Source organism: Vulpes lagopus, chromosome 1, assembly GCF_018345385.1.
Source record: "Vulpes lagopus strain Blue_001 chromosome 1, ASM1834538v1, whole genome shotgun sequence".
NCBI lineage: Eukaryota > Metazoa > Chordata > Mammalia > Carnivora > Canidae > Vulpes > Vulpes lagopus.
Window position 1 is genome coordinate 51,697,518 of NC_054824.1, and position 288,358 is coordinate 51,985,875.

General features: G+C 40.2%; 2 protein-coding genes across 2 annotated transcripts; one reads left to right on the top strand and one right to left on the bottom strand.

Moving 5' to 3' along the window:
* Nucleotides 1-1,484: 1,484 nt before the first annotated feature.
* Nucleotides 1,485-131,587, bottom strand: LRRC1 (leucine rich repeat containing 1). Its single transcript, XM_041773353.1, has 14 exons — nucleotides 131,202-131,587; nucleotides 81,320-81,437; nucleotides 50,290-50,368; nucleotides 46,276-46,365; nucleotides 31,237-31,293; nucleotides 30,890-30,953; nucleotides 30,465-30,539; nucleotides 27,755-27,899; nucleotides 25,470-25,588; nucleotides 23,845-23,928; nucleotides 14,048-14,163; nucleotides 6,578-6,750; nucleotides 5,167-5,303; nucleotides 1,485-3,162 (listed from the first exon to the last, which is right to left on the bottom strand). Exons 1-14 carry the CDS (start codon nucleotides 131,358-131,360, stop codon nucleotides 3,004-3,006), a joined length of 1,575 nt encoding a protein of 524 aa, XP_041629287.1. The 5' UTR covers nucleotides 131,361-131,587; the 3' UTR covers nucleotides 1,485-3,003.
* A 121,284-nt stretch (nucleotides 131,588-252,871) lies between these two features.
* On the top strand, nucleotides 252,872-275,888 carry KLHL31 (kelch like family member 31). The gene is made up of 3 exons (XM_041754459.1): nucleotides 252,872-253,162; nucleotides 267,767-268,971; nucleotides 271,096-275,888. The coding sequence occupies exons 2-3, from the start codon at nucleotides 267,800-267,802 to the stop codon at nucleotides 271,826-271,828; spliced, it is 1,905 nt and encodes a 634-aa protein (XP_041610393.1). The 5' UTR covers nucleotides 252,872-253,162; nucleotides 267,767-267,799; the 3' UTR covers nucleotides 271,829-275,888.
* The last annotated feature ends 12,470 nt before the right edge of the window (nucleotides 275,889-288,358 follow it).

Below are 288,358 nucleotides of genomic sequence, written 5' to 3' on the forward strand. Positions count from 1 at the left end.
CCAGGGGTGTCAGTCACTTTTACAAGTGAGACCTGGCTGTTCAGAGGAACTTTCGGAGCAGGGCAGACTTTTTCCCAGCCTCCACCCCACCCACCAAGCGTGTCTTCTTGGGTGTGGTAAATTTCACAAGAGGATGCAGAGCTGCTGTGCAAGGCTGGGCCCGGCACCTCCACCTGTGCTTCCTTACCTGTGACAGCTAAGAAGTTTTTAGATAGAAAGATTGGGTTGGCCAGGACCACGCCTTCAAACTTTCCAGAAAAAAACCATGACATCCAGGCAAATAGTTCTAGTTTTCTTACCTGTACCACCTTTCCAACACCGACTATCATTATTTCAACTTTTTTTTTTTTTTTTACTATTTTAGCCACTTAGGCATAATTTCCTTGCTAAAAACAGGAAATAAGGGGCTACAAAAAAAGTGGGTGAACAGGTCATAATAATCTTTCCTGCTTTCACCTGTCACTCCCACAAGACAAACAGGCTGGCCGTACAGTGAACTCCTCCCTTTCCTGAAGGAAGGGCCAGCAGTGCTCCGCTAGGAAGAGGTCAGGAAATTCTGGCACTAGCCAGGGACAGGTATCCTCTCACATAATTATGTTTTCTTTCTAATAGCAAGCGAGGACTCATTGGAAAAGTCTGGCATGTTCTTGAGTTGGAACTCTGGTTGATGTTGTTTCCATGGTGAGGTCAGTCTGGTCTCCACACCCTGAAGGTAAAGGGCACAGTAGTGTCATAAACAAGTAAAACGACAGTAACTTTTCCCTTGTCCAGGAAGGGGGAGACAAAATACTAAAAACTGGAAACAAAACAACAAAGAAACAAGACAGGTGAATGCATAGTAAAGAAGGTAAGCCAAAGGAAACAGATAATTACCTACATAAAATTCTCTAGAAAGTTTAAACACACCCTGTGTTCTGTCCACCACATTTCCCCAAGGCCAGGGGAGTAACATAACTGAGTGGTGAAGGGTGGGCTTCAGATGAAAATGAACAAACACCATTCGAGTTCTATTTGTTCTTTAGCACCAAGATTCCTCTCCTTAAATAAAACCAACTTGCTTATCTATCAGTCCATGAGTTAGTGGCATCATCTTCACAGGCCTAAAGCAGAATATGCCAAAATCTTAAAATGGAAGAAAATCAAATGGGTACTCACCGACTGAGGAGCAAGGTGTCAAACTGACTAGCCAAAACCCACTTACTTGTCATGGTAGTGCCAACTCAAAAAATTGATTAAACACACACACACACACACACACACACACACACACACACACACACACACACAACTTAAAAAGCAAAGTGAACCCAGTAAGTAAATGCATAGCAGGAATAAAAGTTGTCATATTTGGTTGGTTGAAAGCAGGTTTCTATGGAGTCCAATTGGCCAGGCGGCCACAACCCAAAGTTATTAGCCAGAAAAGAAGGCACTTCTGGGGTCTGTGCTGTGTGGCAAAAGGGCAAGCAATTAACTCAAAACTGACCAGTAGTTTAGATATTTAATGGATGGGAGCGCATTGTCAAAGAATCAGCTAACTTGCCACCATCTGAACATACAAGGTGATAATTAATTTTAAAAAGTTGTATGGTTAATTCCAGGGTGATTTTATTTCACAGAGAGAAAACAAAAAACCAACAATATCATGATTTTCCTAGATACCACATAGTGACTGGCACTTTTCATTTCTCTTTTATGACATTATACAAAAAAAAAAAAAAGGAAAGAAATCAATAGAAACACCAAAACATACCCCCATGCCCCTTAAATTAGCAGATTTAAAATTAAAACTTGAAGCAAGGATTTGTTATACTTTGATTCAAACTCTATTTACAAATTAAATTGCACTTAACAAAGATAGCAAACATTTCTAATATGGTTATTTTGCTTTATTGTGGTTTTATATCAATATAAAACTTTTAAAGCTTTCTTCAATAAAAATCATACTTTCTTTTGCAGTACATAATTCATTTATCAATTGAATTTCTATACCAGTTTCCTCCTGTTGTGCTTTTCTGCTCTATTTTATTTTACAAATGGCATATACCTTCCAAGCAGGTACAATCAGACACTGCACTCATTCTAAGAGACTCACTCATTAAAGAGTTAAAGTGTAAGAAACGAAGTATTAGCAGTCTAATCCTTTGGTTCATCCTTTTTTTTTTTCTTTTTTCTTTCTTTTTTTGTTTTTTACAAAAAAAAAATCAACTCATAAAATGTACAAATTGGTGATAACTCTTCTTTTTGGTTAAAAACAAATCCACCAGGTACATTACTGGTTAAAATCCAACTGGCTTTAAAAGTTCCACACTCCTAGTCTCTCATCTCACTGCTCAAGGATGCCACTGTGTACAACTGGTTTGACATGATTCAGGAATACAGTAAGGCACAAGTGGATGGTACAAGTGATAACAAATACTTTAGGACTGTTGCTTATTTTTTTTTTTGTCTGCACAAATACTAAAATATGTACCGTTTCCAAGATAAAATAACAAAAAAAGAAATACACTTTTTTTTTGCTATGAAATACCTATACAAAATTTTTAAATGTACACTATCTGAGCTGCCAAAAAGATTTTTTTTAAAGAATCAATTATTCCCCGTACATAAAACACTGTCTCATCAGTAGGTCCAAGAGGAGAACTTGAGCTCAAAATGTCCCAGCACTTTATGGGGGTGGGGGAGGAGGATAAACACATTTCCCCTTCCTGCGCTCCCTCACCCCAACATACGACAGAAGCAAAGGTCAGCTGTTGACAGTAGTGTATTCTACTCCGACGAAGGACTGGAGGTCGGGGGACGAGGCGGCTCCCGGCGGGCGGAGGGGCCCCTTAAGGCACTTCCGTGGGTGAGCAGCGGCCCAGCGCGCGGCCCGGCCCGGGGCAGCGACGCGCAGGTGCCCGCGTGCCGGGGAGACCGAGGCGCGCCAGGCTCCCGGCCAGGCCAGCAGACGGGGCGTCCGGACAGCAGGGGGAGACGCGGGAGGTAAAATTCGGAGGTGAAGTTCTATACAGAAGTGGTCACTCGGTCAATGGCGTGGTTGACCTCGTTTTTGTTTGAATCCAGTCCTTTAGCAGCATTCATGTCGTTCCGCAAATTCTCCACCGTCTTTTTCATGTTCTTCAGCTCTCCTGGGTGCGGGGTGGCCCTCCGCAGGAGCGTCCTCTGCAAACAAGCAGGGCAGTGAGTGTTTGGGGGTCCGCAGGAACTCTTTCTAGCGAGCTCCAGGGCGGGGGCGCTCGGGGTTGCAGGAGCGCAGGAGCTGGGAGTGGCGGAGAGGTGGAGCTCTGCGCGCGTACCTGCGGCTCCCTGGCAGGTAGCGGAACACGCAGCGGTCCTGCGTAACCTACCTACTCCGCACAGAGGGGTCACTTTCAGAATAAAGGAATGCTTCGTAAAATGTAAGATTAGTGGAAGATAAAAATGAAGTTCCGTGAAGGACAAGGAAAAGAAGATTTTTTTTAAAAAAAAGATTTTATTTATTCATGAGAGACAGAGAGAGAGAGAGACAGAGAGACAGAGACACAGGCAGAGGGAGAAGCAGGCTCCATGCAGGGAGCCTGACATGGGACTCGATCCTGGGGCTCCAAGATCACATCCTGGCGGGAAGACAGATGCTACACCGCTGAGCCACCCAGGGATCCCCAAGGAAAAGAAGATTTTTAAGATTGGTGAAGTGGGGTGTGGAGAAAGAAAATGATTGGGGGCGGGGGGGGGGTATTCTAATCTAAAATCACTGCAATGGAGCAGCCCGCGTGGCTCAGTGGTTTAGCGCCACCTTCAGCCCAGGGCGTGATCCTGGACACCCAGGATCGAGTCCCGCATCGGGCTCCCTGCATGGAGCCTGCTTCTCCCTCTGCCTGTGTCTCTGCCTCTATCCCTGTGTCTCTCACGAATAAATAAATAAAATCTTAAAAAATAAAAATAAAATCACTACGATGGCCTACTACTACCCCAAGTGGTTCTGGCTTCCTTCAACCCTGGAGGCACGGCTCTGGAAGGAAAAGGGAAGCCAGAGAGAAGGGCTTCTTTTCTTACTTTGCTGCTGGGTGTGTTATTCATATTACCTACAGAGTTCACATTCTCTGCAGAGGCCACCGTGCTGGAAGTGAAGTGACAGGGTAGAGACAATCTTCAACAGCTGTATTATTTGACATGTCACAAGCTCTCTGGCTCATAAGATGGCATTTATGTCTTGTAAATGGCCTGTCCAGGAGATTCAGGAGGAGCTTCAGGTAGGTTAACATGACACTGCAAGGGCGCTTTTGAAGCACTGAAGGAACTGGTGAAATCCTCACCATCAGGCAAGCCACCTGGTAAGCACTGAGCACTCATTTCTCCTGAAGTCACTTTGTCGTGCCTAACTCCTATTCTGCACTCCCCTACCGTAAACTGGGAAAATCCCACTGGGTGACAGCTGGAATCACAAAGACCATGGGCAATCATTTAAAAGCCTCTCTTTCCTTTGGGGGCTGCGGGTACTCCCTCTAAGCTCTGCTTATGAAAATTTCAATTAGTGCAAGGAGTTTAAGAAGCCAAAGTCAACTTGTAGTAAGATTTCAAGAGTTGTCACTGACTCCTGGAGACATCAGCAGTCCAAGAGGCATGTTTTAAAGTGTGGATGGAGTAAGGCTAAGTAGTACTTTCAAATCTATTCCTGATGTTTGGATGAAAACTTATAACTGAACCTAGCTAACATCACAAGCACTCTGCCTGAGGGTGAAGAGAAGAATGATTCCATGAAGGAAAGAGAGAAGTACAGCTCTGCAAAAGGCAAGCCAAGTCACACTGTGAAGTGTGAATGGAGTTAATGCCGTACACCTCTAAATGGAGGTGAGGAAGAGACTTCACTCACCTACAACAACAGAAACAGAACAAATTCCTAATCAGTTTACTGGAGGTGAGAAGGGCCACTATCACAAGTAAAGAACAAGAGTATAAACTATTCAAGCCAAAGAACCCAAAAGTTCCATTTGCTTTATATACATTTGGTGAATTAGTACCTAGACATACCTCGTTTTGTCTTCTAAAAAAAATTCACATGCTGAAGGCAAAGCAGAAAACAGACAATTCAATATTAAAAGAAATCCATATTAGGTGCCACTCTCGATCTTGGAAGGCTTTTAAATTTTGAATTTCTAGGGAGGCCAACAATCTCCAATTCCATACCGTTTCATTGTCTTCATCATCTCTCTCATCTTCCAAAAAACGGATTGCACTGACTCTGTTCACCGCACGCTCATTCCAGGCCTCATCAGGGACATCGCTCACCAAGCTCTCCAGTGCCCCACAGCGAGGCAGGTTCTCTGTCACGAAAAAGACCACAGCAGCTTGGAACTCGGGTTTGTGTGACTGGTACATACCCCTGCACCTTCACAGGTACTTTACCTAAGGTATTCACCTAAATGCTATCTAGTATTTCAAAAAATTCAAAACAAAAAGAAAGTCTGAGATAGGGTTAACCTTTCTTTTCAATGATTCTACTTGAGATCATATAAAATAGGTGTTAATGTTTAGTATTTCATTACAAAATGTCATAATTTATAGAATCCTTTTTCACAATTCTTTTCTATACACTAACTTTAAAAACTTTCTCATGAGGGGCACCTGGGTGGCTCAGTCGGCTGTGTCTGACTCGATCTCAGCTCAGGTCTTGATCTCAGGGTCGTGAGTTCAAGCCCCACCTTGGGTGTGGAACCTACTTAAAAGACAAAACAAAAAACCTTTCTCATGACACTGATGTGGCTGCACATATTGGACACTAGTACTTTCCTTGGTAACACATTCTGTTTTTCCCTTGGGGTCTTAAAAGCTCCTCTAACAAAGCTGGGATTGGCAAAGGTTGCTGAGGGGGGCCCTTCCATGTAGGAGGCTCCTGTTCTCCCAGAACACCCTAGTTCTCTTTTAGCAAAACTGGCTCTCAGCAAATATTTCTAATAGCAATTTAATGTTAGTGAATATTTTAAAAAACCACACATAATTTACAAAACAAAGGTACAATGACTTAAAATAACAGATTGGCTTAAAAACTGTTTGTCAGTGGGGGTGCCTGGGTGGCTCAGTTGGTTAAGCATTGATTTTGGCTCAGGTCATGGTCTTAGGGTCATGAGATGGAGCCTCAGTCAGGCTCTGTGCTTAGTAGGGAGTCTGCTTGAGATTCTCTCTCCCTCTGCCTCTGCCCCTCCCATTCGTGCTCTCTCTAAAATAAATCTTAAAAAAAAAATTGTCAGTTGTGTTCAATATTAATCAGTCATTCATCAAAATCTAAACCATCAGTTTGGATTTTATGGGACTCTGTCAACTTTTTAAAGAGTACTTGTAATTCCAGCCTTAGCGATAACTCAAACCCAAAAGGCTGTTTAAGGAATTTCAGATATGATATGCAGGTATGAGGGGTACTTTTTCTATGAAGGTGCAGAGGTACGTACCTTCCCAGAGGAGACCCACAATGACCTCACCCAGGCTGGCTGTAGGGGCACATTAGACAAACCACAGACACATGTGTGACCAAGCAGTCTTATGGATAGGTATTAGCTCCTACTAATTCTCATACCCATGTGAGTATTGTTCTTAATTTCACCTTGGCAAGTGGGTTCAGAAGGCAGCTGAGGAAGCAAGACACAGGTCAAAATCTTCTCTCCAGTGGTATGGTCTGTGTCCGTCTGGAATGTGAGCAGAGGCTGGGACTGGTTGTCAGACAACCATAAAGCCTTCAGCTTCAAGGCAGTCAGGGATAAAGGGAGATGTAACAGCCTAATTTAAAACAAAAGGAGACATCAAGGTCTCAGATTTTACAATTATATCAATTCCTATCAATACAGACAGAAAAAAAAAAAAAAAGAATGACAAAGAACTTCCTGGGATTGGATTCAACATGGAACAAGATGCTGTGTTTATAGTAAGATCCAAGGTGTACTCTTTGTGAGCAGACTCCTCAGTGGGTCACCATGCTTCCCTCTTCTGCTGTCAACTTTCTCATTAGCACCTCTGGCCACAGGGCAAAACATGAGGGCATTACAGAGCACATGATTCAGCCTTGCACTAGGAGGTTTCCATTTAAAGAGGGAAAAAAAAGCCAGTGTGACTGGGGAAGGACCTAGAAGTAGGTGTCCTTACTGAGTCAGTGGCAACAGCCTCACCGACGACGATGAGGACCTGTTTCCAGCTGCACTTGGCAAATCAGGAAGAGCCGAAGGAGATGCCTGGGGTGCTAAAACATTTCAGTGGCAGTGATAATAAAGATCAAAAAAATTTTCTTCATGCACTGCATTCTCTTTCTCTAAGGAGATTATTTTAGGTATCCATTTTAAACTTGTATCTTCTAGTTTCTAGAAGCTCCCACTTCCCCAGACTATGTGATAATTAATGTCCACTTCACATTGTTTCAATTTCAAATGAGATCATATATATATTAAAACACTTTAAAACTTGTAATGTGACACCTAAAGATTAATTTTATGTTTGCACACATTACGGATGGAGTGGCTGTACCCAGTTAACTCTAGTTAACAAAGACCAGTACTTGCCAAAGGTTATGTTAATGCTTCTGCCCTGAGCACATCTGACAACGTTGGTAGACATTTTTGGGAGGTGCTATTGGCATCTAGTGGGCAGAGACCAGGGAGGTTGCATACAATAGCCCCCACCAAAGGATTACCTGGCCCAAAATGCTAACAGGTCTGGGGGGTGAAAAGACTTCTTTAGCAAAACCCAACACTTTATACATGTCTACTCATGCACTACTCTGCGGATACCAGGAATTTAAGGTTTAATGAACCTAAGATTGTATTTTATCAAGTATGTTTACTCTAAGGATGGATGCATGCATTAAATTACAATCTCAGCAGTGACTTCACAAGCTAGACATCATGAGCCGACCACATTCCATGCAGCCACAAGATGAGGCACATTTTCTTAAAAGAAATCCCTGGCCTGTGACTTCCGTAAAAAAAAATCATATGGCAGCATGTGTTGCTGGGGCTCTTTCTTTTACGGACTTGCACACCTATCTCCAGTTTAATACATGCGGGAGACCTACCTATTCATCTTACCAAGAGATCAATACTGCATTATCAGACATAGATGCCATCCTGAATTGACAGGCTTATGAAAATCGATTCTAACTCTATGTAGGGAATACGAAGAGAAGTTGTACTCCAATGTTATTAAACTAATCTAAGTAAAATGTAAGCACAGAATGTTAAGTTACTTTAACAGATCAAGTAAGAATTATCAAAGAGTGCATGGAGAGTGTTAACAACAAATGCATTAACAAACTTTTCACAAGACAAAGTGTTTTACAAAATACTTCCAATATGCTAGTTATGGAGATGACAAAATATTTTCTTTTCCTAAAAATTAGCCCAGCAAAGACTGGCCCCTCCCACACATATGTCTGTGTGCAGTATTGAGTCAGTAGAATTGTACCTTATAGGGGAGTTAGGTTCCAAAGTCAACGCATCCATGAGATCTGCATATGTTAAAGTACCCTTGAAAAGCCTCTGTGTATTGTATAGTACTTTGCAATTAGGGCCAAACCGAGTGAGAAATAAGTATTTTTAAATCCCAGAATCTACTGAGGACAGTGATGGGCTCACACCATGAAGGACGCCCAAGGGATGTGAGGAAGTAGAGGCTTTACAGCTCCCTTTCCTATTCTGAGGTGTTGGGTCTTTGAGAGAGGTAGAAAGTGAAATCTCTTATGCTTATACAACAAATTATTCCTGCCTGCCTCTGCCCAAAAGCTGTCACACATTCACTCAAATGCAAGGAAGTTAAAGACACAGATGTGTATTTGCCAGGCCTGGTGAGAGGGATTTTTTTGAAAGGATATCCTAACACACTGTGAAAGCTTCAAGTACTTTAAATTCTTTTTCATTTTATTGAACAAAATGATAATTCCCTTGAAATCTATTCCTATTTCTTTTTAAAATGTTTAAAGTTTCAGGGTCTTAGGCAAGAAATCTACAGTCAGTATCTCTAGATTTCTTAACCATAGCGTATAAAGAAATCTACAGTCAGTATCTCTAGATTTCTTAACCATAGCGTATAAAGAAAAAAATATTAAGATTTGAAAACTGGCACAGAACACAAATACTCAAACACAATCATTGTACCTTCTCAGAAGAGTAACTGGCTTTGCAGCTAAGTGCTAAAGCAAAGGCATAAGTAAAAGGCTACACAGAGCATCAAAAATAAATAACAGCTTCTAAGGATAACAAATCATATGGTAAAAGTTAAATTACTAGACTCTATGACAACAGATTTTATAAGCACATTCTACCAAGTCATATAAGATTAGTGACTTGTCTAGAACAACAGTTTCCCTATAAAGTGCCAGCTTGAACATGGCTGTTGCCAGCTGAGCACACACCACACAAGTTTGTTGACTAAGTGTCCCATGAAGGGGTGTTCCAGTAGTGTCAAAGACAAAAAAGAAAAAAGCTCTGTTCCCTGCCTTGTCTGTACACAGAGATTCTGCAGGTTGAGCTAACCCTCTCACTGATTCACTGCTGCCTGGGGGGCAGAAAAGACACACATACTCCTCTGTTTCTCTTGAGTGAACCATCCCAGGTAAAAGTGTGTGTGTGTGTGTGTGTATTTTATATATATATAATATATATATAATTATATAATTATATATATATATTTATATATATTTATATATATTTATATATATTTATATATATATTCCTGCTTTTCAGAAGAGTTAAGAATACATTTTCAGTTTATTTTGGTCCCTTCTGTACACTGCAGAATCAACACAAAAACCACAGCCCTATTTGTACATATCTTGCATCTCTATGTTTTATTTAGGACCACATCCCCTCAAAATAAAAAGCCTGTGGTTACTATTTACATCAGTGGTACAGGGACTAAAGCAAATGAATAACCACACCATGAGCTGAGTGTCTCATTTCCAGTTAAATCCATGACCAACTACCCTGAAGTGACCTTCTCTACCTCCTGGACTACTTAGTGACTACACTGTCAAGTTTATTTAACAACTACATGTGGGGTTGTTACTGATTAATGTAATACTGACTTAACCTATAGTTGCATGTTTCTTTTTTTTTTAATTTTTATTTATTTATTTATGATAGTCACAGAGAGAGAGAGAGAGGCAGAGACATAGGCAGAGGGAGAAGCAGGCTCCATGCACCGGGAGCCCGATGTGGGATTCGATTCCGGGTCTCCAGGATCGCGCCCTGGGCCAAAGGCAGGCGCCAAACCGCTGCGCCACGCAGGGATCCCTAGTTGCATGTTTCTTACAACTGAATATTTCATCTTTTATCTTCTACTGGAATTTTTTAGTTTTAAAGTTTTCAAAACTGTTTAAAGATATATAGAGAGAATATAATCAGTGGGGAAATATAAGCAATAAATTGGTATTTTTAAAGGGAAAACCCCCTGTAACCTGAAGCTTCCACTCTTCCCTTAGGGGAATGATTATTAATGTTTTGTTGTACCGCGTAGATATATTGTCTTAAAAGCAAAAATGAGGGGCAGCCTGGGTGGCTCAGTGGTTTAGTGTCGCCTGCAAGCCCAGGTTGTGATCCTGGAGACCCGGGATCGAGTCCCACGTCAGGCTCCTTACATGGAGCCTGCTTCTCCCTCTGCCTGTGTCTCTGCCTCTCTCGCGCTCGCTCGCTCTGTCTCTCATGAATAAATAAGTAAAATCTTAAAAAAAAATAAAAACAAAAATGAAAATTATAGTGTTATGTACTGCCCAACAGTTGCTCTTTTTACTCAGTACTATGGGCCTCCTGTGTCACTACACAGAGTAAGGATCTTACTCTTTAACTGCTTACTATCCCACAGTATTAGCTACACTGCTATGTTGAGCTTTGTCTTTTAATAGTTTTTCTCAGTTTGAGCTATAACTTCCATGTAACACTGTGTAACTCTAAGGTGTATCTGCGATGATTTGATATATTCATATATTCCCAAGTGACTACCACAGTAGAGTTAATACATCCATACAATCACATAATCACCATTTTGGGGGCATGTATATATATATATGTTTGTGTGTGTGTGTGTGTGTTGAGAACATTTAAGATCTATTCTTTCAACAACTTTCAAGAATATAAGGCAGTATTTCTACCTATAGTCACCACGCTATATATACATTAGGTGCCCAGAGCTTATTCATCTTATAACCAGAAATTTATACCCAGTAAGCAATACCTCTTTCTCCTACTCCTAGCCCCTGGTGACTACCATTTTACTCTCTATTTCTAGGAATTTGACTTTCCTGAATTTCACATATGAGATCATATAGGATGTGTCTTTTCCTGTCTGGCTTATTTCACTTTGTGTAATGCTCTCAAGGTCCATACATTTTGTTATAAATAACATGATTTTCTTCTTTCTCGTGGCTGAATATTCCACTATATACATCACACCACATCTTCTTTATCCATTCATCTACTGATGATGTTTAGGCTCTTTCCAGATCTTGGCTACTGTGAAAAATGCTGCAGTGAACAAGGGAGTGCAGATCTCTCTTCAATATCCTGTTCTCACTTACTTTGGCGATACACCAGAAGCGCGATCGCTACAGCATATGGTAGATTATATTTTTAATTTTTTGAGGAACCTCCACACTGTTTTCCCTAGTGGCTGCACCAATTTACATTTCTACCAGCAGGGCACAAGATTCCCCTGTCTCCACATACTTGCCAACACTTATTATCTCTCATCTTTTTGATAACAGCTACTCTAACAGCTATGAGGTAATATGTTTTAATATTTAAATTTAAATCTTTGGATTGTAAAATTCAAAAGTGCAAACTATTTCCACATTGACAGCCACTATTTCTAGGATTTGGTACTACTCTTCCTCAAAGATCCTCAAATACTAGATATTGTGTAACTGGTGGATATTCCTGTGGGAAAGAGTTAAGAATTAAGGAAATGGATTCTGTGTCTAAGGGTAGCTGATAATAAAAGACATCTTCTCTGTTACTGTACTACAAGATTTGATACTTAGTTTCCAAGTGGAATTTTCTAGCTACCCTATCAAACTTGTCAAAAAAAATTTGTGGAAACTAACATGTAGTCTTTCTGTGCCATTTGCTATTTTTATATGCTTGAGAGAAGAGGCAAAAACTTCTGTTGTATGTGGTATAATTTCCCATGGTGTACCACTTCTGCAAGCTAAAAAGCTGACATTATAGCCTTTTATTAGTTTCTACACTAATACTTTAAATAAGTAGTAATTAAATATTACTACTAAGTTTAAAATTTGGTTATGAATCTGTATATACATGGACTAAATGACACATATAACTGACTCAGATGACAGCTATGTGACTACTTTTTAATGGGTTTTTTTCCACCCCAGCCCAAGCATAATAAAAATTTAACTTTCCCTCCTGAGAACTAGAGAATGAGGCTTCACTCATGTGAAAAATAGTTTTCAGGCATCAGAGTCATCTTTCTGCTCAAGAATTAGTGATGTAAATTCATGCTCACCAGTGTGGCAAGAATCTGGGAAGGTTTGGAGTCACAAAGTTTTTACTGCTGGAGTTCAGGGAAGAACCATTCTTCCCAAGCCCTATGCTGCACATGAGACTCAGTCCAGCAGAAAGTCAACATTCAATACAAATTAATCCTGAGTTTCCAGTAGGTCTTAAAATATATCAAGGTCTTAAAAATCTATCAAGATATCCTGAAAGCCTTCACTTGAAAATGGTGAGCTTTTCCTGAGGCCTGCTGAGTCCTGCTATTTCTTAGCACCACTACCTACTATCCATTAGCCAGAATGAAAAATGATGGCTTGTGCCTGACCTAAGTGACCAGCTAATCAGCACTTAGCCCACAATCCCCCAAACACTCTCCCAACTGCTGCTAGCTCTCATTTAAAATCATTGATCATATTTAACTGTATAACACTCAAAAGCATTTTTTAAATTCCTTTTGCGATGTAGCCTGTGATACTAGGCATTTCGAAGTGGCCTACTGTTCACTCTGCAAAACTAACATTTTTAACATTGTCATTCAGGCCACAAATATTTACCAGGCTTTCATCATGTGCCAGGCACTCTGTGGGGATAAATGGTCCAGTGGCACTGATGCCACATCTGACTTCAGGCAACTTTAGATTTAGACAGTTACACACACATAAGCTGGCAATTATCATATGGTGCTGTGAGTGCTATGGTAGGGGTAATTCAAAAAAGCAGGCTCCACACAAAGAAGGCTCCCCACAGAAAATGAAAGCATGAGTGATGAGAGTTAAAAGTGGGAGCCAGAGAAGAGGGTCCCAGGTAGAAAAAATAGCTGGTCTGGGCTCAGGAGAAAGTACATATGCCATCTGAGGTGACAAAAAGTTCACAGAGTGAACTGAGTGAACCTGCCTGAAACAGGTCTATATTCTGCACAGGTGAAGAGAAAGCATATTCCAGAAAGCTAGGGGCAGGCCACCATTGCCTCTGACTTCAGAACTTGAGAAATGGCACCGCTATGACCTTGGCGGATACCATCGGGGTCTCTTCACTTTATTACAGATTATGATCACTTAGTGATTCTGACATTAGCTGGGGATCCCTGTGACAGAAAAGTGTCCCTGAATACAATTTTGTTTACAATTTCAAGTGGTTCCAAATCACCAGCAGAGCACATCAAGACCTCTGCTTAAAATCTAGTTCAAACTCGTTCAAGCTCATCCTTCAGATGAGGAAACTCAGAGGTTCAAGATGACTTATGAAAGCTAGCTATAAAAGCTAAGGTAAAACCCAGCTCTCAGGCACCACTGTTTCTCTTACATCACTATACTGCTGTTCTGGGAAGCATTTCTGCAGAAGCATCTACTTCAAATGGCAAAGTGTCCCGCACTTAGGTCATTCCTGACCTCTTCCACTCCATCCAGATCCATCACTCCTGCTCTCAGATTAACAACTTCCTGGGCCCTTGCTCATTTGACTAATTGGTACATATTCTTTAAGATGGAACAAAGGCAAGATAGCAAAGAAGCATGGCAAAGGTTGGGGTGAATGAACATCTGTGTTTTTCCCTCAAAGAAAGCAAATCCAAACATGCTTACCTGTTCCCTGCCACATCCAGGACATGAAGCTCTGTGGCCTGTGACACCTCCGCAGGTAGCCGAGTTAGTCTATTATCACGTACACAGAACACAGTGAGGCTGCAGCACCCACCAATCTACAATGAGAAAGAAAATATGTCCTTTTTCCAGGTTTTTGTGGAAGATGGTGGTGGGACTGGAGTATCTTGTCAAATGGCATGAGAAGGATGCATAAAATGATATCATATGATTTTAAGTTGCACTAAGACCAACTATGGTTAATTTAAATCAAACAAAACACTAAGTAGTCCAATAAGTTAACAAAAATCTCTGCAAAACATTAAACGTACATATTCTAAATTAAATCAAGAAAATAAATGGTACAGTCTAAAAATCTCATTCTGAAAAGCAAGTCATTTTTCACTGCTATCTAATGCAACTGTATCTTTTAAATATGTAAACTAAGCTAGCCAGGTCCAGACAAATGTTATTTGGTAATATAGTAGATTAAGAATTCTAAATTTCACAAATATGGCCAAGGATGATACACACACACCGCTGGGAAGACCTGCCCATTTATATTAAATCATGTTCCCAGTGTTCTAGTTCATTTCAAAAAACAAAAAACGAAAAAAAAACCAAAAACAAACAGAAAGAAAAAAGAAGAAGAAAAAGAGTTACCAGATAGACAATATAGTACATTAATTTCCACCATACATCTTTTCATTGCTTTTGGTCATTCACAATCTAACTTGGTAAATTCATTATTCATTTTCCTTTGACAAATGCAAAATCAACAATATTTTAGTAAAAACTGAATTCAGTAAATACACACATCAATCTGGTAAAACTTATGCTGGTAGAAGCAAATCAATACCTGCATCCACACCAAATTTGATTACTATTTATTTATTTTTAAAGTAAATGATTCAAAGGTAATTAAGTTTTGTATGAGCCTGGTCTTCAAAAAAGAACATAAGCACAAAAGACCTGAATCATTCTCTTGAACAAACTGGCTACGGTTTGGAAAGCTGAACCAAGGGGGTGGAAAAAATCACTCGATCTCAGACACAACATTCTGCAGGACTCCATACAGTACTACATTCTTCCAGTACTCACTATCCTGACCCAGAGTGACTGCAAGAAAAGGCTTATGAAGGAACCTATTGATGTCTCTCTGACACATGGAAAAATACTCCATAGCTTACCACTTGAAGAGGGGCAGGAGACTTGTATCTTCCAATGATATCTGAATACATTTTATGCCCTTTTCTTTGTATACATGTGTTTAATATATGTATCTATATTAAAAAGCATATTTATGAAATTGCTACATAATTACCTTCATGTACAATCTGATTATATCTTCCCTTAGGAGCTAATATAAAGACTTGAGATAATATATTTAACCCCAGTATTTAACCATAATTGATGTAAAAGAAAAATAAACATAGAAGAAAACACAAACTAACATTTGTCTAAAATGGAAAATCCAGATAGGTAGAAAGGCTTTTAGATTGTCCCCATTATTTCTTAGTATTCACATTTCCCATCCCAGCAGGTGCATTCATTGTCCTCTAAAATATAACATTTTGGTCCCACTGTGTCTTATTTCTTTTTTCTGTCCTCCTAAATCTTGTCAATTGTCCAAAATTACCTAAACATTCTCTATACCATCAAGTCTTCCTTATACCCACTGATTCACTCTCTGTTTCTTTCATAATTATGATTCATACAAACCCTGTGACAGATTGTTTTACTGAATTTGTACATCTAACCAGGATGCACAGCAATAACAGTAACCATCCTATCACCTACCAACTTTTCTCATTAGATATGTTTATACACTTATGTTTATTTACTTACTAGTGAAAGGCTGCTCCTTGAAGTTAATATCTGCTTCTATGCGTAGCAATGAAAACCACAATATTCTTTTTTTTTTTCTGTTAAGAATCACTACAGTGACCTCTCTTAGGTTTTATAAATATAGGGCCCCAGTAGCATGTCCTAAAAGAGATTTGCAACAGGATCTTTGAGGGCTTGGCTTTCTTCCCTCCGTTGAGGAAAGGAATCATAGTTTTACTCAGATGCCCAGAAATATCATGGAAGGAATCAAAACTTTGAATCTTTTGAGGATTGACATGATTATATCTTCTCTGATAAATTGAGATGATCCCAACAAAGATCTACTCATGGGAAGAAATCTCCAAGCATCTTATGGAGCGGAACTCCCTATGACCTATTCTATGTGAAGGGGTATCAGCACTGGGCTCTGGGTTCTGGGGAGGGGGGCGCTGTGTGCCATGTGAAAGGTCCTCCAGGTCAGCATGTGGCTAAGGCTGGACAGCTCCTTAACCTTACCAACCTGGCCTGGCTTTGAAGACATAAGGTTTATCTGTACTCCAGGAAGGTCAAAATAGTGATTCACATACACAACCCTCACAATGGTAAAATAAGCTACTGGAGGGTGTTTATGAGCAGAGACTGCATCATAATTGTGGACACTTTGTCGTGAAGCTACCCCCTGCTCCAGCCACCTGTACCATATCTGTTTTGGGGCCTCAAGACTATACCATGTGAACATTTTCAATTTGATCATGTACATATATTATCTATTAAAAAAACTAACCAACTAATTAAAATGGGTGACACCATTTGCTCTATGTTGCTCTAATAGCTGTTGGAGCAACATAAGTTCTGGACAAGTAAACACCCCTTAAGTTTTGGGGGAGGGGGAAATAATGTGAACTCTCAAAGGGCTGTGTGAGCTATCCACTGTGCTTCAGTCTAATTTACTTATTTTTTCTTTTTCCTTTACCATTCTAATCTTGAATCCATTTGAGATCTCAAGAGGTAGAAAGAAAGCAATTGCATTCAAGAGTCTCCTAGGCACTCTGGGTTGTCACAGCAGGCCAAGGGACCTGCTGATCTCTATTGTCAAGGGTTTAGGAAAACAATGAAACAATGCCAACAAAGAGCGAGTGTTATTGCCCAGTGTGCTGGGGATGCCTTCATCACCCTCAGAGGCATGCGCTGTCCCAAGCAAAAAAAGTCACAGAAACGTCTTTCCAAATCAGCCAGGAAGGCATGGCATGCGCCTTTGGCTTTAAGGAAAGATTATTAAGCATAAAAACCATAACTCAAAAGGCACAGTTCTTCATAGACACCAGAGAGGAATGTGGTGTCCTGGAGTGGATGCTCTGAGATCACAGAGACCTGGGCTGGAACTGAGGCTCAGTCATGTGTTTTGTGGGTTTGAATAAGCTACTTTAACCTAAAGTAACAATCAGGATTAAATTAAACGAAACCACAAATACAATTTGTCACCTATCATAGAACCTGATAAATGTGGCTGGAAAACCAATATGAGTTATTGTCTTCTTTTCAAGAAGTGAAAGTCCCGGGTCCAAATGACAAGTGCAGTCAACCCTTGTGTGCCTGCTGTGTTGTTGGAACTGTGCTGACATTGGTGAGCTCTTCCCACAACACACCTGAACTTAAAAATCTCTCCCTGCCAATGCATCACAGTGACAAAATGACAAAATATCACTGTGCTAAATACTAGGGATAAATACACTGTGACTTTACTGCTAGTGAAGCACTGGTATCAGTTCAGTTGTATATTTTACATATAGTTCGTGTAAATTTCTGCTTTCTCAGGTTCAGGAGGCAGAGTTTACAGGGTTCTTTAGTGATCATCAGGATAAAATGCCTGTATCACTTAGAAATTCTGGGAAGCAGAGTCACTGTTTAAATAACTTATTACCAGTTACGTAGGAAGCTGATATTTTTAAACTTCCTTAAACCACATAATAGCACCTTCCCAGAATACAAGGGGCTGGACTTGGAGAGCTACAGAATGTTAGCTGAGAATCTTTGTTTCACTGGGTTGTGTCTCTTCATTCCAGATGATACCTTCCTTCCCTACTGTTTGGACCTGATTTAACCCATCTCAAGGTCACTGAGAAAATGTTAGGTCAGGTCAGCTGCACTAGGTATGAATTGCCTGCAGGTAACATTACTCTAGATGACATAAGCACATTCAGTGATCCAAAGAGAAAGCCTGTATTAGTCATCTTTGTCTACCTAGATTCCACTTTTTGAACGCCTGCTCCAAGTGTGAAGAAATTTCATTCTCCTTCAGGATCTCCCTTTTAATATTCTATGTAACATAATGAAACCCACATTTCGCTGTGGCAGAAAGGAAAATGTACAAGATGCGAAATCTGGTCAAAATAACAATTTGAGCTGTAATAATACGGTGCGTAATTTTAGAAACCAAAGACTTTTTGCATTTCCCATCATCATCATCTATGGTATATTATTCAAATGTTCCTATTTCATAAATATTTTGGAAATTATGTGGCTTTGGGACTTCCTGAATTGTTGGGCCACTGACATTGAAATATCCATTAATTAGCTATGGCATTCTTCATCTCTAATTATAAAACAGTAAGTTACATTGACTGGAAAATAAAAACTATATATACACATGCATAAAAGCACAATGAAAAAAGTAACTCAGACCAAATCCTACTGCAAAGGCATAATGGGTATTAACATTCTGAAGTACAATCTTTCAGTATTACTGCCATGCATTTGTGATTATACATATACACTTCAATGAAATTAGGACCAACACTATGATCTTTAGCACCTCTGCTTACATATAACATCAGGAACATCCTCCCATGTCATTGTTTCTAAAAGGACTTTTGTTGACCACATAACTATCACTTCACAAATCTCCCACATTACATGCTGCTGCTAATTGGTTCTGCCATTTCTTTCCTGTGTGATCTTGAGCAAGTTACTTCAACTGAATCTGGGTTTCACGGTATCTTGGAAGTTGATAACGACTTATCTACACCTCGCAGAACTGTTGCTAAGATGAGACACGAATATGCAGGAAAGCACACAGTACAGTGCCTGGCACGTGTTAGCTGCCCCAATCCATGTACTTGTTAGCTGCTCCTACATACACATGAAAAATATTCTTGTGCTTGGTTTTCATGTATACCACAACCATGTTCCTAGGATGAAGGCCTGGCAGTGGCACTGCAGAATCCAAAGGGTATGAACACTTTCAAAGGTTTCAATATTTCCATGTTCTCTTTCAGAGAAGACGTAATAATTTATACTCCCATGATAATATGCATTTTCCCGTGCCCTCACCAACATCTGTTACCATTTTTTTTTTATCTTGACAATTTGATAGGACAAAAAGCTTCCTTAACATTTCTGTGAATACTGATGGAGCTAAATTTTCTTTACATCAATAGCCATTTCTATTTTTTTCTTCTCTGAATCACTTATTTATTGTGGTAGGTTCTTTGCTTTAATTTTTGTCTACTTTTCTCTAGTGGAAACATCTTTTTCTCAATGCCCTGGAAGGATTTCAGGTAGAGAAAGAAGAGACCTCTCACATCTATAATGTTGTGTCACCTGGTCCCCAGGCTTCTTGAAGATCAGAAATCTAATTTTTACACAGGCAAATCTATTAACTGTTTTTTCTCTTTTTTTTTCAACTTATTTCCTCTCTCAAGTTTAGGAATGCCTTCTCCATTTTGAAATCCAACGGCCAACTATATTTTATTTTACTATTTTTAGGCTTTATTTGATCTCTTTTATTAATAATCCATTTTAGAATATGATGGAAGTTTACACTAAATTTAATTATAATAAGACTGAAAGCTATTGACAAAACAAATTCTCTATCACCACAGACACTTTTGAAAATCACAATTATTATTTATGGGTAACTAACATTTACAGAGTGCCTGATTTAAATAACAAAAAGAAAAAGAAGCTTTGATGAATGATCTATAAATTTTATCTTATTCGACTGGATAGGTGGGATGAAGTAAAGATCACAGATGGTCATTTTGACTTAATGGAGACAAAAGACTGGCCTCTAAAGTTGAACACATGCTCAATTTCCTCCAGCCAGAATCTCTTTAGATGGTGCAGGTTGTTCAAAGGTAATATTTGGCTGGGGAATATTACAAAGTTGATGCCTCTTTTTCATCACACCTACCACCACACATAAACCAACTCCCTGTCTGTCCACGCATCACACAATGCAGTCTCTTCTTAATTCTTCCCTCCACCAAAAACATGAGTTTTTTAGGGAGTCTTCTTTTCCCAGGAGCATACATACTTACACAACAGGATGAGAAATAAAAGACACAAATAAGTTGCTTGAAAAATCAGAAGCATGCCACATGTAGCAAATAAAGCAAATCTAGCCTTTCCATTAGAGAATTGTGCTGACAAACCGGAATTTAGTGAAGACAGATGAGCTGCCATGTTATCCTTTTGGAATTTCTGAATAACTTAAAATGTAATTCACAGAAAAGCATTCTTTTGAGAGAGAATAATCTGAACAAATCTGACAAACACATAACAAAATAAGGTTCCAGGCCATGCAGTCATTTAGAAAAAAAAAACTGAGTTTAGAAGAGAAATGTCCAATATTTTACAATGAAGAACACATAAAGCAGTCAGGTGATTTGAAATCTTCATGCATTTAAGAAGCAAAATGGAAGTTAGAAATGCACTGTGATCTGAACAATACTTACAAGATAACAAGTTTACCTGACTTTTCTAAATTTCCAAGCAGCTAACAATTAAGAAAACAAGAGACATTCATTGATTTGCAAATGTTTACTATGAAGTAACACCACAAAACACAAACAGAATCTATTATTGTGACCCACACAGTACAAACTTTCCCCCTCATTTGGAAGGGGGGGAACAAAACAACAAATAAATACTGCCATCGACTAAGGAGATGTGCTCTAAAACTGATGATATACAATAGTATCAAATTAAAGAAAGACAAAAAAATAGGAAGAACTACGTGGCACACCAAACCAATAGCAATTAATACAATTATGGATTTTTGGCATATATATTGAACTGGCCAGCATTTCAGCTTAGATGTGTCTGCATGCAACTTAATTACTCAAGAGAGAGAGTAGTAGAGTTTTCCAAGTACAGAATCCAATCAAGGAAAAGTGCAGGATATGATCAAATGGTTTCAAGCTTGGAGGCAGAGCAAGTGCAGACACACATAGGCACTAGGCCCAGCCCCACTCCCCCAATTACACACACACACACGTACACGCACACATGGTCACAAGGCCTATCATACCCACTGCACAGAGACTCATGGCAGAGCAGTGGTGCACAGACCAACAGGACACACTTGGAGGTCAGGAGGCCTGAGATGGTCCGCTGCTCAGCCCCAATGGTCACCAGCAAGCACTCCACCATTTCTACTGGGTCACCAAACTGTAACCTGCAGCAGAATTAGGGACATGTGCTCGGAGCATTTTCCCACTCTGGGAGGTAACGTGTGTGAGTGAAGGCGTGCTAGAAAATAGCCAGTTCCTAAAACCTCAACATTCTCTGCTTCACCTCACAACTGAGAGAAAGGGCACAGACTTTATTCATTTACAAAACTCTATCTGCCACAAAACCAGTCACAATTTCACAGAGAACAGATGGCTAACTATGATGCTTTGATGCTAGAACTATTTACACACCATGTTCACTTTCCATGTTATGAAATACTGTTCTATTAAATATACACGAACACACAGCACGTGGTAAGCATAACCCTCTGAACCCTAAAGACAAGTTTCCTTCTCTTAAGATGTCAAGATGACAGACACTGAAATGATGGCAGTAATATTACACAAATAAAATGTTAAAGTTGTGCCTAGAATGTATTCCTTTGCCAGAGACTCAGAAAGAGGGACGGGAAGATGGGCTGAGTGGGGAAATGTACTGGGGACAGACACCCAACTTCCAAGCCCTCTCTTCAGCGCTAGCCTTGAAAATGTTTCTAAAATGTATTAATTTCCTAACATGTTCAAACCAGAGAGTTTGACCTCCTTTCTTTACCAACTCAAGGTCCTGACTTAACTCAGGGCCACACCTGAAAAAGCTGGACTGAGTCTCTGTGACCTGACTGGCTGTGCTTTTCTTGGCCTACGGGAGAGCAGTGAGCAGGCTGTCTGGACACATCTCTGGGGTCCATCCTACTGACCGCTAGCTTTGTGAAGCCTGCTAAGGAAGGCTTTCCACTGGCCTCAGCTGCCTCATCTGGAAAATGAGGAAATCTCTCTTACGACCTCAAAAAGTTGTCATGAGGGCTCAGTGAGTGCACAAACATGACAGTGCCGAGTACAGTATGTGGCATTGAGAGAGAAACTAATAAATCTTTCCTACTTCTCTGTGCATGTGTCTATGTGTCCAGTCTGCTACCCATTCAACATGAGTAACATCAATATTCAGGATATCAGCTGTTTTGGTTTATCACTGTGAGACCAGAACCGAAATGTTCTGATTAGCAGAATCTCTTACTTGTGTTCCCGTTTAGCAGAGGTGTACTGAAGTCTTTCTGCAGGGAACAGTTTTATTTAAGTGCCAGTGCTCAGAGTAACAGTAGGTCAGAACATGGCCATATTTATGACAAATACCCCCTCACCATGCTTCCCCTTGGGAATATTAGCAGTCTTGCCCAGGCAGAAAACTGGAACATGGAGGGTACAGCACCAAGATGAGGAAAAAGAGAGAGAAACCAGGCAAAGCTCAGACACTCTCAGAAGGGCCCTAGGAAAATAAGACCCCTCCCCACCATGTTCTGGATGGTGGGATGGTAGTTTGAAATTTATCCTAAGAGAGATGTAGGAAAGGGTCAAAACAGAGATAGGAGGACATTGCACCTAGCCAGAGACCATATCACATGATATCACACCTTCATGAGAAGCCTGGCAAAGGAGACAAGGGCTCAACCAGATTTGATGGAAGGAAGAAAGGCAGCTTATCTGAGTTTCAGGCTAATAGCTAACAAAAAAAATCAACTACCCATCGCCCAGCCCAGGTCCAAATAGAAGGTAAGCCTTCTTTGTTAAACATCATGCTACAATATCACACATGCTTCCTTGTTTAATCTGCTCTGAGTTTCCTTTTTTGTTTTCAGCAACTCCCTCACCAGAACTGGAGTGTCTCTACATCTGCACAACTACTTCCCACAAGCATGGTGATGGCCTCTTCTCCTGGTTAGACCACTGACAAAAAAAAAAAAAAAAAATCATCTGAATCTGGCTATCAGGGACACCTGACTGGTTCAGCGGTTAAGTGTCTGCCATAGGCTCAGGGTGTGATCCTGGAGTCCTGGGATTGAGTCCCACACCCTAGATGGAGCCTGCTTCTCCCTCTGTCTATGCCTCAATCTCTCTCTGTGTCTCTCATGAATAAATAAAATCTTTAAAAAAAAAAAAGAATCTGGCTATTGCTTCCCATTCACTTTCCTTTATATGAATACCTTTGCGAAGAGTTCATTCACTACCCCCAGACACAAACACTGCCCACTATCGATCTCTGCCCACTAAAAGGGTGGCGTCAAGATCCATTTTTATAATCCCAATGGCTTCAGAAATCGTTTAATTTCACATTAAACTCAGTTAGACCCAATGTTTTCCACTTCCTCTACCAAATTCCCAAATTTCCTATTCCTGTCAATAGTTCTCTGTATGTCAAGCCAGAAATATCAAACTCTTTGTTTCTCCCACTTAAAATCCTATCAATTCACCTTACAATGTTCAGTCATCTGGACCCACCTACTGTCTTTAATGTTATTGATGGTCGTTCTTTGATATAATTCCTCCAACCATCTCTATGCTCACAAATGAAAGTACATAACATTTAAAAAGTACTGCATTAAATCTTTTAAAACATATGACATTTTTAATCCCTTGTGTGCTATTATTTCTTTATGATTATTATTGTTTTTTTAAAACACATACCTCTTTTGGTAAAGACACTAATTTATTTCTGTCTGCATTCAAGTTGCTCAACTTCTTAAGTTTTCCAATGCTCTTAGGTAAGGTCTGTTAAAATAACATTTTAATTATTATTTTAATACATTTTTTAAAATATGACTCACAGTAAAACAGATCTTTTCAAGGATTTAAAGAATATCATCTCATCCAGGAAGAGATATAATAGTTCTTTCTGAATATCAGATAGGTCAAAGCTCACTTGGAAGATGCAGAATTAAATATTTTGCATTCTTGTTAAAACAAGAATGTTTCAATGAAATGAAATCAAAGGCACAGACCTGGAAACAGAAAAACACCCAGGAAAAAGGTAAAGGTAATGTAATAATATATATATATCTTCAATATAAGTAAGAATTTGCACCTCAAGATTCACCCCTTCATTGCCTACACCTTTGAGAACCACCCTGGAAGAATGGCTTGGATGACTTGAAGCCAGAAGGCTGGGGAGTTGGAGAGGATCAGAATCCTGAGCAGGAGTGCTGTGAGGCCTGGGGACAGGAGCAAGGTCAGCAGGGCTAGGAGATGGGGTGCTCAGAGCACGCTAGGAACCAGGCAGGGCCCCGGTAGAGCGGATAGCTTCAACACCTGGCTGGAAGCCAGAGTTGAATGTTATGCTTACAATTGCTATGATTACTATCTGTAAGCCTAAAACTATAAACTAGGATCAGAAGATTTGAGCACTTCTACTACCAAAGGAGGCCGCCCGAGCTGCCTGAGGAGAGAGGTGTTGAGCTCCCACACCAGCCCTGTTCCAACCCATTCGTGCTGTCTTTTTCTGCTCTTTCCACCTCAAGAGCATTGCTTGTTCTTTTTATAAAGGAAGGAGAAAAGAGAAGAGGAAAAAGGAGTAGGGAAAGTAGGGTACGAAATACAGTGACAAAATGAAAGAAAAAGTTAAGAAAGTAAGCTGAAGCAAACATAGCTGCTACAAGACACAAAGAGAGGAGGAGGAGAAGACGACATGATCAGTGAAGGCCTGATGCAAGCAGAGAAAGCAGGAAGGAAGGAGCAACAGAGATCTGCTGTCACCCTGCTCACCTGCACCACCCCCCAGCAGGTGGTGGACGCCAAAGCTTTGCCCTCAGGAGGATGGGGAAGCCCCGCCCAAGCATGGCTGCAGCCACCTCGATGTCCAGTCTCTAGGGTGGGGTAGATCTCAGTTCCACGCCCAACCTCGCCAAGAGCACTCATCCCCACCCCTGAGTCTCACCAAGGCTTTTCCCAGCCAAACACCATTTTCTCCCCTTCTCTATTTGCTCGAAGAACCTTGAGAGAACATTTCCTCCAATGGTTCTTGGACACCATGATTGAGGCATGGGCACAGCCACTGACAATGGCTTGCTCCTCCCTACCCCTCACTGGAGACCCCTGTGAGGGGAGCCTGACCACCATTCTCTTCACTCATGCAAGTAAAAAGCCAATCGTCCTTTTGTCATGCATTTGCTCTGAAGTCCCTTTTTTAGACCTAACATAAGAACATGTCCATGTAGTCTACCCCAATTATGAGTAAGTAGAATCTACTCTAAAATGTCTTTATGATACAGAACCCCCACCCTACATATCCATTTGAATGTGCAGCCCACACTCACCAGGAGCTGGTTTTCTGTAAGAACTAACTCAGTGAGGCTTTCACAGTCCCCAACTGCTTCAGGCAACTGTGTGAGTCTGTTCTGATCCACCTTCAAGATCGACAGTTTCTTTAGTTTTCCTGTAAAAAGCATTATTTCAACTCATTAGTTACAACTGTCTTCCTAATCATCACTCTTTATCTCTCATCTGGCTGTTCTTTTTTGTGTTAAATAGCTATTCTTTTTTTTGCCCTTCATCCAGCTTTTCACATGATGAAACCGCATATTTCTCATTTAGATCACTAGAGGTGGAGAGTTAATTTTATCAGAACATCAAAAACAGTCAGCAATTAGAAACAAATCATTTTAAAAGTCACTACATAAAAAAAATCGTTATCAAAGCCAGAAACTTTATAGGAAAACAAACAGCTAGCTCTTGACAGATCTCTAAGAACAGGAAATGTTTCATGTACAAAGGAGAGAGACTTTCATCTTACTCCAAGAATCATCCCCAGTAAAAACAAAAAATAAAGTGTGGTTTATTCTATCACCTAGGAATGAAAGTGGCTTAGTGAAGGCTCCTGTAACAAAGTGGTTCTAGATACGCAGAATAAAATGGAACCTCTGAAATGCCACATTAGGAACTGAGTGTATTTCATTCAAGACAGGAAGAACGGACTTTCTGGTGATGCCCGCAGGCCACGAAAAAGAGGAATGGAGTGACCGCAGCTTCCTCAAGGTCCCCACTGAGTGAAGGAAATCCTAAATCTTTTGGATTTTCACTTTCAACTATAATTCAAGGGAATGAACCTACAAAGCAGATATCCTTTATTATCTACTGAGAGAGGCTGGCATGGTGACACCTTGTCCCCAGTTAAATCAGAAAAAAGTCTCCATCTTAGAGGAAATGTAAAGCTGAAGAAAAGGAAATACTGAAAAAATTAACTTGCCTTGTGTGTTGCCACGGAGTGGGGCAGGAAAATGAACAGATTTGTAAGCTCTTTATTTAGTATAATCAATAACCTGCTAAAATGGTCGCCAGAGGGTTTCCACCTGTCCTCACTGGCAGGAGAGGCATTAGCCTTTTCCACAGGGCACACTGGATCTCCCTCCAACTGAGGGGTCTCCTTAACAGTATTACTGGCAAGTGGTCTTGCCACCTCTCCTTGGATACTTCCAGTGACAGGGAGCTTATCCCTTCACTAAGCAGCCCAGACTAATTTGTAACCAATACTTCATTTATCATCTTCCACTGCAGCTGTCTGAACTGGAAGATGCAGTAACAAATTGGCTACTCTTCTACAGATTGGCCTCTCAAACCCTTGAAGTCAGCCATCCCATGCCTCCTATTTCTGATGCCAAGCAACAAAACATCCCCAGCTCCTACAGCTGTTTTCAGATGGCATGTATCATTCTCACTGAACATCTCTACCTGGAGTAAAAATCCCCACCAATTTTTCAACCAGTCTGAATCAAAAGGCAACCTCTGTGTTCTTCCCCAGTGGCCAGGATCAGTTACTGCTTTCATCTTGACCAAATACCAGAAAGGAAGTAATCCTGTCACACAGCTTCTCCAACTATTGAAAATCTTTCAGAAACCTCCTTTGATATTTTGAATAAATGTTAAAGGTCAAAGACAGCAATCCTATGTTAACACCATGGGTAAACATAGTTTTGTTTTGTTTTTGTTTTTTTAAACAATCTCTAAGCGGCTTTGCTATGGTGGAGCTCCCAGTCCATGTCTGTTTATATGCCTTCCCTGCATTTATTTTTCTCACACAGGACGGAATGCCTTTATGGTAAAGGAAATGTCTGGAGTAATTTATTTTAAAGGAAATGGCACAGAATGGTTAAAGAAAAAGATTATTCTTAGCTTACAAGAAACCGTTGAATTCAAACACACCATTCCCCTCTACATGATGTGGTAAGATTAGTCACTTTCTTATAAACTATTTAGGAGACTCACTTAGAAATTTCTTAGAGACTGCTCCCATGCCTAAACACATCTATTGTTTGGACCACTCCTTACTGAAATCACTGAGACAAGATGCAGATGAGAAAGAGGAGTCAGCACTTAGAAGTAATCATACCTACAACTGCTACCAAACCAGGGTGATAGAAACACCTGCCTATTTAAATGCATTGAATGTTCTTTGCATTCTTTCTTTAAGAATAAATACATGACATGGAGACTAAAGGAGCTACATCCCCAGCATCTGAGAGTAGTGACCAAAAGATCACAGTGAGCTCCAAATGCTCAAGACAATAGCAAGCATCTTCAGTAAGTAGTTACTTTCCATACTTACCGATGCCATCCGGAATCATTTCTAGTAAGTTCTGGGAAATGACTAAATCTGTTAATGAAGTCAGGCCACTGATTTCTTCAGGAAGTCTTTCCAACCTGTTTTCAGAGACATCTAAGCACAGCAGGTTCTTCAGATTTCCTATTTCCTACATCAGTGATACAGAAAGAGACTCATGCTTAAACCTGCCACAGTATAGAGAAATTTCTTACAATGATTTTTCACACTCAAATCCCAAAGTTGCTCTGAGGATGTTTCTTTAGCGTTTATCTACATGCGAAGGCTGGAGTAAATTTCCAGACCCCTTTCCAATGCAAACGGGAAGCTGTAAAAATCACAGACACGGAGCCGGGAGGGATGCCAAGCCCTCCAACTTCAGGCAGGCAAGGAATCATTCTAACAGAACAGATGAAGAGACTGGCACCAGGAGAGAACAAATGACTTTACAGTGACATAATTAAAAAAAGAAAGGGGGGAGGGGAGTCTAGAATCCAGTTCTTCAAGTTTGTAATCAATCACTTCCATAAGCAGCTTACACTCCAGGGTGACCCTGAGATTTTCTGTTAAGAAACCATCTACTTTACATCTCCCATGACTGGGAGTACTTGTTATAACCAACACCAATGCAACTGTACCCCAGCAACTTTGAAGCATCAGAACCCACTGACACCTTTGGCCTCAACAGAAGAGAGAAGCATACTGCTTTCAAAGGAAACAGACTATCCCAGGAGCAGGGTAAGTACCTCAGCGAGTCTAACATTCTATTCAAGAGATATCTCACCTTCCACTCACAAAATGCATAGTTTCTCTCCTATACCTGCCTCCCCGTATCCATTCCCACTGCTACTGTGTTTAATTCCTCCTGTCATTACACTCCTCTACCTGGACTGTGAACTCTAATCCTCACACTCACTGCCCAAGTCTGCTACAAACTCTTGTTTCCACATTTCCATCCTGGAAACAAGCTAGCTATAGGTATGTGACTAAAAACATTAAAATATCTAGTGGTTCCATGATATCTACATAAGGATGAATTCTTCAATCTATACCTACTTTGGTCCCATCTATTCTTTCCAGCTTCTCTCTTACCTAATACACATCCTATGAACCTGCCTGTGATTCCTGTCTGTAGGAAACCAGACTGCTTTTCTACTGATTTTAGGCCTGACCCTTGAGGTTGTTCTACTTTTTCATTAGTTCCTTTTAACAATGCCCTTGTATATCCTTTTCTTTCTGTCATCTGCTACGACGGGCCAGATCACTGGAATTATAATTTTTTTGTGTATTCAGGATGTGACATTTTGTACACAATCATTTTGGCACATCTGTGTGCACATGTGTGCGCAAACACACACACGACACTTTCCCCATCATGTCCCAGACCTGGTGTATTACTCTCCTGATAATCTCCTGGTATTTTTATTCCTAAAAGTAACTAGAATTCTCTCAATCAGGATTTCTCATAATTTCCTAGAGAAATCTAGGTATTAATCAAACTTTCACCCACATCAGTTGCTAATCTGTCTCTTTTCCCCAAATGCAGTCAAGATCTCAGAAACAGACTCCAATTAGTTCCTTACTTCCCTTAGTTATAAGTGAGGTCATCATACTTCCAGCACCATAACTAGAGTCATAATATATTACTGAGTACTTTCTCCTAGAGTCAGACTTCCTGGGTTCACATTCCTCACCTAAAGTGCATAGCACCATCACACCTGGCTCACTCGCTGAACAGAAACCTGAACATCTGATCTGCTTTGAAATATCAGCACCTAGAGACCATCATGAAATATACCTGGACTTTAAAGACTGGCTGTAAGATATATCAAAGAATAAAATTCAGTAACAGACAAAAACTAAGCGAGGTGGAAATGCTTGCTTTTTTATTGTTGTGTTTGTTGGCTTATGTTTCTTTCTCATCTAACCATAAGGCTTACTAGGCTCCACAAGATGAATACATATGTAGAAGTCTCCGTAGACTCTATTTCATTGGGAACATGATTGTTACATTTAGTAATGTAGGAAAAACCTGAATACCATGACAAAACAGTTAAACCGTAAGCAGTATTTTCAAAAAAATTTGAAATAAAAGCTTTTAACCTTTCTTTTACATTAACTATTACAGAAGAGAATGTGGTCACAAGCATCCCAAAGCACTTGGCACATCATGAAGAGTGGCAAAAATGCGTACCATCTAAGAATCAGGAGTCCTGGTAATTTACAAATTTGCTGGGCTTGAAGCAAGCCACATGGGGAGCAAGCATGAAATAAAATACAGATTTCACAAACTAAAGGGTATATTTGCTATCTTTAGAAATAGTGGGTTAGGCTTTCAATTCTTCTATGGCAATGTAGCATGATGAATGCTCAATATATTTTATCAAATATGCTTTCTTTTTTTTTAAGATTTTATTTATTTACTTATTTGAGAGAGAGAAAGTGAGAAAGATCACAGGGGAAGAAGCAGACTTTCCATTGAGCAGAGAACCCAATGTGGGGCTTGATCGCAGGACCCTGGGACCAAGACCTGAGCCAAAGGCAGATGTTTAACCAACTGGGCCATCCAGATGCTCCCCAAATGTGTTTCTTCAACCAATGTTTTTGGTTTTCAAGATCCCTCTTGTAGAAAATTTCACATAGAAGTAGGGAATACATGAATGATGGCTGAGGTTGTTTAATAATTTTGGGGAAACAATGTGAAACCACTGCTTACCTGAGGTAATTCTGACAGTTGATTTCCATCCAACCAGAGATCCTTTAGATGTAAGAGAGCTCCAATTGATTCTGGCTAAAACAAAAAAATAATGTTATGGTAACAAAGATCCAATGTTTAGTTTTCCACTAAGAAAGAATACCATTTCCACAGTGAATAAGTGGGTAACATAGAGGATGTTTGTTGGGACTTCTCCCATGCAAGTCTCCCAATGTTCTCCAAGAATGCCCGGGGGTTTCCACGTATGCCTGTCATCTCTAGTCCTGACCCTCCCTGCCCCCATATTACAATTCTCAACCTGTGTGGACTGAAGCACATTATGTTTCTAATGTTGCCGAGCTGCAGCCCTACAGATCTCCCTTAAAATGTTTTGATTATACCTAAGGACAAAGTTAAACCTAAATCTCTCTTCAATGCAGACTTACCAAGTTATATATTTCATTGTTTCCTAAATCAAGTTCTTCTAGTCTCCGCAGCTGGGTAAGAGAGCTATTAAAAAAAAAAGAAGGAGGAACTCTTAGAGAGTACTTAGAAATGCTGAGCAACATGGTATTCCTCACTTGGACTCATTTCCAAAAATAAGATTCATTTGGACTACACAGCAGTAAATATTACCAAGGAAAAACTATTAAGGGAAGGCTGGCATCTCCCAAACTTTCCAAAAGACACTGAATCTCTTTTTGACAAAGTACTGTAGTACTTTTTTTTTTTTTAATACTTGAAGAAATTCATTTAGTACAAATTCCCCTCTCATTTTTCCCCAAAGACTCACTCAGGAAGATATGTAAGAAGATTCTCTCTCAGTTCCAGGGAAGCCAGGTTATAAAGACTAGAAATGAACAGAAGAAAAAAAATATATGGAAAATTCCTGAGATGATTCTTTCCATTCCCCCTCTTCACACTTACACTCCACAAATAGCAATTCTTAATAAAATCTTGTAGTCACCTCCTCCGAGGAGAACAGTATCTATAACCACTACCCCTATCACCATTAAAAACAATATATTCTCTACCTCCCAAATTTTAATATTAAAGTAAAAAGAGGAGAAACATCAATGTGAGGCACCCTTATTTAAATACTTGTACAATTAATATGTGAAAATAACTCACGAGTCACTAAAGATGACCAATCCTGGGACCAAGATAGAAGCCAAATATGTGCTTCCAGATTTTAGAATGGCAAAAATGTGCTGTTACCATAAAAACCAGTAATGCCTTTAATCTCACAAAAGTCAGAGCTCTTTTTACAAACATCAGTGAGAGACCATCCCTGTTGGAAAGTAGTGGTGGGGCACCGCAGTCCAGAAGGCCCACATACTCTACTTAAGATCACAAATTCACAGAGTACCTGGAAGTAACAGTATGGAAATGACAGCCACTTAAATGCATCAAGGGTAGAGTAGTAACACACCTCACATGCTGTCCAGAACACAAGACTGATTCAGTAAATGGGAGCTATAATAATGTTGCTTTTATTCCTATGAAACCCCACAATGGCACTCTTTCCTGTAGATCTCCTGCCTCTCGGGTATAATCCATGCCTATCAAGAGCATGGTGAAAGGACACAGATGTGTTCCCTGGACACTGATTATCTGGGTCGAATCTTGGCAGGCAGATTCTGGTTTCTGCCTCACCAGAAACCTCACACACTCAGGGGACGTCAGCACTGGCACACGTTACTGATTCAAAAGATAACAGATTTGACTATTATTCCACCATACGCTGTACTAAGCTCTACACCAATGGAAAACTCAAGCTTTTGCTCATATCACTATAGTAACATCCAGATTTGGAGGACTTTTGTGTGTGAGCACACAGAACACAAGGAGTCAAACATTATCCCAACACTCTAATCAGCCTTAATCCTCCATTCTCCTTCCAACATAAAGGCCAGAATCATGGGTACTAACAAAGCTGTTTTTATAACAACAGAAAATGTAAATTTGATTTGCACAAACAGCATACACATACATATGTAAGGTTTATTTGCTTGAAAATGTACCTTAACTATATGATGAAATGCACAAATTCCATATATCCTCCAATTTTAGAAAACTGAACACTTTACACAAAGTGGAAGAGAACTCTTCAGAATATATGTATTTTTTTTAAAAAAATCACAATCCCTGCTAGTAATTATCAATTTAATGCTGACATTCTTTGAAAAAAAAAAAAAAACCGCAGGCCAATGGGAAGTTGTAGCAATGTAGTTCTACTTTCAGCGGGCCATGTGTTCCCACAGAAGAAACAAGAATGGGAAGGAGAGGGAGGTGAGCCACTCAATATCTATTTCCAAAAGCAGCCCATAGATGAGGGTGATAAGTAATATTCGTAAAGTCTCTGTAAAAGCAAACACTGAAAAACAAAGGGCTTTGTTTTCGGTTTTCATGTAATCCCTGGCCAGTATTATCTGGGAGGCGGCAATCATTTGGCTATTTCCACATTTATATTTTAATAATCACTGATGGAATTGTCATTTTATCTATTCAGCATTCATTACTTTCACACCAATTTTGATGTATGAAAGACATATACTCATAAAAAAAGGAAGAAGTCCTGCTTTGCTTTACAAACTTTACTGGTAGGAATCACTGCACACTCACTGCCTCACCCCTGGTCCCTTGGCGTCATCTCAGACCTCCTGCCTGACTGGGACCATCCATCTGCCTGCTGTCTCTGGCAGGAGGCACAGCACACAGCTCCTCACACACGTCATCTCTTGATTAATAACAATCCAGCTCGGTGATGACATGCTGATGATACAATTAGGAATGTGGCCCTTTGTGTGAATTCCATTAGAAAGTGGTAGAGGCACCATTCAAGTCTGGTGGGAAGCCAAAACTCCCACCCTCACCCTACACCGCCTTGAGGTGTCTCAGGGGCCCTCTGTTCTCTGGACTCTCTTTATAATTTAAGTTCTCATCTCCTATCATTATGGGGCATACAGGTCAGTCTTACCTTTTTAACCCCACTAAGGGCATTAGGATTTTTGTTGGTTTATGTCATTTTAAAAATAGAACACACATTTTTATATTATCTTTAAATTTTGTCTTGAGGATAAAAGGCACAGGCCACAGTTACTAAAATAATGCTTGAGCAAAAATACTGCAGAAATGCCAGCCAACTTCCAGATGAACAGAACTTGATAATGCCGCGTTACAGTAAATGCACAGTTCCCACCACTACCATGCTAACACCCAAGTATAACATCTGGTTGAGAAAAAGGCTCTGATTCCAAAATTTCTTAGTTTCCCTGTTTTTGGACAGTAGGGGAAATGGGAATGTATGGGTGCCACAACAAAAAATACCGTACTTCTGTAACTTTTCAAAATTTCAAATATTAATTTAAAATGATGTATATAAAATAAGAGCCTTTCTGAGGTAATACTTCCTCATAAGTTTAAACTATTTAAGATAAAGGAACTCGGACATTACCATCAGGTTCTATGGACCCAGTGATAAAAAGCCACTCTGCAAAGAGCATGTGAGGTCGGGGAGGTGGAAGTGCCAGGCCCCGGCTCCAATCCTGGCCTGTCCCTCACTAAGTAGCAGCTAGACTGCTCAGCTCAGGTGCTTCACCACTCTATCCTGACTTTCCCTAAAATAAATATAAACGTACCTACTACGGCGATGACAGCATACTACATTTTCCTGTCAAATCAAAAGAGCTAGTTTTGCCCCTTATTTCCTTCAGACAACCCCTATGCCTGTGCAGCCAGTTACCTTGCAAGGGGGCATGCCCTGAGTCTGGGTGTTCTGAAAGATTGCTACAGGATGCTATTAATCACAGGAGTCATCCCCCACTACAGAGGACTCCTTGAAGTGCAGGACCCACAGTTGGTGAGTGGCTGGCATGGCCAACTTTTAGAAAGATAAAAGTTGCACAGTCCCAGAGCAAGTACAGAATCACCAGCCCAAAAGGTGGTTCTCCAGACTGCTCTAGTAACAGCTGACATAAAATGATATCTGCCTGAAGGAAGATTTAGACCAGAGAAGTTAATACAAAACTGAATGGATACATGAACAAATGAATGATCTCCATTCTTAGTCTTTCAGAATACAGCATGCATCTTCAGTCCAGACTTCGGGATGGCACCTTTGCCATCAAGGGAACCTATTCAGTGCAGCACAAACATCCCTGCTTCTCTTAAGAGCATAGGTGTTATATAAAAACATGCTGGCAAATGCTGATGTGGTGGGGAGTCAGACTCAGTTCTGTCCATGTCCGAGACCAGGCTCTTAATCACTAGGCCAAGAGAAACAAGGAGACTCCAACTCCACATACCTTTATCAGCCACTTCAGTTAAAACATGATAGTACACAGACAAAAGAAAAGCATCAGGTATTTCTAGTAGTTCTACAAATGTGAGAAAAGGAGACACTTGAGATGCAATATGAGAATTACTGGTCTTTAACATTTCTATTACTAATAATGGTAACAGCAGCTTACTACATGACGGATAGTGTTATAAGTGCTTTATAAGAATCAACTTTGTGGATGAGAAAACAAAGGCCCAGAGAAGGAAACTGAACAAGGTCTCACACAAACAATAAGGGACAAAGCCAGGGTTTACTAGGAAATCTGCATTTTTATCCCTAGATTCTGCATTTAAAAAAATATTTATTTATTTGAGAGGGGGCAGAGGGAGAGGGAAAAAGAATCTTAAGCAGGTGCCATGCTGAGTGCAGAGCCTGAGATCAAGACCCTGAGATCACAACCTGAGCCGAAACCAAGAGTCAGATTTACTGGGCTGTGCCACCCAGGTGCCCCTGTCCTTCCTTCACTTTGTGAACATCTAATACATTGAAATACATCATGTAAATCAAAGTATTCAAAAGTAAGTTGTCCTTCCACCTTCCTCCCTCCCTCATCTATCCAGTTTCCCAGCACTGAGACCCTTCTCACTGAAAACCACCTTTTTTGTTATTTACTTATGTATTCATCCAGAGTTTTCTTTTATGCAAAGGCAGGCAAGTGCCCACCCCCTTTTTCACATGCAAGTTATCCCACATACATCTAGCACTTGGCTCTGCTCATGCAGATTTTGGTCCTATTTCTTATTTATACGTATCGGTACTTTTTTTTTTTAATAATTGCATAGTCTCTCACTTCTATATACACCTTAATTTTTTAAACCATTCCCCTCACTAACAGATTTTTTTACCCTTCAATTTTAGTCTCTGGCAAATTAAATTTCTGTGTAATACTGTTAGAGTGACTTTATCCCCCTCCTCCAAAAAGCATTATTTTCTATTCTTCCTGTAACTCCCTCCCACCATTTCTACCACCAAATGGGGGAAAATAAAACAGTAACAACAAACAACTTAATGACTTCTTACAGAAAAAGAGTATGTTGAAGCATTTCGTCTCAACGCACTCATGCTTAACGTTTTACACAGTTCACGATAGCAGGAACAAAAATTATAATGTAAGTGAGAATGTAGGCCAACTGTATTTTTAGGATTCTATTTCAGGGATTGGATGAGTGGTTACTTTAAAAAAATTTACATCTGTTCTCTACTATACTTTAAAAATCCCCTTTTAATCCACTTGGATTTTTTTTTTTTCCATTTGGTGCCCAAAATCATTAAGAAAGTAAAGAATAAATTACATTGAGGTAGAACAGGCTAACAAATGGCAGTAAACTATAAGACCATTAAAATATACAATCTATAAACATTTATAGCAATATTATTTGACTGGAGAAAACATTATTAGGAACAAGGAGCGTTGCTTATATATTCAAAAAATTTTCTGCTTTTTAAAACCCAATTAGCATTTAAGAAATCTCTGGTAACAAATTTCCTTATATAGTGGCTTTGCAGTAGAAACTCCTAAAAAAATCTTTATTTTTGTTTTTGAAACTAACATTTTATAGAGATTCCTAAGCCTCAAAAAAGAGCAGTAAGTGTGATAATGGTTTTCAAAAAGAAGATTTATTCCTCACAGGCAGCATACACTAATGCAATGTAGGTATGCAGCCTAGTGCTAGGCCTTATTAGCAAGGGCCACGTGGTCCACTCACTTCAAGCCCACTCAAATTAAAGTTACCATTCCCACAGGTAGCACAGACAAAATCAGACCCGCATGCTCTACTTCAATCTGCCAGGGAACCCAGGGCCTATCTACTTGCTCTACTGCTATTAGCAAATTGCATAATTAAGTATTTACTGATAATGACTACTTTGTGACTGACAGCTATGTTTTGGGTACTATGCCCGTCCAATATATATATCTATATATAGTTGTTATATGTATATGGGTGTGTGTGTGTGTGTGTGTGTATATATATATATATATATTCATATGTATATATATAACCTTCTCCTGTAAGAATGCTATTGAGGAGAAATTTAAACAGAGTAGAGATATTTCGATATACTTAGACTTACTTTTTTTTTTTTGACAGTATGTTTTTTCAGAGGCCAAGGATAAGAAATTTCATGCAAACAGACAAAGTAAAGAAATGCCCCCAGATAGAAACAGAGGCTTCCCAGATTCTCAAAATTTATTATGAGTTCCCACTGGGGTCTTGTGGGACCTCTCAACCTCGCTCCCACTCCTCATTACCTGAAGGTCTTGGAGGCTCTGGCTATGTATACCTGCCTGGACACCATATCTGAGTAACTGAGTCAAAATGACCTCAGCACGTTACTCATAAGGCTACATCAGAGTCTATTTCCTGAAAGAATAAAATAGGTCAGTCTCCCAGGTACAGTCTCATCCTTCACCAATACCAGGTTCAAGTTGGCCTAAGGATCCATCATTACTACCTAATTCTAGAAAATTGTCATCAACCAAAACAGAAACTTCATACCCATCAGAAGTTATTCCTTATCCTGGCCCTGCTATCCCCTCCCCTGCCCAACCCTCATCCCAGGCACTGGCAACCACTAATCTAATTTCTGTCTCTAGCATTTGCCCATACTGGATATTTCAATTGAATGGAATCATACAATATGTGGCCTTTTCTATCTGGCTTCTTTTACTTAACATGGTTTTAAGGTTCATTCTGTCAGAGCATGTATCAGTACTCCAATACTTTTTTGGCTAAATATTTCATTAGATGAATATACCACATTTTGTTTATTATTAGTTCATTACTGATGGAAATTTGAGTTGTTTCCCCCTTTTGGCTATTATGAATAAGAGCAGCTAGGTACATTCACACACAAGTATTTGTGTCAGCACGTTTTTAATTCTCTTGGGTATATCTAACAAGGAGTGGAATTGCTGGGTTATGTGGTAATTATGTTCAATTTTTTGAGGAAGGACCCTCTCCCTCCAGTGAGGGACATGCATCATTTGACATTCCCACCAGCAATGTATGAGAGTTTCAGTTTCTACACATTTCATCAACATCTGTTATTGTGGGTTTTTATTATTATTATTATTATTATTATTACTAGAGCTAGTGGGTCTAAAGTGGTATTTCACCGTGGTTTAATTTGCATTTATCCAATAACTAAAATGATGTTGAGCGTCTTTTCATGAGATTACTGGTCATTTGTATACCTTTTTTTGGACAAATCTCTATTCAAATCCTTTGCCCATTTTTATTTTTCTTTTTTTTTAATTTTTATTTATTTATGATAGTCAAAGAGAGAGAGAGAGAGGCAGAGACATAGGCAGAGGGAGAAGCAGGCTCCATGCACCGGGAGCCCGATGTGGGATTCGATCCTGGGTCTCCAGGATCGCGCCCTGAGCCAAAGGCGGGCGCCAAACCGCTGCGCCACCCAGGGATCCCCCATTTTTATTTTTTATTGGGTTGTCTTCCATTGTTGAGTTTAGAGTTCGTTATATATTCTGGATACAAGACTCTTATCAGGTAAATAATTTGCCAATATTTTCTTTCACCTGTATGTTTTCTTTTCAATTTGATAGTGTATTTTGACGCACAAAAGCCTTTCATTTTGATGAAGTCCAAATTTATCCATTTTTTATTTTATTGTGTGGGCTTTTGTTGTCACGTCTAAGAAACCACTGCCTAATCCAATGTCATGAAGATTTACCCCTATTTTCTTATAAAAGTTTTAGCTCTCACATTTAGGTCTCTGCTCCATTTACAGTTACTTTTTGCATGTGGTGTGAAGTAGGGGTGGGACTTCATTCTTTCGCATATGGGATGGTCAGCTGTTCCAACAGCCTCTTGAAAAGACTATTCTTCCTCACCGAACTGTATTGGCACTTCTGTCAAAACCAGTAAATTATAAATGCAAGGGTTTATTTCTGAATTTCCAATTCTATTCCAATGAACTGTGTGTCTAGCATTATGCCAGTATCACACATCTTGATCGGTGAACCTTGCTAGCTAAGTTTTAAAACCAGGAAATGTGAATCCTTCAACTTTGTATGTCTTCTTTAAAGACTATTTTGGCTATTCTGGATCTCTTATATCTCCATTTGAATTTTTGGATCAACATGTCAATTTCTTGGGATCCCTGGGTGGCTCAGCGGTTTAGTGCCTGCCTTTGGCCCAGGGCGCGGTCCTGGAGTCCCGAGATTGAGTCCCGTGTCGGGCTCCCAGCATGGAGCCTGCTTCTCCCTCTGCCTGTGTTTCTGCCTCTCTATCATGAATAAATAAATCTTAAAAAAAAAAAAAAAAAGTCAATTTCTGGGAAAAAAAAAAAAAAGCCAGCTAGAATTTTGATGGAAATTGAGTTGAATCAAAAGATTAATTTGGGGAGTATTGCTATCATAACCATACTAAGTCTTCTAATCCATAAATACAGGATGTCTTTCCCTGTATTTAGGTCATGTTTACCTTCTTTCAACAATGTTTTGTAGTTTGTGTGTCTTACATTTCTTCTGTTAAATGTATTCCTAAGTATTTCATTCTTCTTGGTGCTTAATAAAGGGAATTGTTTTCTTAATTTCATTTCTGGTTTGTTTAGTGCTAGTATATAGAACTAAAATTGATTTTTACATACTAATCTTATATCCTGTAAGCTTGCTGAATTCATTTATCAGCTTTAATAGCTTTTTGTGGATTCCTTAGGATTCTCCATATACAGGATCATGTTTGTCTGCAGGCTAACCCATTTTTGAAAAGTAAAAATTTCAGTGTGGGATTACTTGAGTAAAAATTGATACAACTGATCTCAAGAAAAATATTTTTTCAGGGATTCCTGGGTGGCTCAGAGGTTTAGCGCCTGCCTTTGGCCCAGGGTGCAATCCTGGAGTCCAGGAATCGAGTCCCACGTTGCTCCCGGCATGGAGTCTGCTTCTCCCTCCTCTTGTCTCTCTCTCTCTCTCTCTCTCAAGAATAAATAAATAAATCTTTAAAAAAATTTTTTTCATAGCATGCTTTTTGAAAGATAAATTCATTCACACTTTGTACCAACATTTAAAAATGCCTTAAAACAAAAGTATCTCTCCTGGTTTTACCAGTGGGATCGTCCAAGAGGTATTAGTGAGAGTAAAGCAAAAAGTCATCATGCACTAAGCACTGTTTTCTTTTTTTTTTTTTTTAAGACTTTATTTATTCATGAGAGGCAGAGAGAGGCGGGGGGGGGGGGGGCAGGCAGAGACACAGGCAGAGGGAGAAGCAGGCTCCATGCAGGGAGCCTGATGTGGGACTCGATTCTGGGTCTCCAGGATCACGCCCTGGGCCAAAGGCGGGCACTAAACCGCTGGGCCACCGGGGCTGCCCTAAGCACTGTTTTCAAGGGTGTATCTGAAAAGTCAATCTTATTCAACAGTGTTCTTAAAGCATACCCAAGACTGGGAACTTTACAAAGACCCTACTGAATACTTTCCTCCTCAGTTGCTGCCCTTCTATACTAACTGGCAACTTCAGTGATATGTAAAGTCATTTACTTAATTTTGCCCCAACATTTTCTAAAAGAGATATAAGATATCTTTATCAAGTACAAACATGTAAAAAATTTTCATGAAATAGAAAATGCAGCTTCTTCGTGGAAGAAATGAAGTTCCAATCCCAGATCTTCCACCCACCAGCAACACAAACCTGGGCAGACTACTTATCCCCATTTCACAGACAAAGGTAATGAATGAAACTCAGGATGGTTAACAATGACCATGAGTAGGCATGCTATATAGACCACAGTGTATGTGCCTAACAAAGCACCCATCCACTTGTAAGTGTCAGCAACATGGCTCCTCCAATTCCTTAGTTTTCTTTAGCATATGGATATTAATACAACTGCTCTATCTCAATGATCATCAGAATTAGCTATGAGCTTTCTTACAACAAGAGCAGAAAAGGAAATGTGATAAATGTCAGAACTGATATTCAAAGGAAGAAGCTTGAGGCACCTGGGTGGCTCAGTTGGATAAGTGTCTGACTATTGATTGTGGCTCAGGACACGATCTCAGGGCCCTGAGATCAAGCCCTGCATCCAGGGGTTCTACGCTCAGTGTAGAGTCTGCTCAATATATCCTCCCTCTCTCTCTCTCTCTGTCTCCCCACCCCCATCCTTCCACGCCCCCCCCCCCAATGCTTCTGCTCTAAACATATACATACATACACACAAAAAATCTTAAAAGGAAGAAGCTTACCAGTTCTTCTGGTGAGGTTTTTTTTCCCCTAAAAATACATATTTAAATCTTTCCCTAATGGGTCCTTTACCAGGGAAATTAAGCAATATTAACGGACAATAATTATTCTTCATTAGAAGGTTTCAGAGTAATGGAAATAGGTTTTGTTTTTTGTTTCCACTGTTGTTTCTTTAATTAATCATATAGCATTAAGCCAGAAAAGTGACTGTATAGGAATAGGCCAATGTGGCCCTCACAAAGCTTTACTGGGTTTGTCTACAAAGTCAGATTGGAAGCCAGCAGAATGAAGGAGATAACACTGTATGCCTGGTCACACATACTCATTCCATAGGCCAGAGCAACACCAAGGTTGGTGTTGAACAACCAACCTAGTTGTGTAGAACAACTAGTTGTGTAGAACAACTAAACTTCTGTGTACAGATAAAGGACTAACGCACTTATTGTGTGGGCAGTAAAATGTCGGTCAGGGAACCTGTGCATTGAGGATCTACTTTACTTCTTCTCATCATTGGAGAAGGCTTGACAAAAGAGGTAGAATTTCAATCATTTCATGAGGACAAACCCTGGTCAGTTGGTAAAGACAGGAGACAAAAAAAATTTTAAAGTTCACGGTCACAAAAGGCTTTGAAGCTTTGCATTCAGTTTGAGTAGAGCTTGGTGGGTCTACGTCATGGTAAAACCTCCACAGTGTGTACAATATAGTACTACTGAGCATCTGAAATAGTGGTCTCCAAACTTAACTTGAAAATTATTTGTTGCAGACTTTTTCTTTTTTTTTGCTGCAGACTTTTTTAAAAGCAAATATTATATGCAACATCAATACAAAAAAATTAAAAATCTAATAATAGATCTGTGCTGGCACAAACAAGGATCAGCAGAGACCACCCAATGGAGCACTGTTTCTCACTCTCCAGTCTTCACTGGAACCCCTAGGGACCTGAAAAAGCAGAATTTAAGAACCACTGGTCAGCTTAACTGACTACCAAACATTCTCTTCTAGAATGGTAGCCCTAACACACTTAAGAGTATACCTTTGTAATTGTCACATTTGTTTTTAAAATACACAGATGTATTTTACTTTTTAGAGATTTGTTTTTAAAATACACAGATATATTGTACTTTTTATTTTATTTTTATTATTTTTTAAGATTTTATTTATTTATCCATGAGAGACAAAGACAAAGACAGAGAGAGAAGCAAGCTCCTCACAGGGAGCCTGATGTGAGACTTGATGCCCGGATCTGGGATCACACCCTAAGCCAAAGGCAGACGCTCAACTGCTGAGCCACCCAGGCATCTCTGTAGACGTACTTTTTAATATTTTTAAGAAAATATAAAGCACTTAAAAATATTTTGTTATAAATACAAAAATTTTCTGGGCTCTCAATAGAAAGAACACTGTATTATGTAGCAAATCCTTTGTTTTACATTTCGGGACAAAACAACTGATTCTAAATTGTTTTAATACTGGTATAATGGCTATAATAGGTGAAAAAAGTTCTTCACAAGTTGCACTGATTCAAGAACTATATTCTCAGTTGCATTTATTAAATTGTCATACTAGTTTTTAAGAAGTTATACTATATGTTGGCAAATTGCACTCCACTAAAAAAATATGCAAAAAAAGGAGAAGGAGGAGAGCAAAGGAGAATTACAGAGAAAAGCCACCATGAGAGATGGAAGACACTTACTGACAGCTTTCCACCTTCTGATTCCAGTTCCTTCCTGAGACCCAGATGCATTTCTGCCTTTGGGCTCTGTGAAACACCCTATATCTATACAATAAATTCCTCTTTGCTGCTATAAATAAATAAATGAAGGAAGGAAGGAAGGAAGGAAGGAAGGAAGGAAGGAAGGAAGGAAGGAAGGAAGGAATTTCCCCTGCTTATGGTAAGGTCTTTGTTGAAATTCTGTTGATAAATCACCACCTTCCCTGACATCAATCACTTCTTTATGAAGACTCATCAGAAGTTGCTATGTTTTTGTATTTTTAACAAAAGAGTTCTAAAAACAAAATCTACTGAAGGTGAGTTAGTTTCTCACTCATTGTTAAATATCACCTTTACTTTGAAGGCCAAGGTATGTGCTGATGTGCCATCACAGAAAAGGGTGAGCAAATCTGGGACATTCTAACTTTTCTGTAAGAGGAAAATGTGTGATTTTGCATGAGGTAACCAGTATACTCCTCCATGGTTCAAAAGATTTTCATGATTATTCCTCATCGCGTTGCAAAGTATTATGAGGATTCTATTTGAGAGACTCACTTATTAAAGTAACCATACTGATGGTACCTGGCGCACAGCCATGTAGTGTAGGGTGTGAACTGAAGTGCTTTGCAGCCCCTCAAAAGCATGACCATCTGTGTGACGCTGGCTTCCTCCCACACACCAGTGGCTGAAGCCCTGAACTCCCCAATACTCATAATAGTGCCCTCAGGGATTCAGGGGGGCAACTGTTTATGGCTATTGTGCACTGAGCCACCCAGGGAAGCAGCAGTCAACTCACAGGAGCACCACAGAATACTCTACACTTGACAGAGACACAGCAGTCCTCAACATCTGTTAGACACCATGTGAACTGCAAGCTCGGATCATTCGGTTTCCACACCAGACAGCATGACATTCCTTCAAGGACATCAAATCTTTGCAAAGCTGGGTTTTCAATGACAAAAGGCAAGTAGCAAGTGAAAACTCAGTGGCAGTGTGTGGAGTAATGGAAACATGGGACTGAAACCAGAAGAGTCATGCTCCGGTTCCAACTTCACCACCAGCCATCAAACTCTTCCAATTACCTGACCATCGACAAACCAAACACACTATGGGACAGATGTCCACTGGTGGTCCCAGCTTTGAGGCACTGCAGTTGGCTTGCCTTAGATAAGGCTTCACTCTCTCCTCCAGGCTGGACACTCCTGCCCATCATGAGGGGGCTCATGTCTTTGATGAATCCATAGCTTTCCTAGTTGATGCCAAGTACCGTGCTAGGTGCCGAAAAGAGAAATTGAGGTTCCATTTTCAAAAGGCAGACCCTGAGATGGCTGAGTCATTTGGCCAAATAAGCAGAGTTAATTTCTACAACTCCCACTTGAGAATCAACAAAGATAATAGTAAGTAGGATCATTCAGATTGCCATTTTGTGTTCTTTTCAAATGTTTTTGGAATATCAAATGTTTGTGCTCTATTTACAAAACCATACTATCTCTGAGTAGTTGTTTGGTTACTAAATATTTGGTTTGGTGCTCTAAAGAAACCATTTGGGAATCCTCTGGGAAAGTGAAAAATTGTTTTCATTAGGAAAGTTCATAAGTTTCAAATAATGATTTGCTTAAAATGTAGTATACTTATGCATATATGCTATTTCCTCAACAATTCACCACCATTTTAACTATTTCAATGGTCTTTCCAGCATGGTCTAGGAAACTAGAGGTGCCCCATACTCTCAAAGAGTCTGTTTTTTGTTTCTTTCTACTAAGTGAAAACTCATTACTTTAGTGTGCATAAATCTTGAATTCAACAGGTGGAAATCAGAGTATTTTGTTTTGGTTAAAAAAATAATAATCAGAACAGAAAACTCCCTATTTCCCATTTATTTTCATAAATGGACCTAATAGAAATCAGTTGATTCACTTATCTGCCCCATATTCTTATTTCCTGGGTGATGATACACCACAGGGTTCAAGTTCAGAGTGACAGTTTATTTTGGAAGCAATCATTATACGTAAGGCTATAATAGTAACACAAGATGATTCAGCCTAAAATCAAAACAGAACACTACCCTTATTACTGACAGAATATGCAGATACACAAGAAATCCTAAACATTGACAAAAACAGTTACAGGTACTAACAGAAGAAAATGGAATAAAAGATATGTAATTTATTCTAAAATGATTATTAAGTAACATTTTCCGTTAAAACAATGCAGTGGGGAGTGAGAGGGGCACTTTTGTTTAATAAGAATATACTTTCTCTCAAAGTATTCAGCTTTAAAAAAAAAAAAACACATGAATCGGGATAGAAAGGGTGAACACATGGGCAGTGGTAGGCTGAGAAAGAACGGGAAGGAGGGTATCAAGGAAGTTAGATTCCGGAGACTCCTGAGAAGGAAGAGGAGAAAGGGGGGTCAGTTTAGGTATTCAAATGGCTATTATATTCATTAGAAATATATGAATCCTGACACGGCAAAGGTGGTACGTCATGAAATCCACAGTAAGACATTATTGTTCCTTCTGCAGTAGATACCAGAAACTCAGGGTGTACTGGGGGCTTCCTGTCTCCTTCCCCTCCTGAGATGCTAAGGACACAAATATGCATCAGCAAGTCTACTGGCAAAATGTTTAAACAGCTTGCATCTCAGAAAAGCATGAACTTGCCGGCTGAAATGGGTCAGCCGGTTGTCTTCCACCTGCAGAGGAGGGGGAAAAGTTGTCTGTGAAAAATAGTCTACTTCCACAGACCTCTGGAAAGAGACCCTCTGTGGAACAGACATGTGTCAGATACACTGCAGTTCTCAAAAAATGAAGTTTCTGTTTAGTCTTAGAACTCAGGCAGGACAGGTAAAAGCAAGGGAAATCTTTTATGATACTAGGGCACACCGGTCCCCTAGCATTGGCTGACCATGTTGGGCTTTTGCTTTTACAAGCCATCAGCCTGACTTAACCCACTGTATGTTCTGGAGGTATGGAAAAGATCTGCTAAGATAATTCAATTAATTCATATGAGGGAATGAGTAAGAGAGTATTTTTATTTCTTGCCATGGCCATCCTCCCCGACCTCTAAGCCAGGAACGTGGAAATGTGCCCATCTCACCCCATCTGTCTCCCAATTCCACACCTGCTCTCCAGACACACCATTTCATTCCCACCCACTCTTCTCAGGTCTGTGATACACACATACTGGCAGACACCGTGGTTGTCCAGGGGTACTTACTCCAAGTTTTCAATAAAATCACTGAGAATGCTGGTTCCTAACAGTATGTATGACCATGGCTACTTTGTTTGCTTAAGTTAACTACTTTGAAATCCATAGGTCTAAAGAACACATCCAAACAAATTAGGTATTTTACTTATAACAAGTAGCATTATCTTTTTTCACCATTAAAATGTAGGGGCAACTGAAAGCAAAAAAATACTGGAGTCCAGCTAAGATCTTTCTTGAGGGTAGGTTCAAGATTGGATAAAATGCTTTCTGAGTAGAAAAATAAGAGCTGTAAAAGAGAGGGAGGCTAGAGTTGACACTCTAAATACTCTTTCACTCTGATATATACAAACCTTATCACATAAAAACTTACTTGCCAATATTTTCAGGCAGGGACTGCAGTGAGATGTCATTTACAGAAAGACATGTCAAATTCTGTAATTCAGGAAAGCTTTCTGGAAGTCTGAAACAGCAATGACAACAAAATGTCATTAACCGAAAAAGAAAAGCACATATACAGTATATACTAAACATAAATATAACGATTTATCCCATATGCTAATTAAAATAACCTCCTAAAAATTACATTATAAAAGGCATGTTTGTCTTGTCTGCCTAGATAGAAGACATTGATAAGGAAAAAAACCAAGACTCGGTTTCCCAGAAGTAGAGAGACATGATAAATGCTTGTCAGGGTGATCCAGAAATAATTACAGAGGAAAGATACAGAAGCTCTCAGAATAAAGGAGAAAAGATGCTGTGGCACTGCCCAGTGCCTCATGGAAGAAAAAAAGACAAATAGTTGCTGTAGTTGCAAGTGTCTTTGAGTTAAAACACCTTATTGATCAGCAGAAAACAAAGAGAAAGTTTTGCCCACAAGATTATAATAAAACACAGGAGAGAAACTTAATAATTTTTTTCTGTAGATTATAAGACCCAGGATAAAGCTATGGATTATTTAGAATTGATCAATTGACAGCAATTGCTACTTTCTCAATATTTTTCTTTTAACTTGATTTAAGATGCCAGTCACTTGAGATAATTATATGTTTCACTATATTCTACATAAAAGGAAATTTTTTATACTTCCCTTAAACTCTACTGAAGAATAAGGTTTCAAAATAAAAGTATTCAAAAACTTACAAAGAAAGTTCATTTTCAATATTATTATGGTTACCTTCAGTAACCGAAGGAAAAAGAAAACTAAAGTTAAAAAGATTTAATTGCATCTAAAATGCCAAAGATCTTTATACCTAAATCTGCTGATACAGATAACAGAACACATGACTCTTTTTTTTTTTTTTTTTTTTTGGTGGGGGGAGTAGAGAGTTCTTGCTTTAGTGATAGTCTCCACATTTGAATCTTTCATTTTTCCTCTTTCCAAATTCCTTTTAAAAAAATATTTATTTATTCGTGAGACACAGACAGAGATAGAAGCAGGCTCCCTACGGGGAGCCCCTTGTGGGACTCTATCCCAGGACCCCGGGATCGTGCCCTGAGCCAAAGGCAGACACTCAGCCACTGAGCTACCCAGGCATCCCTCTAAGTTCCTTTTTTTTTTTAAATTAATTTATTAATTAATTAATTTTAAGTTCCTTTTTTAAAAACCAAAATCTAGGTTACTGTTTGACATAAAATATAGGTAACTTCAAACTTCAAAAGCAAACCCAGGGCCTGTAAGATGAGAGTTTTAGGTAGGATTTTATTATCACTGAAATACGTTCTCAGGAGTGGTTTCGACCAAGTTGAAACCTCTTCCATAGTGTAACAGAGGTAAGATTTTTTTTTATTTTATTTATACTCAAAAAGATGCAACTTTGTGTGTTGCCTGAGTTCACACCTTAAAGTACATAACACTTTATAATTTTAAAACTAGCTAAACTGGGATGCCTGGGCGGCTGAGCAGTTGAGCACCTGCCTTCAGCCTATGGTATGATCCTGGAGTCCCAGGATCGAGTCCCACATTGGGCTCCCTAAATGGAGTCTGCTTCTTTCTCTGCCTATGAGTCTGCCTCTCTCTCTCTGTCTCTCATGAATAAATAAAATCTTAAAAAAAAAAAAAAACTAGCCTTAAACTAGCCAAAAACTAGCCAAAAAAACTGATCTTAAATATAAGGAAAATGTATTTTTAAATGACTGACTTCCTTTTTTTTTTTTTTTTATTAGCTATTATAGCATTAAGAGCCAAACTGGTGTGCATGAGGAGAAAGTGCAGACTTCAGGCTGGGAGAAGGGAATTTTATTCTGAGCTACTGCTCAGAGGTTGCATCATCTCAGGAGGTCATTTAACCTCTCAGTCTTGTTTCTTCAGCCGTAAAATAATTAGGTCAAACTCAATAATTTTTCAGGTCCTTTCAACTCACAGATAAGTCATCTTAATTCTTAAAAGGAATGCACCTGCCAAATCAAAATGGCTTTACTTGTAAGAAACCTCCCAAATATGAAGCCAGGGTAAAAACTGAGGAAAGCCTCCTACATTGTGGGTATGTTCTGGTCCAGAGGGTTTTGAGATAATGCTAAAGTCATGTGTCAGCAGGCATTAGAAAAGGAAAACTAAAGAGGTAGAAAAAGAGATTAACCAATTGAATGTCTAAAAAACAAAAAACAAAACACACACACGTAAAACCTCCAGGGCAGCATAATGAGTATTTCCCAGCTGCCTAACCCTACAAGCTGCCTTAAGGATAAATAGCTTAGTTCAGTTCAACAAATACTTATGGAGTGCTTACTCCATTTCCAGAAATTAAGGTATAGCTGGAGATAAATACAGAGGAAGGTAAGTTAACTTTCTCAGTCTAATTGGGAAGTCTTGGTCAGAGTGATAACTTAAATGTAAATTTTAAGGCTTATGAGAAAAGTATGCATAGAACATCGGAAGCCTAGCAGGGGGGAATATGGGGAGTAAGTAAAGGCTTTCCAAAGAAAGCCTTTGGTATGTACTTTAAGAAAGCCCAGCTGAATGTACACCTGTACACAGGAGTGCAGAAAGAGCAGAGAGTAAAATAAATGATCTATGAGCACTTTATAACAGCAGGGCATGACATCTGACAAAGGCAACCAAGGGCAATGAACATGGAAAGACAGGCCAAGTTCAGATACAGGGCATGGGAGGCTGCATAACACCTGGAGGAGCTACGGCTTTATCTTAAGGAACAGGGAACTATGGAAAGGTTTGAAGAAAAGGGATAACTGTATGGACAATGGTTAAGAAAGAAAACAAGACTTGAGGGCAGTGATGAGTTAGAACTTACTAGAGTTACTATTTTTCATAAAAACGATGTTATTAGTAACATAGTCGCTGAAATTCAAAAGATGAAAATAAAAAAATATTTTATAAAACATATTTACAAAAAAAATAAAACATATTTACTTCTTAAAAATAGCAGATATGGGAAAACAATACTACATAAACATTCCCTAGCACTCCATACCCAGAAAGACCCAAGCAATGGGTGATATGTATCCTAAATTTTAACCTCATCTCAGTTTTACTATATGCTTTAAAAAAAAAAAAAAAAGAACAGAAGGGAAGAGTACATTTCTTCTGAGGTTGCTTACAGAGCCTAGAAATCATAGATATGGACCCACCTGGCCTAGATATACCTCTGGAACTCTTCCTGAAGACTGTCTCTGCATTGCCAGGTGGGCAACAATTCAGCTAACCTGGCAACATAGGTACCTGGAAGCCAGTGATGAGTGGCCTCATGACTCAGTGAGGAGCCACCAGAAGAGGCTCACAACAGTGCCACTCAGCTATGCCCCCAGGCAGTGTGCTATGTCATACTAGAAGGAGCAAGATTGGAACTAGTAGTAAAACAGTGATAGATGGCTTCTTTATGTGGAGGAATAATCCCAAAGAAATCCTCATAGCTATTGCTGTAAGGAAATAGTGATGCCTGCAGAGTGTTTGTTTGTTTGTTTTAAAGGGAGAGTTGGAGGAGATCTGAGATAGTAAGTATGCTTCATTACTGGAGTGGAAAAAATATCCCTTATTAGGACTTTTCCTTGGATAGCTAGAGGGTAAGCTTTCTGGGAGTTTAGAACTCAGTCTTATCCCATAAGACAAGATAACTGATAGCGGATTTATGAACCACTTCAGTGCTTCCTACTGCTTCAGAAATGTACTCCTCATTCCTGTTTTATATACTCCACCGTGCCTCCCCTCATTTGCTACCGATATCCTTTCAATGTTCCATCAACAGCACAGTATGTCTTTCATTGCACAGTGCAATTTATAAATAAATATCTGTGAAGGCCAATCATGATAAAGATAAAGATAGCCATTCCTCTAGGTACCTCCACGATGGGTGACAGGTTGTGTTCATGGCTTGGTTCTTAAAAAGGATATCCTTAGTACTATAGACAGAAAAGCAAGCAGAAAGGTTACCTAGTCAGTGGGTTTCCGCTGAAGTCAGCTATCTGTAGTGCTTTACAGAATGAGATGCTTTCTGGAATTTCAGGAATATCTGTAGGAACAAAGAAAACATCTATCATTTACCACCATTGATTATAGTTTTTACCATCCTCAAGATGAACCAGTCACAAGAGATTATCTAGTAAGTACTACCTCTGTCCAAATGTGGCATAGATTTCTAAAGTATCTTTCTACATTTATTTTATATTTGCTTTCCTAATAGAAGATATCTTAGAAGCACATTAAAAAAATATATTAAAAACCCAACACACATGGACGGACCTTGAAGGCACTACACCAAGTGAAATAAGTCAGAAAGAGACAAACAACATATGCTGTGGAATCTTAAAAACAAACCCCTAAACAACACATGGGAAGAGGTCAGACTTGTGGGTACAAAACGGAAAAATTGGATGAAGGTAGTCAGAGGTATAAACTTCCAGTTTTAAGACAGGTAAGTATTAGGGATATAACATACAACATGATGCCTATAGCTAACATCACTCTATAGTATATTTGAAAATTGGCAGAGGGATAAATCCTATGAGTTCTTATCACCAGGAGAAAATTTTTTTCATTTATTTTATTGTATCTATATGAAATGAGAGATGTTAGCAGAGTCTCTTGTGGTGATCATTTCATGATATATGCAAATCAAACATCATACTGCATACCTCCAACTTATATAACGATGAATGTCAATTATTTCTCAATAAAAGTGGGGAAGAAAAACTACCACTAGGTCTCATCATCCTATCAAAAAGTCATTGATGGCATTCTCATAATTCTCATAATTCTCACTATTTTCACATAGTTGTATCAGGACACAGTATTCTAGAGTGTGCATTTTTAAATTGTGGACTTTCTTCTTCTGATTATAAATGTAACACTTTGGAAAGTACAAAAAACTGCCAAGAAGAAAATAAAAACCACCAACATTTCCATCACCTAGACATAATGTTTTACTCTGATATATTTGTTTCATTGTCATCATACACATGCACATACACAGTATAGATAAATAGATTATATTTGAAAATACTAGATTCATGCTGATTTGGGTTTTTTTCACTGTATATTATTTTACAAACTTTTCCCACCTTTATTTGTCCAAATAGTTCACCATTTTTATTTATTTTTTTTAATGTTTATTTATTTATGATAGTCATACAGAGAGAGAGAGAGAGAGAGAGAGGCAGAGACACAGGCAGAGGGAGAAGCAGGCTCCATGCACCGGGAGCCTGACGTGGGATTCGATCCCGGGTCTCCAGGATCGCGCCCTGGGCCAAAGGCAGGCGCCAAACTGCTGCGCCACCCAGGGATCCCATAGTTCACCATTTTTAATGGCAGAAAACCCACTGCATACATTTTTATACTTCATTTAATCGATCCCTCATTGTTAGACTTTTAGGTTGTTTCCAAGTTCTTGATGTTATATTTATATCCATTTCTGATTATTTCCTTAGGCTAAGCTCCCAGAATTGTAATTACTGTGTTGAAGGCATTAACCACTCTACAGTCCTCGATAAATACTATTAAATTACCTTAGAGGAAGGCAAGTTATACCTATTTATATTCCCATCAGCCATCACAAGGTACCTCATTCAACATCTCTCCTCCTTTCTTTTTCTTACTTTTAAAAACTTCCAATATTGGGGCACCTAGGTGGCTCAAGGTTAAGTGTCCGATTCTTGGTTTTGGCTCAAGTCATGATCTCGGAGTCATGAGATCAAGCCCAGCATCTGGCTCTAACCTGGGAATGGAGCCTGCTTAACATTCTCCCTCTCTCTATGCCCCTCCCCCCAACCTGCACTCTCTCTTAAGAGAAAAATAGCCTGCTAATATTATTGGTAAAAAGAGTCTGGCAACATTTTTATATTCTTTTATTACTAATGAGACTGAATATTTTTCCCTAGGCTTACTGATCACTAAATATTGTGATTTTGAAATGACCAAAATTGTTATATTCCTCTTCCTCTTTCCCTTGGTAGGAAATGTGGGGTTACAGCTTTTAGGGGTTTAAAGGTTTATTTCATAGTATTTAATTTCAAGGATATATTTATTTTGGACATATTAAGGCCTAAAAAAAAAAGTTCTCCTGGTCTCATTCTGTTTCTTCTACTAGTTCTACAAATGCAAGCTGGGCCAAAACATACCCGATATTTCTCAACTGGGGGTGGCAGGAAGAAGGGAGAAATAAGGGGGAAAATGGATGCCCTGGTCTAGCAAACACAAACCAATCAGAAGCTACTTTTAAAATGCTTTAAGTTCAAACTTAAAAGCCAAAATAATTTAAATTTGATTTAATTAACATTCTTGTTACACCATTTTCTGCCTTGCATGGTCATGTAAGACAAGAACACACACAATGATCCTAGTTGCATAAATACAATAGCAATACACACACACACACACACACACACACACTTGAGTCTGGAATGGATTCTTAAAACACATAAGCATTTATGGATCCTGAGGTACAAATACACCAGTAGGCCCTTTTAGATATATTATCTTATTTCACTTCAACATAAATTATTTTAACTTCTATTATAAAAAAAAAAAGGACGCTAACTCTCAGAGAAAGGAAATAACTTCCTCATCATTACAGGCCTATTCCACTGAGTGCCTGACCTTCCCATACTGAGATCACAGCACTGTCGTGCTTAAGAATGAATGAACATAAATCCATTATAGAACAAGCATGGCTATCTATCCAGGCAAGTGAGGCAATAATAACATGCCATGGCTTGCTTTGGTCTGAAAGGTGCTGGTTGTCCTGTGCATGTCATGACAGTCCCTCTTTTGCCACTTCTTCAGGTCTGGTAAGCAGTTCTGTTTTGTTTTAATATTTTATTTATTTATTCATGAAAGAAACACAGAGAAAGACAGAGACATATGCAGAGAGAGAAGCAGGCTCCTTGTGGGGATCATGACCTGAACTGAAGGAACTCAACCACTGAGCCACCCAAGCATCCCTTGGTGAGCAGTTTTTATAAGATTGAGGAAAGAAGCGCACATATCATGCCAGTTGCCTCACAAGTGTCAAAGAAGATCAAGTCAGACACAGAAATATAAATTTTACAGCAACGTGCTACTCTACCCAAAAAACAAACAAACAAAAAAAGCAAGGGAAAGAAAAAGAAGAAAGGTATATCCATTTGGTACCCATCTTTAATATTCCTCAGAGCACTAGAAACATCACCAAAGCCTGGGAAGATGGGCCTGTCAAGGGAACATATGAAAAGTGGCTATGAGAAACTCTGGTCAGGGCTGGTCTGCAATCTGGAGATTTGAGAGGAACAAAAGCAACAGCCAGAGAATAACATGGCTGGACTCAGTCCACACAGAGCTGACTGTAAGGTCTGGTCCTATGTAAGGAAGGCATTCCCTCCTTAGGATAACCTGCTTGTATACACAGAGAAGCAGCAGATGAGCAAACAGAACACAGGTCTCCTGACTCCCAGGACCATTTCTTTCCACCATATGCATACTCTGAACTTGGAAGAAAAAGAATGTATTTGCTTGTACAAATAGAAGCTATAGACAAGAGGAACACCTGGGTGGCTCAGTGGTTAAAGCACCTGCCTTCAGCTTGGGGCGTGGTCCTGGAGTCCTGGGATGGAGTCCCACATAGGCGTCCCTGCTTGGAGCCTGCTTCTTTCTCCCTCTGCCTGTGTCTCTGTCTCTCTCTGTGTCTCTCATGAATAAATAAATAAAATCTTAAAAAAAAAAAAAACTATAGACAAGGATGGCAATGGTGCAGTTTGAAGAGTCCTGAGTACTAATTTGCTTTAGGTTATTAAAAATGTTAGAATAAAAAATTAAGGACAGAAAACATCTACTCAGTCTTAAATACCCAGCTGAAATGTCATACCTGAAAGCACTCAGGAGGAGCAATTGGACCTTCTATGGATCCCAAGATGAAGCTGGATTCCTCCATTCTCAGGCTTCACCTTTGTGAGATCTGTGACAGTTTTAATAATTGTTGACAGTCAATCTCCCTTATAAAACTCTGTGCTCATTGGAAAGAAAGACCTTGTGGGTCTCATCTGTCAGTTTCCCTACAGCTGACACAGTAGTGAACTTAAGCAGTACACAGGTGACAAATGAATGGATGAGAAGCTACCATTACTAAGCCCCTGCAAGCACAAGTGCTCTCTCATGTGAGTCATGAAATATCCCCATCAAGTTAGTGTTATCTTCATTTTACCAGTAAGAAAACTGCTTAGTGCCAGATCTCTGACAACAGGAATATAAAGCTTACAGGTTATTCCCAACTGAAATCCCCTTTGATCCTTAAATTTTTTGCTCAGGACAAATATGAGGTTTGAGAGTAAACATATGAAAAAATATATATAAATAACACCTTCTCAATGAAACCTAGGTTGACTATCAACCTCTTTAAAAAACTAATTTGAATCTTCACCACCACTCTTCATTACCAATTCTTACATTCAATTTTGAAATCCTTCTCATATTCTCTAATTATTGTTCCTGGCCATCTTTTTCTGTCTACATCTATTGTTTTCAACTTAGTTCAGGCTTCAATCATCTAGATGACTAGAATATCCTCTTAAATGGTCTCTACCTGTATTCAATTTGTCCTCTATCAAATCCAAACAGCTGTAAGAGCAATCTGCATCATTTTGGGGGGGGGGGTTGGCAGGTTTGAGCCCTCAGGCAAACTACTTAACCTGCCTGTGCCTTAATTTCCTTATCTGTAAAATGGGTCACTAACAGACATATTTTTTAAAAAAATTAATGCCAGCACATCATACCTTCGGTGTTGCACAAGTTCAGAGAAAATCAGACAAAGGACATTTACACTTTGAACCAACTAAATAAGAGGAGAAATCCAGGCACAAATGGCATGCTGAATGCAGTGAGAAGGTAAGCCCTGAGGAGAGACAGTACAGTATGAACTTCAGGATATCAACATGGGAGTAAACGGAGAGAAGGCTGAAGCGATCTCTTGATAACAGATTACCAAATGTCAGGTTGAGCTATTTACAATTTGCTAGACAAGGAGTTTCCTCTTCTATAAAGAGGGGATAATCACCTCCGGCTTAGGGCTGTCCTAAGGATAAAGCAGAGTAGCATGAATGGCTCTCTGACCTCTTTCATTAATATTTGAGCACGATCAGTAGAGAGGACCACTGGTTTTCATTCAACCCCAAATAATCCGAAGAAGAGTAGCATTATTAATAGAGAAGAGAGGATTTAGAGGGCTTTTGCCATTGTTTTAACTATCTGAGAAGTAGTAATGATTAGCTTCTGAAGAAACATGTATTTACATAAAAATATTAGAAATAATAAATTTTTATCTACTCATTAAGGAATATACCCCAAAACTTCTACTTGCCAGCATTCAGTTGAGTTAGAGCTTCTATAGAAGGCGAAACAAACAAAAAATTTTAATCATATTTTTCACTAATTCAAACTGGCTTTGTCTCTTCTATGTCTAAGAATAAGAGCATAAAATTTGATAATTTACAAAATGTCTGAGAATGATTATAAAATTAAGTAACCTTTTCCCTACAACTTTCTTAAGACAGCCTTTAATTTGGACCCACTCTAAGTAAGCCATCATTATTTCTGGATTAGAATTGCTTCAAATTAGTGAGATACAATTGTGCTTAAAAAGTAAAACTAGCTAATCTGTAGTTTACCAATATGACCATTACTACTGCTTGTATACAGGAAATAGATAATTACTCCTAAACTCTGTCAGTGTAAAATATCTTCAATACCACCAGGCATGCTGGCACCATTAGCCCCAGGGCTTCTAAGACAGAATATAGCTTTTACCACAGATATTATCACTTAAAGAGTGATTTAAAGAGACATCCCCTGCCCTTCCTGGCACTCATAGTCTTATGGACATCCATTTGTAACACTCCAAGCTGGGATTCTAACTTCCCCATTTCCCTGCCCCCACAAATACAGAGGCTTAGTCCACATTCTTCTGTGGGGAATAAGGGCTCTCTTCCCACATGCCCAGAATCCTCATGGTGGACCACACCCTTTCCTGAAAAGCTATTGCCATTTTGGGACCCTCTTGTGATGGAGATAGATTGGACTGGTGGACATCTCCGGTTCCTTCTAAGCATGTGTGAGTTTGCAAACTTCCAGGGCATTTCCTTTCATGGAGGACTGCTCACAGACAACCTGTTTTGACAGTAGCCCTATACATTGCACAAGTTCTTTCAGGATAAATCAATTACTCACTGGCATTTCTTGTTCTATATAAATAGCATCTCTTTTCTTTCTGGGTTCAAGACCTATCTGATGTTAATAAGTTAGAATACTAGGTTCTCTCCACTGATGGCACCATAAAACGCTAAACAAAACAGGAGTCTTAGGTATTTTTGTGGCTGTTCTCTAGGATTATCTAATTCATCTTGACAGCATTTAGATATATGAAGTTGAGGAAGAGTAGGAATGCTTAAAGAAATCAAATTATTACCCCCATCTATTAATTTGTCTTTCTGTAAAATTGCAAAGAATAACATTTTACACTTCTGGGGATATCATGAGGCAATTTATTAAGCTGAAATTTTATTTTTGAAAATGGAGCAAGAGCTCTGCAAGCAATCATCTACACTTATTGCATCAGCACGACTAGCTCTACAGCAAGGTGGCTGTGTTGGCTTCGTTAGTACAAGGTGCTAGCAAGGTCAGAGGACTGGAATCGCGCCAAGCGTGGAGCAGTTTCTTTCCCTGGTTCCAGGCATGCTGCACTCTAAGGACCCTTTATGAAACTTGTGATTGAAAAACAGCCATAGCCGCTGAGCCTTTACTAAGCACTTAGAAGTGTCACACACACTCCTAAGCACTTTGCACAAACAAACTCCTGTAAGTCTTCCCGATAACCAGGAAGGTTCTCTGAAGGAGGAAGGGAGGCACCGCAGAGGTAAGGGCCTGGCCAAGTTTACACTTGGCCGGTAAGCAGAAGGGTCAGGTTCTGAACGTAGGCCTTGTCCCCCCAGAGCCTGTGCTCCTCGCCATAAGCTTGTCTTGTCTCTAAAAAAAACGTGTGAGGTCAAGAGAAACCGCAAAACTCCAACCCGACTGCCCTAGGGCCAAAAGCCGCCGATGAGCACGGCTAGCAGAAAGCCAAAGATAGCACTGCCTCTGAATCTTCAGAAACTCAACGGAAGGGAGCCAGGGGGGAAGTGTACCAGCCCATCTGACAGCATAGGACAGTTTCAAACATTCCGCTTACCAAATTCTTTGATTAAACAAAACCAAATAATCCATTTTCAAGATAACATAATAAAAAATATTGAAGTAACAAAGACGCAGCTTTAAATCTAATCCTGAAAAAAAAAATAAAAAAAAAAATAAATCTAATCCTGTGGGGATCCCTGGGTGGCTCAGCAGTTTAGTGCCTGCCTTCAGCCCAGAGCATGATCCTGGAGTCCCGGGATCAAGTCCCGCATCGGGATCCCTGTGTGGAGCCTGCTTCTCCCTCTGCCTGTGTCTTTGCCTCTCTCTCTCTCTCTCTCTCTCTCTCTCTCTCTCTCATGAATAAATAAAATCTTTTAAAAATAAATTAATTAACTAATTAATTTAATCCTGTGGTATGTCTAATCTTGAACAACTTTTGGCTATGATTGCAGTACCAAAACTAAGTACAGTATTTGATTACGTACACAATATTAAAATTTTCTTCATTATGCCTTGCTTAATGTAGCTCCTACTAGGTAAGAGAAAGAATTAACCAGCACCACGGACAAAAAGGCAATATAGTGTCACAAAATTTCTATTAAACCTTCCTTGAATCTCCTCAAGTAGACTTGAGCCTCTTGGGCCTCCCACAGTGCTCCATACTTCTCCCTGTAAGAACTTTGCTCAACCGCAATTAGCTATAAACACTTACTCAATACCTCGGTTCCCTAATAGATGTGTCCTCTGCTAACTAGCTCAGGGATCAGATCTACAATGTCCCCCACTGGCTCCCCAGCATTTACCACAATGTGGGTCTTTAACAGGAGGGCGTTCAACAATACTTCCTTATTCACTACACTGGGCCTGGATCAGAAGAGAGATCCCAGGGCCAGCATACTCACTTAACAAAGGTAAACGTCCACTGCTCTGAGCCTCGGGTCCCTCAGAAAGGGGATGTTCAAATTACCTGCCTCATCCACCAACCAGGGCTACTGAGAGGTAAAATGAGATAATGTACAGGATAACTTGGTAAAGTACCGAAGTGGAGAGGACTAAAAGCAGGGAGGAAAAAGCAATTCTCCTCAAGTGGCACTGACTGATTTTGAGCAGGGGTCACTTTTTTATATCAGCTTAAAGAGTCTGAGGCATGTGTTTTCTTGCCCTCCTTCACCCCCAACATAAATTTCAGACTGGGCGGGGGGGGATGTTATCAAGAACTTTTGTCAAAAGAGAAAGAACTGAGTCTTTAAATAAGTCTTGGTTATTCATATCCAATCTTAGACAAAGAATCGTGTAATTGCATCGATCATCAAGAATCTGAAGACAGTACCTCAATACCACATCAACCAATGTTAAACCAAATCAGAGACAAAGAAAAAATAATGCAGCATAAACAAAAGGAACCATCACAGAGAAAGCCACCCTGTGAACTGCCCTGCAGAGAAATCCAGGACAGAGACAACCCTAACAGGAACCCAGCAATTCACAAGCATCCACATGGACATCAGAGACTGCTAACCTTACCTAAACTCTGCACTGACATTTAATAATCCACTTCAAGACTTGTTCCAGATGAACAACTGCCCATCAGAGTTTAATTACATTTGTATTTCTAGTCTACAAAGGGAAAACTTATAATGTATAAGACATGACCTACAGGTGAGTCCACCTGGGTTTTCCCTCTCATGGAAACTATCAACATTTATACTGAGTACCTGCTATATTTAACAATCTTAAATACTGAGGATGACACAAGAGAAAAATACAAAATTATAAGGAACTTGATCTTCCCATTCAACATGGTCTCCTCCTGTGAGAAAAGAATTAATTTAGTGGATTAATGGTCTTGCTCAGATACTGAATTTCCCAGACACTAAAGAATCCTGGTAAGAAAATGAGTGCCATGGTTTTTTTTTTTTGATGGTTGAGTAATATTCCATTGTATGTATATGTGTGCATATATTTATTGCATCTTCTTTATCCTTTCATCTGTAATTTAAGAAACAAAACAGAGGATCATGAGGGAAGGGAGGGAAAAATAAGATGAAATCAGAGGAGACAAATCACTAGATTCTTAACTGAGGGTCACTGGAGGGGAGGTGAAAGGGGGGATGGGGTAACTGGGGGATGAGCATTAAGGAGGGCACTTGATGTAATGAACACTGGGTGTTATAGGCAACTGATGAATCACTAAACTCTAACTCTGAAATGAATAATACACTCTATGTTAATTAATTGAATTTAAATAAAATAAAGAAAATGAGGGCCACGGCTCACCCTGGCCAGTGCCTAGCTGACATGCTCCAGCTGACCACCATAGCAGTGCATGTGTGTACATAGTACACATACACAGAGCCCTCCTTTCAACCATACAAACACTTTATATTTTATAGCACAATACCACTGCTTTAGATGAGGATTTGAAATTGTTACCTGACAGCCTGACTCAAGAAGCCTCTTTTGAACTTAGTTACCTTAACGGTTGTTGTCACTGCCACCTTAGCTAGCCACAAGTGAAAAGTCAAGCTTTCAGAGAAAAAGCAGAGGACAGGCTCAAGATCAGGAGAAGGGACAGGTATGTCTCTGAAAAAGAAGAACTACTCCCTCCAATCCTCTATACCACATGACTGTCTACAAATAAGAAGAGCCACCATCTTTAGGGCCTCACATGTACCACATACGCAAACGGCACTTTGCATGCACCATCGCTAATCCTTACAACAAATACTGAGTTGGTAGTCCCATTAACAGATGCAGAAGCAGGCTTTGGAACATTAACTAAATTGTCCAAGATGACTCTGCTGATATGTAGAAGAGCAGAGCTTTGAAATTCTAGTCCATCTGCCTCAGGGCTGAGGAAGACCTTGAAGTAGTTACTGAGGATCTAGACAGTCAGATCTGATCAGCTCCAAACACGCTAGAATAAGAGATGCCTGGGGAAATGAATATGGAGAGAAAGAGGAGGCAGAAACACAAGCCTGTGGTTCTGAGATATCACTTGGCAAGCATGTCACACAGGGGTGGGGGTGGATGCACAATCTGAGGAGAAAGCAAGCCAGAACCTTCTGTTATGGGGCAGAGGGGCACTCAACAGGCAGAGGGAAGAGAACTGTGGGAGCAGAGCCAAGAAGTCAGAGAGCAGAGTGTTACCAAAAGGGATGGTCCAAGTGACAACCAACAGATAAGGAAGAGGTGGATTTGGCGATTAGGAATTTGCTGTCACCTTCAAGAGGATACATACATTGTGGTTTTAGGGGAAGTCAAACCACTGGCTTCTGTGGAAAAAGAAAAGGGGAGTATAAAGCAGTAGGGACCAAATTCTAGTCAGAGACATCGTATTCCTAATTGGCAGACAAGGCAATTGGGGAGAAGGTGACAAGGATTTCTAATCATGAAGCCAAATTTATTTATTTAAAAGGACTGTTGTCCTCTGTTAATCAGAGATTATATCCTGCCTGGAAGGTTGAAACCTCTTTGTCTTTTACTAAAAAACATTGATAGTTTTCCTTATCAAAATAAAAAAGCTAGCAATCCTGTGTCACTATCTCATTAAAAAAAAAAATTATAAGGCTCCATTAAAAATCTACAAGCCTGAGAACCTGGGGAAGTCTGCCTTCAAAAAGCCTGGCGGATATAAAAAGGGGTTTGTAGCCTGAGGGAAATACCAAGGTCAAGGGAAAAGTTCATCTTAATGTGTTTGGGTTAGATCTGGGTTGTTTGGAAAATTTGTGGAGTGAGCAGAGAGGCAGACAGGAGTGGAATGGGAGAAGGTTCTGGAAGCACATTCCTATCTTTGCCCAGAAGGCAACAAGGAGGGCAGCGCAGGGGGTGATGAGGGGAGGCCTAGAGAGTGTGGACTTCAGAGCCCTGGCCAAAAGGAAGTGACAGAAGAGGAGATGGGGAGAAAGGAGGCCCATAAATCGAGAGCAGACTCAATGGACGAGGGCCACTTATTCATAGCAGAGGAAATGACAAAACTCTGTGGTCCCAGGTCTTAAAAATGAAACAAGCTGTTACAATATGAAGCATTCTCAGAAAAAAACAAAAACAAAAAAACGCCACCAACAAAAAACCACACATGTAGCAGACAATGATGCTGCATTAAGGGCAAGAAGTACAATGGGAGGGCCATCCTGGCATGGAATGTAGGGTCCTTATCATGTATAAAAACTGTTGATTGAGACCTGGCCAAACACAGAATTCAAACACTACAAGTTATAAACAACTCGTGGTGAACAGAACAAGCACGTAAAAAGAGATGCTGACAAGCTGTAGTAAAATACTGAATGTTGTGACTCTGGGCACACTTGGTACATCATATTGCTTCATTGAGAATTATTTACTACTTGGGTAAAACAAGGTCCTTGTGTGCCAAACAGTCTGGCTGATTAAGACAGTTTGAATGCTGTAGTGCTGGTTGCCTGACTAGATCCTACTTAAAAATATCTGGGATTGTCAAACAAGACTAAATATGAACGCATGATTCAAGTCTGCATTTGCTGCCACAGCTGTTCCTCTGGGTGTACAGGAAGAAAAAAAATGCTAAATGGAAATTTTTTTCAAAGGCATCATCCCGTTTATCCTATTATTCCAACCACCACACAGACTCACCCGGGAGACGGCCAGCCTTGTAGACAAAGGCATCATTCCTGCCTGAGCAGCCTTGCCCGTGTTTGTGAAGTGACGATGGACACAGACCTAACTCAGAACAGAAAGGTGGACAGCACACAGTGCAGAGAGGCCCATGGAAGGCGCCACAGAGGGACCTTTGTCAAAGTTTTATTTTAGAGTCTTGGTAACTTGTGCTGCCAAAAAACTTTCTCAGCCCAGGAGGTTTTCACCTAATTCCAGCCACAATTACCAAAATAACCTTTATGCCTGAGCTTTTCCTCCCCAGTAGAGTTATTTAGCTAAGCAGACAAATATGTCTTGAGATACAAGATCCCAATTTGCAAATATAAATATAAATCGATCCCAAAAGTAACAAAGAATTACAGAATGGTGAATGTTAGGTTTCATACAGAATGGGAAGGGAAAAAAACATGTGGACAGTTTGGCATTCTTTTTACTCACTCTCCTCCCAGAGCAAAATTCGGAACGTCTACTTAAACCTCATAGTAACTGCAACTCAATACCTCATCCCTGACTTCAACATTCACTCAAAATGACAGCTTATTTTAGTTATTCCCATTTACTATGAACAAAATTACAACTACTGGTATTTGTGCATCAAAATTCTCTAGGGAGATTCTAAGTCTTCCAATGGATGAATGGTCCTGATCCAAAAATTAAGTCTTTGACTCTGCCCCAAGCCTCCCTCCCCTGAAGTGCCAACCGGCACCTGTGGTCAGACCCATTCCATTGTATGAATTCTATGGGTTTGCTTCCTTGTCTCATGTTACCTTTTTAAATATACTTAATCTTTGCATGAGAATCTGTGACTCTTGTCAACTGAAATAAGCACCCTCCTAAACTTGGTGTTCTCTTCTCACACCCCCACAGCATGCACAGTGTTTGTGAATTGACAGACTCAACCACAGGCTAGAATGAGTCATTCAGACTCCTAAAATCACTCTGGGTAACACACAGAATAGATGAGAAGGTGCAGGGCCAGGAGTGAACAATGCAATTCTCCAGAGGTACAGGAAGAAGCCATGTGGCCCAAATAAACGAGCCAAAACACTGACTCTCAACAATTGTCACCAGCTTTTTCTGATGTACATCCCGAACCCAAGTCTACTAAAACCACCGAGTGCCCGACAGGCTGGGGATTCTCAATTTCAGAGTAACCACGGGGAGCACTTATTTGTTGATAGGATTGGCCCCACTCCTAGCAACTGTTTCACTAAGTCTAGGGTCCAGGGAAGGAATCCGCATTTTTAACGCAATACTCCTGGAGATTCAGGTAAAGAGGCTCCTAGAGCTGCCTCTGAGAAACATTGAAGCATTTAATGTAATTGGTCCTCAGTCCTGACTGCATATCAGAACCACCTGGGGCCAATCATCACCTGAGATTCCAATAAATCCACCTGGAGTGGGATTAGGGCCATACTTTAAAAAGTGCTGAATCTAATAGGCAGCCATCTTAGGACCCACTAATGATGAGGCCCTGGTCATATAAGTGTATATCTGACAATTACTCATGGCTCCCATCCATAATTTACCTACAGAATAAAGCTGTTTCTGCTCTTAGACTGAAGCAGAGCCAACGCGTAAAGACTGCGTAAGCTGAAGGCTGTGTTAGGTTGCCTGGAATGGGAGGTAAAACAGCAATGCAACAAGAGGAAGCCGTTTTGTTCCTCAGTTGAAGACGGGGAGAGGGTGGAAAGGGGGACTGTTTGAATCTAATTTAACCCACCTCCTTCCCATTTTTAAGAAATCACTCTACCTATACAAGTACACCTTCCCAAAAGTAGCCCTTTAAAAAAACAGGTTAGACTAGGAAACAGTGCAAAAGGATTGCTAAAAAGGGTTCAAAAACATGTTTATATGATTCAAAGAAATACTAGCAAAAGAGCTTAATGGCTTAAAAATTACAAACTGTCAACTGAGAGGAAAAAAGTTATGTAATGCCTTTAACTTCCTAAAAAGAAACATATCAGAACTTATGTTAAACTTGGTATTATCCCCTTACAGTAGTCATCATATGAGGAATGCATATAAATTCTGGCATTGACACTTGCTAAATGTTTTGAAGTTCTTTCTTAGAGTTACAATGAGAGTTTCTCATAACTCAGTGTTTTGAGAAAATCCTGCAGAACCGATGCTGTTTCTATGAACTATAGAAAATTCAGTCCTGGGAATGAGTATAAAATATACTCTGTGTTTCAGCTGAATGTCACTCTCAAGACGATCTAATATGGCAAGTGTAGTCCTATTCTCATATCCTAAAGCGAGCCTCACAGGCCACCCCCATCCAAATTTAGGACAAAAAGACTTAGAAAGAAGGGGAAATGTTTGCTTTTTTTTTTTTTTTTTTGCTGAAGGGTGATCTCAGTTCTTATGACAGACACTTGATTTTTGGACTGGTCAAAAATCATTTCCTGTACTTAAGCCCTTATTCTATGGATTTAACTGAAGGCAAGAAAGGTTACATTGTAAAGACTAAATGTCGTTCAGGATCTTGACCCCACCAGGAACTGCTTAGGTTCTGTTAGGCTCCTAGCTCCAATTTAAATTTATATGATTATATGAATTTTCCTGGGGATTGGGATCCCTGGGTGGCGCAGTGGTTTGGCGCCTGCCTTTGGCCCAGGGCGCGATCCTGGAGACCCGGGATCGAGCCCCACGTCGGGCTCCCGGTGCATGGAGCCTGCTTCTCCCTCTGCCTGTGTCTCTGCCTCTCTCTCTCTCTCTCTCTCTCTCTCTCTCTGTGATGACTATCATAAATAAATGAAAATTTAAAAAAAAAAAACAAATAAATGAATTTTCCTGGGGATTAAAACACAAACTCCAGGGATCCTGCTCTGGACATTCTGATTGTACAGTCTTTCTATAAGGTGGAAATATGCCATTTTAACAAGGATTCTAATGGAGGCAGTCTCAAGCCCACCTGGAGAAACACTGCTCCAAGTGAATGAAGACCATAATCTGAAGTCTAAATTTCCAGACAGAAGGAATATTTGCTCTCACCATTCCTAAAAGCCCCTTTTTCTGTGGTCTGATGATCAGCAGGGTATTCTGATTTTCCCTTTTAAACCTATAAATATGGTTTTGCCCACATAGTCTGAACATCTCTGGGGGTACACCGTGGCTTGTCATCTCTTGGACAGAATTATTCCTCCGTCTGCTATACATGTGATGGCACTCCACTGCCTGACACAGACAGAATGCACAGTAAAAGTTTCCAAACTGTTTGAACTTAATGCAGAAGTTCAGATGTACTCTTTAAGAACCTAAAATGCATTATAAATATCTCACCTTCTAATTCCATGGAAGTGCTAAGCTTGTCACCTCTGCCAGTCATCTACCAGTTTCTGAATAGATTAATTTTATTCACATAATTGGAGAAATCTGCACCTCCAGGCTGGATAAAGAGACTACAAGCCCAGTCCCTTATCACACAGTACCATCCATATAATAAGCACTCCTACAAATCAAAAGGTGACCAGAATAGGTGCTTTCCTCTCATAGCCAGTTTCTCTCTGAAATTACAATGAAGGGAATGAAAGCAATGCTCTTAAGGGCTTAAACCTAAATAATTCACTCATTTGTTCATTTATTTATTTATTTCTTCCCTTATTAATTTATTTAAGGAACCACCTATGTGGCAGAAAGTCAGGTAAGAAAGGTAGAGTCCTTGTGCACTGGGATCCATAATCTGGAACCGAGAGAAGTATCATAAAAATAAGCCAACATTGGCAACCTCAGCTGAGGCGGGAGAATCTGGAAGTAGAAAGTGCAGGTTGTTGACTTTTTCTTTACTTGCCTCCATTGAGTTTTTAAAATGACCCTATACTGCTTTTATAAATTTTTTTAAAAAATTGCAAGGTGAGGCAAACTTGGAAACACCAGTGGTACGTGCAATTATTAAAGGGTCTTGGAAAGGGATGCCTAGGTGGCTCAGCAGTTGAGAATCTGCCTTTGGCTCAGGTCGTGATCCTGGGGACCTGGGATCAAGTCTCACCTCGGGCTCCCCACAGGGAGCCAGCTTCTCCTTCTGCCTATGCCTCTGCTTCTTTTTGTGTGTCTTTCATGAATAAATGAATAAAATATTATATAAATAAATAAATAGTCTTGGACAGAGAGAACTCTGTCCACAGTCTTCAATAGTTAGTATGTAATAACCAGGCTTAAAATGTCCTAGCCATAGCAGATGACCAGACTCCAGAAGAAGAATGTTGGTGAGTCTGCTTCTCTGGCAGCAGCAAAGCCTACATAGCTCATTCCCAAACATGTACACATGACACCCAGAGAGTTATGAAATTCCTCCATTAATTACATCACAGTTAGCTGTCCAAGACCTATAGCACCATCATGACCGCTCACATCCCCTAGAACTGGCAGATCCAGCAGGAAACAGTGACTGCTGCTGCTTCCTCCTGGAAATGGTGACTGTTGGTTTTTCAAGCCTTCCTCTGATCTCTTGGAGTCTGTGGAAAAGTATAAAACAACAAACAATGTGTGCTGTAAACCACTTTTGACATCGCTTTTGTTGTCAAAGATGACCTCCCAGATGCCAAAACCAATGGAAACTTTTCAATCCACATTTATTGACTGTTCCACTCCATTTTACATTGCAACCTTTCTGGATGTGCTTCCCTGCCTTTGGCTAAGCTCCTGTGACGCTCTCGCTTCTCACCAGCCCTTCAACGAGCATGCTTGCAATGGTGCTGCCTTTCTACAGCCTGTGCCTATAGCTTCATCCGTGACAACAGCCCTACCCATTAATCTGCAAGCTTAACTCCATCCCATAAACTCAAACCCCTTTACGACATGTAATGTGATGGCACTGCTTGCCATTCTCCTGCTGCACCTTTTCTGTAACACCCAACATCAATATTGACAAATCTTCCTGCTGGCTGTTCCTTCTCAGATTCTCACAGGGGCCCCTCTTCCTCTGCTTTCCCTGAAACGGTAAAATTCTGCATGCTCATCTCCCACTACCAACACCATATCCTCCCCTGCTCTGTGAGTGACCTCATTCATGCCCATGGCTTCAACCATCACCTACACATGAATGACCTCCAAAACCATTACCTCTTGTTCAAATTTCTCCCCCGAGTCTCAGACCTTTAAACTCAGCTGCCTACTGAACACCTTCATTTAGATATCCCAAAGCATTTCACCCTCCACATGTCCACAGATACACTCATCTTTCCTCTCCAGGCCTGATCTTTCTTTAATGTCTCCCATCTGCAGTGGGATAAGAGAGTTTATCCTCTCACTCATCCTACAGTCTTCTCACTTGTCACCCGCATGCCTGGTCTGGCATCTCCTTTTCTCCTGCTCCTTGCTCCTTTCTCCAGTCTTTCCACCCCCATCATGGCCTTCTTGCATTCAGGCTGCCGTCTACCAACTCCATGTTCCTGCTAGTGCCAGGCTGAGATGCGAACCACTCCCCTCCTGTAAACCCAATCGTAGCTCCTCACAGCTTTCAAGAAAACATTCCTTAGCCATGTGTACAGAACCTTCATGACCTCACTGCCATGCACTCCAAGTAATACCTTGCATTTCCCAAATTCATCTGGCTATTTCAAACCTTCAGACACATACTCGTGCCATTTCGTCTGCCCAGAAATATCCTTCCCATACTTTATACCTCTACCTGCTACTTGTTCCTCAAAGTTTGAAAGTCATCCTCCCCAGGAAGCCTTAACACCCACTTCCTCAGGAATGATCAAAACCTTCCCTCCTTAAACTCCTTCAGAGGCATCCTTCTGAGACAGGATTTTCCACACTGTCCTGGTATCACAGATGGACTTGGTCTCCCCACCCTTGTACCCTAAATCCCTTCAGAGCTATCACTAGACTGATTTGCTATCTCTAGCTCCCACATGTAACTTAAATACTGGGTGCTAGTTAAAAATTCAAAAAATGAATAAAACTTATTCTAAAATTCTGTTCTTGCTCCAACATACTGTATATCTCAGTGTGAAACACATTCTATCCAAGACTGCTCTAGTGCTTTGTTGTGCTTTTCATAATGAAGCATGATGCCTTTATTTACAACATTTATCTCTTCCTATATGGATCCCTATGGAAGGTCAGAACAGTTGGTAACACAGAAAAGAGGGATTTTGGAGATAAGGTTAAATTCAATTGGCAGCAGGAAAAGGCTCCAGAAGACCAAAGCACCTGCTCAGAAAATGCTAAGGAGCTATAGGGAGATCTCTTTGCCATGCTCCAACAGTCAAACCCAAAGGCTGACCATGACAAAAGCCAAAGGCAGGGACCTTGATATAAAAGAAGTGCAAGAGTTACCTTCTAACTGCCAATATGCAAAGCCCATGGATAGAGTGAAGATTTAAAAGGTGTGTGGGGAGGCACAGGGCAAGGAGTGGCTTCTTGATGCAAAGGTGCTCGCTGAAATTGTGATAAAACACACATCCATGACATTTGACTCAATTATGGATAACATTAGGCTGGCCCCGTGTGGTTCCTCAGGCTTAGAAGAGAGACCACTATGCAAATATCACAGTAGGTCACCTGAGGAAAGGAGGGATTCCCTCCAGCATTTTGCTGCCTCCTCCACTTAGCTTAGGCCTCCCCTTCAAGAGCTCAGTCTTCTCAGCCCTGTGGGGGTTAACTCAGGAATCCCTCCCAGTTCTAGGCTGCTTTTATTTATGTGTCAAGTTATTGGTGCTTGGTCCTCCCACTTCTAATTTGGTCAGACCCTCTTGTTCATCTTGACCCCCTGCTCATCAGCCCAGCTGGATGGAAGAAGGCCTATTCTTGAACACCTCACAACACCATTAAACGGAAATGGAACGACAAAGTTAAATACTTCAGGACATCAAGTATTAATGTGTAATGGTACTTTCACCAAGAACCTTCACAAATGAAGTATATGTTCGGTAAATACAGAACGAACTGCTTCACAGTACATTAAAAGCAGTTGAGCACTTATGCTTGGTCTGCTTCTGCCCACGTTCTTTCAGTATGTACTCTGTAACTACATGGCCGTAGGGGGTAAATGTGCCTCCCTGACTTCTTTCAACACAAAACTCCCAAATCAGGTAGAAACTTCTAACTGCTTATTCACCTCCTTCTTCACTCTGTCTGGTTGGCTCTGAACTTACCCACATCTGACTGGAAATTCCCCTGTCTTATCAGTTATTTATCCAACACCAATCCTACCTTTGAAACCTATAGCTTCCTGTTGGTGTTAAAATTATAGATCTCTTCATATTTTCTCCAGAAAGATAAGAAGGTAGGCATTATTAATTAATCTGCCTTTTAAAACTCTTAAGTATCTAACAATAATGATATAGGAAATGCTCACAACTCATAGTAAGTGAATAGAAGACACCTGTGCAGCATAATCTTGATTTTGTAAAACTGGTACTAAAAATTTAAAAAAGACAAATAATATAAATTTTTAAAAAATTATTAATGATTATTTTTCAGTAGTAGGATACAAGATTTTTTTAAAAAAAATATTTATTTATGATAGACAGAGAGAGAGAGAGAGAGAGAGGCAGAGACACAGGAGGAGGGAGAAGCAGGCTCCATGTCAGAAGCCCGATGTGGGACTCGATCCCGGGACTCCATGATCACGCCTCATGCCAAAGGCAGGCGCTAAACCGCTGAGCCACCCAGGGATCCCCGGATACAAGATTTTTATGTAGAACGGTGATTTTGGAATCTAACAAACCTGTGATCAAATACCAGCTCTACTACTCACTAGCTGTGTGCCCAAGAAAAAGGTTTTAGTCTAAGACTCATTTTGTTTTGCCTGAAGTATAATTGATATATAATCTTAAGTTTCAGGTGTGCAGTATGATGATTTAGTATTTGTACATACTGTGAAATGATCACCACAATAATTCTAGTTAACATTTGTCACAAGTCTTTTTTCTTGTGATAAGAACTTTTAAGATCTACTCTAAGCAACTCTTAAATACATAGTACAGGATTACTATCTATAGTAATTGTGCATATATAACATTCCCATGGCTTATTAACAAGACTCAGTTTTCTCATCTGTAACAAGAGGATACAAGATCATTCTAACAGATGATCTGAGGATTATATGAGATTATATGAGATAATACACAGGAAGTGCTCAGCCTCTTAGCTGATACAGAACAAGCACCCAGTGAATATTCTGATGATAGAGATTCATACAGTTCTTTCGGTTTTTCAATAATGTGTCTTTGTGTTTCACTATGATTAAGCCTTAATAATGAACATGTGCCTTAAAAAACATAAGCTGGAAAAGAAATGATCCTAATAATTCATTTCTCTACCTTCTCAAGGTATTCTTTTTTTCCTCCAAATTTTTATTTAATTTCTAGCTAGTTAACATATAGTGTAATATTGGTTTCAGGAACAAAATTTAGTGATTCATCACTTACATATAACACTCATCACTCATCATAGCAAGTCAAGGTGCTCTTCCTGGTCTTCTCAGAAATAGGTCAAGTATAATTCACTTTAACCCAGGGCAAAAAAAAGAAAAAAAAGGAAAAAGAAAGAAAGAAAATGGAAAAGAAACAGAAGATCTGCTAAATTAGTGCTACTCTATGTTGCAAAGAATTTCAAATAGGGGAAGAGCCTCTTTGAAAAGAGCCTCGCTGGTTGCTCAAGGTACAGCTTCATATAGTACAACACCAAACAGATGAGCCTCCATGACTTACTCAGGTAAGAGTCTTCCGATTGCCAGTTCAGTGACAGTTTGTTGAGAAAAGATAAGGCTATGAAAACACGTGCCATGCTATGAAAATTCAGTGAGACCAAGTGAATGCTAATGGAACTAAGTACTAATGTCAACCAGTCAGCATATCACCTCTTTTCAGTGTTTAAATCAGAGAATTCAATCCCCATGGCAGTGCTTAGTGAGTATCTCTCTACCCTGAGAAAAAGACATGGGATGATCTTAACCTTCCCATGGATAAAAAATAGGGCTATCTATACCTGCTTTCAAGGGACATTCATGTTGTTTGCCCTCTTCTTTTCAAAGGTAAAATCCTATACAGTCTTGGTTTTTGGCTTTCTTTGTTCTATACTTATATACTTACAGCACAATCTTATGTGATTATGATCTTTTGCTAAAACAGCACAATTACCTTAGAAGTGTGATATCACAGATTACTGATAAAGCCCCACCCACATCTTTCATTAGATGATGTTCCATTTCTGGCCAAAGAAGATTTACAAAGCATCTCTTAAGGTGGGCCACTTCTACAGGCAATTGAATTCATTTGCTATGTAGATTTCTAGGAGTTTAAATGTTTTTGGATGATTCTTCCCTGTTTTTATCTCTAAATCGGAGTACCTCATCATAATATTGTCTACATCCTTTCTCTAACATCGACTAAAACTAACAGCCCTATATTGATCATCTTCAATATGCCCCCCAAATAATTAGCAGTGCCTCTCCTCTGGGCTCCTTACCCTAGCCCCACAATAAGTAGGAGTCTAATTTGGGGCACATCACAACTTCTTCAAGCCTTAGTTTGCTCATCATTCACCCTGAGGTGCTTCTACCCATCTCACAGGATAGCATGGGCATGAGACAAAAGACAGATGTGAAGGGGCACTACAATGCCTGGACACGGTACCCAATGTCTTGACAGTACCTCAGGCGGGAACCTCCCTCACCTGTATCACACCAGCCTTCAAATTTGACATGTCTTCACCCCTGCCCTACAGGGGTGCAAGTTCAGATCTCCACAGCCCAACACAAAGATGATGATAGGATTAATTGCAGCAGCTAACACTGAGTGCTTGTTATACACATGGCACTGTTCTAAGCACTTTACATACATAGCCTCTTTTAAGGGTGACAGCACTTCTATGAAGTCGGTGCTATTATAATCTCCATTTTACAGATGAAGAAACTGAGGCACAGAGGGGTTGGAGATGGTGATTCCTGGCCTGACAATCTTTAAGGATGTCATACTGCCTGGAACAAGTGCTTCAAACATTCCTCACATGTAAAATTCTAACTTTCAAAGTATATTTTAGTTTCTAAAACTTCAAATTAAAAAACATTATATATACACATATATAGATTTATTCTAATTATTAGCATTAGTAGTGGCTATCAATCATATTTATCTAAGCCTAGGTTTAAAAATTTTGTACAGACATGAGGAGGACTACATCATCCTTTTTGAACATGTATCTAATTTCCTATAGATGTTTCACTCACTGGGAGATTATGACAATGCAACAGAATTGTGTGTGTGTGTGTGTGTGTGTGTGTGTGTGTGTGTGTGTTTACTAGGGCAACATGTGATCAGTGACATAAAAATCATATAATTTTAACATTCAATTATTTGCCATTTCTGGCAGATGATGCTAGTGCTTACCAATAGTAAGGTTTCTCTTCCTGTACAAATATCTAACTGCATTCCCCAGCTCCTTTCAGTTAAGCTAGAGACATAAAATTGACTAGAGAGCATGGATGGAAATGATGTACAGTACTTCTTGATGTGACCCATAAAAACTGCCCATGCAGGGGCGCCTAGGTGGCTTGCTTGGTTAAGTGTCTGACTCTTGATTTCGGCTCAGGTCATGATCTCAGGGTTGTGAAATGGAGCCTGGCATCAGGCTCCATACTCAGCAGGAAGTCTACGGGGGATTCTCTTTCCCCCTCTCCCTTTGCCTCTGCCACTCCTGCCCGGTGCTCACTTGCTCTCTGAAATAAATACATAAATCTTTTTTTTTTAATTGCCCATGCACAATCCCCCAGTTTCTCCCCCTCCCATGAGGGCCTTGGAGGCTACTAGTTGAGTGAAGATGTAGCATTACAAGAAGCCTGGATCCTTGATTGTATAGAGCCTCTCACTACCTACCTCCCTAGTCTCTGCCCACCCCTCCTTCCCCCATACCCAACACCAGACTATAAATTGAACAGTAAAAAAAAAGTTTCTCATTGTGATGAGCACTTGAGATTTTGGCTTTTTTTTTTTCCTTTAGATCAATAGTCAGTCTATCTTGACTACTGCACAGAGCTTAGCATTTCACCCAGAACAAATCCTGTACAACACAGTAACTATATAATAAAAAGAGAAAGAATCCCATGACAACTCATACAGTTTCAGTTCTTATTTTTATGCACTGGGTGCTTCTTTGATTTTTGATAAATCTTAACATTTTCAGTGAATATCTAAAAGAAAAGCACTGAGATATTTGCATTTTTAATGATACTGTTATAAATTTATAAGAAACATTTGAAAAAAATCTCCAACAATGACACTCAGCTGAGGAATCCACTCTAATGCCCTCCAAATTTACAACTAAACTATGAGAATTTTTAAAGACTGTCTGATTTCAACTTCAAACCAAAAAAGCCCCATTTTTCCTATAAGCCTCTTTCAAATCAGTTGCATTCACGGACACTCTCTGCCAGCCCCAGCACATTATTTATGCAACTGTTTAAGAGCTGTTATGTGCAGTTTGTCACATACATCTGTTGTACCTGTAGATTTACCTCCTTACGGGATTGAAGAATAAGGCAAAGAGCCTTACACAAATGAAGTAAGTACTCAATAAATTTTACTTAAGGTAAAAAAATATATATCTTTATGGGCTATAGTTGATAACTGTAAGCACAGAAAGAGAGAGAGAGAGCAGGGTCCAAAGCTTTTTCACACTGAAAAATAATTCAGAATCATAATTCATTATTAACTTTGAGCAGATATATTAGGTTAAAGATTCAACACTTATAAAACTAATTTAAAAACCAAATCATTTCTATATATAATCCTCAAACTGCAGTTCTCAGTATTGCTCCTCAATCACTTTCTCCTTCTTGGATCCTTCATCCCTTTCTAAATTGTGTCTTTTCCAGCTTAATAAGCTCAGAGCACCATTTGCATTCATGGAAGCACTTCTCTGTCACCATCCTGACAAAGAGATGCCATCCAGCCTTTAGCTGCCTAGAGGCTCAGCATCACTTGGCTCAAGGCAGTTTCACATGACAAAGTAGGTGACCTCAAAATCAAAATGAAGCAAGATGGCTGCTCACTTGCAATCACTTTCAGAGCTGGAAACTGTCAAAGTGATGCCCACATAAACTGTCTAATTAAAAAATGAACAGAAACTGTCATCCCACATATTGGAGTTTTGTTTTATTCCAGAAGCCATTTTTTTTTTTGAAAAACAATTATTTTTGCTTCTCTAACTTTGCCTAACTTAGCTCTATGTAAATCCACCATTGTTTTTGGAAAATTTGGCATCTAACACAGAACATAGCACTTAGAAACCAAGTAAATGAATGAAATGGGCAGGAACAAAGGAGGGAGGCAGACAAAGAATTAAGAGAACCTCAAACTAACCGAAGAGCTTGTTGACCTAAAAAATATATTCGGAGGTGGTGTTCTCAAATTCAAAGGTTAACATCTCTATTACAAACCTGCTAATTAAAAAAAAAAAAAAAGCAAGAGATAAAGTTATATAAACCTACAACTTAACCCTGATAGTCACAACTTTTCTGGTAACAGGGAATTAAGCCATATTACCATAATAAATAGCCATAGTTTAACCCTTCTATACACTCTGACAAGGCAAGTACAAGACGGGCATCCTAGGGAAACCCTTCTAGATGACAGAAAAAAAAGGATTCAGATATTTCAGAAAGGCTAAGAAAAAAAATGCAAAAAGTGTCAAATATGTATAGTATCAAAGGATCTATAATGTCAAAGGTTTAATTTCTGTACATCACCTTAATATAAAAATACATAATATTCTGACTTTATTTCACTGGTGGAATCATTGTACAGCATATCTCCATAATGGTTTATATATAATGTATAAAGCAAGCTTAGATTTTTTTTTTTAAGGCAGCTAGTACTGAAAGAGAAATGTTAAAAATTTGTCTGCAGCTACACTGGATTCTTAGAAGATGTGTGGTCATGAAATTCTAAGCTCTATCTTTGTATTCTAAAAACAGATATACTGGAAAATACATTTAAAGGTGTGCCTGCCCTTTGGTAGTTAATACAGGGTTTTCAGAGCTGTTTCCATTGATCAGAAGTTTTTTGGGACCCTTTTGAAATTGTTATCTGAAGCAGATTTGGAGTAACGTAAGACTGTCAATGTCCTACTTTACTTACCTAAGTTGGCATTAAAAAATGTTTGGCTGTTTTCAAAAAACCAATCCACTCTAAAAAGTGAAACTACTAATCTGAGGATATACAAAATTATACACTACAAATTTTGAAAGAGTTCCAAAAATGTTTTGTGCAAAGACAATGTTCTAAGAATTTCCCTTCCGATTTAACAATTTATAACATTAAATTTTGATGGATTTTCAGTTTTATTTGCTAAAATATCATTGATGTTTCTTTACCATCCAAAAAGAGGAGGGAGGAACCTATTTTAAGGTTTATTTCAATTTTTTCAGTGTTTGAAATGGTTTCTATACATCTTCACATTTTAACAATGCTCCCTGGGGGAAAAAAAAAAAACTATTTGTAGCATGTAAAGCATGTGATTTGAAATATTACATAAAACTAATTTTTTACTTTCCATCTCTGCTTTAAAAATTACCATCTGAAATTAAAACATTAAGGAAAAGGCAATTTTATTTTTTTCTGTATCCTTCTCCTTAACAAAAGGGAAGGTACAAGATAAGACAGAGAAGGGCGAAAGGGCTCATGGTAGGAAACTGGCAGTTCTTGCAAAGGTGAGACAACAAGCGCTTGGTTGGAAAGTTCCAGCTCTCCAGACACAAGGTAGAGTGGCCCATGTGCTTCCCTCCATGGGATGTCTCCTGCCATACTTCAACAGTGCCAGTGACAAGAAAACTCACCTACTATATGTATTATTAAGTCCAGCCACTGGAGCAGGGTGCTAAACACAACACTCAATCCAGGCCTGAATTAGGCAGTGAGAAAGGAGAGAACAATGGCTTGACAATGGCAAGTCTGAAGTCTGCATGGGTAGAAGCTGGCTTCTACCACACTTGTGGTATGGGTGTATGCAGTTATAACCAAAAAAAAAAAAAAAAAAGGCTAACTGTTCATAATTAAGTAGGAAGATTTTTAGGTACACTGGATTTATTGCTTGCCAGAAAGAGATTTTTCAGGCATACTCAGAAGCAAGAAGACTTGATGTTATACAAGGTCATTTCAGTAGGCTTCAAAACTGGCTTTGGATTTCATTAAACGAAGCCACAGCCACAGACCACAGACACTGGTCAGCATCTTGTGGCTGGACAGAGGACAACTAACCCATGTTTTTAATCTAAATCTAACCTCTAGACTTTGTGGGACTATGACCCTGCCGGGAGACCAGCAGTCCATCCACTTACTCTGAAGTGTTATCTTGGTGCTTGTGATGATTTGTACTAAAACAATCCTAGAGTTTCTTGTTAACTCAAGTCTAAAGTACTTAGCCAGGGTGTGTGGTCTCTAGCCATGTTTTTCTGTATGTGGTATTATTTACCCCAGACTGAAATAAATTCATAGGCTCTCTGGCATGAGACACTCATACTTATCAGCGAGATTTCTCAATGCCAGCCATCCAAGTCCTTCACAATGTTGGCCATATTGGTATAGCACCGATACCGATGTTCTTTAGTGTCTCTCTCATTCATTTAAATCTCCTCTTCAAATCTGAGTGAGATTTTTTAAAAAGGAAGCAAATTTCTTTAAGTCACTAATATAATTAAAAACTACTACCACCAAATACAGAAGATAAATGTAGCAATAAATATAATATAGTGTTATTAAATTCTACAGAAGGTAAACCAAAAGGAATAATTTTTTTAATAGTAACTTTCTCGCCATGACTCAATATTAAAAACTGCTGTTTTGTAGCTCCGTTTAAAATCATCTCTAGCGGTACCAGTGGTGTATGCCTTGCACTTTGGGAAAAACTGAACTAAATAAATGGATAATGATACAGTACTATGATGTAACTCAAATTACAGCATAGGCTATAAAATTCAAATTACTAACCCTTCAGGCAGGATGCATGATGCATTAACAAAGTCTGCCTGAGATTCTTGGATAGCAAGATAGTACTATGGGGTAATACCTTCTCTTACGTATCCAGAGGTCATTTCCCTCACCAGCTAAAAATCAGTGAGCAGAGAAAACTTACACAAAGTCCAGGCATTAAAGTACATCCATTTTACCACAGAATACTGAGTTAGACCTTAATTCAGGGCCTTTTAACACTGTATTCTGATACCAATTTTATACATTCCAATCCAGCTCTTAATCTATGTTTATAGGAAACACCTTGTTTCTTTCATCCCAAGTTTATTTTAGCTATTTGCCTGATTTAAAAAAATCAACCACTGTCAGAACATGAGAAATCTGTCACTTTCCTCACCTCTCACTGGGTTTGTCTGGAAGCAGTGCCCTGTCCCACTCCTTCCCAGGATATGGCCCAACACTGTCAGGAGAGGCCTGCCCATAGCTGGCCTTGGCCCGGTGCTGAGCAGCAGAGCCAGGGCTCCCATCCAGAGTCCTGCCAGCCAAGCACGTCCAGCCATTTTGGGGGCAAAACTGTTCATCCCAAGCCTCTCTCCTTTTACCCCAGAACAAGTCTCCATAGCCTATATACAACCAACAAGCACCTCTCTCTTTCTTCCTAAGCTCACCGTTCTCTTTAATACAACACACAATCCCCTTGACTTTGTGCCTGAAATATCAGAAAACAAAAGCCACAAAAGTCAGGGTTTGGAGGTCTTGGCAGTTCTTCTTGGCGTAGGACATGAGCCTGTAAAAACTTCTCTCCTCATTTATAGATTTTTTTGGAAATAAACACAAAACTTGTCTTTTCTCCCTCACTTGAGCTAGGTAACATCAGGACAGGTCTAATTTTGCTTCTGGAATGAAAGCCAACTCGACTGTAGGTCAGTAATAGCATCCTACCCTTTAACCAATAATACCCTGAAGGTTTCCCACCCTTCCATGTGAGAAGGTGGAGGGCTGCTGGAAAGCTGAGCAGCCATGCTCATAACCACACGACGCTGTTGAAGGAACATTAGTAGTGAGTTTGTGGGTAGTGAGGGCTCAGATCTTGCTACTCAGCATGTTTGATGGGATCAACAGGGTTGGCAGCCTCTGGGGGCTTCTTAGCAATTCAAAATCTCAAGCCCCTCTCCAGACCTACTGTGTCAGAATCTGTATTTTAACAAAATCCTATGGTAATTCATTGCATGTTAAGGTTTGACAAGCTTTAGTTCAATGACTTGGGCAGTCTGGTATTAAGACCTTGTTTTCCTCAATGGTCACACAATGGAAAATCAGGAACTGAGGAAGCCAATAAAGATCCTTCCATGACAGACACAGCCTGGTTGTGGATATGCTATAACTCAGGGACTGGGTAGGGTCTCAACAGAATAGCCTCTCTGATCATGGAGGAACAGCCTCAGCAGGAGTCCCAGAACACTAAGAGCCTCCAACAGGCCTCCAGACTTAAGCCCAAGCACTTACAAATGCCTGTTTCCATACAAAGAAGGGGTTTTCACATTGCCTCTCAGGCTAGAGACTTTGCAATTTTTATTTACCTACTCAATTGCCTAGGAAATTCACATTAATGTGATTTTATCTGAAAAAAAAAAAGAGAGGGAACTGAGATTTGCCTGACCTGGAAATAGCTGAAGACTCAAGTTCTTGTTGATTACACTAAATGGTGACCTTGTTCTGCTCTGTCCACACACACATACAACACAATACACACAACACACCATATACATACTACACACACAACACACATCACATACACAACACACATACACACGCCACACACACAGCGCACACACACAGCACACATTCACAATACATACAACACCACATATACATACACACAGACCCATACTACTGAGCCAGAACAAGGCTCGCCAATAGGGGAAGCATTTCTAAATGTGCCTGATAAGAAGATGAAAGGATCTGCAGAATCCTTTGACAAAACTCCCAACACCTGCAGAAGGAAAAGAAATATCTTGTGTCCTGACACTGACTTCAGTGAAAGCTTAATTTCTTTCATCGATGTGCTTGAAGGTATAAAGAGACACATAGGAGGATGCATATAGCCCTTCTTTCTAGCTAAGAGTGTTTGGAAGGAAACAGCTGATGGGAGAAGTGGTAAACCAGGCAGCTGCCAATGCCAACTTTCCACAGGGCGCCCTGTCACGTCAGACTGGGCATTTTCACGCTCTATGTCTTCTCTTCTCACAAATAATTAAAGCCAATACTTCTCCTCTTCTCAAGGATTTCCAGGCCTCTGCTTATTTTCCCTTCTAATGCCAATTTTAAAATTGCTCTTTTATTTCTTCACACAATCTGTGTGATTTCGGTGACCATTTTCCTAAGTCACTGCTTCCTTGCAGAATTAATAGCCAGCTACTCTTTATAAGTGAGATAATTGCTGAGACAAGGGACAGCAGTTTCAATGATGTACACTTTAGATAAATGTGATATAGGATAGCCTTGGCGGCAGTTCTGGCCTCTGATGCCTGTCCCATGCCACACTCCAGGTGTAAGGGAAGCCGCATCTGGACTGAGAGGCAGGACCAAGCTTTGCTCTGTTTGCCACCCCTATTCTAGGGCAGCCAATCCTTAGGGTGTCCAGGGACCTGGAGTTTATGGCTTCTATTTGGCTTAAAAATATGAGCGGGGTCAACCATTCCTCACTTAGAAATCTGTCACTGGCAAATAGATGCCACAGCAGAGGCAAAAGCCAAAAAGTACATGGAAAGAGGCCATTCTAAGAGAGGTTAGCAGGGAGGGAAGAACAATGCACCGACCAACAGAAACAGGCACCCTGTAAGACAGAGACCATGAAACTCCTAAGATGGTGTCAGATGGCAGCTCCATGCCAATGCTTTTGTTAGCTCCACCCCAGGCCTTACAATCAAATACCCTTAACCTAAGCAGATTTGGGTCCTCTGCAACCAAATAAGCCACTCCAAAACACACTAAACAGATGAATTTATTTTTTATTTTAAAAAATAATATTTTTTCTTCACTTTTTCCATTACCTTCAAGCTAAGAAATAATTCTCAAGAAAAATAAAAGTAGACCCTATGTCAAAAACATACGGCCTGGCCTCAAGACTGTTTCCAATTCATGGGATCTGATAGATGACAGATATTTCACAGCTATTAAAAGTAGGGTATAAAATCATTTTTCCTTCATCACATTTTCAATCAAGTACTGATTATCACTGCTGTCTTATAACAAATGGCCCACCAAAATATTCCGTATCTGAGCCTTGCAGTTTCTGTGGAAGACAAGCAAATACAAGATCCAGACTTGAGGTTCACTGAGAAGAAACTTGTAGATTTTTGTAGGAAAGCAAAAACAAAACACAAAACAGGCATGTAATATGAGAGCAGGAAAAAGATCATCCTTTTTATAAATAATTCAGAATACACTACGGCCTCTCCTAAAGAACTTATACCAGAATCTTTGTGAGAACTACAACTCCATCTCAAAAGACAGGACCACTGAGAGCTGCCATTTTAACTTAAAGTAATTGATCATGTGTGCTATAACAGGCAGGGGTACCAGCCCACTCCACGAGTGCTGTTGGGGCTATAATACATGAGGTTACACCAGGGTACCTATTCAAAAGTGAAAGGTTAAACAGGCTATAAATATCCTATTAGAATGTCTGATAAAAAAGGAAGCACTTCATCATTCTAGTGAAATCTGGAAATCAAAATAAACTCACAAATACACCACATAAACTCAAATGGGCAGAACCACCAGTGGCCTAATTAGAAATAATTAAACTGACAGAGATGCCCGGACGACAAGTTGCTCTGTTCCAATACAGGGAGGCAGATTCTCATAGCAGCATACCAGCAACTGAGAAACAGCGGAGGAATCAACTTCCCCCAGTCCTCTGAGGACTGGACAAATGACCACACCAATAGCTCTCCATGTCACAATCAGTAAAACGAGGCAGCTGGGCTATATTATTTCCAGTCCACTCTCCGACTCTCTAAATCAGACTGATCCTACTTTGCAAAAATCATCACCTAAAAGCTGCATTATGAAATATTTTTGGTGAACACCTCCAAGCTGACTACACCATTCAATTATGGCATTAATTTCATCCCCAAATTTATACATAGCTTTCCCATATCCATCAGAAAAAGCACCTCCAGTGGCCTTCATCCAACTTTATTGACTAAAACACCGCCCCTAGCACCAGAAGAGACACATGAACAATTCAAGTGGAATCTTTCTCTTACCATTTCGAGAAACATCAAGTTCCACCAGCTGCATGAAGTTTGCTATTTCTGGAGGGAGCCGCTGAATTTCATTATCACTAAGTCCAAGCTTCCGTAATTTGACTAGCTGGAAAAATTGCTGAAAAACAAAAGAGTTCACATGGGTCTCACATATATTTGCAATGTAAACCTTCTGCCCAATATGAAATGTAAAACACTATCTTTTAAAAACTAGCGAGGATTGTACTGATATCAATTTCCTCCCTTTGATATCTTAACAGTCATGTAAAGACACTGCCACTAGGATAAACTGGGCACAAAGGACATCTCTGTACTATTTTTGCAATTTCAATCTACAATTATCTCAAAAGTTTTTGAAAATGAATAAATAGCTCAATGAGAATGGTAATTATTCCTTTAAGCTATCCAATGGGTAGTCACATTTTCTACTTATAGAAGCTGATATTAGATCTGCAGTATTAGGGGCACCTGGGTGGCTCAGTGGTTGAGCATCTGCCTTTGGCTCAGGTCATGATCCTGGGTCCTGGGATAGAGCCCTGCCTCCCTGCAGGGAACCTGCATCTCCCTTTGCCTTTGTCTCTGCCTCTCTCTTTGTATCTCTCATGAATAAATGAATGAAATCTTAAAAAAAAAAAAAATCTGCAGTGTTAAATAAACATATGTAAAAATTAGAAAATATTTTAAAAAGATATTTTAATAGGAATTACTGTGAATCAGAAAATATATAAATACCCCACAGATGTGTAAAAGGGAAAAAATTGTTTCTGACCAATCTAAAACAGAGTCTACACTGGATACTTCCATGAACCATGGCACACTGGGCACATGCCTTTTTCCTCACACCTTTTAAAATTGTACTAAAATGACACTAAAAGAATTTATACAGAAACAGATATAAATACAGAAGTATGAAATAAATGCATGAAGACAATTAAAATTGAGAAGGGAGAAGCAGCACACTAGACATGCCACAAAATCCTTGAGGCCAGAAAACAGATGAACAAATGAGAACAAAAGAATCCAAACAAAACTGAAATCCAAGCTTGTGGAATGAGGAGTCAATAGGAAATTAGGACCAGGTGATCCTGGAAGGAGGGAGAACTGGTTGAAAATTTATATAAAGAACAGATAGGTCCCCATATCTTTTTCTCTGCCCTGCAGAGCCAGGCAGGAGATCAGAAATTTCCTCTCTAAAAGAGTTGACTCTAAACACAGCTGAGGGCAAGGGGTGAGGCACCCTACTAAAAAGTGGGGGACTGAGTCAAAGCCTGATCAGTGAGATCCCACTCTCTTCCTCCAGTCAAGCTCCCACACATGAGAACAGACCCCACAGATGAGAATTACAGTATCAGAGAGGCCCCTGGTTATAAGCCCCACCCATGCACACACAGCTTGCAACCATCTCCCCCCCTAGCCCCGCCCACACTGTCTCACACCTCTCAAGTGTCTGGGTCTTTCATTTAAGCAAAAGCCAAGGTTCTCTAGACTTGAGGAAAGCCCCTAATATGTTTGAGAGTACCTGTGTGCCTGCACTTCAAATATGAAGCAAATATGATGTGGGGAGCGGAAGAGAATTTCATCAACCAAAAAATGTAATTAACACCCTCAGAGGAATAAGAGAAAATGAAGCAACATGATACTTTTTAAAAAGCAAGCTTCAGAAAAGAAATAAGCTTTTAGAATTTTTTTAAAGTGTAGTATTAATAAAAGAACCCGATAAAAGAGGTGGAAAAGTTAACAAAATCCCTCAGAAAGTAGAATAAAAAGACTATAAGACAAAGAAATGGGAGAGAAAAAAGGAAAATTCGAGGATCTGTCTACAAGGTACAACCAATTAACAGGTATTCCAAAAAGAGAACAGAGGGGACTTTCAGAATATGCATTTTTTGCTTTGGAAAAGTCCACTTCATGGCCAATAAAATCAATAACAGAGACATGTCAGAATACCAAGAAATAGAACATTTCAGAACTCCAGAAACAAGAAGATTCCAAAAGTAGGGGTGGGGGTCATAATGAAGAACCGGGAATCAGAAAGGTGCTGGACTCCAAAGCAGACTTGACAGTAAGAAGGCCATGGAGCAATGCCTTCAAAATTGCAAGAAAACAATATTCTCGATCTAAAATTATATATCCAACCAAACCATCAGTCAAGTATGATGACAAAATAAAGACATTTTTAGATATGCATGGTCTCAAAAAAAAAAATGTATCTTCCTTGCACCTCAGGATTCCATTAAATGTAAGCATAAATCTCAAAGGAAGAGGGTTTGAGATCTAGCAATCAGAAAATCAACAAAAGAGAGAGACAAAATAAATTCCCAGGATAGAACAATGCAGAGACTTCCAAGATGTCAGCTGAGCAGCAGGCCGAGAGGGACCAGTCCACACTGCAGAGCCTCTGGGAGGCTCCCAGTGGAAAGGTTTTGTGGGGGTAAACATGCATTTGTGAAATTATCTGATCAAGATTTGTTTGTTGATAAATTAGAAACAGAAAAAAACAAAGTACGCAAAGAAGGGGGGAGTTATTAATTTCAGGAAAAATATGAAGTATGAGAATATATATTCATAATATAAATTTAAGACTTGATTATGAATACTTAGTTTTAATATCTACATGTCGATAAAAACGAGATTTGTGTTATGTCAATATTTAGGGGATGGAGAAGAAACTATAAAGGCTAAAGTCTCATTCCATAGAAAGAAATCAAAAGATAACTACAAAATGAAAAAAAAAATCAAACTAAGAGCAAGCTTAGCAATTTAGGGGAATCCAGCATTAAAACAGCCTAGAGCTGGGGGTTCTTAAGAGCCAAAAACTGGAGTTGGGGAAGGCAAGAGGTAACTGTTCTTCACTGTCACACTATGAGGCTTGTTGGGTTTTTTTAAAAAGCTATTTGCACATATTATTTTGCTAAAACAGAAATTGAATTTACCAAGGAAAAAGTCTCTACTAAGATTACGGGCTGCTCCAAATGATAATTTAAAAGATGCTAACACTTAATATATACTTCTATAATCAAAAAGAAGGTACTGTCATTTAGGAAGTAGTTGGGCAATACATAGAACATAAGTTTTCAAGTTCACTGATATAGTGACAATACTTTTGAGCATCTGTCCTTGTAATAAAATTGAAAATGAGAAACAAAAGCTATAATGCACAATATATCTTTGCATTATTATCAGCAAAAATGAAAACCTGGAAAACATACACATCAAATAAGGAAAATGATAAGCATGTTATTAAAAAATTTAATATCAAGTAAGCAACAAAAATAATTACTATAAAGACCATATAACTTGAAAAAATTTATAATGCAAATTTTTAAAAAGAAAAAAATGCAGGTATATGATGTACAAAAGCACATGTGCATGTTGTTGACAGGAAGGAAACAAAGTTATTTTCAGGTGATAAGGAAAATGCATAAACAACTTAAAATTATTTTTTAACAAAAAAGAAAAACATTTTTAAATGAAATGATGGATCTCAACAAATGAATGCTACCAATTAGCTGTCTATAATAATGAAAGTGCTCAATGAAAGAACTAATCCTTTGGATTTCTTTAATCATACAGTTGAGATTTAATTTCTTAAGGAAAGGTATTGAAATTCCTTTATGCTGGTTGTACGAAAGCATTAGCTGACACAAAAGCCATTCAAAAGAGTCACATATCTGAATAATTGAGCTTATGCCAATTGTTCAAAGAGTCTGACAGTTTCATAATGCATCAATGTGTTTACTCAAGCATGAAAAGCTCACTTTATTTTCCAGGAAAGATATAATAGCAATGGCACAAAACCATCACCAATTCTATACATTCAGGAACCATTCAGAAATAATACAAGAGACCAAGTCACTAAGGTACTTAAATCTGCAGTGAATAATAAGTTAGCTTCACAACTGTGGAAACAACAGCATGCAAATCCCATCTAGTAGAAATCATAACAGCAGGCAAATTTAAGTTTTGTTCTGCATGTTAAAAGCATCCTCAAAGAGACTGTCACCAACACTATTTTATTCAACCTGGGAAGCACATAATGCCCATAAAAACAACCCTATCTGACAGGATCTCAAAATGAAAATAGTAATTCCTAAATCCCTCCCTCATTACCCTGATGAGATCTTAATTTAGCACCCAACCAAAATTAACAACTTTCTTATAAAATGGACATGATGCCACTAAGACTTTATTAAATACTCAAGTTTCCAACTTCCTCAAATAGGGGGGAAAAAACCAACAAGCTATATAAGCCCTTCTGCCTTCTCTTTGACATTAGCCAGGGCACTTGAAGAACAATTCATGTAGCTGTCTTGGCAGGGCGCCGCAGCGCGGACTGGTCATGTGACACAACACACAGACACCATTCTTCAACTATACCATGTTTGATTACAGCACCCTGGCCCACTTTAGAGGACACTGTGTACAATTACATGCAAAGGAACCCAAAATGCCTTGGCTTGTTATGCCACACTACAGCCTTCTTATAGCCACCCTTGTTTTTAGTAGATGCAGAGCCTTTAATTTGGCTGTACAACTCGTTTCCTTTTCCCATTCACCATATCTGACAAGATTCTTTTTCACTCTTTTTTGGTAGAATGTTAGTGACCCCCTTCTTAGAAAGGGACATTGGAGTATTCCTGGGCTACAGAGGTGGTTCAACATCCACAAATCAATCAATGTGATACACCACATTAATAAAAGAAAGGATAGGAACCATGTGATCCTCTCAATAGATGCAAAAAAAGCATTTGACAAAGTACAGCATCCATTCTTGATAAAAACCCTCAACAAAGTAGGGCCAGAGGGAACATACCTCAACATTATAAAGGCTATATATGAAAGACTCAGAGCAAATATCATCCTCAATGGGGAAAAACTGACAGCTTTTCCCCTAAGGTGACAGGGATGTCCACTCCCACCACTCTTGTTCAACATAGTACTAGAAGTACTATCTGATTGCCTCAACAATCAGATAACAAAAAGATATAAAAGGCATCAAATCGGCAAAGAAGTCAAACTTTTACTCTTCGTAAACATGATACTCTACAAAAAAACCCCAAAAGGCTCTGCCAAAAAATTGCTAGAACTCATATAGGAATTCAGCAATGTGGTAGGATATAAAATCCATACATACACTAAAACTGAAGCTAAAGAAAGAGAAATCAAGAAGGTATCAATCCCATTTATAAAAAAAAAAAAATCCCATTTATGACTGCACCAAAAACCATAAGATACCTAGGAATGAACCTAACCCAAGAGGTAAAGGATCTATATGGTGAAAACTATAGAACACTTATGAAAAAAACTGAGGAAGACACAAAGAAACGTAAAAGTATTCCATGCTCATGGACTGGAAGAACAAATGTTAAAATGTCTATGCTACCCAAAGCAATCTACACATTCAATGCAACCCCTTTCAAAATGCCATCAGTATTTTCAACAGAGCTGGAACAAACAATCCTAAAGTTTGTAGGGTGCCACTCAAATGGTACTGGCACAAAACAGACACATAGATCAATGGAACAGAAGAGCCCAGAAATGGACTCTTAACTATATGGTCAACTAATCTTTGACAAAGCAGGAAAGAATATCCAATGGAAAAAAGTCTCTTCAACAAATCGTGTTGGCAAAATTGGAAAGAATGTAACTGGACCACTTTCTTACACTATACACAAAAATAAACTCATAATGGATGAAAGACCTAAACGTGAGACAGGAATCCATCGAAATCCCAGAGGAGAACACAGACAGCAACCTCTGTGACCTCGGCCACAGCAATGTCTTGCTAGACACGTCTCCAAAGCCTAGGGAAACAAAGCCAAAAATGCACAATTGGGACTTCATCAGGATAAAAAGCTTTTGCACAGCAAAAGAAATAATCAACAAAACTAAAATGCAATCTACAGCATGGGAGAAGATACTCACAAATGACATATCAGATAAAGGATTAATTTCCAAAATCTATAAAGAACTTGTCAAACTCAACACCCAAAAAACAAAAAATCCAGTCAAGAAATGGGCAGAAAACATGAACAGATATTTCTCCAAAGAAGACATACAAATAAGCCAACAGACACAGGAAAAAATGCTCAACATCATTTGGCCTCAGGGAAATACAAATCAAGACCACAATGAGATACCACCTCACACCTATCAGAATAGTTACATTACCAACTCAAGAAACAAAGGATGTTGGCAAGGATGAGAAGAGAAAGGAACCTTCTTACACTGTTGGTGGGAATACAAACTGGTGCAGCCACTCTGGAAAACAGTTTGGAGGTTCCTCAAAAGTTAAAAATAGAGCTACCCTACAGTCCAGCAAATTGTACTTCCAAGTATTTATCCAGAAGATCCAAACACAGTGATTCCAAGGGTCACATGCACCCCAATGTCTATAGCAGCAATGTCCAAATAGCAATGTGGAAAAAGCCCAGATGTCCATCAATAGACGACTAGATAAAGAAGATGTGGTGTGTGTGTGTGTGTGTGTGTGTGTGTGTATCTACACATACATACATACATATATACACAATGGAATAGTCCTCAATCAAAAAGAATGAAATCTTGCCATTTGCAATGACGTGGATGGAACTAGAGGGTACTATGCTAAACAAAATAAGTGAGTCATAAAAAGATAAATACCATATGATTTCATTCCTATGTGGAATTTAAGAAGCAAAACAGATGAACACAGGGGAAGAGAAGGAAACATTTTTAAAAAATTTTTAAAGGGAAGGATTAAAACAGAAGGCAAACCATAAGAGACTCTTAACTCTAGGAAACAAACTGGAGGGGAGGTGGGTGGGGAGACGGGGTCATTGCATGATGGGCATGAAGGAGGGCACTTGATGTAATGAGTACTGGATGCTATATGCAACCGTGTGAATCACTAAATTTTACCCCGAAACTAATAATATACTATATGTTAACTAAATTGAATTAATAAAAATTTTAAGAAAAAAGAAAGGGACATAGGAGATCTTAGTCCTAAAAGAACTATGTTCTTTTTAATTACTACATGGCCAAGGATCAGTCAATTGTCTCCCCATTGCCCAAACTTCTCCTCCTCAGAGTAAACATAAATCATTGTTCTAGATTCATCTAGAAGACAATAGCATAAAGAATGTTATTAAACTCCTGAAAGAATGTTATTAAACTCCTGAAAAACTGTTGGACTCCATCTAGAATGACACCAAATTGACTCACAATTTCCCTTCCTAGGCATTCTAATACTTCAACTAAATGGTGACCCTTTTCATTCTATGTTAACTCTCAACACATTCCTAACTCCTGTACCCTTTGACCTAAACTCTCTTTTTGGCCAACCTCCTTGATAAAGATATGGTAAACCAATGGTTCTAATCTTGAGGTAGGATGAACAATTGTTGTTACATCAGTACAGATGACCCTTGAAAAACACAGGTTTGAACTGCATTTTTTTTCAATAAATACAGTATAGCACGATAAATGTATTTTCTCTCCCTTATGATTTTCTTAATAACATTTACTTTTCTCTAGTTTACTTTATTCTAAGAATATAGTATATAATACATATTAGCATCCAAAATACATATCAATCTATTGTTTATGTCATATGTAAGTCTTCTGGTCAACAGTAGGTTATTAGTCAAGTTTTGAGGGAGGCAAAAGTTATATACAGATTTCTGACTGTCCTTGGGGATGAGGGGTGACACCCATGTTGTTCAACGGTCAACTGTATATCATTTGTGTCATCCAGCAGTGTTCTTTTCTGTGAGATTTTTAAAAAGTTACTGTAACTTTATTACCCAGAAATTTTATTCCTTGGTATATAACTTATTCTTTTATTTAATATAACTTATTCTTTAAAAAAATTCTCACATTATTCCAGAATACATAAAAGAATGTGCTTGGCAAAATTATTTGTAATTGCCCAAAACTATAAATAACTCAAATATCCATCAGTAGATCTAACAGAGGGAATATACCTTATTCTACATAGCAATCAAAATAAAAGCTTACTATTAGTCATTATAGGAAGGAATCTTAGAAACAATATTAAGCAAATGAAACTTTCACAAAAGAAAGCATACTATATTTTTCCACTTGAAAAATCACCAAAACTAAACTATTTTGTTTAGAGATGTACACAGAGGTGGTAAAAACTATAAAGAAAAGCAAAGAAGTGATTCCTATGAAATTGGGTTAGTGGCCACCTGTAGGTGTAAGGGAGAAGACTATGATCAGGAAGGGTATGAGATGGACTTCTGGAGTCCAAGCAATGTTTGTTTGTTTGAAGATTTTATTTATTCACGGGAGACAGAGAGGCAGAGATGCAGGCAGAGGGAGAAGCAGGCTCCTCACAGGAAGCCTGATGCAGGACTTGATCCCAGAACCCTGGGATCACACCCAGAGCAAAAGACAGATGCTCAACCGCTAAGCCACCCAGGTGTCCCTTTTTTGTTTGTTTTTGTTTTTGTTTTTGTTTTTTTAAGATTCAAGCAATGTTAAATATCTTAACCTGAGTGGTAGTTACAAGTATTCATTCTATAGTTTGTTATAAACTGTACATTTATACCCTATGCATTTTGCTATGTGTTTGTTTTATTTCACAGTAAGAACAGTTTCTAAAGTTTTAAACTACTTACTAATCAGGAAGGAAAATACTAGACAATTAGCACCAAGGACATCAAATTCTTTAACTCATCATAGTTAATGATAACAAAAAGCAATGACACTATACCTCAAGGAGAAATAAAATGACCATAGTGATCAAAAACAACATCAGTAAGGATAATGTTATCAGCAATATGATATAGCAGTCAACATCTACTAAGGAATTCTCTGTGCTTGGCAGTAGGCTAAGAACTTTACAGGGGTTACACTCTTTAATCATCTCATCGTTGCCACCATGCTGATACCTACATGTATCAGTTAACTCTGGCTGCATAACAAACCATCACAAATTCTAAAACAACTTTTTTTTTTTTTAATTTTTCACATTCTGTGGGTTGGCTGGGCAGTTCCTCTGCTGCTTTCATCTGAGCTCACTCATGCAACTGTTAGAGTCAGCTAAAGGGTCAGAAAGGCTGGAAGATCCATCCTGGCCCTCTTCTTACAGTCTGGCAATTAGTGCCAGCTGTCAGCTAAGCACCTGTTTGCCACACAACCTCTGTCCTCTCCCTTATGATACAGCGGTTTCCCTACATGAAGCTCTCCAAACAGAATTCAAAAGTGGCAAGAGGCTGCAAGGACTTTTGGGGCCTAAGCCCTGAAATGTGCATGCTGTCATTTTTGCCACATTCAGGGGGTTGAGAATTAGTCTGTACTGGTAGATGGAAGCAGCAGCAAAATTCACACTAAAAAGAGGCATGGGATGGGAGAAACCTGGTAGATTAAATGGCCTACTACAAAGTAGGTAGGAACCTCAGTTATGCCACAGAAAAACATATATAAAACCTGGATAGATTATCCTAGAAAATTCTATGTTGGATCACAGAGCAATGACTTTTCTAAAGAAAATTCAAACAGAAAATAAAACCATTTATTGCACAAACTTTGGCTAAGATTTTTGATTCGTGAGAAAGATATAGGTAAAGGGAAATCCCCAAGAAGTATTCACAGAATAGTGATAGAATAGTGATAGAATCAGTTGTCTGTGACTCGCAGAGAATTCAAATAATATTTCACATCTAAGATCTGAATTTGAAAGAGTTTTAGCAAACACTCAAAAATGAGAACTACTGATGAAAGAAGTGTTAACATGACTTTTTTTTGTGTGTGTGTGTGTGCTTTGGTAAAGTGTTACGCAATGGGAATGTCCCTAGGTGAATCACTTTGTACCCTTGTTAAAAAAAAAAAAAAAAAAAAACATCAAATGATTGAAGGGCACTTTTTAATTCCAAAACTTATAGGATTGCGTTTCCAAATACCTTCAGTGTACCTTAAGAAAAATGAAAATCCTATTAGCACACAATACAATAAGCATGAGGTTAAAAATGCATAAAATTACAGAAAGTAGATTAGTGGTTGCCTAGGAAATGGAAAATGATTGCTAATGGCTATGGGGTTTCTCTTGGGATGACAAGAATATTCTAAACTTCTATACTAACAACCACGCGATCATGCACTTTAAATGGGTAAACTGTATATATAGTATATGAGTCATATCCCAATAAGGATGTCAAACCAAGAACAGGATTGGCAGACACCAATGAAGAAGGAATCCCTTTTGGTAATAAAAGACTAAGTGAGGGACACCCAAACACCTTATGTAGTTGAATCCCAGTTTTTGATCTCTAGTTAACAGATAAGAAAACTGAGGCTTCCACCACATTTAGTGGCTTCCCTAACACTGCTGCCGGTTAATAACATTCTTTAAGGAAAATTCTAAAACATGATCACTTTGGAAAATCACAGAATAATAACACACTCAGGTAACTAACTGGAAAAAAAAAACATTTGGGAATGTATATTCTAATTAGCTAAATAAAATAAAGTCAGGAAAAGGGGGAGTTTTAGGCTCCAAAAGGGATAAGGAGTAAAACTGTGCCAATACGGTATTTCGTCTTGATTAATGAGTTGAAAGGGAAAGGAAAGGGCATGCTAATGAAACCAGCATGTAAGAGCACATAAGTAGTGTTGCTGCCTATTAGATCCAGGCCAAAAGAGTAGACATAAAAGGAAAGTAATCTAGACAGATAAGAAAATGAATCAACTTTTAGAGAATCATGGGCAGGGCGAGGTAATTCCAGATAAAGCCTTAGGCAAGGGGAAGGCTGACAAAGACAGGGAAAGCAGTAGACAGAAATCTGAAACAAGTTTATAATATAATATAGCAAAAGAGCATATAAAGAAAAAAGGTTTGGTCCAGTGTAGGGGCACAGGGGAAGGTATCACCCAGCACCAGGACAGTCCTGGTAAAATTCAAAAAAAAAAATTCAGTCTATTGAACTGGCAATTTTTTTTAAACAATCTTCAGATAAACATAGAACTATATTCAAAAGAAAGTCACAAATACTTAAGAATTTGAAACACTGACTTACAAAATTGAAAGCTTATATCCATGCACTATTGCATGGACCAGGTAACAGGTAATAAACATGAAAGGAGATAAAGGTTTAACTCCTCAATACAACTAACCACTTCCCCTATAGTCTGAAGCAGGAAAAAATATATTTCCTTGCCCATTTATTTGGCAAATAAATGAAACAGATCACAGGCAAAAAGTCTCCGGTTTTAAAATATAATTTTTTAAAACTGGTTCATGATTTAGCAGCACAGGTACCCCTTCTTTGTGCAACAAAGAAAAAAGTGTGGGCTCTTGTCCTTACATGGCCCTAAAAGGTCATAGGTAAATCAAATTTCAGAGAAGCAAATCAATTTCCCACTGAGCACTGGTGTCTGTACTTCAGCATTTAGAATAAAGATGCTTACATTTACTTTGCTTAAAATATTTCCCTTTCCAATTTTACTGTCTCTGGGCTCCACTAATAATAATTTTATCCTCTCTCATTTGTTAACATAGCTGCATGTTTTCAAGGTGCTTTCATACATCATCAAGCTATAACCATTAATGGACCCTAACAAAGATATTAATGCCTTAAGGGTACTCCCCACCACCAACAATTAAAATAGCTCAGGAGTGAATCACTTTGAAAATCATGAAACCAGGAACATTTTATTTATTGTGCTGTGACCAGAAGAATAGGTGAGGCTGGTAGTGGTATTTGCAATGATTTAGAAAAGAAAAACCTTTGTTAAAATGAAGATTATGTGCTTGCTTCAGTAGCACATATACTAAAAGCAGCATAAATCAGAACAGCATTACTTTACTGAGAACCTGAGTGGACAAGCCAAGGACATGGAAGGACATGCTAATGGCACAGAGACTTGTCAAGACTTGGATTGAGCACAGAGAAGGGCCGAATATGACAAAGTAGGAAAAAAATATCAACCTGAAACACTACAGGGGAAGAATTAAACACAAGGTAATAAATTCAAGCACTGAACTATTACATGGCCACTAAAAATTTTGTTTCTCTATTAGGACTATATCAAAATAAAAAGCTTCTGCACAGCAAAGGAAATCAACAAAATAAACAGGCAACCTACTAAATGGAAAAAGACATTTGCAAAGATGCATCTGTACCTCCAACCTTTATAGATCCAAAATATATAAAGAACTTATACAACTCAACACTAAAACAAAACAAAACCTGATTTAAAAAATGGGCAGAGGACCTGCATCGACATTTTTCCAAAAAAGACATCCAAACAGCCAACAGTCACATGAGAAGATGTTCACTCATTAATCAGGAAAATGTAAATCAAAACTACAAGATATCACTCCACACCAGTTAGAATGACTAATATCAAGAAGACAAGAAACAAGTGTTGGTGAGGATGTGGGGAAAAAAGGAACTCTTGTGCAACACTGGTGGGAAAGCAAACTGCCACAGCTTCTGTGGAAAACCACATGGAGTTTCCACAAAGAATTAAAAATATAAATACCATATGATGCAGTAATTCTAATACTGGATATTTACCCAAGGAAAATGAAAATACTAATTTGAAAAAATATATGTATCCCTATGTTTGTTTATTGCAGCATTATTTACAATATCCAAGATATGGAACCAACCTGAGTGTCTATTGGTAGATGAATGGATAAAGAAGATGTCACATTCACATGCGCGCGCGTGCACACACACACACAGGAATATTACTCAGCCACAAAAAAGAATGAGATCTTGTCATCTGCAACAACATGGATGGACCTAGAGGGTATAATGCTAAGTGAAATAAGAGAAAGACAATATTATATGATTTGACTTATATATGGAATCTAGAAAATAAAACATACAACAACAAAAAAATCAGGCTTTTAAATACAGAGATTGCCAGAGGGGAGGTAGGTGGGGGCAGAGTGAAAGAGAGAAAGGGGATTAAAAGATATAAACTTCCAGTTATAAAATAAATAAACCACAGGGATGAAAATTACAGCACAGGGAATAGAATTAATAATGTTGTATGGTTACAGATGGTGACTACACTTATTATGGTGAGTATCAAGTAATGCATGGAATTGTCAATTCAGTATGTTATACATATGAAACTAATATATTGTATGTAAATTATACTTCAATAAAAAATGTAAAAGTCATGTTTCTGATGAGTATTTAATAATACAAATAAATACATGTATTCTAGGGTTCTCAAAAAAGAATCTAAATTTGTATACACAGTATAATCCCTACTTTGCTTATACATAATGGACTTTTAGGGAAAAACTTTTAAAAATTTATTTATTATAGTTTTAGGTGGTTAACATACAGTGCAATATTGGTTTCTGAGGGCAAAAGAACTACTTTTAAAAGGTAAATTTTCAGGCAGCCTGGGTGGCTCAGCGGTTTAGCGCCTGCCTTCAGCCCAGGGAGTGTCCTGGAGACCGGAATTGAGTCCCACGTCAGGCTCCCTTGCATGGAGCCTGCTTCTCCCTCTGCCTGTGTCTCTGCCTCTCTTTCTCTCTTTGTGACTCGCATGAATAAATAAATAAAATCTTAAAAAAAAAAAAAAAGGTAAATTTTCTGGTATTAAAAAAAAAAAAAACTTAAACTCAATGACTCAGGATCATTCAACCTCTGGGTGTTGATGCTTTGTACCACAGAAAGCCAAAGATTCTATTTATCTGAAGGAAGGGTTGTTTTTCCTTCAAACTTGAACCAACTCTATCTTCAAGCAATACCTGAAACCAGTTTACATACCAAAAAAGTTCTTCCAAAAGAAGTCAAAGAGATATTCAAGTAAGTTTATTAAAAGTGATCTTATATTTTGGCACAGGATATTCAATAAGGTTGAATTTTTCATATATTGTACTCAATATATATGTACATGATTCAAAAGGAATAAAATGTGTTTAATGGACATCTGTCTTGGGTTCAACACAATTTATCTAAGCTAATAGTGTTAATCAGCTATATTATATATATTACATATATATATTATGCCTAGTTTATGCAGAGTTTTGAAATGAAGAAAAAGATACTCAAACAAGATGTAGTTCTTACTCTCAAGGGACATCCAGGAGCTGACACAAAACCGGTAAATTAAACTACACGGGAGAAAAAGAGAAAATTACAATAAATGAGGCACAAAATGCTACATAAGGATAATAAATGTCTCTTGTCATAAACTACATGTTATGCTCCTTCAGGTTAAATTTTAAGAAGTCAACTAGGGGGCAGCCCGGGTGGCTCAGTGGTTTAGCACCGTCTTCAGCCCAGGGCCTGATCCTGGAGACCCGGGATCAAGTCTCGCGTCAGGCTCCCTGCATGGAGCCTGCTTCTCCCTCTGCCTCTTTCTCTGTGTGTCTCTCTCATGAATAAATAAATAAAATCTTTTAAAAATGTGTCTTTAAATAAATAAATAAATAAGTAAATAGTCAACTAGGCTGTTTTATGATCAGTCATGCTATACCAATAAGATCAAAGATTTCTATGAATCAGATTCCTATGAAAGGTTCCTATGAATCCATTCATAAGAATGGATTCTTCAGGGAAATAATGTTAGGAATATTGTTTCTGAATTTTCCCAGGAAATACACCAATCTTTGGATCAACAAACAGTTCCTCTGAAGTAACAAGCTCAGCTAAGAAAAGAGATGGGCCCTTGTCTTGAAAGTACAGAATATCTTAGACTGCCCATTAGTTAATGTTTCTCACTTCCTGAAGCAATAAATGGATACCCTCCCTAGTCAACGTTTGATCTTTCTGGATAGCAAGCAAGAAATGGAAGAATTCAGTCACTGACACAGCATTTCAAAAATTAATCTGAGTTACCAGCATACGATCATTCAAGAATGGCACATGATCTTCTAAGGCAACATTTAATGTCACTTTCAGCGTGTACTAATTATAAGTAAAGGGGAAAGAGAAGAAGTGTGTCTCATAGCCGGTAATGCTCAAGATGACCAAATTGTTTTAAACCATTATCAAGAGACCTTGAAGGGTGGAGGGAAGGACCTCACTAACCACTGAGTACATATGGCATTTTGGCATATTGCAGCCATGAACCTGTCTCTAACAAACTGCTCCAGTGGGAGTCATAATGTTACTATATTTAGTTTGGAGAGTTAGTTTCAAGGAATTGCCAAGGTACTTTTCCAGAAGAGGCAGGAGTTCATCATCAAGTAGAATATAGCAGACACTAAAAGAACTAATAACCCAAGTATCAGATACATAACTACTGAAGTCTCACATGACTCCAAACAATTTAAATGTGCAACCTGATGTCTGCAGAGGCTAAAAAGTCAGTGTTAGGCCCTAACCACATTTCAGCCATTTAGAAATATAATGATCACTGTAGGGGATCCCTGGGTGGCTCAGCGGTTTAGCACCTGCCTTCGGCCCAGGGCGCCGCGGTCCTGGAGTCCTGGGATCGAGTCCCACGTCGGGCTCCCTGCATGGAGCCTGCTTCTCCCTCTGCCTGTGTCTCTGCCTCTATGTCTATCATGAATAAATAAATAAAATCTTTAAAAAAAATAATAATGATCACTGCAGAATTTAATAGTGCAGAAGGGATTAACTTGTCCTAAAACATTTTCTACATATTCTAAATACACATGAGCTACAACATACATGTTGGCATTTCCACAATCACATTTTAAGATTAAAATTGTGTGATTTAGTAATTTGGGGAGAAGAGTGTCTCTCCACCTAGGTATGTTTGTGTTCCAAAGTATTTATAGCTCCTCTAAGAGAGCAGCCTTGCATCTTCAAACTAAGTCCTCTCTGATTTAAATTTCTCACACACACTAAATTCACACTGTTTCCTATTGGCTGACCAAAACAGTTGTGAAAAGCAAGATGAAATGGAAAAAAAAATGAGAGTAGACTCCCTAGCAACTCACAAACAGTTATGCAAAAACAAAATAGCTCATGCTGATTGCCACATTTTAGCCCCACAAAATGAACTAAATATTAAATTCTAATATTAATCCAGATGAAGAACCACAAACACAAGGCCTAATTTTGAAAACTTTCTGAATTGCCCTACTGTTTAAGGAACAAGAGAAACCATTAGTGTCCAACTGATTCTGCTCGACTCCCATGGTCTGCAGTTCCATCTGATTAAATGCTAAAGTCTAACAAGTCTGCTTTCTTTGTGATGAGGAAAGGCAAAGCCCTCTCAGAGTCACATCTTTAAGCTGCTCCTTCTGACATTCTTTAAATTTTATTTTTACTGTTTACCAGAAACTTAGGTAAGAGGCCAAACTGACATTCCTAGGACTCATTTAATATAAGAATATACACCTCAATTAAGAAAAAAAAAAAAAAAAAAAGAATGTACAGCAATAATGGATGGTGGCCTGTGGGCCACACAAAGAACCATTCCACTTACTAACCACAACATCTGTCTAAGGACATGGTTCGTTCATTGTGACAAAGATCTTCAAAAAAGTTCTGGCAGTGTGCTTGTATTGCTGATCTGCTGGTTCCCCGGGATAAAGACTACAAACTAAGAACTCATTCATTCAGTACATCACCTCAAGAGTTCTCAGAGCCAGAAATCTCTTTGTGACATGAGATCAATAAGAACATTTGAGAAACATTCAAGAAAAAGGAAATGAGGGAATCCTAAAGGAAATGAACGAGTCCCAAAATAAAGTATAAGAGACAACAGCATTCCTTCAGTTCCTGGACTTCCAGGAAATAAGCAACAGCTACCAAGTGTCCAGACAGAATGGCAAGAACCATGTTGCATGCAATGTTCTGAGGTAGTTCTGTGTTCCCAAATTTCTGTGCTACTGCTCCAGCCTCCTAATCCCAGCTGAGTGTAGCTTTCAACCCAGATATCTAGAATTCATTTATCTATGTTGTGGCTCACTATACTATATCATCTGTACCAAAGAGGGCTGACCCTGACCTGGTACCACTGCTTCCTTTTCTCCCTGGAATCACCCTCCACAGCCTGGCAATCCTGAGGGATGACTCATCAAGGACTTCTTTGAGGAAAGAATCTCTCTTATATATAGGTTAAAGCAATTTAAAATTAAAATGCAAAAAAATAAAATAAAATAAAATAATTAAATTAAATTAAATTAAATTAAAATGCTACATTATATTACTCAGCCATTAGAAAGGATGAATACCTACCATTTGCTTCTATGTGGATGGAACTGGAGGGTATTATGCTGAGTGAAGTAAGTCAATTGGAGGACAATCATCATATGGTTTCAGTCATACGGGGAATATAAGAAATAGTGAAAAGGATTATAAGGGAAAGGAGAGAAAATGAGTGGGAAAAATTAGAGAGTGTGAAAAAACATGGGAGACTCCTAACTCCGGGAAACGAACAAAGGGTAGTGGAAGGAGAGGGGGGCAGGGGCAATGGGGTGACTGGGTGATGGGCACTGAGGGGGACACATGATAGGATGAGCACTGGGCATTATACTATATGCTGGCAAATCAAACTTCAATAAAAAAAAAAAGGAAAAAGAAAATGCTACATTATGAGAGTAGACTTTGAAAAGTCTAATTTCAAGAACTTTCCAACACTTTACTTTTAGTAAAAGCAGCTCTAAAATGCTTCTAATGTGAAATTAGAATTAATGGGAAATGCTTCTAATGTGCCAGGTGCTAGTCTAGGGACTCAGCATACATAATCTCATTTAATCCTGTAACTCTGAGCTGGGCAACCACTTTAATTTCACACAAGTAATGAAACTGGAGCACAGAGAGTTTACATACCTGGACTCAGTTTACATGGGTGTGTCTACCTGTCTATTATAAACAGTAGGGCAAAAAAGCGCTGTGGAATCCAAGGTCTATAATTCCAATTCCCTAATCTACTGGCTGTCTGTGTGATCTCAAATGAGTTGCTTCACGTCCATGCCTCGGCTTCCTCATCTGTAAAAGGGGGTAATAATAGCATCTATTTCTCACAGATCTGTAGTGATAATTATATGAGCGAATACAGGTAGTGTTTAGAACACTGCCTGGCTGGCATGCGAGAAATGCTTAATAAATGTTAGCTATAATGACTCTTGCATAGCCACATAACACACCCTCCTACATATCCAAGTTAGTAAGACTTCAAATGTAAGACCTTTAGATCCAATGATAAATCCTGTTGCCTCTGGAGTATACAGGTAGGACAGAGCTCAATGCTGAACAAGAATGTCAATACATTTGAAGACTTCTTTCATTTTCAAAAGCAGAGAAGGACCACAAACAAAAAGGCATTATACACATAAATCAACATATGGCTGGGGCCAAAAGTTCAAAGAGCCTCAGGAAAAGACCTAAGTTTGAGCTAGCAAGTCCAGTAATCCACATTCTATCAAGTACTCGAGCTACTATCCAAACACAGCAAGTAAATTCAAAACAACTGTTTCATCAAATCATTAGAAACAAAATAAAGCAAAAAAGTAAACTGAAACTTACATGAAAGAGCTGTATTCGGGGAATACTGAGCTGTATTCAGTAACCTAGATAGTGCTTAGCTAGCTAATCAAGACTTAGGGTGGGTCTGACCTGGGCACAAAAGAAACACACCAGTGGGAGGGGACCAGAAGGCTGGAAGGTCTGACCTAGAGTAAAGGCTGAGTACATCAGAGACTGCTGGGCAGCCCACAGCTCCCATGACAGACTGCCTGGCTCAGCACCACAGGGTGCTGCCCTGAGGCAGGACTCTTCTAGTTCTGGCCCTGCACAAGATGGCAAACGGACTCAACTAGATCCCTGAACTCCCTTCCAGTGCTAACAGTCGTTGATTCTAATTATGAAAAAGGAAGGGAAGAAAGCAGGTGACACAGATTACCCATGTTCTTTTCCTTGGCCTTTAAAATGAGAGCTTCCAACTCTCAAATGGGTTATGTTCCAAATTGCCATTTGTAGGTCACAGGTGGAAACTAAGAATGCACGCCCATATGCATAGGAACAACATTACTCGCCCCCAACCAGTATAAATGTGTCCTCTCAAAGCTTTCCAACAGCTATCCACTAGTTCCAGAATGAAGTAGAAACTCAATTTTATATTCAGGGAGCTCTTAACCTGGGTATCCTCTATACTATCAACATTTTTGTAGCTTTTGACAGCTTATAAAGTGCTTCCTTATATGTCATGCCACCAGAAGAACCACCCAGTGAGCAGTCAGTCACTGGGAATTGAACTTTAGAAAGGCAACATGGCACATAAAGCCACACCCATACCCAGCCTGTCTGGCTGCGAGTCCAGCATCCTGTCCTGTCTACCATTTACCCCACAACTGCCCCAGTGGTCATTCTAAGTTCAGCTCCCACACCCACAGACCTATGCACCCCATGCTCTAGCCCCAGTGAATCACTTACTATGTATCATGCCTTTACTGTCCCAAACACCCTTTTCCACTACCAACATCTTAATCTCTTTATAACATTACAACCTCTCTCAAGCCTCTTTACCCAATTACCTAGGCAAAATTAAAACTGTTCCTCCAAAGCATTTTGTCTGTGCTCCTCCACTAGACGAATAAGCCCCTGTGGTAATAAACCATTATCAACCACCACTGTGTCTCTCGGACCACTTACCACAGTTCTACTACACAATAAATATCCAATGCACAGTTGTCCAGTGAAGTGGCCTAACACTATTTTGTCTGTTTTTTTATTAAAATATTTACTAGAAAATGAATGCTAAGTTCTAATTCAAGATATTTAGAGTATATCTATGGTCTGTAAGCTACACCAACCCCATACCCACAACCTCTAGTCAGGAAACAGGGAGGAGGGGTGCAGCTTTTGTGTCAGAATGGAGAGCACCAGACACTTCAAATTTTAAGAATTTCTGGGCAAACTGTTAAGTGTATGGATTCCTAGGCCTCACTTCAGACTTGTTAATGCACCATCTTCAGGAGGAAGGGCTTGGTGATCTGATAGTTTAGCCAGTGCTCCCAGTTAATTCTTTTGATCAAGCAAGTTTTGGAAACACTGGCTTTGACTACTGGGTTTAGATCCTGGCTGCCTATTAGTACCACAAAAGTATATCTTGCCTGAGATAAGGCCAGGGTTAAACCATACAATCATTGCGGGGACAATATAGTCCCTAAGAGGATGAAAATTAATGGTTGGGTATTTTTAAAGTCTTGGCTATTACAATGGTCTGTGGTTCATAGCACATCTGTGGCATTAAAATTTTATGATGGAAGGTGCAATTAGGCAAAATATGCCTAAAGAGGCTCCTGTGAGGTGGGGAGGGGGGTGATAGCAAAGGAGGGCCAAGAGGCTGATAAAGAAAATAAGGTTGAGAAACACTAGCTTAAAGTGATGACAAATATGAACAGCTCTTGAAATGTGCATACAGTAAGATTTTCCCTTTGCCCCACATGTTTGTCCTACAGTTGCTCTGAATTAAAGATCTGCTAACTGAGGGGCAAGTCAAACATGATGTGGGCTTGAATGTGGGAGCCTGACGATATATGAGCACCTTCAGAACAATGCACCTTATCAAATACAAGCTTTTATGAATACAATGAAATACTAATCAGCCATCAAGAAAATGAAATCTTGCCATTTGCAACAACATGGATGGAACTGAGGGTATCTTGCTAAGCAAAATAAGTCAGAGAAAGACAATTATCACATGACCTCACTCATATGACAAACCATAAGAGACTCAATCATAAGGCACAAACTGAGGGCTGCTGGAGGGGAGGGGGCTGAGGAGATGGGGTAACTGGATGATGGACATTAAGGAGGGCATGTGATGTAATGAGCACTGGGTATTATATAAGACTGATGAATCATTGAACTCTACCTCTGAAACTAACAATACATTATATGTTAATTGAATTTAAATAAAATATAAATAAATAAAGCTTTTAATATATTATCCATGGCAATTGTTGAGAATTTTTATTCTCCTTTTTTTAAAAAAAGATTTTATTTATTTATTCATGAGAGACACACAGAGAGAGACAGAGACAGGCAGAGGGAGAAGCAGGGTCCATGCAGGAAGCCCAATGCAAGACTCGATCCCAGGACCCCAGGATCACACCTCAAGCTGAAATGAAAGCAGACACAACCACTACGCCACCCAGGCCTCCCCTTTATTCTCCTTTTGCAATCTTAGGCCAGAGTGTGGTTGGACATCCCTTCTCATTTCAAACTGGCTTATGTTTAAGGTATAGGAGCCCTATACCCTAAACATAAATCAAAATGAGGCTCTAGGCTGGGAGATGGTATAGCTTCTTTAGGTTTAAATTTTTAAAAATCCAGATGCATTTCCAGCGGGTCCTTCCCAAGACACATGGTCTGGCCAGATGTAGTGATCAGGAGACCAAAAGAGGGATGAATGTACAACCCGGATGCTATACGAAGATCACACCTGAGCAAGCGTACATGTACATTTGCAGGCAGAATGTCAGCAGGAGGGGGTGGCAACACCAGATGGAAAGAATAGTCATCACAGATGAGCAAGGAGAAGAAATGGAACTGTGATCATGCCCTTCCTCTGCTTGAAAAATCCTTCAGGACAGGTAGCCAGTAAGTTGCTCAAAGGGGTAGAAGCCAGCAACAACTAGACAAGGGGAGCACAAGAATGCAGGCAATAAAAAAGTATATGTCATAAAAAACAGAAAGTAGATCAACAGAATATAAAAATCCTAATTTTAAAATAGCTTAAAGACGATCTGGTCTAGGATCCCAGAGGCTGGCCCATCTCCTGCCCCCCACCCGCCCCTGCAAACCAGTTCTTAGTCTACTGCATAAGCCTCAGATTCCCAGGCTCCACCCTCAGGGAGTCTGAGCTCACAGTGGGCTGATGCACACTGGTTTATAAAGTTACCCAGGTGATTCTGATGAGCAGCCAAGTCCTGCTTTTATCAACAAAGAACCCAACTCCCATCCTATTTATAATGGTCTTCCATCTCCCTCAATGACTACTGCTCCATTTCAGAATACTCAGGACAATTTCTAATGCTATTTGGCCAAAAAAATTCTTTGTTTCTGAAGCTGCTATCAACTTACCCGGTTTCAATACCTCCAGAGACAGAAAGCATACCTATAATGTTTATAAGACTCCCTATTTCCCACACCAATGACTTGTCTGCCAATTCCCAGCGGTAATTTTCAAAACTGTGGCAGTACAGAGAGCTCACTGAACAGCAGAGGTTGAGACTCACATGGCATCCAGGCTCCTCAGCACTAAGAGGACTGACTGGCTGCCCAAATTAGCAGGCTCCTATATAAGCACATTTTTAAGGCAAGGCAGCCAAATTTTAGAACCTGGTTACTTTTCAAACATTTCCTCCTCCATGTAGACCCAGAAAACCCTACATTCAAACCCGACTATAGATTCAAGATTTGGAACCTACGATCATTATGAAGCATTCCTAAAAACCACACAAACCAAATGTCTAAGGAAAACTTCATGCACCGTCTCCAACTTTTGCCAGGCAAAAGTTAGTACTTCCCAGGATACTAGAACATGCTCAGTACAGAATCACACAGCCTAATGGCAAAATTTGATCACAACCCACAAAGAGCTGAAAGTGAGTCAGGAGAGAAGATGTGCAGGGAACATCAAGTCAAATGGCCTATGAATATTTGAAGGCTTGTCATATGGTCAAAGAATTGGACTTGCTTGGTATGGCCGGGAGCAGGAAAAAAGGAAGAAAAATGTCCCTCTATATATTGAGCTAAAATGTGACAGAGTCCTCTGGGAATAGAGTGAACCCTCTGTGCAAATACAGGCCAGGTAACTACTTTGTATGGTTTTATGAAGGAAACTGATGAATCAGGATGGTTCATCTAGAAAGTGCCTTCTTGACCCTAAGATTCTACAAGCACAATTTCCTTACATATTCTCCTCCTCCCACTCAAAATTTACAAAGGTGCTTAGATAACAGCTTGTGATATGCACTTTGGCCTATAATTAACTAGCACCAAGTACAGTATTTGCAAGAAACAGCAAAGCAATCTACAGGTTATCTGGGGTCAGAAGACAGCATCCAAAATTCAAGTTAGAACATGATGTCACATCCCCTGGAGAACTAGAAGAAAAAAGAGGAAGGCCTGAATATAAAAATAACAAAACAGTATTACTTTTCTTGAATACTGGAAGGAGGGAGAAAAGAGTGAGGCAAACAGTATCATCAACTTGGCTTTTTATGAGGATATATGCTGTAATACATTAAGTTCTTTATATCCTTCCTTGTGAGTTATAAAGAACTTTAAAATATGGAATTTTAATTGAGTCTTATCAATATTTTCCATGCTAATAGAAGCTCTTGTTCCATTTTTAAATTTAAAAAATAAGCCTTCTAGATGAGAACACTGTGAGCTGGAAAAGACATATCTGAGTGAAGTGAACCTCAGACAGAGAACAAATGACCACAGCTTAGCTCTGATCACACTGAGGATCAGGGAAGATGGAGAATTTGGGAAACCATTAAATTTGAACCTGGGAGATGAATCTTAGCATCCAATCTATTTTTGTGTATTTGTGGTGGCTGAGCTGCAAGAGTGAAAGAATGCATCATACATCAGGTTTTGCTTAAACATCCCGCCCCCAGCACATGAAAAGCTCAGCCCCTAACTGGCCTCAGCCTTCCCTACTGATGGGAATGAGTTCACATCTCCCTGGAATACACATGTGAGTCAAAGTCTGCAAGAACAAGATATCACAGGGAATGAATTTTCCATGAAGCCAATATTCCCTTGCATTATGAAGAAGCATATGCCACCAGGACCCAGAATGGAAAAAAAAAAAAAAATGGAATGAGAAAGAATTCAGTTACAGTCAATGAGATTTCAGAACTTTGCCAGAAACAGGGAGGAGACCATTTGTCTGATAATCCTGAGTGAACCACAATCAAAATGTGAACTAACTGCTCCATTGTCCATGCATCTAGCAGGACCTGCCTACTAGCCCAGCAACCATACAATCACTGAAAACTTGCCCTCCCTGGCAACCTTTAGGAAAATATACTTTCACTGCTCTCAGTCACTTGCTTAGGAGGATAATGGGAATGCCAACAACATTCCAGGCTACAGAAAGATTGGTAGAATAAACCTCATCTTATTTTGCCCTGACCTCTTTCATTCCAAAGGTTTATTTGAATGACTGGGCTTTCTCTGGCTTTTTGTGGGCCTTTATTTTGGTGTTTGAACACTCAAGAGGCGAGTTTTAACCACATTCTTTGGTCTCCCTCTGGCATCTGAGCTTTTGCTATTGCTGTATCCTCCCCAACTCCTCTGCAATTTTCCTCCCTCGATAGCTGTGTTCTTCTTGTCAAGGATCTGTACTCCTTACTGGCCACCTGACATTTTAACAGTCGATGAGCTATTCTTACAGGACCTAGAAATATACTGCTGAGGGAAGAACAAAGAGAAAGTGGTATTTCAATTCATGACAAGTGTAGTAATTATATTTCATTTAACAAATTTATTTCAATTTTTTTAAATTTTTATTTATTTATGATAGTCACACAGAGAGAGAGAGAGAGGCAGAGACACAGGCAGAGGGAGAAGCAGGCTCCATGCACCGGGAACCCGACGTGGGATTCGATCCCGGGTCTCCAGGATCGTGCCCTGGGCCAAAGGCAGGCACTAAACCGCTGCGCCACCCAGGGTTCCCAACAAATTTATTTCAAAATAATCATTGACAAAGCCTAAACCCTTTTGACTGGCCCCATTCAAAAAGGGGGTGGGGACAATTTCACACTATATATATATTTTTTAGTTTTTAAAACAGCCTACCATAAAAAATAAAAAATAAATAAAACAGCCTACCATGAGAAAGCAAAGCATTAACCTTGACATGTTTCCAAAGTCAATCTTGCAATGCAGCATCAATGACATGAGCCAGAGCAGTTAACTGGGGAGGTAAAAAAGCCTCCTTTCCAGACATCTGTACAGAATCTGGGAAAGGCTACTAAGGTGCAGTAACCTGAGAAGGAATAGAAAGAATGTATTAAAAACTTAAAGGCAATGATTACTTCTTAGATAGCCATCAAGACCATCCAATGTTCTCAGAGTAAATGAGGATACAAAATGGAAATCCCGTGCACCTCAAAGTGCAGTGGGGGCTCTCAATGATGGGCCCCATGGAGTCTGTGAGTTGGGTGACTCAGCCTTTAGGCATACGAAGCACAAGGCCAGGATACTTTGAGGGGCACTCAAAAACTGCTTTCATTTAAGGTCAAAAGAAAAGAAAATGAATATAATTAACAATGAATCCAGTCTGAATTTTGTCTATCACAGTCACAAAATATGACCGGTAATAATTTCATGGAAGAAAGGGCCCATGAAGGCAATGTGCCTATGCTAGGACCCAGGAGAATGGTTACTCAGCTCTTTCTATAGAGAAAAAGCAGATGCCAGCGAGTTTCTCAGGGTCCAAGGCAGATGCGTGAGAATCTGCAGGCATTCAAATGATGTACGCCATTAACACAAATGATTTTCCGCAGTGAAAGCTAAACAGTGAACTCTATTATAAAATGCACAAAGTAAAGGGAAAAAAAATAACTTCTGCTTTCAATTGTTCAAAGAAAGCTTGGTACAAGTGACAGATTCTTAAGTGTTCTCTAAATGATAGAAAATAAGCTCTGACATCAGAAGAAAGAACAAATAAGTCAAAAGATCCTTAAGGAGACCCTTTTATGTAATAATAGTGTTGGCTTTCAAGGAGCCTGGATGGCTAAATCAGTTAAAGTCTGCCTTCAGCTCCGGGTCATGACTCTGAGGTCCTGAGATTGAGCCCAGCATCAGGCTCCCTGATGGTTGGGAAGTCTGCTTCTCTGTCTGCCCCTCTGCCTCACTTGTGCTCGCTCTCTCTCTCTCTTTCTCTCAAATAAATAAAATCTTTAAAAAAAAAATAGTGTTGACTTTATAGTGTGTTGTCTTATTCTTTTCTCCTGTGGTCACATCTACTTCACTTTAAAATAGTATTCTTGCCCAACTGTGATTTTACTATATGTACACTTCAATGTATTGCCCTTTCTTTGTATAATATGACATCATGAATAATTTCCTATATCCTTACATGGAGCACCTGGAATTCACCAAAGTCTACGACAATACCTCCTATGGCTTTCTGGACAAAATGGAGAGCCATAGCAGAAAAATAAAATAGAGGACTCAAAACTGTTCAAATAATCAAAGTCAACTCAAAGCATGCTCACCAGTGGGCTCATTATCTACCTGTTGGACCATCTATGGGGGTATGATCCAGGGCTTCACACTGTTAAGTGTTTTAACTAATGAATTTAAGACAAGATATTTACCAGCAGTGTGCCTACTATTTGCAAAACTCTGTATTACATGTTTTTCACATATGGACTCACTTTACCCTCATAATAAGCTTGTTGAGATCAAGATTTTCCCACTTTGTATGAAGGAAAGAGTATGGGGATGGAAGTTCAAGGAGCGTGAATGACTTCTGAAGGTCAAAATTAGCAAAGAGTGGAATAGAAGCCCCAGTTCCATTTCCAGCTCCTACCTTCTTTCCATTCAATGGCACTTTTATTCCATTTTCAGGGTTCCTGAAACTAGTCAGTAAGTTAAATAAAAATCAGATGGAAAAAGATCTCTTTATAGGCAGTTATCATAGAGCTAATATGCTAATCTAATGAGATTAAAGTATGATGTCTTACAATTGGATCCGAGAAAACTAAAATTCTGTACAGAATAATGGAGACTTGACACAAAACCAGCATGCGTGAACAAAGCTTGGGATGGGTTTACCTATAAAGCTCAACGTAAGTCTAAGAGTGGTTTACCAAAGGTATACACACTAACTAAACTATAAACTCATTATGAATCCAATAATAATGGAGTATGCATTTATATGCTTTAGGGCCACATTCATAAAAGTATTATGCCCAGAATGAAGGAAGGGATAGGATTTTGCTGGTATATCTCATTTGGGATATCACATTTTAAAAAGTTTTGGCAAAAAATAACATCTCTATAAAGGCATAACCTGGAAAAATAAATGAACTAGAAATTTTTAATTGAATATGAGACTATATAGAAGTGGGGGTAAGTAGATTCAAGGACAGAGAGGATGGTGGCAGACATTGCTTCAAACACACAGAGCCCCCTCTGCCCTCACCTTCCGTAAGACTTTATATTTCTTTGGTCCATGCCCTGGGAGGTTTTGCACTCCTTTACAGATGTATGAGCAGATACGGTACCTTCTCAATCCAAGACTAAAGAAATTAGGATTCTGGTAATAGCAATTTAGCCTTCTCCCCTGGAGCTTACTTTATACCCATTCAAGTCATCATTTAGGCACTTCTGTAAAGAGAGAGCGGGGACGCCATTTCTTTAAGTACTTTTCAAGGCCCCATTGAATGGCATCTACCTCCCACTCCTTCCTGCCAGAAACATGAATCCAGGGAAGGATAAGAAGATAAATGTGACGGGCAACAAAGGAATGTGTTGAGACGTAAACCCGGAAAAGATATCTGAACATCATTTCTTCAAACTGTCTTTCCCTTACTAACCCTCAGCATCTCATCACTTCCACTGAAATCACTTTTCTGGCAAGATACTCCAGTTACTGTCTGACTCTCAACTGTCTCTCTCTTCCATAACTCTCAGCAATTCTGTTTTCTGATCTTACAGGGCTTTAACCTAGCTTCTGATCATTCCCCACGTGGGTCACTACTGCCACTTCTCCAGCCTCTCCACCTGCAGTGCAGCTAACTGGGAAATCCTCCATGGTGCTATTTGCTGCTACTGGCGGGGTCGGCGCCCTCCCTGGCAGCTTCAAACCCCAGATGCATGGGCTGCACAAAGCATTTAGCTGCCCTACATGAGTTCCGACGCTCTGCCTCAGATGACTCAGACCTCAGAAGATAAAAACCTTTACAAAATAAGATTAAGTCAGGATTGAAGTACCCAGGATTGAAGTACCCACTGCCACTTCGTAGAAGGAATGAAAGGAAGTAGACCTGGCAAATCACTTCTTTGACCATGATACTTATTCCACCAGGAAAGATTCAAGGGTATATTCAAAAAAGGAGAAGAACAATTTAGAAAGTGTTTTTGACTTAATTCCTCCCTTCTCTCTCTCTCTTTCCCCATGTTTATCACATCACACATAAATATGCAGGCACATGGTCACATAAAGTTTATCACTGTTCTAGAAAAAGGAGGTACTGTACAATGTAATCTGCATCTTTCTTCTCTTATAAAACGATATATCGAGAAAGTTCCTCCATGACAACTAATTAATAAATTAGATCTAACCTCATCTTTGTAAGGATTGTACCACAGTCATGGCACATATGCATCACAGTTTATTCAACCATTTCTCTGACAGCACTCATTTTATTTCCTTTCCTTTTTTTATCCCTTTGTTCATTTTCCTTTTTTTGTTTGTTTCTCTTTTGCCACCACCAGAATGCATTAATAAAAATCCTTCCATATATATTTTGGCACACTGGTATTTCTATTTTTAAAACAGAATGCTAGAACTGGAATTGCTGGGCTTGAGTTTTCAATTTTAATAGATATTGCTGAACACGCCTTCCAAAAGGGCCATTTCACTCACATATCCACCATTACCCTACATCCCAGTTGCAGGTTTTTAAAAGATAATTTGTATTAATGCTTGTATATCCACAGACTGTCTCTGGAAAGATACAAAGTAATAGAAAAGCAGCTTTCCGGTCCAAAGAGGAGTGCAGGACAGGGAAACAGGGAAGGGACACCCACTTTCCACTACACATACTTTTTATACTATCTTAATGTTTTATCGTGTCCATATATTACAGGTTCAAAATATAAAATGCTCTTTAAGATATTAGTAGATGTTTCAAAGAAAATAAATATTGATCTTATGGCAATGGCTCTATGTAACTAAATGTTGTGAAGTTAAAATGCATGGAATTCATTTTAAATAATCCTTTTGGAGTACCTATGTTGCTCTAGATTTTAGGGATATAAAAATTACAGCAGCCCCTTCCCTCAAGGAACTCAGAGTCCAGTAAAGAAAAAGACCAGTATGCGACATCCACAATGCCAGGTGGCAACTAAGATGCTCAGGGTGAAAGATGCCTTTAGGTTTGTTCAGGAGCCAGGAACTGGCATGCAGGTGAGGCGTTAGACCATCACTACCTCTGGTTTATGAGTGACTTTTTTTTCCTGCCTCTTTAAACATCTCTGTGTTTGTCAAGGTTTCAAAATGGGCATCAATATCACTCCCAAATTTGGGGCTAAAAAAAAAAAAGCACAACCCCTCAAAATCAGTTGCCAATATCAAAAATATCAACCCAAATGAAATTTTTTAGCTTAAAAGTTGAAGCACTAATTAAAATCCTGGCTATTTCTGTCTTAACTGATGTGCTATCATGTTTTTAAAGGCAGAAGATTGCTAGATTTTTAGAGGCTGTTCAGGCTATTGCAGATTCACAAGAAGTAGTCAAAGAATCAGAAAAAAGAGGTGTCATTGTGTCTCTTATCTTTCCCTCTAGTCCACATGAGATTACTTACAAAGAAAACATTTAGTTTACAAAGTATCCTGGAAAATATTTTAAAATCTTATCCTTGGGAAGAAGGAACTGTAATAAGCTATTTATATAGTCTACCATAATAAAGCTATATTCAAAAGCAGTAGCTACAAGGTTAGCATTATTTTGATTTTGGTGACTCAAAATGAACATAAAAAAGGCTTTTCACAGATTTCTATAGTCCCTGAGCACTTAGAATTTCCATCTCTGATTTCTCTTTCCCCACATGTTTCTTTTTATTAAGATTCAAGGGCCTGTAGGGAGAGGGATCATGGGGATCAATTCCTAAAACATAGCTATACATTCTGTCAGGTAACAAACACAGAAGCATTACCATATAATAAGAACATAAACCTAGCAACTATTTTGTAGTCCAAGGCTAAATTATCCCAATATAATTACCAAGCCAAGAATGAGGAAATATACCAAACCAAAAAAAATGTGCCCTTTGGTACCATGCTCACCATAATTTGTATGCTAAAAATATCTAATAGCCCAGCGTCAAAGGCATTGAAGATTAAAGCTTCTTCTGCTTTAAAACTGCTTCGAAACTAGAATTACATTAGGCACACCTTCATGCATTTGCCAAGAGAGCTCATGTTATAAAAGCAGAACTTTCAATTAAAATTTTAAATGATTAGCAAAGAGAAGAATGTAAAGTTGTTCCACTTCAAAAGTTACAAAGGGAAGATGAAAACGAAAAGCAGCAACATGCTTGGGTACTCGTGAAACATGCTTATACCCTAGATACAGGAAGTGTTTTGTTTTGACAGCACCGTGGGCCAAAAAGCAGGGCATTATTTTTCAGTGCTAACATTAAAAACAAATAAGAATAAAACATTCTGTAAAAACTGGCCTGCCTGTCTTCCAGGAAGATTAAGATCATGTTGGCCAAGACAAAATGTTTCACAGGGAACCAATGACTGCACAGTGCACCCTGTCTTCAGGTCCCTGTGGTCACAGGGGAAAGAGAACTTAACCTAGATCTGTCAATTGAAAACTGACACCCTAATTTCCCTAAAGGTGCAATAAAGCGGAGGCCATCTTTATAGTATGGAGAGTCCCTGGGCCTTAGCAGGGCAGGTCTATAGGCCACTGTCACTACATTTCAGTGACCTGAGGGGACAGGATGAGACCAGAGCTACGGCTCAAACACAGCTCCTGAGGACAAGCTCAGCTGTGTGTGTGTGGGTTTGGGGGGCGGGTATGTATGTACATGCAAGTACATAAGAGGAAGAGGTCCTAAGGTACGGGCCTAAGGTACAGTGTAAGAGACAACAAGAGAGAGGCAAATCTCGTGTTATGAACTTGGAACTACAGGCTGTACCATAACCACCAGCATAAAGCAGCCACATAGTGGCAGCCATCACCCATGTGCCCCACATAAGTCCTCTAAACTCTAAAACACAAGAAAAAAGTATTAAGTGGGATCCTTATCCTCAGGGGTTAGTTTAGTTATATACTCCCTCTGATGAATATGCCAGTTCAGAGTATCCTTTATTTCCAACAATAGGTAATTAACATAATATGTGCCCAACAGAGCTGGGCGCTTTATGTATTGTAACTGCATCCCACATAATACCCTCCCCCTTGGAGCTATCACCATTCTCATTCTCAAAGGATTAGAAAACCGAGGCTCACAGACGTTAAGTAACTTTGCAGTTTTTCCAAGATCACGTAATACTAAGTCTGTTCAATCTCAAAGCCCACTACACACTGGAGTTTCTCATACTGTGGACATGGGATTACCAACATCATTCAACTGGGTCACTTGCAAACATAGATTCTTGGGGTCCCACACTAACATAATGAATCTGAATCTCTAGAGATGGAGCTCTAGAATCCATGTTTTAAAAGAACTCCTAGCTGCTTCTGATAAAGAACACAAGCCACTGTAGTATCCCCACAAGTAATCAGCCAGCGCGATTAGCCTGGTTCAGATAGACAAGTTTAGCAACGAGCTGTGTATTTGTGTCTGTGTGTATATGTGTACATTCTTTAAAATCATCACTTAGCCTGGCTCAGTCAGTAGAGCATGCAACTCTTGAATCTCAGGGTTTTAAGTTCGAGCCCCACATTAAGTAATTTAAGTAGAGATTTAAAAATAAAATCTTAAAAAAAATCACCACTTAGGGAGCCCATCCCCCAGTGGTTCCTAAACTCGAGCTTCCAGAGCTCAGCACACCCACAATGACAATAATGCAGGTCCTAAAGGCTATTTTAGTATTTCAAAGGCCAAAAGAAATTGTACATTCATCTCTAAAAGACTAAAGGCATTACTAAAATGTCTTTGGAAATGGGAAAATTAAACTGTTAAGCCACTTAAATACAGTGTATTTGGAAACAAAGTCTTAAAAACCACACTGAAAGGGAATAAATGGCAGAGACTCCAAGGAGGCAGCATTGTGCAAACATCTGTGCACCTTCCTATTTGGAGCTACCCCAGGGACTCACAGCCGAGCTTTACAACAGACACTGCGGCAGTACCTTGTGGTCACACCTTCCTTTCACACAGAACTACGTATCTCGCAGACCAACCCATAACCCAATTCTTAGCCCATCTCAAACATTAAACGTACCTTCAAAGGAACAAAAATCTGCAAATACAGGTGACGGCTAAAGCTATGTACAGGTGGTGGCCTGAGGACAGTGTTTTGAAATTTGAGTAAAACCCACAAAATGATTAATTTGAAGGGTTTAAAATATGCATTTAGATGTGAAATGCCTAAGTTTCACTATCTATAATCACAACTTGCTAATTCACAAGTTTTAAAAACTAAGAAAATAAAATTTTACTGAATACATAAAAAAATAAAAAAATACTACCCATTACTTTAACCAACCAACTCGAGCTGAACCCTGTAAGAAAATGCATTTGGAGATAGAGGAAAGAAAAACAGAAAGAAGAGATGAGAAAAAAAGGACAAGAAAGAAAATGCCATGAACAAGCAAAAGAGGAGGTATGAATCAAGTACAAACTAAGAGTCAAAGGAGTAAGGATGCAGGAGTTTCAGAAGAAGCTAGAAATTTTTTATCACAATCTGTAGTTCACTTGAGCCACAGGCTTCAGATTACTATCACCTCCTATTAGCTCCCACTGAAAAACTAATTAGCTAGTTGGCTCTTTATCTTTAAAATGTCCATCCTAACAAACTGAATGAAATGACCAAGAAGGTTAGGCGTTTACTGAGACTCTGGGATTCAATTCACAAGGATCTCCCACCCACCTCCTCTCTGCCACAGTGCTGGGAATGTCAAGGGGTTTGTACAGCAGAGGACACAAACAGCCCACACAGCCAAGTCCAATCTGTACACCTGACAAATTGAATGTTTTAAACTATTGAATAGGATGTCAACACTTAAAAATCAGGAGACTTCACATAAAAATTCTGATTTTCAGGAAAAAAAATAAAAACAAAAAGCAAGCAAGCACTGAGTGAAGCAGTACATACACACACACACACACACACACACACACACACACACACAAACACACACAAACCAGGCCTGCATCCCCATGTGACAGGGTTAGGCTGAAGCAGTAATGACTGTCCTCTTCAGATGGGGCACACACATGCTCTCTCCTCTACAGGTTTGTCTGCAGCTAGACCTCCCTCAGCCTACAATGCCCATGTGCCCCTGCCACAAGAGGCTGGCCTTGTGGCTCCTGATGGAAGTGACTCCTCCAACAAGCAAGCCTAGAAGCTCCTGCAGACCTCCACCATCCACTGCACATCACCCTTCTCTCCCACATCCCCACCCTGGAAAACTGACCTCACCCAGAGCCGCTTCCTTTCCCCAGAGCTGCTTCCTTTCATATATCTTCAACGCCAGTATTCTAGATCTGGCCCCAATCTCTCCCATGACTTCATTCCCACTCTTTTCTTTCTGCCCATCAGCCTCTTGCGAAAAAAAATTCCCTTTTTTTCTCTGCCTACGCAGCATCCCAATACCTTTTCCATCAGAAACATCAGTGGCCTCATTCCCCCCTATCCTACCACTTTCTTCTGCAGGTACAACATGCACCTATAATCTACCTTTCCTGATCCTGGGCAGATCCTCACCCTGGAGAAAACAACAACAACAACAACAAAACACAATTCATGAAGGCTCCTGGCACCACCAGAAATTCACACCAGTGCTAGGAATGCCCATCAGCCCCCTCTCTAGCTTCACCACCCACAGGCACCCCCCCTGCCCAACCCCCACCTCTTTTATCTAGTGACTACCCTATCTCATCCTTCCCCAAGGAAACTAAAGCCACCAGACTTGATCTTTCATTTGTCCAAATGCATCCTTCCCCTCATTCCTCAAATCCTGTAGGGGATACCCAGTCACTCAAACTGAAAATTCAACTGTTACCCTTGACCCCTGCAAACCGAACTCTCCATTTCCAGTTCAGTCAATCACCAAATCCTGCTCCTGTTTGCCTCCAAAGTGTTCTCCTGGTCTCCAATCTTGTCCTCTCAAAGCCATCCACAAGCTGCTACAGGCTGAGCCCTTTGAACTCAAGTCTGACAAGACACTCTTGGCCTTAAACTCTGGGTGACAACCTCCCTCACCCAGCATTCACAGTCACCCATGATGGGGCTCCTGCCTACCCCTTGACACCTTTCACCCCACACCTCCCATGACACGTGACTGTGTTGTGCCCCCTGCCCTCCACCACTAGGAAACCTTTGCCACCAGCTCCATAACCGGGGCTTCATCACAATCTGTTTGGGTGTCTGATGCCATCACTAAACTCCAAAACCCAAAGGCAAAGACTGGCATTCACTTTTCCATCCCCTGGGCCTAATAACACAGTAGGCCTTTGATGCATGTTGGCTGCATGAAGATATCATGGCCACTACCTGACCAGCTCTTCCAAACTAGTATCTTGCATGAAAAATCAGCCTTTGGAGTCTGGCAGACCTGGACTTAACCTCAGCCAGGTCACATGAGTGACCTTAGGCATGGGTGTGGCCTCAGTTTTCTCACCTGTAAAACAGAACTTTAACGCCCCCCCACCCCCCAATGTGAGGCACCTGGATGGCTCAGTGGTTGAGCATCTGCTCAGGTCATGATCCTGGGGTCCTGGGGTCCTGGAATCGAGGACTGCAACAGGCTCCCTGGGGCCTGCTTCTCCCTCTGCCTGTGTCTCTGCCTCTCTCTCTCTCATAAATAAAATCTTTAAAAAAATAAAAAATAAAATAAATTTTTAAAACCCATGTAAGGCTGACCCAAAGACTGAATAAATTCTAAGTGCCTACGAGTGCATCTGGAATGCTGTGAGCAGTCAGTGAAGAGCTGCCGTTCGCACTTTCCAAACCATTACTGAGGTTTCATTCCACTCCTCCAAGGCGAGGGCAGGTTATCCAGTGTGTGCAGTGTGTGGGCAGCCTGGCCCACAGCTTCAGAAACACTTCCTGCCTCTTGGCCATTTTGCTCCTCATTAACACCTCCGCTCAGAGGCAAGGGGGAGAGGACCGTCCTTCTGTCAACATGACTAATGATGTGTTATCTTTCTGTGCTACTGTTGACCCTCTGCCAACAGGACGTGCTGACTCAGCCCACACCGCCACCTTCCTCTCAGGTGGACAGCAAACAGACGTGACACGCCTGGCTGGCCCTTGCCGGCCGCAGAGACGTACTCACAGGCTGCCAGGCTCAGACCACAGAGATGAGGCTGTACCGTGGGCGTCAGCAGCTCCTCAGAATAAGCCACTCCGTTGAGGCACCAGAAGGGAGTGGTGAGACACACCAGAAACATCTGAGGATTTTGGTACCTAAACTATACCATAAAAAAAAAAAAATTCTTTTTTTGTCAACGCAACAGACATTTTTGAGCATTTCTTCTGAATAAGGCACTGAACCCCCAAATGTCTGGGATAGAGATGCACAAAATAAGTCCCTGATGACAAACTGAGGGGTACGTACGGATGCACAGCTAAGCCCAACCTGGACGAACAGCCTGAGGCAAGTAAACTGTGAATGGGTCAGGGGAACCCAGAGACACAGATGTGACTTGTAGAGCTGGGCAGACTTCATGACAGTGGTGGCATCTGCACTGAAGAGGAGCATTCTGAGCAGAGCCCTGACAAAGGCACAGAGATCAGGAAAATGTGACTACTCAGTCACAGATATTTAACACTTAAAAAAGTACATTAGAAAGTACTAGGAAGTACTTAGAATATGCATTCAAATTTAACAATTTAGAAAACAAGCATATTTATAGTATCCTATTTACTTCTGTTTTTCTCTCACAAAATTTCACACATAGAATAAAATCTAGGGAAAATGTCTACACATAAAGCTTTTTTCTTTTTTTTTCTTTTTTTTTAAAGAATACTTTGAAACAGAAATCACTCCTACTAGAGACTTTTCCTGAGCAGATGGTCCTTGCATTTCTGGCAGAAGACGTGGGGTTAAACTAGAGAGAGACATAACAAGGATCTACTACACGCTGGTGGGAAACAAGGGTGTCTGCAACAGTCATCCAGGATCACGCTGTCTTCCTGCCTTCCTCCTGCAGCAGGCACTGCACCCCACACCCCTCCCTAAACTCCTTATTCCTATTCCTTGCCTACTTGCATCCCAATTAAGAGGAAACACAACAAAAGACCAGGGCCAGGCCTGTGACTCTATGTGTGCCTCTCCTTGAGATGCTGCCCTGAGAGCAGAAGCCACACCAGAGCTCTGCACTGCCAACCTGCTAAACCAATCCCACAACCATCGTCCTTCAGGCTTCTTTGTATTTGACACAGCTATAGGCCTCTATAAGGCATTTTAGGCTGCAAAGTTTGTTATTTGCAGTCAAGAGTATTCCAAATACAACTCCTGTGTCTCCAGGGCTGACCCTCTGTAAGGAGAAACCACCAGAGAACTGAAACCACAGGAGTTACCTGACACTTCTCTTGAGCCAGATTTACTTTAGCTCTAAACCTGAATTTTGAAATAAAACATTTAGAATATATAATTTTTTTAAAAAGACTGTATAAACTATACCGCATCAGCAATAACCCTCTACTATAATTACCTTACAGAAAACATCTTTATATAGACTTTCTTTTCAAATGGTTAGTTACTAGGGAGAGGTGGTGAGGGGTGAGGTTGAAGAGTAGGGATGGGATTAGCTTCTTTCGTCTCCTGGCTTCTACAGAACTCATTGAATCTCTAGTTACTAGAGAGGCAGGCCATACATAATATCATCTCCCACCTCTTCTTGCCATTTAAAATGAAGTTACTAAAAATCAAGGTGTGTAAATAATTGTGACATGCTATGCACTAAGACAAGTATATTATAAAGCACATATTTTCTATTAACTTAATCTCAATGGCATCTATTTGTAGCAGTATTAGAATATGTACAGTTCCAAAAAGTACATTAGTACCTCTTGATAATATTAACCTTTATAGTCAAGACCAACAACTGCCTCATAAGCTAATTAATCACTTGATATCATGTCTTGAAAACAGAGACAAATAGCATAATAGTTGAATTATTATAAGAATTATAATGAGGGCAATGCTATGATAAAACTGGTGATCATTAGGTTCGGTGAGACCTATTGTTTTTCCAAATGGATGTGCTTTTACTTCAAGAGTTTGTAAAGCTACAGCTATAAGTTACTTACTGAAGGAAAGAAATCCAGCACCAAAGAATGGGTGCCACTAATCTTCTTTTAAAGATTATGCTTGAATGAGCACATTAATATTTGGTGACCTGATTCTTAAAATGATATTTCAGCTCAGTACTCTTTTTCTTAGGAAGGCAAAAATAACTCAGGCGTCATGGGTGTCTCTGTTCCCTTTCCCAGAACAGACAAAGCTCCTGGCCCAACAGGTGGCTTTTTGTGCAGATGACATGGTCGCCCCATCAGAGTGGTGAGGAATACTGGCTCTCCAACCAGACTGCATCAGCTCAACCCCTGGCTCTGCTGATTACTACTTGGATGACCTCACCAAGCTAATTCATCTGTGTCCCACTGTCCTCAACAGCAAAATGAAGCTTTTTATGTAAAATGAAGTAATGTTTGTTATGAGGATTAAATGAGTTAATCATGGGAAGTATTTGGAACAATTCAAGGCACACTACTCAAAAAACGTGTACTGTCTTCCTCTCCTAAGTTCTAGATCCCATAAGAACTCCTGACATGTCCCAACTCAAGTACTCAAGTACTTACCAGTTGCTAGTTCCTACCCTGCTATATTCACTTTCCCGGTCCTTCCTAACACAGTAAATGGCTCTGCCATTCCCCAGTTAACAAAACCAAAACGCTGCAACCAGTACATCAGCAGGTCTTCAGGACTTGTTCCCCAAGACAGAGCTCACTACTCATTGCTACCACCCTGGTCCAACTCACTGTCAGCTCTTCTCTAGAACCTTATAATAAAAAGCCTCCTCTCCCAGTCTCCTCAGTTCTCTGAACTCTTCTTCCCTGTAGTCTCTAACCAGCAGGCAGAGGGAACCTCTTAAAGCATAAGTCAGTTATTCTATGGGTTTATGATCTGTCATACTTCAACCACAAAAAAAAAATAATAGTAATAATAATAAATCCAAACTCGCAGCAGGGTCTCAGAGTCCCTACCTACATGAACCCCACCAACATATTCATCTTGATTTTCTACTCCCTTCCCTGTCATACTGTGTTCCAGACTCACTGGCCCTCTTGCTGCTCACAAAATCACCAAAGCTCATCCCCAGGTCTTTGTGAGAACCTCTGGTATATTCACACAGCTGCCTTACTGTGTGAGGCATCACACACAAATATCGCCTCCTTAGAGAGGCCTCCTCCTGCCTATTGCTCCCTCTCACATTTCTCTGTTTCGTTTTCTTTACGGTTTTTATCATTATCTGAGATTCTTATTTGCTTTTCCATTTACTGGCTGTCTCCCTTACTTGGAATGGAAGCTTCTAAGAATAAGACAAGATACCTATCTTGCTAGATAGAACAATGCCTGAAGCACAGCTGACACAGTAAATATGCACAGTGAATAGGAGAAGGAGGGAGGGTGTGTGAGGATCCAGCAGAGATCTACCCCAGCACCCACTCCTGAAGGGAGCTGCCTGGGAAGCCAGATACCAGTATCTAGTAGAAGGCTGCCACCTTTGATCCCAGCACACTCTTTGAAAGTCACCTCAGTCTGATATTAATCCACCCAAAGAACCTATATTCTTCCTTTTTTTTTTTTTTTTTTCTTAAATGAGAGTGGATTTAGAATTGGGCTTCAAGCTAAAGCATGACCAACCTGGGACCTAAACTCACAACCTGAGATTAACATCTGAGAGGAAATCAAGAGTTGTACACTTAACCAACTGAGCTACCCAGGCACCCCCAAAGAACACATATTCTTAATCATCAGTCCCCAAACTAAGTTTGCCTAAATACTGTCTCTCAGGTACTCAAATCAACGCAAAGTAAAGTTTCAAACAACCACCTCTGAAATGCTTCAGTTCATTTAATAAAGAGACAAAAAGTCCCCAGCCTTGTTGCCCATTTTGCTTCATTTTTAAAAGCTAGGGGAAATGCAACTGACACAGAAGAAAAATCTGTGTTCAAAGGTTGTTGGGGGGGGGGGGTGCCTGGGAGGGCAGGCGGGGAGTATGGGTCTATGGAACGGTTGTTAGGTCTGCAGGGGAGGTGGGGGGGAAGGGGGTTCTGCGGAAAAGGTATGGGTCTGCCAGGGGGGTATCTTTGGAGAGGGACTGGGTCTATGGGGAGGGTGTGGATACGTCAGGGGAGAGGTAATGTTGGGGGCTGTGTGGCAATGGCGGGGGGGGGGGGGGGGGGCTGTGTTTTAACCAGAGAAAATCTGCTGATTTTTTCCCTTAATTGGTTCTGGGACTCAACGGCTGACCACAGGACAGTATTTGGAACAGCTTCTCCTTATCATCAAATCCTTGATTATAATTATTAAGCCTAGACTTGTGGTTCTACTAAACCTCACTAAGCAACCTCACAGAGTATGTGCAAAACTGTGGGACCACTCTCCTAAAGTTAGCACTGTGGCATCGAGTCATAAAATTTCATAAAATTAGCATTCAAGGAGATCAGAACTCAAAGGGACCCTGCACATCACTACCATCATCCCTTCACCACTCAGATAAGGAAACTGTGACTCAAAAGATTATGTGATTTGCCCAAGGTCTTAATGCTAGTGTTGCTGAGAGCAAGGACAAAAATCAGAGTTGACTATGAAGCCAGTGCTAAGCTCACTCCATCGTGACGCTACCCATCCATGCAAAGACTGCAGAAAGCCTAGCTCTTCTTGTAATAATCATCAAGCTCTCACCTACAAGTCTAGTCCAAACTCGCTTCTAAATCCACTCCCCAACAGGGCTGAAAACTTTCCCAAGAATGCTGCTGAAATACATATTAAATGCCCGCTCTGTGCCAACCACCCAGTTAAGTAGCAGGAATGCAAAGAAGAAAAGTGTGCAGCTTTAAGAAACTCACTTTGATGGGAGACAGAGATAATTATGAAGACGTATGAGTAATGACACAGGTGTCCCCAAGGGACCAGAGAGGCTTAAATAAGGGAAGGCTTCCTGGAAGAGTGTTCTTCCCAAGCTGTATCCCATGGGATGAAGAGCAATGAACCAGGCAAAGAAGTAGAGAAAGAGTAACTCACGGTAGACAGAGTAATAAAAATAAAAAAAATTAAAAAAAGGAAGACTCAGGAGCACGAAATGGTATGTTGGTAACCAAGGGCACCTAACTCTTGCAGAAACACAAGCTAGAAAGTTCAAGTTGGAAGGAGATGGGAGATAAGGTGGAAGGGATAGACAGAGAATGAAAACACTGCCAGGCTGTATCCTGCAGGTATGAGAAGCCACTGCAGCAGGAAGTAATTCATCATATTTGTGTTTTAGAAAGATCACTCACTCAGCCAAGTACCGAGAAAGGGCTTGAAAGAGGAAAAAAAAAGGCTGAAGGAGTTTTTGAGCCTCTGGGAGAAGCTGATGCACACAGCACACTAAGTTAGGATCCATGCTTCCTGTTTCCCAACATGCTTCCTCTCATCTTGACCCCTGCTCCAGAAGCAGAACCAGATAACCCAGAACAAAGACCAACCCATGGTCTCTGCTCCATGGCACAACACTGTGTCACCTCACAGAAGCTCCCTGCCTGCAATATCTGCCCACCCTTCCCAGCCCATCCAAACCTACCTTCAATGAAAACCAGAGTCCTGCTTTCCTGATGCCCCAATGAACTTCCTGCAAGGGTCCATAGCAACTCTTGGTTTACTGACCCATGTGACACTGAGCCACATTAGGAATTCCATGACCCCAAACTTTTCTCCTCAACTAAGGAATGTTGACTCCTTGAAGGCAGGACTCGGATGTCAGTCTTCCAAAGACCTGGAACAAATATCTGATTAACTGACTAAAGCCCATTGAGGGCTTTTCCAGCCTATACGAAAAGAGTCACAGTCAAAAATAAAAGGAGCAGAGATGATAGAACCAGTCTCTAGGCCCTTAGAAGGTCCACAGCACTTGGAGTCTAGAGTTGGAGATGTACAGCCCATATTTTCATTTTGCTTTAACATATCACTTTACCTCTCTAGATTTTCATTTTCTTAACTGTGTTAAGTGGGTAAGTTTTTATAATTTCTAGAAAGGTCTTCATTCCGTTATCGTTTAAAAAAAAAATCTTTGACAATCTAGCAACATCTAATAAAATTTAGAGTGTATACTCATTCATCTAATAATTATTAAAGATTTGCACGGGAGTACAAAGTAATATGTACAAGATTATTTAACCCAGCATGGTTCATCACTGTAAAAAAATTAGAAATAATTTAAATGTCCAGCAATAGGAGAAAGGTTAAATCAATCAATTGTGGTATATCAATACAGTGAAATACTATAGCACCAGAATCAGTGCTAAAATACATCTATACGGAAGACGTCCAAGACAGTGCTAAGTAAAAAAGCAAGCAGCAAAGCAATTTATACAGTAAGAGTTCTTTCTGTTTTAACAAGAATAAATATGTTGGTGTATGAAGAGAAAACATTCTATAAGAATATATTCTGAAATTGTTAATGGCTGGCATGACTTCAAAGGAAGTAAGGAAAATGTCACTTTTATTCATTGAATTCTTTTAAGCACCTAACCCATATTATTCCTTTATTGAGAGAATAACAAAGCCACATCCTGGTCCAGAGTCAGGCCAGGTGTGCTGATAGCATGAGCTGAGAGGTCTTAGCATCTCCCAAATCAAGTGAAGCAGTTGCAGCCCACATCACACACTCACAGGTTCAGAACCCACTTTTTGGCCTTTGCACATGTTCATCTGACTGGAGCTCCTAGTTTCTACTAGGTCAGCTAGCTGACCGCTTCTCCTGATGATCTTTTCCCAAGAAGTGGGTGTGGATTGTAGAAAGAAAGGTGACTGGAGTGGCCAGGGTAGACAGAGTCCTCTCCATCTGACCACATTACCCAGGAATCAGTTTGGAACATGCTATAATTAGGTGTAACACCTCCTTCCATCTACCACATGACAAACCCATTCATTGTGGTTTTTGGAAACTGAAATACCAAATTTCTTCCAACCAAGTCAAATTCTCTGGACCCTCGAGTTACAACCTACATAAGGAAACTCTTCAAAATAATAATGTGCAAAAAAATTTTTTTTCTTTTTTCTAAGCATTTCATCTTACTTCTAGGAGTTGTGAATATTTTACTCTAGATACACATACACACCATTAGCTCTTCCAAAATACCACATGCAATAGTAAATTACCATCCCTGTCCACTAAATAATACCTAAGAGAAAGTAAATGGACATCCAGAAGTTTCTCCTATGCATTTACTAAGATCTGGCCCATGATCTCATCACCCCTCATAACTATCAGATGAAGTAGAGGACAAACATTTCTGGTCCTCGTTCTGGGTAGAGTCCTAAAATAGGCAAAGTTTCCCTAGACTTCAGTGAACAAAGAGAAAAGTCTGTAGCACCACTAGGCTCTTCGTCTAAAAGAACCCAATGCCTCTGTTTGTTCCATGGCACAGCAAGATCATGGTTGAGATTTTTGTCATCACTGCTAAGAAATGTTTACCTTACTATTTCTAACCCTCTTGTATAAATATCAACCATGCTTTACCCCCAGAATGTCAAGTTTGTGGTATAGAGTCCTTTTTAAGGAAATCCCAAGTACCTATTTATTGCAGTAGAGAAATTACAAATTCTGGCAGAGAGAATAATGCACTGGGCAGCTGTGAGGAAGGGATGAGTTGCCCCCCCCCTTTTCAATGGAAGAGGGGAGGAGGAACTGTGGAAACAAGCTTATTTTGCTCTTTTACCAGCATGCCTCAACTTTGTCAATTCCAGAAGTTTTATTAAATGAATTTTTACTTCCCCTCAAAAACTTGAGGTATTTTTTCTAAAAAGACATGTAACTTCCAAGAAACTCTAGAATAATAAAAATTCTCCAAGTATCAGTCTTTCGAAGCATCAACAGATGATGAAACTAATATCCATGGTATAGGACACACATACGATGCCTTTATACTACTCAGAAAAACAGAACCCAGAGGGCTGCCAATGTTACATTTTTATAAACTTGATGACCACATTAATCCGAAACCCAAAAATAATGAACTCTTGACATCCATAGCACATCTGGCTATTCTTTCCCCCAAGCCGATGCCTCCATATGATGCTTGCCATATCTTACCAAGCAATTCACAAGCTGAATGCAGACACATGCCACAAAGAAAATGTGGATGAGTAAATGCTTTTTACTTAGTGTTTCACAAGTATTAATGAAGTGCCTCACACAGCGCACCATGGAAAGTGGCACAGCAGAAAGAGCACTGGATCCAAGGGTAGAAAATGCCCAGTGTGAATGTCTTTGACAAAGCCGTCTCCCTTGGTCATCCCCACAGGTGTGTATCATTTTCTTTGGCCTAGACCACCCAATAGGCTCCTGGCTAGTGCCCCTGACTCTATACTCTGCCTGGAATCATCTTTCTAAAACAAAGATTTCTGCTTACACACCATCCACAGGCCTCTTCTCCCTACAGGACAAAGGACACCTCCTTGGAGAGGAGAAACTGTCAAGAGCCTCTCCTGATCTGGCCCTAGGCCCCTCTCTAGTCACTCCCTACCACTCAGGCCCCCCACATTCTAGCCACCCAGAAAGGACTAGTTTCTCAACATGTGACACACATCTTCCTTCCTTCCAGTCTAGTGTGAATGTCACCACCTCCAAAGCCTTCCCTCAGCTCCTCAGGGAATGTGAGACTGCTCCAGGCTGCCGAGAGCTTTCTGCACAGGCTCCCTCCTAAGCACTGACAGTGCCTCCTTGCTCTCAGGTGGGCTTTCAGGTGGTAAATGCACACATGGAGCTGGAACATCAAATGCCAGCTCCAGAACTGACCTTGACCAACTTCCCTAAACAAGATTTTTTTTTAAGATTGTATTTATTTGAGAGAGAGCAAGCACACACAAGTGGAGTGAGAAGCAGAATGAGAAGCAGACTCCCTGCTGAGCAGGGAGCCCAACACTGGGCTCAATCCCAGGACCCCAGGATCATGACCTGAGCCAAAGGCAGACGCTAAACCAACTGAGCCACTCAAGCACACCCCCTAAATGAGAGTCTTAAATAATTTTCTTAAATTTAAGTCTCAATTCTTGCATTTGCAAAACTGAAATTATAATGGCTAACGTGTGTTGTTATTCAACTTAAGAGAAATAACTTATGGAAAGTACCTAATACTATGTCTGGAGGTCAGTAAAATCTAAGTGGTGGCTAACACACTTAATAGGTACCGGATACTCACTCAATGTTTCTTAATCAGAGAGATCCTAACCCTCCACTAACCCAAGGCAAATTACAATTTCTCTAGGTCTCAGTTTCTTTACCTGTAAAGGGAGAGGGGGAACTGCAGGCAGGAAAGAAGTAGGGAGAAAGGTTGCTGGAGAACACATAAGAGAATCACAAACAATTGGGTGCCTGGGTGGCTCAGTCGGTAAAGTGTCTGCCTCCAGCTCAGGTCGGGATCTCAGGCCCTGGGATTGAGCCCCACACTGGGCTCCCTGGTCAGCGGGGAATCTGCTTCTCCCTCCATCTCCCTCTGCCTCTCCCCACTGCTTGTGCTCTCTGGCACTGTCAAATAAATTAAATATTTTATTTAAAAAAAAAGAGAGAGAGAGAGCAAGAGAATCACAAACAAGTGCTAAACTGTATAACAGAATATCTGAAAAATAAGAACCATTTCCTTAACTTTGACAGATGCATGGATCATCACTTTAAGGGGAAACCCCTCTCCTGGGCTCCCTTCCTCTTAAGGTTTGACTTAAGTTATTTTTATTACGATGTTATATAAGTATGTATTAACACAAAACTAGGTATGTCCTCCTTGAGCTTTAGCTCTTTTAAAACTGTAAGGTGAATGAATTTAAAAATCTGACAAAAAACAATAAAAAAGAACTCAACATTAATGTAACATGACAGATGACAATTTTACAGTCATCGCATGGCTGCGCACAACGGTACAGCACTACCTCGGAGCAGGTTCCTCACAATTCTGCCTGCCTTCACCACCAAGGGCTCTGTGACCCCTTCAGCTACCCATCGCTCTTCTCTAACAAATGCCCATGAAACCTTTGCTCATGTAACTCCCAGCTATCATCTGACCCAAACACATGATTTCTGCAATAAGCCCACATCTGTTCTTTCTCCCTTAGCTAAAGACAAGTAAGGGAGTGCTCAAACACAGATTATAGCACTACTAAAACCTTATGGCACTACTCATTTGTGACTTGATCTAGATATATGGAATCTATGATTTTTAAAAAATTATTATTGAAAAGAACGTTAAAATTTTAATTCCTGCTTTAAAAAAATAATTTACAAACTTCCAGGAAAATGTCTTCCAATTCTAGGTTAAGAAACATGGTTTTATTTTTTTTAAATGTCTTGCCACAGTATCTACAAAGATCTTAGACATTTCATATCCGAGTATAAGCGCTTTGCATGCATTATCCCTATAGTCCTCAGAAAAACCCTAAAAAGTGGGTTCTAAAATAGCAAGTGAGGAAACCAAGTCTTGAAGAAAGCATCCAAGTGATGGAGTAGCATTTGAGCTATGTGACTGCAGCACCCCTGGTTTCTGCTCCTTCAAGACAAGCCCAAAGAGCCTTGGTCCAAGGACTTGTGTAGGAAGAAAGTTCCGTCAGAAATGCAACTGCAGGAGACAGACCTAAATTGTAACGTGGAAAGTTTAAGACAAAAGGGACTTATTCCAAGTGGGAATGGATATCCTCTTACCAGATAACAATTGGAGATGTTGAAATCATAATGAGAAATTATGTTTACAATGCATAAAAATTATTTCAAAAAGAGAAGACAAAAAAAAAAAAAGAGAAGACAAAGGTGCCAAGCACAGAAGAGATGGAGAACAAAGACTGTAAGATCAAGACTACTGAATTTACTTTATGCCATGACTAGTTTCAATAGATTGGTGTACAGTAGATATGAGACTGTAGGAAGGGGGATCACAATGGCTAAGAAACAGGGGCAGCCTAGCCATGACATTACATGGGAAGATCACTCATGCGATAAGCATGCTGAGTGCCCACTATATACCAGATACTGTTCTAGGTTCAGCCATGAACAAAAACATCCCTGCCCTCATGGATCTGACGTTCTAGCTGGGGAGACAAAGAACAGTAAGCAAGTATATGGTCTACAGTTAGTAATAGTGCTCTAGGGGTAGGGGAAAAAAATAAGCAGGATATGAGAAAGAATAATGGGAGGGGGTAGATATTTGAGATAATGTCATCTGGCAGTCATCAAAAGGTCAACTGAACTCCAATTAAGAGTAGGTGACAAGATGAAACTCAGTTTTATAAGCTGTCTGGGCTCAACAGCATTCATTCAAAATAACCGCTGCCTATTAGACTAAGCTCTGTATTGGAGCCAGAAAGATCACAGTAAAACACACATACATGAAGGTATTCAACAATCCATGCATCTTGGGAAAACTGAGGAAGTACAGAGTGGGGCATAGGACCTTGGAGAAGACAAAACAGCTTCACCCTATCAATGACCTTTAACTTCTGAAGTGGTTTCCAACTTGAAGCCACCAGACACTGTGCATCTAACAAGCTAGATAGTCCTGAAAAAAAAAAAATCACTCCCAACTTGAATATTCTCTGACTACATTAGAAAAGGAGAGATGTCAGAGCGGTGATATGCTTAAGGTAAGAGAAAGAAGCAGAGAAGGAAGATCTGTAGCAGACAGGGCTAAATTCATTTGACAGATAAAGCAGTTTACTGAGCAGGACCTGGGTGCCCAACTCTGTGCTCACTCATAAGGATGAGCAAAAATATGCCAGCATCTCAAGGAGGTTAGAGTCAGACTGTCTGTTAATACATATGCCAAGGAATCGAGCCAGGAGGAAGTGGGAAGGAAAAGGTGGATGGAAATGGGATGGTGAGACTATTATCTACCTGTGGTCAGGCTAACGATGACTGTTCCAAGGCCTCCCTGTGGAACAACAGCCCTGAGAGGCTAATCACAAGGCGGACCCATTACTGAAGAGATGGGAATGCAGGTTCAGCAAAAGGTTAACTTAGGTAAGTAGCTACCAAGCTAACTGCAATGCCCCCTCCATCCCACACCCACCACATCTGTATTAAAGTCATCTGTTTCCCTACAAAGCTGTGAGTAGCTCATAAGAATCATACCTTCTCTAATCTCTATATTCCCAGCAACGACAAATGATGAAGGATCAATAAATGTTTGACAGAGGCCAGGCTTAATGACATTAGTAAAGCAAGACGGGCCAAATAACTGATGTTTTAATGGGTGTGAGAAGCTTAATAGGCCACATTCCTACTAGGTGTCCAAAACTGCTGACCAGGGGGTCAACCAGTGACTCTGCATCTAACCAGCTGGACAGCCTTGAAAAAGTCAACTTCAGCTCCGAGTTTCAATCTGCAAAACAGGGGACTCAAGCAAATCCAAGGTTACAAACCTTTCAGTAGAGAGATGCTTTTCATTATCCTGAAGCCTAGACGGTGGGTCTGTCTTTGCTGTTGGAGAAGGGGGTGCAGTCTTCCCCCCTGGTTTATGCTTCCAAACAAATTACAGAAAAGAGAACAGATAGCCAGCATGACCACCACCACAGGAATCTAGGTCTGTCAGCAAAAGAGGCCCCCTGGTGATGGGGCAAGTAGAGAGACAGAGGTTGGAGGAGGGGGCAGAGGTAGCAGTGAGCAGTGCTAATGAGTAATACAGATCTCAGAAGCAAAACAACAGCCCAAGGAAAGACTGTAACTCTGAATGAAGTATCTGTTCGTGTCTGGCTTATACACATCCAGGCGCCCAGACACAGTAAGTCATGAAGAAACAGGTTTTAACCTAGAAACTATAAAACTAATTTCAGAGCTGTAAGAGCAATAATTACCCATAAGCAAGACCACTGTTAGCCTCTGAAAAGCTTGTTTGTTTACTGCATCTACAGAGTGCTATCAGACTATTTTGGGCTTCTGAGAAGTTTCCAGTTAGGATCAGTAAGAATACCTAACACTTCCAAAACCCATAATTTCCCCTTACGAAGCTGAATTCCCCAACATTACAGGAAAACCCACAAACTTTGCAGAAGGGAGTGAAAAGCCAATCCAGTCAAAGGAAATCTTCCAGTTCTACAAAAACAAACAAACAAACAAAAATACCAAAAAGGACACTGAAACATTTCTAGCTAAGCAGCTTTTCAGTCAACCTTTATAACTTCATTCTGACACACTCGAAAAGTATTAAATAACATACTCTGTCTTTCTGGCAACAGCAATGCCTAAAACTTATTTACAACTTAAGGCAGTAAGGGAGCTTATGACTTTCAAGTCAAATTTAAGGAAGCTAAAGGCCAGACAAAGCCGTGTGTTTGAAAATGCCTGCAAAATAATAAATGCCTGAGGGAATTGGATGGCTTTTCGGCTCCTAAGCTAAATAAAGCCTGGGGGGCTTTGCAAAGATCCTAGTGAGGATAATCTCCATGATTACACAGAGCAAACCATCCAATTCCACATGAACCAAGGAAAGTTAATCCAAGAAGAATAACACTTGAAATATTGAAAACACAGACACACACACACACACACACAGTGTTCTGCTTTTTAAAACACTCGGTCGGCACTGAAGAACGTATCAGACCATTTTAACAAGCCAGAACGCTGACTAGCGAGTGTTTCTGCGACGGCGTCTTGGCCTCGTGTTAACTAAAGGACAAGAAAGATATTCGAGTTGCAACGCTCCAAGCCTCGGGTCCTCCCCCTAACTCCCAGCAGTCTAGTCTCCCTACTTCCTGCACACCTTTGGATTACTGCACACCGACTTCCTGCACACCCTGAGATTTGTGATACCTTCCTCCTTGAGGGTTACTCAAGCCAAATTCCCGAGGCCAACTCGAAGGTTAAAAGTTCGCAGCCGCAGACCCTCCATTAAAGCTCAATCAGCAAGCGGTGCTTAAGTTCAGCCTCCGCCGACTGATTAATTTACGTAAACAACTCTGAAGAGGTAACGCATCACTGCAAGGGCAGAAGTCAGCAGGCTGGATGCACCCGCTGGGAGAGAAGCGCCTGCAAGACTGGCCCGCCAGGCACTGCCTCTGCTGACGTTCACAGCGACCCCTTCCACGCCACAGGTCCACGCAGGCCGGGTCCCAGCAGCGGGCACCTGGGCACCTGCGCACAGCTCCCAAGGCACAGCTCTCCGCCGAGCCCGATCTCCTCCCGCCCACACCCACCCCCACCCACCCCCCACCCACCCTCAGTTCTCGACAGGTCCCGGAGCCAAGGCCGGCCGGCCAGGCTACAGCACTTCCAAGCACTGCCCACCAGCGATAAGGCCCAGGGCACATTCCTCGGAAGATGCCGAGATACTGCGGCTCCCCGGAGCGCAGCCCACCTCCTCCGGACCGGCCGGGGCCAGCAGGGGAAACGCGCCCCGGCCGGGGGTCCGGGAATGCACCGCAAGGAAAACTGCCCAGGGAGCGGATGCCGCGCTCTCCGTCCTTTCCCCTGGGAACAGCTCGAGCCACCTGGCTCCTCACCTGCCTGGGTTCAAGTACCAGTTGTTAGTACTTAGACGTGTGTCTAAACTACTTGCCAAGCCCAGAACGTTCCCCTAGTCGCACAAGCCCTGGCGACTGCTTGGAAAACAGCAAGTCGCTCACTTTGTACAAAATGACAAGGAACTTTAACTGCGGGCGGTGGGGGGGGCGGGGGTAAGGGAGGAAGAAGCAGGTGAATACAGGTAGTGGTGGTTCTGCGGGACCTGCCTCGCCGGGTCTGGAGGTGGGAGAGGAGGGGGCGAGTGGGGAAGGGAGGAGACGGGGGGGGGGGGGGCTGGCCAGGCTCGTCCCGGTCCTCCCGGACGCGGCGCGCAGGTGAGGCCGGCCACTCACCTCGGGCAGCTCGCGGAGCTGGTTGGCGTCCAGCAGCAGCTCCTCCAGGCTGCGGGCGTAGCGGTAGATCTCCTCGGGGACATAGACCAGCGAGCAGTGGCGCTTGTCGATGGTCTCCACATGACGGTTGCACCGCCACAGGGGGATGCAGTGGAACATCGCCGCCCCCGCCGCCGGGTCCCGAGCCGAGCCGCGGAGCCCCGGGCTCTGAGCCCGCTCCGCCCGGCGGCGCCGCTCCGCCCGCTGCCCACTCGGCGCTCGCCGGCTCCCGCGCTCGCTAGCTCCTCGCGCCGGGGCTCACGGTCCCAAACGCTCGCAGGAAGCTCCGGCGGGAGCCCCGGCAGAGTCCCAGCGCCCCCGCCCGCCGGCCGGGACGTCCCCTCCCACCCTCCAGTCGCGCCGCCGCGGCCGCTGCTGCCGCGCGGAGCTTCCTACTCGCGGCCGCCGCGGCGCGACTGAGCATGCGCGCCAGTGGGCGCGCGCGAGGGCGTTTCCCGGCCCGGGGATGCTCCGCTCCGGGTTTTCCTGGAGACCTGCAGCCCGAGAGGGTCGTAACCTGCGGCCCGGGCGCTCCCTGTCCCCCTCCTCCGGCCGGGACTCGGGGCGGCGGCGGGGAGCGGCCGGGGGAGGGTCCGGCCCTCCGAGGAAGCCTGACCCCAGTGGGGCTTGGGGTACAGATGAAGCAGAGGAGAGGCGGCCCGAGGGGAGCAGAGCAACTTCGGTCTTCAGTGACTCACTCCCTCTCTCGCCTCCTCGCTCCCCTTCCCCAAAACAACTTTCTCTTCCGGGGTCAGGCAGGCCCGCCCCGAAGCGTACTGGCGCGCCGCGGGTGCCCGGAGCGCGGGCTCGGGGCGGGCTCGGGGGCTCCGGCTGCCCTCCGCCCCACAGGTGAGCGCCGGGGGCCGCGGCCGTGCCTCGGGGCCGCGGGCACCGCCTGCAGGCCGTGCTCCTGGGCGCACGTCTTCGGGAATCATTGTCGGCACACAGAGCCCTAGGAAGTCCCTCTCCCCCACCCCCAGAAGCCCAGGGGTCGGAGAGTCTGTAAGATTCTCCGAGGCATCGATGCACCCCATCAGGAGTCCAAACGCAAAGAACGAGGTAGCCAAGGTGAGTTTCGGAGCCTGTTCGAGCGCGGCCAGATGTTGGCCCCTGGCGACTAATTTGGGCTAGTGAGGAGGGGGGAGAGTGGGGGAGGTGGGGGCTGCCCGGTGAGCATCCTCCCTCCGGCGCGTGCGCTTCTGCGCCTACACCCGGCGTCTTGCAAAGGGAGTTGCAGGGGAGGACTCGGGAGGCGTACTAATGAGTCCTAACGACCATTCATTCCCTAGCCCCTGCCTGATTCATTCCCACGGACTAGGACCAGAGCCCTGAACTTCTCTTCTCCCTGTCTCCAGAGAACCAACTGGCTCCTTTACAAAGGGCTGCGGACCAGATCAAAGTCGGTCACATTGATGGATTGTCCTTGGGGTCCTACTCTGACGCTCCTCCCAGCTGCCCCCTAGTCCTCACACCTGTGGCCTCCTGCCAGACACCACCAGCCTGTCCGGCCCCAAGTTGCCAAAGCTAAAATCTGGAGCCTCCCCCCCCCCCCCCCCCCCCCCCCCCCCCCGCCGCCCAAATCCACTTTTCTGCGGAAGACAAAGCTGAGCATGCCCAGTGACCAAGGGGATTTGGGGTCTGAAACTAGTTTATAGGAGACATACATGTCTACACAGACTCACAGTTCCAACTGTGCACAGGACACTTTCCCAGTGGGGTTAGTGGGGAGGACACTTCGTTATTGCCAGCTCTAGGAAGAGGGCTTCTTTCTTCCCAATCAGTGAGGATGGATCTGAGTACCACTTTTGGTTTTGAGCCCAGAATTATCAATTTAACTTTCTAACTCCAATCAATCCCTAAACTCTATTGCCATACACACTTCTCTCTCTTTTGTTTGTCCTGGTGTGATTTCTTTATTCTCAGGGGAGGAAGGCTACCTCGACTTTGAACTTTAGCCACTCTTCCATCATTCTCACATTCCAGAAACCCATTTTGTGCCAGTTTTAGTGGAAAACTGTGGTTCCTGACTGAGAGACTGAGTCTGGAGCGATAAGCAAGTGAGAAACCTGTCTTTGCAAGTTTTCTAACTGCTTTGAAAAAAACAACAAAAATAAAGAAGGCCTGGCTCCTTCATCCTAATCTTGACTTCCATAGATTATCACACTAGGTTATTATTTTAATAAACACCAAATATGTATTAAAGATATGGCTGGTCTCTTAAAAAAAAAAAAAAAAAAAACCTCAGGACACCTGGGTGGCTCAGCAGTTGAGGATCTGCCTTCCACTCAAGGAGTGATCCCGAAGTCTAGGGATCAAATCCCGCATCAGTCTCCCCACAGGCTGCTTCTCCCTCTGCCTATGTCTCTGCATCTCTCTCTGTCTCTCATGAATAAAGAAAAATTTAAAAATGTTTAAAAAAAATTTAAACCTCAATTAGTAATCCTCATGTGTCTATGACACATTTGCATTATGATTATTTTTGTATCACCATCATTCAAGAGGTCACAGGAGATTGTGACCTCTTGGACAATAAATGCTGTCTCACTACTAGATCCCTGCAGCAACCACAGAGCCACATGCATGTTAAATGATTGGTAAACTTCTGTTAACTGCAGAATCAGTAGCAGAATTATTTCTTTGTTGCCGAGGATCTACTTTTTTCTTCTTTTTTTTTATCCACTGACTATAACACAGATAATCTGCTTTGAAATTCTCCAGTTTGGAGGCTATCAGAAGATGCTATTGTTAGGCCTGCCTCTTGGTTTGTTTTTGGTTTAAGCTAATTTTTTTCATTCATTTTAAATTTTTTCATCATTATAAGTCTACTCTGTAATCCCCATCCCCTATCTCTCCCATCCTCCCACCCACCTCCCCTCTGGTAACCATCAGTTCGTTCTCTATAGGAAAGAGTTTGTTTCTTGGTTTGTCTTTCTCTCTCTCTTTTTTTTTTTCCCTTTGCTCATTTGTTTTGTTTCTTAAATTCCACAGATGATTGAAATCATCTGGTATTTGCCTTTCTCTGGCTTATTTCACTTAGCCTTATACTATCTATCTCCAGGTTGTTGCAAATTTCATTCTTTTTTATGACTGAATAATATTCCATGGTATATATATCACATCTTATTTATTCATTCAGTATTGATGGACACTTGGGCTGTTTCCATAGTTTGGCTATTGTAAATAATGCTGCAATAAACATAGAGTGCTTTTGTATTTTGTGGGGGTAAATACCTAGTAGCACAATTCCTGAATCATAGGGTAGTTATATTTTTAACTTTTTGAGGAAACTCCATACCGTTTTTCACAGTGGTTGCACCCCACTAAAAGTGCAAGAAGCTTCCTTTTTCTCCGTATCCTCACCAACATTTGTTGTTTCTTGTGTTTTTTATTTTAGCCATTCTGAGAGGTGTGGGGTGATAACTCGTTGTAGTTTTGATTTGCATTTCCCTGATGGTAAGTAATGAACATCTTTTCACGTGTCTGTTGGCCATCTGTGTGTCTTCTTTGAAGAAATGTTTGTCTTTTGCCCATTTTTTAAACTGGATTGTCTTGGGGGGTGTTGAGTTATATCAGTTCTTTATATATTTTGTATACACAACTCTTATTAGATATGTCATCTGCAAATATAAAATTCTGTAGGTTGCTTTTTAGTTTTGTTGATTGTTTCCTTTGCTGTCCAGAAGCTTTCTATTTTGATAAAGTCCCAGTAGTTTATTTTTGCTTTTGCTTCCCTTGCTTCAGGAGACATGATTAAAAAATTTTGATACAGCTGATGTTCGAGAGATTATTACTCCCTGTACTGTCTTCAAGGATTTTCATGGTTTCAGGTCTCACATTTAGGTCTTTAATCCATGTTTAGTTTATTTTTGTATATGGTGAAAGAAAGTGGTCCAGTTTAATTCTTTTGCATCTGGTTGACCAGTTTTCCTAATACTATTTGTTGAAGAGTCTTTTTCCCATTGTATGTTCATTCCTCCTTTGTTGAAGAGTAATTGATCATATAATCATGGGTTTAACCCTGGGTTTTTTCTTCTGTTCCGTTGATCTATATGTCTATTTTTCTGCCAATACCATACTTTTTAATTACTACTTCTTTGTAATATAACTTGAAATCTGGAATTGTGATGCCTCCAGCCTTGTTCTTCTTTTGCAAGATTGCTATTGCTATTCCAGGTCTTTATGGTTCCATACAAATTGTAGGATTGTTTGCACAAGTTCTATAAAAAATGCTGTTGGTATTTTGATAGAAATTGTATTAAATGTGTAGATTTCTTTGGGTAGTATAGACATTTTAACAATATTTGTTCTTACAATCCTTGAGCATAATTCTTCCATTCTTTATATCATCATTGGTGTTTTATAGTTTTCAGATTACAGGTTTTTCACCTCTTTGGTTGATTCCTAGATATTTTATTGTTTTGGGGGCAATTTTAAATGGGATTGTTTTCTTAATTTCACTTTTTTTTTTTCCTTTGGAGCCTAATGTGAGGCTTGAACTCATGACCCTGAGATCAAGACCTAAACTGATATCAAGAGTTGGGTGCAGGGGCACCTGAGTGGCTCACTTGGCTAAGCATCTGCCTTGGGCTCAGGTCATGATCCTGGAGTCCTGAGATTGAGCCCCATATCAAGTTGCGGGGGGGTCCCTGCTCAGTGGAGAGTCTGCTACTCTTCCTGGTCATACTCTCACTGTTTCTCTCTGAAATAAATAAATAAAATTAAAAAAAAAAAAGGGATGCATAACCAACTGAGCCACCCATGCAACCCTTTTAATTTCACTTTCTGCTGCTTCATTATTAGTGTATAGGAATGCAAAAGATTTCTGTAAATTGATTTTATATCCTACAACTTTACTGAATTCATTTATCAATTCTGGTAGTTTTCTGATGGAGTCTTTAGGGTTTCCTATATACAGTACTGCCTAGAATTTGGGGTAATTAGTCTGGTAAGAGAGAAAAAAATGAAAACACCTTGTGAATTGGAGAATAGAGGACCAATAATTCTTTATCATGAAGAGTTTTTAGGTTTTCCTTATTGATATAATTTCTAGCATTGTTCCCCATATACAAATATCTTGATTGTGTTGGTGGTTGCATGGTATACATTTATTAAGAACATCAAACTATACACTTAAAATGGAAACTTTTTATTATATAAAATTATTCATTAATAAAAGTAGTTTTTAAAGTTAGTAAATAATATACAGGTAAATGTATTTAAAAGGCAGTTGTAAATTACTTCTAGGACTAGGAATCACGTTGTGTTATTTATTTAATGCCCACTGTTGTGCCAGGCCCTGGATTAATTTGCTGGGGAGACAAAGAGGAATGAGACAGAGCTTTCAGTTTTACTGAAAGAAAGGTAGTTATCAAGGTAATAATTACAATTATCGTACTATTTTTTTCTTAATCTAGGATATGTAATCTTTGTCCTGTAAAAAGTTACTTGAGCGGCCCTCCAAGTTATTTATGTAGGCAAATTAAATCTTATTATATGGAATGCTGGATACTAGGAAGAAATTTGCAGTAGAATCACAAAGGCCTCTTGAGAGAGAAAGCATTCAGACCCTAACCTCTGTTTCTTCACATTTGAATTTAAGGACATTTTCTAGAGATTGTATATCCCCGATATAAGGGAAGGATACCCAAACCATATGATAAATATGAGAACCTACACAGTCTCATGGGTAAATCAGTTTAGAATTCAACAACCTATATGATCAGAAGTAAAATTGCCACTCTAATAGTTCTCTAATTTCCTCTTGCTACTAAATTAAAATTCTACCATCCCCCCATCCCTAGCTTTTTACTTGTAACCTTTAGCCCATTTAGATTTAATACAATTACAAGTTGACACTTGAATAATGCAGGGGTTAGGGGGTGCCAACCCTCACACAGTGAAAAATTCATGTGTAACTTTTGTCTCCCCAAAAACTTAACTAGTAATACCCTACTGTTGATCAGAAGCCTTACTGATAAACATTCAATTAACACATATTTTCTATATGTATTATATTCTGTATTCTTACAATAAAGTAAGCTAGAGAAAAGAATATGCTATTAAGGAAATCATAAGGAACAAAAAATACATTGATAGTACTATACTGTAAAAAATCCACATATAACTGGAGTCACGTAGTTGAAACCCATGTTGTTCAAAGATCAACTGTTTTGCTATGGATTTAAGCAAAATCCATAGCTATTGGATTTAAGTCTGCTATGTTTTATTTTCTTTCTCTCTGTGCCATTGATTTTTGATCCTCTGTTCTTCCTTTAACCATCTTTTGAATAAATAAATAATTTCATTTTGTCTATAGGCTTTCTAGCTGTTGTGGCTGCTCTAGGGATTACAATATACATCCTTAAATTTTCACAGTTTACTATGTATATACCAATTCATGTAAAACATAAGACTCTTGCAATTATCTAGGTCCATTTGCCACCTCTGTGCTCCTTTATGTTATCATTTGTATTTGTATATTTACATGTTATAAGCTCCACAACAGAGTTTTATAATTTTTTAAATAATCATATATTCTTTTAAGGTTTTATTTATTTATTTGACAGAGACTGATAAATAAAGAAAGCACAAGCAGGCAGAGCAGCAGACAGAGGGAGGGGGAGAAACAGGCTCCCCGCCAAGCAGAGAACCCAATGTGGGGCTTGATCTCAGGACCCTGGGATCATGACCTGAGCCAAAAGCAGATGCTTAACTGACTGAGCCACCAAGGTACCCCAATTATCATAAGTATTTTAAAGAAATAAGAAAAAATAGTCCTTATATTTACTCATATGTTTACTATTTCCAGTGTTCTTTATTTGTATATGAGACCTCATTTCTTTCACCTTTGGTGAAAGTTTATTCGCAGAAGATTCTCTTAGTTTTATTATGAAATATCTTTATTTCACCCTAATTCTTTAAGAATATGTTCAGTGTAAATAAAATTCTGGGTTGATCATTTTTTTTCCTTCAGCATTCTAAAAATTAACCATTTTCTTCTGATTTTCATTGTTTCTTATGAGAAGTCACCAATATTTCAAATTGATGCTAAGTTATATGTAATATATCATTTTTTCTGTTTGCTTTTTAAAGATTTTCTCTTTATCTTTGGATTTTAGCAATTTGACTATGCATATCCATATTTATCCTAATGGGAGTTTACTAAATTTCTTGACTCTATAAACTTAGAACTTTCACTGAATTTAGGATATTTTCAACCATTGAGTCCTTAATTTTTTTTTGGCCCAATTTCTAATTTTTTTCTTTTTGATATTCCAATCTTACAAATGAACTTTTTGGTAGATGCCCACATGTACTTGAGGTTCTGCTTTTTCTCCCCATTGTTTTATTCTGCTTTCAAACTGGATAATATATATTTAGCTTCAAACTTACTGGTTCTTCTGTCATCACAACCTACTATTAAGCTCATATGAAATACAACTTTAGGTAGGGTATTTTGTAGTTCTGGAATATCTATTTCATTCTTTTTCTATGTATATCATTTATATTTTTCTGCTGACCTATTTGCTCATTCATTAAGATAATTTCCTTTATGTACTGAATAGAATTATAATCCCTGCTTTAAACTCCTTGTGTACTAATTCCAACATCTGGGTCATCTCATGATTAGTCTCCATTGAATGCCTTTTCTTTTAAGTGTGGGTCACATTTTCCTATCTCTTAATATGCCTAGTAATTTTTAGTTGTATCCTGGACATTATGAATGGTAGAATTTATGCATTCTGTTATGTTACTTTAAAGAGCATTAATTTTTTATTTTGTTTTAGCACACAGCTTAGATTAAATCAAACTTCAAACTCTTATATCTTAGTCTCTTTGGGCTGCTATAGCAAAAATACCATATACTGGGTGACCTCTAAACATCAGAAATTTCTCTCTCATAGTTCTGGAAGCTGGAAGTCCACTATCAATGCACTACTACATTAGGACCTGCTTCCTGGTTTATAGATGTTTTTCTTCTCACTATGTCTCCATACATAGTGACAAGATGTGGGATGAGGAAGCTCTCTGGAGCTTCCTTAATAAGGACATTAATCCCTTTCATGATGGCACCACTCATATGACCTAATCACCTTCCAGAGACCTTATTTCCACATTGGGAATTATATTTCAACAATGTGAATTTGAGGCAGGACACATATTTAGCCTATAGCATCTTATTTTCTTTGTGGTGGATGGCAGCTGAAATTTTATATTCAGTTATTTTATTCTTAATGGTGCTGCTTCAAACAGAGCTACACATGCATAGTTAAGGGGTCAGCCAGAGATATGGGTGGAGTTTATATGCAGAATTTGGAGCTTCTACTTTCACTCAATCCCTTCTGAAGTTTCCCTAAGTCACTTCCTAGATGCCATGGTCTCTCCAACTCTCATCTACAATACTTCAAGTCAGATTGCTGTGAACATTGCCTGTTTAAGTTATTCTTTAAATTTTAGTGGTTTTATTTACCATGATGTCTACGCTTGTCAAAGCCACAAAAACAGAAAATTCACTGTGTTATTCCCTTCTTCCAAGTATACAGTCCCTTTCAGTTCCTGCTTGCTTTTGGTCACTCTCTAGTATCTTCAGATAGGTTTTTAAAAATATTTTGTCAAGCATTATAACTATTATCTATTGGAAGCTTAGTCTGATAGTAACCACTCAGTCATTACTGAAAGAAAAACACCACTCCTTGCTTCTTATTAATTATACTCATTTATTTATTCACAGATTGTAATAGTATGTGGAAATTCCAAAATTTCCTACAATATAGATTTTAATCTACTCCTCCATTCAGAGAAGTTACAAATGAGCAGCCTGAGTTTCATTTGCTTTTCCATTTTTCTCAGTCTCCTCATAAATGTGCTAATGATGAGTCAAATATTGAACAACATTTTGCCTTGGTGGAAATTGGCCAAACACTAATCTGTCATGTGGGGTGGTCTAAAGAATTCATGATTTTGCATCAAATTTTTGCATCTGCCATTACTAGGGCTTAGATCATAAGTGAATCATATTAACTCCAATATCCATTTCTTTATTTCCACAAAAGACATGAAAACTGCTACCCTCAAAAAGCTGTTGAAAAGACTGTGGATTAATATAATGGAAAGAGTTTTCTGTACTGCAGAAAACTATGCATTAGGCATTAGTCTTTGTCAATACTCTTTTCTCAGTTACCAGCTTAAGAGAAAGCCTACCATGTGAGTACTTTATTTGGAGAAGCAATATGGTGGATTAGTAGAAATGAGACTGAAAGGATTTCAACATGAATGAGAGTACACCAGGGGAGCTCAATCAAAATAAGCACCTGCCACTGAATCCATCTTTTTCCTGGCCTCTGCTTCATAGCCTCTTTCACCAATAACACTGAAAACTTGATGGATGAAGCCTAGAGGAGGCTTGCAAGCAGTCTTTACTCGGGTTATGGCAATGCTTTACATTTGTATAATGTTTGACAATTCAAGTGAACTATCAACATACATCATCTCAATATATCAAAATGCATTTTTTAGTTATTTAAATAAACACAGATGCCTCATTTGTTTTCCATGTTGATTTACATAGGATATTATAAGATCATACAGATCAGTCTTGTCGAGATCACCCTTATTTTATAGTTGCATTTCTTACAATATAAATTAAGTCAATCTGGGCACTAAATTTTCATCAAAGGCCAAGAACTGCTTTATGAAAATAAGAGAAAAAAATATCAACAAACAGAAGTGTGCCCTTTCTACTGAGCAGTGCCTTTAGACAATACAAATACCGCAATTAATAAACATTGATCAGTTAGCTAAAATAAACCTAAAGGATGTCACGTCTCTCCAGTTAAAATTGGATCCATAAAATTGTATTCTTTTTTTTTAAGATTTATGTATTTATTCATGAGAGACGCAGACAGAGAGAGAGAGAGAGAGAGAGAGAGAAGAGAGAGGCAGAGACACAGACAGAGGGAGAAGCAAACTCCTTACTGGGAGCCCGATGTGGGACTCGATCCCAGATCCCAGGACCATGACCTGAGCTGAAGGCAGGCACCCAACTGCTGAGCCACCCAGGTGTCCCTAAAATTGTATTCTAATAGGTTTGAATGTTACCTCGTTGTGGTTTTGATTTGTATTTCCCTGATGGTTAGTGATGTTGAACACCTTTTCATATATCTGTTGACCATTTGGATGTATTCTGTAGTAAAATGTCTTTTCAGTTCCTCTGCCCATTTTTTAATCTTATTGTTTGCTTTTTTATTACTGAATTGTACAAGTTCTTTATATATTTTAGATATTAATTCCTTATTGAATATATCACTTATGAGTAGCTTCTCCCATTCAGTAGGTTGCCATTCGTCTTATTAATGGTTTTCCTCACTGTGCAAAAGCCTTTCATTTTGGTATAGTCCCAATAGTTTATTTTTGCTTTTGTTTCCCTTGCTTCAGGAGACATATCTAGAAAAATATTACTGAGGTCAATGTTAAAGAAGTTATTACTTGTGTTCTTTTTCTAGGAGTTCTATGGCTTCATGTCTTACATTTAGATCTTTAATCCATTTTGAGTTTATTTTTATGTATTGTAGAAGATAGTGGTTCAGTTTCATCATTTTGCATGTTGTTATCCAGTTTTTCCAGCACCATTCTTTGAAGAAATTGTCCTTTCCCCATTGTATGTTTTAGGCTCCTTTGTTGTAATTGAGCATATATGTGAGTTTATTTCTGGGCCATCTATTCTGTTCTAATAATGTATGTCCCTGTTGTTATGCCAATATTGTATTATTTTTATTACTGTAGCTGTGTAATATAGTTTGAAACAGGAAGTTTGATGCCTCTAGCCTTGTTCTTCTTTCTCAAGACTGCTTTGACCATTTGGGGTCTTTTATGGTTCCATACATATTTTAGGATTGTCCTATTTCTGTAAAAAAATATCATTGGAATTTTGATAGGGATTGCATTGAATCTGTAGATTGCTTTGGTTAGTTTAGACATTTTAACAATATTAATTCTTTTAGTCTATAAACAGAGAATATATTTCCATTTATTTGTGTCTTCTTAAATCAGTGTCATAGTTTTCATTGTATGGAGCTTTCACCACTTAGGTTCAATTTATTCCTAGGTATTTTATTCTTTTTGTTGCAATTGTAAATGGTTTTGTTTTCTTAATTTCTCTTCCTGATGGTTATTAATGTATAGAAACAAGACTAATGTAGTCTATTGATTTTTGTATCCTGCAACTTCACTGAATTTATTAGTAATTCTAACAAGTTTTTTTTTAATAGAATCACTAGGATTTTCTTTTTTTTTTTAATTTTTTTTTTTTTATTTATGATAGTCACAGAGAGAGAGAGAGGCAGAGACATAGGCAGAGGGAGAAGCAGGCTCCATGCACCAGGAGCCCGATGTGGAATTCGATCCCGGGTCTCCAGGATCGCGCCCTGGGCCAAAGGCAGGTGCCAAACCGCTGCGCCACCCAGGGATCCCTAGGATTTTCTATATGTAGTAGTATGTTATCTGCAAATAAAAACAGTTTTATGTCTAATTTAGATGCCTTTTATTTTATTTATTATTATCATTATTTGTGTAATAGCTTTGGCTATATCTTTTGGTACTATATTTAATAAAAGTGGCAAGAGTGGCCATTCTAGTCTGGTTCCTGATCTTAAAGGAGAAGCTTTCAGCTTTTCACCATTGAGTATCTGTGGGATCATGATATATGGACTTTATTATGTTGAGGTTTGTGCCCCCTATACCCACTATGTTAAGAACTTTTATCAACAATGGATATTGAATTTTGTCAAATGCTTTTTTCTGTATCTATTGAGATGATTATATGACTTTTTTATCCTTCATTTTGTTAATATGGTATACTACATTGATTTGTTAGTATTGAACCATCCTTGCATCCCTAGAGTAAATCCCTCTTGATCATGGTGTATGGATGAATTTGGCTTACTAATACTTTGTTGAAATTTTTTGCCTCTGTGTTCATAAGGGAAATTGACTTGTAATTTCTTTTTCTTGTGGTGTCCTTATCTGGTTTTGGTATCAGGGTAATGTTGGCCTCATAAAGTAAATTTGGAAATGTTCCCTCTTCTTCTAATTTTTGGAAGAGATTGAGAGGAATTGGTATTAATTCTTCATTAATAGTTTGGTAGAATCCACCACTGAAACATTCTAGTCCTGGACTTTTTTTTTGTTGTTGGAAGCTTTTTGATTACTGATGTGATCTCCTTACTAGCATTTGGTCTGTCCAGATTTTCTACTTTTTTCATGATTCAGTCTTAGTAGGCTGTATGTTTCTAGGAATTTATCCATTTCTTCTAAGTTGTCCAATTTGTTGACATATAATTGTTCATAGTAATCTCTTACTATCCTTTTAATTTTTGTGATATTAGTTGTAATGTTTCATCTTTCATTAATAATTTTAGTTGTTTGATTCCTCTCTCATTTTTTTCCATGTAAATCTAGCTAAAGATTTCTCTGTGTTGTTTCTTTTCAAAAAGCCAGCTCTTGGAGCACATCAGTGGCTCAATCAGTTAAGCATCCAGCTCTTGATTTTGGCTCAGGTCATGATCTCAGGGTTGTGAATGGCAGGCTCCACACTCAGCAAGGACTATGCTTCTCTTCCTTTCTTCTCTCCCTTCTCCCCCTCTCCCTCTGCCCCTCCTCCTTCCTCACATACACACACACTCTCTCAGTCAATCTCTTTAAATATTTTTTTTTATAATTTTTTATTTATTTTATGATAGTCACAGAGAGAGAGAGAGAGAGGCAGAGACACAGGCAGAGGGAGAAGCAGGCTCCATGCACTGGGAGCCTGATGTGGGATTCGATCCCGGGTCTCCAGGATCGCGCCCTGGGCCAAAGGCAGGCGCCAAACCGCTGCGCCACCCAGGGATCCCAGTCAATCTCTTTAAAAACCAGCTCTTAGTTTCATTAATCTTTTCTATTGTGTTTTTAGTCTCTATATCTTTTATTTCTACTCTGATCTTTATTATTTCCTTCCATCTACTAACTTGGGGTTTTGTTTGTTCTTCTTTTTCTAGTTCCTTGAAATATAAATTTAAGTTATTTGAGATCTTTTATTTATCATAATGAACATCTTTCATAAAACTGCTTCTGCTGGATCCTATGTTTTTGGATATTGTACTTCCATTTTTATTTGCCTCAAGTAATATTTTATTTTCTTTTGATTTCTTCTTTCATTCATTATATGTTGAGGAGCATGTTGTTTAATCTCCATGTTTATGAATTTTTGTATTCTTTTTGTAATTGATTTCTAGTTTCATACCATTGTGGTCAGAAAGGTTGCTGCTATGATTTCAATCTTCTTAAATGTATTAATACCTGTTTTATTATTTAACATACCACAACTGGAGAATATTCCTTATTTACTTGGGAAGAATGTATAGTCTGCTACTCTTGGATGGAATGTTCTGTAAATGTCTGTAGGTTGATCTGATCTAACATGTAGTTTAAGTCCAGAGTTTTCTTATTGTCTGTCAGATAATTTATCCATTGTTAAATGTATTGAAGTCCTCCAACTATTTATACTATTGTTGTCTATTTCGTTCTTCAGAATGTTATCTAGATCTGTCTTCAGACTTGCTTTACATATTTACTGCTCTTATGCTGGGTTCATAAATACTTACAACTCTTATATCATGTGAGATTGACCCCTTTATCATTATATAATGACTCTTATTGTCTCTTATTACAGTCTTTGACTTAAAGTCTTATTGTCTGATGTAAATATACCTGTCTCTGATTTTTTTTGTTTCCATTTGCATTAAATATGTTTTTCCATCCTTTTGTTTTCAGTTTGCATGTGTCTTTGAAGTTGAAGCGAGTCTCTTTTAGGCAGCATATGGTTGGGTCTTGTTTTCTTATTCATATAGCCACTTTATGTCCTTTGATTAGAGAATTAGTCCATTTACATTTAAAGTAATTGGTGATAGATACGGATTTACTATTGCCATTTTGTTAATTATTTTCTAGGTGTTTAGTAATTCCTTTGTTCCTTTCCTCTTGTTCTCTTTCTTTCTGAATTGATTATTGTCTATAGTGATATGCTTAGATTTCTTTATCTTTTGTGTAACTGCTATAGGATTTTGCTCTGTGGTTTATCTTGAAGCTTACATAAAGCATCTTATATTCATAATAGTCTGTTTTTAGATGATAACTTAATTTCAAACACATTCTAAAGCTTTACATTTTTACTCTCCACTGCCCACATTTTTTGTGTTTGGTGTCAAAATACAAGTCTTTTTATCTTGCATATCCCTTAACAAATTATTGTAATTATAGTTATTTTTAATACTTTTGTATATTAACCTTCACACTAGATTTATAAGTAATTGGCTACTATCATTATAATAATAGAGTATTTTAAAATTTAATTATATGTTTATCATTACCAGTGAGATTTATACTTTCACATGTTTTCCCCTTACCGGTCAGTGCTCTTTCATTTCAGTATAAAGAAGTACTTTTAACATTTCTTTTAAGGCTGGTCTAATGGTGATGTACTCTGTCAGCTTTTGCTTGTCTGAAGTACTCTTTATACTCTTTATCTCTCCTTCATTTTTGAAAGACAACGTTGCTAGATAGAGTACTCCTGATTGCCAGATTTTTTTTTTTCTTTCCATTTTTTTCAACTTTTTTTTTTTTTAATATATTGTGCCACTTTCTTCCGGCCTATAAAGTTTCTGCTGAAAATTCTGACGATAGCCATCTTATGAAGATTCCTTTGTAAAGAACAGGTTGTTTATCCCCTGCTACTTTTAAGAATATTTTCTTATCTGTAACTTTTTACAACTAAATTATATGTCTTGATGTGGATATTTTTGGATTAATCTTGTTTGAAGTACTCTGGGTTTCCTGGATTGGATGTCTATTTCCTTTGCCAAGTTAGAAACAAGTAGTTTTCTTTAGCTATTATTTCTTAAAATAAGTTTTCTGCCTGCCCCTTTCTCTCTTCTTTTTCTGGGATACTTATAATGGGGAAAATTGATGTTTTCCTATAAATCATTTAAGCTCTCCTCATTCTTTTTCTTTTTGCTCTTCTGATTGGATAAATTCCACTGCCTTGTCTTCAAGTGCTCTGATCCTTTTCTCTGCTTCGTCTTGTCTGTTGTTAAAACCCCTCTATTGAATTCACATACACATAGAATATAACTATAGTTCATCTGACAGACTTATTTCAGATTTTTAAATATCTTAAGTAATGTAGAAAGTGAGAAATTTCACATTTATAAGTGAAAGCTTAAATCAATTCTCTTCCAGATCATAAAGTACAATTATTAATAAAAGCTACTGAATTAAGAATTCAATGAATCTCAGCCCTGACTCTTCAACAAAATAATGTTGGATATCAAAATGTTTACCTCTTTCATCCCTGTTTCTCATCCTAACTGGAGCAGATGGGGTAAAAAAAAAGTACATAAGGTCTCTGACAACTCTAAAAGGACTACAATTATACTTCTTCCTCAAAATGTTCTCATTAGTATACTTTTTAATAAAAGTAAATGGCACAAAGTCCATCATAAGTAAATGATCCTATTAAGTTTTCATTTTTATAAACATTTCTCTTTCATGATTCACAGTGAGCACACCTCAGTTTTTCCATTATCAGTTTTTCTCTCCCCCACCCTAATGTAACTATCATCATCAAATCTATTTGCCACACAATATTTACCTGTTCATGACTTCTTATATTTCTTTCTTTAGTTCATTTGGCTCATTTCTGTCTACTTTCCTTAGAAAGCATATTTCAAAGGCAGAAATTGTCTATTTTAATAGACTTATTGGCAGTCATAGACAATCCAAATAATTAAACACTATCTCTAATAAAATAGTAATTTATAGAAATGGAAGAATGAAAAAATATCAAACTATTATTGTTGAATCTGCCTTTTTATTATCCAAGCAGATAATATTTATGTAAAGGACATGTTTTAATACTTATACAATAAAGTTTTAATATTTATAATACTTATTTAATATTTTGGTATGTTTTACAAGTCACTTATACATAATTTTGTATTTATATAATCCTTCTAAACCTGAGAAAACAAATATCAAATTTGACCCATGTCAATCCCTCTTGGGAGGCCAGCACAATTAGGCAATGCTATGACTAAGAGCAGCCACGAAGAGAAAGGGGGAAAAGAAGCCAAGATCATCCCAAGGCAGGACATTTCACTCCAGGGAGGTAGCTGGACCTATGACTTAATTGGGAATAAAAAACAAGTTGCCCTCCAAATATGGGACTGGGAGTAATATTTATATTTCACCATGACTACCTACCTGATCTTTGCTGCTGAGGAAGGAAGCTAGTGTGTGTGTATGTGTGTGCATGCATGTATCTATAGACCAAAGAGCGGGGAGTGGAAAATGTACCAAGGAGACAGCCAAAGGGGAAATGGTTTTTAAGAAACAAACCAATTCAGGGGAAAAGGATAATTATGCATAGAGTGGGAAATAAAATGTACAGATAGCATGAAAACTTAAAATACTATGAAAAGAAATAATCGTTATTATTTTTATGTTGTGGAGTATGTTGAAGCTTTATTACTGGTATGGTCAGTTATCTGCTTAGCAATGTATATGTTTTCAAAGTGTGTAAGTGCCTTATGTAAACACAGGACTTTCTATTAAAACTTTTCTATAAAATCAGTGAAACAGTTGGGCACATAAGCTAGCTCTGTACCATATTTAAATTATGTAGTAGACAAATTCTCATATGGCTCTAATTAATTATCTCCACATCTTGATATTCATCTTCTATTATTCCTTCCTCTTGAGTATATGCTGGACTTATTGACTTACTTGTAATGAATGAAAAATACAGCAAAAGTCATTGGATATCACTCCTGATAGTGATTATAAGAAGGGTATGTATGGCTTCCATCTTGGGTGCTCTCTGTCATTCTCTTGGATTGCTTCCTCTTGGGAAAGCCAGCTGCCATGCCCTGAGAGCTCTGTGGAGCGGTCCACATGAGTAAGCTTGGAAGCAAATCTCCTGAAGCATGTAAATAGCCACTGGAGTGAGTTTGGAAGCAAATTCTCTCCCAGTTGAGCCTTGAGATGACTGCAGGTCTAACTGACATCTTGGTTACAACCTCATGAGAGACTGAACCAGAACCACCAGCTAAGCTGTTTCCAGATCACTGACACAGAAACTTTGAGATAGTAAACGTTTATTGTGTTAAGCTGCTAAGTTTAGGGTAATTTGTTGCAAAGTAATAGATAACTAATACAAATCAAAACAGGTAACACAAAACATAGCTGAAATGCTACATGAAGTGCAACAGAAGTGTCAGATTCAAGGTAGGCAGAAGGTTGTACAGGACTGAGATGAAGAGTACTCACTAAGCACCTGTGTTGTTCTAGTAGGCACAATGCCAAGCACCATACAAACACATCTTAGGTTCTTCTCATTACACTGTAATACTGGCCTCATTATCCCCACATCACACATGACTAACCTGATATTCTGAGGGGTTAAATACTTTGCCTAACTTTATACTGCCAATAAGTGGTAGATGCTGAGTTTTGAACTTTCCCTATCTTCTAGATGATAGATAGATAGATGATAGATAGATGATAGATAGATAGATAGATAGATAGATAGATAGATAGATAGATAGATAATAGATAGATTAGATTAGATAATAGCTCCAAAGTTTCTGCTTTTATTACAACCCTAACTGCAATGAGTAAGGCAAGCAAGTGCTTCATAACACTGACAATGAGTGAAAATGAACCCAGCTGAGCCTTTCGGACACAGACCCACCACATTTTATGTGATCACAGCTGAGGTAGTATGAGTAGAGCACTGCGGGAACATGAAGAGAGCAACTGCTTGTACTATGGATGAGTGTGGGAAGAAGATGTAGGGAGAATCCTACAGAGGGGGTTATGTTAGGAATGAACAACACAACTTCTTTGTTACCCCAGCAGGGCCTGGGCTCTAGAATCAAACTAACATGGGTTCACACCAGTTATTGGCTCTGTGACCTAGACAAGTTACTTCTTGCCACCATGGTTTCTTTATCTATACTGATTAAATGAGGCAATGCATTTAAATTGCTTGGCAGAGGTCCGGGTATATAGCAAACACTTAACAGATGTCCACAATTAATAATGCTATTGTTTTCTCTTCAAAAATGACTTTCTGGGCAGCATGGGTGGCTCAGTGGTTTAGCACCGCCTTCGGCCCAGGACATGATCCTGGAGACCCGGGATCGAGTCCCACGTCAGGCTCCCTGCAGGGAGCCTGCTTCTCCCTCTGCCTGTGTCTCTGCCTCTCTCTCTCTCTCTGTGTCTCTCATGAATAAATAAATAAAATCTCTTTTAAAAAAATGGACTTTCTTTTCATTGAGTGTCTTATTACTACTATCACTTTCTATACTTATCAGTCTGAGTGATTTTTTAAGGGGGGAAAATATTTCCCTGTGCTAATTGGACAAGAGTTGAAGAAATTAAAAAGAGAATATGAGAAGGAAAAGGTGAGTGAAAACAAAATGTATGTGATTGGGAGGTAATGATTGCATATAAGGCCAGTGACTGTCTCTGGGAATAGAGGCAGGGAGGGAGGCTGCCATGTGTACTCTCCCTGTGGGGAGTAAAGACTGTGCATTTTTCATATTGTCACAATACCATCAGGGCCACAGTCATTCAAAGAGTATACAATGGACTCATTCATTCTTCAGCAAATACTATGGAAACTTCTTGTACACCATCAGGCTTCCATGAGGATAGCATCACAGAGCCTATATACTAATAAGGCAAGACAGGCAATCAACACATAACATACAAAATAAAACTGTATGCAGAAAGGATGAATACATTTGGAATATGACAACTGCTAGGGAGACATTAAAGCAGGAAAATAAGCTGGAAAGACAAAGGAGAGCATTGTGTTGTTTTAGCTAGGATGATCAGAAAACTCCTAAATGAAGCAAGAGATGCAGCTGACAGCAACACGCCCCCTTCAGTGCCCTGCGGTCAGAGCCTGTGACACACACAAGTACTGAATCAAGGGACAGGAAGGAATGAGAAAAGTAGGTGTTGGTTAGTTACCAAGTGTCTGATAATTAACTTCTGAAGTGTAAAGCCTATGATTTCTTCTGCAAATAGCTTTAAAAATATATTTAATAATCATTTATAAGAAAGGAAAAGTATGATTTACTCATCTCCTAGAATTCCAAACATGTTGTTCTTCATATACATTGATCTGCCAATCTTCCCTGTTTTGCTTGCAAGGCTGTCCAGGAATACTATGGTGAAGCCAGTGGGGATCTGAGGGTGCATTTGTATGATTCTGCAGGGGAGTGCCTTCCCAAATTTTGTATCCCAGGCTCCTCACTGGCCTCACCATAGTCCCAGCCTTGATTGTTTAATTGATTGGCTCTGTTAATGGGCTGGGTTTTGCTTTTGCATAGTATTGACTTTTTAAAAAAAATTGGTATGTACTTCTTATTAAAAATGTCAATCAATACAAAAAATTAAAGGGGGAAAGTAATAAAGCACCCCATATCCTTACTACCCAGAAATAACTAGTATTAATAATTGGTATACATTGTTATAAACTCTCTATGCATATATAGAGAAAGGAGGTTGGTAGATATATAAGCAATAGAATTAGTCAAAGAGATAAACAGGTATAAATAGAATTTATTTTATGAAGGGAGGATAATGCTATATATGATTTTTTAAGAAAAAAAATTAAATCTGATTTTCTCTTAAATTAAACTTAAATTACAGGAATGACTGAAGCTTAGGTAAATGTTTCTTTACCCAAAAGGCATTTTATTTCCCAAGAGGTTTTTCTAAAATTAAAAAAAAAATCGTTATTGAAATTATTCAAGTGTGGAGAGTGTTAGTGAGAATGACAAGGGTGAGGAGAAGAGCTAGATTTTTCCAATTCAGTGTTGGTTTGCTCCATTTAGGAAAGATGAGATAATTAGTACACTCTTCCTCCAGATTTCTGATTTTTTAATTTCTTTTTATATTCTATTCTGAAACCATAATTGACCCAGTAATCTAGAGATAAATTCTGCAATTGATTCACATTAGTTTCCCTGTTTGGGCCCTTTGCCCCCTACAGAATAATCAGCTTTTCAACACCTCAGTTTTAAATATGAATGAACAATCAAAGGGCACTTTTGGGGATTCCTCCTATATTAAATAGAGGAACCAAGATAATTTTTTTTAAATTAAAAGACCCTTAGAGGAGATAAGAAAAGGTAATTAGAGTTCTACTTTTAGTTTCTGATGTGAGAGTATAAAAGACTCCACAGACCTACTGCTCAGCAAAACTTGTGTTCAAAAACAAAATTATGTTCAAAATCAACTATTTAAAATCTCTGGACATTATACTAAGGGCAAAGGGCAAATGAAGACACATTTATTTAAGAAAATCTGCTAAAACTTCACAAAAACAAGAGTCTCTGGTATTTGAACCAAGACCTACTCTTTTCCGTCCTTCTCAGCTCATAGAGATAGCAACTACATTCCAGCTCCCTGTGCCCCCAGTTCCTAGTCAGAGGACCATATTCTCAGAAGGACATCACTTTCCAATGCATCTCTGACACCAATGTTGCTCTGATACCAAAACCAAACAAAAACAACAGAAAATTACAACCAAATACCTCTTCTAAATATGGATATGAGAATTGTCAACAAAATGCTAAGAAACTTATGAAGAGGCATATAAAATAGAAACAAAAATTGTATATATATATAATTGCATATGTGAAATAAATTATACATTTAAATAAAAAGAATTACACACCATGTCCCACTGGGATTTATCCCAGGAATTAGTACCCCAAAATCAACTAATATAGTACACCATATCCATACAAAAAAAAAATCACATAATCATCTCAATAAACACAAGAAAAACATTTGCAAAATGCAACACCCTTTCATGATTAAACAATGGTAGAAAACTGGATGCTATCCCTATAAGATCAGGGACAAGATAAGGACATCTATCCTTGCCACTTCTATTCACCAGTTCTAGCGAGGACAATTAGGCAAGAAAGCATCCAGATAGGAAAAAAAAGATATAAAGATGACATAATCTTACATAGAGATAATCATGAAGATTCCACTAAAAAACTATTGGAACTAATAAACAAGTTCAGCAGGGTTACAAAATTCAAAACAATTATACAAAAATTGACTGTATTTCTAAACTCTTGCAACAAACTGAAAATTAAACAATGCCTAACAACAGAGCAATGCTTTCCAAACATCAAGGGATATAGTGTATTCAAATGTAATAAAAACATTGTCTGACATGCAGAGCCTCAGAAATAATTTCTTTCCTATCTTAGGAAGTTTCCAGAAAATACACTATACAAAACAAGAGAGTACAAAAGCATAGGACCAGAATTTAGGAGATCCTCAAGGGACATACCAGGATTTAGGAGATCCTCAATGGACATACCACAAAGGAGATCTAGAGGTCTACTAGTAGAGGTTGGAGCAATCACCGAAGGCTCTATGAGAGTTTTACTGATAAATAAATATGTACATATATATACCAGATAACTATGGTGGTGCTTTTTTACTTGAAAAGATTTTATTTTACTGGGCATGGAGCCCAATGCAGGGCTGGAACCCACAACTGAGAGATCATGAGCTGAGCTGAAACCAAGAGTCAAATGCTTAACTGACTGAGCTACCCAGGTGCCCCAATATGGTGGTGCTTTTAAAGAACAAGAAGGAACAAAAAACACCAACATAAAGAAAGGATTATTGTAAGGAAAACGTTCCAAAAAGAAATATGTTTAGAAGGACAAGGACAAAAGCATACAAGAAAGAAGTATATTCATAGGTTCTGCAATGACATTTTGGTTCTGCAATGACACTTTCATGCAATGATTTTTCATTAATTTAACAAAAAGTGATGCTATAACTATATGGGAGGACAGAGAGATGAGATGAGAGTATAAGAGAACTAAATATTCATTTGTCATAGCAGAAGGCCTCACACTGATAAACTGAAAAACTATAATAAGAGCACACTATTAAAAGACATGATAATACCTATTTTTAAAAATGGCCAAAGGAGTTAAAGTTGGCTGTTTCTGGGAGATGGGTAGTGACGGGTACAAAGGATGGTTGTCTTTTATTATAAGCTTCATATTATTTAATACATGTTTTTAACAAATAATATATTTTGATAAGGCCTTTCATTATGTAGAAGACAGAAAAAATAATCTGCAAAATGGTGATCATATATTTAAAGACATATGGTATTTTGGCCCGAGACTTTTTAGTGTAAGTGTTATGTTCACCCATCAGACATTGCAGTAATGTAAATAATATGTTCTCTAATTTGGGGCAACACAGTGGCTAACTTTTTATTGTTACTTTATGACAACAACTTTGTTGGAAACCACACTTACATCCTGGATCTATCTGACTCTCATCTTGGTGTTATTTTGTCTCCTTATCTCTTATATTTCCTATGAAAAGGAAATTAAGCATAAAGGCTTAAATAAATCCATACCTGATTACATAAGCACACTCATAGTTAATGCTGTGTACGTCATGTTAGAACTCGTCAGTGATGCTAAGTGTGGTGACTTGGTTAAGGTGGGGACCACCAGATTCCTCCATTATAAGGACATATTTTACACAAAAACAAACCCAAAACATTTATCTCTTACTCCTTAAGTACATCACAGCTTGTAGATGCCTGCTCTGGCCCTCTGTCTCTATCCTATTCTTTGAGGAATGGCCCACTTTTGTCCATTTTGGTAATCCAACAAGTTGTTCTAAAATAAACCAGCAGCTTGAGGTGGGAGTCAAAGCTGGACAGGGAATTCAAGGAAAATACCACAGGACCATTTGTATCTTCACCAGAACTGCTTCTCTATAATTTTGCACATTGTGTTTTGCACACCTCAGGGAGGGGTGGGAGAGTTGACATAGTACTCGTTGCAGACTTGTATAATTATTATGACAATTTTTTTAAGGTTTTATTCATTTATTGACAGAGCACAAGCAAAGGTGTGGCCGGCAGAGAAAGGGGGAGAAGCAGCCTCCCTGCTGAGCAAGGAGCTTGATATGGGGCTCCATTCCAGAACCCTGGGATCCTGACCTGAGCTGAAGGCAGACACTTAACTGACTGAACCACCCAAGTACTCTGACAATTTTCTGGAAGATAGAGAAAAGTGTTAAGGTGGGGCCTCTTTTCTAATTTAGACAGAGTTGTGTTTGGACTAGCGGCTGGGACATAGGTCCCCCCATCCCTGGCCACTCAACCTTGGAACCTTGGAAATCAAGCATCTGGAAACCATTCCAGAGTCTAGTCTGGGTGCACCTATCCTGAAAACTCTATCCTATCAAATACATTTCCTCCATTCTTAGCTTCTTATCTACCATCTTTTATCATCTACTGATTGACAGCATGAAGGCAACACTAAGTAATTTGGGGTATTTTCTAGTGTGGAGGAAGAAAGGGAAGGTACCTGTTCTTCACTGACCCAAAACTTTCTGATGCTTCATATGCTCACCATGTTTCAGGATTTTCTCTCTTCTGTCCTATGTAGGAGTAAATCGTATCCACCGTTAATTTCTGTACCTCCTTATATTTCTAACAGATTATCATTCTACAAAGCTATACATTTTGCAATGCATTCATAGGCAACCAAGAGAAATTGCAAGACATCTTATGCAAAAATATTTGCATACCAAGTCAATGATCTTTTGTGAAGACAGTCTATATCTAGTGCCCAGAGCAAGATGTCTTCTGATGGGCTCATTAAACATCTACAAGGTCACTGTATTCCTGGCTCACCTAGAGCAACTCTCTGCTTAAAAGCTGTCACATCCACCTCCTCTCTGGGCTCTGTGTCAGAGCAATTCACAGAGTGGTAGAAATTTTCCAGTTTTTCTCTCTTTCCCCCCTTGGCCCAGGGAACCTGTTGGCAATTATAGCCTTTGCTTGACAAGGTCCTTTGGACACAGCATGCTGATGGCAGTTGCCTCCAGGTGGGTTCAGCTGTTTTAGAAGCAGGGTGACAGTCATCTGCATCGACTTCTGCTGGCTACCACTTTTGTTGTTAAAACTTTTCCAGGACTTTTGAGGGTGGTTATTTCTTCTTGTACCATCATGACAATTGTCTTATCTCACCATGGGTGCTGTCGTATATAATTAAACTCTGTGCTCCAAAATAAAGTCAGAAGTGGTGATTACATTACCATCAACTGAATGCCACTACTCTATGCCTGTGAAAGTTAGAGAAACTTCATATGGTGACTTTTAGCTTTGTTTGCTTCTAACCAAAAGTAGTCTAAAAGCTAGAAGACAGGTTTGAACCATCCTGTCTGTATCTTGAAAACAGGATTTTTCCACCTAGGAACTATGAACATTTTGTATTAGATAACTCTTGGTTGGGGAAGGGGTGTCCTGTGAATTATTGTTTACCAGTATCCCTGCCTCTACTCACTAGATGCCAACAGCACCCTCTTCCACACTGTGACAACCAGAAATGTCTTCAGACATTACCAAATGTCTTGAGGGATGGTGGGGTGGGGTGGGGGGAGGGAACATCAAAATCAACTCTAGTTAAGAATCACTGCTCTAAATGATAAAGTATTGATATAGATTGTGTTCAGTTTGGCATACATTTTCTTCTTTTATTCTTTCTTTTAAAAGCCTCACAAAATCTCTACTTTGGCTAAGCATATAATAGAAATAGTTTTTAATCTTACTTATTTTTCTATAGTTATCCAAAGTGATTCCTAATGAGTTTAACCAATGAATGGGGAATGGGGAGGGGAATGCTTTTATTATGTATAATAGGCTAAACAATGCCAATTTGTTCACCATGGGCAACTTTAAGAATACTAGAAACAAATTGTATTTGAAAGACAAATACTGGTTTTCACTAAAATAATGATAGTATTTGTTAAAAGGTTGTGAATCCAGTCAAAGATCAGTGTAATTGGGGCACCTGGGTGGCTCAGTCAGTTGAGAGTTTGACTCTTGAATTCGGCTCAGGTCATAATATCAGGGTCCTGAGAGCAAGCTCAACATCTGGCTCCATGCTAGGCATGGAGCCTGCTTAAGAGTCACTCAGAGCACCTGGGTGGCTCAGTCACTTAAGTATCTGACTCTTGGTTTCAGCTCAGGTTGTGATCTCAGGGTCATGATATGGAGCCCTATGTCAGGCTCCGCGCTCAGCATGGAGTCTGATTGAGTTTCTCTCACCCTCTCCCTTTTCCCCTCCCCCCACCACGCACACGCTTTTTTTCCTCTCTAAAATAAATAAATAAAGGGGATCCCTGGGTGGCGCAGCGGTTTGGCGCCTGCCTTTGGCCCAGGGCGCGATCCTGGAGACCCGGGATCGAATTCCACATCAGGCTCCCGGTGCATGGAGCCTGCTTCTCCCTCTGCCTGTGTCTCTGCCTCTCTCTCTCTCTCTCTCTCTCACTATCATAAATAAATAATAAAAAAAATAAATAAATAAAATAAAATAAATAAATAAGTAAATCTTAAAAAGATCAATGCAAGAATGGTCACTTGATTAAAAAGGAACAGGGGTAACAAGAAGTAATAATGCTACATAATAGCTGGCACTTACATAGCACTTACTCTGTGCCAGACACTGTGCTGATAAGTGCTTTGACCTCAGAACAGCCCAAGAGGTCAACACCATTGTCTCCATTTCAAAAATTGGGAAATTAAGACCAGATGCGGTTAAGTATCAGGCTTAAACTCACCAGCTAGGATGTGACAGAACCAGGTTAAGAATCCAGGTAATCTATCATCAGCCGCCATGCATTTAACCACTATCCTAAACTCTTCTCAAGGCCTAAAAGTTAACTGGTTGATTCAATTAGATCTGGCTTTGAATCCCAGCTCTGCTGGGTGAATGCAGGCAAGTTATGTCACTGACCTCAGCTTCCTCATTTATAACGGGAATAAAAACACCTGCCTCACTGAGATACCACTGGCATTAAAATAAATGACCTACAGTGCATAGAGGGTGCTCATTAAAAGTAGCTGTAATTAGGATAAACATTACTACCTGAGGTTGGGGAGGGTGGGCATATAGAGAATGACAACCACCTTGAGGCCCAATCAGGACAGGCAAGTTGAGATCCTTTCCCCAATTGAAGGAGCAGAGCTAGAATTGAGCAGGTATGTGCTGGAGACAGAGAAGTAGATCTCCCTATGCTGTGCAGAAGATGCAGCTTATGTCATGGACATTTTAGCCTCACTGAGGAAGATAGTAAAAGTGAGGAGGAAAGAACAGGCCAGAAGCTTCCGACTTGTCTGCATACTGACTGTGGGAAGAAGAGCCAACAAAAAAGCAAAGAAGGAGCAGGAAAGGCACCAGGGGATAGAGCATCATAGAAGAGAGTCTCAGCATGGAGGAAGTGGTAGAGGTGTCCAAGGGACCTCCCTGATTCCTGGGAAAGAGGCATTTCTACAGAAGTCAAATGGCAAAGGACTTAATGATCATTGCAGGTGTGGGAGCAGAAACTGAAGAAGGAATGAGGAAAAGAAGTGACACCTTAAATAGGGAAGCAAATGAAAAGCAGCCCCATTAGGAGACAAGAGATCTGGCTAGTATGAAGAAGTGGTGGGAGGAGACAGTGAACAGGCAGGTAAGGGAAGGACCACTGAGGAAAGCAGGAACAGACCTGCAAGTGTTATTTCCCAGAAGGAAGAGGGAGAAAAGAGGTAAATGACAATGCTGAGGGATTTGAAGGAAGTTGATTCTCTTAAGGAACAGTCTCCAGATTCATAGTAAAGGCACTATGTGGTTGCGTGGAAGAGTGAGCGCTGGGGCCTGAAGCAGGGAGGGTACTGCTCCAGGAAATGGAATGGGGGGCAGGGAGCACCTGGGTGGGTCAAGGGTTTGAGCGTCTGCCTTTGGCTCAGGTCATGATCCCAGGGTTTTGGGATGGAGTCCTGCATCAGACTCCCCACAGGGAGCCTGCTTCTCCCTCTTCCTGTGTCTCTGCCTCTCTCTCTGTGTCTCTCATGAATAAATAAATGAAGATCTTAAAAAATAATAATAATAATAAAGGAAATGGAGCAGGGAGTGGAGAACTGATTCAAAGATGGCTGACTGCAGAGAGGCCTCACCCCAGACCACTGGAGATACTTTGTTTCAGGCTGCACCACTGAGTTTCTGCTTGGAGGAGATCACAGGCTGCTCTTCAGAAAACAGGCAGAATGTGGCTTTCCATTACATCTTGTGGACTGCACTCTATCCATTGAGATGCTGGTGGCATGGCAGCTGGCTGTTCTAGACCTGTGCCTTGCTCATGCCCTGGCACTAAGTCTCAGGTATTTAGGTGATCCCCGGAATGTTCCCTATGGACTCACTTAGCATCACTCTGGATCCACAGCCAAAGCTGGTGCCCACCGTCCTGGCCTGATCCTCAAGAGGTCTGGCTACATCTTCATAAGTCTGGGGTCCTCTTTGCACATACCCAGCTGCTTTTGCCTAGGACCCACCAACAATACCTATCCAGGCTCCCAAGTTAACACTCTAGGAGCTGAATAAATCTTTCAACTTCAGAAGGATTTACTCCCTATTGTAGTAAGATGTTATTTAGCAGTACCTGATGTTACTGGGCCAGACATACAAAATCAGATAAAAATTAAGGAGGACTGAGGATGGGAAAAGTGAGAACCAAAAAAAAAAAAAAAAATGTGCCTGAGGTGGTTGATTTTGAGCTGCTATTTAGAACAGCAAGTAATTGAAATAAGTGAAGCCAGAATGCAAATTATACTCTAAAAGAAGAAGGAATATCAAGATGAGATGAATATTTTTAGTAAAAGTCAGGAAACATGCTGGAAATAGCACAAGACTTGGAGTTTGTCCAACATGGGTTCAAATCCTAGCTGTGTGACCGTGGATGATATACTTTACCTCTCTGAACCTTAGACTTCCAGTACAAATAAATTTGGGGGCTCTGAGTTAACCAAAGCTCATTAAGTTGTGTGTTTTAAAAAATGAAATCAGGGATCCCTGGGTGGCGCAGCGGTTTGGCGCCTGCCTTTGGCCCAGGGCGCGATCCTGGAGACCCAGGATCGAATCCCACATCAGGCTCCCGGTGCATGGAGCCTGCTTCTCCCTCCGCCTGTGTCTCTGCCTCTCTCTCTCTCTCTGTGACTATCATAAATAAATAAAAAATTTAAAAAAAAATGAAATCAAAGTCTGGCTTGTATGGTTGCTGTGAAAATGAAAGGGAAATACATGTAAAACATCCAGGGTATGCCTGGCATGCAGCAGGTGCTCAACATTGGAGGATACTGACAGGGAAAGATAAGGGAGTTTGATTCGAGGAGGGGACTCTGAATGTCTTCGATCTTGATTAAAGTCAACTTGGACTTGATTGCATATAACTTCAATTTGAACAGTTCTCTGCACTGCAAAGTACACTTGCAGCCAAATCGCATGTTCATGTGAACAGGAGACTGTAGCCGGGCCAGATGCATATTAACCCACTGACCTTGAAACAAAGGCCAAGGTGACACTTGCCCTGCCCCTCTCAGATCTGCTTGCTCCCTTGTTTCCCTGTTTTGGTGACTGGGACCACCCCTGGAGTCATTCATGGCACTACCCACCCCTCTTTCACCCTCCCTGTCACTGCGACCAGATGTTAGTTTCTTCACGTCCCCTCTTATTGTCCATTCCCTACAGCCACTGCCCTTGCTCTAGTCTCTCTATCTTGTTCTTGGGCTCCTAACTGCCCTCCTTTTTGTAAAGTCTTTCTCCTCTGTCAAAAGATAAACTGAGGCATATTAAACATGTTAAGAGTTTATTTGACCACACAGCATTTTGAATCAGGCAGTGCCATATCAGAAGTGGGTAGGAGTATTCCCCCAACAGGAGCCAAGGGAGACTTTATTATAGAGAAAAGATAGAACAAGGAAATTATTGATTGGCTAGAACCTAAAGCCTCTTTGGCCGTTGGGGATTGGCTATCCTTAGCGTTTTGATTTCATGACTTTGACATGCTTACAGGCTTAGATCTTGGTTTGCTTATGTAGACCAGCCACAAGGCATTTAAGCCCACCTCAGTCTAAAAGACTCCTTGTCTGATTAATTTAACACCTCTAAGGTCCTTATACAGGACGTGGTAATTTTCCATGCAAAAACTGTTGTAAAAATAAGCTTATATTAATTACTATGATGTACAGAATGGAGTTAAAGCTCTAGCCTATATTTAAGACTCAAAATCTGGGTCTTACTTAACTCTTCAACTTGTTTTCCCAGCTTCTTCCAAAAAATCGAGGCTCAAAGTTCTCTAAACTAGCCTGCATGTTCCTACCTTCCTGCTGTGCTCTCATGATTCCTGAGCATCCTATTTATCCACATGTTGCCTTATCTCATAAGGCTGGGCTGCTTTTCCTTTGCCTCCCTATAATGCTGCCATAGAACAATGAATCTAGCCTAGAGTGATTCCTTCCTTCCCTAAATCCTCAGCATGTACCCTCTATGACAAAAGCGCCCCATTTTCTTGGACTGTTAAGAGATGTCACACAAAAACGTGTTCCTTATTGAAATAAATGGGGACTTCTGGCCTAACAGAAGATGCATGGATTATTATCATGGTAGGATCTTTAACAGGCTTATATGCATGGACAACCTCCAAGGAAAGGACAGAATATGAGTGTTTCCCCAACTTAATGACCCCAAGACACTTTTCACAGAGCATTTTGTAGGACTAGTATCTCTTAGAAGAGTTTTCCGCATCATTCATGTGACTCTTAGCATGTACCACCTTACATTTTCGTCTTTGCATTTAATTTTGCCTTCCCTAAAGCATAAAAGAAATTTAAGGGGAAGAATAAAATCCTAGCCATATACACAGGAAATGCTTTATAAATGTATTGATATAGGATTCCTGGATGGCTCAGTCAGTTAAGTGTCTGCCTTCAGCTGAGGTCATGATCCTGGAGTCCTGGGATCAAGCCCTGCATCGGGCTCCCTGATCAGCGAGGAGTCTCCTACTCCTTCTGCCCCTCACCCTGCTTGTGCTCTCTCCTTCTCTATCGCTTTCCCTCTCTCTCTCAAATAAATAAATAAGATCTTTAAAAAATTTATATATAAAAACACAGTCTACCCCTGGATTTAAGGTCACCACAGCTGGTTGTGCAGATGGAGAGCACCACAACGTTAGGGGGCAACATTTGCCTGTATTACAGCATGAGTAGCACTTCCCAGAACAGCGAATGAACCCCCTGGGCAAATACACCCAGAGGCTCCTGTCTTCCAGCCCCTGTACCCAAGAATGCTGTCGTGTTTTCTTTACGTCCCCTAGAACGTACTGATCTTCATATGCCCTTAAATGTTCCATTCATGCAAAACCATTAGTATCATGTATTTCACTGAACATTTTATGGGAGAGATGGCAGAGGGAGTTAGCACCACACACACACCTGCAGTTAACTTTTAAAAAGTCACCCATTAGATGTGTCTAATTTTCCAAAGACCCTAGTTAGCGCTGCCATGACTACAATTTTTCCCCTCTGACCTTCCCTCCTAGAGGCACACTGACTTTCCTCCTTTTTTTTTTTTAACTTGGACTTCTCTGAACCACTGTGCCAATGCCTAGAAAAAGGAAGCAAAAATGCTCAAGCCACCACAGAAAGTCTTTATTATGTCAAAGAACCACTGGTATGTGAGGGTTTTCAGGGATAAAGTCGGAATATCAGCAAAATAAATCAACATGAATAACATTTAATGAATCACTTATAAATATCTACACATAATCAATTGGCTCATCACCATGGGATAAGGTCTATACCATGTGATATAAGCGATTTCTGTGCTGAGCTGGTAAATACCACGGAGTCTACAGGCCTGCCCTTCCTGTCTGAAATCTTCAGCAGCTCATAGAATGCTACGAGGAGCATCTGTGTGCCCTAAGCAACTCCGGCAGGGAAAAATGGGGTTGTGCTGCCAGAACCTTGGAAAAGGCATCACTAAAGCCTGTCCCTCGGGGTTAGTCTTCAGGCAAGTGCACTTGTACCTGAGGTCAACTAGGGGTTGGGAGGTGGGGGTCCACGTGGGGCAGGAGCAGCAGATTTCCCAGTCCCAAGAGTCCAGAAAGCAGTCTTCTCTTACCTCCAGCTTCTTGTAACTGATCTTAAAGGCACCTAACCTTCTGGGAGGACAAGGCCCCAGCATAAGAAAAACCTCTTCCTTTTACTGAAACATTGAAACCTGGCACAGCCGACCCAACCCGTCAGCTCTGAACTACTGAGAGGTTGGGGTCTTTGGGCCAGTCTTTGAAGTAGTCCTCAGTTGAACCTTAGAGCTTTCAAAACAAGTGAAGGACTATCCGTTGATTTACACCCAACCGCATGAAGTTCAACATTTGTTTCTCTGATGAAGTTACTTAGTGCAAAATAGAAAAGTCTGGTAAAATGTACTGTCTTGTTCTGATAAAGCCCTAAGCCAGTTAGTAGTGTAAATCTGGAGAAGTATTTTATTAGAAACCTTAGTTACCAACAAGTTACCTCTAGCTCCCATGCATACTCTCAGATGGCCCTCTCTTGCTCCCTTTCGTTGTGTCCATCTGCAGAGCAGGTAGCAGAGTCATGGCAAACCTGTCTAAAGAAGGAAGCAGTCATAGAATGACAAAGCTCTTTGACTCCCTTCCAAAGTGAGCCCATATGGATTGTTAACCTTAAAAAATAAAGCTGCCAGGGGCACCCGGGTGGCTCAGTAGGTTAAGTGTCTCCCTACAACCCAGGTCATGATGCTGGGGTCCTGGGATGGAGCCCTGCATCAAGCTCTCTGTTCAGCTGGGAGTCTGCTTCTCCTTCTCCCTCCACCCTTCCCCCTGCTAATGCTTGCTCACTGGCTCTCTCTGTCTTCTCTCAAATAAATAAAATGGGTTTTTTTTTTTCATTTAAAAAAATTTTTTAAACCTGCCAGGTACTTTACTGGCAAAAAAAAAAAAAAAAGTATTTATTTGGGAACAGCAGAGAACTGCAATCCAGAACAAAGAAGCTAAAGCACAACCATAGGCAAATCCATAGAACGAAGGAGAAAAAGGTTCTCTTACAGAGCAAAGGGGGATATTGGGAAGGCTGTTACAAACAAAATGTCCACTGGAGTAAACTGAGAGTTTGATGTACAGTGGCTTTTTATTGACCGAATTGTGACAGTCCCATTGACTGAGCTATTCCTGCTGAGAGAGGAGGAAAACTTTTCTTCCTCCCGCTGGGGTAGTAAAGTAAAAACACATGCAAAGCCTGACTCTTCCTATTGGATTTGCAGTTGACTATAAGTGATAGAGCATGAGAGCTCCTCCTTCCAGCTTCCAGGCTCCGTTCTATAGTTTGTTCATTTGTTTGTTTATTTATTTATTTGGGACAGAGAGAGAGAGGCAGAAACATAGGCAGAGGGAAAAGGAGTCTCCCTGCGGGGAGCCTGCTGTGGGACCCGATTCCAGGACTCCGGGATCACACTCTGAGCCAAAGGCAATGTTCAACCACTGAGCCACCCAGGTGCCCCCACACTCCATTCTAAAGGAGATTTCCTTTTATTAATTTTCACAAGCTGTCTTGCAAGGTTAGACCTACTGACAGGAATATTTAGAAATCTCAGTTCAGGAGAGCAAGGCTCTTGTGTGGGTTGTAGGGATTGGATGGGAGTCAGTGTGATGGGTGGTGAAAAAATTCACCCAAGGCAGAACAAAGGAGATAGAGGGAGCAGTGGACAAGACCTCAAAGGAGAGACTGTCTGCCGCGTTGGGGGGGTGATGGGGGGGTCGTTGGTTATAGGGCAGAGTAACAGAATGTGGGGACATATAGACTTTTCCCTTTTTTGGTACTCTTAGGAAATGTGCCTGGTTATAAGTACCCCATTGGTTGATTAGGGCCTAGGACTCAATGAACTATTTGCATCAGCTTGGTGGTCACTGTGGGCCCTTTGCCTTGCTCAGGGTTCTATTTCTCAAGCCTGTTGCCTAAAAGCACCCCTCACATCTTGGTGTTTGAATGCAATTTGCTGTCCCCTTTGGAATCCTGCAATTCCTTCCAAAGATGCTGGCTGTATCCTTAGGATGTGTTCTTCAGTGCCCTGGGTTCTAGTCACAGCTTCTCAATCCTGTATTTTTCTCTTGAGCTCTGTGGGTATCTGAAGGGCCAGCATTGCACATAAGACAGCCAAAGCGATAATGCTGTTAGTTACAAAAAGCATAAAATAATTTTTATTTCTGATTATGTAAGCAATGCTATCTAGAAGGTACATTTAGAAGGTACGGGAGTATTTTAAAATGTGTCTATATTTTTCATCACACTAAGGTAATTCAGCCTTTTCCCTCATGGAATTTGTGATTAAGATATAAGCGATTGGAAGAGGGACAGAAACTAGATTCAGGGAGAGATTCAGGACAGGGAAAGAATAGGGACTTGAGTAACTCCCACACCAGAGGAAATTTAGATCTTCTCCACTTAAAGTGAAGTCTTTAGACCAACAGCAGCAGCATCACCGCAAGCTTGTGGGAAATGTGGAAGCTCAGGCCAAATCCCAGATTTAAATCAGAATCTGCAATCTGACAAGGTTCCCAGGTGATTTGTCTACTAAAGTTTGGGAAACACTGCTTTAGATGACTGGAAGCTGCAACTGCATTAAATCCTGAAAAACCTTCATCCTCCTGCATTCATAAGGCCTAAAGGTATGCATCCTGCTATATTTCCATGAATCCTGGTCCATGTTCAAGAATGGAAGAGCTGGGACTCAGAGATCTGACTCCTTGATCAATCTGGATAACTATAATAACTATAATATTGTTATTTCTAGTCCAGAAACACCCTACATTTTTCTATTTGTTTAAATCTTTTATTATATCTCAATAAAGTTTTATCACTTTTTTCATAAGGACCTATGATACTCTGATTTATAATAAGATATATTTGGTCTTGGTCCACTGTTCCTGACACAGAGCTCCTAAAACCTTTGGAATTTCCTTAGTGATGAGAGCAAATAAGATGTTTTTTGTTAGGTTAATGAGGTAGCTTTTGGAGTGCACCTGAGGTGGAAGGCTGGTTCCCAGGAGAGCCAATCATGTGATTATAGAGTTGGAATTTCCAGTCCCATTTCCCGCTGACTTCTGGGATGGGAGAGGGAACTGGAAGTTGAATAATAACCAGTTACAAATGACTCAACAATCATACCTCTGTAATAAAACCTCTATAAAACCCCAAAAAGACAGGGTTCAGAGAGTTCCAGATCAGTGACCATTTGGAGGTGCTGGGAGGAGTGGTGTGTATAGAAAGGGGATGAAAGCTTTGTTCCCTTTCCTCATACTTCACTCAGTACATCTCTTCCATCTGGCTGTTCCTGAGTCATAGACACTGTTCTAAGAAACCAGTAATCTAGAAAGTAAAATGTTTTTCTGAGTTCTGTGAGCAGCTCTAGCAAATTAATTAAACCCAAGATTGGGGTTGTTGGAGCCTTCAGTCTATAGACAGCAGGTCAGAAGCCCAGGCTTTCAATTGGTATCTGAGGTTGTGGAGACAGTCTTATGAGACTGAGTTCTAAACCTGTGAGACCTGATGCTATGTCCAGTTAGATCGTGTCAGAATTGTGATGAGTTGTACACCCAGCTGGTGTCCAGGGAACTGCTCTTTGTTGGGGTAGAGGGGAGGAGGGTAACCCTGCCTCAACTTGGAAGTTGGGTCCAGAACCCATTTTTAAGATCCTATGTATTTTAGTAGGAAATATTATCTATTTACGAAGCAGTTGTTAATTCTACTTTGAACTATTATTCTTTGCACCATTTAAAGACTCTACTTACAATATCGAGTTTGTTACCCTAAATAACTAATTTCTTTTGATTTTGCTTGACTGTCAAGGTTGGCCTTTATCATAGAAAAAACTAAGTTAGGTCCTAGAAAAGTTTCATTAAAAACTACTAGAAAATGGATTGAGTTGAAAGCTCAAAAGATCGTTTCCTGTAGAAGGCTTACGGCTCAGGCAGATCAAATTTTCTATCATAATTTTGCTAATCACTTTTGGATGTTAGGAGCACAAATACAAGATGGTAGCTACTAGATCAGTGGTTCTGAAGCTCTGTTGCATATTGGGAATACCTGGAGAGCTTATCCAAATCCTGTGTTGCGTGCTTACCAATTAAATCAGCATCTGGTGGGAAGGGGACCAGGCATCTGTATATTTTAAAGATTACTAGGCGATTCTAATGTGCAGAAAAGTATAGGAACCAATGTACTAAGTAGTACATTCATTGTTACAGGTATTGCCTTGCTTTTTGAAAGTTTATGTTACACTATACCACTTTGCTTTTACAAAAGACCTACCTTAATACCTGCTTTTGCTAACCAAAAGAAATCTGAAAAGAATTTTCACTTCTTTAAAAAAGATTTATTTATTTATTAGAAAACACAAGAGTGCAAGAGAGTGGGGGCAGAGGGCAGGGGAGAATCTTAAGCAGACTTGGTGCTGAGCACAGAGCCTGATGGAGAGCTTGAGCTCATGACCCTGAGATCATGACCTGAGTTCAAAACTGAGTTGGATGTTCAACCAACTGCACCACACAGGCACCTCAAAAATTTTCACTTTTACAGAAAAAAAAAAAAGCAAAAATAGTATTCAGAGGGGTTTTTTTGCAGTGAGCTCTCATAGAGGCAGTGCCCTGAGCCGTCTCAGGGAAGTGTTTTGACCAACGCTTAGGTTTTCTTACTTCTTTCTTTGCACTGGGAATTTCCTTAGAGGCTTTTTATGTTAACTTTAAATAGATATATGATCTACGCTGACCACGAACTATAATAGAACAAGAGAACTGTGCTGCATATTATTGCAAATAAAAATCATGCATATTATTACAAATACCGTGACCTAGTCTAAAATAGATTGAGCCGTCTCTACAAGGGGAAAAAGGGTAAATCCACTTGCTTGAGCTCCACACTTAGGCAATTAGTTCTGTTATTGAGACATAAGGTAGGAAGGGGAAAACATACTGTCAAATGCACTGTGAATATATGTGTCTGAGAGTAAGAGTGGAAAAGACTCCTGAATGAGGTTTGCACCCACAAAGGCAATTTGATTGTGACTGACAAAAAAAAAATCTACAGTCTCCCTACTTGTGCTGATTTGAGTCACAGTCCATTTAACACTTAGTATTTGGTGAATAGTAGTTTTATTTTTTTACTTCTGTTTTATTCTACATAACATATAAAGTGGATTCTATAGATATATATGCCATAGAAGAAAATAATTGTGAATAAAAGAGTGAAGGAAATAAGCCAAATGACAAATAAGTGGAAAGTGATAAAATGAAGGAGTAGTCAAAAATTGTACACACTAAGTTCTATGTATCTGAGGTATGAAAGCTGCTAATTACTAAGACAGAGGGCTACTAGTTGGACTGTAAAATTTATTGCATCAAAACAGAGTATTCACAATTTCCTAAAATTAATAGTTAATTATTCCTGTAACTGAGACTAGAGAAAAAAATACCTCTTGAATTGACCTTGTACAAAATTGAAAAAAAATCTTTATATATATAAAGATATATATCTTTTATATATATTATATATATATAATTATATATAGAGTTTTATATATATTATATATATATAAAAGTTTATATAAAAGCTTTTATATAAAAGCTATATAGAGTTTTATATATATATATATTATATATAAAACTCTATATAGCCAAGAGGTTTATAGGATTATGGCATCCAGTCATTGAGATATAAATTTAAAGGAAGGGCAGACTGAATACAGGTTTGTTTATCCACTGCAAATGGCTATCTGAGCTTCCAAAACACTTTCCCTCCTGACCCTGACTCCTTTGGGACAGATTTTTGTGCACTTTAGTGAGGAGACATCTATTGGCCTATCATGCAGCCAGCCCATAGTGAAGGCATTGGGTATAAGGAGGCCACATGATGTGATGAGCACTGGTGTTAACACACAACTGATGAATTATTGAAAACTGCATCTGAAACTAATGATGTTGGCTAACTGAATTTAAATTTTAAAAAAAGAACTACACACAACCTTGTGTTACTTCTAACAAAATTTTCTGAAAGTCAATAAAAATGTAGAAAAGATTGGCAACAGAATAACTCTCAGCTCCCTGACCACTCCTTGGGTAGAACCTCAGTCTAAGAAACCCACATTGGCAACTTTTCAAGACAGAAAATGTCTAATAAACTAATAGAATTTTAATTTATGGGAGAGGAAAGGGTATAATTTGTTTTAAAGAAGTTCCACCAGAGAGGCCTCACTTATAGTGCCAATAGGATATAATATGGAAAAGGATTAGGGCCATCTTTGATCCAATCTGCTGGTGGGGAATCTCTCTAGGGTGCATTGAGGTGGAAGTGGGATCTTGGTTTTGGTTTTAAATTAACAATGTTTCCCAGAATTCGTTAGAATGTCACTTTTATTTTTGCAACCTTTACATACCATTTGTACTATTATTAATATTTTTCTTGAAATTAACTTTAAACTTTATTCATTCTAAGGGAAAAAAAAGCATTCTATTTCATGCTTGTGAAAGATATTTTTTTCTAACCCACATTAAAGTAAATACAGAGTATTTAAAAATGTCTCCACCAACCGCCTCAAGCTGTCTCTCACATCCCACAATATAGAAATCACAACTTACAGAATATGAAGTCCCTCTGGAAGCAGGGTAGCATAGTGGTTTAAAACCATAGACTCTGGAATCAGACTTCCAGGGTTCAAATCCAAGCTCTGTTTCTTAGTATCTTTGAGACATTGAGCAAGTCACTTGATATTTCTGTGTCTCAGTATCCTCCTCGGCAAAATGGAGTGATATTGCTAAAACTGCTTCTTTTATTTATTTAGAGAAAGAGTGTGAGCAGGGGCATAGCAGAGGGAGAGGAAGAGAGTCCTCAAGCTGTCTCCTCTCTGAGGGCAGAGAATGACATGGAGTACCACCCAGGGCCCGATCCCAACACCCTGAGATCATGACCTGAGCCAAAATCAAAAGTCAGATGCCCTGTATTGTTAGTACTTCTGACATGAGACTAGTGTAAAAACTAAATGAGTTAATACATACAAAGTACTTCTAACAGGGCTTGGTGCATAGTAAGTGCTATCTGCCTATTTACACAGTAAATAGCTTTTGTTATCCAGACTGGTGACTTGTAGAACTAGGAGAAAGTGAGTTTCAGGGATAGTGCCAAGAACTGATTCTTTCCCATGTCTTACACAATCCATCCCTCAGATGATTTGTGTTAGTAGTTTACCTTTTATATCGAATCTGATAGACAAATTCATGTCTTCATCTATGGATCTCTTACAGCTAAATTTTCTGAGTTAATAAAACATAATGAGATTTAAAATTGTAATTTGGGAAAACTTTGTTATTTAGTGATGAATGGTGGATGTAAAGGGAAATGGGGTGGGGAGGTGCCAAAGAAGGACAGAAAGAAAGGATGGAGGTGGGAGGGAAAAGTGGGCCTGAGAACTTTGAGAAAATCTGGTCATCGGCTTCAAAAAACTGGGTTAAGATAAAATGTGAAAGTGGCCACAAGTGAATGATAGGAAGAGTGAGTTTTATTTTCTTCTTTCTGCTCTTCAATTTCACTAAGTCTTCTAGAATGAATGGATATTGCTTTTATAATGAGGAAAAAATGGAAAGTGTTTTTTAAAATTAATCAAATGTGTGAAAACTCCACATAACAAAGTTGTTCAGGGAGTCAGGAATTCAAATTCATAATAATCGAATATACAGAGGGTAAGAAGCTATGGCAGGGTAAAAATGTTATGCTCATTTGCCGTAAAAGACCACCAAGAATTTGAAATGCATAATTCAGTAAGAGTATTAGCATCAAAACAGCGTTCTCACAGTTCTCTGGTTTGGAAGTTAACTTTGCTTGGAAAGTAGATTTTTGTCACATGGAAAGAGCTAAAGGATTGGGAGGCTGGTGGCAGAGCCCACAAGTCCTCAGAAGCCCATTTTCTAGCACCTCAGTGTGAGCTCTGGCCAGCAATGTTTCATTTCCTAGGGAGATCTTTCATGTGGAGCGACCCGAGGGCCTGGGGCCAGTGAGGACCTGCATGTGTGAACATAGGTGCCATGCACTGTGCCCTGACTTTGAGAATTAGGTCCTCCCCGACTTTCAAAGTTGTCATATCCTAAAATGTGGTATTTTTCTGAACCCCCAAACCTATATTTCCATATAAACTATATTATGATTATTTAGTAGGATTCCACGTTCCAGTTGGGTTTTCAAAGATATTTTGCAACCCTTTTTCTCATTTAAATCTGGTACAGACTCAATTTCTTTTTTTTTCTTTATCTCAGCTTCAAAAGGAGAAATACTGAAATCTATCAGTTTCTGAGAGGGTATATAGTAAAATATCCCAATATGCCTTAGGGTTTGCCATTCTCTCCCTGTGACATCTATTTTTTTCTTCACAAATCTATTTCATGTCTGTGGCGAGGTAGGTGTATGTTTGTTAGAGTTTCTTAGATTCTTTCTTTTTTATCGCTTCTCGGCCTTTTGGCTAAGATCAAGTGTAGATTCTTTCTTTTTTTGTTTGTTTGTTTAAGCAAGCTCCAGGCCCACTGGGGGGCTAGAACTCGTGACCCTGAGATCAAGAGTTGCATGCTCTACTGACTGAGCCAGCCAGCGCTCTCTATTGGATTATTCCTATTATGACATGACATGCCTCTTCCTGAAGGGTTGATGTTTTACTTAGGAAGTGAGAGCCCAGGGCAGTGCAGGTGAGGAAGAAAGGAAGTGAGATAAGGAAAAATGCAAGGCCATGTAAAGCAATGAGTGACCCCACCGACCAGTACTTCCCACATACCTCAGAAAGCCCCGCACTTTCACCATTTGCCAGTAGGACTTTCTCCACCAGGATTACAATAAGAGTAAGGATGCGGCTCCCTCTTCTCTCCCACTTACCCTTGATGGAGTATGATCCCACTGGGACCTGATTTCTCCATATTTCAGTGTTGTCATTTGGCCCTTCAGAAGAAGCTCCCAGGAAGCCAGCCTCAATGTCCTGAAACATGGCTTCCTACCCAAATCTAGAGTGAAATGGAGTGTAGGCAGATGAGGCATTTGAGAGACTCTGAGAAGGTAAACAAGATTTATGTCTGGTACGTCTTTGATAACAAATGTTCTCATGTAATAATTATATCTTGAGGTCAATTCAATAAAAGTAGACATCCCCCCCAAAAGACTGACAAACTCAAAATCAATTCAGTAAACATGTGTTGAGTACTTAGCATGTACAAGTCACTGTGCTAGGTACCCTGAGGGGAAAATGATGTGCCAGACTGATTCAGGGCCTCCTGGCAGATGAGCAATCTCTGGAAGAAAGATTTTGTGCTCAGACAGACCTAGATTCGAGTTTCTGCTCTGCTCCTCAGTGCTTTGTGAATTTGAATAAAATATTTAACTTTCTAAGGCTTGGTTTCCTGAGGAGAATAACAGTTGTTGCCTTACAAGTTTGTTCTACAACTGAAATGAAATAACAGTGTTCAAGTATTTGATCACTATTAAGTCTTTTTTCCCTCTCAGGGGCTTAACCCAAGGGGTCAATTCAGATAACTATAAAAACATCCATTATATAGGCAAAGGTTGAACAAAGGACTTTGAAGCACAGAGAAAGGAGAGGAGAATTTAAGCCAAGGAAGCTCCGGGAAGGCTTCCAGGTCTGCAGGAAAAGAGAAAGAGAATCCCTTCTCCTTTCCCCGTGCATGGTCATCCGTTGGCAAATGTTCCGTTTTGGCAAGGTTGGTCTTTGGCACCCTACTTTTCTTGTATACCTGTCTCCTGTGTCGTGTTTCCTCTGTCCTGTAGCTTTCTAGGTGGCGTGTAGCCCATCCACATTGCCTGACGGGGAGGAGCAGGCAGTGTGGGCCGTGCTGCCCCAACCCATCTCCCTTGCCTTGGGAGGTACTGCTGCTATTTGTTCAAAAGCAAACGGATTACACTCACCCTAACCAAGTTGAGTGACTGGTGGTGGCCTTTACTCTCCTGATGTTTTGCACTTCTTCCTCATTGAAGCTCATTTCACAGACAAGTCTAATCAGAATCACTGCCATGAGAGTCTACGCATTGAGACAGCTCTGTTGGCTTTTCAGGATCTTCCTTTAACCACTTGTAGATCCATGGGCTCTCTGGAAGCTGCCAGGTTTTCCACGGAAGCTTTCCTGGATACATTCTGCCAGCTGAGCATCAGTGCTACCTTGTAGGTAGCAGGTGTTTACCAGTTAAGGGCTGTTTGTTCACAAACCATAGAGGAGCTAGGTTTCCATACTGCTCCTCTACAGTTTTCAATCATGAAATGTCGTCTCATAAAAATCCTCTCTCAGAATTCTTCTTTTTTTTCCTTAGCATATATTCCATGTATTAAATACCCCATTCTCATATCAATTTTTTGGTTAAGGAGAGGACTAAAGAGCAGCAACGCTCTTAATTTACTGTTTGACAAATCCTATTATTCACATAAGAAACATGTGAAAACAAACTCCTTATTTGATCAGATAAAAGAGGTGAGGCTTATCAAGAATTATGGCACACACTTCTTCACTTAGTCATTTCTTCTATGCTCCCAGTTAGCCTGGGTATTTCTCTACAGTGAGCCCAATATGAAATGGCTCCTATCTTAACATCTATTCTTCTCACTTGATATTTCAAGAAATCTGCTAGGGAGTGAGAAGGCTGGCTTTGTAAACCTTAGGAGGTACTTTTTTTTTATAATAAATTTATTTTTTATTGGTGTTCAATTTGCCAACATACAGAATAACACCCAGTGGTCATCCCATCAAGTGCCCCCCTCAGTGCCCTGTCACCCATTCACCCCCACCCCCCGGCCCCCCTCCCCTTCCACCACCCCTAGCTCGTTTTCCAGAGCTAGGAGTCTTTATGTTCTGTCTCCCTTTCTGATCTTTCCCACACACTTCTTCTCCCTTCCCCTATATTCCCCTTCACTATTATTTACATTCCCCAAATGAATGAGAACATATAATGTTTGTCCTTCTCTGATTGACTTACTTCACTCAGCATAATACCCTCCAGTTCCATTCACGGTGAAGCAAATGGTGGGTATTTGTCATTTCTAATGGCTGAGTAATATTCCATTGTATACATAAACCACATCTTCTTATCCATTCATCTTTCGATGGACACCGAGGCTCCTTCCACAGTTTGGCTATTGTGGACATTGCTGCTAGAAACATCGGGGTGCAGGTGTCCCGGCGTTTCATTGCATCTGTATCTTTGGGGTAAATCCCCAACAGTGCAATTGCTGGGTCGTAGGGCAGGTCTAACCTTAGGAGGTACTTTGAATTTAATTTAGCAAGGTCTACAAGAAATGCATAGCTCATTGCTAACTTATCCTCCCACCCTGCTTTGTGGTGGTGGTGGCAGATATAGGAGTAGAGGCAATGTGTCATAGGGGAAGAGCACTGGATTGACACTGAACCAGGTATTTGCTGAACCACTTAGTAGCTGTATGATATGACCAAATTACTCAATCTTGTGGGGCCTCCTTTACTCACATTTAAAATGTCAGTGACAGGGCACCTTGGGTGGCTCAGTCAGTTAAGTGTCTGACTCCTGATTTCAGCTCAGGTCATGATCTCAAGGTTGTGAGATCACACCCTGCATTGGGTTCCGTGCTGGATGTGGAGCCTGTTTAAGATCCCCTCTCTCCCTCCCTCTCCCTCTGCCCTTCTTCCGTCCACTCTCTTTCTCTCAAAAAATAAATAATAAACACATAAATAAAATGAAATGCTAGTGACATAAAAAATAGTAATAAAATAAAATAAAATTGTCAGCAACAAGCCATACTCATGAGACCAAAAATAAATGAGATAATTTGACTCATACAGCATTTGAATACCTGTGTGCCAGACACTGTGCTAAGTGCTGGGGATATAGATTTGAGCAAGATAAAATTCCCACTCTCAAACAATGCAGAATCGAGTAGGAAAGCCAAATGTGTAAATAGGTATACCCAGTGTTGTAGATGTATATTCCACGATGTGGTTCACAAGATGGAAGATTATATCAGACACACATAGGGAGCTTTTCAAATTACACACAGCCACCCCCAGGGGAAAAGTGCTACACTGTCAGTAATTCTCACTTCTTTAGAACCGCTAGGACACCTATTTAGCAATGGAAGGCATGCAGTTCAAGTCAAGTCCCTGACATTTTCCATGTAACCCTTTCCTGTCCCAGATCTCTAGAACCTCTTCTGTTTGCAGTATCCTCAGGCATAAAAAAAGTCACCACCTAACCTTCAACTTCTCCTTGCTTGCTAATGACTCTTAATTAAATCTGCTAAGGACTCTTAAATCTTCTGGATGATCCATGGGTTCCTCATTTGCAATAAAAGTGACACTTAACTCCAGGCCTTCTACCTTCTTCTAGTGGGCTTATTCTTCCTGTATCCCCCACTGTCCTGAAGGACAAACAGTTCGTCCAAGCTAACTACCTTGGAGCCATCCTAGACTCCTTCCATCTTTGCATCATTTTTAGTCAGCCACCAAATCCTATACATGCTATCTCTGAAATGCATGATATGTGTCCCCAACTCTCTATTCCCACTGCCCTGACTCTAAAGCCTGAAATAATCTATAATCATTTTTTCTGCACTATCACAATGACCTTGTCTACTTTAGAATGTTATTCTCTCTAAACTGTAATGTTTCTTCCCCACAGGTAAATCTGGTGATGCCACCCCCAGCTAAAATTCATCCAATGATTTTTTTCCCTCCTTCGTCTTAACCCCAACACCCACAACTGTATTTTAATCATTTTTGCTGCTTGATCAATTCTGGGATGGGATGGGGGACTGGTATGTTCTGGGGAAGGGAGATAAAGAAGTGAAGAATTATAGAAGAGATCATCTTGCATTGAAGTCATTTATAGTCTCATTTGGAAGGCATTGGAAGAGTCAAATAGCATTAAGTTTATTCAGTGATCACTTACTGAATATCGACGATGTGTTAGGCACCAAGCCCGCTGCTTAGCTGTAGTGATTAAAATGTATGGTCCCTTGAGCACTTGAGTGGCGAAAATTGCAACGTAAAAAGTTTTGCACCATTACGTTTGTATAAAGTACTACCAGAGCATGGAGCTGGAGTTGTGACTTGAAAGTGGAGGCGGAAGCTGCCAGACTATGGTGGTCTGCATGGGAAGATAAGGGAGCCAGAAGTTACTGTGATAGGAAGCCTGGTATTAGGGAAATAGAAAGCTATTCATTGCCACAGGAGGGCAGGGTGCTCAGGGGAGGATGATCAAGGGGGCATGAGAGCCAAGGATTAGTCTGAAGCATGTGTTCATGTATTCACTTACTCATTCATATGTTCATCAACAAATATTTAACATCCTTTCCAGGGTTTCCTACTAGTGTCGGCCCCAGAGAGCTATGGCTGTGTCCTGGCTTAAGTCAAGAACCTGAGAGTCCCCTGCGAGTAGGTAAAAATTTGAAGTGAAATCACCATTGGTGTGTTGCTTCCCTCTCCACAGCCTCCTCTCTGTCTCCAAAAGAAGTCTTTAAACCCTTAAATATTTCTCTCTACTATTCCAGCCACAGACAGACTAGAAGTGACATCCTTGAAATGAATTAGAATGAAAGAAAACAAACCCATTTAAAGAGTAAGGGTTTTAGCAGGTGCACAGAAACCCCTGCACTACTATAAATATATAGCACAGGAAGGCACATGGTTAAGTCCACACCAGGCCACAGCCAGTGTGTAGTTTTCATGTTTAAACTCTCTGTGTTCACTCATTACTCCCGTACTGGGAGTCTTTTCCTTTGTTGCTTGTGAGTTTCTCCTATTAAATAAGCCTCTCTGTTGGAAGAGTGCTTATGGCAATGACTATAATTACAACCCCAGGCTGAGCTGGAAAATGCAGTGTGATGTGACAGCTTTTGTGACAGGAGGGGTAGAGAAAGAATGAAAGCTTATAATTTTCTTTGAGGTATCTTGAAATCTGACAGTAGCCCTGCCCTTATGATGTAAATGTTCAGTGACCTGGAGACTTAGGACAGAATAAGCCAGATAGACACGCCAAGTCCCTGCTACATGGTCTACTGGTCAAGCAAGAAAGACACCACACAGTGCTGAATGCTCTACGACCTCTTTAAAGGGAATGTTCTAGAACAGTTGTTCCCCCCTATTTTGGAATAATGTCGAAACTTTTTGTCATACGAAATGAGATTTTCTTAACACATTATTTGAGAAAATACTTGATGATACAAGCAACTACACATTTGTCATTACTTTGAAATAAATGTGTTTCATGAATCTCACTAGCACTTACAGATACCTGAAAAATAGAACATGTATGTTTAGAAAAAAAGGATTTATTCCATCTACTAACCAAGCTTGGCCCCTTATGTATTTGATGACATTTGCAGCAGTCCAGAAATCTGTGATTTCCTCCTCCCCCTCACTACCCCTACTTCAAGGTCACAGACTTGGAATAGTGTGTTCCTAACACTCATGCCTTTATTTGTTTAATTGTATCTTGTCATAATAACAAAAAGCATAGAGGCCTACTATATTTTGGCCATCATGCTAGGGATCATAGATACAAAGTCAAATCCTACTCAGTACCTGCCCTTGAGGAGCTTAAATCCATTTGGGAGACAGATATATAAATCTGTAACAGTACCACAGGCACAAAAGAGGATGTGGTTGGTCAATTGTACTCATGGGAATTATTAGAAAAGCTTTCATAGAGGAGATATATCCGTCAGCTATTGCCACAATAATGCTGCACAACAAATTAAAGACACAATGACTTAATAACTCTGAGGCTTATGGTCTGCAAGATGATGGCCAATTCCCTGGGCTGTGCTTGATTCCATGCTTTGGGCCCCATTCTTGAAGCTGTAAGTCTGCTCTACATGATTCTCATCCTCCTCAGACCAGATGTTCTCATAGCATGTCACTAACGAGCAAGAGGGCCAGACTGTGAAAACATTGCTCCAGTCTCTGCTCTTGCTGCAGTCATTAAAATTCCACTGGCCAGAGCAAGTAACCTGGCCAAGCCCGAAGTCAAGGAGTAGGGAAGTATGCTCTACCTTTCTATAATATGGATATGGATCCTACTACAGGAAAATGAAGAACTGGGATCAAAAGTAAACTTACCATAGGAGAGAAACCTTTGATCTACATTCTGAGAGATGATTATGAGGTTATCAGGTGGACCTAAAATTCTGAAATACAAATCAGGAGAAATAGAAGAACATTAGTGCACAGTATTTGGCCTGAAAGAAATGTTATCATGGATAGAAGCTGAGGCTTTTCTAGTGGATCTCTGCTTGGTGTCTCGCATGGAATACACTGGGGCAATTAGTGAGTAGAGATGAGCACTGCCTATGCATGCAGAGCTAGATAGATCTAGAGAATATTTAATGGAAGACATCATCCTGCTGGTTCTAAACCCAGACCAACCATGAAAGGGCAGTGTCTCTGTTTTTTAACCCAATGTCTCTCATTGCATGACCATGAAATTGAAAAGAAGAAAAGCAGGACTCACATTCTCATAGCCTTCTGCAGTAATCCATTCTTCATGCTGTTGTCTTCAGAGTATTGAGGCTGTGGTTTGTACTGGTTTCCTATTGCTACTATAAACAAATTATTGCAAATGTCATAGTTTAAAAACAACACACATTTATTATTATTTGCTAGTTCTGAAATAGGTTTTATAGGCTAACGTCAGGCTGTTGGCATGGCTGCATTCCTTCTGGAGACTCTAGGAAAGAATCTCTTTCCTCGCCTTTGCCAGCTTCTAGAAGCCACCAGGTTTGTGGTTCCTTCCTCCTTCCTCAAAGCTAGAAGCATAGCATCTTCAAAACTTTCTCTGATCTGAACGTCTTCATCACTTCCACCTTTCAAAGACCCTCATGTTGATATTGGGCCCACCTACTTAATCTAGGATGATCTCTTGATTTTAGGACTAGCTGGTTAGCAACCTTCACTCCACCTACAACTTTAATTCCTCCTTGTCATGCAACATCGGCAGGTGGATGAGTTTGAAAGGCTATTATTCTGCTTCCCACATGGTTCAGGGGAGAGGGGGTGATGAACAATGCCTCACGTTGGTATTATGCTTTATGACATACCAAGACTTTCATATTTTTATGCTCTCACTTTTGAATCAGCAGAATAGAAAGCAGAGAACCATTTTGTAAGTGGAATAAATTGTAGCCCAGATACATTAAATGGCAACACAGGATAGCATAATAGTTACTCACTGCTTGTTCAATTACCTCTAAGTCCTCTGAATGTATCTAAATTGGCCCCTATCTTCCTCTCTTGCAATTATTTGTTGCATGTCTGTCTCACCACCTCAAGGCAGACTTGGAGTCATTTAACACTCTGTGCCTTAGCAGTTAAGGATGGCAGACAAAAAGAGCATTCGTTAGATACTTATTGTGTCCATCATGTGCCAGGGACTCTTTTTGTGATTTGAAAGAGTAAACATGGACTCAAGGTCACACAGCTCTCAGCACGGGACAAGGCTGGAATTCACATGGAGATTTGCATGACTCCAAAGCCAGCATTCTTTCCCTGCTTCTTAGGAGCCAGAAGTCTCAACTGAGTTTTGAAGAAGAGACAGTGTGGACTACCTAGATATCTAAAATCGAGACTTCTAGACACATGGCTAGAAAGTGCAGAAACTGAGAATAAGCATTTAGAAACTTTAGAAGCAAAAAAAAAAAAAAAAAAAGAAACTTTAGAAGCAAATCACCTGAGTACTTTGACGTCTACTGAACTAGTAACCAAAAAAAAAAAAAAAAAAAAAAAAATCAGGTTTGTATTTTATTAGTTTTTAAGGTTCGTTTGTTTTATGTTTTTACTGTATTTTACAAATATATGGATCCTCAACAGGTTGGAATTTTAATACTTGGTTTTTCAGAGAGTTTTAGGATCTTGATACCTGCCTATAAGAGATGTGTGGCTTGTCAAATAGGTGCATTTTTAACTCTATAAAGTGTTGACAAATTGCACTCCAGAATGGTCAAACCAATTTCCAGTCTCACCTGCAGTATATGAGAGTTTCCTTTTTTTCTCAGTTGTGTTGTCAGAGTTAAAATCTTTGCCAATGTGGTATCTGTGGAAAAATATTTCATCTTCACTATAACATTTATCTGATTAATAGTGAGGTTGGACATCTACATGTTTGTTAGGTTCTCATTTGGATGACTCTAATAAGGTAGATTTTCTCAGTTTACAATTGTGAGGAAAAGATGCCTATAACAAGCCACCTGTGGGAGGTAAAATATTGTAACAGGTATAACTGGTTTTGCCTAGGAAAAGCCTAGAATAGCTAGTTTTGACTTGATGAAGGACAGGAAAAGCTCGTTGTAGCAAATTAATGCAGTCATAGGTTCGTTAGTATCTTTCCTGGTATTTGGGGTTTTGAACAATGATTCAGTCATCACCACTAAAACACCTCAGTGGAGTGATTTTCACGGAGAATTCTGTACCTGTCATCCAGTTCTTAGCAGTGAGTTTCTGGTCCTAATGAGGCTGAAGACACAGAGTGAAACTGAATTCACCTGTGGACTTAGTTATTTTCTAGTGCCGTGACATGACCTCTCACTCACTCTACCTTTGACGTGGGTGGAAGGACTGGGGAAAGGTATGGAGGTGGGCATACTGAACCAGGCATTCCCTTCCAATCACCCTGTAGTCAGCCTGCTTTTTTTTATTTTTTGTCTGCTCATTCTTTTTACAACCTTTACTGAAAGAGATGTGTTAAAATCTCCCATAGTGATTATGAATTTATCCATATCTCCTTTTTAGTTCTGAAAATATTATTTCATATATTTTGAGGTTACATTCTTAAGTCGACACAAAAATAATTGTGATAATATTCCAAAGTACTACTCCAACAGGCAAGCCTGAGTATTTGGTTATCCAGAAGAGATGGAAAGACTCCTGGCCTTGAGCACTCATATAGCTCATTTTTGCTGTTACTTTTAGATATTAGTGGCCTCTTTGAGGTTTGGTACATGCTTAACATGCTCCTGCCTTGGGGCCTGTGAATTTTCCACTCCTGCCCCTGGCACAGTCTTCTTGGTGTCCTCAAGGCTTGCATCAGTGATATGTTAAGCACACAGAATTATACCTGGCTCACAGTAGTTATTATAAGAGGAGGAAACGAATGCTATGAGTTCAAGTGTCAGGAGAGCTTCATGGATAGTCATTACGATTCACCTAGAAAAAAATTGAATGGGGACATAGAAAAGCATATTAAAGTAGTAAAAAAAAAAAAAATGAGTTGAATTACGTAGTAGAGGTCCATGAGGATTAGGCACAGAATTTTGGACTTTGTATTATAATCCTCCTCCCACTCTTCACTTCCTTCCTAAGAATTTCAGATTCCTGAGGACATACCCAGAAAGATGCCCTGTACATAAGAGGCAAACAATGTTCCATATACTGGTGATAAAGGACTTAGACCACGGGGTGATGTTGTCTGGGTTCAAATCTTGTTCCATCCCTTCCTTACTGTATGGCCTTGGACCAGGTGCCTAAATGCTCTGTACTTCCATCTCTTGTTCTGTACAAAGTGGCTGAGGCACCAGGCTTACTGGGTAGTGGTGAGGATTAGCTGTTGTAGATAAAGCATTTACTATATGCTTATCACATAGTAAACATTAGCTGTTATTAATTCAGAAAATTCCTAAATTTTACATTACTTTCCCTTCATTCAAGACTCAAAATTCTGCCATAAGGGAAATATTTGTAAGTAGGGTTGGAGGAAGAGAACTTACACCAGCCCGCCCAACCTAGTAATTATACCCTATCCCACACCTCTTTCCAATTTCCTTGTGACAGATGTTGTCTCTCTTTCCAAATTTGGTTCAATCAAGTGACAACATGGCAATGTCTGCTAGGATTTTGATCTGTTTCCATGACACCTAAAACTAAATAAATAAGGAAAGGATGGCCTTGTACAAGGAGGCCTTGTATTCTGATCATCCCTTTGCTTCCAAGAGTAATTTTTCCTTGTTTCTCCCTCCTCCCAAAGCCTAGCTACTCAAGGGATGATTAGGAATCAACTGTGTACAATTCCATAACACTTGATTTTCAGAACTGAGGTCTTTTATAGCTGATTAGTGCAGAACAGAGTACCTTGCCGTCAGAGACAAGAAGAGACTTACCTAGAGCAGATGAAGCAAAACCCAAAATGCAACATAGATGCAACAGAAAAGCTTTCCTGTTCCTGGTTTGTGTTCTAACTTGTCTCGAAGCGGGCAGCCCTGGTGGTTCAGAGGTTTAGCGCCACCTTCAGCCCAGGGCCTGATCTTGGAGACCCGGGATCGAGTCCCGCATCGGGCTCCCCACATGGAGCCTGCTTCTCCCTCTGCCTGCGTCTCTGCCTCTCTGTCTCTAATGAATAAATAAATAAAATCTTTAAAAAAAAAAAAAAAAAAACTTGTCTCGAAGTGTGTACTGAAAGAGCTTGATGGGATGGGTGGACAGCACCAGCACTGAGAAAACACTGTCGCTGAGAAAAGTCACTTGATAAATCCTAATCTTGCAAACAGCCATGCCATTCATGACTCTGATGCTAAGATTAAATTACGACTGTGCCCCAGGAAAGCAGAACTCTGCCAGGATACTCCTCCCACGGAGTGTTCTTCATGTCTGAACTTAGCATTCTCAACACTCCTCTCGAGGTCTATTTTCAACTGCTGTACGAAGGATTAATGACAGTAACTCCTTCTAATGTGATTAATGTTTCAGAAATATATCCCATTGTGGAATTCATTGTAGAATATCCCGACTTCATAGAGAAAGGCCTTCAAAAGTAAAGGAAATGAAATCACAGATGTCTGAGTATAAACAGATTTTCTCTTTTCATGTTCAATAACTAATCTTGGTCAATGAATGTTTCAAAAATAAACGCATGCGCAGCAGCCTTCCTACTAATGGTAGAAAATGACATCGCTATTTAAATATTAAATTGACATAGGGCACCTGGGTAGTAGTGCAGTCAGTTGAACACTGACTCTTGTTTTGGCTCAGGTCACGATCTCAGGGTACTGGGATCCATCCCCAGGTCTGCCCTGCATGGAGCCCCCTTGTTGGGCTCTGTGCTCAGTGGAGACTCTACTTGAGGATTCTCTCTCTCCCCCTCTGTTCCTCTCTCCCAAACCCGCCCATGTCCTCACACACACACTCTCTCAAATAGTCTTTAAAAAAAATAAATGTTGAATTAATGCAAATTAAGGGGTAAATGTTGTTGTTCATGAAGTGTAGAGATGGACTACACATTTTACCCTTACTCTAGTCTCAGTAATATTTTCTGTTGAGCCATCATGACAAATCAGTCCTTTTGGGGGGACTCAGTTTTTGAATCATTGGAAAAGAAGGGAGATAAGACCACTGACCTCATGTCATCATTCTGAAAATAGAGAAAAATCAAGTAAACAATAATTTTAAAACTATCAAGAGTATAGATTAATTAGTAATAGTATAAGAAAAGGAATACAATAAATTCCAGTCTTCTTTTATTTTAAGATTATTTATTTATTTATTCATGAGAGACACAGAGAAAGAGGCAGAGACAGAGGGAGAACCAGGCTCCCTGTGGGGAGCCCAATGTGGGACTTGATCCCAGGATCCCAGGATAATGACCTGAGCCAAAGGCAGAAACTTAACCACTGAGCCACCCAGGTGACCCCTCTCCAGTCTTTAAATATGATCACATAAATACATGTATGCATGCATATATGGATGTGTATTTGTTCTTATTATTAGCCTGAAGCACAGCTATGTAGATTTATACCTCACCAAGGTCTATGGGCATTTCACAATTAAAGCTAGAGATTTTTCTATCAACATATCAAGCACGTTCTTTGTTTTCTAAAACCATGATAGCAAATTTTATATTTATTATACCAAAACATAATTAGTGGTTATTCTTGTGAACACAGAATCATATAAAAACAACAGGTGCAAGAACTCGTAGATAGTCATTAATGGCAAAAGCCCTGAGGATTTGGAGCCAGAGTTACAAAATACCACAGAAGCAGGTGTTCTAGGTATTCCCGTGGCTCATGTGAGCACTTAGAAATATTTGATGTGGTGGATGGCAGCTTGCTTAGTAACGAGGCTGAACAGGACAGCTGGCAAGAGGATTAGTGGCATGTGGAAAGCTGGGGATTGGAGAACAGAAAAGGAATGAACAAATTTGGCAGAGTTGGTTTCTGTGTTCCCAGGACCTCTGCTCCGGTGTCTCGCTCGGATTCCCTGTGCTCTTCACCAGCGGGACGGCACACTGTCTCCATACTGGAGAGCCCTTCCCTAGTTCTTCTCAAGATTGGCTCCTTCTAATTGTTTAGGACTCACCTTGTGCTACTTCTTCAAGGACGCCAACACCTCCCAGTCTCTCTAGTTCTCTGTAGCCGTATCACCATCTGCAACTGCTCTTTAATCATTTGTGTATTGTTCACAGTGTGTTGCCACCCACCACACTGCCCACAGTGGGTTGAGCTTTATAAAAGGAAGAAGTACATCCCTGGCAATTTCTGGGTCATAGGAAATATACATCAAACAATTGATGAATAGGGGCACCTGGGTAGCTCAGTCAGTTAAGCCTCGGACTCTTGATCTCCACTCAGGTCTTGATCTCGGGATCTTGAGTTCAAGCCCCACATTGGGCTCCACACTTAAAAAACAAAATGAACAAAAACCCTGATAAATGAATGAATACATTAATCCTCAAGGCTTCTTATGTCTCAACCATTTTCTCCCTGATTATCTCTTTCCTCAAAAAACATAAGCTTTATTCTTGATTCATGGCAGTCGCCCTTCCCAATTTTTGAGGTAATAGTATGTTAACCATGGCTGATTCCCATTAGCACATCAGTCAGCAAATACAACCACCCTTTCACATAACAAAATGATGTAACTTAGTTAAAATTCCTTTGTGATCTAGTTCTTAAAGTACATAGGGATGTCCATTTCTAACAATATAGAAAAACTTAGAACTTCCAGTTATAAAACACTTAGAAATGCTGTATGAATTATACCGAACATTCTTTTAAATGCAGAGCTGAATTAAAAGAAACTGTGGGAAAGTATGAAAAAGCAGCTAAAACTGAACACCACAGCAGCACAGAGGATATAAGTACATGGTTGTTTTGAAGAAGAAGCAGGAGAGAGAAGAAAATGTTCCCCCAGTAACCCAAAGCTTGGTGTATAAATATATGCTTGGAGATAGGAGATGTGGCCCTGGCTCTATGCAAAGCTGAGAGTTGGATTGGAACCCAAAGTACTGTATTTTCAGAGCAAATATATAGCTTGCTGAAGAACCATGCCTCTAATCCAGGCCTCACAGGATCCTCACAGATAACGGCTCACTGGATATAAACTCACAATCTAAATTTCTAAAACACAGGCCACGATGAGCAAGAGTTAGCAGATACCACAAACAGCATGACTGGATGTCTAAGAGTTTAAATCATATAACAATAAGATCAGGAGAGAAAAAAAAAACTGCAAAGATGGGGGAAAAAAAACAAACACAAGGGATGCCTGGGTGGCTGAGTGGCTGAGCATCTGCCTTTGGCTCAGGGTGTGATCCTAGAGTCCCAGAATCGAGTCCTACATCAGGCTGCTGCATGGACCCTGCTTCTCCCTCTGCCTGTGTCTCTGCCACTCTCTCTCTCTCTCTCTCTCATGAATACATAAATAAAATCTCTTTAAAAACACACAAAAATACATTCGTGGACATTAAAAACTCAATACACTGGTTAGAAAGAGCTAAGAGAACATTGTCAAACCGGAGGATAGATGTGAGTCTGAATCACAGGGAGATTAAGAGATGAAAAATATGAAGAGAGATGAGGGGACATTGAGGACAAGATGAAAAGTTATCTAACAGGAGTTCCAGAAGAAAAAAAAATTTTTAAAGGAAAGTACAATGACTAAGAATTTTCCAAAATTTATGAAACACATAAGTCATCTGATTCAGAAAGTTCACAAAGTCCTGACCCAGGATAAGTAAAAGTAAATCCACTCCTAACACACTGTAGTGAAACAACAGAATATTGCAGACAAAGATCTTTGCAGCAAAAGTCAGAATAATGCACCAAAAATATACAATAAATAGATTGGGGAGACGTCTCAACAGCAACAGTGTACATCAGAAGACATTGCAGTAGTATCTTCATAATGCTTAGACAAGATAGTCAGCAAGCTAAAGTTCTATGCTAAACTATCATTAAAGTAATAATAATAATTGCCAGTGCAATTAACAAACCCTACTACTTCAGGAAGAACAAAATTTAACTCAAATGGAAGGACTGAGATGCAAAAAGGTATAATAAGCAAAGAAATTAATTAATAAATATTTAGATGATTCTAAATAGTTCTTGATTATATTAGGCAACGGAATAATGATTGATTTGCGATTATAAAAATAAGATGGAATTGAATGAAGATGGAGGAGATTTTGGCTGAGTGTTCTAAAGTCTTTCTATTAATTGGGAGGTGAGACATTTGTTAACCTTGAAAAAGTTGAAAGTCACATGCACATGATCAAATGTTCACTATCACGACTAATAGAAATATATATTTTTTCAATATATACTTTTCAAGTCAAATGAAGCTGTCAAAAAGCTTGTGTGTGGTCTAGTCCAGCTGAAAAACTTATTTCATAGCACTAGAGCCGACGGTCTACCTGCTTTAGGAAAAGTCCCCCCCTCCTCCAAACAGACTTAGACGTTCATTCCTGTCTTCTTATGTGCCATGGGCAAACCTCCTGTAGAGCAAGTTTTGTAATGGTGGTTTCTTGGGTCATTTTCCTGTGCTTTCCTCACCATTATATCCCAGTGCCTGGCACAGAGCTGGTGTTCTCATGTGTGTAGAATGAATGGATGCAACTTGCTGAAGGCTGCACAGTTACCTAGTGGCAGATAAGAACGAGAACTCAGATCTTTGCTCACCCAGTCTTGTTCTTTTTGAAAAAAAAAAAAAAAATGTATCTGAGAAAATTGTCGTGTCCCATGAAAATAGTCGTTGCTTGATTAAAGTGATAAGAACTCCCTCCGAGATCAAAACGCCAATGATGAAAACAGAACAGTTCACATCAGTAACTATTGCTAATCTTCTGTTTAGAGAAAACCCACACTTTGCAGGTTTTGCTGGGTTTAGAGCAGAGTCCTAGAATAGGCTTTCAGAGAGCCTGATTTTTCAGGGAGAACTTAACCATATCTCTCCCAAGGCAGCCTCTCCAGGAGCATGATTCCAGGGGATAGAGAGGATTCCCTACCCACCAGCTTGTCACTGCTGAGAATTAAGATGCCTTGTTAAAATGCCATGTGCCTTGAGACCCTGCTGGGGTCTAAAAGATGTGGAAGGTGGAAGGGCTGGGAACCAGCTGAGGAGGCTGTTGGGAGGCTCTGCACTGAATCAGCAAGGAAGGAAGGGGAATTGAAGGGGGAGGGCAGACAGGAGGGAGGGGGGTGTGCAAGAAGCTAAAGGTGAAGGAAGATACCAAATACCTATTTCGTAATTTTGCTCAGGGCCAGCTCCGTTCATATTTCCAGCCCCAGCCACACACATGTTAAAAGGGAAAGTTCCACATTTGATCTCCATGATCTCCCCACAAAATTAAAGGGTGGGAAGGAAATCGAAGATCTTTTGAGATTCTTCAGTGGGCAGTGGGCACCTGCATGAGAGAGACTCTCGAAGCTATGTCTCCACGCAGCATTTTCTTATCAGTCAAGAGCCCAGAGGGGCAGATTATTCCAAAGGCTTTGCTTCAAGAGGAGGATGGTCACAGATAGCAGTAAGGGGAAGGGAAGACTGAGGGTGGGCAGCCCTACGCAGGAGGGAAAAGAGGGCGCTGAGTATGAGGGCTCTAGTTTGGGTTCCTGTCTAAACTTACGGAGGTCGGAGTCCTGCGGTGTCCAGGCATATAATCCTTTGGCAAAAGGAGCCAAGTTCTTAAATACAGCCTCTTCCCTCCACACAAGCCTTTCTCTCCTTAGCCTGCCTCCACGTGAAGAAGCACCAGAAAGGAAACACACTCTCCAAAAAGGACAGGAAGAGGTATGTGTGTGTGCGGGTGTGTGTGTGTGTGTGTGTGTGCACGCATGTGTTTAATGTGTTATCAAGAATGGACAGAGGAATGTGGGCGGCAGAAATACCTCGCATTTTTGCCACACTGAAGTGACTAAGGTTAATTTTCTACTCCATCTTTCACCTCGGAGGTACCAGATGAATCTCTTAGATATGTTTCATAGGATTGTGGAGCCTTATCAGAGAGGGATTTCAGAACTATGATAAAGTGGAACAAAGTAGAACCCTACAGGCTCCCAAGGCGATGCCCTACCCCCTACTCCCCCTACCCCCAACAACCATTGCAGTGAAAGCCTTAACTGGGCAAAAGGAAAGCATACTGTGGAACAAGAGCCCCTGAGGCAGCCTGTTCCGCCTCTGGCTCTCTGAGCTCTGAAGGAGCCGATTGTCAGCTAGCATTGAAAACAAAACAGAGCTTTCTCTCTTGAGCCTCGCTGTTTGTATTTGTTCAGAATGCATGGGCTAATACTCTGATCTGGGATCACTTGCTTATTTCCAGAGACCTCACTTACCCACATTTGTTGGGGGAAAAAAGAAAATCTCCATTTTCTCACAAGTGGATTTGAGGTGAGAAGAATCCAGTTAGCAGTAAAGGTTTCCCCAGGTAAACATTTCAGTGCATCAGGGTACACACCACCACCACCACCACACGAAGAGCTGTGATCAAGAAGCCCGTTGCAAAATGTTACCTGTGGAACTGCTTTAATGTCTTCCTTAACAGACGCTTGGCATTAGTGAATCAACCACTGGGTTAATTAGAACTCAGACTAGCAGCCTATTCTCAGCTCATAGAATAAACACTGTTTTCCTTTGGTCTAATTGCAAGATGTTCTTAAACATCATCATTTTGTGAAAGAAACTGACTACAAATTGCTTCATGAACCACATTGTTGGGACACAGAATGTGCCTGCGATCTGGAGAAGGTGTTTGCAGTTTGCCAACAAAATGCCATCCACGGAGGACAGCACTGCTCATAGGCAGTGGGCATATTCTCTTGGCACGGGACACCTGGGTGGCCCAGTGCTTGAGCCTCTGCCTTTGGCTCAGGTCCTGATCCTGCAGTCCCTTGGATCGAGTCCCACATTGGGCTCCCTGCAGGGAACCTGCTTCTCCCTCTGTCTCTGTCTCTCTCCGTGCATCTCTCATGAATAAATAAATAAAATCTAAAAATAAAAAAATAAGATATTCTCTGGGCAAATGCTATTTTCTTCCTCATATTCTTTCCTCATCTTCTACATAACCCCTATCTGAAAAAGGCCAGATCAGAATCAAAATGTCCTTCCCCCTTATCAACAGATTTTATGTGGTAGGTTCCACAAAGCTGCTGGCTTCAGTGATATTTTAGATATCTTTTCCCAAACCCCAGCAACAGTCTGTATCATCATAATTGAATTAGAAAGCCAACAAACAAACACAAAATGACCACACCGCCAGCACTATCAACAACAAAACTCAGAAACAAAGTGACTTTCTTTAAGTCAGTGAGGCTTGATTAAACACCTGGGGGAGCATAATGGGTCAGCCGTTCTGGAACACATTGGGTTGTTACTGTAGATTTTGCTTGAGTATTTACCCTAAGGGATACCTGGAGTTTTACCAAACCTGACCTGCACAGGTGCCCCTATGCCATATGGGAAAATCCCCAGGCACAAAAGGGAGAAAACATTTGAAGGGGCCTCTTGGATGCCCCTGGGACTTCCAACATTTAGAGGGGTAAGCACTTTGATCTGAAACTCCCTTCCAAAGAGATCCTCCCGTGTGTATGACTACAGACCTTGACCAAAGAACTACAAGCCTCTTAAAAAAAAATGGGACTCCTGGGTGGATCAGTGGTTGAGCCTTTGGCTCAGGTGGTGATCCCAGGGTCCTGGGATCAAGTCCCACATCAGGCTCCTCACAGGGAGCCTGCTTCTCCCTCCGTCTCCGTTTCTGCCTCTCTCTGAGTGTCTCTCATGAATAAATAAATAAAATCTTAAAAAAAAACAAAAAGCAGCAAGTGGAAGCTGAAGTAACAACTGTGTATTACTATACAAACTGGAGTTTCAATACCATTCTGGAGAGCTTTTACGTAGTAATAACTTGCAGGTGATCTTTGAAGATGTTCTGCCACTTGGCCACCACTAGAGGGCGGAGCAGACCACTTTCACATTTCCTCCCGCAGAAAGTTGAAAGTTCTGAGCCAAGGGACTGAATGCTGGGCAGACCTCTGCCCTGACAAGTCTCTTTCCACCCCTTAACTTCACCCAATGTGTGCATCACCTCTGAAGGTCAGGGCAGAAGAAAGAGCAGGCAAGCACATGAGTTGCATTGAAATTTAGTGTTTCACTGGAGAAGAGAATCTCGACTTTGATCATTTGCATCTACTAAAATGTTTCAGCCCTTTCCATAGGTCAGGGACTGGGGAAATACATCCAAGTAGCTGTTCTTTCCTTCTACAAGCTTACAGCTTGGGCAGCATGGCTGACATAGGTGACTTCGTGAAGACACTAAGTTTCTAAATGCAGTACAGCTGAGAGGAGGGGAAGCTAAGTCAGCTTCGGGTGCAGGTGAGCAGACCTCATTACCCAAAGACTTAAGAAGTGAATGTGCAGGGCACCTGGGTGGCCCAGGCTGTGATCCCAGGGTGGGGGACCAAGTCACACATTGGGCTCCTGCTCCTGCATGGAGCCTGCTTCTCCCTCTTCCTGTGTCTCTGCCTCTCTCTCTCTCATGAATGAATAAATAAAATCTTAGAAGAAGAAGAAGAAGGAGAAGGGGAAGGAGAAGGAGGAGAAACAGCAGCAGCAAATGTGCTGGAGGCTCAAAGACCAAATCAGAAATCACTGATTGAAGGAGAAAGACAAGCAGAAAGAGAGGGTCTTTTGAGAAAATACTTTCAGTATAACAGAATCTATGACAGGGAAAAAAAAAAACCCCAAATGCAAAATAAGAGAGAAAAGTCAAAATTTAGGGCTGAGAAGCCATTAGGATTTTTTTTTTTTTTTAATGATAGTCACACACAGAGAGAGAGGGGCAGAGACACAGGCAGAGGGAGAAGCAGGCTCCATGCACCGGGAGCCTGACGTGGGATTCGATCCCGGGTCTCCAGGATCGCGCCCTGGGCCAAAGGCAGGCGCCAAACCACTGCACCACCCAGGGATCCCGGTTTTGGTTTGTTTTTTAAACTATAAGCTTTTCTAGAATTCAGAAAGTTTGGGATAAAAGCAATTTAGAAAGAAAACAATAACATGACCACACTGCCCTGAAATTAATACACAGAGGGTAGAGAATGTTGCAAAATATTTTTACTGTTCTCATGAGTCTTTTTTTTTTTAAATACATTTCTGAAGAGCCCTCCCACCCTGAAAGGGCATTTGAATATTATTCCTATTGTGTATGCAGGGGTGTGCCTGGGAACCCTGTAGGCCAGTCTGGGGGTCATAGTGGAACCTGCCTCCACTTCTCTAAGGTGTCCACCTCACCCACCAAACGTGTACGAAGTGCAAATGCAGTGGTCTAGTCCTGCATTCCCACTTCGTATTAATGGCTACACCCCGTACACCTGGCTACACCAACATCACTCGGGGAGCTTCTAAAACAACAAATGTCCAGCCCCATCCCCCCTCCCAGTTGTGATTTAACTTTAGAAAATCTCTAGATTATTCTAATGTGAAGTCAGGGTGGAGGCCTACTGAGTTATACAACTGGTGACATTCCTCAGGAAAAACACAAAATTCCAATTAGGATATGGAATCTTCACTTTCTTTTTCTTGAGCACAAGGAATGAACTGAATTTTCTATGTTAACTTTTTGTACCTTCAATGCCTGGAATGGATTATAGGGAAAATATGTTATCTTTGCCTTCTTTCTCTTGAGCACCAGAAATGAATGGAATCTTCTATGTTAACATTTTATACCTTCAGTTCCTGGAATGGTTTGTAGGGAAAATATGTTATCACAAAGAAAATAACATTAAAACTAGAATTAATACACAGAGGGTGGAGAACGTTGCAAAATATTTATTTTTACTGTTCTCATGAGTCTTTTTTTTTTTTTTTTTTTACATTTCTGAATAGCCTTCCCACCCTGAAAGGGCATCTGGAAGCTCCTCCCTTCAGGATGCTCTGGATACCACTCTGCCCTTCCCTGGGGCTTCCAGGCTCACCTCTGAACAGCAGAGTAAGATGCCTCTCAAGCTCCTTCTTGGCTTTATTCTGGACTTTGGGTGGCAGCCCCTCCTGTGCTTTCTTATGAAGTATGTGTGCTGATGGTTAGCAATTTTGAATTCTTTATGTTACAGCATCTATGAAACTGACATTGCTCCCATTTACCTCCTCTCATTATTATGCTAGCATATTACTTAGTTTTGTCATGTTACATTGTCTTTCAAATAATTCTTCCCTATGATGGTGAATTGTACATGTCAACCTGACTGGGCCATGAGATGTCCAGATAAACTGATTAAATATTATTTCTGTGTATCTGTAAGGGTGTTTCTAGGGGATATAAGCATTTGACTTGGTGAGCTGAGTGCAGTAGATTGCTGTCTCCATTGTGGGCATCATCCCACCTGCTGGGAACATGAATAAAACCAAAAAGCAGAGGAAGGTTGATCATTTTCTCTCTGCTTGACCACTTGAGCTGTGACATGGGTCTTGTCCTGCCCTTGGACTAGGACTTACACTATTGGCACTCCTGAGTCTCAGGCCTTCAGACTCAGACTGGAATCATACTACCAGCTTTCCTGGGGTTCTAGCTCACAGACAGTAGATTATGCAACTTCTCAGCTTCTGTAATTGTGTAAACCAACTTCTTTATAATAAATCTCTAGATATATAAGTTGATAGATAGATAAATAGATAGATAGATAGATAGATAGATAGATAGATAGATAGATAGATAGATTCCCATTGGTTCTGTTTTTCTAGAGAACCAGGACTGACTACTACATTCTCCATCAGGAGGGAGTATGAGAGGACAGAGAAAGATAAAGGTGATGATGAAGAGGGGACTCTGGCCCTGCCACATCTCTCACACCTTGCCGTCCTTCCTCCAGCTTGCTGAATTGAAGGCTCACATCAAAGGATCCCAGAGTAGTCACTCGAAAGTGGCATATTGTAAGTGTTGGGATGGCCTACTTTTCTTGAGCACTTTGACTCAAAGTACAGTCCAAGACAGCTGCTGTCCCTTAAAATCAATCCTCCTCTGGCAAGAAAGTTGCATCAAGCAAGCACTCTAGCAAGAGCTCTGTTACTGAGGAATTGCCAGGGCTGAAGGTCCATGGTTGGCAGCCTCCCGCAGCAGGAGGGAGAGGAGCCGCTGCTCTGACATCTTTATGCCTCTAGAGGGCAGGGCAGGGCAGCAGCACAAGCTGGGAGCTGGTAACTCAGCATTTCAGCAGCTGTGTAGGTGGGTAGCTCCTAATAAAACAGGCACAGAATAAATAAGTATCCAGCAAAGAGGATTCCTTTGAAATTTTACTAGGAGAAGCATAGAAACTAAAGATAAGGGGCTCCTGGGTGGCTCAGTGGTTGAGCATCTACCTTTGGGTCAGGTCATGATCCCGGGGTCCTGGGATCGAGTCCCACATCAGGCTCCCTGCAGGGAGTCTGCTTCTTCTCTGCCTATGTTTCTACCTCTCTCTGTGTGTCTCTCATGAATAAATAAATAAATGAACCCTTAAAAAAACCCCTACAACTTCTGAAGGATTACTATGTAATCATGCACTCATTACTTATACACATAATCTCATAGATGCTGGATGGGAGCATCCTGTAATTTAAGTGCTTGTTTGTTCCATTTTGGCTTAGAGAGATTAAGTTACTTTCCCAAGAATACATAACTGGCCAATTCTAGAGCTTGAATTGACCTATGGGAAGACTTACCTCCAAGATCTGTATCTGAACAATGAGAGAGACCAAGACTATTCTTTTGCCACAAAAGCAATCCAAAACCCTTCTCTGAAAATGCTATATCCCTCTGAGCTTTTCAGACGAGGCCAAAATACCATTCTGTGTAAGGGTCCTAAAGTTTCTATTCTCTTCTATTATAAAGCCATGATTTATAGTTAGAACTTCTCAGTAGCAAATTGTTTCTTATATACCATTAAATGAAAGAAGTTACAAACAACATAATGGCTTTTGTGCAAAAATGTGTATGTCTGCAAATAGATCTCTATTTTAGAAAATATGCTTTTTTAAGGTATCATTAACACATAGCATTATATTTGTTTCAGGCATACAAAATAACAGGGTATTTGTGTATATTGTGAAATGATCACTATGATAAGTCTGGTTACCATCTGTCACCACAATAGTTATAAAAACAAAGTGTTTCTTGTGATTGGGACTTTTAAGATCTACTTTCTTAGCAACTTTTTAAAAAAGATTTTATTTATTTATTCATGAGAGACACAGAGACAGAGAGGCAGAGACATAAGCAGAGGGAGAAGCAGGCTCCAGGCAGGAAGCCTGATGTGGCACTTGATCCCAAAACTCCAGGATCACACCCTGAGCCAAAGGCAGATGCTCAACCACTGAGCCACTCAAGTGTCCCTCTTAGCAACTTTCAAATATGCAGTACAATATTATTAGCCAAAGTCACCATGCTAGCATATATGCATTTTGATCATGAAATACTGGATATAAAAAGGGGGTGAGATATTGGACAATCTTTTCACCTTTCATTTTGTACAGTTCTGTACAGATTATATGTGGGTGAAGTGGATGGAGAGGTCATGGTACCTATTTTGTTTCGTTTTTATACCTCCTTGGTTTGAAAATTGGAATTAATATTTATTATTTTCAAAACTATCTTTTAGAAGTCACTCTTGAAACGTTTTTCTACAGGTAGCTTTTTCAGTAGCTATTTTTTCCTCTTCTTTTTTCTTTTTTTTCTTCTTTTTTCTTAGTAGCTATTTTAAGAAACGGTATAAAGAGTGAAAAAGATTTCATGATTAAATTTCCCTCTCATGATTCTCATAAACTCATTTAAATTAATAATTTAATTTAATAAGCAGGGAGCCTGCTTATCCCTCTGCCTATGTCTCTCCCTCTCTCTGTGTCTCTCAATAATAAATAAAAATCTTTTAAAAATTAATAATTCTATATATTATCCTTCACCTGAAAACTTACTGAATGCTTCCAGACCACCCCAAACAAAGATTCTTGTACTTGAACCAAACCCATATGTATATGGAGACCAACTCATCTTGCTTTGAAAAGTCAGAAGCATGATTGATTATAGGACTGAGAGACAATAAGACCCTAGCACACTTTGTGGATTTGGTAACTTTCTACCCTTTGTACCTGAAAGGAAGAGAGACTTCTTAACCCTATTTTCTTAAAAATGGACTTGCCAGTTTATAGAAGCATTTCACATAAAAACTTCAACTGAGTTTATGTTGGAACTTAGAAAATTTGAAGGTAGAGTACTTCATGTAAGAAAAATAATGTTTTCTGGATTTAAAAAAAAAATACAGAACTCTAACTATTTAGTAAGGAGACATTTTACTAAACCTCATCAGAAAATCAGTTTCACTTGTTAGTAGTCCTTAGCATATGCTGAATAATTTCTTTAAAAAAAAAAGATTTATTTATCTGTTTTAGAAAGAGCAAGTGAGTGAGGGAGGCTCGATCCCAGGACCCTGAGATCATGACCTGAGCCGAAACCAAGAGTCAGTCACTCAACCGACTAAGCCACCCAGGCACCTTGATGAATACTTTCTAATAGCTATTCTGAATAAGAAGTTTGAAGTCGTATCAGTCAAAGGATACAATTTATAAGACCCCCCTTGAGGCAGAAGTGGAGCTCAAATGTTGGGCTGCAAAACAAACAAAAAATAAACACAGATTCAACAAACATGTACTGCACTTCCAAAGGAAGAGAACTTTGATCCGAGTCCTGCAGGATGAGAAGCAGTTACGGAGGTGAAGGACAGAGATAGTGGGAAGTGATGTGGATGGAGGAAGTGTTGTGTCTGAAGTTTCCAGCCAGGAGACAAGACAGCAGTTCCACCAAAAACTGGAAGAAAACCATGAAGCACAGATTGCTGACAGGACAATGGCTCCTGAAGAAGTCTATGAACGCATGGCACTGTAGACCATGCAAAATATTTTGGCCTCTATCCAGAAGCTAATGGGAAATTATTGAAAGGTGGTCAGTGTGTGCAGGAAGGTTCTAAATGAATTGTCAAAAAGTCAGTGGCCTAATTTTGTTCCTTTGGAAGTAATCCTCTTTTCATCATGGCTGTTTTGTTGTACATTTTTAATATGCCATGTTTGGTGTGGATTAGTGTCCACCAATTGTGGAAAATTCTCAGCTGTCATCTCCTTAAGTGTTTCCTCTTTCCCATTCTAACTTTCTCCTCTTCATTGAGAACTCTAATTTGACATGTTAGATTTATTTATTCTGTCTTACTCGTCTCTTAACCTCTAGGTCACATTTTTCCATCTCTTTTTCTCTCTATGCTGCATTCTGCAAAATTGCTTTGGAATGTTCTTCTAGCTCAATAATTCTTCCTTCCTTCTTTCTTTTTTCTTTCTTTCTTCCTCTTTCTTTCTTTCCTTCTTCCTTTCTTCCTTTTCAGTTCTAGACATTCTACCAACTTTTTAAAAATCTACTTATTCATGCTTTTAATAATTCTATTCACTGCTCATATTATCTAGTTTTTCCTCAAATTTTATTGAATTTCTTATTTTGTGATAATTGTAGATTCTCATGTAGTAGTGAGGAATAATACAGGGAGATCCCATGTATTGTTTACCCAGGTTCTTCCAAGGGTAACATCTTACAAAATTGTAGTGGGATGTCACACCCTGACCTTAGTTTAAAAAAAAAACAAAAACAAAAAAGCAAGCGTGTTATGTTGCCTTTTAATATTTGGTGTCTGAGAAGGCCAACAATAGAAACATCTTTGTAGGTCTTTTTTTTTTTTTTTTTTACAATTCTTTTAAAAATTTTTTTATTTATTTTAGAGAGATTGAGAGAGAGAGCACACATGAACGGTGGGGAGGGGCACAGGCAGAGAATCTCGAGCAGATTTGCCACTGAGATGGAGCCTGTCAGGGGTCTTAATCTCAAGACCCTGAGATCATGACCTGAGCTGAAACCAAGGGTCAGAAACTTAACACGGACTGAGCCACCCAGGCACCACCTCCCTTTTTTAGAATTAATTTTCTTATTTCCGTTGGTTTTGTTCATGGTGGCTTGCTTCCTTATGTTGTGTATGATTTGTGACTGTGAACTGTTTTACTTGGTTCTGTGAATAGGGGGATTGACTTAGTCCTTGGATTGAAGTTTTATTCCGTCAGACAGGACTTGTCTTAGATTCCGTCCAGCTCCTTGTGGCACGATCAGCCCAAGTCTCCTTTATGCTAAATTCCTGGCTGGAGGTATTTGAGGATGACCCAGACAGTATGAATTTCAGTTGTAAACCCACATGAAGGCTGTGTTGTGGCTGTTTAGAAAGGTAGTCTGCCGGAGATGGTGAGAGTTGTGCTCACATCTAGCTCACCCTAGTTCCACAAGGGGTTGCATAGGGCAGTGAGCTCAGAAGAGCTTCTTACTGGGATTGATGCTCTGCTGTTACTGTCTTAAAATTCCTAAGAGTTTTGGATGAGGTGCCCTGCATTTTTATTTTACGCTGGGTCCCATAAATTATGAAGCTGGTCACGGAAGGGATATGGCCATTTACAGAATCCAGCTTTCTAGGCTGATGTCTCCTATTTTATGGAGCTTTTTTTTTTTTTCTTGTACTCTGTAACTTGCAAGTTCTTTAAAACGCAAAACTCACATTTAGTAGTTGGGAAGAGTGGCTTCTGTATTCTTATCACTCCATGTTCCTATTATAGCTTTTGTCCTGAATACTGTTTTACAGGTCATCAATGCTTTTGAAAAGATTATTTAAAATTTTTTTTTCTTCATTTCAGTGGGAGATTCAAACCAGATACTTAGTCTCAAATGCTGTTGGAGCAGAAGCCTGGGCAGTGCTCCAGTGCAGACCCACTTCCCCTTGGAAAAGTCCCCCCAGGTGCACTCCTCCACTCATAGGATCACCAGCCTCCTTCCAGATCTGCTCCATCCCTTCCTCTTTCAAACTCCACATCTGGGCAATCCTAATTTGGTCCTCAGGGCCAGCGCCAACTATTTCCTCTCCCATATGTTAGTTAAGGCACAGATCCCATCCCCTGTTTCCTTTAGGGTTTAACTCTTTTGAATCTCAATAAGTCTTTCTTCTCTCAAAAGTCTGATTTTGCAAAGCCAAAGCTCCTTCAAAAATCTGTTATGAAAATTTTAAATATGTTTACAAATTGAAAAGATAAACACTATTTTTTCTCTTTGCTTTCTTGTGGTAAAGATCCTGATCCATCCTTAGGGAAGGGCCCCCTCTGAACCAGTGGGGGTGCTGAGTGTGAGCGCAAGGGAACAGCAAAGCAAACTTTGCTCTATGACTCTAGATTGTGTCTTACACCACACGTGGCTTGAGTGCTGGGGGTCTTTGAGATAAGTTCCATACTTACTAGGTATATGAGCAAATAAATGCAGATTTGAGATGTAAGAAGTTTGAGTTGAAACTTACCTTACAGATGAAAGACCCTCAACTAAGCCAGTGGTTAACCAGATGTTGGAAAGTTCTGAACCCCTTTCTCAAGAAGTCAAGAGTGGAGTCCCAGCCTATTTATTTGGTGCAGAATAGTAACAGGCAAAGCCAGTTTGGGATACTTAAAGTGTGATTTTAGATTTAGCTTTCCTTTCAAAAGAGTGGAAATGTCCAAAGGTCAAGCACTGGAAATACAAAAAAAGTCCGTTATGCTTCCTGGAAAGCAGAGCAGAAACAAACACGGTCCACCAGTTGGTGGCAGCCTAGCTCTACATCAGGTATTTCAGGCTATTGTGGGATGCACCTAGTGATGGCTGAGATCTCTGGGAGCCAGGATGAGTTCATTAAAATGGGATGGGGTGTACTTCTTATTCCCGCTTTAAACTTGGATAAGCTATGTTTATCCATTTTATTAGAAGCATTATCTTAAGTACGAGTTAAAGGAAAAAGCATCAACAAAGCATTGGGGTTTTTTGGTCTTAAGATCCATGTAAATGCTCTGAGAATATTTTTCTAAATACTCAGAGCCTGTTGTTCCACCAGAATTCCTTCTCTCTTCTTTTTTCTTTAGCAGACTTGGGACAAAACATCATTTTTAAAAAAATCTCCTTTTTCCTGACTTTCTGGATAGTCAACATAACTCCTTCCATTTTTTTTTTTTAAAGATCTGCTTTCCTTTCATTTCTCTCTTTTATCTGCTCCAGAGTGAGACCTGCTCCCAGACTTTGAAGGATCCTTCTCATCCTCAGGGTGTTCTGGAGGTGGCTCTGCACCCCTCAAGATAATCTCCTCCACAGAAACAAAAGTTCCATGCTTCCACCTTGTTTCCCTCAGAGGTGCATTTTCTTTTCATGTTGAATACAGACTCAGTGTCAAAAACAAGCATCCTAAAAGATGCTGTCAGAGAAACATTTGCCATTGTAACCTGACACCAATACCACCACCTCAGATGCTGGCTAATGCCTGCCTTAGGCCAGACACTTCAAGCTCATGATTGGTCCTTAGGGGACTGCCAGGTCACAGGAGAAAGCCACCACTGCTCCTGCACCACCATCTGTGGGGCCTGCACCAAAGCCACACACAGGGAGGATGGAAGCACTTTTACAATCAGAAACATTGTTTTTGAGGCTAAACGAAAAATTGGCACAATAGCCCTCCTTTAACCAAGACCCCCAGGTGCTGGAAAGAGCAGAAAGTACCGAACCCTATAGAGACTGTTTTTTCCTATACATACATCCATATGATAAAGTTTAACTTATAAATGAGGCACAGCAAGAGATGAATAATAAAATAGAACAAATATAACAATAGACTGCAATAAAAGCCATGTGAATGTAGTCTCTCTCTCTCTCAAAATATTTATTGTCCTCTACTCACCTTCTCTTTTTTTAAGATTTTATTTTTAAGTAATCTCTACACTCAATGTGGGGCTCAAACTTAAAACCCCAAGATCAAAAGTTGCACACTCCCCTGATTGAGCCAGCCAGGCGCCCACCCCTCAGCCTTCTTCTGGTGTTGTGAGAGGATTGCATGCCTATGAGACAGGACTAGATGAAATGAGGTGAATGACATGGGCACTGTAACATAGCCTATGACAATACATCAAGAGGAGGATCATCTACTTCTGGCCCACAGTTGACTGTGAGTGACTGAAACTGCAGAAGGCAAAACCATAAGTAAAGGGGCTATTATATACTTATTATGATTACTGATAAATTTGTATTTATTTCTGCCATCTTCTTTTGCGATCTCTTTGGGTTTGTGGGGTTTTTTAAGATCTTATTTATTTATTCATGGGAGACACAGAAAGAAAGGCAGAGAAATGGGCAAAGGGAGAAGCGGGCTCCCCATGGGGAGCCCGATGGGGGACTCCATCCCAGGACCGCAGGATCATGACCTGAGCCTAAGGCAGATGCTCAACCACTGCGCCAGCACCCAGATGATCCTGTGATCTCTTTGTTGTTTTTCATTTGTTTCTCTTTTTTTTCTCCTGATGTGTTTTAGATTACGTTTTGTTCACTCTATGTTACACTCTACTTTTATCCTCTTAGTAGTTACCTTTAAAATTGTATACATAATTTAACAAAGCTCCAAGTAAAATAAAATACAGATTCTCCTTCCAAAAATACAGGAATCTTAAAATTTTATACCTCTAATCACTCCCTCTCAGTGGACCTACTATTGTTGTCCAGTGTTTTGGTTCTATCTTTTTAATTGGAAAATTATTTTAAAATGTGATACGAAACATATGTAACATCTCTATTAGCATGTATTTCGTGGATAATCATTCTATCTTCTCTAGTAATTCCAATATCTGAAATCTTACCGGGATATAGAACTGTTTGTGTGTGTGTGTGTGTGTGTGTGTGTGTGTGTGTGTGTGTGTGTGATTCTGGCAAATCTCAGTCATGATTATTGTTTCCTAAAACATCTGGTAATTGTTTTATTATAAACTCAGATTTTGATAACCCACGAGAGCTTGATAAGGGTATTTCTCTTCAGAGAGGATGTGCACGTGTACTAGGGCTGCCACTAAGGATCACTTCACTTCTAGGTTTCCCTTCTAGTGTCTCTGACTGAGCAGATACTGTAGATTGGTATCCCAGATCCTCAAAAGGGTAGGCCTCTGATTACAGATCCTTAGAGAAGAAATTGCTATTGTCATTTTATTCCCCACCAAGTTGTTTGTTGGTTTGTTTGTTTGTTTTGGGTGGTGCCTTCTGCAATGAGGCAGATTTTTTTCCCAGCCTACCATTTCATTCCACTGAGAATGTGACATCTTCAGATATCTTGGTTGTATGGGGGACAGGGAAAGTCTCAGGTTTAACCCTGCTTCTATGCATTTCTAGTTTTTTATTTAAAATTTTTTACTTATTTTTTTTAAGATTTATTTATTTATTTTAGAAAGCCAGGAAGGTGCAGAGGGAGAGAGAATCTTAAGCAGGCTCCAAACTCAGCTTGGATCCCACAACCCTGAGACCACAACCTGAGCCGAAACCAAGAGTCTGACACTTCACTGACTGCACCACCCAGGTGCCCCTCTGGTTTTTTATTTTTAAGATTTTTGCCCTTTGGGCTTGCCTTCAGATCTTAGAAGTTCAGCAAGAAATGGAAAGGTGTATTTGCTGGAATTTATCCTTCATGTGGACAGTTTGAATGGGATGGCATTTCAGAACATAGTCTTCTCCTCTCTTTCCTAGCTTTTCCAGCCTGCTGTGCTCTCCACATCCCCTGGGAGGGCTTTGGGCCTGGAAGCCAACACTGAGAGGCTGCATGAGTTCACTGAGAAGTATTTGGATAACAGCGACCTTGGAACGACCACAGAGCCAAAACCAAGATGATAAGGAGCACTGAAAAACAAAAAGATAAAAAAGAGAGAGAGAAAGCCAGAAATTCCTAGCCTAAAGGGCCAATGCTCCCCTGAGAAAGATAAGAATGAAATGACACTTCAAAACATTTCAAAGATAATCTCATAGATCACATCACAACATCACCTTATACCACATAATCATGAATATCGAATCATGGGTTTGGGTTTTTTTTTTTTTTCACTGTATCACATAGAAGCAAAGATCAGAATCAGATGAAACACTCACTGTGGGTTAGTTGAAGTAACAGCAGAAAGTGCTAAAAGGCTTCAGTGTAGCCACAGGACTCTAATACTGCCACCGGAGTCTGTAGTAAGCCTACCCCAGAAAATCCACATCAACATATCATTCCCATCCTTCTAAAGCCTTCATTTCTCCACCCTCAAGGGTCATATGAATCATCGCTACCCCTGATGACAGGATGGCCAACACACACCTGACATTTTCCGCTAAAATAAATTGTTGCAAATTAGTTGTTATGGCTTTAATAACCGTTTGCTTCCTAAAAACTGTTAACTATTGTTCCTATTCCAATTTTCAGGTTTACAAGGTAGAGTGAAAAATCATAAGATGGCAGTCACATTTTACTGTGATCAGAATAATATTGACCTTATTCTAAGAAGTAATAATTCTGGTGTCTGGGATGCCTGGGTGGCTCAGTGGTTGAGCGTCTTGCCTTTGGCTTAGGCCATGATCCCGGGGTCTGGGGATCCTGGGCTCCTTGAAGCCTGCTTCTCCCTCTGCCTGTATTTCTGCCTCTCTCTCTCTCTGTGTGTCTCTCATGAATAAATAAATAAAATCTTTAAAAAAAAAATTCTGATGTCGAATGGCATTACTTCAAGTCCAAACAAGTAACTCCTGTTGGACTTTCAGGATAATAAATGAAAGCCTATATAGGAGGAATTTATTCTGAAAGATTATTACCCTTGCCTAAAAGTACTCTGTTTTAAGATTAATGAAATACAAAAGCAACCACTTCCAATGAAGATTTCACCTAAAGTAACCTGTCAAATAAGAATCATGTGTCACATGGCATGTTAAGATTACAAATGACATTATATAATTTTTTAAAATAATGAATCATAAAGTAGTCTCTTTTACATGAGCTATGCAATGTCCTGAACACTTAGGCTGACACTCAAAAATAGTCTATGGATGCCTTGCTCATCAGTATCACTGGCATGGGAATAGAATGGGCCCCTCTGACAGTGAGCCTAATCCAGAGTCAGCAAGACACCAGAGAGATGAACAATACCTGGCCATTGGCTTCAGGCAGCCAGATGGTTCAGGCCAAGCCTGGGCTTGGCTCGCTGACTCAGGTGAGCACAAAAGATGTTCTCAGTCACAGAGACCTCAGGATGTAACCGGGCTCCTGGGACAGGGGGGAGCATATGCCTTCAGAGTTCAGTCTCTCTAAGATATATCTGGGCTTTTGGTGAAATCCAGGAACAACTGAAGCCCAATGGAGAGCCTGAACCCAAACTAGTGTCTTTCTATGCACTGCACACACACACGCACACACACACTCTGTCTCCCAGAGCTTGTTAAAGTTCCAATTCCAGTGCTATTATTTTATGTTTTCTTCACCTCCATCCTTGTCTGCCTCCTCTCTGTCTCCCAAGGCTGACCTTTAGATTGCCTTATCAGGGTCCCTTGCCTCTGGCTTCTTGGTTGGATTTGGCCAAGAAACACCTGTAGGATATCAGAGATCCGAAAGAGAAAGAGGAAGAGATATTTATTCTCTCTGCTTCTTTCCTGTGTTGCCATGGCTCTTCATTCTGTAGTCATAGCTCTGGGCAGGAGATTTGCCTTCCAAGGTTCCAAGCTCCTTTTAGACTCAATAACACAGTTATCTCCCTTGCCCCTTAAGGACAAGGAGTATAAAGGCTTCTCTCTCATGCCAGCCCAGTTGGTGCTTCACCTTCCTTTCCTGGTTCCCTTAATTCTGCCCCCCGACCCTGCACCACCCCAATGTTTCTTCATTAAACTCTTGGTTAAACCCTGTGAGGGTGTTGGCTTCCCCTGTCAGTATCCTGACTGATATACATGCCTTCCCGAAGATTTGTATGGGCCCCAGAAAAGTTTATGGTCACGTGTTCACTGATGCCCAGGCATTCCTGCTTCTTTACTTTATAGATCTAAATAAGAAATAGCCTCCTTACTCGTTCTAAAAAAGTAAAATGTAAAACAAGTCATTCATGAGTATAGTAGAGTTTACTAGAAAGTTGGGGGCAATGGGAAGTAGTCATATCACACACTATACAGTCAAGTTAAAAATCCACATTAGTCACATTTACCCAAGTATTTTGGACCATAGACTCTGGAGTCAACTCTATTGACCAAAAGCCAAGCCATCTCTACCACTTTCTAGCTGTTTTGTGATCTTGGGTAAATTACCTAATTTCTCTGGACTCCAATTTCTTTCTTTCTTTCTTTCTTTCTTTCTTTCTTTCTTTCTTTCTTTCTTTCTTTCTTTCTTTCTTTCTTTCTTTCTTCTTTCCTTTCCTCCCTTCCCCCTCTTTTGTAAATTGCTGTAGTCATAGCTCCTACCTCCTAGGGTTCTTGTTAGGATTGAATAAGTTAGTATATACAAAAATTCTTAGACTCTTGGCCATAGACATTCCCCAGATTCCTTCTCAGCTGGGTTCCTTGGTTTCTCTCAGGGCTTTTATCAACTTCACACCTTCTTTTTTTCCAACTTCCCATTCCCTTCTCCTTCCTTTCACTTGTTTTCTCTAGGCCACCGCAGAGTGGGGAGGTGGGAGAGGACAATATTTTCTGGCAGGGCCTTTTCTGTATAAACAATTTGAGTCACTCAAAATCAGCACATCAGCCGCATGCTGGCTGCCCAATCTCATGCAGTCCCATGTGAGAAATACTGAGTGAAATAGTGGAGATGATCCACTTGCCAAATCTCCCTTCTGGAACTGGGGCCCAGCCCCAGGGCCCCCAGGAGACCTCATAGGCACAAAGTCCCCCACACTCCTCAGGGTATCTAGTCAACCATATGTGGAGGATGGGGGTAGAGGATCAGATATCACCCCAAAGGGAGAAAAAGGAGCCAGAACCCATGGGGAACCTAGGACTCGATAAAAGTCTTAGTGGGCTCAGGGCACCCCACCAAGAAGATCCTGCCAACTCCATCAATCCCAGGAACTAGAGGATAACTTAGATGATTTTGAGGAAGTCAGCAGAAGGGGCCTCCCGAAGTGCTGGCCTGGTCTTCTCCTCTGTTCCTTCCCTCTGGCTGCCCCAGGGGGTCTTCTGCCTCTATGAGGCAGAGTCAGAGAGTATTCCATAGACTCACTCCCGGGGTTCTGTGGCCTCACTAATCAAGGTGCTCTGTGGATGAAGAGGACTTCCAGCTCACAGGACCTACTCTCCCTATAAAGCAGTTACAGTGATAAACCTTTGATAATGACAAATAAGAAAAAAGAAGAGAAAAATTCCCCCTGATTCTACTCCAAGATTGCCTGCCCAGATTTAGACATGTGGAAATGTGCAGCTATGGAAATGTGCTTATAGTATATAAGACAGGATGCCCATGAAATATGAATGTCAGATCAACAATAGATCATTTTTTGGTATAAGTTTGTTTCATGCAATATCTGAGACATATTTACACTAAAAAAATTCTTGTTGATTTGAAATTCACATTTAACAGGGTATCCTGTATTTTTATTTGCTAACTCTGACAACCTGAAATACATTATTAAGGAAAAAAAAGCAAGTTGCCAGACCTGATGTTTAGAATGATCCCATAAATATAAAGAAAAATTAATCTATACATAAACAGCTCACCTAGACACAGGCAGACACTCATAGATAAAAAGCTCTGGAAGGCTATAATAGAGCTAGTATCTCTTGAGTATAGGAAATAAAAGCTTTTACTTTTCACTTGACACACTTCTATGTAATTTACATTTTTAAGCATGAGTGTATTTTGTGACAAACTAATTTAAAAGATGTACTGAGGTGTGTCTGGCTGGCTTAGAGGAATGTGCGACTCTTGGTCTTGGGGTCATGAGTTCAAGCCCCATGTTGGCAGTGGAGATTGCTTAAACAGATTAAGTTGAAAAAAAAAAAAGATGTAATGAATGTAATATGGGTGAAAATACTTATGAAATAAGTAAACAAGCAAAATGTATAACTGGATATACAGTGTAATTAAATCTATAGTTATTAAAAACCCTATGTAAGAACATACCCTAAAAAAAAGTTAATGATTCTAGACATGGTTCTAGGGGCTTCCATGTCCACTCAAATGGTAGGTATGTGACTCTGCTGTTTGATTTGCTTTCCCCTCATTTAGATCACTCCCAGTTTACCCAGGGAGAAGGGAAAATTAAAAGACCACAGAAATGACAGTTTCTCCTAGGCAAGACTTTGAGCTATGAGTTCATGGAGAAAGTCCAGGGTGCCATTATGTGTTTGGTGAATGCTCAGTTTGTACCATGGTAATACCAAGAGTTCCTGAGAGCTAAATATTCTCTGAAGAGTTGGAAAACTTGGAAGGCCCTTGATACCATTTTATTTTATTTTTTCATTAAGTTTTTTCTTTTAATTCCAGTATTGTTAAGGTATAATGTTATATTAGTTTCAGGTGTATAATACAGTGATTCAACAATTCTATACTTTTCTCAGTGCTCGTCATGATAAATGTACTCTTAATCACCATCAGCTGTTTCACACATACCCTCACCCACCTCCCCTCTGATAACCATCTGTTTGTTCTTCATAGTTAAGAGTCTGTTTCTTGGTTTCTCCCTCTCTCTTTTTTTCCTTCGCCCATTTTTTTTGCTTCTTAAATTCCACACATCATTGAAATCATATGGTATTTATCTTTCTCTGACTTATTTCTCTTACTGTTATACTTGTTCCATCCATGTTGTCGCAAATTTCATTCTCCTTTTTGGCTGAGTAAATTTCTTTATATATTCATCTACCAATGGACTTGTAGGCTGCTTCCATAATTTGGCTATAGATTACCAAATTATAGGGTAGTTCTATTTTTAACTTTTTGAGGAATCTCCACACTGTTTTTCATAGTGGCTGCACCAGTTTGCATTCCTTCCACCAATGCATAAGGGTTACTTTTTCTCCACATCCTCATCAATACTTATTGTTTCTCGTGTTTTTGATGTTAGCCATTCTGACAGGGGTGAGGTGTTATCTCAGTGTGGTTTTAATTGGCATTTCCCTGATGATGACGGATGCTGAGCATCTTTTCATGTCTGTTGGCCATTTGGATGTCTTCTTTAGAGAAACATTTGTTCATGACTTCTGCCCATTTTTAATGGGATTATTTGTTTATAGGGTGTTGAGTTGTAGCAGTTTTTTTAAATATAGTTTTGGTAGCAACCCCATTATTGGATATATTATTTGCAAATAACTTCTCCCATCCAGGAGATTGCCTTTTTGCTTTGATGATTGTTTCCTTTGCTGTACAGAAGCTTTTTATTTTGATGTAGTCCCAATAGTTTATTTTTGTTTTTGTTTCCCTTGCCTCAGGAGGCATATCTAGAAAACTGTTATCATAGCCAATGTCAGAAAAATTACTGCCTGTGTACTCTTCTAGGATTTTTATGTTTTCAGGGCTCACATTTAGATCTTTCATCCATTTTGAATTTATTTTTGTAAATGGTTTAAGAAAGTGGTCCAGTTTTATTCTTTCATGTGTAGCTGACCAGTTTTTCCAACACCATTTGTTGAAGAGAGCTTTTCTCATTGTATTTTCTTTCCTCTTTTGTCAAAGATCAGTTGATCATATAATTAATTATGGGTTTATTTCTGGGCTTTCTATTCTGTTCTATTGATCTGTGTGTCTATTTTTTTGCCAGTATCAAACTGTTTTAATTACTACAGCTTTGTACATCTTTGTAATGTCACTTGAAGTCTGGAATTGTCATAGCTCCAGTTTTTTTTTCTTTTTCTTTTTTTTTTTTAATTTTTATTTATTTATCATAGTCACAGAGAGAGAGAGAGGCAGAGACACAGGCAGAGGGAGAAGCAGGCTCCATGCACCGGGAGCCCGATGTGGGATTCGATCCCGGGTCTCCAGGATCGCGCCCTGGGCCAAAGGCAGGGGCCAAACCGCTGCGCCACCCAGGGATCCCCTGTTTTTCTTTTTCTTTATCAAGATTGCTTTGGTTCTTTGGGGTCTTCTCTGGTTCCATACAAATTTTAGGATTGTTCACTCTAGCTCTGTGAAAAATGCTGTTGTATTTTGATAGAGATTGCATTAAATGCATAGATTACTTTGGGTAGTATACACATTTTAACAATATTTCTTCTTCCAACTCGGGAGCATAGAATATCTTTCCACTTTTTTTGGTGTCATCTTCAATTTCTTTCATAAGTGTTTTTTTTTTTTTTTTAATTTTTTTATTTATTTATGATAGGCACACAGTGAGAGAGAGAGAGAAGCAGAGACACAGGCAGAGGGAGAAGCAGGCTCCATGCACCGGGAGCCCGATGTGGGATTCGATCCCGGGTCTCCAGGATCGCGCCCTGGGCCAAAGGCAGGCGCCAAACCGCTGCGCCACCCAGGGATCCCCTTTCATAAGTGTTTTATAGTTTTCATAGTATAGGGCTTTGGTTAAATTTGTCCTAGTATTTTACTATTTTTGGTGCAATTGTAAGTGGGATTGTTTTCTTAATTTCATTTTCTGCTGTTTCATTATTAGTGTATAGAAATGCAAGAGATTTCCATACATTCATTCTATGTCCTACAACTTTACTGAATTCATTTATAAGTTCTAGCAGTTTTTGATGGAGTCTTTAGGTTTTTTTCCCTTAACACCATTCCAAAGGCCTGTGGTTTACTATGAAAACTTTTTAAATTGTGTTCCTAAGATACCAAGGGCTTTATTATATATAGGAAGTATAGAAAGCATTGTGTAAAACCTGAAGGCATTAGGCCGTATCTAATACTGGCAACTTCACATGTTTAACTTAATCTCTTTAGATGGCACATAGCTATGAACTTGACCAATTGAGCTTTTTTTTTGGTAAAAGTCATGCCTTAAAATTTTTCCAATCTGTACGTTTCTCATCCTACTTGATAACATACTTTCATTTTTTTGAATCCTCCAACCTCCTGCCCCTCAAAATAGGTTGTCAGGCAGACCATTTGTTCCCTTTGATTCTATTTTTAGAGTAGCTTTCCTTTGGACAGGGTCATTAGAGCAGCTGCAAGAGCTGATGTCTGTTCATCTGTGGGAAAGAAAGAAAGAAGTAAGAAAGAAAAAAAGAAAGAAAGAAAGAAAGAAAGAAAGAAAGAAAGAAAGAAAGAAAAAGACAAAAACTTCATAAGTGAGGGGACACCAACACCCCCCCTTAACCACTCCCAGTGCAGCTCTATGCAGGCAAGCCCTGCTAGTCAAGAGATGTAGGGTCCTTTTATCCTGAACCAGTTGGTGCTGGATTGAGGGGTATTTATAATAAGCATATGAGTATAAAAAAGGAAGAGAACTAATTTATAGCAGTTAACATTAAAAATTACCTTTTTAAGGATACATCATCAGAAAGTATTAAAGAATAGAAGGGGAAGAATTTATCTATGTTTTTGCTAGGTTGAATCAAGGAGGAGTCAAATATATTTTCTGCTCTTCAGGAGTTAATAGGTTAAAACACAGACCAGCAAGTAATGAATTTTATATTTAACACCTAATATTTTTACTGCCAACCATGGGCTGTCACTCTTCTAAGCACTTGAACCTATTTTAGCTCATCTTCTCAACCACTCTGTGAAATAGGTTGCTGGGAAAACACAAGAACTGCAAGAATCAAGCAATTACCAGTACAATAAGTGACGTTAAAAATGTGAAATTTCATTTCTTCATTCTTCCAAGTCATAGGACTATGTAAACTAATTTGAAACACCAGCTAGATGGAAGCTCAGGGGAAAGGAGGACATGTGGTCCACTTGCTGGGTATCCCGTAACCCAACCTGCTCCTTCCTCCTGCCAGCAGGAGCCCCAGCCGGCAGTCTGTGCCCCTGTGCTCTACCTACAGGATCCAAAACCAGTCCGGGCATTTCCCTCAAATGGCCATGAGCAGCGTGTTGGTTTACGTTTCTGAGATGAGGGACAGAAGTAAGGGGTCAGTCTGAAGCCAGGGAGGCAGGTAGCCAGTGAAGGTTGCTTCATAAAGGCTAAAATGTTTAGCTCCAATTCAAAGTCAGTGGTAAGCTATTTTTACCCCTGGCTACCTTAAAGGAACTTTATTTCTTCCCAGAGAGTAACTCAGGCACAGAGAATCTGAGGCTCCCATGATGTGACCTCAAATTGTGTTAAAATGCTTTCAACTCATGAATGGCTTTAGGGCAGAGTTGTCAAATAGTGAACCCATCCATATGCCTCCTCTCTCTGGTTGGTAGTATGTTTAGATTTTGCTTCTCATGTAAACCTGAGCAATAAATAGAGGCGGACACCCTGCCTCTGGTCCTCAGTATCCCCTAAAGCACATGGCAGTGCTGGGACCCATAATGTAAGTTCGATACATCTTGGCTGAATTTATCACTAAGATATAAATGTTAATTCATTACGGTGTGTCTTCATGTCAGAAGGGGAATCAAAGACACCAGCATAGAGGGTGTATTCCATTTCTCCTGGTTGGCAGGTTGGCGAGAGAGAGTGAAAATTTCCCTTTACACTCTCCCTTCACACTTTCCCCTCCCCCAGAGCCTGCCATCTGTTCTGGAATATCATCATTCATGCAGGGTTACCCCTAGTGAGCCTTTTTAGACAGTGTTTTGTCATGAACTATAAGTAGCAGTGATCCAAAAGAGAGATTAGAGATGAATTTACTCCTCATCCCATCCCTCGACACGAGGAGTACTGTACAGGAACACAGTGCTTGCTCATATAGCTGAAGAACACCCCCAAAGAATTGCTTTCTAAAGTCTTTCACCTAGCTTATGGACTTCACCCACCAATGGCACAACACACATCATTCACTTAGGATCTGTTAAGCAGCCTGCATGGGCAAGCAATTATGGGAGGCACAGGAGTAAAATACAGTGATTTCCCCCATGGGACTTACAAATCAGCATGAGAAATAAAACACACAATTGTAATACAAAGCAGGAAGTGATAGAATGTTGAGAGAAAGATACATAGACAGTGATATAGGATAGGATATAGGAGTTCTTGCAAGAGAACAGTCCCTATGTTTGGGGGTTGAGCCAAAGAATGGCTTAAAGGCACTTGAGCCAGGCTGAAGCAAAAGGTAGGATTTAGTCCTGTGCAGTCAGGACCTAGCAGGGAACAGCATAAGTCGAGGCACAAGGTGGGGGATCAGGAACTATGTCAAATTACAGGCTACACAGTTAGACTTACTCCTGGGGCCAGATTTTTGGGCTTAGCAATGGTATTCAAGCTGTGTTTGAAGAAGTCTGAACCACTGCAGGCCCTTCTGGAAGGCAGATGTGTGAACCTACCTTTGGGTACTACTCTTATGAAGCCAGAGGGCAGAGTGGTAGAGCAATACCTGGTGGGTCACATGGATGATGTCCAGCCCAGCAGATCCTATAGCCCAAAGTCACAGGTGAGCACATGGAGGCCTAAGAGACCATGATGTCTAAGGCCAAGTACACTGTTAACTACCAGAGGCCGGACTTGAACTCAGGTGCATCTGATTTCAAAGCTGGTATTCTTGAATTGTAGTAGCCCTGACATCACTGCCAGAAATGTGGACATCCATTTGACAACACAGACATGTAGTTTAATTCCCATGGCACCCACTCCATTTCAGCAACCAACCTTTGGGTCATGGTGGCAGGAGATCCAGAGTGTTGGAGAATGTTACTGTAAAATGACAGGCTGGGGCAGCCTGGGTGGCTCAGCAGTTTAGCGCTGCCTTTAGCCCAGGGCGTGATCCTGGAGACCCGGGATCGAGTCCCACATCAGGCTTCCTGCATGGAGCCTGCTTCTCCCTCTGCCTGTGTCTCTGCCTCTGTGTGTGTGTGTGTGTGTCTCTCATGAATAAATAAATAAAATCTTTTAAAAAATAAATAAATAAAATGACAGGCTGGGTCCCAGACTTGGTAAAGAAAAAGAGAATCCAGAAAGGTGCCGGGTATCTATAAAAAATGGTGAAGGATCCAGGGACTGGAAGATGAAAAAAGGAATAATAATTATAGGGATCCCTGGATGGCGCTGCAGTTTGGCGCCTGCCTTTGTCCCAGGGCGCGATCCTGGAGACCCAGGATCGAATCCCATGCCGGTGCATGGAGCCTGCTTCTCCCTCTGCCTATGTCTCTGCCTCCCTCCCTCCCTCTCTCTCTCTCTCTCTCTCTCTCTCTCTGTGTGTGACTATCATAAAAAATAAAAAATAAAAATAAAGAAATAATAATTATAATAATAGCATTTTAGTAAGTGCTAGTCAATATTGAAACTCTTAATGTTATCTGCATTTTCACAGCAGCTCATTGAAATGGGTATAATTAATATCATCCTTGGTGCAGAGAAGTTCACTAACTTACCTAAGCTCACACAGCCAAGAGAGTGGCAGAGGCAGGATACAAATCCAGGTATTTCCAACTTTAGGGCCTATACACAGAAACTTTACAAACCATCTCTTTGAAAGATGTCAAGTAACCATAAAGAAAAGACATAGATTCTCTAAATATGAAATAAGATTCCTTAGGATTTTGGAGGATTGACTTACTGCAAAATCATGTAGCCCATGGCTATCTAGAGATGGCTTTTTGCAAGGTCACCATTTATTCTTTATGTTGGGTCAAAGTTTGCTTCCTTTCAATTTGCCTCCACAAACATACCCCCATGGATGTCCCACCGGGACACTGTTGTTAGTTCTGGCCACTGCTCATACCTACATGCCTCCCAGGTCTGCCTCCTTCCTCTTGTTCCTAGAACCGAGCAGTTCTGCTCCTGGCACTTTGGGCTAGCAGTAAAAAGACTGAGTTCCTTGAAGCAGGCATTTCAAGGGTACCCTTAGTCTTCAGTAATAGCCTTTTTTTCCCAGTCGATTTCAAAACTTTGAATTTGGAGAATTTTGTCTCTTGTGGCATCTCTCAATTGTGGATAGGGACAGTTGACACTATTCAGGACATAACTGGCTCTTAGTTCTTTATTAGTTCATTTATCTCCATAAATAACCTGATGAGATGTTACTCTGTTATCTCCAATTTGCAGGTGAGGAAATGGTTCAGGGAAGTTAATTTATCTCTTGTTTCCTGGTCACATAAATGTTGGAAGCTGGCAGAGACTGTGTTCTCAACTCTTCAAGTAGGGTTAGGGCTCATTTACAATTTACTGGAGCCCTGTGAAGACCTACAGTGCTGAAAAGTAACATGATCGTATCTCTGCTGGGGGGATGGTTGGTAGTCCTCGTTCTTGATGACATTCCAAAATGCATAGAACCAACATTTTTTTTCTTTGTATTTTCTTATTGGAGTTCGATTTGCCAACATGTAGTATAATACCCAGTGCTCATCCCATCAAGTGTCCTCCTCAGTGCCCATCACCCAGTCACCCCATCCTCCCACCTACCTCCCCTTCCGCTACCCTTTGTTCATTTCCCAGAGTTAGGAGTCTCTCATGTTCTGTCATCCTCACTGATATTTCCCACTCAATTTCTCTCCTTTTCCCTTTAATCCCTTTTACTATGTTTTATATTCCCCGTATGAGTGAAACCATTTAATGTTTGTTCTCCAATTGACTTATTTCACTCAGCATAATACCCTCCAGTTCCATCCACATCAAAGCAAATGGTGGGTATTTGTCGTTTCTAATGGCTGAGTAATATTCCATTGTATACATAAACCACATCTTCTTTATCCATTCATCTTTCGATGGACACCGAGGCTTCTTCCACAGTTTGGCTACTGTGGACATTGCTGCTAGAAACATCCGGGTGCAGGTGTCTCGGCTTTTCACTGCATCTGTATCTTTGGGGTAAATCCCCAGCAGTGCAATTGCTGGGTCGTAGGGCAGGTCTATTTTTAACTCTTGGAGGAACCTCCACACAGTTTTCCAGAGTAGCTGCACCAGTTCACATTCCCACTAACAGTGCAAGAGGGTTCCCCTTTCTCCACATCCTCTCCAACATTTGTTGCTTCCTGTCTTGTTATTTCACCATTCTCACTGGTGTGAGGTGGGATCTCATTGTGGTTTTGATTTGTATTTCCCTGAAGGCCAGTGATGCGGAGCATTTTCTCATGTGCTTGCTGGCTATGTCTATGTCTTCCTCTGTGAAATTTCTGTTCATGTCTTTTGCCCATTTCATGATTGGATTGTTTGTTTCTTTGCTGTTGAGTTTAATAAGTTCTTTATAGATCTTGGAAACTATCCCTTTATCTGATACGTCATTTGCAAATATCTTCTCCCATTCTGTAGGTTGTCTTTTAGTTTTGTAGACTGTTTCTTTTGCTGTGCAAAAGCTTTTTTCCTGATGAAGTCCCAATAGTTCATTTTTGCTTTTGTTTTCCTTGCCTTCATAGATGTATCTTGCAAGAAGTTGCTGTGGCCAAGTTCAAAAAGGGTGTTGCCTGTGTTCTCCTCCAGGATTTGGATGGAATCTTGTCTCACATTTAGATCTTTCATCCATTTTGAGTTTATCTTTGTGTATGGTGAAAGAGAGTGGTCTAGTTTCATTCTTCTGCATGTGGATGTCCAATTTTCCCAGCACCATTTATTGAAGAGACTGTCCTTTTTCCAGTGGAGAGTCTTTCCTGCTTTGTCGAATATTAGTTGACCATAGAGTTGAGGGTCCACTTCTGGATTCTCTATTCTGTTCCACTGATCCATGTGTCTGTTTTTGTGCCAGTACCACACTGTCTTGATGATCACAGCTTTGTGGTACAACTTGAAATCCAGCATTGTGATGCCCCTGGCTCTGGTTTTCTTTTTCAATATTCCCCTGGCTATTCAGGTTTTTTTCTGATTCCACACAAATTTTAAAATTATTTGTTCCAATTCTCTGAAGAAAGTCCATGGTACTTTGGTATGGATTGCATTGAACACATACATTGCCCTGGGTAGCACTGACATTTTCACAACATTAATCCTTCCAATCCATGAGCATGCAATATTTTTTCATCTCTTTGGTCTTCAATTTCTTTCAGAAGTGTTCTGTAGTTTTTAGGGTATAGATCCTTTACCTCTTTGGTTAGGTTTATTCCTAGGTATCTTATGCTTTTGGGTGCAATTGTAAATGGAATTGATTCCTTAATTTCTCTTTCTTCAGTCTCATTGTTGGTACATAATAATGCCAGTGATTTCTGGGCATTGATTTTGTATCCTGCCACATTGCTGAATTGCTGTATGAGTTCTAGCAATCTGGGGGTGGAGTCTTTTGGGTTTTCTATATACAGTATCATGTCATCTGCAAAGAGAGTTTGACTTCTTTGCCAATTTGAATGCCTTTTATTTCTTTTTGTTGTCTGCTGTGGGTAGGACTTCTAGTACTATGTTGAAAGCAGTGGTGAGAGTGGACATCCCTGTCATGTTCCTGATCTTAGGGGAAAGGCTGTCATTTTTTCCTCATTGAGAATCATATTTGCTGTGGGCTTTTCATAAATGGCTTTTAAGATGCTGAGGAATGTTCCCTCTATCCCTACACTCTGAAGAGTTTTGATCAGAAATGGATGCTGTATTTTGTCAAATGCTTTCTCTGCATCTGTTGAGAGGATTTTTCTCTTGTTGATGTGATCTTGTTTTTTCTCTTGTTGATGTGATCTAGCATGTTGATTGTTTTTCTCTTGTTGATGTGATCTAGCATGTTGATTGTTTTACGAGTGTTGAACCAACCTTGCATCCTGGGGATAAATCCCACTTGGTCATGGTGAATAATCTCCTTAATGTACTGTTGGATCCTATTGGCTAGTATCTTGTTGAGAAGTTTTGCATCTGTGTCCATGAGGGATATTGGTCTATAATTCTCCTTTTTGGTGGGATCTTTGTCTGGTTTTGGAATTAAGGTGATGCTGGCCTCATAGAAGAGTTTGGAAGTATTCTGTCCCTTTCTATCCTTCAGAACAGCATTAGTAGAATAGGTATTATTTCTTCTTTAAACATTTGATAGAATTTCCCTGGGAAGCCATCCGGCCCTGGCCTTTTGTGTCTTGGGAAGTTTTTGATGACTGCTTCAATTTCCTCCCTGGTTATTGGCCTGTTCAGGTTTTCTATTTCTTCCTGTTACTGTTTTGGTAATTTATGGTTTTCCATTAATGCATCCATTTCTTCTAGATTGCCTAATTTATTGGCGTATAGCTGTTCATAATACGTTTTAAAAATCGTTTGTATTTCCTTGGTATTGGTTGTGATCTCTTCTTTTTCATTCATGATTTTATTAGTTTGAGTCTTTTTTTCTGTTGTTTTTAATAAGGCTGGCTAATGGTTTGGCTATCTTATTAATTCTTTCAAAGAACCAACTCCTGGTTTTGTTGATCTGTTCCACAGTTCTTCGGGTCTCTATTTCATTGAGTTCTGCTTGAATCTTTATTAACTCTCTTCTTCTGCTTGGCGTAGGTTTTTTTTTTGCTGCTCTTTCTCCAGTTCTTTTAGGTGCAAGGTTAGCTTGTGTATTTGAGTTTTTTCCAATTTTTTGAGGGATGCTTGTATTGGGATGTATTTCCCTCTTAGGACTGCTTTTGCTGTATCCCAAAGATTTTGAACAGTTGTATCTTTATTTTCATTAGTTTCATGAATCTTTTTAAGCCTTCTCTAATTTCCTGGTTGACCCTTTCATCTTTTAGTAGAATGCTCTTTAACCTCCATGTGTTTGAGTTTCTTCCAAATCTCTTCTTGTGATTGGGTTCTAGTTTCAAAGCATTGTGGTCTGAAAATATGCAGGGGATAATCCCAATCTTTTGGTATTGGTTGAGACCTGATTGGTGACCCAGTATGTGGTCTATTCTGGAGAAAGTTCCATGTGCATTTGAGAAGAATGTGTATTCAGTTTCATTCGGATGGAAAGTTCTGTATATAACTGTGAAATCCATCTGGTCCAGTGTATCATTTAAAGCCCTTGTTTCTTTGGTAATGTTGTGCTTAGAATATCTGTCATTTGCAGAAAGTGCCATGTTGAAGTTTCCTACTATTAGCGTATTATTATGTAAGTATGTCTTTATTTTGGTTGTTAATTGATTGATATACTTGGCGGCTCCCACATTAGGGGCATAAATATTCATGAATGTTAAGTCTTCTTGTTGGATAGACCCTTTAAGTATGATATAATGTCCCTCTTCATCTCTTACTACAGTCTTTGGGATAAACTTTAATTTATCTGATATGAGGATTGCTACCCCAGCTTTCTTTTGAGGACCATTTGGAAGGTAAATGATTCTCCAACCTTTCATTTTCAGGCTGTAGGTGTCCTTAGGTCTAAAGTGCATTTCTTGTAGACAGCAAATAGATGGGTCCAAAACCTACCTTTCTTTCTTTTTTCTTTTCTTTTCTTTTTTTTTTTTTATCCAGTCCAAAACCATGCATCTCTTGATGGGATCATTTAGCCCATTCATGTTTAGAGTAACTTGAAAGATATGAATTTAGTGTCATCATAATACCTATTCAGTCCCTGTTTTTGTGGACTATTTCTTTGGGCTTCCTCCTTTTTTATAGGGTCCCCCTTAATATTTTTTGCAGAGCTGGTTTGGTGGCCACATATTCTTTCAGTTTCTGGTTTCTGCCTATTTTTGAAGCTTTTTTATCTCTCCTTCTATTCTGATGAGAGCCTTGCTGATTATAGTATTCTTGGATGCATGTTATTCTCATTTAGTACCCTGAATATCTCCTGCCAGCCCTTTCTGGCCTGCCATGTCTCTGTGGAGAGGTCTGCTGTTAATCTAATATTTCTCCCCATTTAATAGGAATTTCCTGTCTCTTGCTGCTTTAAGGATTTTCTCTTTATCTTTGGAATTTGCAAGTTTCACTATTAAATGTCGAGGTGTTGAATGGTTTTTATTGATTTTTGGTGGGGGAGGACCTCTGTATCTCCTGGATCTGAATGCCTGTTTCCCTCCCAAATTAGGGAAGTTCTCAGCTATGATTTTTTCAAATGTGTTTTCTGGCCCTCTGTCCCTCTCAGCATTTTCTGGAACTCCAATTATATGTAAATTCTTCTGTCTGAGACTATCATTTATTTCCCTTAACCTTTCCTCCTGGTCCTTTAATTGTTTTTTCTTTTTTCCTCAGCTTCCTTCCTTGCCATCAGCTTGTCTTCTGTGTTGCTCACTCTTTCTTCCATTTCATTAACCCTCATTGTTAGGACCTCCAGTTCAGATTGCATCTCATTTAATTGATTTTTTTCATTTTGGCCTGATTAGATATAAATTCTGCAGTCATGAAGTCTCTTGAATCCTTTATGTTTTTGTTTTTGTTTTTTTTCCAGAGCCACCAGTAGCTTTATAATTGTTCTTCTGAATTGGTTTTCTGACACTGAGTTGTAATTCATATTCTGTAACTCTGTGGCAGAGAGTACTGTTTCTGATTCTTTATTTTGTGGTGAGTTCTTCCTTCTAGTCATTTTGCTCAGTGCAGAGTGGCTGTATGAGTGGGCTGAGTCAAGAATATCAACCACGACCTAAATAAATTTCACCTTAGATGATTCTGCCAAGATCAGAGACCCAAAAATGAAAACAAAGATCAGAATGAAATAAAAACAAAAGGACCACTAAAGTGAAAAACAAATTTTTAAAACAAAGTAGTAAAAAATAAAAGGCCAAGAATCCCAAAGAAGAAGAAAAAAAAAAAAACAGAAAAAAAGAAGAGAAAAAAGAACAAGTAGAGAGGAAAAAAAGGAAAAAAGGTGAAGGAAAAAAAATTGGGGGAGGGACTGGGAGATGGTGGTGGTGACAAAGTTGTAGTGGAAGGAGAATGTCATCTACCTGAGGGGTCCTAGAGGGACCTTGGTTCTGAGTGTATTAAGTTGTATGTTAGAAGATGCTCAGTCCCAAATTTATATAAACTAGAAATACTTGTAGAAAACCCCAACATTGACCACCAAAACATAAATGCGATAAAAGAGGGGGGCAGAATGGGAATGAGGAATCTCACAGAATGAACCAGTATGATATACCATTTGGTTCTGGGTGCATGCTGGTTCATATTTTAGAAGGTATCAACTTCTGCCATTGTAGAACAAAATGAGGCAGAGAAAACAAAAAACAAAGAACAAAAAATCTCATATATCTTCCAAAAATTAAGTTGAGTATGTTGAAGGGAATCTAGAAGTGGAAAATATATCTAAGACATGTAATTCTAGAAATATGAAAGTCAAAAAGGAAGAATCTTAAAAATGAAAGGTGGTAAAATATTGTAGTTAAGGTGGGAAAAGAGAAAAAATATTGGAAGTTTTTAGTCTGATATAAAAACGAGTACTGGATAAAGGGGGGAAAAAGAGGGGTACCCTCTAGTTCTATATACTGTAAATTCCTCAACTTCCCCTGGAGCTTTCCAGCGCTGCTGGGTCCAGAACTTGCTCTTCCCCTGTCCTTCCAGCTGGTCTTCTGGGGGAGGGGCTGCTGTGCTGACTCTCAGGTATATGCACCTGGGGGAGCTGCCCCTCCCCCCACTGGGTGCCGGGCTCAGTGGGAGCTGGTTACCCCATGAGGCCCCTGTACCCTGGCGGCTCCCCCCCTCCCAGGCACAGGGTGACACCAGGAGGAACAACCCCATAGCAGCCGCCAGCCCTCCAGCCCTGGAGTCAGCTGCCGCAGTAACCACCGCAGCTCCCAGTCCGCAGGGGCCTGGATGCTCCAGGGCGGGGGGCGCTGACCTGCACAGCTCAGGGGCGCCCGTGGCAGGAGCCTCCCCGCTGTCCTGGGCCCGCCCAGCCTCCGCCTGTCCTGGGGGAGCCCACGATCTCCGCTGTGTCCCCCGCACCCTGGGTCCGGGGCCTGCGCCTCTGGCATCGCTCCTGGGGCCTCAGCTCCTGAAGGCAGCCGGGCGCAGCCCCCTCCGCCCAGAGCCCCCCCGACCCCCGGCTTCTCCCCGAGGCCCCGCCGGGCGCTCCAGCCCTTTACCGCGCTGGGCCGCGGGGTGTGGGGCGCTGTCCCCGGGGCCCCTCCTCTGTTAGTGACCCCGGGAGGCAGGGGGCCCCACCGCCCTCCTGCGGTCCTGCCGGGGTTCCCCGCTGAGCCTTTCCCTCTGGGAGGAGTCCGGTGCGGATTGTTAAAGTTCCCGCTTCCCGGGGCGGGCTCTCCTGTGCCGGGGCTCCCACCCCCCGTAGCCCAGCTCCTCCACGGGCCCCTCCCCCACTGGATTCTTTTTTATTTTATTTTTCCTCCTTCCTATCTTGTTAGAAGCCAAACCCTTCTCTTTGTAGCGTTCCAGCTTCTCTCTTTAAATCTCAGGTCGAACCCTAGGTGTACAGGATGGTTTGAAAGTTATCTAGTGAGTTGGTGGGGTGCGTGGGGTGAGGCCCCTGCTCCTCTGCCTGCTTGCCCTGCCTCTAGAGCCACATTTAAATCACTATTCAAAGTCACAGTTGTAGACCTGAAGGCTTATAATCCATATACCAGCAGCACCATATTATACAAGGCAGGAAAATTGACCCATATTATTTGCAGGCATAAACAGCACAGCGTCCAGTCTGCCACGTTGCAAAGTCACCTTACCTACGACAGTAGCCACAGTTGGGCGGTGATTTATGGCTTCTGAATGGTGCATTCAGTAGCAAGATCCCCAACACACCGTGTGGTTCAGATTTGTCTTTTTTAAAATCTCCACTTCTGGGACACCTGGGTGGCTCTCTCTCTGTCTCTTATGAATAAATAACTCAAAAAAAAACTTCACTCCTTAGCAAATGGCCTTATCATATTTGGAATCAACTGAGATATTGACCAAAATAACAATGTTATATTTTTTATTTTTATGGACAGAGACAGAGAAAAAAATCAGATAAATAAAACTGATTTGTATTCTCAGAAAGAAAAATTAAGAGGAAAAGGAGTAACAAACTCCCATTCATGAAATTCTCCTTCATGCAAAGTTGAATAACACTATCTTAGTTCTCTCATCTGATTATTTCTTTAGTATGAGTTCCTGGAAGTAGGGTACCTGGGTGCCTCAATCAGTGAGTGTCTGCCTTTGGCTCAGGTCATGATCCCAGGGTCCTGGGATTGAGCCCTATGCAGGCCTCCCTGCTCAGCGGGGAGTCTACTTGTCCCCCTCCACCTGCCTCCTCCTTGCTGGTGCTTCTTTCTCTACCACTCTCTCCCTCTCTCAAATAAGTAAATAAAACTATTTTTAAAAATGTCCTGGAAGTAGCGTCAAAGGATATTATGGGAAGGCTTATACAGCTGACCATTGAACAATAGGTTTGTATCATGTGGGTTCACTTACATGCAGATTGTTTACAGTACAGTACTGAAAATATATTTTCTCTTCCTTACAATTTTATTAATAACATTTTCTTTTCTCTAGCTTACTTTATTATAAGGATACAGGATATAATACAGACAGCATACAGAATATGTGTTAACTGACTGTTTATCAGTAAGGCTTTTGGTAAGCAGTCAGCTACTAGTAATTAGGTTGTTGGGGCGTCAAAAGTTATACTGGATTTTCTACAGTAGGAGTGGCGGCACTCTTAACTCCCCTCACCCGTGGGGTGCAAGGGTCAACTGTAATACATTTCGCCAAATGGTCCTCCAAAAAGGTGTCTCCCAGCATCCCAGAAGAGCTCATCTCACTCACCCATGCTGGTATTACCCAGATGTTTTCGAATTTTGCCCCTGGAATATGTTCAAATTCTCTTGGTCTATTTTTCTTTACTCCCTGCAACTGCAATGCACATGGTCTAGCCCCACCTACCACTCTGATCCCATTTCACAGTCTAGCTCATCACTGGATCAGCTCTAATTACAGGGGTCTCCACACATTTCTTTTAATATCTTTTGCCTCCACACAGTCTTTGCACATGCTGCTCCCTCCTCCTAGAATCTCTCTCCTCAGGCTCTGCCTGGCAGACTTGTACTCTTCTTCAGTTCTGCATTTGAACATCTCTTTTTCAGGAAGGCCATCCCTCTTTCCCACATGAAGATCAGACCTGCGTGAAGTGCCCTTCAAAGTACCTCTTAGTTGAAACTTAACCCACTATGCGATTTACTTATTAAGGTTCTATCTCCATGACTAAATTGTAGCTCTATGAACGATAGTGTTCTGTTACTGTTGTTACCTGTTGTATTCTTAGCCTATAAGTGCCTAGGGCATGCTAGACACCCAACAAATAATATTTGAATAAGTGAATTAACAAATATTAACAAATAAATAGAACTTACCTTCAAGCTGCTGTTACACAGGGAATATAAGTTAAAGCTCACTAAGTAGACGGCCTGATGAAATCCTGAGGAGTCTTCTTAGCTCTCAAAAATTTTTTCATTTAAAGAGTTTTCTGGGGGCACCTGGGTGGCTCAGTGATTAAGCATCTGCCTTTGGCTCAGGTCGTGATCCTGGGATCCTGGGATCGAGTCCCATATCAGGCTCCCCACAGGGAGCCTACTTCTCTCTCTGCCTATATGTCTGCCTCTCTATGTGTCTTTCACGAATAAATAAAATCTTTTAAAAAAACAAAAATAAAAATAGAGAGTTCGCCCTTTAATTACTAGAACTCTTCTGATTCCTCTCACTATATCCCTTCTTTGTTATTAATACCCACACCCCTTCCCCTGACTTTTTCCATTGCCCTTGCTCTACAATCTAACCATGGACTTCCTTCCTAACACCATGACAAATTCTGGGATCCCACCCCAGCGACTGGGAATGACCTCTTTCCAGACTATTTGACCATCTTCCTGGCTCAGACATAATCTATCATAGCCAGAGTCCAAATGAAGAAAACAATGGTGTGTGTGTGTGTGTGTGTGTGTGTGTGTGTGTGTGTGTGTGTAGACTGGTGAATACATAGCATTAGCCAACAAACCAAACCCCTCTTTTCTTCACCATCTCTTGAGTGATTTTCTACCTGGGTAGTCACTTATTTGTCAACTCCTGAGCATGGTTTCTGTAGAAAGAGAAGATGACTTAGATTTAGAAGCAACCCAATGGCTTTTTCTATCATTTCTCCCATCAGAGTAGGTCTGCCTGACCTGGACCATATTTCAAGTTCATTATATATTTGGTATAGCCAGAGAACTAATCAGATTCAAGGGTTTATGTCAGGGGACTCAAAATGACTCCCTCTAGGCCAAACCCAATCCCATACAAAGTTTATTTGTCCAGAGCAGCGCATAAGTGTATGTCTGCAGGCAAGGCGTGCCCTCTCTAGCCTGCCGTGGTGCCTCCACATCAATGCTGCCCTACAGAGAAGCCAGCACCCAATTCCCATACACATCTCCCGTCAGGGAGCCCCTGGGATAGAAGGCAGCAGATTATACTAATTTTTCCCAGTGCTGATAACAATGACTACTCTTCCCACACATATATTTTCCTTTATTTGTTATTGTGAGATCTTTTTACCTATCCTTATTATTTTAAGAGGTCTTATAATATTTTCTTTCCAGTCTTTCCTTCCACTCTTCATCATACATTCCTTTCCACTGTTCACTTGGCCACAAATTCCAATTGTTTTGGAGCCTGGCCCTGTCCACAGTTTTTGTAGAGAGGGTGCCAGCTTGAATCATGAGACGTGACTTTATTCTGGACTCTGCCCTCGAAAAGCTATGCGATGTTGGGCAGGTCAGCTTGGAGCCCCAGCACCCACTCGTCCATCCCAAAGTGAAGAAATAGGAATAGATGACCCACTTTCCTATCAACTGTCACATGTTGCACTTCTGTGGTTTATTTATTTATTTATTTGATTACAATCCAAATAGAAGAAAATGTCAGAAGAAAAGTAACATTCACTTCATTTACTCAACGGTTATTAGTTGAACAATGAGTAAGTTCTGGGCCATAGCAGAAAGATGGATGAAGTCACTGGCTCTGCTAGAGGGAGATAGTAAGCAAATAAACAAAGATTATTATGTCAGGTTGCGATACACTCTATAAAGGAAAGGATGCGTGGTCACTTCATAGAGAGCCACTGAGTAATGACTGTTGTGGCCAGAGAGGGCATCTCTAAGAAGATGACATCTGAGCTGTGACCTGAGGCTGAACTTGCTGACAGGCTGTGGAGATGCAGGTAGGCAGCAGGAATTCAGAATCACTCTTGGGTTTCTGGACAGAGGGGCTGAATGGACACCGTGTCACAGAGTTGTTGTAGTAGATCCTCAGTCATAAGCATCAAGTCCAACAGCCCTTATGGTCTTCTCCTAACATTGCCCTGCTCACCTTATAGACACAGTGTTGACAGCTCTGTTCTTCCATTCAGCATGTGTTTATTAATTGCCTACTATGGGCAACTTTTAAAGTAACATGGCTATTTGGTTAATTTTAGTATAGTTGGTTTAAACAGCTTAAATTGGAGTCCACTCCATCAGTAATCTAAGTGACTGATGAAATGAATTCTTTTCTTAGCATTGGCAGGCTATTTGCAACAAATGAAGATGCCTTAGTTTCATGCCAGCTGTGAGAAAATAATTTTGGTTCTCAATCTGTAATATTCTATAAATTCACAGTGATAAGGCTTGGGAATGTCTTGCCCTTGTCCAGCTGTACAGCTCAGCTCTTAACTGAAAATTTTGTTTGCTAGAGAGGAAAGGCACACATTCAGAGGGTTCCTCTGGTGTCTGTTAGTAAGGGATATACTCAGTCTGGTCAGCTCCTTAGAACTGAATGCAGGGACAGGTCTGAGTATGCTCTGCACAGTGTTTTTATTTTTTTAGTTTTTAAAAAATGTGTATTTATTTTAGAGAGAGAGAGAGAGGGAGAGAGAGAGAGAGAGAGCACATGAGCAGGGAGAGGGAGAGAGAATTCTCAAGCAGACTCCCCATTGAGCACGGAGCCTAACAGGAGACATAGAGGGGTAGGGGTGGGCTCAATCCTAGGACCCTGAGATCATGACCCAAGCTGAAATCAAGAGTCCACAGCTTAGCCCACTTAACCCAGGCACCCTATGCACAGTGTTTTTAAATATTCAAACCTCCAGGGACACCTGGTTCGCTCAGCGGTTGGGCATCTGCCTTCTTCTGAGGGCATGATCCCGGGTCAGGGATAGAGTCCCACATCAGGTTCCCTGTGAGGAGCCTGCTTCTCCCTCTGTCTGTGTCTCTGCCTCTCTCTCTGTGTCTCTCATGAATAAATAAATAAAATCTTTTAAAAAAAATAAACAAATCAATAAATATTCAAACCTCCAGCCGAGATCACTATCTAGTAAGCCTCCAGTTGTATGGAGTTATGCTAATGAATTATCTGAGATCCTTCATAACTGAGGCAAAAGAAAAGTGAAGCCTGTTTAGCTGGCTTGAAGGGGGAAAAAAATGAAATCTTGACCAACTCCTGACCAATGTGTGTCCTAAAACTCATAAATTTGGTTCTTTCATTCCACTTATGAACCCTGACTTATTCTAGTGTATAAATATTTCTGCTCTCTTAGGATTATCATTTTAAGAGTCTTCAGATAAACAGGTGCAAAGTCATTTACTGAGCTTGGCTCACTTCCAAATAGCAAAAGCTTCATCTAGACTTTGAACATTTTCAGCTGCCATTTGTGGATATTTCTGCTCATTTCCACAAGAGCAAGGGTGGAATCCCGAGCTCATGTCCCAAGTTCACTCCCAGCTTCAGTCACGTGAATGGTTGCAGCTGTACTGGAAAGTTATCTACTTTTCATGGCTTGAGTGGCTCACACTCCTCACACTCCAGATCTTCCTCACACTCCATATCTCACCTCCCAAGACTCCTCAAATGATGGCTATTGTACCAGAGTAATAGGGTATCAGGTAGATGCCTTTTCCCATTGTAGGCAATTTTGCTGAGGCCCGAAAAAACTGGGAAAAGTCACTACCACACCCAGCAGCTGGACTCAGCCACCTCTCCCCAGGGTTGATGGAGATGCACCAATTTGAGAACTGAAAGTTCTGCTCCCTAACCTACCCACCTCTACCGCCATTTGTTATGACACTATAAGATGACCAGGTGGTCTCCTCTCCCCAAATTCTGGACAGGAAGGGAGTCTTGCCTCCCCTTTCCTCTGTTTAAATAGACAGATCCACCCCAGTCTGAACAAGGGAAAAGAATATGGAAGAGAGCTGGCAGGGCTGAGGTGGGTGGTAGAGGGGCACCCTATACACCCACGATTTGGCATGAGTTTCCCTTGGAAGGAGGGTCATTAGGACTGGCTGCCTCTCTGACAGCCCTCCACAGAGCTAGCCACCTGCTGGTGGAGGGATTGCTGCTCCCTCTACTTGGAAAACTGCGTAATGCACAGCTCCTTCTGGTCATTCATTGCTCAGTTCAAACATCATCTCTTCAGAGAGGCTTCTGCCCTCTGGATCTTAAGCTCCAGAACAAGACTATTCGTTCAGTTAGGGGACAATGTGGAGCGTCTTGGAAAGGATCTAGGGTGTTCATTTTATTACCATGGGATAGTCCTCAATAGCCTCCGTTTGAAGCCTAGAAAATATAGGCTTCCTCCCAGATGTCTGGGCAGTAGAAGAATAGAAAGTCACTAAAATAAAGGAAGTACTTATGGATATTTCAGTTTGAAGATTCAAGAAATTTAAATACTGAAGAAAGTAGAGAAGATTGTTAAACAATTTATAGGTCAGGACATCTCCATTCCCACCACTCTTGGTTTTGTGTGTGGGGAGGGACAAGTGATATTTGCTACCAAAAAAAAAAAAATTGTTTTTCTTACCAAGAAGCTGAAATCACTTTTACCAAGATGAAATATTTCTTAATGCATGTAATTTTGTGTAGACAAGTAAAATATCTGGTGTTTTTTGTCTGACTCTTTAATGACACTCTTGAGGCTAAAATTTGTACTTTGAAGGTTAGCTTATCAGGCCCAACCTTCCAGGTGACATTGGCTTTGTTTGGTGTTTGATGCCCATTAAAGATTAAGCAAATCCATTGAACACTTTTTTCCATAAACTTTATCATCTCTCAAGCACACATTGGTATTTTTTATCATGTCACATGCCTACTGTCACATTGTTACTGCATTCCACAAATGCCAATCACATTAATACTTGGTTTCTGTGGACAATTTAAAACAGTTTGGATGTTACTTGGACTGTTTTGTTTTGGAGGCAGAAAGACAAGCCATAGTCAGTATGTAAAAATCACAGGACTGTGCATGTATGGAAGAGTTTTATAGATTACATAGCTATAGAAGCAGATTCAGCATGTGTGTGCAAATATAGATTTGAAAATAATGCATACCAGCATATTCCATCGTGAACCTTTCAACTGCACTTTGTGCTGTGGGTCAATATGATGTTCATTTTCTGTGATGCCTGTTCTATAAGTAAATCACATTTGGTCTTTTTTTTATTCATTAACTTTTGTCCCCCATATATCATTTTGTATAAACTAAAAAGTAATCATCAGTGATAAAGAACAGGTGCTTCATCAGTTGCATGGGAGACTTAGAAAAAGTGCCTAGACTTTTGAATGTGCCTACCTAAATTTTTCCATAACTGATTTCTTGGTTTGGCCCTTAATATACATTAATTCATAATTTAGGTTCTCTATTGAATGTGACAGTCAATTCCTCTACCGACCGGGTGGACCATTATTTCAACATTGGCATTTTTATTTCATTTGTAATACAAGGGAAGCCAAAAGAAGATTTGGGTAGTACACACATGACTAGTTTATTTAAAATATGTTCAGAGTCTACCAGATTCTTCAAAAGCATTCTTAAGCTCATTGCAGATGAATGGGGGAAATGTTGAGTATCATACTTTTTGTTCCTTGCATGACAGCATGCAAGCATTTTGGTACAATACAAACTACTAATTTGGCTGACATTCCATGTTAAACAAATTAGATTACTTGGTGCAGTCAACTCTCGGTCATATGCCTGGTTGAACCCTACCCTATCCTGTACTTCCTTATCCCTTTTTCTTCTGTTTTCTTTTTCTACGTAGCATTGACTACCATCTGGTATGTGATTCACATTTGTTTATTACTTGTTGTCTTTTTCTCTCCTGCATTCTCCCTGGGAAGGCAGAGACTTTTGCCTGTTTTATTCATTTTTTCTCCTGCTCCTAGGACAGTGCCTGGCACAGAGCATTGGAGACAACCAATAAATACTTGTTGAATTCATGAGAGAAAGAATGAACGTGGGCTTCATCACCAGGAGGGGTAGGTTTTTTTGCTTGTTTTTATTTTTTATTTATTCATGAGAGACAGAGAGAGGCAGAGACAGGCAGAGGGAGAAGCAGGCTCCCCGCAGGGAGCCCGATGTAGGACTTGATCCCAGGTCTCCAGGATCACGCCTTGGGCTGAAAGCAGCACTAATCTGCTGCACCACCAGGGCTGCCCTAGGATGGGTAGGTTTAACACCAACTTATCCCACTTACTGGTTGCAACCTGGGAAAATTTCTTATTTTTAAATTGTAAATAGATTTTTACTTTTCTGATCACACACACACACGTGTGTGTGTGTATATATTTATTTATATGCTCATCATGAAATATTCAGAAATACAGAAAAATATGGAAAATGGTAAAAAGAAAATAATAATCCCAACCCCCAAAAGTTAATATTCTCATATATAGCCTCTAACCACTGACCTTGGTTTCCATTCATGAGGAATTGCAAGCATAGCAGCCATTTGGTGGAACTGTGAGAGATAATGTGCACAAAATGACCGCCCCTCAATGGTATTCTTTATCTGAATGGAAGGTAAGCATGATATTCCTCCAGACACATAGGACACACTCTCTAATTTTGAGAGACAAGTTCAAGAAAATTTAGCTCCAATTTCAAAGATTGATAAGAATTAATGTTATAGAAAATAGTCATCATCAGATAAAGCTAAAGTAGGAGGAAAAGGGTCCTCCTTTAAAAAATAAATACATAGGCAAATAAATTAAGTAAATATTTTAAGATGTATACTCTGTACCAGGCTTTCTGTTTATTGTTTTCAGGTACCTTTGCATTTTAGCTTCATTTTAACTATGTTAATATTATTATTCTCAGTTTAAGTATGAAACAGAGAAAGAAAGAGATTTAGGCAGTAACCTGTCCAGGTCATAGGGCTTGAAAGTGAGGAAACCAGACCATCAACCCTGGATGTGACTGCAGGGTCCTTATTTAGAGCATTTCAGAACACTAACCAGTAATGAACGTGTTACAGATGTATGGAGGTCTACGTGCAATGAAGAAGGATGCAAAATAGGGATAGCATCCAGAGGATCCAGAGGATATGGGTCATGATCAATAGGCATGAGCATTCTCTTCCATTCTGCTATCAACTGGTGATACTCAGTTGGCTTTTATTAATATGAATCTGCCCTTTAAGTCCTGATCACAACTAGGTGAGCTGATGAAAATATTGTTCCTTGGACTGCAAAGTTCAGTTTCAGACCCTGGATTTAAAATGACTGTACTAAAGTCCAGGTCCCCACTGAGGCCAAGATTGGGCAGCTGCCCTGTCTCAGCAGTGGCGTCATTGCCATTGATAAGACATTTCTATATTCCCCAGCTGGTTTTTGTTACGTGATAGGGAAATCAGAAAGACGATTGGAAAATATTTAGCTATGATCAAAACAGAATTTTATGCAGTGATTAGAATTTAATTCCTGATATGTCTGGTCACACTAATGACCAGTCTGATTAGAAGCTGAAGCATCCCAGGAGAGCTCTAAATGTTGCCTCCCCTGCTTCACAGCCCAAGCCTCAGGCTTTTTGAAGACACATTCTAATGATTGCTTGCTGCTTCACCAAGATCCAGTATCATTTATAACATGAGTCCAGGACCCTGCCTTCCATTCTTCATGGCTCCCTTCACTTGAATGTTGCTATTAGTGTTCTTGACCTTGGGCCACACCTCGTTGTACATAAATTCAGAACTTGAACTCCTTTTTTTTTGACATTGCATATCCAGAGGGAAGAAATATTGTTGAAAGAAATAAAGGAACTTTGAGGTCAGGCTAACTTGGACTGTAATTCAAGCCTCACATTCTCTAGCCATGCAGACTTTGACTTGTCTTGAGAACCAATATTTTTTCCTCTGTGAAAGGGAAAATACCTCTGATCCTGCTCACTTGTTGGGACTAAATGAAATGCTGAGTGAGCAAAGCTCTGTGGCAGTGCTGAGACATTTTAGGCTCTCAGTAATCTTAGCCTTTTTTTCTCCAAGCTGACTGATGATTTTCCAGACCAGCAAACTATTTCTGCGAAGGACCAAAGGGTAAATATTTTAGGCTTTTCCGTACAGACTCTGTCACAACTATTCAATCAGGTCAGTAAAGCTCATTAGCTATGTAAATTGGCACCAGGTTTGTACGTGAGCATTGCATTCCACAACCAAACTGCAACCCAATATTAGAATAACCATAATTCAGTCCCTAAGAAGGGCTCTAACTCTCTGTTTCTCTTATAAATCTCAGGTACAAATACAAATTAACAGTTCCTTTCTACCTTATTCTGCTTTTAATTTAGAGGAACATCTACAAATGGCTCCGGGATGGAATCAATTTTCCTGAAATCTATCCGCTTTATAGTCTTAGGACTACATTGCTGGTATATAAGTTTCTTTTTTAAAAAAGATTTTATTTATTTATTTATTTGAGGGAGATAGAGAGCATAAGCAAGGGAGAAGGGCAGAAGGAGAGAGAGAAGATTCCCAGCTGAGTGGGGAGCCTGACAAGATCAGTCCCAGAACCCTGAGATCATGACCTGAGCTCAAGGCAAAAGCTTAACCAACTGAGCCATCCAGGCACCCCTATAAGTTTTCTACTGACAGAATGACTCCTTTTCAAGGCAACACAAAAGTGGGGTGGGGGAAGCTACTTTAGGCATATTTTAACCAAGAAGCCAAACTGCCCAGAAAAATAATCAGAGAAAGAAATGCATGTCTATATGCCTTATAAGATTTATACAAACTTTTACAAAAAATAAATAAGCACAAGAGCTCACAGAGGAGTGTAATTTGACTTTTCACATTTAAAGAGCCTGCACAGATGAAAGTCAGGTTGTGCAATGCCTCCTTCTCCAGGGTCAGCTAAAAAAGTAACCCTAGCTGATATTGAGATCAACACCAACTACCACAGCATTTCTTTCTTCCTTCTTGGTTATACAATTAATTCAACACGGCTAGTGAATAGTCCTGGATATATCACTATGGCAGAGAAAAAAGATGATGCCTTAGGCTTAATATAATGTTAAATAAGCAGGGCTAGCAGTGTCATAGAAAATATCTACCCAGCACCTTCTAGATGCCATTTCACCTCCAAAAGAGTCCTTCAAGATATTGTCCTCATTTTGCATTTAAAAATACTAGGGCTCAGAGAGTTTATACTCTTCTGCCCAAATTCATCTAAACGGTGGATATCAAGCTGGACTTGAAATCCTCAATTTCTCAGCTATAGATAACCATTCTGCTTGTACAACAATAAAGATGCCCCTTTCAAAGACTAGGAAAATAATTAAATAGCATAGTACCTTGGGAAATCCTACCGTCTCTTTGTTTTCTAAATAGAACTGATTTTACTTGATCATCAGTCTTCAAGGAAACAATGTCTTTAATTCAATTGTGCCTAATACATTTCTGTTCAAATAACTGTTTCAGCTACATTGTAGGTCCTATAGGCTTTCCTGAACTAGTCTGAAAATCTATCTACCCTTTAAATTTATTGTCCCTATGATAAGTCCACCAAATTGCTGAGGCAACTCACTTATTAATACTCATTTAGAGTAATGTTCAATTACATGTTACAGATTTCCAATGTCAATCAGCAAATATTGCCAGAATGTTACACAAAGTATTAAAATTTCCACATTACAGTTATATCCATTCATTTTTATTAAACTTTTAGTAGTCCTGAATGGCTGTAGCTTATAAATAGTCAAGATGAGACCAAAAGTGAAGATTAATGTGAATCTCAGCCTTGACTGTATTGGGAACTACCTGAGGAGCTTTTTTTTTTTTTTTTTAAGATTTATTTATTTATTTGAGAAGGGTGGGGAGAGAGGAGGGGCAATGGGAGAGGAAGAGAATCTCAAGCAAGACTCCACACTGAGTGCAGAGCTGGATGTAGGACTTGATCTTGAGACCCTGAGATCACAACCTGAGCTGAAACCAAGAGTCAAGCGCTTAACCAACTGAGCCACCCAAGTGCCCCAACACCAGGGGGAGCTTTAAAATGCACAATGTCTGGATCTAATGCTTAAAGATTCTGATATAATTTGGGTTGAAGCCTTGGTATCAGATATCGAGCTTCCTGGGTAACTCTAAAAAGCAACCAAGATTAAAAAGAAATAAAAAAATATATATTCTGTAGAAAAAAATAATACCCCATAAAAAGTACACTAGGAATGGACCCTAATGTAAACTACGAACTTCTAGTGCTTACCATTTGTCATGTAGGTTTATCAATTGTAGCAAATGCACCACTCTGCTGGGGGATGTTGATAAAAAAAAGGTAGGCATATGTGAGGGCAGGGGACATAAAGAAAAATCTCTGTAACTTCCTCTCAGCGTTGTTGTGAACCTAACTAAAACCGCTTTAAAAGAAAAGAAGCCTTTAATTTTAAAAAGCATACAAAATAAATATTTTGAAAGGATTTTTTTCTTTAACTTGGTTATAGGAAATATAAATATATATATAAATATGACTAGGAAAATATTTAGTCAAGATAATAATTTAAACAGTTCTTTTAATTTTAAAGACTTTTTATGTGACACATGAAAGCATACTTTTAAAAAGTCATGCCTACATGTGCCAGAACTTGCTAAGTGTCCTACATCTGTATTTCATGTAACCAAATTATGCTTAAAGGAAAATGTATGGCTTGTAAGTGTATATATTAGAAAATAAGGAAAACAGAAAATAAATGAATCTAGCACAAAACTCAAGAAACCAAAAAATAACAAAGAAAATCAAAGAAAAAAGATAATGTAGGAAGGAAACAATGCAGATAAAGGCACAAACCATTCAAATGAGAGAAATCTAAAGAAAAAATGAATAGCAATTAAAAATGAAAAGTTGAGGGATCTCTGGGTGGCTCAGTGGTTTAGCACCTGCTTTCATCCTGGGGCATGATCCTGGAGTTCCAGATCGAGTCCCACATTGGGCTTCCTGCATGAAGCCTGCTTCTCCCTCTGCCTGTGTCTCTGCCTCTGTGTGTGTGTGTGTGTATGTGTGTGTGTATGTGTGTGTGTGTCTCATAAATAAAATCTTAAAAAAAAAAGGAAAAGAAAAAATGAGGGGCACTTGACAGTTCAGTCAGTAGGACATGCAGCTCTTGATCTTGGGGTTGGGCATACAGCCTACTTAAAATAGGTAAATAAATATCTTTTAAAAAATGAAAAATTGAAAAGAGAAGTAAAATTACTAAATCTATGCATCTATGCTGGCAAACAATCACACCAAAAAAGAGAGATAATGTATAAGTGACATTAGGAATAAAATAGATGATAGTTATAAATTAAGTAGGGAATAAAACAACTTGTAAACCATACAATAGTCAATAAACTTAAAAATCCATATAATTTTTCAGATAGTTTTCTAGAGACACATAAATTAAGATTAGTTCAAAAAGACTTAGGATACCTAACTAGAATAGTAACCATAGGAGAAAACAAAGAGGAAGCTAATCCTTTACCCTGAATAAGGACATCCTTTTCAAAATGAAAGATACGTTGTGTTCTTTCCGTCCTAGAAAGGAGACTTCTTTTGTGTTGGGTTTTTTTTTTTTTTAAGATTTTATTTATTTATTGTAGAGAGAGTACAAGTAGGTGGAGGGTCAGAGGGAGAGACAATTTTCAAGGGGACTCCATGCTGAATACAGAGCCAAATGTGGGGTTCCATCTCATGACTCTGAGATCATGACCTGAGCCAAAACCAAGAGCTGGTTCCTTAATGGACTGAGTCACCCAGGTGCCCCTAGGAAGGAGACTTCTTAGAACTCCCACACCCAACTTCTGCCATTCCATTAGCCAGAACTTGGTTCAGTGACCAAGAGAATTGAAAAAGATGATCTTTACTTGGAAAAGAAAGGGTAGAACAGAAGGACAAAGAGTTATTGGAAGGTGGCTAGAAATCTCTACTAAATTAACTATATAAGCAACAATTAACTAGATAAAATAATGAGAAAGAGATATAGTTGGGGTTTTTTTAAGCCACAAAAGTAACATGTCCAAGAAACACATAATCATTGTATAAGAAAAAAATCAAGTGTGTGCACCTACAGGCCCAAGGATGTCCAAGGTGGCTTTTGGGGAGGGAGTGTGGAAAGAGCTGGAGTAAGCTGACTGGTGGTTGGGCGGGGAAGGGGGATCACATGTGTGTACATGAAGCCCTGCTGGGCTTTTAAAATACTTGGGCCTCCCTTCACACTCTCGCTCCAGCCCTGTATATGTTAAGGATGAATCTAACCAGGGGGATGAAAGTGAGGATTCCTATTTTATATAATTAGGACAAGGAAATCCTCGCTGTTAAGGGGAATGAGCAGAAAGCTGAGGGAATAAATGAGCAATCCCTATAGGTCACAAAATGCACAAGTGAGGAAATCAAATTTAAAGTAATACAGAAGGAGAAACAAATCAAGCCATCCAAAGCCAAACCACATATACGTTTATGTCAATAAGAGCTATGTGAGAAATGGTTCTTGAACAAATTCTTTAGAAATCCTTGATTATGTCATGACCTAGTCAGCTTTTCAAATGGAATTAGAAACCCATAGTAAGAGTGAATCCAGCAGAGGCCTGAAATGGAGTGGCTGAGTATATGGTGAGGTCAGCAGCTATGTGTGGTGCAAGGGACAGAGGGCTCCATGACGCTGAACTATAATTGGCTAGTATAAATGCCAGCAAGCCAGGCTGGCAGCGAAAGAAGGAACTGAACTCAATAATCTCAGTAGCAGAAGTTACATTAGCATTTCTGCCCATTAGTGAGAAGCACGTGGTTCTTTAGAAAACAAACTGCCAGCAAAACAGTTTTGGCATATTGAACACACTTATTCTTTTAAAAAGTACACCAGTTCATTAAACTGTGTAATTATAATTATGTGGCAGAAGCTATGCAAATAAAAAGAATGAAAATTGATACAAGTAAAATGATAATAGCTGTCCTCAGTTGTTGGGGTGATTTTTTTTCTACATTTCTAATTTTTTTCTCTTGCATACTTAAAAATAAACTAACAAATGATCTGCTAAAATCAAATCTCCATAGCTCTAAAGACAGTCAATTAAATTTTTAAGCTTTATGAGGCTAGTTAAGATGGATAATTAGGACATAAGTGTATTTTTTTTAATTTGTTTTTAGGAGATAAATATATTTAAATCAGTAGTTGTCCTATATTGTCAGTAATTAAAATGATGATTTGGAAAGGGAAGTCACCATAAACATAGTTCACCCAGGAATAAACTGAACGAAAAATTGCAAGAGCTATTTTTGTGAAGAAAATACTATATATATATATATATATATATACACACACACACACATATATATATAATGTATTGATATATGTACATCAATGGACAGATATACCTTGTTTCTGTGTGAGACATTAAGTACTCTAAAAATACCATAAAAATCCACATTAGTGTATTAAAAGGCAATTTCAGTTAAAAAAAAATCCAAATAGGCTTTGCTTTTGAAAATGATGTGGGAATTCCAAATTCCTCTGCAAAAAGTAGAGAAGAAATTTATTTTAAAAAAGAAGAAAAACTAAAATAACAAGAAAAGATTTGTCTTTCTAAGCGTCCTATAAAGCTGCAGAAATTATAACATCTTTGGGTAGTCACAGAGAAAAAGAAAGAGATGTTAAGGAGGAGACCAGGTTGCATGTGTGGGATGGATTACATGATCCGGGGGTATTTCAAATTCAGGAGTGACAATGCTCCACAAATAGTGCTGAGAATGGTATTTTGGAAGTAAAAGAAACCAAGTAAGAGTTGTATGTACTTCAAGTTGTAAGTAAAATACATATTTTTCATATTGACCAATGACCAGATGGATTAATGAATGACAAATCTATCCAAGTAAGTAGATGGAAAAAAACAGAGATCTCTTTTATGATCTTGGGCTGAGGAAATCTTTCTTAAACAAAAATAAATCTTGCAAGTCATGAAAGAAAATTATAGCATAAATAGTAGACAAAAGATTCATATAAAAAGGTAAGCAACCAAAGAGTTAAAGGGGTAAATCCAAAGGAGAAATACTTAAGTCTGATAAATGTATTAAAAGACACTCATCCTCGTGTATTCATCATGACATATAGACTAAAGCATTATTGAGAGCCATTTTTCAGACATTAGATTGGTTAATACTGAAAAGATTGATCATGCCCAGTAGTTGCAAGGTGGTGGGGAAAAGGCATTTCTATACAGGGGAATGTAATGTGATGAGCTTTGGGGAGGTCTATTTGAGAATAAATATTTAAATAACCCAATAATTCCACATCTAGAAGTCCATCCCACAAAACAATCTGCACAGATACCCATGGATTTCTGCCCAGAGTGTCATCTATAAAGCTTAAAAATTAGGGGCACCTGAGTGACTCAGTTGATTAAGCATCTGCCTTCAGCTCAGGTCATCATCCCGGGGTCCTGGAATTGAGCCCTCCTGCAGTTGGGTTCCCTGCTCAGAAGGGAGTCTGCTTCTCCCTTTCCCTCTGCCCCTCCTCGCTGCTCATGCTCTCTCTTTCTCTCTCTCTCTCTCAAATAAATAAATAAAATCTTAAAAAAAAACCTGAAAAATTAGAATTGACTGAACACCTGTGAGAGATCAGTGAGATGAAGTCTAGTTTACCCATGCTAGAAGATACAATGCAGGATGAAATAGCTCTGCGTGTACCGATGATGAAAGAAGCTGATGACATATTAATGTCAAAAAACTCTTGCATAAATGTGTGCAAGGATAGCTTAATTCAATTAAAAAAAACCTCTATATTATGTGGAGAATGGGGATTTTTCACTTTGATTTTATAAACCTTTACATTGTTTCAGATTTTATTACTCTTGTCTTTTTAAAACACTCAATTTGGCTGAAATATTCAAAATTAACTATCAGTCTATGTCTCCAACTCTCCTGCTCTCACTGGGGTCCAAGCTACTCATCGCCTCTACTCTGTATATAAAAGTTTCCTGGAAAGCTTTTAGGAAACAATGATGAATTGGTTCTATCTCAGTACAAGTAAGTCAGAATCTCTGGGGTAGAACTGCGGCACCCAGAGTGTGGACTGCAGACCAGCAGTGTCAACGGTATCAGAAAACTTGCTAGAAATGCAGACTCTCGGGCCCACCCCAGACCTACTCCATCAAAATATACATCTTAAACCACATCCCCCAGCTGATTCATTTGCACATCACATAGAGATATGCCGACTATTCCATTTACTGACTCAGAGTAAATTACTTAATGTCCATAAAACTCCACTTTCCTCAACTGTAAAATAGAGGAAGATAGTATCTGTGAAAGCCAAATAAACTGTGTATAACATGCTCAGGGGTCCAACAGGCACATAGCCAGGATTCATTAAATGGTAACTTTTTTAGTGCTGGTCACTTCCAGCGTTGCCCCTTGAAAGTGGATGGCTCACCCATAGACCTCTACTTACCAACTCACCAGAAAATCCCGTGCTTCTCCATTCTGTCTCTGAGATGTACAGATCCACGTCCGGGACACACAAGCTAGAGGCTACTCTCCAGCTCACCTATGTGCTTCTGCTCCTATAGGTTCAACTGTGTGTTTACCAAGAGGCTGCTGGGTGTGCTCCCAAACCTGTTTATGCCAATAGTACTTGTTACTGAATTACATGATTTAATTAAATATTACGTAAACCAATGAAATATGAACCCAAAAAGAAAACTGTTTCTATGAAACACTAAATTGGAGGCTTTCAAAAGACCCAATAAATGCAAGTGTCTAAAAATGGGTGTGGGTGAGACAACTGTAGAAGACAAAAGAAATCACATACCTGTATAAGTAGATTCAAGTTGGTTTGCAAGGTTTGTAAAATGTTCAGTCCAAGTAAGGAAATCAAAATCGAATTCACAGCTGATATTTAGTGGGTTAGTTTAAGGAGGATCCATCCACCTGTGCTCACACAGAGGATTTGGCTAGGTCAACAGATTGGGGATGAGTATTTATTTATATGTTAAAATAAAGTGTTTCTGGTATGGATAGGCATCTCTCTGAAAGATTTCCCTTGTGGCCTAATCACAAAAGGCTTGGCACTCAGCAGGGCCCAAAGAAAAATTGTCTCTGCCACAGCCTCTCCTTTGTACCCACTGAGTCTGCTGATTCTTTCCCTATCCTTATATCAAGTCTCGAGCAGCTCTCCCAGTCTCTCTGGGTGTGAAGTGTCCTGAGGTCACCTTTGGTCTTAAGGAAACACTTGTTTTAGTAATTAAAATAATCAGTTTAGTGTAATCATAAAATTCTGATTTCCACCCCCCCCCCTTCCCTGAGGCTTGATTTAGGCTAAGAATGAAATCTTGGGAGTCGGGGCACAGGGACCATTAGGGCAGGTGAATGTCTTTCCTCTTTCAATGCCTCCCCTTACTAGCTGTATTTTCATCCCCTCTAGGGTTGGGTCCAGGACAAGCAGATTAGGACAAAGGGCACAGGGGCACCTGGGTGACTCAGTGGTTGAGCGTCTGCCTTTGGTTCAGGGTGTGATCCCAGTGTCCTGGGATCGAGTTCTGCAGCGGGCTCCCCAATATGCTTCTCCCTCGGCCGATGTCTCTGCCTCTCTCTGCATCTCTCGTGAATACATAAATAAAATCTTTACAAGGAAAAAAAAAAGAATAATCATTAAAGAGATGTCAGACCAAATATTTACTAATATGTGCCATGCTACAACTTTGAACTTTACCAAAAGATCATGGCCCTAAGCCCCATAGGATGACACAGTGCTGAAGAAATGTAGTTGCTGGAGCCATGAGGAGGTGGCCTTCCACCACGTTTCCCAAAGCAGAGCACCAAGCTAGCATGGCCAGGTCCTGATGGATGTCACCCCACTCCCATGCTGCTCCAGAGCTAGCTTCCCTGGTATGAGTTCAAGCCAGGGGCCAGACCCCTACTTCCCTCCTGCTGAGTTCTTCTTTGGGCCCTTGTCCTGTTGGGTCAGCCTTGTATGTTACAGTTTTCAAGGTCAGTACTGCAAGAAGCAATTTTCCTTCAAACCCTTCTAGCTATGGAGAAACTGTGTGACCGTTATGCGGATAGTGATGTCTTGTTAACGACTCTGACACCCAAAGACACTGCAGAGTAGAAGTCGCAAAATATATGTTTTGGTTTTGTTACCGTGGGCAATGTTGAAAAAAATGAGTCTCCAACATTTAGATATAAGGATATTTCATGTGAAAAGGTGGTAATTTTTTTTCTTGTCTTAAAATGAGAATCTCTCTCAACATACTGAATTCCTGCATGGCAACAGATAATTCATTGTTTTCTTGATACCCTGTGATTACAAACGCATTTGAAAATGTAAAATTGTAAAGCAGTGCCCAGTGGTAAGACGGGTCACACAGATAATCCAGGTTTGCTTAACGAACTTGAAAAAGATTATTCATGACTCCATTGCCATCTCCTCCACCCACTGGAGAAACACATTCTAATGGAATCCTACCTGATTCACCTGGAAGGTACCTTCAAATCCTTCAGGACCATGCCAAATATTGTCTCCCATGCCAAAACGTCACCAGCTTCCTCGGGCTAATTCCCTGTGTTTCCATTATATCTAATTCTAGTTAGTCTGTTTTTGATTACATAATCATCACATGTCCACAATTGGACTGTAAGCAGTTTGAAAAAAAAAAAAAGGTAATCATTTACAGGGTATTCTGAGCATCGGAGCTTTAATAGCCAATTAATGCTTATATAATAGTGTATCATCCTTCAGGTCTCATATTAAATATCATTTCCATAAAGAAAGCATTCAACCTTTCCTGATTCAACTGACTTTACCAGAACCCCTGTTATGCCTCTTGAAATCTGATGAACTTCTTGTTCAGAGAAGCTGTTATAATGGTAGTTCATTGTTTGGTGGGAATTACTATTTTTTTTTTTGAAAGATTTTACTTATTTACTTGGGGGCGGGGAGAGAGTGAGAGAGTGCAACAGAGCACAGCAATGGGGAGGGGTAGAGGGAGAAGTCGACTCTCCCCTGGGAGCCCAATGCGGGACTCAGTCCCAGGACCCTGGGATCATGACCTGAGCTGAAGGCAGAAGCTTAACTGACTGAGCCACTCAGGCATCCCCGGTGGGAACTTTTTGTTTGTGATGGCCTTCCTCACCATATTCATGAGGCTGGACCTATACCCTCTTGTTCCTCCATGTGTTCACCCATCCGTCTTGTACAGTGCCCAGCAACTATACCCAAGTGGTTGGATGGCTCATGCATAATCGTCCAGAGTCATGAGTATCCAGCATAACAGTTCCATAACAGTTCTGCAGCTGCTCCGATGCTCCTGTTTGCTCCCACCTATCTGTGTCTGTACATCCAAGGAGGAAGGGCCCATGCCTTCTTTGGCTTACTGTTGTCGCTCCAACCCAATGCCTAGTTCAGTGCCTGTGTATATGGAGCTCACCTATTCTCACCTCCTGCTCCAGCCACTACCTCCGCCCCCAGTTCTGTGCAAGCATTCATCTATATGGTGCAGGAATAATCTATCAGTACCTCACTGGGCCCAACCCATATAGCTCTCTCTTCCTGCCCCAGTGTTTCTCCAGCCCAAGGTGTGGAATCTCAGAAGAACCCACTTGACCCACAAGAATACACAATCCAGAGGCCATGCTGTTAATGCCTGTGAGACCACTCTTGGTCTGTGTGGACAGTTATGAGATCCACTTCAGAAAGCTTCTCAAGAGGTACAGGGGGCTGGGGCAACCAGCCACAGTGCTAGCCAACTTTTCAATGCATCCTTGTGCTGCTGTCTTTCCCTCTGTCTCTTTTCAGCCTCCTGGCTTCTCACTCCACCCTGGGATCACTTCCCAAATACACCTCCTGTCTCAGGCTCTGCTTTCAGGGAAATCCAGGCTAAGACATGATGCAACAATTTGTTGTTGAAAGAATGAATGAATGGCCAAGTGAATAAATAAAACCTTAACCATTTTGGAAACAAAAGCATTACTGGTTCACCAAAAATATCATGAATGATTATTTGCCTTCATCAGCTCCTGAGAACAGAATTCCCCCTGATAGGTAAAAGGTGTTACCCCCAAAGAACATCTTTAAAAGAATACACTCATTAAAAAGCAAGAAGAGAATGATTGGTGGTTGCCAGGGACTGGAGGGAGAGAGGATAGGGAGTTATTTTTAACGGGTATAGGATTCCACTTTGGAAGATGAAAAATTTCTGGAGATGGAGGGTGGTGATGGTTGCCCAACAATATGAAGATACTTAGCCCCAAAACATTAATCTCCATATTTTAGCTAACATTAAATTCCAAGTACCAAAGGAGACTTACTAACTAGACTTCCTGTCTTTGGGGCACCTGGGTGGTTCAGTGGTTGAGTGTCTGCTCAGGTCGTGATCCCGGTGTCCTGGGATAGAGTCCCACATCAGACTCCCTGCATGGAGCCTGCTTCTCCCTCTGCCCACATCTCTGCCTCTCTCTCTGTGTCTCTCATGAATAAATAGATCAAATCTTAAAAAAAAAAAAAAAGGCTACTTGTCTTTAATAATGATAATTTAATGATAATAGTGGGAAATTTTGTTTTCCTCCCTTTAATTTCTCATTTGTTAGGACTTAATTTTGACAGGAAGTAAAAATGAGACCATAACCGTTGTATGGCTTGCTTTTATAATGGATATGCTCATAATATGTGTTACATATATTATAGTATTATGTAAAATAAGAACATCAGAGGAAGTCGTGCTTTCACTTTTTATGAAAATAAGGCTAAACCCCCATTAATTACCTCCTTAATCTCCTTATCACCTCCCATTTTTATCATTATGATGTATTTTGCTATCATTGATTCTACATTAACATTGCTGCTCCTTTATCAAGGTGATCACACTTTCTTCCCCGATTGCTATGGATTTAACTAAGTCTGTTTATCCCCAAACTTAGAGATCAGTATGCTTACTCCATATACATCCTGCTACTACTACTGATGACAGGATTCTGGGATTCCAACTCAGTTTCATCCCAGCCACAATTTCTGTATTTTGGAGCAAGTTGCAGTATCTTGTTTCCAATTGACTTTTCAGAAGAGTAAAAGACAACATCATAAAATTTAGAAGTCCTTAAGAATTCCTATATGCATTTTCTAAGGGTAGTTCCATGAAAATAGGTTTTGTGGTCAAATATATAGGAAAAAAGGCTACATGTTTATCCCCCTGATAGAGATCAACAATGCACAATAGTCTTTTAAGGGCTCTAAGACATCCTGCACTAAAAAAGAAAAAAGAAAGAAAGAAGAAAGAAGAAAGAAAGAAAGAAAGAAAGAAAGAAAGAAAGAAAGAAAGAAAGAAAGAAAGAAAGAAAGAAAGAAAGAAAGAAAGAAAGAAAAGAAAAGAAAAGAAAAGAAAAGAAAAAAGGCAGTAAGTTATCTTTGCTGATAAAAGAATAAAATACTGACTACTAAAAATTTTCTTTTATGTGAAACCAATTTTTTAAAGATTTTTTAAAATATTTTATTTCTTTGGAGAGAGAGAGAGCATGAATGGGGGGGGGGCAGAGGGAGAGAGTCAAGCAGACTCCCCACTAAGCAGGGAGCCTGATGTGGAGCTCAATCCCAGGACCCTGTGATCATGACCTGAGCTGAAGGCAGACGCTTAACCGACTGAGCCACCCATGCTCCTTTAAAGATCTCTTTTTTTTTTTTTATGAGAGAGAGAGAGAGCTTATGAGACAGCATGAGTGGGGGAAGTAGATGAGGGAGAGGGACAAGCAGACTCCTAGCTGAGCAGGGAACCCCAGGCAGGGCTTGATCCCAGGACCTAGAGATCATGACCTGAGGTGAAGGCAGACACTTAAACGATGGAACCACTCAGGTGCCCTGTAACACCAATTTTAACATCACTTGGAATGAAGGTTCTATAGAACATACTTTGGGCTTTTTTTTACAAATAAAAGTAGCTAATTCTAGGTGAGGGGAGAGGCAAGATCTTCTTGGTACAATGGAGAATTGCCTGTCACTATGAAAATGTAAATGGTTTGATAGTTAGAAAATGGGCCATGGTATGAAGCTCTTCATGGCAAATTCAGTTGTCTACAGTGACTAGGCAAAAATGAGAGATCCAGCCAGGATGGATGCCAGGCAAACCACATGTGGGCAATGGAAGTGACACACGGGGGACACGTGCCTTCTCTCCCAGGTACAATCACCTCTGAGCTTCAGCTCTTGTTCCCATGTATATGCACAGGCCCAGTACTGCCAGGCTATGTGATTGCTCATGAAACCACCTTTTGATGGAAATTGTCCTATGGAACAATATATCATTCTGTGGACACCCCTTTGTTTAAAAATATTAGCTCAATAAAATTAAAAAATGACACTGTAATGGCCGAACAAAACACTTGGGCAGTCCAAATTTGGTCCCCAGGACAATTGTCTTAAGTCCTCACAACGGTGCTCAGAAATGAGTGCCCCTACCCTCAATAATCTAGAATGGATGATTTGGGAATTCCTGTGCCAAGTTTTCAACAGTTGGCCTCCATCCTGATCAATCAGCCACCTCTCACTGTGCATGTCATCTGGAACTGACTTGACAAATATGTGACAAATGAATGAAAATGCATTGAGTGAGGATGTGAAGGGACCTCCTATGGGGGAAGAATAAGGAACTTATTCTTCTGAGGTTTGATCATCTTATTCTTTCCATCTGTTTTCCACATGGCATGAAGTCACTGTGTTGCTGGAGAAGACTCAGGGATAGCCATCGAAATTTCAGAAGATAATTTTAATAAATTCTTCTATTCAGAAATAACTTTTGAAATTTAAAGCTGTTTTAAGACAACATATAATTGATCCCAACTTGCATAAACATAAGCCACTATGGTCTCAAGATTTTATGATTGCCAGTCTTTTTAAAAGGGGGGTGGAGGCAGGAATGAAAATGGTGAAACTCAACCAAAAAGACATCATATCCCTCCTTTCAATTTCTTTAAATCTTGCATAATGATAGAGCTTCTGATCATGATGAGGGAGAAAAGAAGTATTTTAATGGAAGAGCCGGTTGGGTGAAAAAGGAGAGCACAGCAGGAAAGATAGAGCAAGGTCATCACTTATCTAGGGCATTGAGTGAAAGGGACTTTTAGTCTTTTAATTACCTTTTGAAGGTAATTTGACAATGCAACTAATGAGAAACTAATCTTTGGCATCTTGCTTAATCTAATTTAAATCTTCTTAATTCCAGAGTTAGTGGGTTATTAATGCAAGCAAATGGGTCATTCCTAGAGTGAGAAACTTTCTGAGCACTGACCATGTACCAGGCATCATATTGGGTATAGAGATTTAAAAAAAATAAAAAGACACTACAAGGACCTTGTCTTCCAAGATGTCCCAGGTCAAAGAGGAGAACACCACATTATTATAATGTGGTAAATGCCATGAGAGACAGCTATAGCCATGGCATCACAGGAACATGGAAGGAGTCACCTAACATCGCCTGGAGGTAGGTAGGAGAAGAGGAAGTGGACGGGTCAGGGAAGGAGTCTACAAGAAGAAGGTAATTGATGGAGAAACACCATCCAACACTGTTAATAAAGAAACTTATCTCATTTTAACTCAATATGGCCACAGGAACACCGTGGCCAGGAAAGCACTTTCCTGAATAAGAGGCTTCTACATTTTAGACGGGTTGACTCTGCAATAGTGCCACACCAGATGGGTGTTAGTCCTCAGCTTTCATATGTAGATTATTTTTATTATTTGATATCTAAAAACAACCCTCAGTGGCTGTACGCTTACAATCATTGGAGAAGCAGGCTGTGAGTTTTGAAAACTGTCATATTTTTAGAAGTGCTTGCGATGAATTTATTTTTCTCTTTACAAGTGTGTCTTTATACCAAAACAGTACTGCCACCTTTAAAATGTCACAACAGAGCATGTGGCTTACAAATCTCCTCTTGCGTCAGGAACCTCTTAACTATTCTGAGCACCGTCTATGCACAATTGGCATCTGTGGATGTTACTGGGATAGGCTGTACAAATTCATGAATTAGCTGCAGTTTCCATGAAAATGTTTACTTCATTGATTGGCCTCTTGTTTATTTTCCAAAAGGATGAAATTAATGGGACCATTGAACACCTCTGTGCTGAACTTACCTAGTCAATGTTTTCTGCTTAAAACCTGTGTGTTTAAAATCATGAACTATGGGGCATCTGGGTGGCTCAGTCGGTAAGCAGTTAAGAGCCGGCTCAGGTCATGATCTCAGGGTCCTGGAACTGAGCCCATGTGGGGCTCCCTGCTCAGCAGGCAGTCTGCTTCTCCCTTTCCCTCTGCCTCTGCCCCCCACTCATGTTCACCCCCTCTCTCTCAAATAAATAATATCTTCAAAAAATAAAATCATGAACTAGATCCCTCTGTGTCACTTTGAAAAGACAACGCTTCATGTCTACTATCTGAAACTTCTTGGCATATGAACTCTCCTAGCTCTGCTGTTCCATTTGTTTTAGAGAGTCTAACTAACAGCAACTCCGTCAAAGATTACTATGCCCATAATAAAAATGAGAGACATCTGTCAGTTGACATCTCCAAACCTTTTTGATATTTAAATAAAATTGGCTTAACCTTTCTAAGTCACAGCCATTAAGGAGTTCCATGTCCTCGCCAGGATTTCAGGGAATAACCCAGAGCCCTAGGTTCAGGTGTGTCACCTCTGACTCCAAGTTACTGCTCTGTTGAGCTGTCCCTCACAGCTCATCTCCATAGCTCTCTTCCCATTTTTGTTCTGCCCCAGCCTGGGTGGCATTTCATCAGTTTCCACTGAAAACACCCACCCAGAATATTTATGTATTGCAGCCTTTACTGAAACTTTTGTGCCATGGAGAGTATTTATGGTGCAGAAATGCAAACTGTTGAAAATGGATCATTAGCCACCTTTGTTGTTACAGGTCCCTCAGCCACCCTGCCATCAGAAACAGCTCCATCCTCACTGGCTCCCCTGCCCCCCACCTGCAGACTGTAGCTCACATCTTGTAACTCAGCCCCTCTCCCTCAAGACTCCCACCACTTCCCAGCTGGAAGCAAAAGTGTCCACATCACTTTCCAGTGCCTATTTGTCTCCTGGCCTTTTTGGCCCCAGCCAAAGACCTACAATACTGCCTTTACTATATACAAAGTGCAACATTCTCCATCCTTGTCTTCTAGGAGGAACAGATAAAGTATCGATTTTGTTCCCTAAACTTTCCTGTCTTCTGCCTGAAATCAAACTGCATACTTCAGGCAACCTAAATTTTAGAAGCATGAAGGCACATGCTCAAACCTTTCTCAGGCTACCGTTTAAGATGACAAGTCATGCTTTATTTTCCAGGTTCTATTCAAAGAAAAACTTTTAAGACAACTTTTTTCTCTAAAGTTCAGTTTTTGTTTTGAACAGTTTCCAGAGCCCTAGGTTCAGGTGTGCAACAGAAGGAGTAATTGGGATAGGAGATACTCTGTTGACTCCCAGAGGCTATGTCTTTCTTCCAAATTTTCTTTCCACCTGCACTGCACGTATACTCACAGGGTCCAATACTAACTATTGGGCACTGGAAATAGGGCAAATCCAAATTTCAGCACTTGAAATGTAGCAGAAATATAAAAGACCAGATTTTGAAGACTTCGTATTTACTTTGAATGTAAAATATCTCATAATTTTATAATGATTGATTGTCTATTGAAACATTATAGATCTATTGAGTTCAGTAAAATATATTCTTAAAATTAATCTTACCATTCCATTCTCTAATGCAACTCCTAGAAAATTTGAAGTTATATATGTGGCTTATATAAGGCTTATATTACACTCCTTTGCCCTCTGAAATACACTTAAATTTTTTTAAATTTTATTTTAGTTCCAGTATATTTAACATACAGTGTATTAGTTTCAGGTGTACAATATAGTGATTCAGCAATTCCATATATTACTTAGTTTCATCACAATAAGTGTACTCTTAATCCCCTTCACCTACTTCAACCATTCTCCCACCCAACTGGTAACCATCTATTTGTTCTCTATAGTTAAGGGACTAGGTTTTTGTTTTTTTCTGTTGTTGGTTTGGGGTTTGTTTGGGTTTTTTGTTTTTGTTTTTGTGTGGGGTTTTTGTTTTTGTGTGGGGTTTTTGTTTTTGTTTGGTGTTTTGTTTTTTTTTTTTTTTTTGGTTTGTCTTTCTTTTCCCCTTTGTTCAGGTGTTTTATTTCTTAAATTTCACACATGAATGAAATCATCTGGTATTTGTCTTTCTCTTGACTGACTTATTTCATTTAGCATCATATTCTCCATGTTGTTTGCAAGGGGCAGGATTTCATTCTTTTTATGGCTGAATAATATTCCATTGTGAGTGTGTGTGTGTGTGTGTGTGTGTGTGTGTGTATAGTTGTATATACATACACACATATACCGCCTCTTCTTTATCCATTTATCTATCAGTGCACACTTGGCCTGCTTCCATAATTTGTTTATTGTAGATATTGCAATAAATGTAGGGGTACATGAATCCCTTTGAATTCGTGTTTTTGTATTCTTTAGGTAAATACTCAGTAGTGAGATTGCTGGATCATATGATTATTCTATTTTTAATTTTTTGAGGATCCTCCAAACTGACTCCACAGTGGCTGCTCCAGTCTGCATTCCCACTAATAGTGTATGAGGGTTCCTTTTTCTCCACATCTTCATCAACACCTGTAGTTTCTTGTGTTTTTTATTTTAGCCATTCTGACAAGGGTAAGGTGATATCTCAGTGTGGTTTTGATTTGCATTTCTCTGATGATGGGTGATGTTGAGCATCTTTTCATATGTCGTTGGCCATCTGGATGTCTTCTTTGAAGAAAGGCCTGTTCATGTCTTCTATCCTTTTTTTAATGGGACTATTTGTTTTTTTGGGTGTTGAGTTGTATCAGTTATTTATATATTTTGGATACTAACCCTTGGATATGTCATTTGCAATCTCTTCTCCCATTCAGGAGATTGCCTCTTTGTTTTGTTATTTCCTGTGCTGTGCAGAAGCTTTCTATTTTGATATAGTCCCAATAGTTTATTATTGCTTTTATCTCTCTTGTCTCAGTAGACATTCCTAGAAAGATGTTTTTATGGCCTATGTCAGATAGCTTTCTGCCTGCTGTCCCTGCTGTGCATAGGATTTTTATGCTTTTAGGTCTCACATTTAGATCTTTAATCTATTATGAGTTTGTTTTTGTGTACAGTGTAAGTAAGTGGTCCAGTTTCATCATTTTGCATGTGGCTGCCCCATTTTCCCAACACCATATTGTTGAAGAGATTGTCTTTTCCCCATTGTATATTCTTGCCTCCTTTTTTGAAGATTAATTAACTATATAATTGTGAGTTTCTTTCTAGGATTTCTATTCTGTTCCATTGATTTATGCATCTGTTTTTGTGCCAGTATCATATCGTTTTGATTACTACAACTTTATAGTATAACTTGAAATCTGGGATTCTGATCCTTCTAGCTTTGTTTTTCTTTTTCAAGATTGCTTTGGCTATTCAGAGTCTTTTGTGGTTCCATACAAATTTTAGGGTTGCTTGTTCTAGTTCTGCAAAAATGCTATTGGTATGCATCTCTAATTTTCAGTCAGTTAGCATGTAGTCTGTTCTATTTCTGCATACCATAAAATGAAAAAAAAAGCCTTGAGACCAAAAGGAAAGTTATACTGAAAATACTCTTTTAAAATTCCTTTGCATGAACAAAAAATTTATTCAACATTCATTTAACAATTTTCTAAAATTTAAGTCATCAATTAACCAATTATTGATCACTAATACATGTCAAACACTGTGTTGTTGATTGGGACTATGGTTACAAACAAATCAGATACAGTCACTGCTTTGTGCAAAATGAAGTGGTTAAAAGCATAGACCTTGAAGCCTGGGTCCAAATTTTGGCTCCATCCCTTTGCAGCATGTGCTCTGAGAGAAGTCAAAAAGCCTTCAGTTTTCTTGTTTTTGTTTTTGTTTTTGTTTGTTTGTTTGTTTGTTTTTTTTTTAATTTTTATTTATTTATGATAGTCACAGAGAGAGAGAGAGAGAGGCAGAGACACAGGCAGAGGGAGAAGCAGGCTCCATGCACCGGGAGCCCGATGTGGGATTCGATCCCGGGTCTCCAGGATCACGCCCTGGGCCAAAGGCAGGCGCCAAACCGCTGCGCCACCCAGGGATCCCACCTTCAGTTTTCTTTAAAAAAAAAAAAAAATATATATATATATATGTATATATATATATATATATACATATATATATATTCATGAGAGATACAGAGTGAGAGGTAAAAACATAGGCAGAGAGAGAAACAGGCTCCCTGCAGGGAACCCAATGCAGAACTCAACCCTGGATCCCAGGATCATGCCCTGAGCCAAAGGCAGATGCTCAACTGCTAAGCCATCCGGGCATCCATTCTTCAGTTTTCTTACTTACAAAAGGTGAATCCTATATGATAAAAATATTGCATTATATTAGCTTATACATGAAAAGCACATAGAAGGGTACTGTATTAGTTACCTATTACTGCATAAATTAGCAGCTTAAAGCAATATCCATTTATTATCTCACAGTTTCAGTAGGTCAGGACCAAAGCAGAACTTAACGAGGGTCTTTCTTTCATGAAATCCAAGTACCACACACGAGGGTCTTTCTTTCATGAAATCCAAGTACCACACAAAGTACTGCACAATTTGATTTCTGAGTCATTAGTTGATAAGCAAACCTCACAAGACAGCTTCATGTCAGCCAAAGCCACAAACACCATGTATGACACATTTGAACTGACAGATATTTGATGTGTTAAAAAGACAACATCAGTACATGTTGGGGATCCATGGTGTCAGAAACAAGGGCGACAGTAGGGCAAAGCTAATCCTTAGTAGTTTTGTCCTCCTTGATTTTAACTGAAGCTCTCTCTTGAGCTTTGGCAAACAATACAGTGCTTGATCTCCAAGCCAATGGCTTGACCAGGGGTGGCAGCACGGTGTTATCAACCTGCTGGTGCTTTGTCAGGATGTTCACCAGGGTTGAGGTCTCATCTGAACATTCAACTGAGGAAGGATCCACTTGCAAGTTCATGCAGAGGTGGTTGGCAGGATCCCACAGGTTTGAGAGATGCTGGACTAAGGCCTTCATTTCCTAGCTGGCTGTTTCTTGCCTGGGTATTTCAGGTGTGACACTGAGCTTCATTAAATCCATCAAGGGAGAACATTTGCTCTTAGGGTGGAAGTTGGGATCTTTTGTAATCGAGTCATAGTAATCATATCCCTTTAATTTTAAGGTATTCTATTGTTTATAAGTAAGTTACTGAAAGTTAAGAGATTATTTACTATGAATCCCAGAGGACAAAGATCATGTAGGAGTCATCTTAGAAGCTACCTACCACAGATACCTGATACAGAATAAGTACCTGCTAGCTTTTTGATGGTACTTAAGTTCAGTGAGAGGTTGTTGAATGTGAAGTGAAGGGAAATAGCATCTTGGAAGCAAGTATGATGACTTTAAGGCAGGAAAGAGATTATTGTATATTTGAGTTACTTGAAGAGGGCTGGTTTTGCTGAAGCATGAAGATATCATAGCGGAAAACACAGATAAGGTGGCTGAAAGGCACAGTTATCCAGAAAAGGATTTAGGACTTTACCCTGAGGAAATGGAAAGCTATTGAATTTTCTGCAGGGAAGTTACATGGTGAGATTTGAAAATATCACTTTGGCTGCATTGTGTGAAGAACGGGGTTGGAAAGAAGCCCAAGTAGACACGGGAAGAACATTTCAGGGGATTTCACAATGGTCCAGGTGAGAGGTAATCATAGCTGGGATCAGCATGGTAGCAGTGGGAAAGATATTACAGTTATGTAATAAAAGAACATGGTGAATGAGATTAGGAGACAGAGGTGCAGGGTGGTGAAGAAGAGGCAAATGATGATCCCAAGTTCGCCCTTTAAAGAACTACATGAGTGATGGCTTGTATACCACCGAAGGGAATATTGTAGAAAGAGCATATTTTAAGGGAAAAAATGACTTAAGCCTTGGAAATAATGAATTTTAAGTATCCTATGAGATACTTAAGGCTGTATGAGCTCATCTGCCAAATGCAGCTTTGAGAATTGAGGAGAGTCTAGGACAGCTCTGAAGTCCCTTATCCTTCAAGAGTTGCATAGAAAATCTTCTTCTAGAAAAGGAGAATGAGAAGAAATAACCAGAGCAATTGGAGAAAAATAAAGACTAATAGGAAAAGAATAGTAGTAGAAGTGATTAGTCAACTGTGTGAAGTAATTCAGAAAGGTCAGGCACTGGCAAATGTCCAAAAAACTAGGTGACTCAGGGTTATTTATGACTTTGACACAAACACTTCAGTAGAAGGGCAAACAAGGAAGCGTAGTTGGATTGATTTGAGGAGAAAATGGGAAGAAACATGATAGAGGCTACAGATATAAATATAAACAATACATCTGAGAAGTTGCCTTTGAAGAAGTGGTGAGAAATACAGCATTATCTGAAGGGGAAGATGGACGAAACTGAAAACTTTGTTTTGTTGCACTTGTTTAAAATAAAAGAGTTTGTGTCCATCAAACAGAGGTAGAAATTGGCTAGCAGAGATGGGGGTGGGGGTAGTGGGTAATAAGAGAGTAGGATGAACTGATACATCAAGGTTCCTGAACAGGTGGTTATATCTGTAACCCAAAGTACCAGTACAGGGGCTGGGATTAGAAAGAGGGCTGTTCCATTTGAACAGGGCAAAGAAAGAAAGGTTGTAGCCTTCTTCCCAATAGAATTATAGATTTGGTATTAGAACGTTGAATGTGCTCTGAAAGAATGGATTTTATTGCCTTATTAACAAACCGTTTTCCTTCAGGTGTTAGGTAGCCAAAGCATTTTAAATCCTTGCTCCTCTAGGTGTGGTCTTTAGACTAGCAATATCAGCATTACCTGTGAGCTTGTTAGAAAAGCAGAAACTCAGGCTCGACCCCAGACCTACCTTATCAAAATTGATTTTTAACAAGGTTCCCAGGTAATTTCTGCTTACTTCTTGAAGGACGTTTCCATAATCATATAATCATTATCATAAACACCGGTGTAAAGCTGATTTTTATCATTACTACTAACAAGAGAGTTGAACGTCTTGGTCCCTGACTGGAATCAAGGAGGTGGAAACACTCAGGATCACTTGGGAGTGGTCCTCTGTTAGGTTTGTGGAAACTATAGAATAAAGAACTTCTTTGATTTGCTTCTGACACATTTGAAGTTAGAGATCTATGGGTGAAAATGAAGAGGTTTAAAAAAAAATCAAAATAGCTTCCCCTGCTAAAAAGCTGAATGGGATTTAAGTTTAAGTGGTAACTAAGATGCTAACCAGTGAGCTGAGAGGTGTGGGAGAACTAGAGGCCAATACATGTGGGATCATAGAGTCTCAGAGTTGGAAAGATATCAGAGATGATCCAGTGCAAGTGCCCAGCCAGTGGGAGAGTCCCTTCTACATCACCCAGTCCTATAGCTTCTTTTACCTCCTCACTTCCACTCATAAGGAACTGACTTCATCATTAGGACCCGTATTCAACATTAAAACCCAGTTGTTATCAGAGTTTTCTTTCCTTATTTTTAATACATATTTCCCTGGAATTTCCACCCACCGGGCCCAATTTCAGCCATCATAAGCTATAAAATTTTTAACTGAATCTCCTTGTTGCACAACAACCCTGAATACGCTTTCCATGGGAGCTTCATCTATCCTAAGTCTTCTCTTGGTACTTTTCTTCAGAAAGTCCCAATATGCACAGCTTCTGAAGTTCTCTTCATTCCAGCAATCTCCTTCAGGATGCAGAGTAATTTCCCAGTGTGCCAATGGGCAAAGCAATGCCTACCACATCATCTGACTAATGATGAATAATTAGAATATTAATTTTCCACGATCGATTTTTCTATTGCAGCTTAATATCACATGAACTCTTAGCAGCCATTTCACACCCTTGGTGTCTTTTGAAAACTTGTGATCAGTTGAAATCCTCTGATTATTCTGTTTTCACATGAAGTGTTGCAAAAGTAGATGTTTCGAGCCCTGCATGTGTGCTAGAGTGTGTGTTAGTCTCAGACCTCCCTGTGGGTCACTGGAGAGTCAAGGAGTGGTCGCAAAACTCACTCTGTTAAAACTATAGCATGACTCTTATTATTTTGATGCCACATGTGAGGTATCAAAGACAACACCTTGTCCTCCTAAACATGTGCTCCTCTTCTAAAGAACAGCCTATTTATAAACTGGATCTTTTCAGAGGACCTGAGGTGACCAGGCTATTTACCTTCTAGAAGCTAATTTTTTTCCTTCCCTTCTTCTTACGGAGTATGTACCCTGCAATCCCTACTTCCAACAATTAAATTCCTACCTAATTAATTTTCTTTCCTCACACTCAGGGTAACTGACTCTGGACTTTTTTTTTTTTTTTTTTTTTTTAACAACTGGGCATGTCAAGAAACCCAACCCTCTCCACCAACCAGAGCTCCGCCCCTTCCCCAAGAGACCTGGAGTTGAAGGCCAAAGAGGGAGAGCCTGCTCCGTGGCAGGCTCTGTTGCCTTATGCAGTTGGACGGCCAAGGGTCACTCTAAAAATTGCTTCTGCTGGGGACTCATCAGGTGGCTGCTGGTGGCTCCCCACTGCATTTTCCTTCTTCTCCCTCGCTGTCTCTCTCAACACAGATTGCTTCCCAAGAGGAGCCTCCTGCTGAAAACTCATCATCACACATCCAGACGCCACTTCACACGGGAGGGTAAGGAGCTGGGGCCATGTTCTCCAATTCCTGTCTTCTAGATTCTAGGGTGCATATGGGTCTGTGGGTGGGAGAGGGTGGAGGTGTCTGTGTGCTCATGGTAGTGGAACTATATCACTGAGGCAGTCCATAGCAGGGCCACATTGCTCATGTTCTGGATTTGAAATTGGGAGCCAGAATACATTTTCTCGAAATGTAAGGAATGCTATAGATCAGGAGAATATCATAGTAATAGAAACACACAGGGGGATGCCTTCGAAAAGTAAAATAGTTTGTTATTTCCACGAATAATTTTAAGTCTCTAGAGCCTAATGTATGTCTTTCTTCCTCTATAGATAAAAGGAGGGACAAAGTAAAATCCATAGGTTTTGTTCACAAGGTTTAGAATTCCATCTTCATTTTTATCAGGAACCATGTCAAACATTTACTACCTGATACGTTTAGATGAAATACAATCAATCTCAACTCACTTGGTGGCACAAAAAATCAGAGAACTCCTCGAGTTCCCAGAAATACTCCTATTGGTAAAATAGAACCTCCCCCTAGGAAGAGAACACACTTTTGATTTACCCATAAAACGAGTTTTGGTTCTCAGTGTGCGCCCATGGCTATCCTGACCTACGTTTTACATTAGGAGTGAAACGGTGCAGTGGAAAACCCCCCTCGACTTGGACTTAACTTAAAATGGCAAAGCAGCAGAAGCTGGAGTGTTTCTATTCCTGGCATCAGTGCTGATGAGCTGGGACAGATGCAGGGACTGGAATGTGACACGATAGGGGGAGGGCGCAGCTGATTCGCCCCTTTGGCAAGGACACATTCTGGGATCCCAGCTCATTCTGGCATAAGAGTGACAGTGACACTTTAGCACACATGGCTTTTCAGCTTGCCCTGTGTAGAGTCTCTCCCAGGAGGCAAGGGTGGAAGGCAGCAGAAAAGAGAATGTTCTCAAATATAAAGTGACAATTCTTTTCTATAATCAGCTGTAGGAGATTTTCATCTGAGCGCTGTGTCGGGCCAGGAGGAGCTTCCTTCCAGTGTAATTCTTTCACAGGGACTTGCCCGCTCCTCAAAGAGAGTAGAATTATGTCACCATTCCTTGTCTGCACCATTCTCAGCCCAATGATTCTGGGTTTATTTTGGGTCATGGGTCTTTCTCAGAACCTCATGGAAGCTCTAGGCCTGCTCTACAGGAAAATACACATAAACACCCACGCATAACATGTTCCATAATATTCTAGAGATTTCCATGAAATTCATGGACTCCCTTGAAACCCAACCCAGAGCAGGGCTGCCAGATAAAATACAGAACACCCAAGCTACATTTGAATTTCAGATAAAGCACAAACCAGTTTTTTGTATAAGTATGTCCCAAAATACTGCAGGAGATATACTTATTCTAAAACAGGATTCATGGTTGATCTGTTCAAATTTAACTGAACATCTTGTATTTTTATTGGCTAAATCTGGCAACCCAGACCCAGGTGCATGCCTCCCAGGTGAAGAATTCCCTGTCCCAGTGGGTGTATCTGTATCTGATACATTTGATTCTAGGATTCTAGAATAAAACCACAGTGAGGGGAGAAAAGATAAAGGACCAGACTTTGACAATTCTGACACAAAGGTCAGCCGTTCATTCTTAACTCTGTATAAAGTTTTAGAACTGAAAGGTACACATCTCCTCATCTGACAGATGGTTAAACTGAATTCCTAATTGGTTGATGTTTTGCCATAGGTCTATTCGATGGCTAAACCAAAAAGAACACAAAAACCCAATTTCCAGTTCTGTGACAACCAAAGAGACATTAACCTAAGAAACTGCATCTCTAACCACCTCTCCCTAAAACATAAACACACAAAAGAGTAAGAAGAGAAAGAGCTGTTTTCCTGAAATTTCAACAAAACCCAAACCAAAAATGTTAGCACTGGATCCTTGTGTCCTATATCTAGTCTTGGTGAATGGAATTACAGTTAACTTTGTGTATAGTTTCTGTATACTTTTCAGATAAAAGCCAGGCATAATCCTCTAGCTAAGTTGAATCATGTGGAATATTTGTTTGAAACAAAAATTGATAATTTCACATTCAACCCAATGCTTAAAAGGAAGCACGTTATGTTCTGATTAACAAATTCATGCAGGATATCCTTGAACCTGTTTCTATTTTTGGCTTATCTCATTATTGGAGTTTTATATCATTACTACCCATAACAGGATTAAGAACTCCAAAGGTTCTGTTCATCCTCAGATTTATTTTACACTCAAAAAATTTATTTCAGTGTTCGGACTTACAAAGAATCATTTGATGTTCTCTATATCCAAATTTTTATTCTACAACCTCAGGTCCACCTCACCCAGTCTCTATCTTCTCACGCTGGAAAGAGCTAACTTAACCTGCTACAGATTTTAACCTACCCTGGGCTGAAGGGAAGTGATGATGGAGGTCAAGACTCAATCTGGGTTTGCGTCTTTGCTCTGCTACACATTGGACCCTTGCTTGACCTTGGATATGTCTTTAAACTCTCTCTGAACCTCGATTTCATTTGTAAAATGAACATACTATAACCTATCTTTTTGGATTTCAGTGATGCTTAAACTTAAACAAAAAATCATGTAAAGTACTTCACCCAGGACACAGTAAGTTCTCATTTAGTACATGCTAGTTACATAATTATTAGTTTAATTAGAAAGTAAGGTAACAGTTTACAGTTAATACATAATACAGATTCATACTTGGTGATTTATATTTAGGAATAATTATTAATGTACTTAGATTTTTTGGAAAATACAAAAGACGATAAAAAAATGTGACGGCTTACATGATTGCCCGGCTGTTTATCAGATGTCGAATACATGACACTGAGAGCCAAGATCTGTGGTGGGCAATGGGAGGAGAGTGTGGAGCTGCATCTCTGTTACCCTTCCACCTAGTTTTTAAAGGGCAGCTCTTCCAGGAATCCAAGAGGCTGTTCTGGGTAATCCTGGATGGAGCAGAGAGGGTAAGAGGCTGTGGTGTCCATGCCAGAGAAAGAATTTTCTTTCTGGACTTTTCTGCACAGCGTGAAGATAGTTTGGAAGCATATAGAGCCTTTCATAACCCTCTGCACACTGTGCAAAGTCTTTTCTTTCACCCAAAAATGGAAGGGACAGGAAAGGATTTACAGCGCCTCTAAATAGCTGCTCATCTCATTACACAGCCTGCTTTGCTGTAGCTGGTCCTCTTTCCAGCGATTCCTGCTATGGTCGGGGCTGTGTGGAAAGTACAAGTTCTAGCTGTCTCAGGGAGTATGTATAGTTCTTCCTTTCTTTGATCCCCAGGTGGGAGGGCTCCCCCACCCTGCAGGTCACTAGAGCTGGTAGGAAGGAAGAATCAAGCCTGATGTGCTTTACGAAAATGAAGAAACAGTTTTGAAACTCCCAGCCATGGGCACCTCAGCAAGGCTGTTCCTCCCCACACCGACCATGACTGCAACCAAAGCCCTGCCTCAGGTATGGTAGCCACGGTGATTGCCCTGCTACCAAGCCTGGAGAATCCCTGAGCAGCTGGCCACAAGGCACTTACTCAGTTTAAAAAAGAAAAGAAAAAAGCTTGAAAAAAAATAACAATAGCTAAAAACCATCATCCAACTCTGAACTAATATATAATTGAATCAATAAGGATGGGATGCTTTCAAAATTTATTAACTTCTAGGCTATACTCTAGATTACACATGAACATATATATGCAACCTATTTTTATTTTTTATTTATTTCTATTTTCAAAATTTTTTTCCAACTCATTTTTAAAACACCTGTTCCTCACAGCCATGTTGTGGCCTATCACTGTGACCATCATCAGCAATCACTTACAATACGACCCAGGGCACATAAGTGAACATTTGTACAATTGTAGAAGAAACAGTGAGAGTTCTTGGCTTTAACTACATGTTCACATATGACCTAGTGACAGAGTAGCATATTCTGTAAATATTCTATTCCTTCTCATCCCTCTGTTAGCCCATTCAATCAGCTCGAAGGCCCAGCACTATGACCAAATGAGTAAATCAAAGAGGATTAAACTATCCCACTTTATCTTCACATATCTGCTCCTTAAGGCCACCCTTTTGCAACTTTCTCCCTTTAAAGCTATCCTTGGTCTTCATTTAAATGTGATTGTGTAAGTACACTGGTTGGCCAAGTGGCATGGTGAATGTGTGTGTGTGTGTGTGTGTGTGTGTGTGTGTGTGTAAGTGCTTGCACATGCATGGATATGCCCAGTGTAACATGCCTGTGTCTGTATTCCTCAGGAAGACCCCAATGTGAGGGCTATGAAGAGTTTGTTGAAGGCTTGTCAACCTGCCTGATAAGAATAGAGCCTCTTGGGGTTTGATCCGCCGTAATGAAGAAGCTAGTATTCTCTGCAGTAAGGCTCTGAGTTGCTGCCCTTACCATTCTTACTGGCCTGTACTCCTCCTCAAACTGAGAAAAACAGTGGCCAGAGCCCCATGCAGGGCTGACAAGGGAGCAGAGCATTTGTCAGCAGATCCTCGTGATCATCTCTACAGCCTAGAGAACAACATCAGAGCCTTGTCCAGCTTCGGAGGGGTGACTGATCCTCAGGCTCCTTGGAGGAGTCTGTGGTGTCCTGATTGGAGGAACAGGGCACAGACTAAGCCTCACCTCCAAGGTGCACACGTAGGAAAAAAATGTAGTGGCAGCTCTAGTCAAGAAAGATTGAATTTGCAACAATATCTGGGAAAATATGGCCACTAGGAAGTTGAACATAGGCTCTGGTTTCAGTGATCTCTTAAATGGTCTCCTGACTGTTCTTCTCTTTCTTGCCTCCCATAGAGAGAGCTAAAGAAGCCAGTTACCTCTACAAAGTGATTTTGAGGGATCAAAAAGTTCTCTTATTTTAAAAATGTATATATTAAAATATTATTGAAAATATTAATTAATAGGGGCACCTGGCTGGCTCAGTTGGTAGAGCATGTGACTCTTGATCTCAGGGTTGTGAGCTCAAGCCCCACACTGAGTGTAGAGATTACTTTAAAATAAAATCTTTTAAAAATTGGGATCCCTGGGTGGCGCAGCGGTTTGGCGCCTGCCTTTGGCCCAGGGAGCGATCCTGGAGACCCGGGATCGAATCCCCACATCAGGCTCCCGGTGCATGGAGCCTGCTTCTCCCTCTGCCTGTGTCTCTGCCTCTCTCTCTCTCTCTTTCTGTGACTATCATAAATAAATAAAGAATTTTTAAAAATCTTTTAAAAATTAATTAATAATATTACAATCTAATTAATTAAATTAATTGATATTATTTACAATTTCATTGAAAGAATAAAATAGTATATATATAATAAACAGCTGACTCTTCAACAACATGGGGTTTAGGAGCACCGACCTCCTGCATAATCAAAAATTTGTGTATAGCTTTTGATTCCCCAAAAACTGAACTACTGCTATACACAATTTACTGGAGAGACAAACTCTTTATGCAGAGATGATTAAGGTCACACAGCATGTTTTTTTTTTTAATTTTTATTTATTTATGATAGTCACAGAGAGAGAGAGAGGCAGAGACATAGGCAGAGGGAGAAGCAGGCTCCATGCACCGGGAGCCCGACGTGGGATTCGATCCCGGGTCTCCAGGATCGCGCCCTGGGCCAAAGGCAGGCGCCAAACCGCTGTGCCACCCAGGGATCCCGATCACACAGCATGTTAAGAGAATACTTCTTTTTTTTTTTTTAAGAGAATACTTCTAACGAGCTCTTTGCAATAGCAACAAGAGGTGACTACAAAATTATTACACGGTATAGTATGGACTATAGTTACTTTTATGCAGTTATGACTTCATACTGTATCTTTACACTTGTTTACATTTCTCTAAACTACAAATGGTGTCATGCATGGTCTATAAGTATATGGGTAAGTTTTGATAAATTCTAAATTTTTAAAATAGATTTGTGTATATCTTATGGTAGTAAATAATAGACTAGTATCTATGTACATTTTATGCATTCATGACATACCAAAATTTTTCTTAACTTTTTCAATATTTCTAGACTACCTGGGTTTGTCTGTAAATTTTCTCAAATTATTGCAAATTTCCGAAAAATTTTCCAATATGTTTATTGAGAAAAACATGTGTGTAAGTGGACCCATAGAGTTCAAACTTGCACTGTTCAAGAGTCAAGTGTGTGGTATATGTGTGTGTGTGTATATATATATATATATATATTATATTATATTATATTATATTATATTTATATTTATATACATATATGTCTATATATGAAATAAAAAGTGGCAACATGAAATAAGAGAAGGCCTAGAAGAACTAATGATTTCACAAGGGCCTCAGGTTATCTTCTCCCTTCCTGGAGATTTCTTAATCCTTCTTGATCACATATGAATTTATTGAGTTCAAACCCTTTCCAGCATCCAACGTCCTGTATGTTTTGGCTTAATATGCCCTCCCACTGTCCCTCATGACTCAGCCATGTGAGTCTGCCCATACCATGCTGTGTCATGGCTCCCTGCTTCAGCATAAGGCATTCTCTACTTCTAATGACCTTATCCCTCCTATACACACTCCTGCTAAAATCCCTTTGTTTGGTACCAGAACCAATAAGACTCCTATTATCTGTGAACCTCCTCATCCCAACAACACTTCACCAAAATAACCCTTTAATTTTGCATTGCTTACATAACCTATAACCAAATGTCCCAAGTTTTCTAAACTCCCAAGGTTACCTTTATCCTTCATATCAAAATAAAAATAATCTGTTCCTCATCCTGTATAATTGCACAAATTCCATTTTTCTCCCTAGTATTTTCAGAACCCCTGGAAAATGTTCCTATTTTCCAGAAACCACCCTTGACCCCCCATTGTTATTTGCCATTTCTCATTCTGGGTCACTGTGTAAGCTTGTCCCATCTTGTCTCCTGCTCCTCATGATTGCTTTCCTAAAATGTGGCAGCTTTCTGATTCCCTTCACCTCAAGGCATAAACAAGTCACTATTCCCAAAGAAACAGATAACAAGGGTGGTTGATTTTAATGAAAATGACTGAAATTTTTTGATCACTAGCTTCTTGCTGAATACTCTGCCAAATGCTGTATAGGCATTTTCTCATTAAGTTTTCATTTTCAACCCTATAGGCAGGCACCATTACTATCTTTGCTTTAGAGATAAGTCAGTGGAGACTCTAAGAGGTTAGGTAATCGATGATATAAGTAGCAGAGCTGGTATTTATGTTGCATTTTATTATCATTCAGTTTGAAATATTATCTAATTTCCCATGTGATTTCTTCTTTGGAACATGGCTTATTTATAAGTATATTGTGTAGTTTCCAGATCTGTGGTTTTCATAGTTTATTGTTACCAATTTCTAACTTAATTCCAGTGTGATCAGAGAACACACTCTGCATGAGTTCAGTGCTTTTAAATTTATGGAGACATATTTTGTAGTCCAGCATAGGTCCTGTGTTGGTGAGTGTACCATATACACTTGAACAGAATGTAGTCTGCAGTTGTTCGGTATAATGTTCTAGAAATATCAGTTAAGTCAGGGTGATTAATAATGTTCAGATAATCAATATCTTTATTGATTTTTGTTGTTTAGTAGTTTTGTCAGTGTCTGAGAGACGGTTATTAATATTTTCAAATATAATTGAGGAACTGCCTATTTCTCCCTTCATTCTGTCACACTGTTTTGCCACACATAATTTTGAAGGTCTGTTCTTTGCACATATACATTTATATTTGTTATATCCTTGTGATGAGTTGACCTTCTTATCATTATGAAACTCCTTCTTCATCACTGGTAATTGTTTTTTTTTTTCTTGAAATGTATTTCACTTCATATCCACACCAGTCTTCTTATGTTTACTATTTCCATGGTAAACCTTTTTGCACTCATTTATTTTTTACCTATCTGTTCTTTATATTTATAGTGAGTCTTTTGTAGACAGCATATATTTGGGTCTTGCCTTTCTTATCCATTCTGAAAACCTGTGCCTTTTAATGACAATGTTTCACCCATTAACATTTAACATACTTGGTAATATAATTGGATTTAGGTTTACCATTAAATTATTTGGGCTATTTTTGGTCCCCTCTAATTTTTGTCCCTCTGTTTTAACTTCCCTGCCCTCTTTTGAATTCCATCTACATTTACCTATTGGTTTTTCAGCTATAATTTGCATTCATTAAGTGATTCTTTTAGGGTTCTGCTGTCCATTACCATAGTCATCAGTCACATGTGGCTATTAAACACTTGAAGTTTAGCTAGTCCAAAATGAGCCATGCTGTAAGTATAGAATACACCTATGTTTTAAAGACTTAGGATTAAAAATAATAATAATAAAGACTTAGGATTAAAAAAGTAAAATATCTCATTAATAATCTTATACCACTTACATGTTGAAATAATATTTTGTATATATTAGGTTTTATAAACTTTATTATTAAGATTAGTTTCACCTGTTTCTTTTTAACATTTTAATGTCACTACTGGAAACTTTTAATTGCATATGTGACTCTATTTTTATTGGACAGAAGTACTCTAAGATTACAATGTGCAAGGTTAAATTCTCACATGTACAGAGCTAATATTTACCACTTCACATAAAATATAGAAACCTTGCAACTGTATAGATTCACTTACCAACACCCCATCCTTTATGCTATAATTGTCATATGTGCTACATCTAGAAATGTTAGAAACCCCCTAAGACAATGTTATCAGTTTTGCTTTGAAGAGTTATATGAATTTTAAAAAGGTTTAGAGGGGGAAAACATCTTTAATATGCATCCAGATATTTATTATTCCTGATGCTCTCCATTCCTTCCTGAAGATTTAAGGTTTCATTGAGTTTCCCCTTTTGGGATCTCTCTTTTCCAGAATTCCCAGCTCACTTTCCAGGGGATATAGTGGCCACAAACTGTCCTCTGATTCTTGGATGCAGTGACACTTTCTGGTGGAGTTGTAGCTGCCCTGTGAAGTACCAGTTGCAGCCTGTTCCTAGGTGAAAACCCCCCAACAAAACCGAAACCAAAACCCACCAAAAAACACTCCAAAATCTTGCAAGGATAGAGAGACTCATCCTATGCTATTTCTTTTTTTCCGACTCTTGACTCCTCTTCAAAATCATCCTGCTTTTTATACTCCCTGCCATCCCTTGGTAGTTTCTTCTACTTCTGTCAACACCCCTCCAATCCACAGCCTCCAACTCTTACCCACTAGAGCTCTTTAAACTCAAACAGTCCTTCTTCAGAGGCTGGGTCTTCACAACAATACCATATGGCATTCCTAAAGTCAGAGAGTGAGCTAGTCCCAATATATCAAACTTAATTAAGTATACTTGAGGATACCTTAATTAAGTGTGATATAAGAGAATAGCAATGTAGAAAAAGAAGATTTAAAAATCATATATTATTGCTTCTACAGTCCACCTTTGGATTCTTTTGGAATCCCTTGCTGGCCCTTTATCTCCTTAGCCCCATCATATTGCTATGTTATTAAAGCCAGACTCTCTTTTCTCCAGAAACCTCACAATTACACCCTGTCCCTGGGACAAGAATGATTTAGTACAGTATACCAATTGCTAGAATAGTGAGACTGTTCTATACTGAGTTGGTAAATAGCCAAATAATCAGCCAAATAGTTGCTGCCCTGACCTCCCCCCAAACCCTCCTACCCCACCATCCTTTCTGAAAAGACCCTGGGCCCCACTATTATCCAGCAGCTGAAGACTTACACAGAGTACTCCAGGGAAGCTCCTTGAACCCAGCTCTGGAACTGTGGCCTATGAATCCATACTACTTAGTAGGTGTCCTGCTTTATCAGTTGCTGAATATCTTTAATACCACCCCATATGCTACCAATGCAAAGAGTAGTTGCCCCTTATCCACAGGGGATACCTTCCAAACCCGCACCTCATGATATATAAAACTGCAAATAGTACTGATGCTTATATATACTATGTTTTTCCTATGCATATATACCTGTGATAAAGTTTATTTTATAAATTAGACATAGTGAGAGATTAACAACGATAACTAATGATAAAACAGAACAACTATAACAACATATTGTAATCAAAGCTATGTGAATGTGATATCTCTCTCAAAATATCTTATTGTGCTGTACTCTTCTTCTTTTGGTAATGTGAGATAACAAAATGCCTACATGATGAGATGAAGTGGGGTGAATAACTGGGGCCTTGCGATGTAGTGTTAGGCTACTATTGACCTTCTGATGATATGTCAGAAGGAGGATCATCCGCTTCGTGACCACAGGTTGACCATGGGTAAACTGAAACTGAGGACAGCGAAACCACAGATAAAAAGGGGGCTGCTATAATCATTTAATGATAGATAAACAGAATATTTAACATTTCAATCTAAAACACCCTCAAGTTCAGGATTTCCTTCAAAATAATGAGTGGTTATGAGCCGTATGTCTACATGAATAAAAACTTCTCCAAAGGGATTCTTCTAGGAAAAATAGACAAGGCTTTTCCCAAAGATACATCGGTGCTTCTACTCCAGATGGTAGAAACCGATATTTAAAAAAAAAAAAAAAAATCTGCTGTGCTTGCCTAGTTACTTGTTACCATTTTGTACTTGTCATGTCTTGTTTGTCTTATATTACTTACATATTGTATTACTCCATCATTCCCAGCACAGTGCCACCCACACAGCAGTAGGTGTCTGATAACTGCTTGCTGAACAAACTCTTTAAAATTTTCCCCAGAAAAATCCATCACGGGGCCATTTACCACTAAGTCAAATGCATTTGAGGACTAAACTGATGGTGGGTTGAAAATCTATTTCACCAGGTAAGGATGCATCTGGCATTGGTTGCAAGAATGAGGGAGGACAGATGTGCTGTAGTTTATAAACAAGTATAAATATGAAAATTACAATCTGAGCTTAATGAGGAAGACAAAAGTCCTGACAAAGAGATAGATCTCTGTTTCCTACCTACTTGCTATGCTTCTTCCACATGGAAAGGAATAAGACAAACATGATAGAACTGTTATGAAATTTTTAAACATACATTCTGGTAATTAAATTGAAGGGCCTTTCAAGGGGAATCAAATCCAAGTTTTACTCTTCATGACAAACTCAAGAGTGTGACTCTAGAGACACATACACACACCCCTCAAAAAACTATGAAATGCCTAACTACCTAAATGTCCATCAGCTGAAGTCAAGAGTCAGGTGCTTAACTGGCTGAGCTACCCTGGTACCCCAGGAGTTTTAAAATCACAAATTTAATTTCCCTAATACTTACAGGGCTATTCAAATTATCTATTTTATATTCAGTGACTTATAGTTTATATGGGTTTGTTTGTTTGTTTTGTTTTGTTTTGTTTTTGCGAAATTGGTCCAGAAGAATGGCATAAGTTTTATACATCTTTAGTATGGGATGCTCTGCAACTATCGGGGAGAATGATGTAAATTTATGTGTGTACTGATATGATAGGACATACATAAGTTACTGTTTGGTGAAAAAAGCGAACTGCTGAATAATAAAGCATAAACATGCTTTGATCTAAGTTCGCATATAGTGGTATGCTGGAGCTGACTTGTACTGGTTCATGAAGGCCAACTGTTATGCTTTCAGGAATTTGACAGGCTGGTTGTTAAGGAGTAAATAGTTTAAAATCAGCTATAATGAGTACATTTGCACCAAAGAAATTCACACCTGACAAATAAGGGCTCCCCTCCACTTAGCTGGCTTATGGGCACACACCACTGCTCAAAAATGTGCTGATATGAGTTTGTATAAGAATATCCAATTATCTGGAATAATATATACCAAATTGTGAGTTGTTGATTTACACAGACTGATTTTGTAATCTTAAAAATGAAAAAAAAATACAAGGGTAATCTCACAAAAAAAGTGAATGCTACCATGCTGTAAATAAAATCCACTGAAGTTTCCTCAATAAGTTAAAAACAGAGCAACCCTACCACCCAGCAATTGCACTATTGGATATTTACCCCAAAGAATGAACAAGGGGCACCTGCACCCCAATGTTCATAGCAGCAATGTCCACAGTAGCCAAACTGTGGAAGGAGCCAAGACATCCTTTGATAGATGAATGGATAGAAGATGTGGTATATATATATATATATATATATATATATATATATATATATACACACACACACACAATGGAATAGTACTCAGCCTTCAGAAGAGACAAATACCTACCATTTGCTTCAATGTGGATGGAACTGGAGGGTATTATGCTAAGTGAAATAAGTCAAGAAAGACAATTATCATATGGTTTCACTTATATGTGAAATATAAGAAATAGTGCAAGGGACCATAAGGGAAGGAGGGGAAACTGAATGAGGAAAGTCAGAAAGGAAGACAAATCATGAGAGACTCTTAACTCTGGGAAACAAACTGAGGGCTGCTGAAGGGGACGTGGGGGGGATGGGGTAACTGGGTGACAGGTGTTAAGGAGAGCATGTGATGTGATGAGCACTGAGCATTATATGCAACTGATGAATTATTGAAAACTACAACTGAAACTAATGATGTACTATATGTTGGCAAATTGAATTTAAATTTTAAAAAGAGGGAAAAAACAAAATAAAATCTATTTTTAAAGTCCAGTTATAATATCTTCTAATGACTATGCTCAATATTTTGAAAAAATCTAAAGCAGTTTAATCAATGATATTTTAAGGGCTAAACTTAATATATTTCAAGTCTGTTTAATACTAAAGCTGCTCAGGGCCACCTTAACCACTTCACACAGGTTTAAAAACTGCTTCAACGATTGGGCGCCGGGTGGCTCAGTTGGTTAAGCATCCAACCCTTGGTTTTAGCTCAGGTCATAATCTCAGAGTCCTGAGACTGAGCCCCATGTTGGTCTCCAAGTTGAGTATGGAATCTGCTTGAGATTCTCTCTCTCCATCCCTCTTCCCCTCCCCTGCTCCCTCGCTCATGCTTGCTCTGTCTCTCTGTCTCAAAACAAACAAACAAACAACTGGTTCAAATATTTATAACATTGATAATGGAAAGTGGTTACTATCCATATAAATATATCTTTATTTATTTATTTAGATTTAATGTCAAAGCAAAGACTATCAATCATACTCCCATCAACGATGTATGGGAGTACTATCTGATATTGTGAATATCAAAAAATATTTTAACCATCTTAAGCAATGTGTCCACAAAGCAATAAAAAGGATCTCTGTAGGGCAGCCCCGATGGCTCAGCGGTTTAGCGCCGCCTTCAGCCCAGAGCATGATCCTGGAGACCTGGGATCTAGTCCCACATCGGGCTCCCTGCATGGAGCCTGCTTCTCCCTCTGCCTGTGTCTGTGCCCACCCCGCCCCCGTGTCTCTCATGAATAATTAAATAAATATCTTTAAAAAAAAAAAAAGATCTCTGTATTTCAGTTGACAGCTCTCTGACTATAATTAGTTTAGCTTTAAGAAATGTATTTGTCAAAAAATAAAAAAAAAAAAGAAATGTATTTGTCAACTATTTGCATTTAATTTTTGTGAACAACCTAGTTAACTAGTCACAGTCTTTGATAACTTTCAGTTGGATTACCTTTCCCTTATTAATTAATTGTTGGAGCTCTTTAGACGTCATGTCTATTACCCTTTTATCTGTCAAGAATGTCACAAACATTTTTCACTATCAGTTGCTTCTCTTTTAAATAGTTGGTGTTGTTTTATAGAAGTTTTCTTTTTTTCTTTTCTTTTTTTTATTCAGATATTTCCGTCTTTTCCCCTAGGGCTTCTGGATTTTGTGTTATACTTAAGAGCACCTTTCCTACCCTAAATTTTTTTTTAAGATTTTATTTATTTATGACACACACATGCAGAGAGAGAGAGAGAGAGAGGCAGAGACACAGGCAGAGGGAGAAGCAGGCTACACTCAGGGAGCCCGATGTGGGACTCGATCCCAGGTCTCCAGGATCATGCTCTGGGCTGAAGGAGGCGCTAAACCGCTGAGCCACCCGGGCTGTCCCCTACCCTAAAATTAAGACAAAAATCTACTTGTGTGTATGTGTGTGTGAGCATGATTTAGAGATTTCATCCATCTAGAAGTTATTTTAGTGACTATGTAGAATAGAAATCAGTTGAACCAAAGTATCATTACAAGTTCGTACCCACTGATTTTTAAATTCCACATTTATTCTAATATGTATATTTTTTACATGGGTTCCTGAATTTTAGTATTTTTTTAAGGAAAACTTCAAAGGGGTTATAATTCACCTTTTCAGGAGGGTAAACTAGGCCCCTTCGAATGATGCTTAACTCCTATTCTATAATTGCTGTACAGCTAGATCAGAGAATATGTGATCGTTTCTGCTATATAAAATTAGTTGGCAGTACAGCAATTGAGAGGTCTCATTTGATAATATAAATCTTTCTAGAATTGTCTTCAATGCTTGCTGCTGAAGTAAACCATCCATAAAATGTGCATCTAGTTTACTGTGAGTCTTTAAAACTACTTTGAGGTTTAATCTACATTATGCCATTTAAAAACTATTATGAAAAAGAACAGTTTCTCAATGTAGCATTTCAAAGTCTAAAGTGCTGTCAAAATAAAACCATGCCTTCTTTTTTTTTTTTTTTTTTAGCAAGACCTTGCCTGTGACGGTGTGTCTGCCAACATGGCCCCCAAAAAGAAGACTGTCAGAAAGAACAAAGGAGATATCAATGAGATGACCATAATCGTAGAAGACAGCCCCCTAAACAAACTAAATGCTTTGAATGGGCTCCTAGAAGGAGGCAATGGCCTTAACTGCATTTCTTCAGAATTAACAGATGCTTCTTATGGTCCCAACCTCTTGGAAGGCTTGAGTAAAATGAGGCAGGAGAACTTCCTTTGTGACCTAGTCATTGGCACCAAAACCAAATCCTTTGATGTTCACAAGTCAGTGATGGCTTCGTGCAGTGAATACTTTTACAACATCCTAAAAAAAGACCCATCTACCCAAAGGGTGGATCTCAATGATATCTCGCCGCCAGGCCTGGCTACTGTTATCGCCTATGCCTACACTGGAAAGCTGACTCTCTCCTTGTATACAATAGGAAGCATTATTTCAGCTGCTGTTTATCTTCAGATCCACACCCTTGTAAAGATGTGCAGTGATTTTCTGATACGAGAGATGAGTGTTGAGAATTGCATGTACGTTGTTAACATTGCTGAAACATATTCCCTGAAAAATGCAAAAGCAGCAGCCCAAAAGTTTATCCGGGATAACTTCCTGGAATTTGCGGAATCAGATCAGTTTTTGAAACTTACCTTTGAGCAAATTAATGAACTTCTTATAGATGATGACTTACAGTTGCCTTCTGAAATAGTGGCATTCCAGATTGCAATGAAATGGTTAGAATTTGACCAAAAGAGAGTGAAACACGCTGCAGATCTTCTGAGCAATATCCGCTTTGGTACCATCTCTGCACAGGACCTGGTCAATTACGTTCAGTCTGTACCAAGAATGATGCAAGATGCTGATTGTCACAAACTTCTTGTAGATGCAATGAACTACCACTTACTTCCGTATCATCAAAACACATTGCAGTCTCGGCGCACGAGAATCCGCGGGGGCTGTCGAGTCCTTGTCACTGTTGGGGGACGTCCAGGCCTTACTGAGAAGTCCCTTAGTAGAGACGTCCTGTACAGAGACCCTGAAAATGGATGGAGCAAGCTTACAGAAATGCCAGCCAAGAGTTTTAATCAGTGTGTGGCTGTGATGGACGGATTTCTTTATGTGGCTGGTGGCGAAGACCAGAATGATGCAAGAAATCAAGCCAAGCATGCAGTCAGCAATTTCTGCAGGTATTTGATCCTTTATTAGGAACTGAAATGGTTCAATATTATGAGGAAATTGCTCTGACATAGAAGTAAATGAGTCCTGCCTGTTAGCTTAGTTCACAGGCTCAGTGAATCAATAATAATAATAATAATAATAATAATGCCACGTTACATATATACAACAGTTCTCACTGCATAAAGTATATGTGTATATAAAAGGCACTCTAGACTTCTGAATACGCCTATGAAATGAGCTCGGAAGATGTAGTTATTCTGATTTTACATGTGAGAAATCTCATGCCCATAGAAGTCATACCACAAGTGATACACTAGTGAGGTGCCCTTCACAGTACACTGTTTTTCTGAAAAGAAACTGTATACAAACTTAGTTTTAACACTAGGTGGTAAGAAAGATCAAAATAACACAAAATTTCTTTATAGTGACTGTTACTGATGACTGTCAGATTCGTAATTGGCAACTACAATGAGATCATTAAAAATGTGGCAGGTAATTAACTCTAAATATTTTTTTGAAGACTGGATACTATTAAAAAAAAGTCAATATCTTTGATGCATGCAGAAACAGCGAAGGTATAATATATCCTTCAGAAAATGGAATTCAAATGCCATGTCATTTGTGTATATTTATAATAAAAACACTTTCATATATATGAAATGTCAGAAAGTCATGCTTATTATATCAGCGTAGAAGCACAAAGTCAAACATAACTAATGAGCAAAATCTGAAAATTTATAAAGTATATCATGAAAAATATTCTTTATTATTTCATTATATGTCTATGTGTCATTTAAATGAATCCAAACAATTAAGTGATTTTTGCCCTTTAATTTATAAGTATAGCTAAATTTCGATTTGGTGGTTAAATGGGACAAAAATGAAGGAACATCAAACTAATGCAGGGAGGTCTGTATTTACAATACTTTGGAACTAGGTAAACAGTTGAAACAGGTTTTTTTTTTTTTTAAGATTTTATTTACTTATGCATGAGAGAGACAGAGAGAGGCAGAGACATAGGCAGAGGGAGAAGCAGGCTCCCTGCAGAGAGCCGTTTGTGGGGATGTGATCCCAGGGCCCCCGGGGATAAGGACCCCAGCCAAAAGGAGGATGTTCAACCACAGATCCACCCAGGCGCCCCTTGAGATAGGTTTTCTATGACTGCTTATTTTCCTCCTGCTGATAACGCTGTTAAGTATTCAAGTGACTTTTTTGCAGTATTGTTTTCAGTGCTTATGGTATAATAACTGTCATGTAGGACACTGAAAAATAGATCTCTCAGCTACAAAATCTTAGCTACTAACAAGTGCTAGAAAATAGAGAAATATCAACAGTTAAGCCTCTGTTGATGCTTTTGGACGTTGAGTTCCACTGATCTCATTCTAAGCGGATGATCGGAGACTTGGTGGAGTGACTTAGCTTTCCTGTCACAGTGGCCAGGCCAAGTGCCTGAATGAGGAAGTGTTTGCAACAGTTGGAGAAATCCAATTAGCCAACTCCTCTTAATGAAGCGCTGGTGTCTGAAGATATGGGGAACTGACTTAAGTGTGCAGCGTTCCCTTTGTGATTGCCACAGATACCCGCTGCCGGGCAGCCCGGGTGGCTCAGCGGTTTAGCGCCCCCTTCAGCCCAGGGCGTGATCCTGGAGACCCGGGATCGAGTCCCGCGTCGGGCTCCCTGCACCTGCATGGAGCCTGCTTCTCCCTCTGCCTGTCTCTGCCTCTTTCTCTCCCTCCATGTCTCTCATGAATGAATAAATAAAATAAAATAAAATAAAATAATAAAAAGTACATGTAGTCTTAAAAAAAAAAAAAAAAAGATACCCAGCTGCCACCGCCTCCTCCCAGAATTCCTCCCCGATGATGGATAGTACGGGGTATGGAAAAAAGAGGGACTGGAAAGAAAGGTGGGTCTCTGCGGGGGCCTCTCCGAGCGGCCCTTAAAGCCTCACAGTTAGCAGGGGGGGAGTCGCCCAGGCCCGCTCTGCCCGTACCCAGGTGTCACCCCTGTCCCGGCCGAGGGAAACGGAGGGGAACGGCGGCCTGCAGCTGGGGGCGCCCGCGCGCGGGGTCCCGTGGGTGCCGTGCCCTGGCTGCCCGCCAAGGCTGTCACGCTTGCTCTGCCGTTCGCAGATTCGACCCCCGCTTCAACACCTGGATCCACCTGGCCAGCATGAACCAGAAGCGCACGCACTTCAGCCTGAGCGCGTGCGGCGGGCTCCTGTACGCCGCGGGCGGCCGCAACGCCGAGGGCGGCCTGGCCTCGCTGGAGTGCTACGTGCCCTCCAGCAATCAGTGGCAGCCCAGGACCGGCCTGGAGGCGGCGCGCTGCTGCCACGCCAGCGCGGTGGCGGGCGGGCGGCTGCTGGTGACCGGCGGGTACGTGGGCGGCGCGTACTCGCGCTCCGTGTGCGCCTACGACCCGGCCGGCGACGCGTGGCAGGAGCTGGCGGGCCTGAGCACGCCGCGGGGCTGGCACTGCGCCGTGGCGCTGGGCGACCGCGTGTACGTGATGGGCGGCAGCCAGCTGGGGCCGCGCGGGGAGCGCGTGGACGTGCTGGCGGTGGAGCGCTACAGCCCCGCCACGGGCCAGTGGAGCTCGGCCGCGCCGCTGCCGGTGGGCGTGAGCACGGCGGGCGCCGCGGCGCTGCACGGCCGCGCCTACCTGCTGGGAGGCTGGAACGAGGGCGAGAAGAAGTACAAGCGGTGCGTCCAGTGCTTCAGCCCGGAGCTCAACGAGTGGACGGAGGACGACGAGCTGCCCGAGGCCACCGTGGGCGTGTCCTGCTGCGCCCTGCCCATGCCCGGCGGCGCCAGCCGCGAATCCCGGGCCAGCTCGGTGTCCTCGGCGCCCGTCAGCATCTGAGGCCGGGCGGCCGCGGGGACGGCGGCGGAGGGCCTGGGCCCCGGCGGCGGGCGTGACCTGCCTCGGCTGTGTCCGGCGGTTTTGCGTTTTTTTTTTTTTTTAAATTTAATTTAATTTTTTTTTTTTTTTTTTTTTTTGAAGCCGGCTGCAGAGCCCTGGCGACAAAGGGAAGACCCTTTATCTCAGCGGCCACTGGGTGGCAGGCAGAACTCGTTGTGCGCCCTCGTGCCACCGGGCCTGTGCCCTCCTGCGCAGCGGTCACACCCACATTGCAGAGTTTTCATCTACACTGTAGCCCCCCGTGAAGCCTGTGGAAGCAGCTTCATGTACAAAAGTGTATCTTCCTCCCCCTCCTTTTTTCTTTAGGACGTCAAAAACTTCAGTCGTAGCTTTTATTTGTTCAGGAGAGACCCAGAGACACAGGCAGGGGGAGAAGGACGCTCCATGCAGGGAGCCCGACGCGGGACTCGAACCCGGGTCTCCAGGGTCACGCCCCGGGCTGGAGGCAGGCGCCAAACCGCTGAGCCACCCGGCCGGCCCACTCATAGCTTTTAAGGTAGAAGCCCATCTCTAGCCACAAAGACTTACTTCTATATTTAAGCGCAGTTTCTTTTCCTAGACGTGACCGAGTGAAGAACACTGAAAGGCATCCCATGACCCATGATAAAGTGATAAAGCTTAAAACAAAGTTTGACTGGAAGGTAACAGGGATTCCCCGCCCTGGGACTGTCACACTGCTCCCTTTGATTTATCCCTTATTCTTTTCTTCCTCTGTGCCCCAGTCCCCAGGGTATTTGCTATCAAAAAAAAGATGCTGCTGGCAGAGAAGAAACTAACTACTAGTCATTTAGGGTATGGTGTAAATTTAGGTCATTTTGTTGTTTCTCCTAGAACTATTTGGAATTTAACCTTTGTCCCCTGTTACAACAAACAGCAAGTATCACGGGAGCCTTACTCTGACCCTAAAAACTACACCAAGATGCAACCTTGACCCTAATGTAAGCCCCCACAGAAGAACACCAAATAAAACTATGGCCAAAAGGACCACCAATGTAAAGCTTATACAGCCCGAAGTTTATACAACTGATAACAATAATTTGATTTCCCCCACTTTTTTTTAATGCATGAGAATGAAAGGAACATTTGGAATTCTTGGGTCTGGTAGTAACAGGATGAATGGCTTCTACTGTTGGTAAATGTCACTGTTTCCCACTTCATAGCAGTCCTCCTGATTTGTTAATTTACGCCAATACATTCATTTCACATGCAAATATGAAAATAATGGATGCCCGTTCTGTTCTATGTGTTTTAACTTCATCTGCTCCAATTAGCTTTGCAAATTAAAGTATATCCACTTGATGTCACTTTTCTTATATATTTGCCAAGTTTTGGAGCAAGGGAATGATTATAGTAAATATCACATATTTTCCTTTCTTATAAGTTATCACTTTTTTCTTTGGTGGTTTATTTGTTTCTGGAGACGTGGCCTATAAGTTATGGGTTATGTGCAATTGGGTTTTGGAAAATAAAACTATTTAAATGGTTAATCATGAATATATAGAAATTTAACTGGGTTTTCATTAATCCCCTCTCTCCTATCTTGCGTAGAGAGGTTATTGCTAGAGTTTCGATATTTATTTTTAAAATATTTTATTTGAACTGTGAAAAGTGGTTCATATAGTACACTTTGTGGAACAATTTTATATCATTGCCTCTTATGAAAAGTTCAATAACTGCATATTTAATGCTAACACTTGGTAAAGCCTACAACACTGTAAGCCAAGAACAAGGCATTAGTCATATGAAAACACTGGGCTATTTCCTCACCCCACACAGAACATTAGGAGCTTCTCCGAGTATGAAGCAGATCCAAAGGCACCTGCTCCCTTGACTCCTTCTCCGTCCAGGCTGGAAAATGAAGCTGTGTAAGAAATCAGTTTATGGAGAAAGTTAAATGGAGCAAGTTAAATCATTGAGCGCCTTAAGTTATCAGTGTACAAACTATAGATAACCTTTGTCCTTTATGGCATCATTGGTAAAAAAACTTGTCATTTTTAATAAATTATCTCAGCCACAACTTACAAAACCTATGTGAGGGTGACTCTAACATCTTTTAATCGGGCATCAATGTATATATATATATTCTTGTAAAATTAAGAAGCCTGTAGTGCATTATAAATTTTGATAGAAATAAAGGTGATTTATTATGAATCACAGGTCATAAGTGGGCAAATAGGCATAATTCCTGATGTACACTAGTAGATCTCCCATTGAGATCCTAGAAGTTTTGTCAAGTGGAGGACCTACGCCTTGGAATGAAATAATAATCAATCAACTGTAACATTTTATCTTGGAAGAATGAGGAGAGATTAAAAGCAGAGGATTATTCAGCCTTCAGAGCTTGGTGAGAGGTTGTACACGGACTTGGCAGTGGCTTTCTGGACATGAGACTGAAGACATGTTAGAGCTGGATAAATCATTTGAAATTACCACGTAATGTATTTTCTACATTGTTTATCTGAAGACTCAGAAAACACACTCGCCTGGGCTTACCAGGTTCCTGGGTGCATTGCTGTTTTGTCTTCCGTTTCAACAATCAGGTTAATAAATAAAGACCATTATGAACTTAGAGTACTGGAGTTTCTGGCATATAGCAAATTGGTAGGGAGCATGGAACATACAGGTGGGTCAAAGTGTCATGCCCTGGAACAACTGAAAGACACGAAGGTATATAGAATCAAAGTAACCTGGGTCCCTTTTCATGTGTAAGTGAAGTCTACCCTTTAACCCCACTATTGGAGCAGTTGCTCCTAGAAAACGTGACGGTTTGTCCATGTTTCCCAACTGGAAAATGACTTAATCTTATTAAAAATGTTTTAAGCTTACATTCAATTACACTCCCAGTCTTAGGTTCCAACACTATACCTCCTTTTACTTTTCTGAAAGAAAAGGATGTATTATTTTTGTGATGCCTATTGTTCTTGTAATTGCAAAGTCCCGTGATTAAATAAACGCATCAGTTCAGTCAATCAGAGCAGTAGCAAGTTACCCAGGAGATGAAATAGTAAGCTCTCCTTTTCTGAATGGGCCAGAGACCTGCTGTGTGAGTCTCGAGGAAGCAAGACTTGAATGTAGTCTGTCTGTTTTTACTTAGACTCTTGGTGTCCCACTGTCATCCCTGATGCACCAGCTGCTTTCAGTGACATTGGATGAGTTTTATGTTTACTTCCTCTGCTGCTGCTATCAGTTATGGATAGAAGGTCAGTGACGGTACAGATTAATATAATTCTAATCCATGATTCGATGGTAGTGGGGTGTTACGAGTGAAGAGCTGTAACTAGGGTAAGAAGTAAGTGAGAATGTACTGAATGGATCTATGATTTAAGGCAGAGCAGCAGTTATAGTAAGTGTATTTTACAAACATGCATATAACTAGAGGCTTCCCTGGAAGTATGTAAGTGTTAAAAGGTCGATTTTTTGCTGGTTATCTTGGCCAAATATCTTCAGAATTTATCCAAGATACTAGATAAAAGAAATTAGAATCACTTCATTTATTTTTTTCCGAGTTACAAAGAAACAAGTTTATGTAATCTTCTTTGAATAACTCTTCTTGAATTCTTTTCTGAAGAATGTTCTCTGAAGGAGCTATGTCCTCACCCCAGCCACTGATGAATATGTTCTCTAGCACAAGGCAGCATTGCAAGGAATTATTTTTCAGTATGTCTTTTCATACCAGTAAAAACTATAGCATCATTTCCTAAACACTCCTCCACGGTAATTCTGAGAACTGAAGAATCTAAAGCATTAAAGATTTACCCTCCAGCACATTCAGAGGGTAAAGCCCATCGAAATTTCCCTCTCAGAGAATTTGAGATATAATATTTGTCTTGGACACTCCTTTAAAAAAAAACTTTGTATTTATTCAACAAATTCTGGCAAAACAAATTATTTGCTTAAAACATTCTGGTACTATATAAGGAACAACAAACTAAAATGTATGTGGTGTCTGTACCCTCATCACTATCAATAAAGCTGTATTCAGTAAGAGTTTAGTCAATTATCAAATGTGAGTAGTTTTGAAGTGTCCTTTGTGTGATGATTGGGGTGGTTTTTCCCTCTAGTTAGTTTTCATGATGATTCACCTCAACAAAACACAACAAGAAAAGAAATGACATAATTGAAGAGCTGTTCAAATAGCTTGAAGACTAGTAAAAGAAAATGTATAAAACATTAGTAGTGACTTGCTCTGTATCTCAGACAAAGCCTGCATTTGATCTGTCTCAGCCCTGACCACTTAGAAATCATAGATTTCGTGTGGTGGTTTCTAGCCTCATTCCCACCCCGACCACAGCCAACCTGGCATGAACTCGGGGTCGTCATCATTTGCAATGAAACTACATTTTAGGAAATGAAATTGTATTGCTGTACCGGCAAACCCTTACTCTTCCACTTCGCCTTCCAAATGAGCAAATGAAATGTAACCAACACAGGATGCTCAATCTTTGATGTTACTTAGTACTTAAAGAATAACACTCAGGTGAGGTGGTCATTTCTAGAAAATTCTAAATGATAGCAATTACTTTTTCTTAAACTTCTCCAAGCTTTGTAACCATGAAAAGAGACTAGAATGGCCTGGAAACAGAAACAAGCTGGTGCCACCCTCCCAGTTTTGAGCACACCAGCAGGTGCCCTAGAGTTATCCTTGAGTAGTCTTTGAACTTGCACATTGGAACCCCAAGCTTCCCCACGGGTCTCCACCCTCTCCCATGTTCACATACCAGTCTGTCTCCGACTCATAGCACACATGAAATTACTTAATGATATTAATGACATCTAAGGCATTCTAGGGTGTATCAAAGGAATAACCATTTTGTGTTCAGCAGATGTGATAGGAAGACTAGAGACAAAAAGGTATTCAAACCCACCTCTAGGCTTTCCCCTCGTGGTGGTGGTATGGAAGTACACTAGGAAGTCAACTTCAGGAAAGGGGTCAGGCCTTGAAGGAGAAAGGGAATCCAACCTATACCTTCTAGAAACACTTTACTTAGCCCCTCTGTTTTCCTTTCCAGCCACATTCACAAGTTGGGCTATGAACACAGGTGTGAGATGAATTATTCCCTATGCCAACGCCAATCTTCCACCCAGTTTTAGACCAGGTATGCTCCTTAGAGTGGTGAGGAAGAGAGGCACTTTTCCCCAACCTTTGGACAAACACAGTAGCCTCTAGTTAGCCTAAAAATCTTATATGGCTTCTTTTCTTATCCCTTTTAGAGAAGCACCTTTTAAAGGCAGGCTGTCTCATCTTGGAGAAATGACCTTTCAGATTTGCCTCAATATTTTGTCATAGCTGTAGAAGTGATTGCAATCTTCAAAAAACACCTTTTAAAATTACTGTTTATCTCACCCAGATGTGGTGATATGTCAAAATGGAAGCAACAAGACCATGATTTTGCAACAAGCATTTCTCTCTACCCCAGTCCCACCCCCACTGTTGCAAAATGTACCCACAGGAGGGAAGTGTCCAGTGATGTGAATCGAGGACTCATGCCTTTGTATCTGGCTGGTTTTTGGTTTGTGCTCACACTTAGGTTATCACCATAGCCTGTGCATTCAGAAATTCTTTTTCCATCTTGGAGACATCACTACCACCAATTAGAGGGGGAAACAGGATCCCATTTTTGGTGAGCCAGGTATGAAGCAACCTATGCCAATTCTGCCTACATCATTTTGGCAAGAACTAGACATATGGCCATAATCTAGCTGCAGGGGAGCTGGAGAAAAAGACTTCGAGTAAGCCTAAGAGGGAGAAGAAAGGATTTCATATAGTATCATCTCTGCACATTGAAAGATTACATTTTGGAAACCACTGCCCTCATCTTCCTCCCTGGTTGCCCACAGAGCAAACTGCTTACCAGGCAAACTGCCTTCCCTCAACCTGTGGATCTGCCCACAGCAGGGTTCTCTTCTTTTCCTTTCCTGGCTTGTAAGACTTCACTCAGCTCCTCTATTTATCTTGCCTTTTCTGAAGGACAGGCCTAGACAACTCTTGCAGCCTTTTCTCAGTTCAGGGCCCGTACAGGTCTACAACATACATTAAAGGTATTCAGTAAGCCTAGAGTGTTGGTAGACAGCTGAGAATATGGTCATCTGTAAACCAGGAAGAGGGCCTTCACCCAGAATCCAACCACACAGGTGTCCTTATTTCAGACTTTTCAACCTCTAGAACTGTGAGAAATTAGGCTACTTGGTCTTTCGTATTTTGTTACAGCAGCCTCATCTCATGCCAACTAAGAGGTAGAGATAGGGAGATAAAGGGATAAAGACTGAGATGTAGACATATCTATATTTATATCTTACCATGTCTCTACATGTTTACAGTCTGAGATTTATAGCTGTTCTCATTCCATCACCTACTTCACATGAAAGCTAAATGAGTTCATGGGTAATGTTCATCTCTTTAAGTATTTCCTGAGGGCAGCCATGTTCCTGGCCCCATGGAGGAAACTACAGAGTTTGGAGCCTACCCATTGACACCCAGAAACCTTCTTCTGATTCAGGAATAAGACATAGGTGGAGAGACTCTGGGGAGCAGGGCACTTGCAGCCCAAACCCTGGTACCCTTCAGACCCCCAGACTGGCTTCAATCAGTAGTTCTCTCAGTTCTTTCAAGGTGAGAGATGCTGAGGACAAAGCAGAGTCCTGGGTGATAGACAGTAAGGCTCTGGGCCCGAGTTGACCAGAGATAATAGGAGAGTGAGATGTTGTATTAAAAAGATAGAAAGTGGCAAATTCAGCGGAAAGGGGGATCTGCCTGTTATTCCTCAGAGATGAAACATGGAGGCACACTTCTGAAGGTGATGTGGTCGACTGGAAACCAACCTCAGACAACCTTGAGAGCCAGGCCCTGAAAGTGGCAGGGCCAGTGGAAGAGTCTCCCCATGGAATGCTTGGATGAAATGGGGATAAACTGGCTCCATCAAAAAGCCATGAACTATTAAGACATTGTCAGTTCCCCCTTGATTTCTCCTGAATTTCTCCATTTGAAATCCCGCTCAGTAAGTCAGTACATTTGGTCAAGCCCTCTGCCCCTGCCTGCCTGGACCAAATGCAATAGAGAGAGGGAGGTCCTGTGATATCTGTGGGCAGACCAGAGTTCTGGGCTGCAGAAAGAAACTTTAAATCAGAAGAGTGAACCTTACCCAGGGATGGGGGATGTGAGTCCTCTGCCGTGGCCGTGCACCTCCATTAAGCCCTGACAGGCAGAGACTGGGTTCTGGAGCAGCACTGCTTTGATGCCTCCTAGGTTTGCTGCCCAAATTTTGCTGTAAGTTTGCAGGTAGAGCCTCGAGAGGCCAGTGCTCACAGCTGGTCTTCTCTGGCTGCATCAGCCTTTTCCATTCTGCACCCTACCCCCTGCTGTACCCCAGTGCACCATACAAACAATTTCTTTGTGCACTTTTTCTTTCCCGGGGCAGAGCAAAGTTGGACAGCACCGTTTTTACAAAAGCTGGCCTCCCCCTCTCCCAGTCCCACCAATGGTGTGTCCTGGATTTTGGCAGTTGTTTGGGCTGGAGGTGGAACACTCCGCAGGGTTCTGTGCCAGTGGTTGTGGCTCACAGGATACTGGTGACCAGAGGTGGCCCTGCGGTACCCTGGGGAGTGATGGAGGGCCTGCTGACTGCCACAACAATGACTTTCCAGCAGTCCTGAGTGGCTGTGCTGTGCCCTGCCAGGGTTGTCGGGAAGCTAGAAACAATGCCCAGTTCTCTCTGGGTCTCCAGGTGATTCTGGTATTTGCTTTTTGTAATAAAGAGCCCATGTACTTTAAAGAGGAGGAGAAGAGCTAGGCCAAAGATTTTCTGCCCAGGGTGGAATAATATGGTAAAGGCAGTGAGGAGACTGGACTGCTTACCTCCCTGCCAGTGGAGGTAAGTCCTCCGACGTTACAAGGGCCATGATGGACAGCACTTGACAAAAATCTGAACGAGTTCATCTCTTCACTCTAGGCTGCAGGAGACCTTCCTGACAAATAATAGAAAAGTGAGACACTTAAACTTTTATTTCATGTCACGGAGTAATAAAAGCTCACCTTCAAGGACAGACATGTGGCTACTTTGCAGATGAATCAAAATCCCTCAAATGCCTAAAAACTCGCATCAGAAAATGTCTTAAAGGCTCTTGATTTCATCTCAGTCATGATCTCAGGGTCCTGGGATCGACCCTTGCATCTGGCTCCATGCTTAGCACAGAGTCTGCTTAGGTTTCTCTCTCCTTCTCCCTCTGTCCCTCCCACATTCACATGCATGCATTCTCTCTCTCTCTCCCTCTCAATATTTCTAAAATGAATAAGTCTTTTTTTAAAAAAAGAACATGTAATAAAACTTTGCAGAAAATTGATCAAGGAGGTAATTTACCTTAGAGATAAAGAAAAAAACTTCTTAAAATGTAGGAAAGCATCAGCAGTGTAAACTAGAAGCACAATTCCCAACAGAAGATGTCTGGGGACCTGGGGAAAGAATTGCAACATGCAGCTTCCTTCTTTGAATACTGGTTTGATTATCTCCTATGGGGGAAAAAAAAAGCTCAAAAAAGTTGTTTGGTAGCCTTACCAACTGAGGAAAAACGCAACCAACCAGGAACAGGAAATGGCAAAACATGCAATAGTCAGCTGAAGAAAGGTTTAAATTCTAGTTTTCCAAGTGGTCTTATAGCAGGCTGATTAATGTCCACACCGTAATGTCTGGATCCTGTGCGTGTGTTACATTACATGTCAAAAGGGACTTTACAGATGTAATTAAGGTTACAGATCTTGAGGTGAGGAGATGAGCCTGGATTAATCTAATCACCAGAGCCCTTAAAGCGAGAAATCTTTCCAGCGAAGTCAGGGAGCTTTCCAGTGTGAGGACTGGCTGCACTATTGCTGCCTCTGAGGTGTAGGTGTTCATGGGCAAAGATTGAAGAAAGGCCTCTAGAAGCTATAGCCAGCCCCCAGCAGGCAGGTAGCAAGGAGATGGGGCTCGCAGTCCTACAGCTACAAGGCACTGGATTTTGCCAACAACAACCTGAATGAGAGTGGAATGAGCCTCTCCATAAGAGCCCCTCCTGTCAATACCTCGATGACAAGCCTTGTGAAATCTGGAGCAGAGAAACCAGCCAAGTTAACCCCACACTTCCAACATGCAGAACTGAAAGGCAATAGATGTGTTTTGCTTTAAGGCTCTAAGTTGGGGTGATTTGTCCAACAACAATAGAAAACTAAAGCCCCTGCTGTTCAATGACCAACCCTGGGCACAGGCTGGAGAAAATCAGGGCATCCCTTGGATGGTCAGGTCCCCAGGAGAAGAGTGGGGTTAAGCTGTGAAGATTCTGGGATCTGGGGTCATATGCAGGTTTGATACAACTTTCAAAGCACCTGACCCCTATGTATACACAGCCACTGATGATTTGCCTGTGTTCTCTCTCTTTAAAAGTCATTTTGATATATTTCTTTTTAGTTTAACTAGTATTTTTTAACCGATGCTACATTTGCTGTTAGTGAGGTCTGATAGAATGAATAATAATTCCTAAGGTGGTGTTTTTCAAATACAGATGGTTGTTCTATAATTCTTGTGCATACATCATTTCCACTTCAGTGGACCCTGTAGAATGTACATGACATTTTGTATTTTGCTCAAAGAAAAATGCTCATTATTACTTAAATTATCATTGAACTTTGACATGACCAAATGGAGATATTTCAGAAGAATAAACGCCATTTCTAAACTCTCCAAGCTGATTAGAAATCAGTAAAACTAAGTTAATATTACCACCAAATTTTTGTATTGGTTTTTAAAACAGCACATACACACAACCCCAAATGGCAGCATCATCCCCAACTAAACTTAGCAACATTTTTATTATTATTAATTCATAGATTAGAGAATTCCACATTTTGCAACCATTTGTTTATTTTTCTATTTCTTGTTAATTTTATTTCATTTTTAATATTCCTCACTGTTTAAATGTTTCCAAATTTTATGCAGTCAAAATAAGTTTTCCTTTTATGAAAAAAATAAAGATCCTTCTTAAGCATTTGCTACCTATAGCAACCTGCTAGGTGCCAGAGACCCAGGATGCCAGCCCTTGTCTCATTGTCCTCTGGGGGATAGGAGGATGGTGGGAGGAGTCTAGGGAGGCAGACATGTACACAAATTGTTGCTGTATGACTGAATATATGTAATTACAGGGGTAGGTACACAGCTTCATGGGATTGCTGCATGGGTGGCAGATAATATCCGGAGGAGTCAAAGCAAAAGAGGCAAACTTGGAGCTGAATTTTTAAAAATATTTAGGAATTCAGTGCCACTGTGGATTATGTAGTATGTTCAAAGACCATTACCAAGTCTGTGCTCTTCTTGTTCTTGAAATTTTTTAAATATTTTATTTATTTATTCATGAGAAACACCGAGAGAGAATGAGAGAGGCAGAGACACAGGCAGAGGGAGAAGCAGGCTCCATGCAGGGAGCCCAACGTGGGACTCGATCCCGGGTCTCCAGGATCAGGCCCTGGACTGAAGGTGGCGCTAAACCACTGAGCCACTCGGGCTGCCCTGGTCTTGAATTTTGCCAAGAAACTTAGCACGGGTTGACCCAAAAATGCCTCTTCTTGGAAAGTAGTCTAAACTCAGAGTTGGAAGACTGAAATTTTATACCTAGACCCAGCATCTGCTAAACAAATGGTTCAGGTGTCAGTTTTTATAAAAATGGCAATTGATCATAACCATCCTGCTTCCTTCATAGGATGATTATAAAGATTGAATTAGATCGTGTATGTGAAAACACCAAGTCACTCTACAGACTAATCAAGGTCATGCCAATTCTATCCTGAGTTGCCAGTGGCCAACATTAATTACTACTATGTATTTAAAAAGACATTAATCAGAGTAACAAAAATGTTTGATGCCCTAGAGTTTCATAGCACCTTTCCTCTGAGTCTTGGCACCTCTATTCCCTCCTCAGGCCTTCTAGTATCTTTCCAGGATAAGCTGGGGCCTGTGTCATTACCCCACACTTGAAGAAGAAGGGGGAATATGAAGTAGGAGCTCCAGCTCTTGCCTTCAAACGATTTCCGGGTCCACATAGTGCACAGAGCTCCAGGCAGGAATGACCACGGTGCCTTCTCACAAATTATTTCAATAGTCGCCCAGAACAGATACAGATATCTTTATTCTAATTATAGATACTCAGCAGTGAAGTTCATTCTCTTCAATATTCAATTGGAATTAAAAAAAAAAACTATATATGCCTTTAAAATTGAAGAAGAGAAAGCACTACCTGAGTCCCACTCCTCTCGCTCCTCCAGGCTCCACCCATTCCAGGCACAGAATACACTTCCCCATCTCCACCTGTGGAAATCCCCCATCCCTAAGCTCAGCTGCAATGCCATTCCCTGATCCCAGCTGCTGGAACATCTCCTTCTCTTGAAATCCCTGGGCTTAGACTCGTGGATGAGAACCCAGGCTCCCGAGACAATCTGTCTGCATCTCTAACCCAACCCTGATACTTACTGGCAGCCTCTCTGCCTCTCATCCTTATCTGTCAGTGGGACACTGGTGGTGATGCTAAAAAATAAACAATAAAAGCACGGCCATTACAGGGTTATTAAAAAGATTAACAAGGGGTGACTGAGTAGCAGAGTCAGTTAAGCATCCAACTCTTGATTTCAGCTTGGTTCATGGTCTCAGGGTCATGAGATCAAGCCCCACCTGGAGCTGTTGGGCTCTGCCCTGGGGGTAGAGCCTGCTAAGATTATCTGTCTCTTTCCCTCTGCCCTTCCCTGCCCCCTATCCCATGTGTGTGCACACATGTGCATGCACCCTCTCAAAAAAAAAATAGATGATGCATGTAAAGCATTAATGACATAATGGCAATACCCAATAAATATTAAATGCCCGATTCTCACCTGTTCCTTTGTAGGTTTTTCATATGCACCAGGTAGCCAGTTCTCTGGGGATAGGAACTGATTCCATAGCATCCCTTGCCTAGTGCATAAGAGAACATCCCAGGTCTGCCATTTATGAGCTCTGCAGGCTTGGCCTGTCATTTAATTTCTGTGTCTCAATTCCTTATCTGTAAAATTGGGATAAGATGAACATTAAAGGCAATAATGTATATATATTTTAGCCATCATTTGGTGTTTAAGAGTCTACATTAAAAGTATATTAAAGAGTTAAGGCTCTGATGTCACAGTGTTTCTCAGATCATATTTTCTGATGTATGTGGTTGAAATTACAGATCAAAATTTGAAGACAGAAAAAAAAATGCAACATGAGGATGCTCAGGGCTGGAAAGACAGCTGCAGGTGGTCTCATGAGATATACTTTCCATAAGAGACAAGAAACCTGCCACTCTGCTATTGAAAGAGGGCCTCCATCATCCCCTGATGAAGGGGAGAAGGAGGAGGAGATGGGGGAAAGCAGAGCAAGGAGGGGAGAAAGTAAAGGACCATGTAAGAAGGTAAGATGAACAAGAGTGGTGGCAGAGGGAAAGAGAAGAGGGGGAGACAGAGACAGGAGAGGAGAGATTTGTGAATAAGGAAGCCCTAGCCTAGTGGCCACCAGTGGGAGTGATACAACCCCTAAAAGAGTGAACATTTACGGGGGCGGTCATTGGTTCCAACAATTGAAGTTCAGTGATGGTAGATACCGTGGAACACGTGAGATGGCCCCACAACTAAATAGTTCCACATCCTACTTAACTGTCAAAGTAATTCAAGCACGTGACAAATTCAGGACTCAAGTGTGTTTTCCACATTAACACAGCATTTTTTCAGGGCACCTGGGTGGTTCAGTGGTTGAGCATCTGCCTTTGGCTCGGGGGGTAGGATGATCCCGGGGTCCTGGGATTAAGTCCCACATCGGGCTCCCCTCAGGGCGCCTGCTTCCCCCTTTGCTTATGTCTCTGCCTCTCTCTCCGTGTCTCTCTCATGAATAAATAAATAAAGTATTTTTATTTAAAGTGTTTTTGCTTGATTTTGATATAGGCTGGATATCTCAGCAATGCCACTAAATTTGAAGGAAAATTGTATGTTGCTTTATTGATGACTTTTTTTCTTTTTTTGTAACCAGGGGAAGATTATATGCTGTTTTATTAATAACTTAGATTACTCACCACCGGGAAAATCTTATCTCCTGAGGTAAGGCTACTTTTGGTATGTGAGTCACACTACGTGTTTGTGGTGTGCATACTTGTATTTGCAAATACAGGTGGAAGCATTTGACTACATCATTATGACATTAGTATAGTTGGTCCTGAACAGTAATCATATTAATTTAATTTCTACTTACTTTCCTTTTGTTTCTTCTTTATGATTCAGCTGGGGCATTACACTGATTTTTAATTATGTATATAAGTAGATTGTATTATCTGTGAAAGTCATTTTAAGATAAAAGAGTTTTAATTTAAAAAATTTCACAGGTTAGGGGGTGTTGGGGGCAATGGGATTAAACCTGTATCCTAGAAGCAATTCTGACCCATCCATTCCCTAATCCTTTCACCTCTTGACCACTTCAACATTAGGAGCTGCTGGACTGTAGGAGCTCCCCTAGGAGAGGCATTGGACTCTGGCCCTCTCTTTCCTGCGTCTCTGATATCTCACCCCAAATGTAAGTTGTGTATGGGGGTAAGTAGACTTGCAATCAATCACTATCACTTTCACTAATATCATCATATAATAACATGATACAAAAACAAAACATTTAATTTGGAAACGTTGTGATATTTCCAGTTGGCAGGACTAGTTGGAGAAAATGTGACTGCTTAAAAATGGTGCCCATGTGGCCAAGATCATTCAAAGATCAGGAGACATCTGTAACATCATCCAATCGTGAACACGCTAGAGCTGGACTCCAGCGGCTCTCACTCAGTCCCCTTTCTGCAAGGATGATCCAGCAACCTCGGGCAAGTACAAAGTTCGCATTAGGTGAAAAGGATATAAAAACACTGATTTTCAGTGAGGAAAACATCCAGGACGGTAGTATTTCCCAGGGAGAAAAGAAACAGAGTAATGGTTAAAGAAAAGACTTTGCAACCAGACAACCTGGGTTCATAATCAGCCTCGGCCCTCACCAGCTCTGTGATCTTGGCTAAATATTACTTATCACTGCCATAAATTGGTTCCTTCGCTGTAAAGGGATGAGCAATGGCACCTGCCCTTTGAGGTCCTAGTGAGAATAAAAACTTTGTCTGCTGCCAAGCATCTAGAGAAGTGTCTGACACAAGGGAATCACTCAAGAAATGTCAGCTCTTAGACTTCCTCTGCTTGAGAAATTTCCTTCCTGCATCGCAGAATGACTTTAGCCATGCTTATGTGCGATTCTGCTCTACCAGGTACGTGGTGTTCTTTATAACCATGTCATCAAGTACAGATCAAATTAGAGGGGAAAGCTCTAAAGGGAAACAAAGACACCAGAGAATTCCTCTTTGACAGGCACGGACTAAGACAAAAGGAGTTATGTGATCACCAGCCATATATTCAGAAGAGTTTAGACAATACAGTGCTTTGTTATATTTCATGAGTTCATAGTACCCAAAGAAGCTAATACAGTAGAACAATAGCTGACATATCAGGTTTTTCAGTTATACTATCAGTTGCTGACAGTTTGCCCAACGGCCTTTGGCCTGGCTCTGAATTCACATCAGGAAAAGAGGGAAAGTATTAAAACGATCACTTCCATTTGACTTTGAAAGTCCCGAGTGATCTGAAAGACAAATCAAAATAAAATCAGAATGTAGCCTCTGCATATGATGAGAGAATTATAAGCTTACACCATCGCTGAGGTATCTAGATAGTGAGGAGGAGGAGGAGGACATGTAACAAACATGAGCAGAGGGGAGCGGGCAGCAGACTTTATTTGAGTTATTTGACGTCAGCCCATGGTTGGCTCATTAGGTTTCTAGACTGCCATAACAGATTACCACAAACTGGGCAGCTTAAAACAATAGAAATTTACGCTTTCACAGTTCTGGAGGCTAGAAGTCCAAAATGAAGGGGCCAGCAAGGCTGGTTCCTTCTGGAGGCCTCTGAGAGAGAGCCTATTCCATGCTCTTCTCCTAGCTTCTGGAAGTTGCCAGTCCTCCCTGATTTTTTTTTTTTTTCTGTTTGTGGCCACCCCCGTCCAATTTCTGCTTCTGTTGTCACGTGGCCATCTTCTCCCTGTGCATCTTCATGTGGCATTCCCCCCGTGTGTGTCTCTGTGTCCAGATCTCCCTCTCCTTACAAAAACACCAGTCATACTGGATTAGGATCTACCCTAATGACGTCCACTTCACTTGATTACATCTGCAAAGACCTTGTTTCCAAGTAAGGTGACATTCACAGGTCCCAGGGGTCAGTCAGCCTTTCACTAGATCTTTGAGAAGACACAACCCAACTGAGAACAAGGGTCGAATTTGCTAATTGCTGAGGAGAATCTAGTGTTAATCAAGTGGTGCCCTGCCGTCTGAGCATTTTCATTCCTGAGATAAGGAGGGCAAATGCGTTTAACCTTTGGACTTTATTTGGGTCAGGATAACTCTCTTCTAGTAGTTTTTCACTCCTGTGTTTGGCATTTTTCTGCATTTTAGGAGAAATCGCATTTGCCTCCTCTTTAAACCTATTAACCCTTTACTTGGATGAGCCACTCCAAAGAAGGTACAATTACAAAGGCTATTTAGATGGTCATTGTTGCCAGTGAAATGGGAGAAAGAAAGAGTAGAGGCCGCTAAAGGGATGCTACTCAGCTCTTACCAGAGGATATTCTTTGTATAAATAGCAAGTGGGATTCCCCTCTTTAAAATAAAAAAAAAATTTAAAAACCTGAAATAACATATGCCAGCCCCTTCTGTATCTTAAAAGCAGGCAGGAAGTTTGGTATAAGGCCATTAGCTTCCAAAGTTACAAATGTAAGAGAGAAGGTAAATGACAGCGACTTACAATTCAGTGACAGTGACTGACAATGCAGGCAAAATAGTTCCTCCTTCTCCCTGTCCTTTAGGAAAAGACAATTAGAATACAACAGCTGTTCATGGAGAGTATAAAAATGTATTTATTTGTTTGTCTGTTTATTTCTATCATGGGTTCGGCCCACATGCCAAATCTGATTGCTTCCTGTTTTGTGCATAAAGTTTTATTGGAACACAGCTATACCTAATTTGTCTTACTATCCTATCACAGATTCCCAGCACAATGGCAGACCTGAATGTTGCTAGCAAAGCCTAAAGTATTTACTATCTGGCCCTTAACAGAAAAAGTTTGCCAACCCTTTATTCAGATTTAGGGGATTAGGAACTACAGAATACCACAAGACACCAAACAAGAATGGATTATACATGGGTTACAGTAGTAGCTTGCAGCAAATCTCTTCACATTACCATTCCTTTGACAAGCCTATGGACTCAGCGGTAAAAGCTTGGCATTCATACCTATTGGTACAAGCCAAGTAGGATTTAAACAACCAAAACCCTGAGTAATCATAATCATCCTCTTGCCAAAAGTCAGTATTATTAACAATC

Coding starts and splice junctions, on each gene's coding strand:
- LRRC1 (XM_041773353.1), bottom strand. CDS start 131,360: ATGTTCCACTGCATCCCCCTGTGGCGGTGCAACCGTCATGTGGAGACC. Junction 31,294..46,275: donor CTGCCTGAAAATATTGGCAA/GTAAGTTTTTAT, acceptor GTTCATTTCTAG/TCTTTATAACCTGGCTTCCC. Junction 5,304..6,577: donor TTCTGAACCCACTTGCCAAG/GTGAAATTAAGA, acceptor TTTTCGTGACAG/AGAACCTGCCTCGCTGTGGG.
- KLHL31 (XM_041754459.1), top strand. CDS start 267,800: ATGGCCCCCAAAAAGAAGACTGTCAGAAAGAACAAAGGAGATATCAAT. Junction 268,972..271,095: donor GCAGTCAGCAATTTCTGCAG/GTATTTGATCCT, acceptor TGCCGTTCGCAG/ATTCGACCCCCGCTTCAACA.